The 288,358-nt window shown below is 30.1% G+C and overlaps 2 protein-coding genes across 13 annotated transcripts; one reads left to right on the forward strand and one right to left on the reverse strand.

Annotated features, from left to right (window-relative positions):
- Positions 1-1,168: 1,168 nt before the first annotated feature.
- Positions 1,169-46,442, reverse strand: LOC129963351 (venom phosphodiesterase-like). 5 transcript variants are annotated; one of them, XM_056077681.1, is made up of 19 exons: positions 45,877-46,366; positions 43,047-43,122; positions 41,933-42,038; positions 40,366-40,423; positions 36,017-36,191; positions 33,242-33,361; positions 29,784-29,893; positions 27,578-27,716; positions 23,632-23,740; positions 18,980-19,099; positions 13,781-13,934; positions 12,920-12,995; positions 11,599-11,686; positions 11,308-11,489; positions 9,205-9,387; positions 7,723-7,861; positions 6,173-6,377; positions 5,287-5,449; positions 1,169-1,536 (listed from the first exon to the last, which is right to left on the reverse strand). In XM_056077681.1, exons 5-19 carry the CDS (start codon positions 36,131-36,133, stop codon positions 1,396-1,398), a joined length of 2,046 nt encoding a protein of 681 aa, XP_055933656.1. In that variant the 5' UTR covers positions 36,134-36,191; positions 40,366-40,423; positions 41,933-42,038; positions 43,047-43,122; positions 45,877-46,366; the 3' UTR covers positions 1,169-1,395. The 5 variants fall into 5 exon arrangements, with proteins under 5 accessions (XP_055933656.1, XP_055933653.1, XP_055933652.1 ...); XM_056077678.1 differs by lacking the exons at positions 43,047-43,122; positions 45,877-46,366 and adding an exon at positions 46,400-46,442; XM_056077677.1 differs by lacking the exon at positions 43,047-43,122 and having other exon boundaries at positions 45,877-46,369.
- Positions 46,443-56,047: 9,605 nt separating this feature from the next.
- LOC129962572 (phosphatase and actin regulator 4-like) lies at positions 56,048-186,281 on the forward strand. 8 transcript variants are annotated; one of them, XM_056076346.1, is made up of 15 exons: positions 56,048-56,306; positions 64,523-64,605; positions 153,488-153,661; positions 157,728-157,832; positions 169,000-169,191; positions 172,200-172,391; positions 175,697-175,931; positions 177,513-177,655; positions 179,689-179,845; positions 180,417-180,472; positions 180,569-180,630; positions 181,155-181,292; positions 181,816-181,892; positions 183,195-183,256; positions 184,023-186,280. In XM_056076346.1, exons 2-14 carry the CDS (start codon positions 64,590-64,592, stop codon positions 183,217-183,219), a joined length of 1,572 nt encoding a protein of 523 aa, XP_055932321.1. In that variant the 5' UTR covers positions 56,048-56,306; positions 64,523-64,589; the 3' UTR covers positions 183,220-183,256; positions 184,023-186,280. The 8 variants fall into 8 exon arrangements, with proteins under 8 accessions (XP_055932321.1, XP_055932317.1, XP_055932314.1 ...); XM_056076342.1 differs by lacking the exons at positions 56,048-56,306; positions 64,523-64,605 and adding an exon at positions 68,714-68,878 and having other exon boundaries at positions 184,023-186,281; XM_056076339.1 differs by lacking the exons at positions 56,048-56,306; positions 64,523-64,605 and adding an exon at positions 93,100-93,609 and having other exon boundaries at positions 184,023-186,281.
- Positions 186,282-288,358: the final 102,077 nt, after the last annotated feature.

Raw genomic sequence — 288,358 nt, forward strand, 5'->3', positions numbered from 1 at the left:
GTATGATGAAAGAGGCAAAGAGGTTGCTGATTCTACTGATGAACGTTATGGTAGAAAACTCAACCTTTCCCGCCTTTGTTTGTGGAATTGTACGGGAAGAAATCAAAATAAAAAATTTTCAGTTACAGAATCCCAAACACTATCAGAAATACTCCAAGATGAATTTGAAAGGGCCTTGGCATCTTCATTAGCAAAATCAACAAAATTCCAACTTTGATTATTGTACATTGATTTATTAGCAAGAAAAGCAAAAAATCAAGTTTATAAACCATGAATGTTATAAAGGAAAACTGATGTACCAATCAGTAACATTCAATAACAGACGGATTTGTTTTCACTGTGAATATCCTGGACAAGTCATACGATATAGCAAAGAGAGAAATGTTATTTTTAACCTATTGGGAAAAAGTGGGTGCTAAACACTGTGAAACATTTCCGAAGAAATATATTTAAACAGTTTCATGTCGTCACTTTTATAAAATGATTTTTAAAGCTTTAGAATCAAAAAAATTGCCCACATATCATATATGCAACCCAAACACAAAATGGAGCAGCAAAATGATATAGAAGACAATCGCATTCAAGATGACAAACTCCCTTAGAAGAAAGTTATTTACAAAGAGGCCATGACACATTTTCGGAAAAAAGTTATTAATTCAATTTGACTGCAATGTTATGTAGTTCTATGATGAGGGGAATGTCACACAAATAACCTTATTAGTAATTTTCCACAGCTCAGATGGCAGAGCACTGAAATGCTCTCTGCTTGTTTATATCTTGAATCCCATCACAATAGTTTAATCCAAGAACTGGTAGTTTACTTTAAAATACTAATGTTTTTTTATATCCTAAGCAAAACTATATCTTTTTTTTAAATTATGGATAATTATTTTAGAATATTCTTAAGTATACAAATTTTGAGTTCCACATCAATTGTTGGTGATGTCTATTTTTAAAGTTATGATTTCATCAAGCTAGTAAATTTCCTATATTGTTAAATTTTATTTTAACGTTCCTTGCTGCTTTGAGATAATATGGTTGTGTGTATTTTTAACAATACAAAGATTTTTATAATTTTCAGTTACAACACAACAACATTAAATTATCATGAGAAAATGAATGTCAATAATGGACATTAAAAGATAAATTAAACCAGATTTCAACAGAGCATTTCTTGAAAAAAATTTATTCCATAACAAAGTTTTAAAAGGGTTAAAATTGTTAACAAAAAATGTCATTATTTAAATATTTATATAGACATAACAACCATAATAATCAGTTAAAATCCTTTAGAATTGAAAAATACAAATAAAAAAGAATACTGTGTTAAAAAATTATCTACAACCTTTAAATTAAAATCTATTTGTGCACCATGTATGAAATATTTTGTACATTTCACGAAACAGATCTAGAGGGCATAGCTGTTCTCAACCTGATGGCATCATAAATTGGCAAACTTCTATAGAATGACAGTCCTGTTAAGTTTTCAATGTCCACAATACGAGCAACATTTTTTTGAATAATGTCAATGCCAAGCTAAAAGAAAAATCATTATATAATTCAAATTTAATAAAATACTAATTAAATTATTCATGGCCCTTTATATTAAAGTAATGTAAATATGAATTTCGTTTTAAATTTTTTTTTTTTTTAAGTTTGAAAGATTTATCGAAATAATATAGAAAGATAATATTATATAATTAGTTATAGTTTAAGCTCATTCAGATTATTATCATATATATGTAGGTAAATAAACTGAAATAATATTATTATTATATCACATTAATATAACTATCTAATAATAAAAAGCACAATAAAGAAAAACATTAAAAAAATAAGTGAAATATACTTGCATCGTTACTTTAACAATACAAGATAGACAACATTGTTAAAAATGAAGGAACGAAATGATTTAATATTTAAAAAAATTTACCTCCTTACACAAAATTTTTAAAAGTATTTTTTGATAAAAAATCCACAAATATTAAAAAATATAAAAAAAATTATTTAAAATACTGTGAATGTAACAAAAAAAAGATGAAGAAAACAAATAGTGATTTTGCTAGAGAAATATAGGAAATCTATTTTTATATAAATGAATATTAAATCAAATAGTACAAATTGTACAACTTTTTACACAAATGAATATTAAATTAAGCAATATTTATTGCACATTGCATACTAATCTATACTTATAATAAAGCTCAATGTGTGTGTGTGTGTGTGTTGGCGCTCTACAGGCCAGACCATTCAACCTACAGCTACCAAATTTGGCACGTGTATACCTTGGAGGCTGGGAATGTGCACCTAGGGGTTATTTTTTTAAATTTTTAATTAGAATTTTATTTATTTAAAAATTAAGCGAAATTTTGGCGTGTTTCTGCTATAACTTCCGAAAATATTACCGCACAAAAAAGATTTTTACATCACGTTAAAGATCAAAAATTTATCTTTTAAATGATACTAATGTTTTAACCTTAAAATTAAGTTTCTATTTTTAATGAATTTTTAAATAAATATTTTAACTATATTTTTCAACAATTTTTTTCCTACAAAATAAAAATAAAATTTAAACTGCACGAGCACGTTTCGCATTCATGGGGAAAAATTAGCTTTTTTCAAAAGTGTTGCCATCACATTGATTAAAGCTCCAATTAAAAATAAATTAAATCTTTTTGGAAATAAAATCTGAAAAAATATAATTTTCAGCACATGTCTGTAGGAAATATGAAATATTATTTTACTAAAATAAGAAATATTATTTTTCTTATTATTTAGAACAAATATGAAATATTATTTTTTCTAAAAAATAAATTCAAGAAAAATTATTCTATGATCTTTTACACTCTCTATATTATTAATCCAATAAATCAGTTTTATTTTGAGGCAAGTTTTGTTTAATATGAACAGGATATCCATTCAAATCAGGGCCACACAGCTAATTTGTAAACCTTTAGTAATAGACACAGGTCTGCTAAAATGGTTTAAATGGAAAATGATTATATTTTATGTAATTTGATTCAATAAATGCTCTAATAAATAACGAATTTTTGATTTCACATAAAGCTTCTGCTGTGGAAATCATGTTTAACAAAATGTTCTTGAAACACTAATATTTTAAATAAAAAGAGTTAATTTCCAATCAACTAAATCAATCACTTAAACTAACTGATTTATGAAAATATGAATATCACTATTCAATAAAAAAAGAATAATTTTAGATTTTCCATCGATCGTTTCAAAGAAAATACGCCAATTAGCACGCAGGTTTCTCAAGATTAATTGGCCTAAGATTATGAAAAATTTAGAAAAATTCAACATTTTAACATTCAAAACTTCATAAATCAGTCTCAGTTGATCGTGGAAAATAGAAACATTCACTCATTTATTTAAAATTTGGTGTGTCCTGAATATTTCTCAGAATATGATACCTTACAGCATTAAATTTAGACTTCATAATTTTTGAAATATATTTATAGACCGGAACAAAATAATATTATTGATTTCGTTTCAATCCTTTTGAAAGCATAACTAAAAACTAAATTTTACACTGAATCTGAGAAATTTTTGTTGAATTATTCTTTGAGATATTACATAAATTACGAAAAATATTTTGTAGTTCACATAAGACTTAAGTACCGAGTGATTCTGTTTGCAATATTCAGATTCAATAATAATAATCTATATTTATATAAAGCTCAATGTGTGTGTGTGTGTGTGTCTGTGTGTGTTGGCGCTCTACAGGCCAGGCCATTTCACCAACAGCTACCAAATTTGGTACATGTATACCTTAGAGGTCGGGAATGTGCACCTGGGGTCCCTTTTTTGAATTTTTAATTAGAATTTTAATTATTAATTAAAAATTAACTTTCACGCTTAAAAATCTTCTATTTTCCCCACCACCAAATGAGTAAGGCTTCAGTTTTCTTTTTTTCTCAACAGTAATCAGGCTAGGGTTAACATTTTTCGGCCGATTATTTCAACGATTTTATTTATTTTCTTAATGTTTGATGCATTTAAAATTAAACATTGTTAATTAATCGATCTTTCAGATTCATTCTGAAGTACTTTTGAATTAAAATAACACAGAATAAAGGAAATTAAAAATGTCTAATCTGTGGAGCGTTACCCCAACTGGCGTAGAAAAATTCATGCATTTGCGTTACCGTAACTGGTGTTGAAAATTCACGCATGCGCATTGTGTTCTGATTGTTGACAATATTATCAACAGATATTCTTGATTTAAATTATTTTTAGGTTAGTTGCATGCTTTTGTAATTAAATTGTATTTATGTTAGTCATATATTTTTTGTATATGCTTATAGTTTTAAGTACATCGTTTTTTAAGTAGTTTTTTAAACCTGTTTAAACGATTCATTTTATTTTCTTAGTGTTTGATGCATTTAAAATTAAACATTGTTAATTAATCGATCTGTTCATGATGAATCTGAGAAAATTTTGTTGACAAATTCTTGATATATTACATTAATGAAGAAAGATATTCTTCAGTGCCCATAAAGTTTAAACGCTCAATGACTCTATTATCAGTAATCACATTATAAAAAAATACTTTGTTTCAGTAAAAGATATTATTATATTAATTGCAGATTAATTCTTTCCACTTTAATTTAAGGCATAAATTCTACCTGGAGCCAACAGAAAATTAGAGAGATACATATTACGTTATGACTGGAGGTATTTATAATATTATGAGTGAATTATATGACTATCAAAATTTGAAGTTTTAAAATATTTTGATGTAGAATCTATTAAAGTAGGAATTGCATAAAATATTTAATTATTAAAATTTAAACAAACATTAAGATTGACAAACCAGCTGGTTGCCAAAGGCAGCTAGTATCCAATAAAAAGATTGCCATATGATATGATATAATGATAGCAATGAAAGCTTCATATGTCATTTTATTTTTATCAGTATCCAATGCATCTATATGAATTTTGCATGCAATTTCACTTCAATTATGATTAATCTTATTCAACTAACATATTTTTCAAAAGGGAGGGATTTATTCTCAGTAAATTCAATATTTCATAGTTCACATCAAGCCATAATAGGTTCTTTAAAATGAGTTTAAGATGAAAATCAATGCTCATGAACTGTGCACACTCAAAGAGAGTCAAAGAATATTTCCAACTAAATAAGTGGGCTTATATAACTATTAGAGGTAACTTTGAGATCGGAGCAGTAAGCAAATAACACTTTTTCCAATTATTCAGTATATTTTAAAAATAGCAAATAAAATAGCAGAAATATTCACGACTTACTTCACAATTCTGTGTGAAAGGTTTATTAGGTAGCAAAAAGCCTTGGGCTACCAATTTGGACGGATTACAGTCTTTAATTTGGTTGACTTTATCTGAACACCATGTAGTTACCACAAATATATGAGTAGGTACAACTAAAGGTCCATAATTTTCATGAGTCCGCCTTATATAAAAAATTAAATATATATATTAAAAGATACAAAAAATGAATACTATAAAGGGAAAAAAACATAGAAATATTTAAAAAGTTAAAAGAAGCATGAATAGTGAAGAAATACTATAAAGAAAACAGAAAACCTTTCTTTAAATTATGCTTACGGTAATTATTCAAAACTATATCAAATACTTGGAATTGTACAAAATAATAAACACTTAAAAATATCAATATATTTAAACTTTCATTTCTCCAATATAGCTTTTCTTGAACTGTTAGTTTAAACCATAGGTTTCAGATTCAGTATAAAATGTTCCTCTTTTTATAGATTCTGAAAAAAATTTAAGTGAAAACAGTTTTATCTTTAAAGATGATACAATGTAAACAAATTTTTCTAAGAATATTGTTAAGGAAATATAATAAAAGATTTTTTTCTTAATAAATAATAACATTATTTAGAAAAACTGAAAAAGCAATTTATAAGCATTAGTGCAGGTATCCCGTCATTTTCAATGCATTGGGAAATATCAATAATGCATCTTACAGGTACATTAAATCAGGCAGTTAAGTGAAAAAATTCTGAGGGGAGGGAGATCATTCAGACCTTACTCTTTTGATTTCTAATGCTAATTCATATGCAGAAAAAAAAAAAATGCAGCAACAACATTTAATTTATGCATATTAATAGAATGCATCACATAAAAAATACAAAAAAGAAAAAAATGCACTCACATAATTTTCCCAATGTCTGGTCTGATCCCAGTTGCCGAAAGATCAAAGGCTGGCCCCATCATCACATTGAGCTGGCCTTCTTTCACAGCCCATCTATTGAGGATTTCAATCATCTTGCTCTCCAAAATATTTGTGTGGTTGTGAGATTTGGGAATAGAATTTGTTATAAAGAAAGCTTGATCCCTTAGAGATTGGTCAGAAAACCCTAAAGATAAAAATCCATGAGTATCTGAATCAGATATAAGCTAAGGAAAGATCAATTGTTTAATAGCATCATAAAAGTATGATTAATATATTAAATTTCATGGAGAGGAGAGACTGAATGCAGCTTATTATATGTTTATTGGAGTCTGGCAATTTAAAGTTTAATTTATTAGTAGATTATAAATGCCATGGCAAATATAACATATCCCAAAATGAGATAAAATTTAGTTACAATTCTGCTTAAGAGTATCTCATTAATTTTATTTTTACAGCAAGGGTTAAAAACACTAGCTATTGAAAAAATCAACTTCAGTGTTTGGTTAGAAAATTACTCATTATATATCAGTAAAACATCATCACATATTACTGCAAAAATTATTATATATAATATATTACCTGTAAATATTTAATTATCTCTACTACTAATAAAGATGAATGAATATGTGTGCATGTGCGTATGTGTGTTGACCCTCTACAGGCAATATTGTTTCACTTACAATTAGAAAATTTAGCCAATATATCCTTTGGTAGTCAGGAATGTGTGCCTCAGAGTGATTCATTTCTTGGAATTTTGGTTGGAATTTTAATTTAAAACCAAAGAAAATTTTGATGTTTTCCTAAAATATAATACAAAAATAAATTTAAAAAATATTTTTTTAATGATCTAATTTTTTGCCATACAAATAATTTTTCTATATTTAATAATTAAAATAAATTCTTAATATATTTTTCTACAACAATTGTAAAAATTCTGCATGAATATTAAACACTCACGAATGATAAAATAAAAATAAAAACAAGAATTTTGGATGAATACCAAAATTGTTAAAAGTCATAATTAAAGTAGCAGATATTTTTTGTTTATAATCCAAATCACTCCTGTATTTAACACAAATCAAGCAAAATAGATATCAGGAAAGCAAGAAACATTCACTTAGTTCTAGGGGGGAGGGACTATAAAGGATTTTCCTATCTAACATAGAAAAAATGCCAACATTTGCATTTTTTTTAGGGTAACAATTAATTTGCATTGTTAAAATACTGGAAATAGCAAAGTATATGCATTTTTTACAAATTTAAAGGAACTGTAGAAAATAAGGGAAATGCATAATAAAATGAAAAGAATAGTGTAAGACTTCTAAAATAGTATGAATTACACAATTATCAATAATTAGAAGCTTAAAAGTATTTTGCTGAAGAAACATTAAGACCAAGTTACAAGCATAAAATATTTAATTAACAATTTTAGTGAGCCTTAATCCTAGTGAATGCGTAAATAAATATATATTATTGCATTTTTCTGGCAAAAAGAAGTCAGCAAGTAATTATCAGTTAGAACTACTTGCCAGGCGGATAAAGTGGCCTTTGTAGGATATTCTGTTTCTTGACAACAGGTTTATCATAGTCTTTACAATGTGCTGAATCACTAATAGGTATCCTAGCATCTGCTGTCCAACAAATGTTCGCCACTTTTGAAACTTGTCTCTAAAACAAAATATCATTAGTATTTTGAAGAACATTTAAAAAAAATTAACAAGAATCTTCTGATAAGAATCATACTGCAATTAAGCCTCAGTAACTAGCGGACTTACTAAATTTTTTCTTTGTTTTTCACAAAGCAAAACTATCTAAAGTTCAAAGCAAAACTATTAAAACTATGCTACATTTTTTTTGTCACTTCTAAATAATGTAAATTGTAAGCAAAATAGAAAAGTCAGTGACTAAAACAGAAAAAAAAAAAAAAAAAGACTGAAAAACAGTTTTTAGTCACTTTCTTTTCTTGTTACGATGAGTCAAGAAAATACACTGTTTCTCTTTTTTTTTTTTTTTTTTTTTTCTTCTTCTTCTTTGCAACTATTTTATAGCATTAATCAAATATGATCCGAATTTCATGAAATCTCATAATTTTTTTAACATGATCATAACTTCCATATTTCTTTATTCAAATATATTTTCTAACACTGAAGGTATAACTTAATTCTTCACAGAAAATTGTTAAAAACTTCATTTTGTATAAATTAAGAGAAAGTGCAAGGAAAACATTAGATTAAAAAATAATTTCATCTGAAAGCGAATTTTCTTATTAATGGCTAATCATCTGTAAAATGACAAAAATTTTACAATGAAAAGATATAGACAATTTTTCATTTTAATAATTATTAAGTTTGCTTTATTTGCAAGCTAGGTTAATTACCATCAGGCCAAATTTTAAATACACAGATAGAGATAAAAAAGAAAATTATTAATAAGAAGCATAAGAAAGTTACTTCAAACAGCAATCTGACTGTACAAGAGGTATTAAACTTTCCTTATCAAAAGACAATAAGATAATTCATTGAATCAAAATGATTTTGATTTAATATGGGTATAAACTGCCATATTTTTCGATGACATAATACTGAGTATATATAATTTTTAAAAGGGAGTAAATAACATTAATTAATATTAAGTTAAACAATGTTGTTTTGATTCTACAAACTGAAATTTCAACTAACATTATATGATATCTTACATTAATTATAATTGCAATATTATTTGATTACTTTTAAATGCAGATATGGAAAAAAAATCTGAAACTACTATATTTAAAACTTATATTTAATGAGGCATTAATAATGCGTATATGCAAAGATTTTGAGTTGTCATGAGCAAGTAAACAAAACAGAATATTAAAAATTGCTTCAAAAACGGATAAATTGGAATCAAAGGTTCTTTTTATAAATAAATTTGCAAGTAGCATGGGAACATTTATTTACAACACAAAGTATAAAAACATGCAACATTATATGCTTATGGGATTTTATATTGATGCTTAATGGTTATCATACCTTGCCATCAAGAGTAAAAGCTGTCCACATAGGTATACGATATTTCAAATCAAATGCAAGTAAATAATCTTCATTATATAAAAGCCGAAGAGTATTGTTGTCTTCTTTGCTAAAGGGCACACCAAATGGGAGGTGTACATAATTTTTGCTTGCTTTATCTGCAATGTTCGTCTGTTTCTTGGACTGAAAAATTAACAATTAATATTTTTTTTAAATCATATTGCCAAAGAAATTTTTTTTTTATTTAAAATTTTAATAGTCACAGAGAAAATATTTTAAACTACAAACAAATATTCTAATTACACATAAATTAATGATTAAATAATTAATTAACTTCTATTCAATGTAAAGATAAAAAAGCACACAAAACTTATAGATGGACATTATTTAAAATCCTTTTCAATTAGAAAAATTTTTAAAGTGATTTAAAGAAACTCACAAAATAAATACCATTATGATAAAAAAGTAGAAGAAATGGAAAATTCAGTAAAAAGATCTCACAATAGTATTTCATCTAATTACCTATATTAACACGGTATATCTTTCAGTATGCAAAATAAACAGTGGTTAAATAAAGAGTGGTATCCAAAAAAATTTGTTGAAAGTCCAGATAAATTTCATTAAATGGATAGAAGATCTCAATGTCTTTGTACAGGAAAAATCCTTAGTAAATTGGAGAAAAGGCATATAATATAATATAATAATTTAGTATCATCTATAGTTTAGCAAACCATGCCATGGACAACACAAAATGATATTTCCCAGCTATTGTGAAGGATTCTTATAACTATCCTTTCACAACAGCTATACAACAATGAAAAAATCTGCATGTAATTGTCCCAGGAAATAAACAAAAGAAGACTTATGTTACTTTAAAGACAAAAATAGACTGTTACCAGTCCATAAAGAACATTTTTATGAAGCTTTTTGAAGCAATTAAACATTAAATGGCCTAGCTAACTGTGACCAGGATCTTCACAGAAATAACTTTTATCCCAAAAGTGATACCATTACTATCTACGAATTAATCATTCATTTACATTAGTGTAGAGAGGGCTGAATATGGATGAATCAATTATTCAGCTGGGTCCTCTTCACACACAAAAAAAGTTATTACAAAATGATGAATGTTTTAGGATGCCAACAGATCAAAGAATAAGCTATCTTGCTGAGTGGGGAATGGCATCCTATAAAATAGAGCTGAGGTAACCAGTGAATGATATTGACAATGAGTAATGAGAATCTATTCCAGGTTGATAATAGATTAATAAATTATCTTTTTAATGTGTGTTGTAATAATAGATTGTATTGAATTTTAGCTATGGAAAATTTTCTGAGATGTGAAACAAGTTTTCCAGAAGTCCTTATGTAAAAGTATTAATTCATCAGGGGAAAAACACTTATGTTCAGGATTTTCCAAGAAGGAAAATGAATTATTTTCTGTGATCAATTGCAGAAAACAACAAAACAGCTATAACAAAATATATTTACATTAACATATCTGGAGTTTAAGATCAATCAAAATAAGCATATTTAACAGGTAATGTTAAATAATCAACAGCAAAAAGCTGTTATTTATATTACAACAGACAAAATAAACTGAAACACTGAAAAAAAGGCACAGCATACTACAGAATTGGATGCAGATATATTATCAAAAACTAATCAACATTTAACAACTTTTGAGCTTAATATTAAAAACCATACAAGTGCATTTGTAATTTGGCAGGCAAAATTGAATTAACTACAACTTATTAAATTACAAATTATTTATCATGCAATTGTTAATTATAGAAAAATTTAAAAAAAGCAAAATTACTTTCAAACACCATTATAAAAATTAACACCATTATATAGTTGATATAATTTTGCAAACACCATTATAAAAGTTATATCAACTAATATAATTATTTGTTATCATAACTATATCAGTAAAACTTAAAAATTATACCAATTTCAAAATAACGCTTTTTTGTATTTTGGAGTTGGTTCACAATTGCCCAGCTGCATACAGACAAATAAAAAAAATAAAAAAAAAAATAAAAGCAGTTCATTAAATGTTAAATATTTACACTAGTTTCAAACATAAAAGTAATAGTGCACCTGAGGGCAAGAACATTCAGAAGCATAAAGACGAAAGTTATACTCTTGAGTGTCAGATGGAATTTCACCAACCGCTGGAGGAGCAGGTTCATATTGTTCTTCCACTGCATGAGGCCTTTTCATTATATGATGTAAGCTTCCTCTGGTTCCATTGTTTGGATTGGGTCTAATATCAATCAATTCTGAAGTTTAAAATGTTAAAAAGAGCAGTTTTAACAGTACAGCTGTTCATTTATTTATCAGTCACTTATTTATCTGAATTTTAACTTCTGAATAAAAATATTAACATACCTGTTAAAAATTCATAAATTTCAGTATTAATAAAAGGTTTTATAGATACATTTCGTTTTATAGAAGGTCCATGAGCTAGAAAAATACCCTGAAAACAAATATAAATTATTATCACATTATGAACAAAAAACTAATATATTTTTTTAAAAAATATTCTCCCTTTGAAACAAATACTTGCACATATATTTCTGAAATTTACTATGTCTTTTATATTCTTATGTGGTTTTTTTTAGCACACAAAACCAATTCTTCTGAGATTAAAAACATTTTCTGAAACACTTTTATCAAAACTAAAATTCAAACTTAGCTCAATTGTACACAATCCAAATTTTACTTTCATAAACCACATAATGGAAAATATGGAAGGAAATAACTTATTTTTCTTCCTTTTAAGCTCTTAATCTTGACTATTTTAAACTGATACATCATTAAAACAAAACAACAATATTTTTTATTTTTTAAAAAGTAATAATTCAGTAAGATATGTTTTTTTCTAAAATTTACATCCATTTTTTTAATTTTGTTTTTTTAGGTTTATCTTACATAAAGTCATTATGAAAACATGTAATTTTAAAACAATTTATTTTTATTGATTATTGAATAAGGATGCAATCAATAATAAATTGCAATAAATAAAATATATGCAATCAATAAAATATTGATAGTAAATAAAATTCAAATATTTGTTAATTTTTAAGACTGCTTAGATATATTATTACTGCTTTGATATATTTATACTGCTTAGATATATTATTTTGGATAAAATTTTTATACTATGGAGGAATATTTATATAAAAAGATAATTTCAAAAACTGCATTCTTTTATTGACAATCTTAGCATAATCTAATTTAAATTATGAAACAAAACATTTTTGCAAAGGGAAAATTGATTTTAATAATTAAAAGTTACACAAAAAATGCATACAATGCTGAGAGAAAAATTTAATTTTAATGTACAGAATACACTTATTGCAACATGTTAATTATGGATTTCCAAACTGTTATCAATTCAAAAAAAAAAAAAAAAACAGAAGCAAATAACACTTTAATAAAAATATGCTCTCAGATCGCCATTTTAAATTATAAGTCAGAGCTTTTCCACAAATTAAAAAATTATAACAAAGTTGGAAGTTGTCATAAAAGTTTTAAAGAAACATAAAATCTTAATTTAAAAAAAAAAATAGGCCTTGCAAGTTAACGTCAGAAACCTCGGCTAATATGAAAAATATAGACAAAACTATATATAGAATATAAAAAATTCTTGTTTAATTGATGAAAAGGTCTTTAATCAGATTCAAATATTTATGATAATCAAATATACCTTCATATCAGGAAAAAGATTATCATATCCATGAGCACCACCAGTACAGATCTCATCACCAGGCTTAACGCCTTTGCTAAAATAAAACAATTATTAGTTATTTGAAGTAAATTACACAAATACATTTAACTATTTTAAAGTTATTAATCCAAGACTCCTAAAATTTTCTGTGTTTGATAATTAGAAACACAACAACAAATGAATAAATGATTCAATAGCATACAAAGGAAAAAATAAAATTATTGAATCAAAGTTTACAAGCATAATAACATAAATATAAAAATTAATTTTTTTTAGCATAGAAAGTATTAGCAGTTAAAACATGACTCAATAAAATAATTAAATCATAGCAATCTTCATAACTCTTATTTATTAAAATAAGTGTGCACTGAAAAGTTAAAAGCCATATTAGTTGAGCAAAATCAACATAAGTATAAAATATTAAAATATAATAATAATAATTGTAAATTTTCAAATTGAAATCCTTCAATTTATAAACAGGACATAATAATGAGAAGCAAGAGGTTGTATACGTATAAAAGTCCTGCCTCGAATTTGGAAGGCGAGAAAGTAAAGGGAAAATATTGCCATATTTATATCTTAATTCAGAAGTCAAATATGATAAGGGAAGTTTGAAAGGAAACCCCATGCCCGTTACCTCATTAACGCTTGATATCACTATCAATAATCAATTTAATGCAATATGACAGAATGCAATTTCACGATAAATGGGAATTAAAATATACCCTGTTTATTCTGGCTCTCAAAATGTATTTTTTTAAAGAATCACACAAAAGAAAAGAACTGTTAAGAAAAAATACTGGTTTCAAATATTCTTTTTTTTTTAAATCAATGTTTTACCTGACAACAGTCCAGCTACTGTCCATATCTAGGAATATAGGTTCAATTCGAGCATTATCAGCATAATGCATTCGAACAGGCAGTTGTTCTTTTGGATAAACTCTCATGTGCTCACTTTGGCATTTTAACTTCGTAATTATGTCTACTATAGCAGCTATAAAGTAAAATAAATAATGTATTAGAAAATATAACATTAGTTGTCTTCATTATAAATTTATTATTACATGCAAATTTTATATTATTTTATAGAAATCAGAAGGTTTCAGTACCAATGAACCAATTAAAAAAAACTGTTAATATAAATTAAAATACAACAGATCATGATTAGTGCATGTTCTTCATATCCTCATAATATCCAAAGAAAATTGTACAACTTTCACATCATGACATACATGCAATAATTCATAAGACTATAAATCAATGGCCTTTTGACAGCTGGTTTTTTAGAGTGATAAATACCAGTTCTGGAGCAATTAAGAGAAACTTTTTATTAAGATTCAAATCAATTGGAAAACATCCATATTCTGTTTTATAAAAATAAACCGTTGGTTGATCAACTTATTTAAAAATGTATTAAGAAGATTTTCTAGAATTATCTCTTCTCTTATAAATAATATATATTTATTAAAAAAATAAAGATTTTCATTAGCTTTGGGGATGTTTCTTTTTAACTCATTTATTTAATACAATAAATCTAAATACCAAAGAACATATTTTATTACAGTTTCTTAAAAAAGAATGCTGTTCCTTGAACATGAAAAACCGAGTGACGAGTGATGTTAAAATAACTTATTTAGACTGGGATGGGGATAAACTAATGAAAGTCTTATATGCAATGAATAATAATAGAGAGCTCTATTAAAGGATGTTTCCATAAAATGGTCTGATACATCAGCTTCTAAGTATTAATCTACCAACTAACAGTTTGCTATTACAATATTAAACCTTACTGCCCCTCTTTAAGGTACTATTTGTAATGCTGTTGCATTTTTATTTATTTATTTATTGTAATAAGACATACCTAAATTCTTATTTTGTTATAAATGTAAATTCTTAATAAAAATAAATTAATTAATCAAAAAATAAGTAATAAATTCTTAATTTGTTACATAATGTGCCCTCAACTATGAGAAGATATATACCCAACTTTTCATCTTGGATATATATGATATATTGAATATACAAATGGGAATCTACTAGTATAGAAATAGAAATATTGCAACTAAATGTCATTTGTTGAATAAATCCCTCTTATAGCAACCGTACTGCTGTTTTGTTTACTACTTTTTGCAATGGTTGGGTTGTACATAAACTACAATTACATTATAAAAAATGTTAAATTAAAAATATATTTAAAAAATATCGATTAAAGATTTTAATTTTGTTCTTTATTATAATTAAAATTTATTAAATAAAGGAAGTTAAGCTTATAATTAAAAGTTATTTTCTTCTTTCTTTTTTTAATGTGAATACGAACAGAAAATATTTATTCTTTTGCAATTTTTAACTGTCAGTATGCACTTTAAAAAAATCATCTGCATTATCACTTTAAAAGAAAGCTGCAATGAAATTCTTCGCAGTTCTCGTAATTCTTCTGGTGTTATAGCGATTGGTTCCCTTCATAATTTGTTAAGTTGGGAGTATTTCGAACCTGTAGAATGGATGAAGGTTGAGTTAAATATGCATATATATATATATTACGAGGTGATGAAGTTAGGAAAGGATGCTTGTTTGAAATTTTGTATTGAGAATGGTTTGATATCGAACCGGCAGAATGGATGAAGGGTGAGTGGAATATATTTTTTTACGAGTTGATGAAGTTGGGAAAAGTATGTTTGTTTGAAATTTTGTATGAAGAATGTTCCGATTGCTTATTTCTCCATTTTTTTTCTTTTCTTTTGTTTACGTACTGTTTCTGTTCTCCACACGGTCTTTATGTTCAATGTACTAGCGAAGCTACTAGGTTCCCGCTCCCCCTGCTAGCAAAGCCGTAGGATGTTTTTTTTTAAAGTTAAAAAATTCTGCCCTTCGCTGTAGAAGGCACCAGGCAGTATGAAAAAGAAAAACCATACTTATCAGTAAAAAGTCCTAATTAGATGGTGGGAAATAGTAACCGTAACTGTTCCACGGAAGTATTTGTTTATTTTGTCCACCATCTTTATTGGGGACTTGGCATTGTTGGCGCAGCTGGGTGCACATTAAAATTTACTTTTACAAAAATTCAGTACAACATATTAACCAAATTCAAATTTAGTTTCCTTTCACATGCATTTTTTATAATGAATAAACCTATAACTAAAAAAAAAAAAGGCAGTCAAAAATTTTTATTAGAGAATAAAACATGCAATATATATTTTATCATCTGAGAACAAGATGTTGTTTTGGCTTGAGGTTTTTGAAGCCTCAAAATGCATAGGCAACAAATTGTTGGAGCCTGAAATGCAAAGACAGCAAATTGTTGAAGACTCAAAATGCAAAGGTAACAAATTGGCGATTTATTTAATGGAGAAAATATTACATGTTATTGATTTTTACATCATATTAAAGTTCAAAAAATAATCATTTCAATTATATTAATATTTTGATCTATAAATTAAATTTCTATTTTTAATGAATTTTTAAAAATAAAAATAAAATTTATTAACTTGTTGCCATCACATTTACAAAAGCTCTGATTGAAAAATAAGTTAATTACTACAGTAAATTAAATCTTGAAAAATGTAATTTTCAGCACATGATTGTATGAAATGAAATAAATAGAAAATGTGATATTTGATAGAAATGTGACAATAAATTGGCAATATATCGAATTTGAGGCATCATTTTTTTGCTTTTAGGGTTATTAGAAAATAATGAAGAAGGTTGTCACATTTGGCGATTTATCGCCAACTAAAGTTACAACTTGATTTCCAAATTATTAATTATCTGAATTCTTACGAATTATCTTAATTAATTTAAGTCCTTAACCAATTGAAGCTGGTTTGAAACAATAAACTATCATATTACGCATGCGTTGATATTTAGAAAAATGATGGGGTCTCTTTTTTTTTTCCATCTCAAAATTGGTCGAACTCCAAAACTTTGTTAGCCAGCTAGAAAAATTGAAAATTAAAGTTTTAAAAAATTATTATTTTATATATATATATATATAGAGAGAGAGAGAGAGAGAGGGTTAGAGACCAATAAGGAAGTCTCGTGATTGTTTCAAACCGGTTTAAACTAGTTAATGACTTAAATTAACTAAGACAAATAATGACTTAAAACATAATAATGTTCTCACATGATAAGTTGAAATTTGCGATCATAGATTTCATTTATTTCACAATTTTTTTAAAAATTCTTTAATGATCAAGTGTGAAATAATTTATTAAAGATCATTATTATTAATTATATGAGAGAATAATTGTTTTTATATATGTATTTCATTACTAATTAAAAATCCCAAAATTTCATTTAAATCTTTTTTATTTCAACAGAATTTTGTAATAAAGATTTTTGATTGTGTTTAAAATGAACCATTTTCCATCAGTACAAAATATACAACATTGGTGAATAAAAACAAAAAATTTTATACTGCTTTTATAATGGTTTTTACCCTTCTCAAATTTTTTTCAATTATGCTAATTTTTTTAATAACTAAAATTGAAGGAATATTTAACAGAACGTTAATATTATATTAACATTAAAAAAAATAATGAAATTTCCTTTTACAACATGTTTAGGTTTTAAAATGACTATCAAATGATGTCACACAAAAAACATTAAAAATGTTTGATTTATAAAATATAGATTCCTCCAATTCTCCATTGATACATTATAAAATCTTCATATTTATATGGGAAAATAATACCTACAGAAGGAAGTGACTGTCTTCTCCTTTCAAAGGAGGCGATAAAATAATATCAATAATAATTCAAAATGAAGTAAAAATATGAAAAATAAATTGGGGACAGAATTTATCATGCCTACATGACTATACATTGTCATTACTAGAGAATAAATATGAAGATAATTTAGCATCTTATATATGTTTTTTAGCACATAATAAACAACATGAAACATATGCCATTCCAAAAATGTTTAATTTGCATGACACATAGAAATTATTTTAATTTGTATACAGATATGTATTATTTTAATTTAAATATAAATTTAGGACTTAAAGTTTGATGATCCAATCAAATACTAATGACAGGCATATTAGAAATAAACATCCTTGAAAAAAAGCTGAAACAATTCTGCTTCAATAGTTTTCCATAGAAACTTAGAGCATTTAATAATTTTATAAGCCTTCAAAAATGCTGAAGATATAAAAATATTGCACAGCATATAGAAAATTCAAGAGCAGTTGTTATAACAAATCTACATTAAAAAATTATTTGATTTAATTTCTTTGCAATGGAAGAGTTTCTACATAAAGTGCATTTGTTAGCAATAAAATATATTTATTATAAATTTAACTTTATAGTTATTCCTTTTCATTGCATTTTTTTTATCATTTTTCTCGTAATTAAAAAAATATATTATTAAATCTGTTCATATCTCTCCATTGTCAAAAAAAATCATTATATCTCATATATTTTCTTCAATCATAATCATACTTTCATTTTTTTTTTTTTTATGTATGAAAAATTAGTATTTCCATAACTAGAGAAAAGTAGACTTACAGGTATGGGATTTGATGCTTTTAATTCTTTTTGGGCACAGGGATACATATTATATGTATATAAATTATTTATACAATTATTAAAATTCTAAAACTAAGGATATATTTAATATTGATCACAGTTAAAATAGTTAATATCACAGTTTAAAAAAAGTTGTAATTTTTTACTTTTTTTATTTTAAAAGTAAACTATTTTAAATATTAAATTATTTATCCAATTATATTAACTAACTGAAATATACACTTTCCAATCAGTTAAATAAGCAATTGCTGTAATACCCATAAGGTTCGTCTATGGCTGCCATATCAAAATTCAGGTTTTTTTTTTTTTTTTTTTTTTTTTTTTTTTTTATTTTATTATTTTAAGAAAAAACTTCTCCGTCATGTTTCAGATAATATTCCTAAAATTTTGGCTTTCATAGAACAATGATAAAAATAATGAGGCTATTATTTTTCTTACACTCTTATGCACTAAAAAAATAAATTTAAGAAAAATCCCAATATAAAAAAATTTTTAAACTTTAAATGCTCACTTGAATTTTTTCTTCCTTTAGGACGTATACGACCAAAAGGTCCCATCGTTGAGAATATTTCAGAAACATTCATATAATTCTTAATGTCCACAACAAGCTTACAATCAATATCAGACATGCCTGAAAAAATAAAGCTAATTATTATACATTTAGTAATATATATTTTTAAAAGAATATCACAACATGAATATATAGTGATCTTACGTTCCCCAAAATATTAAGCAAATAATCATTAAATTATTTATATTCTTTAACTAATGTAATCAGTAAAATAACACATTTTCGGCAGTTGTATCATTTAATATTTAAAAGTTTTAAATAACAGATGTATATATGTATCGTTGATTTTTAATAAGATAGATACTAATTATATAGGGAGATGAATCATATTATGAAGTTAATTCTTAAGAGACATAAATTCTTCTGTCCCACAGATGCAAAGAAAAAAAATAATAAAACATAATAATATAAACAGTTATAATAATATAAACATAATATAAACTTCTTTCTCTCACAGCTGAATTATACAATATTTTGTAATAAAACTATTTTAAAAGAATATCCATGATGAAGAAACCAAACCAATCTTTAATGGATATTTGGGATATGCAAGATATAGAAACCCAAACATCCAAAGTGAATAGGTGAGTAATTTACAAGCAATCAGATGAAAACCCACAGAACAAATCAGACAAATACAGCAAAGGTTTTCACATATGCGATATCTTATAATTTTTTGCTATAGAGATAAAATACAATGAATAAAAATTTAGAAATCACAAAATGTACAATTATTAGAGTTTTCAAAAAGTAAATTAATTGAAACTTAAAAGTAATAGCAAGTTTTAAAGAGTAAAAAAATCAAAATAATAAAGTAAAATGCAAATTAGCAAATATAATGTAAGATATAAAATAATAATAATAAAAGTATAAGATAAATAAAAAAACAAAAGTAAATATAAAATGGATCATATAAAAATATAAAGAACAAGATAACAGTATAAATAAAAGATAATCGAAAAGACTTTAATAATAATCTTAAAGACTTTAATTAATTATTAATAATAATTTAACAATAACAATTAATGTATAGCATATTTAGCAAAATATAATACTGTTTATAATCTCAATATGTTAACTCTAAATTAACTCTAATAGTTTCCAATATATTTTGTACAATGCTCTTGATGTCAATTTTTCCAGTCTTATGGTGAACCAGTTTCAAAATTTCCATAGCTTTATAACTGTTTAGAAAGAATTTTTCTCATATCAGTTCAATACTTTGACATTCATAAATAAAATGTAAAATGTTTCTTCCATCAGCACTGTAGTTCACAATGTAGTAATTTCCATAAAAAACAACTTTGATATGCTGGGAAACAACTACGAGTAGTTAAAAATTTGATTTATATAAAAATCTCCAAGGCATTTTTTTTTCAAATTCACTAAAAGCATCAAACCAAAAAGAAACTTTACATTATTAGATAGCTCCCATTTAGGTTGCCATTGCCACTTAATAGGTTTTTTTTTTAATTTTAAATTTAATCCATGACTTTGGAATTTTTAGATCTATTGTTTTACTTTTAGTTGCCTTTTTAGCTGGAAAACCAGCATACACATTAACTATTACACTACATGGTCCTTTATCCGATAAAGTTTTATATTTAGTTTACATTTTAGCATTCCTTTGATCTCAGCTATAATTGAATAATCATTTTTTTTATATACAAGTGCCATGAGTGCGGAGTGTGTTGGTATAAAGATGAATATATACAAAATAATCTACATTTTCTCAATTGCTTTCAAAGTGCCTCTGCTACTGCCTCTACCAAAACAAACAGGAGGACTTATTATTATAAGACTCATTAAGTCATATAATTACTTCACAAAGTATTTCCTTCTTTTCATTAAAGCACGCAACAGCACATTTAACCTTATTAAATAATTTTGAACCATCAATGAATATGGTTTTAGTTTATCTTTAATAAAATCATTAGTTGTCCAAGAAATGGTGATATTACCATGATCAGAAATCAGTACTTTCAGAAGCTTACAAGTCATTGTAACCTGTTTCTCTGTCATCAATCATAACTTTTCAAATGAAAAGATCACATTTTATTATTTTTTCATTTACAAGATTATTAATTGTGGACAAACAGCTAATACTTGGGTTGCTTCAGTTGAAACTATTCTATAAACCTTTGTAAAGTTTTAAAAAAACCTAGCTTCAGTTTTGAATTTTTTTTTTTTTAATTCTAATAATATCCTTAAAGCCAATTGCAGTGCAAAACAGCATTTTTTCTGAAATATTTTAATAAACTTCTTTCAATATTTGGGGCTTAATATCCCATAACATCTTGTGGAAGTTAACAGTTTGCAAGATGAGAACTTTGAAGATTTAAATGAACAATTTTGTGGATAGCTTTATTTTTTGTTATAAACCATAATCAATCTAGCTTCTTCGAAGTCTAATCTCTTTTTTTTTTCTTATTTTACAATTTTTATCTCTTGGTGAATGACTTGCATCATATTTAAAATCTATTGTTACTTCTTCTCAATTAATGCACCTTGGATTGTTCTTGCATTCTATTATTTTGTGACTTCAATTAGTACATTCCAGGCATTTTTTTTTTTTCCCCTTCTTTGCAATATGTCCAAACTTTTCACATTTTTAGCATTCTACAACTTTAATATATTTCTTCAAATTATAGCGACACTAAAATATATCAATCCTATGCTATTTGAGATTTTTTTAAGCTATTTGCATTGAAATTATCCAGCATTCATTGACTGGCTTATGAAAGTGTCTAATTACTAAAGAACTCTCTTCCAATTCTGCATTTTGTAATTTTAAACTTCCCAAGAATTACTTTTGAGTCAGACTCTTATTTATGTTATATATAATTAAACAAGATTTTTTTAGCATTGGTTATCCAATATCATAGTTTATTTCTAATTCATTTTTTTAACTTGGCTATCAGTATATCAATATGATCTGTAGATAGTAAATTAATTAAAATTCTACATTTTTTTTTTTTTTTTTTTTTTTTTTTTACATCACTAATAATAACATTTGTCTTGGCAGGACAAATTTTGCAAAGTTTTCCTAATTTCCAAAGATTGTGGAACTTTGTGATACATTAAAACGCAATATACTTTCCTGAAGTTTGATTCTGATCTAATCTCTAACCTTTTCTTGGACTTCAAATGTAAATTAAAAGTTTATTTTCATTCACTCTCTCTATTATTTACCCATAAAATGAGAAACAGCAACTTGTTGTTTTCTTTATTAGAGTAGAAATGTGTGACCTTATTTCTTCCTGCTTTCAGTTTGAAATTCTGGATGAGACAATTGTGATTTGTACAATTTTTTCAGCATTCAAAGCTTCATCTTAAAAAAATCATCTACTTCCAAAACAACAACAATGGGTTCAACAGAGCTAACATCTCTATATATGGTAGATGCATCAGGCATGATATTTACTATGTTAAATCTTCCATTTCAAAATACCCATTAAATAATTATGGAAAACAGAATTAGTCAATTTTATGAAAAAATAAATAAATATAGTCCAAGACAATGTAAACAAACTAATTTATCTTTTAAATTGATAAATAAGAAAAATTCTATAAAAATCAAATTTTAAATTTCGAGACTTCGTTCAAGTCTCTCATTAAATAAAACTATCTTAAAATAATGAATGACTTATAAACATATCCTTAAAAAAATGAATGGCAAACTTTCAAACCAAAATGCATCTTTGATAAGTTCATAATTCAAATACTGACTATTTCAAAGACTGTATTTCCTAGTTAAAAAAAAAAGAGAGAAAAAGAAAAAAAGTAAACAATATGATTTCCATTCATTTTACTATAATGAAAAATTTTCAAATGTCCAAAAATCATGATTTTCAACTCAGAAAGTTAAAATTTTTAAATAATTTAAGAGGGAAAATTTTTCTTTGTCAATAGATATATATATTTAGAAATGCCTTGAAAAAAAAACAATTTTTAAAAGATTTTGAGTCAAAGCAATTTAAAATTAATGTGAACAATGCTAAACAGTAGCTAGATGCCTTAAAAGTAAGGCATATAAAATAAATTTGTTTTTACAATTAACGCATTTTCTTTTCCCTTTCTCAATTTTGTGTTTAATACTAACTGTACAAATGGATTGTAGTTCTACAATTATTGAAATACTGGCTGTCCTAAAATAAAGAACAAATTTGTATTATTAATACTCTTTAGAGATAGCACATATTAGTGAGAGACAGATAGTGATTTAGTAATAGCACAATCTATAAATATTATTTTTTCCCCTCCTCTAGAAATATGTTAAAGATCAGGACAATATCTATTTTAAATTCCCTTAATCAGTTTACTTCATGCAATTTCCCAGATGTCAGAACAAAATTCTTGTATTCCTCTATGATTCAAAGATGCCATATTGAGTTTCTTAAATGAAAAATGACTATTTTCAAAGTGTTATTGCAGATTATGATGATTGTAAATATCTTGGTAATAAAACTATAAGCAACAAATTAAATCTTACAATAATTCTTAAACATAGTGTAATATAATATGCTCAAATTTAAAACTTTGATTCCTTAGGTTACAAAATGGCATTAACCTACAAAAAAAAAATGTCTTACCATGGTCAGACACTATCACAACATTTACACAATCAGTAATATTTCGAAGCTGTAATCCGGCAAATAGCCTTGCTATCATATTATCCACGCTTGATATAGCTTGATTAACCTATTAAAAATAGTAATGAATGTAAATGTAATAAATCCTCATATGTAATTCCTTTTTTTTTTTTTTTTTTTTTTTTTGTAATGCTTCATGCATTTGATATAATTTTAAAATAACTTCACACTCATTTTGTTTTCTCATACCATTTGATAATATGATTGAACTGTTGTAACTCAATTATACACTGAGCTGTTATACATAGAAAAAAATAATGCGAGCATAAAATTAGTAACTGATTAAAGAATGTATTTGTATTTATATATGTGCATCAATAAATAAGAAACATCAATTTATATGCATGCTAGGCAGAGTGTCCATTATTTTTCAACTTTCTAAAAATTGATTTCCATCACCCCCTATCTTGCTTCAATCAACAATAAAAACACTATGTTCAAAATGATACATTTCTGAAGATATTCTCACCGATCGTGAAATTTTGGAAATTTCTCTTGAATGGTCATTTTTTGTTCAAAACTTTTTTTAGTTATTTTCTAAAAGATTTTCATTGTTGACGACCTTTATTCCTGTTATCAATTTTATGCTGTTGAAATTTTTTTTATATACCCTACAATATTGGTTTACTTGCTAACCACTTTGGGAAAAAAGTTTCTCTGCCAAGAGATTGTTTGGGGTCGAAGCTGGTTTCTTACTACTGTTGCTATTTATACAACAATATTTAGGAGGTTCTTTTGTTAGTTTTTTGTCACTCCCTTCACCTTAGCATTAAATATCAGTAATGGAATAAATAAAACAACTAATGAGATAACTTTCCAACAAATATATATTAGAAATTACTGAAATCATTTCAATTAGTTTGTCCAAGTGAGTTGTTGATAGTGTTAGTCTTGCAGGAAGTTCTCCACTATGATTTTTGTAGTTAGGATTTATAGTTCTCGCTAGTACTAGATGTATGTCAACTGTCTATGTTGTGATCAGCAGGTGTCGAGATGGTTATTCCATTCATTAGGTGAATTTGTTAGGGTAATTGAAATATTAAGACATGTGGTAGTTTTTACTTTAAAAACAATAAAATTGTATGAAATAAAATAGTTGACGTGAGGATTCTTTTGTCTCTCATAAGAGATTAACAGACACTACTAGAGCAGCAGCAACAGTTTCAGCATTTGCAACATATTATAATTTTTTACTCCTAATTCTTTGAATTTTTGGCAGTACATAATGACTGATAGAAATAAGATTTATATATTAATGGTTGCTGCAGAAACTTTTAAACATAAAACTAAGAATCTAATAACTTTTTTTCAGTGCTTTCATAAGAAATTTTTAAAAAATGAAACACTCAGGAATTCACCACAAATTTAATCTAAATGACTCCTAAGAATTAGTGGAAAAGTTTCTCATGGCACTTGCAGGTACTAAGAACTCTATTGGTACCAAGTGGTACAATCTTGGTCAGCATTTAGAATATTAAACATCTTGAAAATGTCGTATATTATCTTGTATACATAGAGAAGACTGATGGAGTAGAAAAATTAGTAACTTTTCACGGCAAGATGTGACTGTTGGGAATCCCTAAAATCCCTACATCTTCAGAAATAGAGGCCATGGTTGTTATCAAGCACTGAAGGAGGTAGAGTTTAGCTGATAAAAATCAAGTACCTTGCTGTGATACAACAACAAGCAACCTAAGTCACTTTTCAATTATCCGACACAGAAAAAAAATTCTTGAAAAAAGATTATGCCTTTTTCTACCTTGAGTGTACATTTGAACCTTGTTTTAGTCTTCAAAGGTAATTAAAGCACCTTCTCACAATTTCCTATTCATACATCAATTCATAAATTATTAGAGTATTAGAGTATATAGAAATCAGAAAATTTTGTTTATTTTCAAATTATCATTTGCATTCAGCTCCTTTAACTTCTTTTGCTCCTCTATCTTTATTTAATGACAATGTTTCAATCACAGTTAAGACAAATATAGCTCAAATTATACTAAAAGGGACAAAGAACAGAAAGAATTTTTAAAAAATTAACTAAGAATTGCAATCTGTATTAAAAGGATTTTTCTTTCTTTACAAACAATGAATTTTCGTCTTTTGCAATTCTCATTACAAAAAATTTCTACATGAGACTTTGTTACCAGAACTGATTTCCTCGATAAAGAAACTTAAACATGAAAAGATTTCGAAAGTGGAATTGAAAAAGTTGATAAGACAGTTGTGAATGAAGCTGCAGAAAGTAGTATCAAACTAATACAGGAATACAATAACATTTCCACAAAAGATGAAAATTAGAAACAATGGTGTTTTACAGATTGCTGCTGAAGACCTTAAAAAAATATCCAACTACAATTAAATCTTCTTTTTAAATGTTCTCAATTCTCGATCTTTGTACATTCACATTATGCATTGGTTCTATAGAAATTATTACTCTAAATAAAAATATATTTTCTTTACCAAAATTGCTGCATTAATAAAAAAAATAAATAAAATAAACTTAGGTTTATGTTATTTCAAGAAGATTCCAACTTCAAGGCATTTCAGAGTCCACAAATAGAAGTCCAATTCAAGCAAAAAAAATTTGTTGATTAGAAGGAACAGGATGGAAAAAGTAAAATTTTAACTTGTGGGAAATAACCTATATCATAAATACATTTACATGTGTAGTAATGTATATGCAAGAACATACTTAAAAAAATTATATATATTGTATTACAAGCATTTCACATGTCAATAAGCAATACAATATTAGATGCTAAAGCTTCTAAGGTTACATTATTATTATATTAATTAAAAAGCTTTCATTTAGTTTTGTACCATGAAGCATATATGTCTTATTTTATGTACTCTAAATTTATACATTACATAAACTGATTCAATTAAATGAAGTTAATTTGTATAAAAAAATATTAACAACATTTTTATCCATTGAAATTATCCAATTTAACCCTTAATTAAAATTTTACCACATAATTTAAAATAGATATTTTTTTTAAATCAAAAATAATAATTCAATTTGTAAATAACTATAACATATAATAACAAGAATTACACTTAAAATAAATTTATTTATTTAAAAAAATGATAAAGACACTGCAGCAATAAATTCAAAAAAAAAAAATTCATGAGACAGCAAAACTTAACAAATAAATTTTTTTTTAATGTAGATATTAAACGAGAAAAAAAATAAACTTCAAAAAATTTTTAAAGTTAAATTTTGGAACTTTGAAAAATTTATTATGAAATGAAAAAGATAGCTTTTGAAAGTCTAGTGTTTACAGTTCTGTTTCATTTAGTATGACCAGAAGTATTTAATATCCACCTCTGCCACCACCACCCAAAAAAACTCTATGTAAGAACTTTTGTACCAGATATATAAAAGAATATTTTTTTTAATTACGATTTTATGTAAACTTTCCAGCAAATAAATGATGCTATTAATTGTAATAAATTTTCAAACAGAACAAACTTTAAATTTCACATCAAATTACTATTGTCCATTCATTGTATTTAGCTTGATTATTTACCAATTTATATCATTTTTGGTTTTTGCTTAAATTAACTTCAAACATATTCTCAGTAGGTTATTTGTGTAATTATAGATTTATAGTTATTTATTTGCAATAGCATAATATCATAATGATATTACTTAAATCATTTAAAAAAATAGTTAATTTTAAGAATAGCACAGAAAAAATCTTTTTCAACAACTGTTTTAAAATATCCCTTCTACTTTTCAAAATTTATATTGCTATAAAGCAATGGTAATAATCACAGAACTTCTTTAATAAAAAAATGGGATAAAAACTCAGCCAATACAAAATTTTAACTAAAAAATCATATTTTTTAAAAAAGTAATAAAAATAAGAAAAATCTTTACCTGTTGAGATTTTGTTCCATACCAATGGGCAGCATTATCTGGCTGATTAACATAAAGTGTGATAAAACTTGGCCTTGATAATGGTGGCAAATCCAGCCATTCAAGTATTTGATCAACTCTAATGTCAAAACTAAGTTTCCTTTTCAAAAAAAATAAATTAAAAAATTAATAAATAAACATGCTTTAAGCTTATATTATTACATTTACTAATATATTTAAAATTTATTATTCGATTTTATATATTTACAGTAATTCTAGAAATAAGTCCAATATTAAATGGTAATTTCTAAAAAATAAAGTAATGAATTAGTCAATTCTAGTACAGTTTCTTGTTTAGAAGACAATTACATTTCACTTCCATGGCTAAAACAGTCGCATTCAACTGTTGCATTTTTGTACTGCCTAAAAAGTCAATTTACATTTCTACTTAGAAATTGGCTTCAATTGACAAATATCTTTAATTTGCTGGTTTTTGACCCAAAATATCATAATTTTGAATTTTTTTTTTCTTTTGATTTATTTTCTAGGTAACACAACAAATTTGAATGTAAGTAAACCTTATTTATCTTTAGATTTTATTTTATATTAAAATCGTTAATTAATATTCATAATTTTTAAATATATGATTGTCTAATATAAATGAAATAAAGCAAATAAAAGATTCGACAGAAATGAAATTCTACTTTATATTTAACCTAATTATTATGCTTATAACATAGCTTAAAAGAATTTCATCTAAACCTATACTTTCAATTAAGATCTATAAATATATTAATCTGAAATCATAACAAAATTTCAAATATTAAAAAAAAATAACATTTATATAATTACTAGCCACCTTTGGCGACCAGCCGGTTCGCCAATCTTAATGTTCGTTTAAATTTTAATAATTAAATAGGTTGAACCGGAGTTTCAAAGCGCCAAAGCTGGCAATCTTTATTATGCACTATAACTGAACATCTGCTACTTTGCTTTTGAACATTTTGCAAGGCCATTGTTGGTGATTTTTAAAAATTGCGCCTAGCAGGGGGTTAAACTCCGGTCGTACCATTAAATATTTTACGCAATTCCAACTTTAATAGATTCTTCGGCAAAATATTTTTAAACTTTAAATTTTGATAGTCATATAATTCACTCATAATATTATAAAGGCCTTCAGTCATAACGTGATATGTATCTCTCTAATTTTCTGTTACCCTTCGTAGAATTTATGCTTTAAATTAAAGTGTAAATGCAATTAATATAATAATATTTTTTACTGAAACAAAGCATTTTTTTAAATAATATTATTACTGATAATAGAGTCACTGAGCATTTAAACTTTATGGGCACTAAAGAATAGCTTTCTTAATTTATGTAATATCTCAAAAATTTGTCAACAAAATTTTCTCAGATTCATCATGAAAAGATCGATTAATTAACAATGTTTAATTTTAAATGCATCAAACCCTAAGAAAATAAAATGAATCGTTTAAAATAATCGGTCGAAAACAGGTTTAAAAAACTACTTAAAAAATGATGTACTTAAAACTATAAGCATATACAAAAAAAATATATAACTAACATAAATACAATTTACTTACAAAAGCATGCAACTAACCTAACAATAGTTTAAATCATTCATTGATAATGGTTGTCATGTCAACAATCAGAACACAATGCGCATGCGCGAATTTCCTTCATCAGTTACGGTAACGCAAATGCGTGAATTTTTCTACGCCAGTTGGGGTAACGCTATGCAGATTCTACATTTTTAATTTCCTTTATTCTGTGTTATTTTAATTCAAAAGTACTTCAGAATGAATCTGAAACATGGATTAATTAACAATGTTTAATTTTAAATGCATAAAACATTAAGAAAATAAACAGAATCGTTTGAAATAATCCGCCGAAAAAATGTTAACCCTAGCCTCATTATTGTTGGGAGAAAAAAAAACTGAAGCCTTACTCATTTGGCGGTGGGGAAAATGGAAGATTTTTTTGGTGGGAAAGTTAGTTTTTAATTAATAATTAAAATTCTAATTAAAATTTCAAAAAAAGGGTCCCCAGGTGCCCATTCCCGACCTCTAAGGTAAACATGTACCAAATTTGGTAGCTGTTGGTGAAATGGCCTGGCCTGTAGAGCGCCAACACACACACACACACATTGAGCTTTATTATAAGTATATAGATTTAATCTGAATATAAAATTGCAATTAACACTTACGATTTGTACTTTTTGTTGTAGGTTGGAGTAATACCACTTATGTGAACATCAGTGCCAGGCCAGAAAAAACTTGCAGTTCTTTTGCCTTGCTGTTCAGCAGTTACCCAAATCTAATCATAAACATACGATGAAAAATATAGTTAAATTATAATTATTTAATCAATAATAATAAAGAAAAAATATAAATAATACATATAAAAATCTATTTTTATTAATGGAAATAAATTTTTTTTTTAAATTATCAACAATCTGGAGGTAAAAAAAAAAAAACTGCAAAAGCATAAGGCACTGACAGAAAAGCTTCAATAAATTGAAGACATAATCCTACTTAGAATTTATTTTTATCTTAATATTACGAATGTTTGGCATGTTTTTCTTATGATATTCATTGGGACTTTATAGCCCTCTACATTTATTAAAAAAATATTTATCACTTTTTATGAAAAAATGCACAAATGATGCAAAAATAAAAGCATGCAAAAAAAATTATATTCCTTATTTTATAATGCTCAGCCTTTATATCTTATAACATTCATTGCATTTTTAAAAGAGGCATTAAACACCTACAAACCCAATCTTGGAATTGCACCAAATCAGTCAGCTTTCATGAAGTTTACATTAATGTAATTTACATTTATGTAAAATTCATATACATAGTTATAAAATTTTATCTTGAACATAATTACTTTCTATTAATATTTTAGATTTCTACTAATAAATTCTATAAATATATAATCAATATATTTAATACTTCACTATAGTAACAAATATATTCTACTCTGCATTAATAAAACTAAACAAAAAAAGTATTGACTTTTTATAATATTATCAATTCTTTGCTTTAATAACTTTTTATCATAAATATAGATGTTGAAATGAAACTCTTAATATGTGAGATTTTGGTATAAGTACTATAACTGGAATATTTATCATATTTAATACTTTTCAACTTTAAAAGAAAATACAAATTAAGATACAGTATAATCATAAGAAATACATATTTCTTTTTTGATTTTCCATAAAAAAATATATATATTTCTACGTTTTACTACTCTAATAAAATAGTATTTAAAACATTTCAAATTTCTTTAGACATTTTAATCTTTATTATATTTCATAAATCATGCCTAAAAATAATATGAATTTAAAAATTAATATATCTCTAACTTTTGCATAGTGACAATTCTGTTAAATAAACTCTTAGATAAACTAAGAATAATAAATATTGCACCTCAGCATATATTTCCATTAAAAAGTTTCATTAAATAAGATGGGCAATTGTAGAGTTCATTACAGTAAATTTAACAATTGTTTCACTTCCTGTAGATGTTGATGATAAATTAAAAAAATTAAATTTTTATACATCTCCAAAGGAAAATCAATTAATGAAATGTTTCTCTTACTTTCATCTATGCATACACAAAATAAAACTTCGCATTTCTAGCTACAGAATTTGAAGACAAGTTTTTATCATTAGAAAAACATGCTTATCTTTAAATTTGCTACTCATGTATAATATTGTTCATTATGATTATTCAATAGCTGCATTTTCAACTTCATAGAAAAGGGAACTGAATTTCAGAAATTGGACTTTTAAGAAATCTCAGAGAAGTAATAGAATAATGAACAAGGATATAAAATTCTTTGCTCATAACATTATACATAATATTATTTCCCAAAAGCTTTCCATGTTTTTAGTAGCAAGAAACAATTTGAAATGCTGTATGTAATCATAATTGAGTTTAATCAGAGAAAAACAAATGTCATTTCATAAATTCCTGATATTTTTCTAGGACGTGAGCTTATAGAATGGTTTAGTGATAACGAATGACAGAATCCTCACTTCTGACAGAAGAAATGGGAAAGATGAGCTGTTACAGACATTGACACTGACTCTAAGTTTATTTTTTAAATTACTCTCATATTGAAATACAAACACAGTCAATTAGAACACAACATTCAAAATTGACAATGTAAAAAATATTTCAGCTTGTTAATTGGCATCAATACAACATTCATAAAGTCCATGGACATGATCGACATCAAAGATTTTACAATTGGACCCTACTTCAGGTAAATTCACATCCCTATATTTTTTAGACAGATGAATGTCGCTTTACAAAAGAAACATTTAAAAAAAAAAAAAACCTAAATCTTAAGAAAATAATTTTTTGAATGATAAAATTTCATTCTTCATATAGAAAGTTCATTATCAATGGCCATTTTCTATAAATATGTGGGTTGTGGACTTTTTAGAAACTTGGTTAATCCCTTTTTGTGCAATAAGTTTTTAATACAATGCAATGCAATAAGTTTTAAGAACATTTACTGATATATTCACTAAATTTGGATTGGCATTATAGCTAAATTAATGAATGAATTGCCTTTAGCAGTACATGCATTGTAGAGCTTTGCTGAATAATTCAAAAAATCTATGTTTATGTCACAAGTGATGAACTCAATCACATAAGTAAAAGTATAGTAAAAAGAATGTAATTTTGCGTAGATGTTGAAGAATGTATTGTTATTATCATTGGATTCTGCTTTAATAATCTGTTGTGATATACATATTATCCCTATGTAAAAGTATAGTTAAAAAAACTGAGCATAAGAATTAAATATGTATTGAATTCTGATCTAGTTTCAGTAAAAGGAGAAAAAAATCTTAGCACTGGCTCCAAACAATACTGTAATATAAGCACCAAAATCATTTCAGTATATTCATGTCTAAAAAGAAGTTAATTTTGTCTAATTATAATATCAAGATACAAAAATTTGCAGATCTTCTCCATTGGCTATAACACTGCAACCAAAATCAAAGCAATTAATTTTATATAATAAATTTTAATTTAAAAGGAACACTTATAGATCTGGTTGACAGCAACTAAAATGTGAATCAATATAAAAATAATATGGCAAAGTCAGCAAAAAATCACATACTAAGTTCAGAAATTCCTGTACTAGGAAGAACTTGCATATAGTTTGTAAATGCTCACAAATATGAATGAATGAAGAATTATGAATTAATATGTAATGAATTACTCATTGTGTTTGTTGAGAACTGCTGTGCAAGCTATCAAAGAAGCACTGAATTATATTCAAGAAATTAAAGGTTACTTACCATATAAATTTGCAGTAAATATGAAAGGATAAAATCAGAACTCTGTTAGAATTAGCAGCTCTGATCACATAGCCTTTGGATTATAACATTTATATTCATATCTTTAAAAGCAATAAACTTTTATGCAATGTTAATACTATATTACTACAGAAAGCATTCTTGAAACAAAATTCTAGCTTTTCAAAAACTTTATCAGTGGAAAGATTTTTTTTTTCGTCGTTGTTGTTAATTTTAGAGAAATTTTCAATTACTATATATATTTTAGAGAAATAATTAAGAGAAGAGACAACACAGGTCAACAAATATTTATGTTTTCATGAACAAGCATGAAACTTACTGGGTCTTTCTGATACCAGTGGGGTTCATTCATTTCAGGAGATCCAACTTTAAACATCTTCCTCTTAAAGGGATCATACATGTTATTATCTATAATACCATGAGATGAAGGATTAAGACCCTGTAATAAAAATAATATCATAAGAAACAATAACATTAGAACTTAGAAATTAACAGAAATTAATTCTTTCAAATAAACTCTACAATAAAAAAACTTTTGAAATCTAATCTAATTTATAAGAAAGTTACACACAGTTTTACAAAATAATACCTCAATTAATTATTTCAACACTGAAAATATATATGTATATCACTTTGACAAGAATAATTTCTTCACATCCAGTTATCATACAGAATAATAAACAAAATGTGAAGAAAATAAATAATTAAAAAAGTATTTGCAGCATCTTCCAAGTAAAATATAAAACACATTAATAAAATAAATAAAATCTTTTATTGTCAGTGGTGACTCATCAACTCAAAAATTAGAACAGTTGCAAGAAAATATTTAAGATATTGCATTTTTAGAGAAAAAGTAACTTTATCTATAAGTAATCTAAAATGTTTTAATTTCAATATGAAATATAAAGTATGTTGAATTTTTAATAAATTAAACAACACGACATAAATTTCTTGCAGTTTTATCAACAGAAAATTATGAAATGTTTAAATGATCATTCAGCCAATAAAAAGGCTGAAACCTCCTCCTTCAAACACTTCCATCTTCACCCAGTCAGTTTATCTAAAAATAAATGCCAAATAAAATATACAAAAAATTATCTGCAATGTTCATCATTTTTTGTATGCAATTTTATAAGCAGAGATCAATTAATAATAATTGATCTCTGCTTATAAAAAATTTCCATTTGAATAACATATTGAAAAATTACCTATATATTTTTTCTTTTGAAGTCTGCCCTTTAACAAAATGGAAATAAATATTCAATAAATCATATGTTTCCGTCAAAGCAACAAGAATCAAAACCAAAACTCATAAATATCTGACAAGAGAGACAAGAAAAAAAAATTAGTCGCAATCCAAGCTAGATCTGCTCTGACTGCAGCTCTAATGCCTCTAAACTGAAAGAAGAAAAAGATGTTTTTGGTCATCAAATCAATAATCAATTTTGTGAGCAGTCAAGTTTTTTATGGCCTGCTTAAAAATCAACACTTGCTTGTATTTCCCTTGCTTGCTGACTCATTTTCTTTTTTCTTCCTATTACCATTGATCATCAAACTCGTAAAGCAAAAAAGTATGCATCAAGAAATGAATTCTCAGCGTGGAAAAGTAAGAAAATTAGCTAAAAAAATAAAATGCAACTTTAAAAAATAATTTTAAGCAGTGCTGAAGTTCTAGTAGATAAACTGCTACTGCTCATTATAATCATTTAAATGCTCTCCTTTACTAGAGAACCACAAAATTTCAGTTATTTTAAAAATAATTAAAAACATTAGTACTTAGATTTATCTAAAATATCAAGGCTCAGACCACAAAAAGCAATCCAATAAAAAAAAGAAAGAAGTTAAAGAATTTTTATTATATTTGTAGATACTAAAGTAATAAAAAACGTTTTACAGGGTATAACTTATTTTTAAGAACTTCCAATCACATTTAGTGTGATCTCTTATGGCTGGAGATCAATCAGGTTGTCAAAGCTGATAGAATGGTTAATTTATAGACCAAAAGCAAATATTCTACTTTTCCAGCTCACATCAAACATGTTAAAATTCTACTCTTGATTTTTATTAATGGTCATAGTCATCCTATATTAAGCATTGCAATTGCCTGAGCTGAAAGCATAATTTTGGGGATACAGATAGTGTTGTGGTGGTAATATTATAAGCCAAATAACAACTTCCGGAGAAGAGAGTACTCTTTTGTCTAGTGGTTATGTTACTCGGCTATGAACCCTAACGTTGCGAGTTCGAACCTCAACCCGCACATTGGTGACCCTGGTTCTGAACAACCGCATCCTTCATTCTGCTGTCATGGCTCCATCTACTTGCAGCAACCACTCACACACACTCGCCGTCGCCCGCCATAACACTTGGCGCGATATCAACGTTCGTCGCTCGCCATAACTGGCGCGATAAACTCAACCGACTCACTGGTGGGGGACTGTTGTGGTGGTAATATTATAAGCCAGATAACAACTTCCGGAGAAGAGAGTACTCTTTTGTCTAGTGGTTATGTTACTCGGCTATGAACCCTAATGTTGCGAGTTCGAACCTCAACCCGCACAGTGTAATCCCATCAAAATTACATAGGGAGGAATCTGCACCAGCAGGTGGGAGTGTTGCAAAAAGAATTAGTCTATAATTTTAATATAAATAAATAAGAATTACCTAATTCTCAACACCATAATAAAATCAACTTTTGATAGATTAATAATGACGACAAAATATTAATTGAAACAATCATATATAGACTTTTCAATATTTAATTTTTTTAAAGAATTCAATTTTTAATGAACAGAAAAAATTTGATTTGATATTCCTACAACTTTGCTATTTTCACCATTTAACTACCTGAAATGAATTATAAAGACAGCAATTATTTATAAAGATAAGTCATCACAGCTTGTAAATTTCTAATTTTAGGAATTAAGAACTATTTTCTCTCAGACTGTATATTTCTCATCAATAAATTTTGAAGGGAAATCAAAGTGAAACTAATACATTGAAGAAGGGTATACTTTAAATTGTTGAAAGTTAAATGTAGTTGTATAAAAATAAAAAAATTTTAAACAAACACCAGAGATAGAAAATATATTACCGTGACTATACTATAATGATTTGGAAATGTTTTGGATGGAAATACAGGATATAAGAAATCTGCTTTAGCTCCACATTGAGCAATTCTGTTGATTGTTGGAGTAAGACCTCTTTTCATGTAATCTGGGTGAAACCCATCAAGAGACACCAAGATCAAAGGAGGAGTGCCCTGAAAACTGAAAAGAATATTAAAAATTAGAATGAATTATTTGGATTTTAACAGTTATAACGATTCAAAACAATTCATATTGAATTTGCTTATTCTAGCAACTAATCTGGGCATTATTCAATATAGTTTATATCATTATTATTATGAAATGTGCAAAAATTTTCACTTAACATTTCATGCAAATGATGAAAACATTAATATTTCCTTTTTTACAGACAAACAAAAAGTATTCTAAAACAAAAGATACATAAATACATTCCGATATGTTTAATTATTTTTAATACACTGACAGGCCAAATATGCCATTAAAATTTGTGTTTAAAATAATATTCTCAAAAATTAAAATGCATAAAATAATTTTACCAGTTACCTATTATTAAATGAGGCAAACTGGAAATTAATTTTTAAATTTGTCAATTCTTCATTTAGCAAATTTCACTTTTCACATTTTTTTTCCCCACCATAAATATAACTTTATAATAAGAAAACAAATTTAAATTCATAAATTAAAGCATAAATGATAGTTTAAAAGATTTTAACAATAGAAAGATAAATAATAATTCCACTTTTATTCATTGGATAAATATTTGTATTATAGCATACTGAAATTACAAATTTATTTTTTTAAGGATCTCATTAGCATAGATTTTATTTGCGATACCAAATGGATTATACTTAATCAAATAAAATTGTTAGTTACATATTGAAAAATTAGCAATAGGAAAAAAAAAAGATTTCATTTGAAATATAAATCATTGTACATGACTAGAATAGGATAACTGACTGTTGCGTTATATTCTTATTAATCATAATATAATGTAATAGTCAAACTTTTTAAATTAAAGTTTAAGGGATAGATATCTTTTTAAATACTCAAGTAATATGTGAGAATTCCCAAATATTATTCATGCATGTCCTGAAAACGAAGCCATGCAAATTTAACTATACATGCTGAATTACATTAATCTTCTGTAAAGAGAGGAATATATAAACAAAGCTTACATGTTAAATGTGTAGTTGTAGTGATTTTTTACAGAGTTCAAAACAACATCATTATTCATTAGTTTTAAATTTTATCAAAAATAATACAATAATCACTGCAAATGCATGGAATAACAACAACAACTTCAATCATCACAGAATAAAATTCTACAGCACTTTAATAGGTAAAAGCTAAGCAGTGTCTCACAAAATTTTAGCAAATAAACACTATTAAAATGCAATTCTTAATATATATGTTACAGTGAAAACCCGAGATCAGTCAAAACACAAATTAACTAGGGAAAACGCGTTTTAACTGACAGCGCTAGGGAGAACGCGAATTCACTAGTGAAAACGCGTTTTAACTGGCAGCGCCAGGGATAACCCGAATTACAGCGCTAAGGAGAATGGGTTTTCTCTACTTATTTCCTATTTTGTCCGGTTAAAACCGTACGAGTCTAGATTTCTTGTTCGTGAAATATCCAAAAGAAAGTGCAGTTGTTCAATTGTATTCTTGTTGGAACATGTTTGAGCTGGTTGATTCATTTACGATGAACAAAAAAAAATATTAATGTTTTTTTACGCTAAAAAGTGGAAAAATAGATTTCTTGAACAAATACAATTGTTACAGAAAAAACAGAACAATTTAAATGCGATGACACGTGATGAATACAACACTCTTTCATCCGAAGTTGAAAAAGCAAAATCTGCCGTTAGCAAGACTTCTGTTCAGTACCGCAGATTAAAAAGGTTTGACATTCTAGAAATCAGTGGAATAAAAAAGTTGGTTTCTTCAAATGAGCCCATCAAATATTATTTACCAGTTGAAGAAATTTTTGATGCCATCGAAAGTGCACATGTGGCCATAGGACATAGTGGTAGAGACAGACTTAAAATCGAAACTTCAAGAAAATATGCTAACATAACCACTGAGATGATACACATTTTTTTATGAATGTGTGAAATATGTCAACAGAAAAAAAATATGAAAAAAAAGGTTTGATTTCTAAATTTATCATTCACTCAGTAATGAATAGTCGCTGCCAACTGAATTTGATTGACATGCAATCTCAGGCAGAAAATGAATTTAAGTTTATTATTAAGGACCATTTAACAAAATTTGTATTACTACGACTATTTCAGAGCAAAAGAACGGAAGAGGGTGCATTGCAAGTACTTCATGTATCATTTTGATATTTGGGGCTCATTGTATACTGCAATCTGAGAATGGAAGAGCGTTTGTAAATTCAGTTATAGAGCAGTTACGTACGTATTGGCCAGAATTGAAGATTGTTCATGGGAAGCCTCGTCATAGCCAGTCACAGGATTCGGTTGAGAGGGCCAATCAAGACGTAGAAAATATTTTGGCTTCATGGATGAAGGATAATGAAACTATAAAGTGGTTATATGGTCTTCGTTTTGTACAATTCATGAAAAACAGAGCTCTACATTCAGAATTAAACAATCACCATACAAAGCTATGTTTGGGATTGAACCAAGAGTTGGAATGGCAATCTCAACTTTGCCATGATATATTATAAAAACTATCGAAGACGAGAATGAACTTCAGAAAATTTTCAAGGATATGAAAGCAGAAGAACAAGAAACTGAACAAGCACAATCAGGAGAGCATATGCTCGCTAATAAGTCGACCAACATTTTCCTAATTAGAGAGGAAGCCAAAGAAAATTTAATAAAGCAAGCCAAATGAATGAAAAAGATATCCGATGCAACACATCCTGAGGTTGATATTGGAGGTAGAGTTTTTGTTCCCATTCCAGATGTTGATCCAGCAAAAGCTTATTTGCGAAATCTCATCGGTGCAGTGCTTGAAAAAAATAAAGATGGCCTGTACAAAATTGGTACGAAAGATGGAGTTCTGAGCAAACAGTATTCGAGGTAAGAAATGATATTTAAACTTTATTAGTTTAGTATTTATTCAATAAATATAATTTATTCAATTTATATTAACTTTAAATTTTGTAAGTATTTATACAGTAGATTATATTTATTCAGGGTACAAGAATGATACAAAAGTTTAACATATTCCCTGATTTTTAGATCTGAATTCGATGCATCGCAGCAAATGTTCTTGACTAAAGAACAAGTACCGAATCAGGAAATTTCTCTGAGAACAGCAGCAAGAAAAGGAGCTATAGGAACTGGGCAAGGGTTCATCCACTGTTCTTATAAATAACACTGTTCTTCAAAGAGATATTTCTGTATGAAAAATGGTTCTCTTTGCAATTCTAAGTGTTACAGTAGTTTGTCTTGTCGAAATAAATAATCTGCAATAACAGTACTGCTTTAAACAATATCCAAATAAAAAAAAAATTTGTTTTCTTCAATGATAGGATTTTTCCTCAAATACTATTTTACTAAGTATAATTTAATATAATGATTTTGCATAGAAGCAAATAATTTTGTCTAACAAATAAAAACACGAATAAAATGGTTATCTCTAGCGCTGTTAATGAGAAATTTTTCCTTGTTAATTCGGGTTTTCCCTGACGTTGCCAGTTAGAACGCGTTTTCACTAGTGAATTCGCGTTCTCCCTAGCGCTGTCAGTTAAAACACGTTTCCCCTAGTTAATTCGCGTTTTGACTGATTTCGGGTTTTCACTGTAACATATATATATTTTAAAATAGCCCCGAACTTTTAATTGTATATTAAAAATTGCTATATTTTTTAATGAGTTTTAAAAAAAAATCACACTAAAGTGGACAAGTTTTTACAAAAGAAAGGCAAAAGCAAAATAGAACAATAAATAAGAAAAAAAATAAAGAGAAACAAATCAAAAGAGTAAAGATAAACCTAGCGCATAAGAAAGGCAAAACATATACACAAATAATTGGCTCTGCATTAACTCTGGTCTACATTCAAAGCAGCCAATTATGCTAAACTTAATGAGAGGAATCTCCTATTTTCATCTTCAGCTATTGAGAAAATTTTCATGCCTTTTGGTTCTGGTCAATACGTAGTCTTGTACATTTCCAATTATTCATTAAATTTTTTACTATTTTATTTTATTCATTCAGTTTTGCAGTTTATCAAAATTTTATTAAAGAAATAAAATAAATACATTCTAAGAAAAACACTTTTAAAATAATTTAACTTCTAATGGGTGAATCACTATTAAGAAATATAATATAAAGTTAAGCTGTTTAAAAAATATATACTGCAGATACAATCAACATACCTTTTTGGACATTTTGCAGGTCTAGGACAAATGCCACTCCATGTAACAGGAGGAAGAACTAAAATAGAAAATTTAATATGTAAATAAAGTGCAAAGAAAAAAAATGAATGAAATTAATGGGTAAATTTTCAATATGTCATTAAATATGGTATTTCTCTACTAAGAAGTGAAAACAAATGTCAAAATTTTAATCATAAATATTCAAACTGCATGTGAGTATTATATTTCAAAAAAAATGTATATTATTTCTATACATGTCCTAAAAACTGAGAGATAGAAGCATACAGCAACATATTTTTAGCTTTGCATTACATAGAGCACAAGTTTTAAGATATACATATCAAAATATTTGTTACTAGAACTTTAAATAGTTACAAGGACTTATACTGGCTTAAATTATTTTGTTAAATTTATTTCTTATATATCTTTAGTTTATACTTTTTTTATGTTAAGTTCACAGTAAAAAATTTCTCAGATAAATAGAGAAAAATTTGTAATCCCTCCCCCTCCCTGCTTTTCTATAAAAAATAGTTGTATGTGAAAATAGTTTTAAGAAGTCCTTTATTCTATGCCAGCCACCTTTGACAACCAGCTGTGAAGAATAATGGTTAAGCTTAATTTCAATTAAAACTTTAATGCATAACTGGATGTTGATGATTTCCTTCAACAAAGTATTTTTAAGCATTAAATTATGAAAGACATTAAAGCTGCCATATTTTAATTGATTTACACCTGTTCTATTTATTATATACCTCAAGTTCCTAATGAAATTGAGTCCTACGACATTTTTCTATTCAAAATGTAACTATCTGATTAATCCAGTTTCTTCTTACATATTTCCACATATGCAACATTGCAATTTCTAATTTTGATTCTTCAAGTATGCTGTGCATATAATAAGCAAAATTTTTTTACCATCTTTACAAGAATGGAAAAGAAATATCATGCAATAAAATATTTGAGAAATAAAATCACAAAAATGAAGTATATTGCAGAAAATTATATAAAAAGAAAAAAAATTAAATTGCCAAAATTTAAGAAAAAAAATTACACAATAGCTAAATTTATATCATATGATAATTTTTTTAATTTTAAAGTGATGTAAAAATTAGTTAATGCAATAATATTTTCAGAAGCTGTTGCAAAACATATCCCAAAATCTTGTTTAATTTTTAATTAATTAAATTTCAAATAAAATTGTTCTGAAGTGCATATCCTTCCCTCCAAAATATATTTTTAGTGCATTTTTGAAAGCTCTAAGTCAAAAGATCTGTTTTCTAGTGTCAACATACATATTGTTCTCTATTATTAGTAGAAAGAATAAAATGTTAAAATGATACATATGGCACACACAATCTATAAAAAAAATGTAAAAATATTTCATAAAAAAATTATAATTTATTTACAAAAGATTTTTTTACAACTTACAAAAAGTCAATAATAATAAAAAAACTAATTAAAAATTTGAAATTCTGAATATTTTGGGAATATCAAAAAAACAGAATATAAAGCATAAATGAAATTCATAATATTTTCAGATAAAGATAATTTAAAGATGAATTTTTACTTGTTCTAGGTGCAGGTTGAATAACACTTTCCAATTCATCATTTGTATGTCTATAAGCATCACTGCCAAAAAATCCACCAATTAAGATGACAGCAGCAAGCACTAGCTACAGAAAAAGAAAGATATTTTCGCAAATAAAATATGATTATAAGAGCAAAATATTAAATACTATTTACTCATATTTTTTAGTTATTATTAACAAGAAATTAGATTAATAATAGTTATAAAAACTTAGTCTTAAAGAAATATGAATATCGAAATTATTATAGTTTAGTTTCATCTACCATAACATAAAGTAAATAATATTTAGTGCATAAAGGTTTTTTTTAAACAATTTGTATAGCTTTAATATATATATACTTAATACAGTTCGTAAAATCTTTTTGTTTCATTGGTAAATAATACTGCATTTAAAAAAAATAAAAACTATGTACCTGAAACTATTTCACTTTTAAAAAGAATTATTACATTTGGATATTATAACTGCATGAATGTAATCATACTCTCATTCCATAGAAGTAAATTTGATGTACAAAAAAGATTCTAGGAGTAATCCGTCTTTAAGTTCAAAAGCACCAACAAGAAGGAAAATGGTGGTTTTTTTGTTATTTTAAGCTTTAAATGAGTGGTATCATAAAGAAAGAAAAAAAAAACAATTTATCTTAATTTCAATTAATATCCACTAAAAATTTCATCTTAAGCATATTTAAAAAAAATTTAAAAAGTGAAATATTTTATGTGGTGAGTAAATAATCTATAATTTAAAATAATTTTTATTGTATTTGTTTAACGAAGCATAAATTTTAAAATTACCAAATATATGCATGATTCCTCTTTTTTTTTTTTTTTTTTTTTTTTGCTTAAGATATAATTATTTCTTATTGTTAACACTATTGGTAAATGATTTGAGAATGAATTAAAAAGGAACAACTTCAATAAAATTAGTCATCCACATAAATAAAATAAAACATTCTAAATGCTGAATAATACAAAGGTTTTCAATAAGTTGTTCAAATAAAATAAAAACTGCTAATAAATGTTTATTTGGATAAAATTTTTAAAGTGAAATTTACATAATTGCTAGATTAAAATAAATCATGTTGTTACAAAGTACTTTGTAGTAACTAAAATCATTAGCATGTAAGGCTGGCACTGTAAGTCAGCAGTAACTACTAGATTTAATCTTTTACCTGAAAAGTAAGAGAAAAACAGAAAATTATATAAACAATAAGTAACAATTGAATTTCTTAGTATAAAAATAAACTTAGGAATTTTATAAACACAATTTTAAGCACTTAAATAAAAATTATAAAAATATCAAAATTGTTTAAAATTAAAAATACATGATCTCTTCACAATTAATATTATTAAAATGCCTACCTGGTGATTCATTTTCTATATTAAGACAGTTCTTTCTTTTAAAGATGATTTAGAATAACATTTATTTTGCATAAATTTCATAGGACAAAATCTCAACAGAATTTACAATAAATTTATGCTAATTACCAAACCCAAAAATGTCTTTGTGCTGCTAAACATAATGATCTTCACTAAAGTGAAGTTCCTTTCTGGTGTAAGGAATTAAGCAGAAAAGTTAGTTATATAAGGGGATACTATTTATTATCTTTAAAACAGATAAGGTTCTTTGTGTAAAAAGCCGCTACATGGAAAAATAAAGCCTACTTTTTTACACTGATAACCTTTGCCAAGATATACTTTGATTGAAAATAGCTACAGCTAGTAAATTTCCCAAGGGAAATTGCTACCTTGCTTACAAAACAGATAAAAATTATCCAAGATATTACATTTTTGAAATAATTCTCGAAAAAAATCAATTACATAACTTTCTTTTATAAATTACCAACAGAAATGAAATTTTGTGCTTACATAAGATAAAATTTGCTTATTTTTCTAAAACAAAATAAATATTTGTACATATATTTGCTTGGATAAGAATGCACTAAATCCTCTCAATTCTTCTTTTTCTTCCTTTTTTTTTTTTTTTTTTTTCTTTTCATAGTAACCTACTGCTAATCTTAGACTTTGTATTTTATAAGATAAAATTGAATGACTGATAAAGTTATTACATAATAGAATATCACATAAAAGAATGCACATGTTATTTATATCTGTTTTTTGACTTGAAGTAATTAACATTATTTCCCTAAAACCATTCCTTTTCATCATAAAATGAAAAAAAAAAATATTTAAGATAAAGGCAAAAAATTTCCAGAGCACTTTTTAAAAAGTCAGGGGAGGGAATTAAAACAATTTATAAGTTTATATGATATATATATATAATTTTTTTAATAATCTTTATAACAATGGTTAATTAGTTAAAATATATAACAATATTTTATATAGTGAATCAAATTAATTTTTAAGTATGAATCAAAAATATATGGTGTAAAAACATTATTAAAATATTATCTTTATTTTATTTTTATATTAAACACCTATTTCAATTAAAATTATTAAAAAAATAATTGAAGCAAAGCTATCAGAAAAAAAAAATTCTTTGTTAAAAAGTGTATTATTTTTACTAATGATAAAATTTGGCCCAGATATACTTTGGAAGGCAAGAATTTCCAAAGCTAAGTGATTTTTATAAGTGTTTTTTAAGTAGAATTTGATTAAGAATTATGTAAAAATTCAACTTTTTTCCCCCCACAATTTTTACAAATATTATAGTAAAAAATGATTTTTAAACCACCTAAAAATAGAAAAAAAAAATATATATCTTTTCAATTATACCAATTTAGCTACTAAAAATTTATTTTCAGTAATTGTTATTATTTTTCAAATTCTTAGCTCAGGCACATTTTGCAACAATATTTTCAGAGTAATGAAACTTATATCTTTTTCATTGTTACTATAAATATTTCATACTAGGTACATTTCTCTTCCATTGTTGAGGATCATAATATAAATATTAACTCATTTTATCATAATTATAAGGTTTCTGTTTAAAGCATGCTTTTAATAAAATTTTTGAATTTTTAAAATTATTCTGTGGCAATCACAGTTATAGCTTCAATTCAGAAAAAATCAATGGTGAAAATGTTTTAAAGATTTTTAAAAAAAATTTCAGTTTTACTAATTTATATTTCTTTTAATATAATCACACATATAAATAAAATTTCATTCTTTTGAATTAAAATTTTACTTTTTCATTGTAGAATACTGAATTATTTTATTGAATCAGAGAAACTTTTAGTCCTCTGAGATGTTACCTATATCATGATACAAAATCTATAATATTGCTTAATATTAAATGTCCAGTTTTTTATGATAACGTTTTATGGAACATGCATTAATTCAGGAATTGCAATAATTAAATAGAACCTAAAATTCAAATTTAGATAAGATGATTGTAAATTAGGGATACACACAGTACAATGAAAAAACTATATAGGGCTTCTAAAATAATACAAATTGTATGCCAATAATTTTGAAGTTTAAAAATACTTTGCTGAGTAAACTATTAAGATGATGTAATTATTAAGTAATAATACAAAGAATTTTTATATGCAAGTGAGACTAAATACAGGTTGAGAAAAGAAAAAAAAAATTAAATATTACAAATGATAAAAATGAATGAATTCAAAGAATGTTCTAAAATGCAATGGAGAACAAATTTCAGAACATTAGAAAAATCCCCCCCCCCCAAAATAACATTAATGTACTTATAACTCATACAAATAAATTTCAAGCAACTATAATTTTTTTCTGTTGGTATAAAAATAAACTAGTTTTAACTTAATAACTATGAAGACTTATACAAAATAATTTAGATAAGAGATCAGAATATCTTTAGAATTAATAAAGATAATGTCGCCTAAATGATATTATACCTGAGCAATTTTTATAACGTTGAATATTATAAAAATAAAATTTAAATATCATTATTAAAAGGTATTCATGCATTAGATACGTCTTCTTACCCCTGAAATGATCAGCAAAGCAGTTTTATGTTGAGTGATCCATGAAAGATTAATAGCATTAAATATAGAACCACTACTGATGTCCCTTGGCAAGTGATATCCTCGATTAAGTTCCATGATATTTATCAATAATGATCAAAGCATATTGTTTCACACAAAGTGATTGACCTAAATCTACAAATAATTCAAACAGATAGAAGGGGCTGTATGAAGCTTTTTTGCGAATGAGTGAGAAATGCCATAATGAGTTTCTACAAATAACAAAATAATTTACAGCGAATAACAATTATTTTTATAAATTAAGAAATTTGAATTATATAGAAAAGTCACATTTTGCCATATGTAAGAATTTTCGACCGCTAACATTTCCCGATAGTTTTAGAAAAAAATAATATAGATTCGAAACTTGCGGTTCTCAAGAATATTAAGCATATTCAAAAACTAAAAGAAAAACGCGGGTCACAAGAACAAAGTAATTTACCGAACTCAAAAATTAATTATCAAATTATTCGATAGATTATACTTTAATAAAAGAGAGTCCACGTGTCATCGGTAGTATTTGTTTACAAATTGTGTCAAAAATTTTTAAATATGGAGGAAATTTCGTTTTTTGAATCATTGCCAGAAATAGTCTTTGCCATAAAAATTGAACAAATTAAAAAAATACGAATTAGATTCATAAATGTTTCTGTTGAATACACTTATTCAATAATAATAGATGCTCCAGATAAATTAATCTCTTGCGAAAATTGTATGAGCGGTTTCAGAAGATTAATTTCCTAACCATGTCTATCAAGCAGATATTTTTTCTTCCTGTGTCAATTTGACCTGAAGAAAACGCATTAGTAATTGACACATGACAATTTGTCATTAGTAACAATATATGCGACTCCGAGCATGATTACGCTTTTCATGCATGCATGTTTGAGGGAATTTGACCATTTTTTAGTGGCATTTTCCTTTGTGCCTCATTGGGCGTTGGATTTCGAATGAAGTTTGCTCATATTTTTCTTTTAAGATTTCATTATAATTTTGAAGTGAGGTCAGCTGGTTGCAACTGCTATAAAATGATGGTATTTTTTATCAAGATTAAGTAAGAGTGACTCACAATATATTGCTTTTGAATTTGGAGAAGAAATTTCGAGGGTCGGCTAAATCGCTGATTTGAAAAACTTGATTTTAAAAAGTAGCAACTACGATGAGGAATTAGTACTAAGAATTTTACCTTATTTAAATGATAAAAGTTGACGAAATATTTGCAGCTAAAGAAGCTATGACCTAACAATGAAAAAACTAGAATTTGAACCCCAAATTTCAATAAGCAGTAACTCATCACCCAAACCAAACAGCTGAGAAATTGGGATTATATTAAGTTAGTTTTAGCATCAAAAGAATAATAGAAAGAGTTAACAGAAAATTTCGGTTGTATATAACTTTTTCGAGAAACTCTTTCTAACGAAAGAGTCGAGCTCTTCATGTGAAAAACAGAAGAATTATCTGAAAGCTATAAATATGTCAAAGAATTGATATTTAAAAGCTTTAAATCAAATGTCAAGAAAGTTGGATAACTGTTTTATAAAAAATTTAAAATAGAAAAACTTGGCTGGTATATTATCATGAATTTAAAACTTATTTCAATGGTTGGATAAACTGATCAAAAATAGAGAGCATGGAAGGTTTAAAAGATTTGTAATCGAATCAAAAGTATATTATTTGAGCGAGTGATCATTATTGAAACTATCAACAGTATTAGTTTTTAAAAATTATGAATATCTTGAATTAAGAAATCAGTTCAAAAGCAAAATTGAATTATTTTCTTATAGAGAACAAGCTGACTCTAAAAAGTCATATTCCGCTTAAGCTTATTATAGAGCATTCGAATCACTTTGTTACAACTGTTAATAAAAAGGACATTTTTCGAGTGATTGATCAGTAAACCACCTTCCTTCGTTAGTCTTGAATTTCCCCTAGTGACAAATTGTACTGAAGTTACTTATTTAAATAGTCAAAAGAATATAAAGCCACAAGAAGCAAGGTTGATTACATAGAAAAATGCAGATCCGATTTGTAGAGAAGTAATGTCAATGCGCTTTGTCATATGCTCTTGTCCGAAATGAATACACTGAAAATTATATGAAATTGTTGCAAGCAGTCTTAACAACATGATAGAGGAACTTTATGTTAGTTACATGTGTTCAGTAAAAGATAAAGAACCTTTAATACATGCACAAGATGAAGAACAAAAAATCATTAATACGAAAAAAATACATTAAATTAAAATGAGAAAAGAAAATTTTAGAAATTAAATTCGTGCTCATAAATGATATATATAATACCGAAAGCAAAATATCAAAGGTGTTCACAGAAAATTATTCTTTATCCCAAAATCAATGAGAAAGTACCTTATTGTACGTTCCCATGACTTTCCCGGTCATTTTGGATTAAAAAAAGTGAATATATTGATAAAAACAAAAATTCTGGTTTCTCCGAATTATAATATATACAATAATGCGTTTACACGCACCTTTAAGAAAATACTTGGAAGGAAGTTCAATAAAAATTAAATCTTTTATTATCAGGTAAATGACCTTTTTAATTTTTCATGTAGATTTATCGGGTTATTATTTCAACCGTAACATAAAACTTTTAATGTTATGAGCAATTTAACAAAATTTGTATGTTTACTTCTTTATACCAGTTGTTCTATGCAATGTATTTTACGATACTTTTCAAAGTTCGTTAGTAATTTTGTAACAGATCGCAATACTTTCTTTATATTGGAGGTATTTAAAAAAATTTGTTGAAGTAGGACAGTCAAACTTATGTTCATTTACAATCAAAGATTATCCATTAACGGTCAGCCTGAGCTAATAAATCACATTCTTATACCTATAATTTCGAAGATAGACTAAATATAGAAGACTCGTCGTTGTCATGAAAATATTTCCATCTTATGTATACCGATATACAGATTTCAGAAAAACAGAAAAAGAGTGTTTTAGTCATTCTTACACAACAAACCGTTCATTCATCACAAATGAATCTGTTTCACATAGTTAATGATGACTAAGTTAACATTTATGCTGATGACGCCCTTTATGAAGAAATTAATATAGGTGATATCGACAACAATGGCATGCTGGATTTGAAAATAGTGGTTGCCAGGTGGAAACGGGGGGGGGAGATAGATTATGCATTCACTCGTACATACACATATATAAGGGTGGTTATATTTAAATAACTCTATTCAAACTCCACTAAAATCAGTTCTGCCTAACGGAATTTGATGAAACATGTTATATACGCTATAAGAACCACGGAAAAAAGATTTCTGCAGTAAAAAAATAGTTCAAATTTTGACCAACAAGGTAATTTAGGCGCCTAAAAATCTGTCAGAATCGTTAAAATTTATTCAATTACAGAATGTACTCAGTGTGTACTCCATTGATATCAATTACGTGTTTAAAGTGCATAATAGTGTTTTCAATGACAGCGCGAAAAATCCCCTGAAGTATGCTATCAACATGGCGTGTAATGCTGGCTTTCACTTCATGTAAAGTTTTCTTCATAAACACGGTCTTTTAGTAATATCCACAAGCAGAAATTACATGATTAAGGATTTAAGCCGAATGAAAGAGAAAACCGGTTATCCAGAAAAGATTTGGATATTACACGATTTTCACCAAAGTTAGCACGAAGAAGCTCTTTGACTTGGCGCCCAAAATGGGAAGTTGCTCCATCTTGTATACAAGCATACTGCAAACATTGCTATTCCTATAAATCAGGAACGGCTTGCTGCCGAAGGAGTTCACTGTACCGTGCACTCATGACAGAGCATGTTTTAGGATCTTGAGGAGTGAAAATTGCAAAGAAAAACGGTTCGAGAATAAAATCAGCAGTAAATATACACCATGCAGCTACGCAATCAGAATGTAGTAGTTGTTGGTGCAAGACATTAGAAGGCGAAACACCTCATATACGACAATTATGATTATTCACAGTTGGATCTAAAGAAAAGTACACCTCATCTAACTGTATAATTTGTCAAGGCCACGCGTCATCAACTTCCATTCTTGTCAAAAATCGGCAAGCAAATTCATAGCGTGTTTGGTGGCAGCATTTGTACCACGTGGATCTTATACGAATACCATTTTGAAATGGATCATAGAATTTTTCGTATTGTCGACCACTTATTCGTCAACTACGAGACGCCAATCGAGCACTTGCTGAAGAATAGCTGAAACTGGAGGCTCTTTTAATTAAAGCAGTGCTACTTCTTCGACAATTTCATTCGTAACTGGTTTGCACCCTCTTCTTGGCAGTACACCCAATTCTCCAGTCTCTTCAAATTTCATAATCATTTTCATCAAACTGTTTTTCGACATGGGCCCTTTTCGCAATGACTTTAAACGATGATATTCACAAAATGCATTTAACCTATGGTTGCCGTTTTGGTAACTAAGTTTTACCAGTAAAGTTCTATCTTTCTTCTGCAAGGGCATGATTAACAATGACAAAATTACGTAGAATGATTTTCGGGCTCTGAATGCAAGTTTCAACATATTTCGTTTAGTTGTATAAGGAATTTTTAAAACCTTCCATCTGATGGTCAAAATGTAAACTAATTTTAATGCAAAAATCTTTTCCCCATGGTCCATATAACGTGTATATCAAGTTTAATCAAAATCCGTTGGGTAGAAAGACATTCCAGAGAGGTCTGAATAGGGTCACTATAACCCTTAACTGGGGAGGTGAAATTTTAGGACTTAACTGGGGAGGTGCGGTCTACGAGACCGCATTTCATTTACACTCAAATTAAATTTTCTAATGAATGTATTAGTATGAAAAACTTCCAATATATTTTGCAGATATTTTTCTTGATATATAGATAGGTTTTAGAAATTTTTCAAAATATATTATCATTGAAAAAAGTAAATGAGTTGGAACATACATTTTCTTCTCAAATTACATGTTACAATAAATAATATTCTTGAAAAAGCATATTACATTTTACTTTATAAATCATATTTATTTTTACATTATATGAAGGTATATAGAAGACAATATAATGTAAAATTCAACAATTAGTTGAAAAAAAAAATGACAATTTTTTATTGGTTTGTAAGACTTTCATAGCGCGGTTTTCTACTGCATTTTAAACATACAGGTTAAGAACTAGTATAAAAATCAACCTATAAATTCTGTATATATATATATCTTTGTATATTAATATATTTTATAAATTTTTCAAAACACATTATCACTAGAAAAATTAATTATGTTTGAACATATAAATCAGAATCAGTTGAATGCGAACTTTCATCGAAAAACTCTTCTGTACAATTATCCTTATTACTAAAATCACTTTCTGCTTCATTTAAAAGTGTCTGGAACACTGATTCAATAAACTAGATGATATTTCGGGGCCCAGGTTTTAGCTCCATATGCTAAGCCTTGTTTATCACTGGGACATTAACAGGGAGATGCGGTCTTAGAGACCGCGCTATATATATTTAATACTATATATATTTACTATATATAAATACTATATATATTTAAAAAAAGTAAGGAATATCAAAAGCAAAATAAAATAGAATTTTTAATTAGATTTTATAAATGTATTACATGCTGATATTTCGGAACTATATATTGCTATTTCGAGATTTTGTTTATCCAAATTTAAAATAAAATGCGAACTATTTATCAATTTGAACATTCTTCTTCAAATCCAATTCAATACTTCTTATTGTCGTAGATGAACAGCTGAAAAATACAGAAACATATTACGCGCTGTTCATTGTTCTAAGAACAAGTCAACAAACATTTTAATTCTTTAGACGATTGTTAAGATCTATCAATTATCTTTTAGTCATCTAATAATTCTCTTTCACTTGAAAGCAGTATTTCCAGAGAGGGAATTCCTTTATCTGCTTATTCTTAATAACCTTCAGCTTTGAAAATGTCCATTTGAAAATATTTGAATGACTGATGGGGTGCAGACGATTTGCACCTATCAATCATATGTTTTATCAAGGAGCCTCCTTGATGTTTTAATATGCACGCTGTGCAAGAGCTAAAATCATTAAAATAGGTTCCATTAAATTCTCCCCAGTATTTCAAGTAGTACCAGTTTAGTTGTCATGCTGTTTCCTTCCTAATTTTTGGCATTTTTTTAAAAAAATGTTTTGCGCATAATTTTAAGAATGTTTTGCACTATCGTAATAAAAATCAAATGAAATCAATTTTTATTATTGCATCACATTAGTATTCCTAATGTTGCTCTTCCGTTAAAAGCATAAGTTATTCCGTTCCGAGTATAAAATCCATTTTGAAACTTAGGATATAAATCTTTGTTTTGTTGTAATAAGATGCAATTCATTTTCATTGTTTTACTAGTTTTTTTTTCTGTCCAATTTTTTTCTTTCTTTGCTTCTTCAAATAAATTTACTTTTTAAATAATTTAATTATGTTATTTTCTTAAATATAATTTCTTAGTCGTGTTTTTAATTTGCATTTTCCCGCACATCAAGATAATCTTCCTTGATTGTGCTATTCATTTATTTGTTACTTGCTGCCTTTGATAATAACTTTGTTCGTTGAGATTGATGACTGCTAAAATTTCAATCACATATTTTATGTTGCTTCCTCTAATGATCTTCTAATTATTTTTAAACTTTAAATTTTGAGGTACATATATCATGTACTATTTTAGAAGCCATATATCATTCCATTCATTGTGCTACGTATCTTTCTAATTTTCTATCATCTTATCTAACATTTGAACATTAATCTGAAACGTAAATATTAAACCTTGATCAATACAAAAATTTTCTTGCATAAGTTATTTAAAAATGATCACACTGTATTTTTTTTTTTTTTTTTTTTTTTTTTTGTAAATTTATCACTGTTTACTTTTACTAAATTTTATTCACTAAACTTTACTTTTTACTTAAAATTTGAAGAAAATATCAAAATTTTTTAAAGCAAACTTAAAACAGAAATATATTTGCAAATTTTATCTATACTTATATAAAGCTCAATGTGTGTGTGTGTGTGGGTTGACGCTCTACAGGCCAGACCATTTGACCTACAGCTACCAAATTTTGTACATGTATACCTTGGAGGTCGGGAATGTGCATCTGGGGTCCCTTTTTTTGAAATTTTAATTAGAATTTTAATTATTAATTAAGAACTAACTTTTCTGCGAAAAAAAAATCTTAATTTTCCCCACCGCCAAATGAGTAAGGCTTCAGTTTTTTTTCCCAACAGTAATGAGTCTAGGCTTAACATTTTTCGTCGGATTATTTCAAACGATTCTGTTTATTTTCTTGATGTTTGGTGCATTTAAAATTGAATGTTGTTAATTAATCAATCTTTCAGATTCATTCTGAAGTACTTTTGAATTAAAATAACACAGAATAAAGGAAATTAAAAATTTCTAATCTGCATAGCGTTACCCCAACTGGTGTAGAAAAATTTACGCATTTGCATCACCGTAACTGGCGTTGAAAATTCACGCATGCGCGTTGTGTTCGGATTGATTACATCTATTTTCAACGGAAGAGGAATTATTTTTAGGTTAGTTGTATGCTTCTGTAATTAAATTGTATTTATGTTAGTTTAAGTTCATCGTTTTTTAAGTTTTTTAAAACCTGTTTTCAACCGATTATTTTAAACGACTCTGTTTATTTACTTAGTGTTTGATGCATTTAAAATTAAACATTGTTAATTAATCGATCTTTTCATGATGAATCTGAGAAAATTTTGTTGACAAATTTTTGAGATATTACATAAATTAAGAAAGCTATTCTTTAGAGTCCATAAGGTTTAAATGTTCAGTGACTCTCTTTTAAGTAATCATATTACAAAAAAAATGCTTTGTTTCAGTAAAAAATATTATTATATAAATTGCAGACTAATCCTTTCCACTTTAATTTAAAGCATAAATTCTACGGGAGCTAACAGAAAATTAGAGAGATACATATTACGTTATGACTGTAAGCCTTTCTAATATTATGAGTGAATTGAAATTTGAAGTTTTGAAATATTTTAATGAAGAGTCTATTAAAGTAGGAATTACATAAAATATTTAATTATTAAAACTTTAACGAGCATTAAGATTGGCGAACCGGCTGGTCGCCAAAGGCGGCTAGTTAATAATAAAGATGAATGTGTGTGTACTGGCGCCTTGCAAGTCAGACTGTTTGATCTATAACTACTAAATTTGGCGCATATACCTTTGAGGATTGGAATATGTACATAGGAGTAATATTTAAAAAAATTAATAAATTAAACTGAATTGTAGTTTTTTTTTTGTAATAACTTCCGAAAATATTATTACGCAAAAATAAATTTTACACCATTTTAAATTTTTTTAGAATTTTCTTTTTAATGATACTAATTTAATAGTTTTGTAAATTTTCCCTGAAATTTGACAATTTTTTAAAATAATTTTTAACTAATTTTCAGAATTAGATTTTATTGCTGCTTTAAAATTCCAACAGTATTCATGGTTCCATGAAATATTTAATCACGTGATTTTCTTGATTATTGAAAGCTAAAGAAGGAATCTGTATAACATCTGGTAATTCGCAAGACGAATAGCAAAATTAAAGATAAAATGATGTACAAAAAGAGACATTACTAATACCGCTATGGTGTCGTGGAATTAGCCTCCATTAGAAAAGTATATGGACACAATGGACAGATTATATGCAAGACCGTTGAAATAAGATAGTTTTAATGATTGAAATTTGATGGAATCATGATCGTGAAGTTATTAATCAATATCCCTGACGAATCAGCTAGTCGCCAAAAGCGACTAATGGAAAAATAAATTCTATCTTTATACCTTCATAATCAATAATAAAAGACAAATCCTGAATAAAATATTTTAATAACAAAGATAACAATTCGAGTTTTCTTACAACAATGTAGTATATTGTAAATTAAATATTTCAAAAATTAATTAAAGATAAACAAATAAATTACATTAATAAAATTAGCATAATTGAAAAAATAATTCTTTGAAATTCCAGATGGTGTAATTTTTTTTATTTAATAAGGCTTTTAACAGTTTTGGGAAAAGAAATATCGAAATTTCATTTAATTTTTAACTAATTAAAATTCTAATTTTTTTCCTGATTAAAATTTCAAAAAATATTCTGAAGTGCACCTTTTTTTCTTCCCACTATATATCTCTACCAAATTTTGTAACTCTAAATCTAACGCAGAGTATCCCATCCTTTTCTGGATCACCATTTCCTTAATAAAAAAAGTTCATACCATAAGGATTATACCTTTGTGTATAATGGTAAATAAGGTACTACCATCTCTAAACCGGGTACTGCTCCATGGAAGATTCCTCATTCCTAAGGTTCCTGTGGTGGTAACTTCATAAGCCAGATAACAACTTCCGGACATGAGTATACACTTTTGTCTAGTGTCTTTGTTACTCGGCTATGAACCCTAACGTCTTGCACAGTTCCTTTCCTTCATGGAAAAAGATTGAGGTCTTTTTTGCCTTCCAGTCAACATTGTAAAGATGCTCACATAAAATGCCTCCAAACATATAAATCTAAGAAAAGGCGTGTTTGGCTCTTTTTCACACATTTGATTTTGGTTATCAAATAAACCATTCTTCTGCCCCTTGTTCGAAGAAGAGACATCTTCAAATTGTTAATTTCCATACAAGGGAAATTCCTTTCGTGCTAAAATGTGAAGGAAGAATATATATATATATATATATATATATATATACTCTTATTTCACATTTTCATTCAAGATTGTTTTCGTCCATTTGCTACAATGGCCAAATGTAACGTGACATAATTTCTGTAATATAAGCATGATGCTTCTCATGTTTATCATGCACAAGCATCCTGCGTTTGAGCGAATTTAACCATTTTACTGAATTACAATACTGAATTCTTTTCTAAAATTATTCGTTAAATGTTATTATTTCTGGGATTTTGTACAAAAAATTTATTTAACACATTTTAATAATTTACAATGCCCAGAGTTCTTTTTGTAATGAAATTATTCAACGATTTACACAAATTCGTATTTACAATTTGTCTTTGAACTTTAGATTTCCGAAATTATTTTCTTTGCTTTTTATAGCTGTTTTATTATTTTTATTGTCATTGTGTTTGCTATTTATCATCTGGCAACTATTTACTTTGTTATGGCTGCCAACAATTGAAAATAAAATTTGTGCCCGATGATCAACGGTTTCTTCCATAAATAAATTTGATTGAGTTTATAACACCCGAATTGTGAATTGTCGAAATTTTATTTGAACTTCTAAAAGATCCTAATATCAAATTGTATTGAAATTACCGTGCGTAAATTATTGTCGATTTGATTTATGAAGTGATAAAGCGGTCAAAACTCGAAATTAATATTGTGGTAACTTAATGGTACTTTTTGTAAGTATTGAATCTTCCAATTTTTCTCTTCATAAATTTTATGTTTAAAAAAATGGTAAACATACTATATAGTTTTTGTTTCATATTTATAATTTTACTGTTTATTTTTTTTAATAATCCAAGCCCTAAATTTATTTTTAACTAGTATATTGTTTCTTAAAATGATCTATTAAATTTTTAAATGCACTGAAAACTGTCTGTAAAAAGATATAGCTATATTTCAGATATTTGGAACTATCTGAATTATAGATATATAATTCAGATATAAAATATTTGCTGAATATATATTTTATTAATAATAATTTATTATTTCTTACAAATTAGTTATTTATTTGGCCATTTGAATATTAAACACTTGACTATTTGTTTAATCTGACGTGTTTCCTGAAAATATTTTTATTTTTCAATGAAATTAGTTTCAGCAATTAGAACTTAGTTAAATGACATTTTAAACTGGTGATTCAATGGAATTTTCTTGGTTTTATTATTTTAATTTTGAATGACTATCTTTTAACCACAAATTATTGTTAGGAAATAATAATCATAGACCTAGAATAAATGCGTAAGATGTGTGAAAGCATGTATTGTATTTGGAATCTGACATAGTAAATTCGTATTTTTAAGAGTATCTTATTGAAGCAGATTTTATCTAAAGGTGTTATAATAATTATTTTCCAAAACAGTTTTAAACATTTATTTTTAGGAATTATTTTATGCTATTGTACAAAGCAGTATTCTTTAATTATTTTACAAAAACATACAGTATTGAAATGTTCTCATGTCCTTTTAGAATATTATAATTTTTTTTTCTAAACTAAATAGTTGGCAACAATATAGTTAATCATATATTTAATATTATTTTATTACAAATATAGCCTATCTGGTATGTAAATGTAAGCATATTAAATGACTATGGCTTGTTTAGTATGGGTTCAGGAAATACATGTTATATATTTTTGCTAAGGAAATATATGTTATATATTTTTTAAATCATAGAAGCTTTAATTCGCTAAACATTATTATTAGTTTGCTTTACAATGCCAATCTTTTTAAAGTTTTGAAAAGAAAAATTTAAAAAAAATGTTGATGATGAATAAGAATGGCTTCCATCCTCATCAATTATCTCTTGGATTTTTTTCCCTATTCATAACATGTGAAAGAATTTGCTTTCCATATTGTTTATAACTATTGAATTTAATTTTCTTATCTTGAAATAAATGAATATATCATTTAACAATTTGATTTTATCATTTATTTCATTACATTTGCATGTATCAGAAGGTAAGCTGTGTATTTCGTTTTCCTCAACCCAACACAAGTTGTAAGAATGGATTAAAATTATCATAAAATTATCTACTTTTAATTTCAGTAAATTACTTACCTTAGATAAAATAAAATAAAATATTTATATTTCTCTTAAACATATTATATTATTTAAGAGTTGCTGTAATTTTTTATTTGTTTTTTTAAGCAATAAAACTGAGTAATTATTGCTATTTTAAAAGTTTGTTATTAGGATCCCATGCTGTGTGGTAAAATAATCATAGATCCATTCAAAGTCTTATCATTAAAATCTATTGAAAAATAGGCAATTAACCTGTTATTAGACATATTCACATAGAAATTTTAACATTTCAATCCAAATATCAGTAATTAAAAGTATAAGTCCTCTAGTAACAACATTGATTCATCTAGTAATTCGAGGATCTATTCATTTTAAATTTCATCTGAATCTTGATTCTGTAGAAAAGAATATTTCTTAGAAGATATTTAACAAGATATTTGTCTGTCAATAAGCTATTTTCTAATAATGAAATTTGACTAACAAAAGGCTTCATTGACTTTTTGCTCTATTACTTTACTTCAGATATTTTGTCGAATGTGTTATGGTGTTTCTATTTTTCATCCTTTCTTTGATTTTCTTCTGAATTGCAGTACTAGAATAGCAGTACTAGAATTGTTCATTTAAGTTCTGAATGCTCTTTGTAAAGATGGACTACAATTATGTTTGTTAATCGAAATCTACCTAGTGTTGTCTGCACCCTTTTTCATGCATGCTTGTGTTGTGAACAGAGATGGGTAATTGGAGAATGAATCTTTGTTAGGGAATCAGAAGTAAACTGAATGAAATGATCAGCTAAAATTTCCTTATCCTTGTGTGGAATTTCAGTGAATGATACTGTTGTATCATGGGATATGAAAGAATGCTTAAAAACAACATTTACAGAGTTATCAAGGAAATTTATAAAAATATCTAAAAATTGGGGAAAAATTGCAAATGAAAGCATTTCTTGCTAATCATGCGAGCAGTCAACGATTTTACACTATCATTTCTTTATCCAAAGCCTAATGTCGCCAAAATGCTCATAATAACAGCAACCAAGGACAACTTTCTTTCAGGGTGTAACTGCTTTTTGAAATTTCGTAATGATAAGAAGTAAATTGTTGAAAGTTGCTAACACCAACCATAATGGAACTTTCAGAAAGGCGAGATAAATTTAGTTTCTAGCTATTCTCGAGTCAAAAAACTTGAAATGGTGCCATATCTCATTGTTAAAGATGATAATGATCCTTTCTCAGGGCAATAGTGATGTTGAAAATTTTAACTCGATTAAAGATTGTCTGAAGGAATAAATATTCACTGCAAGAAGAATTATTTATGACAGCATTCAAGTAAACAGTTGAATAAGTAATTTTTTAGTATCAAAATAATTGATTTTAAGTGTGAGAAATTCATGAACTAAATATGAAGAGTATAAAGAGAAGAAATGAAAGGAATAAAAGGAATTAGGCGAAAATTTGGAAAGAAAATAGGCAAATAGTGTATGAGCTCAAAGAATTAAACACAATAGTAATAAATAAATAAAGTTTTGATTCATCTCAAAAAGATAGTTTAAAAGTTGAGGGGAAAAAAAAAAAATAGAACTTCAAAATTTTGCAAAAAAAGAAAAAAAATTTAAAATTTTTGAAATTTACTCAAAGCAGGATTGGTTGCTTTAAACGAAGTATTTATTTTATTATTATTCTAATAATTGATCTTTCAATTGTGAAATTAATAATCGATTATTATTTATATTTTTTTCATTTTAATTGTATTAGTTAAGCAATTATTATTTATTATTTGAGTTGTTATAATGGAATTAGTCTTGATAATTAATAATCTTATGTTTAATATTATTTGTAATAATAAATAGAATTGAAACTCCTATTATTTTTTTTTAATAAAAGCACAAGTTTTTGATGAAAGAAAGTAATTTCTTAAGAATTATTAAAGAAAAAAAATTTTAAAATAACATTTTGGCAGTTTCTTTTGTTTAAATCTTTGCTAAAATATATATTGGTTGGTGCATATTATCATAGTATTTTTATATTTGTGCTAAAACATATAATTCTGGTACTGTACAAATATTAATTAATTATGGAATTGTTTTAAAATTTTGAGCAAAAATCACAAACTTTATTGTTAACATAATTTAATTTATGTTGTAAGGAGTACTTATAAAATTTCCTTAGATGCAAAGTATTTCGTTAAAATATTTATTTAAAATATAGTATTAAAAATAATGTTAAAATATAGTATTTTTTGCATGTAAGAAATGCAATATTCAGTTTTAATAGTTTTTTTAGGATGTCCATTCCATTTTTAAAAAACCTTTATTTTCATGAATATATATGATTTTTTTGTATTAAATAATTCAAAAACACTTTTAATAAAGAACATTGTACATATACAATGATTCTGAATAGGGTGAAAACCAGGAAACTAATATAGTTAGTAGCTATAAGTCGGGGAGACGGCTTTTGTAACCACCCTGATTTATTAAGATGAATATTTTTTTAATATATATTTACCCAAACAGCAGCTCCTCCTCCTTAGATATAAAAATGATATTTTCTTTAATAATATTATATATATATATATATATGTGTGTGTGTGTGTGTAAGCATATAATTTTTTAATAAGAAGGCAGTTTCGAAGTCAGTGAAGAGACTTTTTTTTTTGACGTCATTTTATTTCATCCCAGAGCGGCACACATTATTTGCAAGCAGGAGCGACAAGCACACACAACACAGAACGACTCAGAGCGAAAGGAAAAAATGAGGGCAAGCTGAACATTTTATCCCTGGTCTTATATAACTTGAGATTTTCTGATTGGAATTTCTCACACATGTCGACCTTGACAAGGGAAAGACAGTGATCCTTTAGAAGAATCTGTTTACATCAGTGATTCTCTATCCCTTCACTTGGCACGTGGGAACCGTTGATGCAATTATTTTTACAAAGCTTCAGTTGAATTAATTAAATAGAAAAAGTGGAATGGGATCAGGAAATAAGAGAATATTTTAGAATGACTTTGACCTGGGCTGAACTAGGCTAAAAATTTAGGAAATTAATTAGGATTAAATTAAGTTTTAAAATATAATTACACACTCACACATATATAAACTGCTAAAATTTAGTAGATCTACATAGCAGCAGTTATTGTTTGGGCAAAATCATATGATTAAAATTAAATAATTGTAAATAGAGATTTTGGGTGAAGTGCCTAGTTCTAAGCATTGATGCAAAACTTTGAGAAAATATAATCTTATAGTAAAAAGTACAAGTGACTGAGTTTAGAAATGATTATAAAATTATTTCATAATATCAGTTCAAAAGTTCCTGGCAGTTTATCTGCACATTTTGATAAACATAGATTAAATAAAGACGAAAATTAACGAGAGAAAATACACGTGCTATGAGAAAAATAACTGTGTAATTCTTGGAAAATTTGGAAAAAGTAATATGCGTTTGAACTAAACTGTTGCTTATTAAAAGTTTTAATGATGTATATATATTATATTATCTTATTAATGAAATTAATTTTTCTCATCAATTAACTTAAAAAAAAAACTTTAACTTTTGAGTTGCAGTAGCTTTCTATTTTCTCTCAAGATATAATAATTATAATTTTAACTGTTTTAAATTAGTTCCCCAGCAGTTTTTTAGTTTCACGTCTGGAGTCATTTTCAAAATTTGGTAGTCATCTTTTGGTATTGTTAAAATGCGTCAAACTTACTTTTTTCTCCTCTATCTACTAGTTATTCTTAGTATCAAAACTGTATTGCATTTTTCTCCAATAGTCATAGCTCAGATTCGTTGACAAAAATATGGAAACTCGTGTTTAATTTTCCTATTTGATTACTCAAGTAAACAATCAATGGAGTTATGGCTTATGGATGCGTGCCATCTTTTTTCAAGTCTGTATAGCACCAAACAAACAAACAAACATTTACTTAATTTTATATATATGTTTAAACAACATAAATTATATCAAACTATTAATATTGCTTTAATTTTTTGCTATTTTTGGATGAATATAATAGTAAGATAAGTAAAATTATTCAATATCAAAAGTTTAATGTTAGTCATTATCTAGATATACTCTAAGAGTTCAACTTAATACTATTTTCATTTTGTTGAACTTTTCTTAAACTCATTTTTGAATCACAGTTATGTAAAATTTCATAAATTTGTCAAAAAAAAAAAAAAAAAGGTGAACAGAATTTTTTTAAATTGCTCAAGCAGCTCTCTCAGTTGAGTTTTAGAGCTATCAAGTATGGTATTTTTCATGCTTTTTCTTGTGGTATACAAGATAGCATAATATTAAAACAATGTTCATCAAAATGTAAATAAAAATGTAATTCTTTAAAAAAAAAATGCATATTTTAGAATTTTTAACTTTATTCCATGAATAGAATTTATTCCAGAATGATTTGCTGGTTGGGAAAGTGCTAGTCTCCAGATAAACTATAATTAAAAGACTTATTAGGCTATATCGCAACTATTTATGAAGGAAACTGATAATTTTATAGAAAAATGGAAAACTTAATGAAGTAAAAACTATTTTTATTCACCACCTGTACATCATTCTCATATCCTAGAAACGACATTTTGTGGGTGTGAATAATGAGTGTTTTGATTAAAGTAAATCTTGGGACTCCCATTTAAGGAAGTTACATTACGTTTGAAAGTGTTGTATACAAAATAAATTTACCAAAAATACAACAAAAGATGCTAAACATATCTTCCTATTAAATAAAAATCTTTAGACTCACTACTGTAATCTTTCTTCATGTTTATGTTCATATTTATTTTCATACAAGTGTAAAAAAATTAGCATTTTTTTATTATTATTCAGTTAAATTCAAGTATTAATAAAAAAAAAAAAATCATGCTTTAGTTAGTTTTTTTTTTTTTTTTTTTAAATAAGTAACTCATCATCATACAAAATTTATAATTTGTCAGGTATTTACATTGCTTACTTTTCATGGGATAAATTTAAAATCTTAAAATGTGTATTGACTTACATGATGTTAAATACCTCTAGAAAGAGCATGACAAATGCTGTAAAACGATACTTCTCTCATTTTCAGTGTTCAATTAAAAAAAATTAAATGAAATGCAGTTAAAAATGCATTTTCTATTTTTGGCCAAATTTTTTAAATTTTATATAGCTTCAATTACTTAAATTTTTTCTATTGTTTTTTTTATTTTTCTAATTTAATGATTTTTAAATGCTACTAAAATCTTAGTGATAGAAATGCATTTTTTGGTCCTTGTGACCAATATTTTTTTAAAGCTTTGATGGAAAATTTGATTTTTAATCGCAAGTTTTTATTTTTGATGAATTTATGAAATGTAGATGTTATAAAATAGAAGGGATGGATTAATTTTTACAGTTTTCAGTATAGAAAGATTATTGACTGCTATAATTGTGTCTCACGATGCTTATGTTAAGAAAGAAGATTAATGTAAGAAACTAACTAGATTTAATCTATTCGCATTGAAGAAAATAATTCATCTAACTGAAGATAGTTTTAAAGTATTCATTTCATGGCTCAGGCAAGGAATCTTGATGGCTGCTGGACAGGAATCGGACGACTTGATGAACCTTGAACGATATTGCAGATTTTCAACTAAATTTATTTCAGTTATTTTTATTTTTATTTCTCCCATTGGAACTGGTCTTTGCACCTGATATTCTATTAAAAAATTATTTCTCTGACAAGGACAAATTCTAAATTGAGTATGTAGCTGAAAATCGAAACATTTTCAAAATGGATACTTACTGAATTTAAGAGTTCTGACTAATGGGAAGGAAATTAAATATATGAATTTAAAAAATATTTTGCGCTGAATTGTGTTCAAATGGCATACGCCAATTGGGCTAGACCAATTAAATTTTGGAATCCACTATTCTAGCTACATGAGGATAAAGAATGTAAGATGGGACTGTATAATATGACGGTTTATTGATTCTTCCTGAAATTTATCACCATTTGAACTGATTCGAAGCATATTCTTTAAACGGTTTATTTCATGCCCCCTTAGGACTTATGCCGATTTTTTTTTGTTCTCTTTTTCTACATCGATGTGTTAATTTTTTTTAAAAAAAATTATTAAAGAAAATAGTGTACTTAAAAAAATAAATAAAAGACCATAGTTCTTCATTATGTGCAAAAGGGGAGAATCCTTAAGTTCACAACTCAAAATGCCCAGATGCGTATGGATCACTGGGTTATTAACAATACTTTTGGCACGCGAATTAGATGCGTACTCAGAAATAGATGATTAGAAACCGGTCTTGTTTTTTACGAACTCATTTGTAATGAATATTTTTGTAAATAAATAGCGAATGGTATTTCAGAGAAGATGAGTTTTTATGTTTTAATCTGACAAGACAATAAATTTTTTAATGAAATCTATTCCAAATGCAGAAATAACATTTTTTTTATTGCACAGGATTTCAAAGAGTGCAGAAAATATCAAATTTCATGAAATGTATGACGAAGTCAACTTATAAAAACAATAAAATTGACCATACATCCTTTTTTCTAAACTGTTGTTAATGCCTACGAAATTAAACATATCTCATTGATGAATATTATAATGATTGAGAAACAAATCAGATAATTCTTAAAGTGAGTTTCTTTTTTTTTTTGCCAGTATTATTTTTTAAAAATTCACTTCTCTGCATTCAATATTACTAAGAACTATGCACCCAAATGTCGATAATTTATTTTGATTTTCTGGATTTTCTAGTTAAATTTTATTTAGAGATAGCAAAGCAAAAACATTCGCAAACATTTATTAAAAATCCTTTTTTTGTAATATTTATACTGAAATGTTAAAATGCTTATAGATTAAAATCCATAATGTTTTCTTTATTTAGAACAATGGATTTACCTCTTTGTAATATATCTTTGGATACATAGTCTTTCTTCAACGGAGACGATTCCATGAAGAAATCTGAATGTAAGTGAATTTTGTTATATATTTTAGTTTCTCTTTTATCTTAGATCTTTATCTCTCATTTATCTTTATCTCAGCGTCTTAAGAAGTTTTCCACCCGTGCTTTTAAGTTGCAGATCGATCGATCTTATATTTCTCACGAAGTTTGCAACATTTGAAACGAAATTGTGTATTGAGTCTTCTATTATCAGTAATGTAAACATAGTTATGCATAGCATTATGATATATTAGAAGCACTTAGGAGAGATGAAAAAAGAATTGTTTTTTTCATGTCACTCTTGAGTTGTGAAGAAAAAAGATCCCTTTGTATGGACTGAGATATAAACTTTGGATTATAAGAGTCAGTGCCTGATTAGCTTTCCAAAATCCTTGGAAATATTTCTGTTAACAGGATCACTCAAAAACGCTAATGAAATTGGGTATGTGATAATGACATCAAATTTATAAAGACCTCTATTCTCAGGAAGAATGCAAGGTGAACACGATAACTGCTGAAAGCAAATAGTCAGTTATAATATAATAAAATAGCCCGTTCATCGAAAGTGTGGATTCGCATCAGAATTTTGATCTAAATCTGTCAAGGAATTGATCGTCTGTCTTTCTGTATTTCAATCGGTGACTGAAAAATGCAGCTATTTAAAGGATGTGATCTTCTTAGGAAAATAATGATTCTGTGTCATTTGGATTTTAAACGGTTGGAAAAAGAACGTGCAAAATACATATGGGAAGCACACAATTCTCATTTGCGGGATGCTGAAAATAAAATTCTGAGTTTTCATGGACTTCATGCTCTGGAATGTTGGGATGATTGAAATATTTATACATATAAAACACTAACGTGCGTGACATTCTTATTACATTTTATCGAATGGCAACAGTCATTTGTAAATAATTCACTTTAATTGTTAAGTTAAATAATTGTCTCAAACTCTCGCAAGCAAACATCATCTAATCATCTGTATTCAAGTCCTCAAGTATTTTGATATCCATTAACTATCATTTTTTCGCTCCTATGGGATAACATCCTTTGTCGCAAAATCCCCCCCCCCTGTATATATTCAAGTTCAACTGTTTCAACGAAAGTTTTTACTGCTGCGTTATCTTAAAATTCAAAAAATGACCTCTTTAATAATATTTTCATTTCTGTATAATGTTTCTTTTATTTTTAACAATTTTTTTAAATTCCACAATTTGTAGTATTTCATTTTTGATGTTATGATAAAATTCAGATTCATCCATCAAAGTATTCAATCACATTCTTTTGCTAATGTTAAAATTATAACAATAATAATAATAAAAAAAAACTTTTTTTAGACATTAATTCCAAAGTTTGATTTTCACTTCCCCCCTTTTCTTTTCGTATGTACATTTTAAAATTTTTTTTACTTATGTTATTAAATTCATGTTTTTTGGTCTTATCAAATAACCAGATGAAGTTAAAAAATATGCTTTCTTCTTTAATATTTAACTTAATTTGGACGAATATGCTGGTCGCCAAAGGCGGTTAGCCATTTCCAATGACATAAATAATAGTTATCTCTTTGTGTGGCTTAAAATTATTCCAATGAATCTTTTTTTCTTTGACTGAAGTGCTGGTCTTATTTTGATTTCCCTGATACTTCCGGGGAAATGTGCCGTTAGTTGCTTTTCCGTCACCTCATCTTGGCGAGAAATTGCTTCATCGACATTTTGTCGTTAATAACTTTTCCGGCACAAATTAGATGTGTGAACAGGCCTTGAAGATATAAATATTAGGCAGATGTTCTTGAAGAAATAGATGTCAATGGTTTGATACTCCTATCCTTTTTAATTTGAAGTCTTTCGTATTCCTAGTTTCTTAGCCTTTAGTAGGTCTTTGCTGTATAATTGATATTTAAAGTAACTAAATGGTGTGCTTGCAATGGGCTGTTTTTGTTTCAGTTGCCCTAGCTGCCAAGTTCTTTTGCTCTTGTGAAAATCGAGCCTTTTCTTTTTATTTTACAGGAAACCCTTTCTTCGGCACATCCGATTTCCCGTCATTACTGCTTATGCCTTTCAGAAGCCTGCGCGATCTGATAGATGAATGGGGTGATTCACGCTTCTCGGAAATCATCAGCTCTGCCTTGATATTTCTCAGATTTCTACCGCTCACTACTTGTTATCTCAGATGGCGTCTGAAATGCACACATCCTTGATTGACGGAATATTAATAGACAAGCAATGCTTTTTATTTTCCGAAATTCTTACCAATATCTTAGTTTTGTTTTGTAATTGTATTTTTGGTTATTAATAGTGACATAAATGGAATTTTAAAGATCGTGTACGTATGTAATATCTCTACCATGTCTACATGAATATATAAGAGTATTTTAGAGTTCTTTTAATATGTTGATTGTGTGTGTTAACGCTCTATAGGCTAGACCGTTTGGCCTATGGCTGCCAAATTTGGCATATGTATACTTTAGAGGGTGGATATGTGTACTTAGGAGCTATTTTTTTTGAAATTTTAAATAGAATTTTAATGAATTAAAAATTAAACTGAATTTTGGTGTTTTTATTCAGTAACTTCCGAATATAATTATTGCACAAAAATAAATTTTGCATCGTTTCAGAATTAAAAAAAATTCTTTTTAATGATACCAATTTAATAATCATGCAAATTTTTGCTGAATTTTACGAAATTAAAAAGAAAAAAAAATTCTCTAATTTCCAACAATACATCACATTGTTTTGAAATTCAAATCGTTTTCATTGTTTTATCAAATATTTAAATGTTTGAATTTCTTTCCTTGTTGAAAACAAAAGAAGGAGGATTCTGTTTAATATCTATACAGTTTAAAGACAAATAAAAAATTGAAGCTTCTATATCGCGAAATTTAGAGGATAGATATTTTTTGATTTTGATAACGCTATGTTGTACGATGTTATGAGACTGCCTCCATTTGAAAAGTTCATGTACACATTAACCCTTTAAAGGGCTATTTTTTTCTAGTCATGATATATTAAAATATTTTTAGGATTGTCATTGGCTTAAGAAAAGTGACTCATTTTGCTTATTAGATAAATTTCTTTTGATTAATTAATTAGGTTAATTAATAATTAAGTAACAAATCAATGCCCACCATTTTATGTGTGATAAAGAAATGAAGCATCTAAGTTTCCGTCTGATTGAAATATTTGCCAGAACTTAACGCAAAACTACATAATTCCATACAAAGATTGATGAATTTGGTGGGAAGCATACTTCCCATTGCCCTAGAAAGGGTTAAACATAACTTACATAAGACAATTTAAATTACTGGGCTTCAACCTCATAAAATTTGGTGGAATCATGAATAATAAAAAGAATTTCCTGAAATCAAATATAACCACTACTCCCAGCGAACCAGTGGGTTGCCTGAGGCAACTAGTAACAAATAAATGCGATAAAAAAAAAGAAGCATTTTTGACTGCTGATTTAAACAAGGCAATATTTGTATGTTGTCAACTTAATCTCAAACAATAGTGTCAACAAAATCGTTAGAGATAGTGTATATATTTAAAATAAAAAGTATTCCATATTATCAACGTGTTGTATGGTATTAGTACAGAATCTAACTTTCAAAAGAAGTTACTCTACTTTTTTAATAACTGTGGAAGGCATTAATTTTCTTTGGAAATGCTTATAAGACATCATGATGATAAAAAAAAAGTCCAGTAAAATGTAAATTTTTCTTAGCTTGTCGAACCTTGCTAGTTATGATTTCCTACCGATGCTCCGCTACGCATGCAGGTTGTTTGAATGTGCTGGTGTGACATATGTGTGCGGACGATAATTCTTCAACATCTGACCGTGATTCAAAATTGGAAGATTTCTCTTCGAACAGATCCCTCGCATAATTTCGAAGTAGAACATTTATGTAATGAATAAATCATTCTTTTCAGTCGAGAATTCTAATGAATATCTAGTTCATTAATTTTTAACATCTCTGACTTTATACGGACACGCATCACTAAATCGTTTCGAATTTCTAACTCAAATTTCGCATCTTCACCATTCACGAATCGTTTGGCGAGAATTCTCCATGCGGCAACCCGGGGATTCCTCCCAGTCGCGCGGGAGTGCCGTAATCGTGAGGTGATTATACTGGGCTATTCGTAAAGCCCCTCGTAATCTCTTGTTGCTCGCTTATCGCTTGTCGGACTTACTCAAGCATTGGATTATTTCTACTTGCATAGTTAAACAAGGGAGCGATGAGGCGGCGGCCGTGGATACTGGGCAGGAAAAAGAGGAAAGCGGAAGACCGGGAACTCAAAGGTAAACAAGACAGATTAAAACTTTGCATGAGTTTACGCTTGTCCTTTTGATATTAGTGCAAACGCATATGATAATCGTTGATGCATTTTTTTTTGAAAGATTGATGTATACAATTGAGAAATATTGATTTTATGCAGTTCTTTTTAGAAGCGCCAAAAGCGATGATGGAAATGAAAATCGATAAAATTTAAAATTTTAATGAACTTGAAAATCTGTTTTAGTTTAGAACGGACAGCACGTACGAAAAAAAATCAGCAAATGCAGCCGGTTTGATACAGCCCGATTTGTATCAAATAAGTCATTACCGCAACTGCCAGGCAATCAGCAAAATATAACAACAGGGATTTGAAATACATTCGTATAAAAAGAGTAGTATGCGCCTGTTTTGTTCTTATTTCGTCCCGACTTCCGGGAAAATGATGTTGTTTATGACTTGTCCAATACTTCTGCCCTGCTGCTGCTTCCGATTGCTGCCTTTATATTTCAAGCCTCTCATCTTTCCTCCGCTGCGTTCACCGGCACTTTTCATTCCAGTTCGCCACCACTCTCTGCCAGAAGTTTTCATCGCTCTATTTTCTTTCGAAACATATTTTCTGCGTTTTTGTGTGCAAGGGCATTAATTTATAGTAAATAAAGTTTAATTCTGCTGCTTGATTAATTATTATTATTTTTGAAATATCGCATCGCGACTACATTTGCTTATGTAGATAAAAAAAATAGCATTCAATGATAGTAAAGAATTACTTTAACCATGTCATTTTATTAATGTGATTTGTTAGATTTGCTTATTAGCATTGAAGAATATAATAAAAAGCTCGCTATTGAAATTTATACAGAACTGATAAAAAATGATGTTAAAATGTTATTTAATTTAAAATGAATCTCATAATATACTCCTTTAAATCATTGGAAAGTAAAATGAATCGTGGTTTTTAAATGGATTATTCGTTGGATGAGCATTTTCTTTCCTTCTGCTCATATGTGACTCTTAAGTTTGCATCATTGAAATTTGAATACGAGGGGAAATTCTAAAGATCAGTGCAAATATTTTTGCTACTGATATTGTTCGCTGTAATTCGATTTGCACCGTCATTGCATTTGCTACTCCATTAGACATAATTTCATTATTCCCTTCACGACTCTTTGTTAATTAGTGAATAATGTTCGAAATATGAAATTAAAAACTGAATTTGCTTTTGCCAACCGGTTTTCATTAGAGTTTGAAGCTTTCGGATTTTTTTAAAATTTTTTTTTTTTTAAATCTATGGAATATAAGCTTTTTCTTAGATCGTGAAAAAAGGAAACTTAGTTGAATTACATTGTTTAGATCAGTTGTTCGTTGTCTTATATGCGCGACCTCTTTTCTTCTTCAACAACAACAGCCACAATAATAATATAATAATAAAAACTCCTCGTAATTGCAGAATGGGGGAACTATATTTATTAATTAATGATTGAACTAATCGTACCAAATTCAAAAAATTGGGACGATTTTTATTTTTTATTTTCTCGGTTTTCCTTCAAGTACAGTCATCTTGATTTTCCGCTGTTGTTAAAAACATTTCAGTTACGAATAAAAAAAGATGTCTTAGCATAATGCAGAACAACAACAAAGGTTCACTTTTGTGTAAAAAGTTAACTAATTAGCTTTAAATTCGGGAATCTACTTTTTATTGAGTCATAATAGGCTTCCTTCTATAAATAAAATTTATTTCAAATGCCTGTTCATGTTGATTTCTATCCCTTTTCGGTGACAGCAGATTATCTGTAGTTTCCGGTTCTCTCATTTCACGGATAATCGGGAGTTTATTATGTAGAAAAACTTAAGAAATAGAAACATTGTGGTAGATTTTACTGTTTACTTCGACCCTTGGGCTTACAATCAGTTATTTGAGCATTGATGATAATTATATAATATTTCAATATTCATGACAGTTATCAGAAGTGTGCTCAAAAGTTGCTTTGTTTTCTGGATGATATCCAATATTCTTTTGATCCCTACTGTGATCATTTATATCTAATTTGTTTCTAAAACCATTTCAAGACTTTTCTATTAGAACCCTTTATGGCCGAGAAATTGCTCCTTTTACTGCCTACTCGATCCTTATCTCGTCGCTTCTTCAGTTGTGTGAAGAATGCGTTTCAGACCTCCTTATCTTCTGTGATGTTTGCTCTGGCCCCATCTTCTACTTACACACGCGCACTGGGTAGAGGAAGCTCCGGATTCTAGAAAGGATTCGAAGCGTTTTTATCACTTTTTTGCCTTGTTTATGGCCCTAGCTATCTTTCTTCGGCTCCTGGTGGACTTTCTTGAATATTATCAGTTTTAATTTATTTTCAAGTTTGTCAAAAGTTAAAGGCTTTGATTTCTAGCCCCTGTGAACCTTGAAATTGATATGTTAATTTTCTTGTCGTAGAAGAGAGGATTGTAAAATTTCATAATCTGATTGTGAAGCAGCAAATAAACGTAGTCATCATTTCTAAAAGACAACGAACGTTGATGTATATATTTTAATGTGCTTGTGTGATTATTCTTTCGTTTGTTTCAGTCATTCTAATTTTCCAGTTATGTGTGCAACTCAAAACGCTACTTTTTGTTGACTATATATCATTAAGTAGAAATTTCTGGAGCATTACCGTTGAGGATGTACGAATTACATCTTTATACTGAAATTTCTTAAATTATATCATGATAAGAAGGCTTTATATGCCCTTTTTAAATTTATGAATGCACTCTTGGACTTCCGAAATACTGAAATTCATTCAAAGTGCTCATTCAATCCGTTTACTCTTGTAAATATTGCTGTACTTTTTAGAAATATAAAAGTATCTTTCCGAATAATATTTCCTATGTACTTCTTTTATATTATATTTTTAACGAATATTCTATCATTTAGTCAAATTGTTTGTCTGCAGCGTTAAAAAAATCTTTTATGCCCAATGAAACGACTCTGTCGTACAAATTTTACATTTCTTATGAAAAGCAAAACATCTTCATTTCCATACCCATATTTCGCGTAAAATGATTGTGTAACTACTTCTGTTTAACTAATTATTGTATATGTTTTTTATATTTAAAATATGGAAGGACGGTTTGCTGCCATCAGCTATATTTTTTATACCCTAACTATAATGTCAGGCCTGAAGTGATCTATTCTTCGCGATTTTTCAAGGTCATCCGATTCATAACGAGAACGCTTGGCCATTTAGTGAAAACGTTTTTCATCACCTCTCCTACTACACCCGTTTTTATGTCATTCTGCATGAATATGCTCCGTGAAATGCGGTGTCAGTTGTTGAATCACGCCTGCCTCATCCTCATTAAAATGGCGTTTTGTAAATGACAAATATAGCTACTTGCGTAAGGCATCCTGTGAAATGAAAACAGAATTCATAGAAATTATAAGTAATAAAGTCAAAGAGAGACGTTTTACTGTTTTTCTTAGGCTTGAATCCCAATATGTAAATTTATTGTGGAGGAAGTTTTGTGTTATTCTTTTTAATTATAATACGTGTATATGTATATAGGACAAATTGCTGCTGTAAATTGAAAATTTCCCTTCTATTTCTTCTAAAGTAATCTGTTCTTCACATAAGGCAATATTATATGAGATTTTTTCTTTAGTAATCCAGAGGAAAGTTTTTTTTTTCAAGATTCGCAGCCTGCATTTTATAACTATACATTGTACAAGCAGAAAATACTTTAATTCTGTGATGAATAATCTCTAATGGGATTTTCCTTTTTGTTTTCTTGTATATGAAGTATATAATAAGTATTGTAAAAAAATGCGAACTCGGAAATTTTGATAGATCTCCATATTTCAGTCCTTCCTGAGTTCGAAGTGTGTGACAAAGATAACTCAAAAATGCTTTGAACTAGACGCATAGAATTGGGTATATGGTCATTACACTGAACGTTTGTAGATCAAAATTTCTTCAGAAGAAATCTGTCTCTCCGGCTATTTAAATAGGAATGAACACGATGGCTGCGAAGTGAAGAGAACTAGATGGATAAAATTCGATACATAGCTTTAACATCTATCAAATTCTGAGCCAAATACTACAAGCGGTTGAACGTCTGTCGGTCTGTACTTTTAGAAATATGCAAACGCGATCATTCAAAGACGCAATGAGTAAATATATCAAATTCGTTATGTGATTTTGTGACTGCCATTGTAATTCTGTGTCAAATGTTGTTCTCAGTCGCTTGGAAAAAAACATCTAAAATGCAGATTCATCTTTATTAGAGAGTAGGTTAAAAGGATTTGGGGATATCTCTGTTGCTGCTTTATTCATTCTTCTTTGATGTCTTTTATTGGCACTTTTGATATATTTCAGAATATTAATGATTTTTTTTTTTATGTGTGTCGTTGTCGCGATATTTCCAAACAGAAACTAGTTTAAGTTTGTAAAATAAATTTTATTTTCTGCCTATCTTTTCCTTTTTTTTTTTTTTTTTGTAATGTAGGAGATCGCTTCATTGCTATTTGAACTTTAAAAATATGCTGTCATTAGTTGTGAGTTCCTGGAATAATAATAAACCTTCAGAATAATTAAATATCTGCTGTTTTAATCAAATGGCTCTTTTAATCTTCTTTCCATTTATTTTTTTAAATCTATTCCAAATGTGTAGTTCTTATGACGCTTATGAATGTCATTTTTAAACATGATACATTGAGGTTCGAATATTGACACGGTTCTTTCAGTTTGTACGAATTTCCTTGCTATTTCTGGATATGAAAGAAACAGATTGGATGGCAGTATTAGAAATTTATGTTTATTCTAGATGAATCATTTCGTTTGCTGATATCAGTTGGCTGAATTTGATAGAAATCTTGTTATGAAAATTCTCCCGTGTATAATTTGTTCTTGTGCATAAAGATAATCTACTGAAAGCGGAATTTTTCTTTCTTGCACATTCCATAGACTACTTAGTTGAACTCAGCCGATCATACTTACTGCTATTGTAACTTATACCCAGTGATGAGAACCGTCAATTTAGCAGTGCATTGACGATCATAGATGAAATTGTTAAGAAGGCGAAGCATTATTGCGTGTACATTTCCTTTCAAGATCAACCATGATAAGTTGGAAAATAAATAAATAATAATGTCATGCCTGATGTATACTGTATATTATTATTATTAAGTCGCTGATGAAGGTTCAGGAAAAAAAAATCATATTATGTCCTGAACGTCACTTACATTCGCAGCACTTCTGAATTTTTAATTACTTTCAAACAAATGGCAAGTTCACAAAGAAAATATTCTGGTGTAATATCACCCCACCTTCTCCTTTCTTTATCCTTTCCAGTCCAGTGAAGCATCACCAGAATTATCTCTTCTTAACGATTCGATAGATTTCACTTCTTCTTCTTCTTCTTTCACTTCTTAGATGTTTCTATATAGTAACATGATTTGGATAAAAATAGGAGGGAATGAATGATTTAAATAATTTATCTGGTTGAAATCAGTTAATTGGGAGAAAAATGAATAATTTTAAATATCAAGAACAAAATATAAAATTTTTTTCTCTAGCAGATAATAATTTGGGCTCGAGGCGAGTCTACGAAACTTGAATAATTAAGTTTTGCTCACAAATTCTTGCTGTACAGTAATTTTTCTTTATAGCTAAACTTATTAAATTTTTCATTTCGTATCTGGATGTTGTTACTTTTTGTCTCCCATTTTGACATTTAAGTCAGTTTTCATAAATTCTTTATGCTTTTGATAAAAACGAGCAAATTAAGTTTGAAATGTATGGAAATTCCGAAATGTATTGAGACATGGTATTTTTTTTTTTAAATCAAGAAAGATAAGACCTTCAGTTACCAAAGAACCATTAAAAGATGTAGTATACGATTCAGTGCCATTCAGTAGTACTTGGATGGGTTCATTATTTCGCAGAATTGTTGATATAGAATATTAAAAATTGTCCAATTGCATCATTGTTGTTATATTCATAAGTAATTAAATGGGCGAAATGACTGACCTAACTTTCCTAGCCGCCCGTTTGAGTTTGACTTGATATAAAATTAGTTTAGAAAATTTAACTTTTCCTTGCGTAACTTAGTTTAATGCTGTCTACTGGTGTATATTTTGTACTGCCGGCCTTTGTTGAATTGCAAAAATCGATCAGGCTTCAGGATGTATTCCGGACCTGATAACAATTTAGAACTGGCATAGGCCAGTGAGCGATAGTCATCTGTTATTGATCAGATATCTCTCGATATTTGCGTGGGCTTTTTAATCTATAGCCACAAAATCTAACCAGAGCTACTTAAATATGCATTGGTGTCGCTCGCCGGACCTTTTATTAATTTCCAATTGTCCCACGAGAAGATCTGTGCGATGCAATAGCGAATAGAAAGAGAAAAGAAAATGGTGCCTCTTTCTTCTCGCGTGCGTATTTTTAAGATTTCAGGATGGATCCGGCAGACTGAGCCACGTAATTAAGGTCAGGCCACAAATAGGCTAGAGGGTCATGGGCATCTATACCAGATCGGGATGAGTGAAACCAGTGCCCTCGCCGGTCTTCCCCCTGAGGATGCATCTTCCTTTCTTTCGTCTGCATGTTTCATTCGAAATATTAAATGTCCTTGCTGAGGTAGTTTTTTTTCTTCTTTTCTTCTTTTTTGTGACATACAAAAACAAAAAATCTTTGCAGTTAGGCGTATAGTTTTTTTTTTTTTTTTTTTTTTCATTTTGCCCAAGTTAGGTTTTATTTCGGCATTCTCTTGAAAGCATTTCTGTTAATTAACTATTGTGTTTTTAAAAATGCAACTTTGCAAGTTGTACAATTACCTAAGTAAACATAAAGTTGCCTCTGATTAAAAAATTTTTTTCTCTTGGTTTCAGATGTTCTGTTCTTGATTTTGTGGGTTGGCTTTTGGGGATATCTTTCTAAATGCAATAGTACATGGCACAAAAATCGCACTTGTTACTCATTGTCGAATGACAACAGTCAAATCTAAACAAATTGCTATACTCACCTGAATTGGATGGCTTCGCTATGGGAATGGATGGCCATATTCTCCAAAGCAAAAACTCCTTTTGTAAGAAAATAGCATAATCTTAAAACTTAAAAAAATGTTACTTACTTTACTTTACTTACTTTAATTTTATCAATTTCATTTCTGTACAACTTTTCTTCCTTTTTCATAAAATTTTTAAATGTAATTTAATGCACCATCTAATATTATGAAATTCAGACTTATCCTTCAGAAAATCCAATTACGTACATTTAAAACTAAGATTAAATAATTGTTTTATTTGGATATGAACTCGGAATAGGATTTTCTCTTCCTCTTTATATTTCGCAGTATTTGTTCTTTTTAATTTACTCTTGCAATAATTGATTTCGTAGATTCAATTCAAACAACAACAACAACAACCATATTAGCAGTTTAACAATCTTAAATAGTAGTCTAGTGAATATCATCAGAGGCGGCTGTAATATAATATAATATAATAGTTCCCCCCCCCCACTCCGTATGTCTACGCAATATGGTTTGTGTTTCCGTTATAATTAATGAAAACTGTTTGGAAAATATTGCTGAAATGCTTACATACCAAAATTAATTTGTCTCGTTGCATTTTCGAATGAATGCATTCATATATTCGCAAATAAACAGATAACGAACTTTTTCGTTAAACAAATTCTAAATTTAATACAAATCGCGAATTCTCAAAATCATTATATATTTTCAGATTTTTGAGATCGACTTTTCTTTTTAATGACTACGAAACTTTTTCTTTGTATGCTTCCTATACGAAAAAGTCAGCAGCGCAAAAATGGGAATAGTAAAATCAAAATGAAAAAAGATATTCTGTTTTTAAAAGTAAATTTGTATTTTGTTTAAGTAAGAAAAAAAAATGATTTAAGTAACAAAAATTATCTCGATATAATATATAAAATTCCAAAATTCATTGATGGAGCGATGTGGTTTAAATTGATGTCGAAACTTAAGTTCTAAATATTAAAATTCTGAGAAATGTAGATCTAATTTATTCTTATGTCTGTTCTTCTATGGCTTTGTAGCATTTTCTAGTAATTTTAATTGCATTTAAATTTTATAATGTTTATTATAAATGTTACTTCACATAGATTATTGAATGAAAATCTTAGTCTAGGTTGTCTTTCAAAATGCAATTACAATCCCTGAAACTTCATACATTTTGGCTGCGTAACATCTAGCTTTACTAGATGATTTGCATTACTGTCTAGTTGCTTGATCGAGATGCGAACTGCAATCACTAATTAGTTTTCATCTATATTTGCCTAGATCACTGAAACAAACAGTGATTATCTTCGTTCTTCGCAAACTTGATACAAAAGCAGCGTCCGTTACTGTAGACAATGGCTGCCATTTTCACTATCTCTCAATGTTAGCTAATTTTAATCATTTCCATCCATCCATACTCTTAAAACGTGGAAATAGTGTATAGATCTACGCAGTGTAATCTGCTTTACTGCTATACATGAATAAGCCAAAATGAATGTTATTTATAGGTATTTTATTACAGTGAGTGGTTATTTCTTATTACAAAACGTATTTGTAATTAAGAACTATAGTATTAATAGGGTCTTTGTTATTTTTAAATATATATATCCAGCGGTTCTATTTTTAAGCGGTTTTGGTTTAAAGTAACAATCCAGAAATTCAATAAAACTAAAAACACTTTCTCTTTGAACATTTCAATTTGTTTTCGCAATTAAGGATGCCACATTATAAGCTGGTCTCTCAAATAACTAATGACTCTGTTAGAATTGCCATTCAGTATTATATGGTTAACCATGCATAATTATATAGAACTTGAGCGTTAAATTGCAATGTCAGTTGTTTGCCATCGAAATAAAAAGTTCATTAATTAAAAGTTCAAATTCTTCCTCCCTCCCTTTCTTTCTTTTAAGTGTTAATGAGATTTGACAATATTCTTGTCTTAATTTAATAAACGAGGAAAAAATAAAGTTGTATTTAAACATATTTTTAACATCACTACTAAGTATTCTATGACAACATTTCTTATTTGTTTATTCATAGTCATCTATCAAAAAGAAATGATATTTCCAACTTTCACAGTAGCGCAAACAAGTCGTCATTCAAATTAACAGAATATCGACATTGTTTTGACAGCAGATAAGACACATTTCCAAATAAACAGCTTAATCTACCGCTTGTGTCTTTGTTCATTTTATGTCTATTTGGAAGTCATTTATCATTTTATGTCTATTTGGAAGTCATTTATATCTATTATATGATTAACTAGCAGCACCCGCACAGCGTTGCCCGTGGCATAACATCCAAGAGGAAAAATTAGCTTTGAATTTAAGTCTAGCCTCCACCCGATATGACATGAGAATGTTATACAACATCAAACAGACATAAAAAGATATTTAGAAATCTTCAAAAATAACTACAAAACCATTTTTTATAGCACTTATTCAGAAATATTGCATTTTTTTTTTTTTTTTTTTTCTGACTGATCACGTTTTGTTTCTCACCGTCAAATGCCTTCCACATGTCTAATCTTAATTTTGAATGCTTTTCTTTAAAAAATTTGTTAGGTTGCGATTTCCTTTTTTAAAAAATTTAAACCTCTTGTTTTCTAATTCTCCAGCTTTAAATTTTAGTTGCATACTGTTACGTTTTAATATCGCTTTTCATTTTCAGTCATTTAATATTTTGCACACTTTTATCTTTTCTGATTTTTTAAAAAAATATTTTGTTCAACTTACATAGCTATATTTCTTTATAGCTGTTTTTTTTTTTTTTTTTTAAACAAGGAGCTTAAAGGGCAAAAGTGGGGTTTATTCCAAAAAGCTCAGCCCAAATAAAATGTTAAATTAAAAAAAAAAATACTATCATCCTGTAGAAAGCGTGAATATGTTCGCGTACATTTTTCATATATTAAATCGTCTTATGTTATTCCGTTGTGCTATTTACCGCGTCAGTAGACGCACTTGTTGTGATTCTGTTTGAGATTTACGCCTCTGCTTGGACTTGGAAGGTCTTCAATCCACTACAGATCTTGCGGGCACTTTTTTCTTTCTTTCATGATTGACTTTGGAAGTCATAAAAGAGGAATGAAAATAATACTTTTAGCGTTTTATTTATAGAACAATCCGCAAGTTTATCAGTTTCTTTTTTTTCTGGAAAATTTGTCGCGCCAAATTATTGGATTGGTGGTTATTCTAATATTGATACCTTTCTGCTTGCATATAAAAAAAATTGTTCTTGCCTTTGTAAAAAGTGAAGTTGTTTTTTAAACTCTTAACTTTATTTTTTCTTTGGAATTCTCAATTCTTCCGGAAAATGTCATTTTTGCACTTAAACAATCCATTAGTTACCAAATTTCTTGTAAATGAGGAATATCGCCTTTTATTTTAAAAACGATGGAAGCGATTCGTGTTGCAACTTTATATAACGCACAAGCTGAGCTTATTTATCTGCTAAAATTCTGCATAAAATCTTCACTTTTAGAGAATAGAATGATCTAATGATGTTTTTTAGTCATTTGTCTCACAAATAAAAATGATGAACTATTCATTTTTACTATTTAAATAATTAACTATTGATAAAGAGTTGTCAGAAACTCTTCTAATATTATTCCGGCAAAGACAATATCTAAATCGCGTCAACTTTCAGGGATCTAAACTCCAGGACACAGTTTATATCCAATCCTCATTTTAATCAGCCTAACTTCTTGAGTGAGTGCTTGCTTTGTTTTCCTTGGATTGAGTGTTAATCATTTTAAAGAATCTGACGGTCATGAGTGACTTGCAGAGAAAATTTGATTAAGAGATAAGGAAGGGGAAAAGTTAAAATGTATCGACTGGGCGCAGAGAGGAATTCGAAGCGCACTTGCTTACTTTGAAGATTCCATCATCTCGTTTTGCTGGAAGTCACATTTTCTCTCCTCCTGCATTATAAATCCGCAAGAGGGGAACGTTAAGAGGATTATTTGCAACCAGAAAATTGCCGCTTCCAGCAACACTGAGAGATTAATGAAATTTACGTACGTCAGAAAATTTTGCAGCTCAAACGCTTTCGAGATGGGAGGGGGGGGGGGGACGACCATCGCTTTTCTAAAAGTTGACGATTGCGCAATACAATTATCATATGATTATTCCAAACCAGCTTAAACCGAATTTTTTTTTCGCAAAAAAAAAAAAAAAAAAAAAAAAAAAAGTTTTTGAGATAAAGTTTTAAAGTTTGAACAATTTTGATATATATATATAATATAACAACCTTCGATCTCTAAATATCGGCGCATGCGTAATCTGATAGTAAGTATCAAGAATTTTTTGAAGAATTCTTAGGATCAAACGACTCTATAAAATTTAGACTTCATAATTTTTTGAAGTATATTTATAAATCGAAGCAAAATAAAATATTATTATTCATGTCATTTAAATCATTTTGAAAGTAGAACTAAAAACTAAATTTTGTGATGAATCTGAGAAATTTTTGTAGAATAATTCTTGAGATATTGCTTAAAATATGTAAATTTTTCTTTAGTGCTGAAAAAACTTGATGCTGAATAACTTAATGATTACTTAAATGCTGAAAGACTTTTCGAGTAAAGCATATTAAAAAAAATGCTTGGTTTCAGTATAAAATGTTTTTTTATATTAATTGCAGTTTAATCATTTACACTTTAATTTAAAGTTGAAATTTTACAGGAGCTGACCGAAAATTGGAGAGAACATAGTACATTATGGCTTAAGGCCTTTATAATAATATGCGTGAATTATATGATTATCGAATTTCGAGGCGTAAAAATATTTTGATGAATAAGCTATTAAAAGCTAAGTTACATAAAATATTTAATTGAAAATTTTAACAAGCATTAGAATTTGTGAACCGGCTGGCTGCCAAAGGCGGCTAGTTGACAAAACAAATATAGTTTAGATCCTCCCCCCCCCTTCGTTGGCTCTAGTCTATATCTATACTTATAATAAAGCTCAATGTATGTGTGTGTGTTTGTGTTGGGGCTCTACAGGCCAGACCGTTTGACCTACAGCTACCAAATTGGTACATGCATACCTTGGAGGTCGTGAATGTGCACCTGTTGTCCCTTTTTTTGAATTTTTAATTAGAATTTTAATTATTAATTAAAAACGAACTTTCCCGCCCAAAAAATCTTCATTTCCCCACCGCAAAATGAGTAAGGCTTCAGTTCCCACCCATGTTAATGAGGGTAGGCTTAACATTTTTGGACTGATTATTTCAAACGACTTAATGTTGGATGCATTTAAAATTAAACATTGCTAATTAATCGATCTGCTCATGATGAATCTGAGAAAAATTTTGTCGACAAATTCTTGAGATATTACATAAGAAAAATATTCTTTAGTACCCTGTAAGCTTTAAATGCTCAGTGACTCTGTTTTCAGTAATCATATAAAAAAATGCTTTGTTTCAGTAAAAAAATATTATTATATAATTTGCAGATTAATCATTTCCACTTCAATTTAAAGCATAAATTCTACGGGAGTTAACAGAAAATTAGAGAGATACATATTACTTTATGACTGAAGGCCTTTATAATATTATGAGTGAATTATGTGACTATCAAAATTTGAAGTTTTAAAATATTTTGATGAAGAAGCTATTTAAATAGGAATTACATAAAATGTTTAATTATTAAAATTTTAAAGAGCATTAAGATTGGCGAACCGGCTTGTCGTCAAAGGCGGCTAGTTACAAAATATTGGAGTGATGTCAAATTAACGAGCAGTGACGTAAGTTCGGATTCGTTTCTTTCTTTTTTTTTTTTTTTCCTGCAAATCTCTTTCGCAAGATTTTTTTCAATTTCTCTTTTTATGACTGTTCAGTGACGAAGTATTCAGAAATAACTTGAAACCTGATTAGAAAAGTATGTATTGATAGAGAGATATTTATAGGGGGGGGGGGAAGAAAAAAAAAAGAAATATAAACGATTGCATTGCTTCATTTCGATACATTTCGGCAGAAAACCTATTCCAGCCATTAGAATTCTTTTCATTTGTTAATTATCATTTATATTTTTTATTTTATCTTCATAATCTTAAGATAAACATCTAACACGTTTAAAAACTTTAGTCATCATTTCACTATCACTTTAATCTTCTGAATTATTGTTACGCTTATTCATACTTGACACAAGACAAATTATTTTGTAATTATATGGAAAGGTAACGTATGAAATCAATCGCTGCTCACATGGCGCCAATAACACTTTCTAACTTGCACGCAAAGTATCGCGACTCTTACACGAGTCTGACTCGTTAGTATATATTGTAGCTTCACTAAAGCATCACAACATTATTCTGCGCGAATGAGTTAGAAGCAGATAAAGACTAAGCGTAGTGCACACATGCGATTTGTGTCGCTCGTGCACGGAATGCACACCATACCGAGGAAGTGATCAGCGGCTTGAGGTACATTGATAGTAGTTGGGGAGCACGCTGATACCTCGATCAAGTTCTGAAGGAAATACTAAACTAAAGTGTCGGTAAAACTTATTCATCATCTCAGTTTGGTAGGATCTTGTGTGTACTGCTATTTTACTTCAAGCCACTAACTAATCGCTTCTCTTACATTTTGTCGCTAATGATTTTTCTGACACAAATCGCGTTCCTACATGGAGCCCTTTGATACTCTCCATAAAATTGGGTGCAACGGTTTTATGGAAGTTTGATTCAATCTGCAGAGTGAGTTGCTTATCATCTCAAATGTCATCGTTATAACCTACCCTTTAAACTGCAATGTCATCCATGATTTTCTTTTCCCCACTCTTTTCTACCACTGATTTCAAATGTTGTATGTTTTCCCAAAAGTTTCGGTCAAAAGTAACAGGTTTTGAAATGCGGTTTTCAGAACTAAGAGTATGTGCATATCGGTACTGACAATTTAAGTCAAAAATGTGCTGATGTTTTACTTATCAGTAAGCATCTTGTCTCACAGGGTTTTATTGTTTATCAGAAAAATATGGTTTTGCATAATGCAGTGCACTTTAAAGGATAGGAGTATCCATCGAGCTCATAATATTTATAAGCATTGTTATCAGATAAATACGATTCGGCTTTTTTCAGGAGAAAAAAAAAAAGACTACTTATACTATATATATATACAGGGTGTTTCAGTGAACCGTTTCAGAACTTCTAAGAGGGGTAGGGTACATCCTGACGAACCAAAATCATATACCCATGGGCAGTCAGAAATGCTTTCCTGAAGCGGTAGATGGCGTTGTGCGAAACGTCCGAGCTTTCGTGCAGGGAATCTTCATTTCGCACAAGAACGCCTAGTAGGATGGATGATTACACGATCGCAGAGCTGGCCGATATGCATTTGACCTACGGGGCTGCAAATTATAGTGGTCCAGCCGCACAGCGTTTGTACGCGGAACGATATCCAACGAGGAGTATTCTCAGTCATAATTTCTTTGCAAGACTGCACCAGAGGTTAGCTGAGACAGGTTCATTAGAAAGAGCTCACAGGGACAGGGTAAAAACAACACGGACTGTAGACACCGAACAGAATGTGCTGCAGCATGTACAGGGGAATCCAAGAACGAGTACACGAAGTGTAGCAAACGCAGTCGGGGTTTCCCATTGCAGCTTCTGTAGGATTCTCCGAGCAGAAGACGTGCATCCGTTTCACGCGCAGCGTGTCCAGACACAGAAACCGGAGGATTATGTACCTTGTACTGCTTTCTCACCGTGGTACCTGGGAAAATGTGCTACAAATCCCCTTTTCCCTGCTGAAGTTTTGTTTTCCGATGAGGCATTCTTCACAAGGGAAGGAATTTTCAACACTCATAACGACCATATCTGGGCGGTCGAGAACCCGTTTGCAATACGACGTCGTGCAGCACAGAATCGATTTTCGGTCAAAGTATGGGTCGGTATTATGGGAGATCACCTCATCGGACCTTACCTGTTACCGGGTCATCTAACCGGACCTACGTACTTGCTCTTTCTGCAGCAAGTATTACCACAACTTTTGAGAGATGAACAGATTCCTGCATCGACGCAACAGACAATGTTGTTCCAACACGATGGAGCCCCTGCCCATTATAGCGGAGATGTTCGTAACTACCTGGATGTCACATTTGGTTTACGGTGGATCGGAAGTGCGGGTCCCGTGCGTTGACCTGCTCGGTCACCCGACTTATCATGTCTTGATTTTTATTTCTGGGGTCATATGAAATCGCTAGTTTATGACACCCCTGTTGACACTGCTGAGGAGCTCGTTACAAGAATCGCAGTAGCTGCCGGAGAGATTCGAGATATGCCTGGAGTATTCCAGAATGTTCGGATGCCTATGCGTCGGAGATGTGAGGCGTGCATTGTAGCCCGTGGATGAAACTTCGAACACTTACTTTAATCCATGTACCTTTTGCTTCTTTTCGTGTATTATTAAAACGATTTCTCATTTACGGTCTCTTTTCTTTATGGTGCTTCTGTGTACAACGTCGCTTCAGGAAAGCATTTCCGACCCCACATTGCTCTATGATTTCGAGTTGTCATTCTGTACCCTACCCCTCTTAGAAGTTCTGAAACGGTTCACTGAAACACCCTGTATATATATATATATATATATATATAATATAGAACACTAACTTATGTGGTATTGAAATCTCTCTTTTTACATATTGCGAATGGCAATAATAAATGTAGACAAATTACTTTTCCAAATTACTTCATTGAAGTTTCACAGCTGCACGCTTTGCTAATTAATGAAGTTGAAAAGCTGTTAGAAGTGCTCTGGATAAGTACTTCCAAAAACTCAATTTACTCAGAGGAAAGTAGATGTAAAAGAAATCAAGAAACAGGTATCAAACTAAGTTTAATCGGGTGTGAAAATACGCTTAATCATTGCCAGATGGATAATCACGATGATTTGCCAATGAAAATTGACCATTAGAGTGGAACGGAAAAATAATTTTTGATTTTTAATTTGTAATAGCGCGGAAAAGTTGCCTTTTGGTGTCGATAAAATAAATTATAAATATGAAAAATATTGAAATAGGTGTTGCAAGTACGTTAAAGTTTCATAAAATTGTAATTTTTGCTACATTTTAAAGTTTTTTTTACGAAATAATCAACTTTTGATTTTTAATTTGTAATAGCGCTGAAAAGTTGCCTTTTGATACAGATAAGATAAATAAAAATTATAAAAACATATTAGAGTATATCTTGAGGTGCGCAAGGACGTTAAAGTTTCATAAAAACACGATTTTTGCAACTTTTTAAGGATTTTTGCGTGCCTCGATTATGAAATAAAAAGCTTTCATTAGGCATTGTCACATGAATAAAAGTATAAAAATAGTTTTACTATTGCACTGGCATGGCACTGAATCGTCTCTGGAGCGTTTGTTATTGAGGTAAGGCGGAGATTTGCCTGCGTCCGGTGACAAAGACAAGAGCTGGTTTCAAATCAGAACTTTGCCGAGTTCAGTTGAGTTGGCGTCTCCCCTCCGTCTATTGTGTATCTGATTTGTTAGTTTGTACTTGTGTGCTTTGCTGTGAGTAAAAATGGCTCTGTCAAAATTAGCGAAGACAAGAAAAATAGAGGAGTGTTCTATTTTTAGGAAATTTAGTGATTTGCTTGAAGTTGAGCACACTACTGACGAATCTAGTGCTACTATTATACTAGACATAACCTCAAAATTGCTTTAGAGAAGGATTCTTCTGTAAGCGAAATATGTGACACTTTAACAAATATGGTCAAGAGCTTCTGTTTCTGTTGCTTCTAGCAAAAGAATTTCACAAATTATAAACGCTCATCATGCTAAATACAGGAATTTATTAAAGCCTAAAAGCAGAAAATATTCAGACAAGTTTAATTCTAACCTCACAGAATTTAAAAAAGAAGCTAGATGGTTTATATATATATGCAGGGGTGTTTGTGCTCCGGGGAAACCCCGGAATTCCGGGGATTTTGAACTTCGATACCCGGAAATTCCGGGGATCGTCGTTCAAAAGGAAGTAGGAATAATAATGAATTATTTATTTTGATCTGGGTAATTTTGTTTGCTTTGAAAGCAGAAAACGCAAGGTCAGTGTGTGTGGTGAAAACTTTTCCTTTCTTTCTCCAAAGGCAGTGATAATGCGTGAAAAGGGGGAAAAAACTTCTTTTTTGTTCTTTCCTTATTGCGAGTTATGACTCATTCCCCCGGTTCTCGGACATTCTCTTCTGGATTCTTTTCGGCAAGTAGGCGCGGCAGAAAAAAAAGGGAGAGACTTCGTTCGACCAGATGTGCGATCACGTGACCTGGGTTCAAAGGTCTTAATTTTGCAAAAAAAGTAATTCATTGAACTTTTATAATTAGGTCATTCAATACTTCATAATTGTAATTTTTCATTTCTCCCCCCCCCTTCTCGAAACTCCAAAATGTCGGTAGTAAGTCCGTAAAAGTTTCCGGGGATTTTTTGGGGTCCCACAAACACCCCTGTTATATATATATATATATATATATATATATATATATATATATATATATATATATATATATATATATATATATATATATATATATATATATATACATACAATTTTCGGAATCCTGTCGGCTTTTTAATATGTAAGAATTATTTTATGTGAAGCAGAATGCAGTTTGAAGACATTGAAGAGACTTTTTAAATTCTTTTTAATCCATCGGGAAAGCATAATTATTTACAAGCAGAAACGCGGACATTTCGCGTCCGCCACAGGGCGGCCAAAAGCGGAAGTGGGGAAGAAAAGGGCCGAAATAAATTATCCCTCGCTTATATAACCTCAGATTTTGATAGGGAAAATATTTCTCCACAGTGCTAATATATTATTAAGATTCTGATAGGGATTTCTGACGCATGTCAATCACATGTAAGGGAAACACAGGGATCTTTTAAGAAAGAATGTGCTTACTGGACATTTTTACCCCTTCACGCCGAGCGTGTGAAAGTATCGGCGTTTGACTAATCAATTTTATAAAGTTTCTCTTGAATTAATTAAGTAAAGAAAGTGGAATTGGATCACAAAATAAGAGAATATTTTTAGAATGAAGTTACTATGGGCTAAATTAAAATAAAATCTTGGAAATTAATTAAATTGAAATTAAAAGTTTAAAATATCATTATATATATATATCTAATATTATTTGTGTTAAAGCATGATGCAGTTGAAGGCAATGAAGATACTTTTAATTTCGTGACGTCGTTTTATTTCATTTTGAAGAAGCAAGCATATGTACAAGCGACGAGCACACAGAACGACACAGAAAGGACTGAGGGAAGAGCTCTCGGACATTTTATCTCTGGTCTTATATAACCTATGATTTTGATAGGGAAAACATTTCTTCACAGTGCTAATGTATTATGAGATTTCGATAGGGATTTTCATTACAGGCGCCGAGAAGGTAGGGGAAACAAAGAGAGATTTTAAAAAAGAATTTGCTTGATCAGCGGTATGTTATCTCTTCACGCGTAGTGTGGGAAAGTTAGATTTTAGCTGATTCAACAATTTAACAAAGCTTCTCTTGAATTAATTAAGTAGAGACAGTGGAATTGGATCACGAAATAAGAGAATCTTTTAGAATGAAGTTACTATGGGCTAAATTAAGATGAAGTTATTATGAAAATTAATTAAATTGAAATTAGAGTTAAAATATCATTACATATATATATATATATATATATATATATATATATATATATATATATATATATATATATATATATATATATATATATATATATATATATATATATATATATATATATATATATATATATATATATATATATATAATATTATTTGTTGTGAAGCATGATGCAGTTTGAAGACAATGAAGATACTTTTAATTTCGTGACGTTTTATTCATTTTGAAGAAGCAAGCATATGTACAAGCGACGAGCACACAGAGCGACACAGAAAAGAATGAGGGAAGAGCTCTTGGACATTTTATCCCTGGTCTTATATAACCTATGATTTTGATAGGGAAAATACTTCTTTACAGTGCTAATGTATTATGAGATTTCGATAGGGATTTTCGTTATACGGGTGGACAAGGTAGGGGAAACACAGGGAGATTTTAAAAAATAATTTGCTTGATCAGCGGTATGTTATCTCTTCACGCGTAGTGTGGGAAAGTTAGATTTTAGCTGATTCAACAATTTAACAAAGCTTCTCTTGAATTAATTAAGTAGAGACAGTGGAATTGGATCACGAAATAAGAGAATATTTTGGAATGAATTTACTATGGGCTAAATTAAGATGAAGTTACTATGAAAATTAATTAAATTGAAATTAGAGTTAAAATATCATTACATTTTTTTCCCCCACTGCAAGACGTGAAAGTATGTCGGGCCCTTTTAGAAATTTAGCAATGTTTTTAATTTTCCACAAATCATTCTTGTTATTCTCTTGACAAATTTTGTTAAAATATCCCAACCATAAATCCATCTTCATCCCATTTTCGGGATCAAAAGGGATTATGAAGGGTTCTTGGGCTATTTGTTCATTTTCTTTTTTATCAATTTCAGTTTCGGAACCTTGAGAATTAGACACATTTGTTTTATCTTGGTCAGTCATTTTTCCAGATCTTAATAACATTAAAGCATACTTCAAATAAAAAACATTATAAATTTATGCATAACATTTTAAAAAATAGGCTTCATAAAAGACTAAAAATTCAATATTTTAAATAATACTATAAAAATATAACTTGCAATAATTCTAAAATTCAAAAATGATAATCAAAAGAAAAGAAAAACACACAATATAAATCTTGATTTTTCACTGTTGAGTCGGGAAACACTAAACACTTTTTTGACGAATTTTCACTTTTTAATTAATCACAAAAATGCAATTTTGAGCACTGGAACTGGTGACTGAAGACTACGGCAGGTGACTATTATTTTGGTGATGACGTAAAGCACAAGTTATATTTTGAAAATCTGGTTGATTCAATTTAGCACTGGAGACCACTGGCGAGTAAAGCAGGCGATTATTATTGTGATGATAATGTAATAAGGAAATGATGTTGATATCGGAATTATTCAGCACAGGTAAGGAGCCAGAAAATTTTTACGATGACAAGGAGCCCCAACTCCTTGAGGATATAAGGAGCACTCACATGACGATATGGAGCGCAAACACAAGCAGTGTCGGATGAAGTCACAGGTTGTGGAAGGCATAGCATTCAACGGGAACTTGACCGGATCCCGGACTACGGTTTGCGTGAAACGATGTGGCCGGCAGCAGCCGAAGGAGATGGCGGTGAAAATATCGCAGCTGGGCGAACCTGGACCGAAGTCATCTTTGGAGCACGGCGAGCGCATTGCAAAGTTGAAGTCTGGCCAGCGGATTTAATTTTAATTCCTTTAGTTCATTTCATCATCTTTCACAGGAAACTATCCTTGTCGACTTTTTAATATATAATAAATTCGAATCCTGTCGACTTTTTAATATGTAATATTATTTGTTGTGAAGCATGATGCAGTTTGAAGACAATGAAGATACTTTTAATTTCGTGACGTCGTTTTATTCACTTTTAATAAGCTTTTAAATTTTAATTTTTCTTACTTGACTACCACTGTAAGGTAAGGCTGTGTGTCAAGAGCCGACAGGATTCGAATTTATTATATATATATATATATATATATATATATATATATATATATATATATATATTGCTGACTTGTATAAAAAAGTGCCAGTTATGGAATAAAAGGTTCTAAACGATCAATGCTCAGGAAAATGGTTATAGGGAATATTGATATTGCTACCAGAAGTGCTTTGAGGAAGAAAGAAGTAAGACGGGATATAGACGGGAGTAAATGCTTTACGATAATTAAAAAAAAAAAAAAGCCTCTTTTTATTGAAAATTTTTTATATACCAAATAAATTACTTAACTTTATTTCAGATGGGAGATAAAAAACAAGAATTAGTAGTGTGTGTGTAGGGGGAGGAGGTGCATTGAAGATCTTCATTCGAAACCCGCAAGTGTGCTGCGCTCCCTTGTTACATACCGATTCTGTTACAAGTTAACTCTCACCTGGCCTTGACGCCGGAACTCGTTAATCCAGTCCTCTCGATCTTTTCTCTTTTGGCGATTTATTTCCCTTTGTTTTTATAGCAGCGCGATAATTAAGTGGCCTTCTTCCGACTGGTACGTGTCCATTTGATGGCACCGCACACAAAGAACCATTTATCGATTTCCAGATGGAATTTAGACTCTTGCTAATCATTTGTGCGCGCACGCTGTTGATTAATGTATATTGCATTTCCGTTTATAACAAAAACATCACTGTCGGGAGGTCTATCACGAAATGAAACACTTTCTCAGGTGGTTACCTTCAACATGGTCATTCACGGTCACTTCGCACCACGCCAATGGGATGGTATTCTACTCCTTCAATTTTTTCGCCCATCCATTTAGATTGGTCATTCACATTCATTCGACGAAGCTTCTTTGGAGGAACACCCTACTAGGATATATATCACAAGCCACTCTGTTCCAAGAAACTGAGGTTTTACTCCCTCTCTATCCGTTTTTCATGACCATCCAATTCAAAAGGCGCAGTGGCACTAAATTCGGCGTAATTATCACCCAATGTGTTTGGAAATAGAAGAAATCAATGCGAATTAGATGTCCGACCTTCCCGTCAACGCCTTGCCAATTCCGTCCGATTTTTCACATTGACGTTAGATTTTGGAGTGATCAACTTTAGAGATGACAGTCGGTCTTGCATTGGCTTGGATCTGAAGGTGGCTTTTGGATCTTGTTAAAGCCTTAGAACTGACATAAATAGTTTTCCCAAGAGAAATTATTCCAAATAGTTTTCGGTACTTTGTAGAATCCGGAAATTCTTTATTATGACGAACTTGACTCGTGTGAATCGAAAACTGGAAAATTCCGTTTTCTCTGTTTTTGATTTTATGCATACATTTCCCCTTTAGTTTCATGGAAAATTTGGAAATAAAAGCAAAAGTATGTAATTTCTGGTCCCCATTGTTTCAAATCGAATGTTCAGTTTATCATGCAATTCCATATATCACAAAACCACTCTTACATTAATGGTAGAGACAGCTTTTTTCAATTATTATTGGCAGAGCAGGAAATGAATAGGGTTGGATATTTGTTTCTGTACTTCAACGATTAAAATATCGGTTAGTTAATATAATTGCATATTCAGCCTGAAAGCTACAAAATTTTTAAATGATGCAACGCTTTTATGAACATCAACGTTAATAACATTCTCATTCATACTGTCAAGTTTGAATTATTACAGTTTTGACTTGAACACTGTAATTATGTAGATAAATTCTGCAGTTAATATATGTAGCTAGTTTTCATCTTTTATGGAATATGGTGTCACAGAAGCTGTCTTCCAGGACATCAGATCAAGATTCGTTTGATTTCTTTCTTGATACTCTATGTGATAGAAAAACAGCAAGCCGACGGAAACTAAAACAAGGGTTTCATGTTATCTCCCTTTATTTACTTAGTTATTTATTTATTATTATTTTTTTGATGTTTCAACCTCTCGTGCTGAGACTATCCTTATCTTAGACCTTCATGTACGAATAATATTATAAAGTGTTTATGTGCTAATAATACTATATTTATAGAGGAGGGGAAAGGAAAGTTTCTGATGTGCAAAATTTTCGCACATCAAACACCTTCCTTTCCCATCCATTGAACTTTCTTTTTAGTAATTTAAGAGCAGTTGAAATGAAGTTGTTTAAGCTGGCTGAAGTAGGATTGAGTTATATGATTTATATAGCTCAGCTTTGCAAAATGGGTGGGAGAGTGTGGGAGAATTACGCTTCCATGATGTCACAAAGTTCCATGGTGTGTTAATTTTTCTTTGGGCGTAACTTTTAAATCAAACCTAGGATGTGTTGAAAATTGGAATACTGATTTGATGAAGAATTTGATGAAAGTTCATATACACTGATATTTTATTCATGGTAAGTAAGAAAATAATAAATTGGATAAATTTGCCCTGATGGGTTACGTAACAACCCATTTCATTTTGATCTGCTTTTAAATGATCAAAGTCTAGGAGTCGATTCGTGTCTTAATTGATTCCCTTAATGATTAATGATTAATGCCCTTAAATTATTTGAAATAAAACGATAGTTACCAAATGTTGCCACACGCCGAGAACTAAAGAAAAATGAAGGTCCCACTTTCTAATGATCTGTGTGTCCGAGAATGTTGAGATTTGTTTTATATGCGTAAGTTCATCTCCTTTTTAATTCCCCAAAACTATTTTAATATAACTTTGTAATGAAACTTTATTTTTTATTTTATTTTGAGTGTATTTTTTAAATATTTTTTTTAACTATTAAATTCCATATACATGATGCTGTCTTGCTGTGCCAAATTTCGGACCGCGTAAGACGCGTTTCATATGTTAAATGCGTATAACGTAAATTTCTTCAAAATTTCTATTATTTAAGACAATGATCACTGTTTTACACCTAATTTTTAAGAATTTATGCAGAAAATGAATATGCCATTTTGTTAACTGTTATTTCAAAGGTTTGGAAAAAAAATTGTGAAATGCAATTGTTTGTGATTTCGGAAGTAATGTTCACTAACGTTGATTTGTTCAGCGTCGAAAAGAATGTTAGAGGGGTTGGGGATAAGTTACTGTCAGCTTTGTAATAAAATATTTTCGGAGTCTATTTTTTAATAAATTGGTTCGGTTATACGAGTAACGGTTCGTTTATACGAATTAGAAGCTTAGAAGTTTCTGCCTTTTTTGTTTTGTTTCATGATAAAATCATTTACTCTCATTTACCCATGCAGTTTAGTTAAACATTTTATTAATCACCAAGCTGTAGAAATAGATTTTTATTTATTGCTCAGATACCCATTTCATGCTTTTAATCTGCATAATTCATTTCATGGAACCGACAATTTAATTTTATAAAATCCATTTTTTAACGAATCCTTGATAAACTGTACATTTCAGTTCGTGACTTCTTCGATTTCTTTTAATTGAATACGCGAGTTTTGTTTTAACAGCAAGCCAATTCCAGAGAACAGCATTGCTATGAAGATCTTGATTAATAGACCTCATTTTAAAACTTGGCGCGTTTGGCGCCATCAATGCCAGTCGGTCCCGAAAGAAAAAAAAAAAAAGAAACTTCTCTGTTGCGTGTTTGGAACAACCCTGCCGCACAAACCGCTTCGTTGCATTGGACATCCGATTTTTTGATTAGTTTGCTGCTGCAGTCAGAATAGGAGGAAACGAGACTCTGTACCTTTGCACGCATTTAACAAAAGCTTTGCCGCGATGTTTCGACACAGCCCATTGTTTAACCCAGACGTGGGAAAGGATCGTGTGACAGACCCTATACCCGGTCGGATTTCTGGAATTTGATTATGTGTGTTTTTTTCAAAAATTCGCTTTACCTTCTCTTGTGATCTGCCAGCCTTCTTTGAGCAACTTTGGTATTTGTGTATGTAAACACCACGAAAGGATCAACTTTTACTTGGATGTTTTGTGCTGTGAATTATTAAAACATATTTGGATTTCTTCCATTAGAGTGTAAAGGTGACAATGGGATATCGCTTTTAATTGGATTTTGGTGCTTTTGTGATATTAAAATTGTTATTGTGTGCAATCATGCTATTGGAAGAAAGTGGCGCTTGTCTGACACCTTCTCTGCCTGAAGAGAAGTTGGCTGTTGTACCTGCAGGACCCGTGAGAAGTTATTTCTACACCAGCCTCTTCTCTTCTCGTGAGTATATCTTTTACATCCTGTCCTTAGATAAGAAGATCCTTAAATGCTGGTCGCGAGATAATTCATGATTGGCAGATTTTGTCGTAGTAGGTTCTATTTAAATAAATAATCACTCATTAGAATAAAACGGTGAATAATTGACTTTATCAAAGTGACCCCCCCCCCCCCCCTCCTTTAAGATTGCAATTTTAGCTCTTTATTTTAAGCCTATCTTTTGAAATTACTGTGACCATTTATAACAATAAAATAAGGGTTTAAAAAATTAAGCCTGTATTTTACATGAATTAATTCGGTATTATACATTTTTTTTTTCTGAAAATGTGTATAATATTTTTAACCCTGGCTTCCTTTTCCAGTAATAAATTTTTAAAACTCATAATATAAAACTTTAAATAACAGGCATTTATGGTCTATACTAGAATAGTTCAGATGGATAGATTTGGTATGCGAAGTGGGCATTACAGAAATCCTGCCAATTTGTCTTTTTGTTTCACCACATTTGTCCGGGTGAAAGTTTACTCCCCCCCTCCCCCCACAAAAAAAAACATGCAAAAAAAACAGGCACACTAGGTTGTAAATCTTATCTACACCAGGTTCTTTTTGGCGAGTTCAAATTCGGGTGACCATTGTCTACTCTAATAACTAAATAGTGCCAAAAATCCAAACACTCTCTACTGCTATGTGTATTTTTATAAATAATTATCGTGCATCTTTATATATTTGTTTTTATATTTGAAACATTACAAAAAATGTATCAAATGCAGTTTTAATTATTTGACCAATATTATCATGCTATTCCATTTTCACCACCTAAAATTATGGACTTTGAGCAGGAACATGAACACTATGAATGCTCAGGTTTTTATTTTCAGTTCTGCAGATGAGAGTTGTGTCCTTCGTAATAAAGTAAAGAAAACTGGCTCTTATGCATTAACTGTATGCCACTGGAAAAAAGCCTATTAACTAGCGATCCTTGGTTTTTCTTTTCCTTTTTTTCAAAGTTATTAATTACAGGCATGCAGTTTTCTACACAGTGCCAGAAAATCGAATAGACTTTTAAGACGCATTTTTTTTTCGATCGATTGAAACAAAAATTTGTAAAGAATTACTAGAGCAGTCATAACAAATATGTTCACATATCAAATTTCATTACTGCATTTTTGATTTATCACATGTCGAAGTTAAATCTCATAGACGGTCAACCCTTTGGTCCCGAACTTAACGCGGATCTATTTTTTGAATCTGTGTGCTTAAAGTTTTATCTATAGATCTCTTTGCGATTTACAGATATTGTATTCGCTTGTACTCGGTCAGGCTGACTTGCGCTGAATGGATTTCATTGAAATTTTGATGGAAGTCTTCAAATATGGTTTAAAGGCCACATACCAAATTTCATTCGCTTAACTAAAATTTTTTTGAGTAATCGTGTTCGCAGACAGACGCAATTCCAAAAATGCGTTTTTTCGGACTCGTGAAATGTTAATTCGAACTCGAGATTTTATTATTTATTCTATTGTAATATGTTCTCTTCGTGTGCGAGAAAGTGAGAAAGGCAAATGGCTTGCAGAAAAAATAACTGTTACTAGGATCTATGGCGCAGAAAATTTTCCTATAGCGAAAAATACTTGAATATATATAAACTGATTTTATATTGTGTGAAGAGCTAGGGATTGTCTGTTTTTCAGTTTTATCTCTTCTGAAAAGATTTCTAAGGTTTTATCATTATTTTTACGTTAATAAAGGAATTGAAAAAAAGTCCGTTTGATCAAGACTATATATTTTAACTAACATCATATTTCCGTCTTACCGTATTTCAACCATCATTCCTTTGATATTTGACTATGAAAACTGGAATATGGAATGCTAATTTTTTTTTCTCAGTATTCAGTGTTTCTATAAGAAATCAGTTTCTTCCATAATTTTAAGTCCTATATTGAACGAAGTAGAATTTTCTATATTTCGCAGTCAACTTTATTTAAATTGTTTAAAAATCCTTTTAATTTATTTCTTCAAGCTGTTTATTAAGTGCATTTTAACTTTTCATTCCTGATTTCCCTTCTTCAGCGAAAGAAGCAAGAATGTGATTTTTTGTTGTTTCAAAATCATTTGCTTTTCTTTTTTTGCTGTGTGGAATGTAGTGTGTAGTGGTCATTGTTTAGGTAATGGTATATGAAAATGTGTCTGGCAAAGGAAAAAGTTAATTCTGAGCTTTGCTTTTCAAATTTTAAGTAGAATTATATCTATGGCAACGAATAATTGCTTTGTTTCCCACATTTAAGTAATTAACAATTACTATAACAACATTTTTATAGTATAAAATTATCTATGAGACAATGTTTTTGTTAAAGTAGAAAGAAATGGAAGCGTTTTTTTAGAGGATTTAGGTTGTACTAAAGAACTCTTTTATTATTGATTGGAATGTTTCTAGAAATAAGAAATGTTGTATTTAATTGTTGTTTAGTGAGACTCAGTATTATATCAAATGTAATATTTTTATTGTTTAGAGAGGTCATTTATTTATCTTATAAAATCGTGTTTGTGGTGTTTATGCAAATACAACGAACTTTCAACTATGAAATTTGGCACGCAAATAGTCTTAAAGATGATACAATGCACTTAAATTAAAAATTTAATGTAGAATTTAATTTAATGTTTTGTTTTGGATGATTTTTTTCACCCATAATTGCCCAATAAGAGGAGGAGGTGAGAGGAATTCAATGGATGTTTGAAGAGAACAAACAATTTTTGTTTATGAAATTTATTTTGTAACTCTGACCTAATATACTAAATTTTGAGAAATTTAAAAAAAATATTAACTTGCCCCTGAATTAAAAAAAAAAAAAAATGCGTTTCAATCTCTAATAACTTTTTCAAAATATTTTTAGGTCATTATTCAAACATTTCTCTCTAATTTAATCTACAGCTATCAGAGTACCTTTTTCATCGTTTCGTGATCGTTTTAGTTAATTAATCATTTTCTTGATAATTGTCTTTCTTACTAATTTGCAGCAAAAAAGTGCGATCCGGTGGTGGAAGGGGAAGGAAGAAGCCTTTTTTTTTTCTCTAGTTTGGTAAGGATACAATTAAGAAGTATGAAAATTATCTTTATATAATTTAAATTCTAATGACACCGTCTGCAGGAAGCTGTTTTATTTCATTGCCTCTTTTTTTAAAAAAATCTAATTTTCCTTTTCGTTTCGTTTTTATCAGTTTACCAATTGTTTTCGAAACCAACTGCTTGGCCACTTTAATTATGTTAATTGTTTCCATGTAATTGGAACAAAAGTTCTTATTACTAAAATATATTAGGAAAATAACATCTCATCTATTTTGTCATCTTATACATCATCAGATGTACGCTGTGTATCAAAGTTACTTATTGAAATGAATTTCTGCTCAGTTAATCTCATTATTTCTAAACGATCGGTTTATCAAATGACCTAATCCTTTCCTCACACCTGTTTTAATGTGTTATATTTTACCATTAATTTTCTACCTGAATTCCCTAGTCGGTATTCCTGCCCTTAGTGGCGTGCGACCGCCCGCAGCTGTGGGTCAACTGCTGCAGATAAATGGCCACATTCGCCCACGCTTTCACCCATGATCACGAGACCGTTCAAATTTATTGTCGTTATTCCAGGAAGAAATCTGTTTTTGACACTATCACGGGGATGGATACGGCATCTAAATGAAGGATGTGAGCTTTTCACGAAAAAAATGTTGTGCTCTTAGCTAATTCAAAAAATATATGTTATGTTAAATTCATTGGGCAGTTTTCACAGTTGCTGTTAGGAATGACTTAGCAATTACAGTTTATGTTAAACTTTTTGATTTAATTGAATTAAAAGAATTTAAACCCTATTCTAAACCAAAGTTCACAACATTTTTGTGTTGTTCACGAGAATTCTTTTGAATGCAAACATTCTTCTTGTTGCCAAAAATACGAGGAAATTCCTTTAACTTACATCTAACCCAAGGGAATAAAATAGATAAAAAGTGGGTAAATTTTTGAATTGGAGATTTTTTTTTTAATCTGTTTGTTCGCCCGTATTCTCGATTTTATAGGCTGTTAAATATTAATATGGAGTGCATGTTTTTAAAAATTATTCCTTGCGTTTTAATAAGATCGTAAAACAAACTGAATAAATAAAACAAATTGTAATGCGTGCAAATTAAAAAGAAATTATATATTACGAAATAAAAGCAGTAATAAAAATCGTAAAGAAAGTATTTAAAAAATGTTTTTAACATTTTTAAAAGGATGCGATTGAATGGTTTAATGGATGACTTTGAATTTCATCATAATACTATAAATTGTGGCAAATTTGTATTACATTAAAAAATTATCAAAAAAAAAACATTGTACAGAAATAAAATGAATATCATTAAAAATGTAATTTTTTGAGTTTTATGAGTTCATTTTTGTGTGATAATAGTTTTGAAAGATGTGGTCATCCATTTACATAGAAATTACCCATGTGTCAATGAATAAGGTTATTTTCACGCTCGATTCAACTTTGACTTTCTTACTTTTTTTAAAACTTTTTCTTTCCTTCGAGTGAATAAAGTTTTTGGTGAGCTCTGAACAGAGCATTTCTAATAATATTTTGAAATTTTATGAATGGGTGAAGCATTTCATTAAATGCAGCTAATTAAATGGAGCAGTTTGGAACATTCGGATAGTGATTTGTTTACATTTGATTGCTGCCATTCGACATTATGTAATAATTGCGATTTTTGTGCCACGTCATTGAGTGTTTTATATACATAGAAGTTTAACTCAAATGAAGGATAAAGTTCTTTTTGCTTGCTTGTGTTAAATCTGCTTTAGATCTTTTCAAATCTCTTAATTAGTTTATAAAATTAGACTTTGATCAAAAATCAGTTTAAGTTAAAGGTATTCGTATTTCTTTCTAAGATCATCACATTTGGACAGTACTCTTTTTCCTATTTAGGTACAGAAACATAAATATATTTCTCTTTGTGTTTACTAAATCGAGAATAAATCTACTTTTTTAAATGGATGGATAAACTATGCAAACAGTTTTATTTTTTGTTATTCCTGTCATCTGAAAATCATTAATGGTTGTTTTGTGAAACTAACAAACATTCGATAATAATGAGTGGATAGCAATAGCACGCAAAATCGTTTCTTACGGTTTTTATAAAATTTGGTGTGCGAAATGAACTCATTAAATTCTATTATGGCATCTGATGCAAAGAGTCGTTTGAGCTCTACATTCATTGAAACCAGTTCATCACAGCCGGGATTAGTATCTCATTTATATGTTTGGGCATTCGAATACTATTCTTTTGATACAGTCAACTTCTCGGCGATGCTGTTGAATGAATGGATGTGCGTGATTATCAAATCCTTTGCTTCTGTGTATTGACATTCAATCGTTAAAAACATATGGCAAACAATCCGTGGCTCTCTTCAATGCGCTGCTGGTTGATCCAACGGCTATTTCGTTTGATGCACGACGAATGAATAAGAAAATCCTTCTTTCATGCCTGGGGGCAGGCTTAATGGCCGGAAATACTTATGGCGGGTGGAAGATGGGGGAAATGGATTGAATAATCAAATAGATTGATATAATTGTGCTTGCATTTACTTTGTGTTTCTGAATGACGACATATGATACTTAATGAGGTAAAGTATGCATAAATCATTTTTTCTGTAATGGTTGTGTCTACTTTTAATTTTCGGAATGGACACATGTCGCCGTTGTTATAGTCATTTATTTCATATATATACTTTTGCTTGTGCTTTACTTTAGTAGGAACAGCATTTGATTTTTTATTTCGAGTTATATGTTTTATGATTTCAGAGAGCCAACCATTTTAATGTTTTGGGGCTGATGACTCTGAGAATTATGATTAAATACTTTAATTTAGATGTTGCATAAGGTTTAAAAAATTATTTATTGCACATAAAAACATTCCATTCTTTTTACAATTTTTCTCATTTAAATTTAAATTGAAAACCATACGTCAATAGTGGCGAGTTAGATATTGCTCTTATTTTACCAGAAATGTATGAACGTGACATTTTGAGTTCCACGATTAATAACGCAATTTTGCTTATAGTTAAAGAATTTATATTTTCTTGGTGCTAAAGATTTTTAAAAATATTTTTAACTGCTACCAAAAATTTGCTTATGTGTTATATATATGTTTCTGATATTGTTCAGCGCTTTAATATTGTGTAGAAATAGAAAGTGGTCCACATATTATTACGTTAAGATTATTCTAGTATTTGATTGTAAATCTTACATCAGTCAGTTTATTGTTATCGATAATGCTGTTGCATATTATCATCTTGTGACAAATGACTAATCACTAAATCTGAAAGAATATTGTGTTATGATCTTATCAATTTGCTTAGCTGTGTAACACCGTTGTTTTTATTTTCTTAAATAAAGTAACTTATCTGTTATTTTTAATTATCAATTTGTTTATTATTTAGCGATAGTTAACAAGCAAAAAAGATCTATCTATTCTTTGTTATTAATGTACCAATTTAACTGAAATATTTATTTTAGCTAGCACACATTTAATAATTGCTGTTATAATATTGGAAGCGCTGGTGTTGAAACCTTAATCTTTTAAAATCTGTTTCTTAAACTTTTTACAATTTTTAAATTTTACCGATTGGATTGTTTTCATGCATAATCTGTTAGGAATCGAACATCTGTTATAATCGAACAACTTATGTATCGACAGCCACTTCACCTTGCTGAAAGGTCAGTATTCATACTGGGAGCAGCCGTATCTGCATAATCTTCATAAACACACACCTGCCGGGTGATGAGTTGAGTGACTTATTTCTTCACCTGATCACTCACAGCTTGCGTTGGCCGGGAACAAAGCCAAGGGAAGAGACTTCAAACCAGCGATAAAAACGCCGTTTTTTTCTTTCCACGATAGAAGGAATTGAGATGTTTATCTAATGTTAAAGATCATTGATCCCTTGCGCCCAACTGTCCTGCTTCTGCGCTATTTTAAGGATCCCGCCTTTCTTATGCCCGTTACTACGAGATAAGGCTCAAATGCAATGAAGAATCTGTATTGGGTTTCCGTTTATTAACCCGGCTGTTATGTTTATGTTTATGTGATATGCGCCTTCAATACCTATGTATTTAGTTTAATATTATTTAAAGTAAAGTCCCTCGACGATTACTTTATTTGATATTGAAATTCTTTTCAATTTTGAAAAATCTCATTTTGTAATTGTATCAGTTATATGACAATATATGTGAAAAATATCATTGTGTGTGCTATTCTTTTATATTTTCTCGTGTACGAAATATGCAAAGAAAAGGTGTTGTAATTATCAAAAGAGTTGATATCGATATTTTCATGAATCTTGAAAGTTAAATATACCGAAATCAGTAAAAAGTTTTTTCTTTTAATAATAATAATTGTTTATGCAAACGCAGGTTCTCAAAAAAAAAAAAAAAAAAAAAAAAAAAACGAGCGAGATGAATGAAACGTGGCATGCCGTCCTTAAATTATAATACATAATCTGATACATTATTCTAGAGCTGTATCAGATTTGGATAAAATTCGTCAGTAGGAACTCACTACTTCCATTAATAATTACTATTAACAACCGTGACTTCAGTGCGGAAACTGGTGAAACCATTTGCTGTGGTGAAGATACTTACGAGGATGGAGGGAAAAAAATACTCTCCATTTTTTGAGATGTTATCTCACAACGTGTGCTTATTTTAGTTGCAATTATGTTTAGAAAAGAGAAACCCAAACACCGAAATCGTTCTTGCATCCACAGGACATATCGGTTGAGAGGAAACTAAGTTTTTGGATTTTCTCCTGAGAGACAGGTTAGTGTTCTCAGTTACTTCTGATGATTTTCATCGTGAGGTAGTTAGAAACAGGCTTATAATGTAATAAAATCCAGTAGGAATTAATATTAAATTTAGGATCAGTAACATTCTATGTCGTTAATATCTTTTATAGTAAATTCCTAACTAACCTTTAAAAAATCACTGACTTTTTCATCACGTAAATTTACATGCCTATTACTTTCATGTGTGAACGTTTAATGGTTAGAAGCCATTTGATGTCAAGTATGAAAGGAAAATGATTGAGGAATTCGAAGGTGAGAATTTCGATACTTCAAAATAAGAAACTTGGGTCGCAGAAATGGAAGGAGGAATAATCCTTAGTAGATTTTTTTAAAAAATTTTTTGAATCCTTAGTTGATTTTTCCCCCCTCCAAATATATATATTTTGATCCAAAGTGTTAAAAGCACCGGAATAAAGATCCAATATTCGCATGTCTGCTAGTTGTTAAAGCTTCGGTTGTTAAATGAATGTGACCATCAAATTTTGTTTTTGTAATAAATAACAATGTAAATTTACAATTTCCGAGTATCGGATAAAAGCTCCCAGATCCTATGGTTGAAGTAGATGGTAAAGACAGATGTGGGAAAGTTCAACTTTATGCTGTTAAATTGAGCTGATAGTGTTTTCTTATTTTAATGTGTGTTTCTAAATCTTAAATATCCCCTTCTCGTGTGTCCTAATGTACAGACAGACATATCAGTTTTTATAAAGATTCCTTTTCCAGTTTTTCCTGATAAAATTGGAGACAGAATAATTATACATGATAGGCATATTAAATAGGAGATAATTTTTCTAAAAAAACACTTAACAAAACTATATTTCGGATGGTGGGAAATAGACCGTGAATTGTATTCCGAGGCAATATACAGAAATTTCTCATCGTTTCATTTATTATTCCCTGATCCGTTATTGAGATTAGAAGTCGAAAACATGTTTTCAATTAACCCATAATCTGATATATTTGGGAGATCACCGGGTATTTAGTAATGAACGTTCCCATGAATGTGGATTGCTTATTAATAAATTATTTTGAACAAAAAGAAATTGTTTTTACTACTTCTTTGGTGCTCTCACGAAAAAATATAACCTCTTCTCCATGTCGCGCAGTGATTTGGGGAGGAAGAAAGGCAACTTACGCAAAATTTATCCATAATTATTTCAAGTGACCCCGCATGCATAGTGTTTTCATTGATGCTGAATACTTACCTATAAAATAGACACAGTCACTTTTGAGCGCAACTTTTAAATCATGTTATGGGCAATATGAGGAGGACGAGAAGAGAATGTGACGAGAGCATGGCAACACAGTGATAAAAGCCAGTTTTTCTCATGTCCGCGTTAACAAGCTCTTAAATGAAAGATAAACCAGTTGATTTGATGCGTCGATAAAGTGATGAGTCGGATAATACTTCATTTAATAATCGTTGTCGTGAGTTCGCTATGAGAACACTGTCAGATTTTAAATACAGTTCTTTTTGAGCAATTCACGTTACAAATATTTCTTCTTGATTTCCTAGTTGCGAATATCTTCTATGTATTTTAAATTTGGAATTTTCTGATGAAATTCTAAATTTTTCTTATTCCGGTTACGACTTCAAGATGATGGATTATTTGAGAACAACATTTTCCACCCTTGCACTTACATTGATTTATTAAAATACGCCAAGGTAGAATCTCTAATTATTTATTCTTCGTAAAATGTTAGTAGGAGGCCAGGGACTTCCTGGCTCCTACGTATTGTTTACCTCCTACTCTTCGACATTTATTATCTATTCTTCAACTTTATTTGTGTTTCAGTACTGTTTGTGGAATCTAACCTATTCTTCTTTTGAATTTGTTTTTTATTTGTTGCAAAATAAATAAAGGCGAAATGATATCTCCTATTTGTGCTCCCGTAGTGCTCTTTAACAAAATTTAATAAACAGCTTTAATAAAAGTAGCTTTGAAAAAAATCTCACCATTAAAGTAATTTATTTTAATTATTATCATTATTTTACTTTATTTTTTATTGTATGGAATCTCAATCTCAGTTATTTTTTGAATTCACAACCAAATAGAACCTCTCCTGTAGAATTTATTTATTAAATTAATTGATTAAATTTTGAAATTATTAAACTAGTGTATTGTTATCGAGAACAAACACAATTTCAAAATTCTAGCACGTCTGGAAGTGTATATATATATATATATATATGTTCCTGTTTTTAAAAAAACATTTAAAGTCAAGTTAGATCAAAAGTAGATAAAAAAACTTTCATTCAGATGACAACATTTTGATACTATTTTGATTTTAAGTTGTGTTTAGACAAATTTAAAGTTTGTTATTGTATTGAGTTTTATTTCGCCTTAGACGTAAAAATTATACCCACACACCTCTCTTTAACTTAATAATGGCAAAGGAAGTTAATTATTAGAGAGGTTATGGGTTTCATGATTATTAATCAAATATTTCCCGTTGGAAAGAGGAATTTTGAATACTAATTTGACCTTTTGATGTTGACCATTTGCTGCTAGCATTCATCACTGCCGCGAAAAAAAAAAAAAAACTACAAAAGTGAAGTAGCAGGGCAGTACCAATTACATTGTTTTCGTGTTCGCTATATCTCGTTGAACTGATTTAAAAAATAAAACTGCGAGGGTAAAAAAAAAAAGCTCTTTTTTTTTTTTTAAATATAAAGTTTAGGGCGACATTAAGAATTAAAAATAAACAAATAATATGTAGTAGAAAATACCTTTTAAACAAATCTTTATACCTACAAAACAAAAAATACCTTTTTCCATCGTACTGATTTGGATGAAAAAGGTCGATCTGTATTATTTTAAATGATTTATTTTCTTCTAAACAAATTCCATTATTTTGTTTCTGGGTCTAAAGTAACGTGGAAAAATTTTGTAAAAAGAAGGGGGGAAAATTACATTTGTTTTATTATTATTTTTCACCTGAATAATTTCTGTTAGAAGGCAATCTTTTTCAGTAAGTTCTCGGGGGGTGGGTGTCTTGATTCAATTATTGTTGTAATATTCTTCTATGAAGAAAAAATTTATTGTATCACTCATCACTATTTTGTATCACTATTTACTTCAAGCGAAAGTCTGATATATAACTGATTCTCTCTGTATCAAACTTGCGAATTTTTTTGATCGAATATTTGCTATATTTTAAGGGAGGAAAATATTAAATTCAATCAGCTAACACATATAAGAAACATCTTCCTTTGAAAAAGGATAGAATGGATGTCATTAATTATTTTTACATAAGATCATTATCACAAAGTCAGTCCGTATCCCAAAATTAGTCAAGATGCATGAATTTTATAGATAGATTACCATTGCTTTATTTTTTTTTTCTTTCTTTCTCTCTCTCTTTCTCTTAACAAAAATTGATTTTTGTTTATAAGTTATTAACTGGCTTTGGACAAATGACTTAATACAAATTTCACTATGCGAGTCATAATTAAAGAGTATTCTATTCATTTATCATACCATTATTCATTTTCTTATGATGCATTACTAATATCTTTTCGCTTCGTTTTCCTCCCAAAGCTAATTGAGTTTCAGTAAATTGACAGTGTGAATGCGAGTGCCACCATTCAAATTCATCAAATTTAGTCAAATGACCATTTTCACAACGCGGTCACGAATTCCTTTTTCAACTGATACTATATTTTCTCTCCTTCGTGGTATTCTTCATTTACTGTGAAGTGTAACCAATTCAGTATTCATCGGTTTGGAGTAAATTCTAAATTTGCGGGTGGTTTTGCTTCATTAGGGCTGGGGGGAAGGAAAGACAAATAAGTACTGTTCATTCTATTCGTCTGCAGTATAAAAGATATATAAATTTCCTATTGTAGTGTTTGTGAAATCCTTTGTTGTTTGCAATGTGATAAAAAAGCCGTCTTAAAATTCATTGTTATTTCAAAAAATTCTGTTTCCCAAATAATCTTTTTTTTTTTTTTTTTTCCAGATCCGTTGATTGCTTAAAAATAGTTTGGTGTCTTATTTTTAAAGTAAAATGATTTTTTTTCTTCTCTCTCTCCCCCCTTCATTTTTCCTTTCCCCGAAATCTAAAATGAGCGACTAATATATATATATATATATATTCACTAAATGCTATTTACAGCTTTTGACTGCTGATTAGTTTAAAGATCTGTATCCGTACCTGTTCTGATTAATTTCTGAAACGTCGTGCAGAAAGCCTGTTGTTTTAGAGTACAGGGTTTTCTTCCGTTCCAAAGCTGTGACGAGCGATTAACTATGGCTAGTATTCGACACATTTAATGCTTTTAAATGTTTGCGTGTTGTAGCTCCCTTTCTTTCTTCGTTTCTTCTGATCCACTGACAAAAATGTTTTGAAAACTGATTTGTTTATGTTAATTGCATTGGTTATTTATTTAAATCAAGCATTAACTCATAAGCTTAAAATTATGCAAATTTCTTTTTAATTAAGCATAAGATTAAAGCAAGGGAATTTTTTTTTTTTTACTTGACCGATAAATAATTATAAATATTTTTTTAAAAATTAAGAATTTTTAAAACAAATCTGAACAATAAATGGAGTGGAAATCTAATTTCTGTTATTGAGATCATTTATTCCTAACGTTAGAAATCTGAAATAATTTGACTATGCTTTAACTATGTTTTTAACTATGCTATGAGGTGTGACTATGCTTTTGTTCGGGAAATGTCAAATTTGACGCTGGGAAAAAAAGAAAGAAAGGAAAGGGGATAAAAACAAAGACCTAGTTCAATTTAAAAAATTAAAATAAAATAAAAAACAGATTTTTTTTTAGCTATAGATTGTTTTATACTCCTCTTCTGTTAATATAACAAAATTTAAAATCACTACGAACTTCGTTTATTTTATCTTTAATCGCCCCAAGAAAAACAAGTGTGAATATGTTGATCTGTAATCAGCAAGATGACCTGTGCCACACAATGAGGATGTTTTTATACCAATTCTCATTATGTGGCAATTCTTTGTCAGACGACGATACACAGAACTTTGAATTTAAAAGTGAAAGTAAACTGGAAGTAAGTTTGTCAGCACCACAATAGGTTTCTGAAGAACTCGACCATTTGATAGGATAATTTGCAGTAGCAATGATAAAGCAGTGTCCAGAATTTTCAGTAATTAGAACAAAAAGGTTTGTGTGCATATGTGTGAGGGTTATTGAAGCTTAATGTTAAAATAATGGCTTATAGAACTAGGGAGGTGAAGATTCTATAAAATTTTAGTCAAGATAGAAAGTTTGCATATTGCAATGTATTTCTTGGCCTCTTTTTCACATGGAACAGAATATGAACGAGAATATCGGAGACTTTTCTTGAAGTAATCAACTCGAAGTTTGTAAATGTGTATTATTGCATAACCGCAATCACTGTTCGTTTCTATGAATTGCTGTAAAACTTCAGAAGAATTTCAAGATGTTAAAATGGTCTGTTTGTGTTGATGTGTAGACAACCAACTTCCTTTTGGGACTACAAAGCGGATATACGAAGTACCCCTGTTTTACTTCCATGTGGGGGAAAGTAGAGCATTCTGAGATGTTTTTCAAGAGAAGCGCTGACTATGGGCGCGGTGAATATTTTCGGAAAGCTATGGCGAAAAGAAATATGATTATTCTCCCACCACTTATTATCAAACTTGGCTTAATGAAACGATTCGTTTAAAGCGTCGAGTAAAGATGGTGATTGCTCGTTAAATGTTGCTGCAAAGTCTGTATTGTATTTCACGTCAGTTGTTCTCAAATATTGTTTTTCATTCATTCATTATAAATTGTCTTTTATTGTTGCTGTTATGAAATTTGTTAATGAAAAAAAAAATGACTTGTTTTAAAACATTGACTTTAAAATGATTTCACTTTGTATGTTATCGATATGAGATATAAACATTTCGCGGTTAGTGAGGAATAGTTTGATAACTGTTCATTCTGTGTGCTTTCAGCTTCAAAAAGGGACATTAATATTAAAGCGAAGCATATGAAGTTCCTGTACATGGATTTTGACCACTTTGATTCGTATTGACTGTACACGAACACTTTTTATATCGCTGGCGTATTCGTATCCATTACTTAGGTAGAGTGGGATCGAAAATCCTTTTAAGTACAAAATGGGTGCATTGACGTGCCGAGAGCGTAATATGAGGTTCAAGAACGATCGGCACTCCTATATTCTGGATGTCACGCAGCCCACTTTGTCGTTTGTCACGAACGGTCCAGCCCTTATATCGAACTGCACGAAAATCGATTACAGAATGAGAGCAATTAGCAAACGCAATCGCTGTTTTGTGCGTGACTTGAATGCTTCATGTTTCCAGGTGCTTTTTTAAATTATTTTTTTTAAAATCGGAGTTTGTTTTCTTTCCTTAATTATGTTGATGATATGTTGGTAATGTTTTAAAGATATTTTAGAACATTTTTAATTATGATTCCTAAGTAAATCCTGCTATGATGTTGCGTGGGAATTTTGTATGTTAAAAAAAGACAGTGCTTATCTCTACCATGTGTATTAGTATGCTCCGATTATTTTTGTAAATTAGAATACACCTCTCTATATGTAACGCTAACATGGTCCATAAATCTTTCTTAATACTTATCATCGAATGGCAACGATAAAATGTAAACAACTCGTCGTACAAATTTTGCCGACTGCGTCATTGAACGTTTTTACAGCAGCTGTACTTATTTTATCTCCATTTTGATTAGCTAAATAATGGTACTGTAAACTATCATTAGAAATGTTCGAAAGAGGACTTGCCGTATCACCGAATCTTTATTCTGACCGAAAAAAAAAATGTAAAAAAGAAAGAAGAAGAAGATAGAAAAAAATGGATGTCAAACCGAAAATTTATTCGAGCGCAAAAATAAGCTTAACCGTTAGCAGATAAGTAATTGTAATAACTTGTCTATGGTAATTGATGTTCATACCTTCCTAAACTATTACCTTGTAAATTTCGTTTCCTTAAAATAACTTTTCTTTTACTTTTTAATAAATATTTTTAAAAAATTTCATTTGATACGTAATCTGTAACAATTTTTTTTTTTTTTTGGTGTGATTAAATGCAAACTTATCCGTCAAAACATTCAACCGTCTTATTTTGCCATTATTAAAATTTTAAAAATTGCTTTATTTGGGCATTCACTTTCTCTTTTATTTCGTAGAATATACTCTCTTTAATTTCCAAGCGCAAAGTTTTTCAGTCTTATCAAATATAACAAGGTGAAATTAAAAAAACACATTCCATATTAAAAGTTTTAACAGCAAAAGCAGTCAATAATGTAGGCGTACCAGTTGGTCCCCAAAGGTAGTTAGTTTGTGATAGTATCATTGTTTTAGACCAGCGTTTTCCTACTTGTGGATCGGAGGGTCATGTGCTTTTGATCTTGAAAGCTCAAGTTCACCTGGAAAACAGCAAAATGTCCACTATGGAGGTTGGTGGATCTGTCAGAAATGACGATAAAAATGACAAATTCACATATCTAGGCCATTATATAGTTCAAAGTATAAGCTTACGAAATAATTCGGATACGCTGCATTCTCTAAAAAGAGAATTTTACATCTGTTACTGTTTTGCTCATAAAATATCATAGAGCCGAACTTGACTCGACTTCAAAATGGATTTATGATATGCGAATGCCAGTTTCACTTTTTTATATTAATTTGCACTATTGTTGCCATTTGTTTGGTGTAACGACTATATTTTTGTGATCATTATTATTAAATTTGAAGCATGTTTTATAGTTATTAATCTTATATAGAAGCCCGGATCTGCCGGATATGCAAAGCTTGTTTGCTTGAAGGCAGTCGAACATAGACTAAGCAGCCACCAAAACATAAGTTCGGCGAAGGACTTGCTTTTTTCCATCGAATGTTGATAACGTGCTTTAAGAATTAAAAAGTAAATCATAACACGTTAATTGTGACAGCTTTAGTAACGCAGAACATTATCCAGCAATTCTTGTAGTGTTCAGCTTTGTTTCTATGGTCTATTTTTAAGAGATCAGGGAAAAAAAAGCATATCTCTGTCCCTTCTTTTATTTGAAGAATTGATTAAAATTTGTTTTGTTCGTTACTTTTTTTGAAACTCTTATGATATTAAGAAAATTAGTTAAGATTTTATAGGAGGATTCTTAAACTACTGATAGGTGTCACTAATGATAAATTGAATTATTTTTGATAACTGTATTTACTCAAAAGAATGATCATTTAATTCCCCTCTTAACATTTTGTCTTAATCTTTGTTATTTATAAATAACAAAGATTAAGACACAAATGCATTCAAACAAGAAAGTAAATTATAATTATCCTCAATTTAGGTATTATTTTGTTTTATTTTATTTTATAAAAAGACATGAGGGAATGATATATGTAAAAAAAATTACCTGTTTTGATGTATTCGAGTGGATTCCAGAGCCAAAGCTTCAGTAAGTTGAAGATGAAAACATGCTGCAATGTTGCTGGGTGTTGTCAATAATAAATCACTAAACTTTTTCTCAAAAATTTTTTACTCCATGATGACTGATAAATAAATGTACTGTTGTGAGGGAATGATGCAACACACTGGAGACAAACTTTAAAATAGTGCTGTGTCAATATTTATTGCTGAAATTAAATTTAAAATGGATTTTCTCCATTCTACATTTCATTATCCTGAAATAAAATATGCAACTCCATGAACTTCTTTCTTGTTTATCTAGAAACATTTTTTGTTTATTTTTGATCAGTAGTGGGGACAAGTGAGGGAATGATATTTTGGTACATTTAAGTTATATAAATTATATAAAAAATAAAAATTTAAAAGTTTAATTTTGTTTTCATGTTAAACTGCATTCTTTAAGATATTCTATCCCCCCAAAATTTGTATAAATAAAATAAAAAATGATAAATTATAGTGGGGACATGAAAATGACTGTTTTCGTGAGAGTGACCCTTATCTATACTTATAATAAAGCTCAATGTGTGTGTGTGTGTGTGTGTGTGTGTGTTGGCGCTCTACAGGCCAGGTCATTTGACATACAGCTACCAAATTTGGTACATGTATACCTTAGAGGTCGGGAATGTGCACCTGGGGTCCCTTTTTTTGAAATTTTAATTAGAATTTTAATTATTAATTAAAAACTAACTTTCCCGCCAAAAAAATCTTCCATTTTCCCCACCGCCAACTTTTCCGCCAAAATAATCTTCCATTTTCCCCAACGCCAAATGATTTAGGTTTTAGTTCTTTTTTTCTCCCAACAGTAATGAGGCTAGGGTTAAGATTTTTCGGCGGATTATTTCAAACAATTCTGTTTATTTTCTTAATGTTTTATGCATTTAAAATTAAACATTGTTAATTAATCCATGTTTCAGATTCATTCTGAAGTACTTTTGAATTAAAATAACACAGAATAAAGGAAATTAAAAATGTATAATCTGCATAGCGTTACCCCAACTGGCGTAGAAAAAATCACGTATTTGCGTTACGTTACCGGCGAAGAAAATTCACGCATGCGCACTGTGTTCTGATTGTTGGCATGGCAACCATTATCAACGGACGATTTAAATTACTTTTAGATTCGTTGTATGCTTTTGTAAGTAAATTGTATTTATGTTAGTTATATATTTTTTGTATATGCTTATAGTTTTAAGTACATCGCTTTTTAAGTAGTTTTTTTTAACCTGTTTTCAATGATTTAAATTATTTTTAGGTTAGTTGCATGCTTTTGTAATTAAATTGTATTTATGTTAGTTATATATTTTTTTGATATATGCTTATAGTTTTAAGTACATCGTTTTTTAAGTAGTTTTTTTAAACCTGTTTTCGACCGATTATTTTAAACGATTCATTTTATTTTCTTAGTGTTTGATGCATTTAAAATGAAACATTGTTAATGAATCGATCCATTCATGATGAATCTGAGAAAATTTTGTTGACAAATTCTTGAGATATTATATAAATTAAGAAAGATATTCTTTAGTGCGCATAAAGTTTAAACGCTCAGTGACTCTATTATCAGTAATCATATTATTAAAAAAATGCTTTGTTTCAGTAAAAAATATTATTATATTAATTGCAGATTAATCCTTTACACTTTAATTTAAAGCATAAATTCTACGAGGAGTAACAGAAAATTAGAGAGATACATATCACGTTATGACTGAAGGCCTTTATAATATTATGAGTGAATTATATGACTATCAAAATTTGAAGTTTTAAAATATTTTGCTAAAGAATCTATTAAAATTGGAATTGCATAAAATATTTAATTATTAAAATTTTAACGAACATTAAGATTGGCGAACCGGCTGGTCGTCAAAGGCGGCTAGTATATAATATAATACAATACAGTGCAATGCAATACAGTATGTTAATTATATCTTTGGGCAACTATTTCCTGAAAATTTATAAAGTGGAAGCCGGGATCTGTTTTCTATTTATTTCATTATGCTAGATAATATTTTATCTCTAGAAAGAAATAAACGTTAAGTATTTCATATTCTAGAAATTTCATGAATGAGTTAAAAAAAAGACAACTTTATCAAATTTTATCCAAAAAAATAGAGGTAAATGCTAGAATATGCCCAAGAAAGCGATTAAATTTTTTGAAGTTTTCAATATATCATATCTTTACAAAACTGTTATTTGAGCCATACATCAGCCAGAGATTTACATCATTTTACAATTTATGATACTAATTTTTATCTTTTATTTTTTTCTATGTTTGATCTATTTTTAAGAAATATATTTTAAGTATATTTTTCAACAAGAATACAAAAATATGTCAATTTTTTTTTATAAGTTTAAATTACATCACAAACCATGATGAGAAAACTCAGAACATCAAAGTTATTGATTAAAGTATTTATGAAAGGAGTATATATATTTTTTGTTTCTATTTTGCAATCCGTTTTATTATCGATATTAATACAAAAATTAACGAAATCTATAGAGTAATAAAATTAAAATTCTATTTTTAACACAAAGCATTAGTGGCAAAGCAAATTTCTGGGAGGAAGCGATATCTTTTGAGAAGAATCTGTAAAAAATTTAAATTACATTTAAAATACTATTAACGTGCAGAAAAATGCCAAAATTTGCTTTGTTTCAGGCTAGAAATTAGTTACACTGTTAAAAGGTTGGGAATAGCAGAATGCATCCCATTTTCAAAAAGAAAAAAAAAAAAAAAAAAAAAAAAAAAAAAAAAAAGATTTTTAGGTGAATTGACTGAAAATAAGGGATTATCACTCAAAATTTCAAGCATAAAAATATTTTATTGTAGATGATATTAAAATTAAATGATACGAAATATTTCTTTGAAAATTTTAGCGACCATTAATCCCGGTGAACCAGCTTCTTCTTACAGTGTACAGCCGACCACTCCGCCAACACTTAACATTGCAGTATCGACAGGATTTGTTGTAGTCGACTGCTGTCTTTAGCATAGTCCGTCCATAACATTGACCGATTCACCAATCTTACATCCTCTTCGAGGCAATTGGCCCCCTAACCACAAAGTGGTCATTCATTGACCTTCTTCTTCATCTTCCCGTTCACCTATCTTCCCATTAAACAAGGAACAGGTCATCACTTAAAGAAAATCTCCTCGAAATTCTCAGTGTTTCTCCAAATTCTCGTTTCACAACAAAAGAAAACCAAACACTTTCAAACAGTTGGTAAAAAACACTAACAATTTTTAACGTCATGTCATTCATTTATCTGTTCAGTTTTAAGATTATTTGGTACCATCAGTACAGTTAAGTCATCATTTTCAACTTTCAGATTCTTTCTTCATACGGAGATTTCTATGCATTCCTTTAAATAATGGAAAACAGTACCGATTTCTCCACAGATACATTTATTTTCCTACATTCTTCCAAATCTTTGGAAATATGGGGGAAATTTCCCATGTCCTGATATAATTTGGATTACCAGTGGATGGTATCTTCTTATTTTTATTTCTGGTTAGGAGTAAAATCGTAAGTTACTCTTCCTTTTTTGGACATATACCATCTGTCAAACCATTGCGGCTTTATTTTTTCTCTTAATTCCAATTTTAAGGCACTATTTGATTTGGAGACAATTATATCAACACTCTCTTTCGGTGGCGTCAACTTTACATATTGATCCGTCTTTTCATTACCATATATTCCAATATGGGCCTTAACCCAATTCAACTCTATCCACTTGTTAATTTTTACATTTTTTATCTTTTCTTTTTTCGTCCATATTTTCCGATTACAATTGTGAGATGATTGTATGGCTTGTAGGACTGATTGAGAATCTGAAAAAAATTATCATTTCTATCCGTCCTCCACCTTTTCACAATATTCAATGGCCATTTTTAGAACTTGCACTCCTGCCTGGGAACTTGTGGCATGGTTCGATAATTTCACAAGAGTTTTATCGATCTCTTTTCCATAGAGATAGATAATATCATTGCCGCTCCTACTTCTTTCGAACCATCTGTAAAAATTTCTATTCCATCCATATCTGGAATTTTAATTTGAAAACTCTGCAGGGTGTTATTCGAAACTCTCAGGGAATCATTCTGCAGGGTGTTATTCGAACTTGTCAAAATACGTCTCATAATCTTTACTGCTTAAGCATTTGTTTCCTATTCTAACTTTATGACTAGTAGTTCTTATTTGAAATTTAGTGAGCATTTACTTTGCTCTGAGAATGGTTCTATATGCCCCAAACATAATGCTGAGTGGGCACCGTTGGATTGCATTTAACTCTTCTCGGATTATCCTCAGATTTATCCTATGTCCCCATGCGCCGTGACCGAAAAGAAGGAATGGCTCAATAGCCCCAGTGTAGATTCTTCTTAGATGGTATTTCCCTTTTCTATAAAATTTATCGTTTATATGTTTTAATACATCCACTTTTCTCTTGACCTTACTAAAATGCGACGTACATGTTAATTTACTGTCCCATGTAACTTCGGCGAATCATCAAAGAGAGCTAGTTAAATATAAATACACAGTTGTGACTTGAACGTAACTTTAACTTTAAATAATTAACATATCAAAAAACTCGTTACAACGAAAGACTCATTCACCCTCGTCCATAATAAATATCATAATTTGTTATAATGTATTATTACCCACTATTTGCTCCTACTTTTATGATTTATTTATTTTTTAATGTAGTCTGAAACTTTCATTTACGACTGTAATTGAATAATGTAATCTTGAAATGCTTTATTCTTTGATTATACATTGCTTTTAGGATATATTGATTTGAAATCTGAAAATGCTTTCACGAAGACATATTTATGATTTTTATTTGTGTGTTATAAAATTTGAGAGCCTCTGCATTGTAGAATGAGATTGCATGTGGAATTAAATGATACACTTCGCCTCTAAAACTAGGTCTGCTTATTTAATTATTATTCATCAAATATTTACAGAAATGTGGCATATGACATACATGATGGTTTTGTGGAATCTATAAGTTCCTGATGAAATTAATATGTGACGTAGAAATTTTTGACGTAACCAGATATTTTTTTACTCTGTATTGTGACATCTCCTTTCTTTTAAAATGAAATAACATTTTAAAAGTTAATAACGAAGTAGCATTTGACGTAAATCAGATGAGCATACAGTTGATTGCATGACCCAGCATGTAATCGATTGTTTGATAGACGTATCATGTAACTGATTGACTATGGCATAGTATCAATAAACCTTTAACGCTGCTTTGCCATCCAAAAATTTATTAGATGCTCAATACTCTTTACTAATTGCATTCGCAGTTTAAATTCCGTCAAAAATAACCCAATTATTTTGATAAGAATCTAGAATTAGTAATTGCTATTGCAGTAAAGGCATCTGTCTGTATTGTTTGAATATTTCCTATTGCCTTCTTGGCGCCGCGGATGGAGCGATAAAAGTTAAGAAATTTCTAATCAAAATGAGCCCAAATTAGAAAATTTTAAACTATAACTTGCTGGAAATTTTCGTCAGTGACCAAAACTGATAGTTTTATTTATACTTTCCCCCCTTCAGCATGCATTTGAGCAGAACATCTACGATTTTCTTTTCTTTTACTTATTTGTCTGATTTGTAGCCCACTCCTTGTTAACGGTTGACAATCGAATGCCGTAAAGTTTATAACCAAATATTATGTGTAGTATTCTGGAAGTTATGTCAATGTAGACCACTTATATTTTTGTAGACCCATATTTTCTTATCAGATGAACGCTGCTGACATTTTTAATTCAGTCTAGACAGCGTTGGGAAATAAGCGCAGAGAACAGAGATAGTTTTGAAAGTTTTTTTTCCAACATTTCAGTTTAAATTTCATTGTATAATATGTCGAAAAAATTTAAAAAATATGTCTTTGTTCTTTTTGACAAGCTTTGTGACAAAATCCTGCAGGCCACTTCTGTTTGAGATCTATTTACTGCCTTCTGGTAAAATCATAGAATTTTTGTTTCTCGGTCACCTAACCTATAATTCGAAACGTGCTATTATTGAAGTTTTTAAATGGAGAGGTTGTCGAATTCGGAACCACTTCAACATTTTAAAAAATAAACAATGATAGGGAGGGAAAAAAAAGCTTAGTAGAATTTTTTTGTAGTTTATTTATGTTTAAAGCAATGTGACTCACTACTTATGAAGTAAATACTAACATTTTAATGGCTGTACATCTATACAGTCAAACTTTGCCAGGGGACGGCAGTGTTTTTGAAGATATTAATTTAAAAAACTTTATGTAAGTTCACGAAATAATTTAGCATGTGCAAACATACTCATCAAAAAAAAAAAAAAAAAAACCTTAACAGATTTAATACAACAAATTTAAAAAATAATTTAACAACACATTTTATATTTTTCTTTTGTATGATAATTTTAAAAACAGGCAATAAAACCATAATTATCTAAAATCGTAGATATAACAATGAAATACGAAGGCAGTATCAATATCCACATTGCTTAGGTGCAGTAATTATCACATAGAAATTGTAGTGCTGGGCGAGCCACCTTAGGTGGTTGCATCACTTTGTGAGTGGACACTAACAATTGTTCTGGCTATGACACACTTGTTGTGTGAGTGGCCATTAAAGTGATCAAATAAGGGAAAAAACAGATTCATAAGAATTGTGTACCAATTTAGTTATGGAAACCGATTGTCTAGTTCAGTGTTTCCCAAACTTTTGACATATGTGTACTCCTTCTATAATTTTTGTAACGCCGAGTACCCCTCCTCAAAAAAAAAAAAAAAAAAAAAAAAAGATGCATTTTAATAACAATCAAAACTATATTTCCTTTTTCTTTTTTTGTGACATACACAAAATAATAAGAAACGGGAAATAAAATTATTCATAATAAAATATAAATAAAAGTTATATTGTAAGTAACGTTTATTTGGATCAATGAGAAGGATGAAATTGTTTGTGCTGAGATGACAGATCATCATAATTTGGTTCCTTGTTTGTTAATTTTAATCTAATCTCAGATGCGGTTCCACATCCAATAATCTGTTCCTTTTTTTCGACTGAATCTTTACAAATGCTGAAAGCGGAGCTTCACATAAATATGAAGTTGGAAAAGGCAAGATGTACTTCAAAATTTTTTCCTTTAAGACCGGATACACATGTTGCATTTGTAACCAGAATGATGTTAAGACACTGTCCCTATGTTTAATTTTCAAAAATCCATCTGAAGCCAATTCCAACAATAGCTCTTCTTCATGCGTCAAATCTTCTGGCATGGATGTTGTGTCAATGTTAAACGGGTCTCTTATCCATTCAATATATTTATTTAAATCAGGGAAATAGTTTTTCCAGCCCACTTGCAAACTCTCCAAATGCTGTGTTATGCATTTCAGAGTATCAGCATCCCTTTTAGCTGTCGAACTTGTTATAAACTCATGAAGAGAGGGAAACGAGTCTACCTCTCCATTACCAACTCTCTTTTGCCGTAAATTTAGTTTTGCGATGGCAGCGTTCACTTTATCTTGAACGTGAAACAGTGAAATTTCTTTGTCTTCTTTCGATAAATTGAGGCAATTTAAAACAGAGAATATATTTGTTAAATATGCTAGTTTACAAAGCCATTTCCAGTCATGTAAACAAGTCAAAGCGACGGGGGTACTTAACCCCGTCCGCGGTAAAAATCAAAGATTTCTCCGATTTCGGTCATGTGGAGAGGGACATTGAACCACAGATGATTGGGCCTTCTGTCATTTTGGACAGAGTCACGTGATATTTCGGGGGTTGACTTTTATCTCAGTTGTACCCCCACAAACTCTTATTGTATCCTTAGGAGTACACGTACCACACTTTGGGAAACACTGGTCTAGTTTGCAAAACTGGTTTCTCGAATCACTAATTTTTTCAAGGAATGCTAAGGGGGGGGGGATCACAAATTCGGAACAAGCCACAATTCCTGATCACAAGTATGACATTTTACGCGCTGCGCCATTTCTTCTTTCATTATTTCTTCACACATGGTGCAGATCTACGTACCTTAGTTTCTGTTATTTTTGAAGCTACATTTGGTGTCTTAAATTTATCTTTTTATGAATCGGAGATCTCATTGGTCTGTGTCCGCTTCCGGACTATGGAATGAAGATATTGCTTCATGAAATCCACTATTCTCATCATTCGAACGCATGTATAGATTTTAAAGTAATTGCCATACTCATGGATTGCTGTTTACTGTGCGAGCAAAGCAAAACAGTATTATACGAAAATAAGCGAACAGAGCCCAAATAGTATTTTGCAGAAGAAAGAAAAATGTCCAAAACGTTGCAAAAGAAAGTTGCTTTTCAGATTTCACACATAAAATTGGGATTTATGTAGAATTTTGTGCAAGTGATGAATAAAGAAGGCTGTGGATTCCAGTAACTCCGAGAACTGTTCTGTTTTCATCGCTTAATATGCAAAAATTAGGGTTCACAAAAATTTCCGTTGGCCCACAGATTAGGTACTTTACAAAAGACAAAAATTTTGAGGATACGTTAAATGATTTAGAAAAAGTTACTTTGATTCATTTTTAAAATGTAGCCAGATCTACTGAGAAAACTTATGGAGTGTGAAATCAAAAAGCTGCTGAGATTTGGGCAAGAAAAGAGAAAATAACAGCTTCAGCAGGTGGGAGGGGAGGGGGCAGGGAAATCTAGTATAGGGGAAATAATGAAAGCATGGAAAATTATTGTATCTTGTGTTCAGAAATGCAGCCCTAACCAAGCATTTACTATATGTACTACAAATTCATTTAACGACAATGCTGTGTCTTATTTTCGCCAGATTTTGAAGCGTAGTGAAAGACAGATGTCTTTAGACAACTTTCTTGTTTAAACAAAAGCATGTATTATAAATTGCATTATTGTTTATTTGTCTAAGTATTTTTTCCCGGAACGTAATGCATTCATTGTTCTCTTTTACATTGATTCCTATGGAAAAAAATTGTTTCGTTTAATGAGTATTTCGCTTTGCGAGTAAGATTCGGGAAGAATTATATTCATTAAGCCAGCTTCCACTTTTCATTGTTTTAATGTTTACCGATCTTAATTAGTTTGTCAAAATTGATATTTAGATTTCATTTAATAAAAAAAAATCTTATAAATCTTGGAAGTTCTGAATGTAGTGATAAATTCGAGAATTCATTTTGAGATTCTTTAATACTTATTATAATGAATTAAAAATTATCATAATGATTTAAAAATTAAAGAGTATGTTGTAAAATATAATGATTAAAAAGAAAAATAAATCCGCCTTTTAGTATATGTAAATATGTGTAAAAGTATATATTTTTTGTTTAATTTATTTTATGTTATCCATCACTAAATCAATAAAAATCGCAAGTGGTCTTTTAAATAATTAGAAATAAACGACGCATTTTTATTTATCTGACGTGCTCTTTTCTCTCTTGCTAAATTTGCTTTTGCACGCCTCTTCATTCCGTGTTATTTTTCAATTTTTAAGAATCGGAACATAAACTTTTTGAGCAGATCTTCACTCTGATAACCAAGTTGAATGACAAGTCTTGCCTGTCACTGAATGAAGCTGTTTTTAATTTCTGAGATGTGTTCGTTTCGAATCTATTTTGTTTAACTTCTCCCCCTTCTTTCCACCTCGAAGTCGTTTCACGAGCGAGATGTGTAATTACGTAAAGGGGGGGGGGGAAAAAGAAAAAAAAGTAAATATCATTTGGCCATCTGCCGTGGAACAGGTTGCAATATTCCTCCTACTTCCGCTTTCGCGAGAGAGAAAAGTATGCCGAAAAACATGGCACTCAGAGCGCACTGTTGCTATTCGCGGCGGTGAGTAAAACTCTCACGTGGTTTTTCTCTCTTTTTCGTGCCGGTTTATTTAACCCATTCACAGACCTGACGTGAACGAATTGCTTAGATGAGAGGCTGTAACTGCAAGAGAATTTCTTTTTGATTTATGTTGTAATTCTCTTATTTAAATATTATATCCGTTTAGCTCATTATTTCGTTAACGTTTTCAACGAAAAAAGATTTTATTTGTGTAGTCTTTTCACTCGTAACTAGTTTTGTTATTTAAATGCATGATTTACGAAAATCAAGAGCCACTATTTGCAGAAATGTCACTTCATTGGTGTAGCGAAATAACTATAAAATAAACTTGTCCTCTGATAATATCTTTTGTCATATCATTTACTGGATTATTTGACTCTGTGGTATGTCGTTGAATTGATCATCATGGCAAATATACTTCAGTCAATGAGATGAAAAATGCTGTTGCTTATTTAAAATGGAATGGTAAGCGCCTTTGTTTTTTCGAAGTGTTCAGAAAATTTCAGTAATCGTGGTTCTTAGCTACATATTAAATTATCTTAACTAGTCTATTTCTTTAATTAAAAACTTAAAGATTTTTTCTATCCTTAGAGTTTAATTAAAACAGCACGTCAATGATTAAAATTTTGTTTAAATAAATGTAATAAGCAGTAATTTATTGCAAAGATGGTGTCTTCACCGTTTAATAAAGTCATTTTCAGTTCATATGATAAATTAACCCTTTCAAGGGCCTTGGGAAGTATGCTTCCCACCAAATTTTTCCATTTTTGTATGAAGTTATGGTAAGTTTTTCAATAAGATGATAAATTTTTCCATAAGATAGAAAGTTAGATGCTATAGTTCCTTATCTCACACAAAATGGTGAGCCTTGATTTGTTACTTAATTATTAATTAACTAAATTAATGAATTAATCAAATAAATTTATCTGAAAAGTGAAATAATCACTTCTCTTAAACTAATCTCAATCCTAAAAACATTTCAAAATACCATGATTAGAAAAAAAAAAAAAAAAAAAAAAAGGCCTTCTAAAGGGTTAATGTCTGTTCACAAGCATCTTGTGGAGCAAGATATGAGGTTGTTGACGTTGTTAATTATTGTAACCGTTTTTAAAAATATTGTGTCCGTTAAGAACTGTCCTTAGTTGAAAGTCATTCATTTTACATGGTTTAGAAAAGCAGCGATTTTTAAATGACCCGTTTCGAAAGGTTTGTTATTCTCAAAGCCTCTGAGCACATTCCCACAAAGTGTCGGTTAAAAAACAATTGAGCATAGGGTTTTTGAATCTTAGGAGCAGATCAGGGGTGTTTGTGCTCCGGGGAAACCCCGGAATTCCGGGGATTTTGAACTTCGATACCCGGAAATTCCGGGGATCGTCGTTCAAAAGGAAGTAGGAATAATAATGAATTATTTATTTTGATCTGGGTAATTTTGTTTGCTTTGAAAGCAGAAAACGCAAGGTCAGTGTGTGTGGTGAAAACTTTTCCTTTCTTTCTCCAAAGGCAGTGATAATGCGTGAAAAGGGGGAAAAAACTTCTTTTTTGTTCTTTCCTTATTGCGAGTTATGACTCATTCCCCCGGTTCTCGGACATTCTCTTCTGGATTCTTTTCGGCAAGTAGGCGCGGCAGAAAAAAAGGGAGAGACTTCGTTCGACCAGATGTGCGATCACGTGACCTGGGTTCAAAGGTCTTAATTTTGCAAAAAAAGTAATTCATTGAACTTTTATAATTAGGTCATTCAATACTTCATAATCGTAATTTTTCATTTCTCCCCCCCCCTTCTCGAAACTCCAAAATGTCGGTAGTAAGTCCGTAAAAGTTTCCGGGGATTTTTTGGGGTCCCACAAACACCCCTGGCAGATGCAACTGAAGGATTTTATGTGCAATTCAAAATTTGTATCTCCTTCGTTTCTACTCTCCATGAATTCGGTCGTCTCTCTCACACCGTATCAAATCCAAACATTTCCGAAGACGTGTCATGAGGGTCATTGTAATGAATGGTATTTGGTATTCTTTAAACGAATTCGTAGCTAAAATCTCTTCTTCGAGAAGGTTTTTCTGTTTCACGGTATTTTTAGATTTCTCATTTCGTATATTTTGATGCATTTTTTTTCTTAGAATTATATTTTAGTTGTTGTGTGTCACTAATGTGTAAAGCTTTATTTCACGTGTATTCCCTTGTATTTGTAAACACTGGATCTACCCTTGTAAAAGTTTTCATTCTCACGATTAGAGACGATTAAACACCAGGTCTTATCAGATTTCTTCTGTCATCGGTTTTGCAGCAGGTGAAAAGAAATAAGACGTACTTCGTGAATCAGTTTTAAAATTCGTCTTTTTGATTTGTGTAACGCTGAAGAGCATCGCCAGTGAAAAGGAATGTCCATTGTCTTCCAGCCTTCTTAAATTACGTGACCTTGCGCCTCAGAGTTTTTTTCTTCTTTGTTGCTATTCTTCATTCCTGTTGGAAGAAAAGATTCTTTGAATGGCAATGAAATGTTCTTATTCCTGTCTCCTCGTTTGATGCTTGGATGCTTTCTGCTGGACTGTCTTGATAATGATTTTGAGGATAGTGGGGTGTTACTGTACTGTATGGGGATTTATTGGTTCAAAAATACTATTATTATTTTGGTCCCCCTTATCTTTAGTATTTATTAATCCGTATTGCCTTGTATCAAGAATTTGTTTCTGTATATTGATTAATGACGTTTTAACAGTGATTTCACAGACAGGCAAATTTTATTTGTTGTAATTCGTGCACTTTTAATTTTCACTTTCCTTATTTTCTATCTTTTTCGTATTTCATTTGTTGGAAATTGCTTTTTTACTCTTTAAGGGAGCTGCGATTCAGGAGCCTATAAACTTTATTTCTGTGCCTTGCTATCATGAAATATAGACACTACCCTCATTCTAATTGAGTTTAATTCTCTGAATCTGATTTTAATTAAAAGTAGAAAATCTGTTGTTGTTGATTCTTCATTTCACCGACGATTCGCTGTTCAACTTGTATGTAAAATAGGTTATCTAAAACCGAAAGTATAAATGATTGACATCGACGAACAAATGACATTGGATCATACAAGTGTCAATGAGTGATTTATTTATACTATCATAATGTAATGATAATATAAATAATTGATTCAATCATAATCTGGAATAATCGCAATTTTCTCGTTTCGCTTAAGATTTTACGGCAGTTATCTTTTAATCCGAATAAGCATCCTTAGGGGGTCTCAGGACTCTTAATAATTACCCATGGAAGCAAAAAACCACCCTTTTTCTCAATCATCTAATTTACAAATGAAACAATCGTGAAATTTGAAAAGTTAACCTTTAAATATTCATATACAATTACATTATTTCTCATATTTTCATATAATTTTAAGAAAAATTATAAAGAAAAATACAATGAATATTTTTTCAAAATCTTAAAAATCAGTATTATACTGCGTGCTGGATTCTGAATTTAAAAATGGGTCAAAATTTACAAAATTAATATTAACTTGGAGAAAAATGGTCAGTTTTGAAGTTATACTTACTTTTTATAAAAAACATTAAAAAAAAATTAGTAATGTTAAGAAAAAAAAATCTAATTAAAATAAATGTAAAATTTGTTTCTGTTTATAATTTATCTAAAAATTGACATAATAGAACAACTAATTTTGAGCATGTACATGAAATTTCAGATTAATAGGAAAAGTAGTTTTTTAAATATCCTGCGCGCAAGCTTTTTTTTTTTTGAGAAAAATGATATTGAAGTTGAAAAATAGTGAAAATAGAATTTGAAAAGAATTATGTAAATTAAAAAGTTCTAGATACATAAGTACTGCCTTTAGTCTGCATAAATTGTTACTTTTGTTTTATAGAACTTTTTGAAAAAAACATTTTAATTCATTTATTTTTTTTTAAAAATGAAATTTTCTGAAAAATCTAATTAAAATTCAAGTAAGATTTTTCTATGAATAATTTATCTAAAAATTGATGTATAAATTTCTGAGGAACTTATTTCAGACATGTACATGAAATTTTTGGTTAATAGGATATGTAGTTTTTGAGAAATCTTGCGCACAAGCTTCTTTTTTCTTTTGTTTTGAGAAAAAAAAAGTTAAACTAAAAAAAAAAAAAAATTAGCAAAGTAAAAAATATATATTATAATTATATTAAAAATATAATACATATATTTAAAAAATCGAAAAAATTAAGTTTAAGAGACCTGAGACTCTTTAAATCTTTCTAAGGATTTTCCTTATATAACAAATATGCTCGTGGAAAAGAGGCCTACCATTTTATTAAATTGGAAGTATTAAAATTGATCTTCATTAATTTTGATGAGAAATTTAATATTTTTAAGTTTGGAGCAACTACCTTTATGAATTAACTTCAAAAGTGTGGAGTAATAAGATGAAATTTTATTTCATTTCATTTGTGACTAAACTTTGGCATTCATTTCCTTTTATGTAATTTGATTTTTACTAATTTTGCTTACGGTGAGCTCTATAAGCTTCACATATTATTTACCGTTTGCAATTCTTTGATTTCTTTTGCTATCTTTCTTGACAATTAAAGCATGAAATTTATCCTGTGCACACTCTGTTGTAGTGCTTTCCTGAAGAACGCAGTTGAATTTTAACTTTTAAAAAAATCTTTTGCATTAAAGCTCAAATTTTTGAAGCAATGAATGAACTGTAATAAGTAGATACATGATCACAAGAAAGTTATGTATTATTTTAAGAGACTTGTGTCCGTCACGCTAGTCTCTTAAATTTATATGGTGTGAATGCTAATCCCAAAATCTGAAATTCCTGTTTTTTCTGATGGAATTTCTTTACAGCATAAGCATAGGTAGTGGCACACAGCACGTTCCTACCAGGTCATCGAAGTGTGAATTTTGATCATGTGACTGTTAGAATGTACATATCTATCATAACAATGAAATGTTATTACTTCCGCCTGTTGTAGCCAGTGGAAAAAATGAAATTCAACTCGCTGCTTCATTTGATCTCGAAATGATTCTGCTATGAGATCTAAGAACTTGAGACTGGCAATCTTGGACATCTTGGCCTTGAATAGACGTTTTCAATTCATATTAAGATGTTTATTTCGACAATACGCTTAGAAAAAGGTAATTCATTTTCTCAAAAAATTCAGTGTCCATTCCGTTCATATTTTTCAATCTTTTCTAACTGGAATGCTTTGAAATAAAAGCATTCCATATTAATATTCACCTGCCATAAAAACCAATAATCAAAGGCTTCATATATTTCATACATTGTCATTTATAAAATAAGATATGAGTAGATACTTTGCTACTTTTTTTCTCTATTATTATTTTTACTTTCTAATCGCTTAGCGTTACGCTTTTTCTTAATTAGTTTGTGCATTCTTTATTTGGATTAGAAGATAACCCCTCCCCCCCTCCCAGGGCGTGACGAATAAGGTGTTTCAGCATTGTCGACGAACTTCGACTGCAAATGTCAGTCAGGTTTCCCAAGAGTGAACTTCTATGCCAAATTCAAGTGCTTGTTAAAAAGTTTTCGTCACTTGAGTTCAGCCCTTTCTGGCGTCATTCTGTCTCTATTGCACATGCACGATAGAAGCGAGAAAGCGTTCAGCTCATTACCATACAATTGAGAACGATAAAATATTGGAAGGAGTGATATTTAAAACAGGCTGGAGATGACGCGCGTTAGGCCAAAAGGTGAGAGTTGAATTAACACCTGTGTCAAGTTCCTCGTTTATTTTCCTTCCTTCCTTCATGGACGTAAATTATAATTATAGTTGAATCTATATATAGTTTATATAATATAATATATAATCTATATAGTTTAATGTAATGATACCCGAATAAAATCGATCCTTGAAAATGAGCTTTGTAACTTCCGTAAACTAACTGTCAAAGGCTTAGGCTCCCTAACATCTTATCCAATTAAAAACAACGACGCACATTAGCGAAAGATATAAAATGACTGACCAGTAATGGTAAATGTGATATTTTACTTTGTGATTATTGCACATTTACAAATTGTGGATTAAAGGGATGCGATTTTTAACCCTTGAGTACCAGTATCCCATATGCGTGACACGTCCTTTCCCCACTTGTTGTCTTTGTCGCATAGCATCGCGTCCTGGCTATGCGCTCAATTTAATTCTATAGAACCAGCGTAACGTATCCGCGACTTCGAAAAGGAACATTTTATTTGAATTTTTAAATACTACTAGATGGCGCGAAAAGCTACCGGTTTGCGCAGCAGTGGAATCATATGGCATGTGGCCTTCATATAGGGGCATTTGTTTCTGCTTTGCGCTTTTGGATGCGATGGATTTATTGGTATACCAATGGCACGCGTGCCATTGATGGCACTGGACACAATATTTTGGGCACGCCACCGATCAAAATAGTTTGCTTTTACGGTTTGTAAAACAGTTTGCATGTGATTTCATTTGATAAATTGAACTTGTCCCAATTCGATTGGTTGGAAATGGAAGAATTTGAAATGCAGCTGATTGATTTCCAGTCTAGTTCAGTATGGATTCAAAAATTTATTAAAACAAGGAAAAAGTTAGAATGGATTGAAACAGAAAGATTAACAAGCAATATAAGTAAAAATGGCAGTAGCGAAATTGTGGAAACATGGAATTTGATACCAAACACATTTATCTGTTTGAAGAAGCTGGCTCATTCTATTTTAACCATATTTTCATCTACCAAGCCTGAGAGTCATTATTTTCGCTTAGAAACCGTTGGCAGATGACATGCATTCTGCTAAAAGTAACATCTTACAATTCTAATATAAGTCATTTATCATCTAATCTGTAACAGCAGAAGTCATACTAATGTAGTAATAGTAAACTAAAACATTTACTACTATACAGTGCAAAATGTATTTTTTCGTATTAACTAAAGTGTTTTGAGTTGTTAGTATTTGGTTTTATTATCTTCCCAATAATCACAAGTCAAAATTATTTGATGGCACGTCTATACTTCATTAAACATTTCTTTAGAAAAAATGGCTTGTTGATCTATAAAGGTTCGCCACCCCTGGTATAAAAAAAACCGCTCTTTAAAAAGACACGTGTGATTTAAAGGGACACCTGCGTTCTTATTGATTGCTTTGGTTTTTTCGCTTGGAAATTGCACTCAGTTTTCTGTTGTAGGGGTGAGAGTGAAATATTTTTGTGTATGTTTTGTGGATGTCTTGATATAGGTGCTGGGATTATTTTGAGCTCTTTTAGCAAAACTGTGTTACCATCTGAGATTAGTGAAATGATTGGAATTTTAGTAATAACTGCAAATAATATAGATCATTGTTTTCAGGCACAGTGGAATATAATTATCAAATGCCATTAAGTACTTGCTATGAACCTGCAGCGAGTTGGCCTTCAGAATTAAAACAGAACCGAAGATAAGTTTTTCTGAGAGAACTCGTGAGACTGGGATTTTTTAAACCGTAATTTCATTTGCTGCAAATTATTATGGCTCAGTCGTTTTTTTTTAAAAAATTTCGTATGGATAGCATTTGTTACTTAATTTCTATGCGTGTAGTATTTGTTTTTGTAGATATAGTTAAAATTTGAATATTTTGCTTGTTTCATTTATTTTCATTAAGGTTATATACTTTATATTAATACATATTAAGTATATTACTTGTAAAATTGAATTCATTATATCAAAATGCTAATTTTATACGATTTTGTAAAAGTAGGCATAACTGCGAAATATGTTTGAGCCCTTGGACGGCTCTCCATTTCCGAACGCTCGGTCCAGTGACAGCGCTTCGTTTCTGGTCCTGAAGGGGTTAAGGAATTCTGAATAATAAAGATGTTTACGAGTCATTGAACATTGTGAGGAGTAGTAAAATGAGTAGAATAGTTACACTTACCATGTAACAATTTTGAAATAATTATTAATAATACCTGGTAATATATAATTTATTGAATAAACGCTGAACGAAGCAATAAAGTATGTATAAGTAAATATCTTATTTACACATGATTAATTTAATACGTTTCAAAGTAGTTTACTGTATTTATTGTTTACTGTATTTATTTAAGGACACTTTAAAATTATTGCATATTACAAGCATGAACAATTGCAGGGTATTTTATATTCTATTAGCAGGCTCCTAATAAGAAGGTCAGAAAATGGCAAAAGACTGCGGAATAAATGCCCAATCTATTTTATCACTACATCTTTCTTCTATAATTTCTCCGATTTTTAATAATTGTCCAAGTATAATAGTCTTTACTTATAACATGTTCAGGTAAAATAATTTGAGCACTGTAGATTATCAAAAAGATTAATTACCCAAAGCAGTTTACTGCACATAATTTTTTTTAAATTGAAGATCTATACGAACATAAAATTTATGAAAAATTATTCATAGTTCCAGATGTCTTTTGAATCGCCCCCCCCCCTCCTAAAATAACTTAAAAAATCTTTTAAGATTGATAAGACAGGTATTAAAAAATGACTTAATAATACAGGATACAAAAGTTGATTAAATCTTCCTGAATAGTTTCCATTAACCTACTCGATGAAATAGAACGAAAATTGTACAAAGAAAACTCGTACGAGTATCGTAATTTTCGTGGTTTAAAAAAAAAATCACCGACGTTATCTTAGCGGTTTTATCACCCTTGCGAACATGAAAAGTAACAATAACTGTTTGCCTATCACTATAGTATTTTATTAATTCATTTCGTAGTTCTTTGACCAACCATTTTCGTATATTTCAGCATTGGACAAAGTCTTGAATTTTAACGTCATCCCCTCCCCCTACTTTTTATCTGCTGAATCCATTCATGCAACGTCACACAATGCCGAATGACTCACCTGCCCTTTCTGTCTAATTAGAAATTATTTTACGTCACATCCTTGTTCTTCTTATACGATATGTAATGGATTTCAAAATTAGATTGGCTCTTTGTGATCTTGAATTGACTCCGTTACGAATCATAAAAGTTCACATTATAATCGTGTCTTCACCGATGGCGATTTCTAGCAATCATGACTTATCTTAAAAATACCAGGATTTCTGCGAATTAAACTCGTTTCTTAATCGATTACGATTCATTGATGAGAAATTTTTCCTGCACCTAACAATTTTCTTTGTGTTGTTCTGTGCTAGTTTAAGTTATTTTATTTCTCTGTTAAGAGTATTTGTTCGTAGAGTATATTGATCATGACTGAGAAAACTGTTATCTTGATTTTAAAACTTTTAGTTTTCGCCAAGCAACTATGTTTTTGGTTCAAACTGTTTCATTAGCGATTTATTAGTGGTCGCACCTGCACACTGTCAGCACTTTGCTTTTGCTTATCTTATACACTACTTATTTAACCACAATTTATTTTGTGCAAAACCTGTTTGCCTTTATTAGAAAAAAAAAAAAAAAAATCAGGTAAACGAAATAGACCTTGACACATATTTCTTAACAAAGTACTGAATTTTCTGTAAATATTTTTTAGACTTCGTCGTTGTTATTTATTTAAGACGACGTCTTGCTTACTTTGTTTTGTTTACTATTTCGTGTATGCCGCTCCACTGGTGTTCTTTCTTAAAAGTTTGTCTTCTCGCTAACCGAGACTAGCACTGCCCAAATCTACATTTTAGTATCAACCAACTAGAGCTCAATAAAGATAACGTGTAAAACTCTGTAGTAATTTGCAAAGGAATCTGCGCCATTTCAAACTTGGAATTAATTCCATATCGTGTGCAGTCAGTCACTGCTAATTATGTTAAGAATAATTGTTTTGCTGTTCCCTAATAGCTGTTTAGTGTTTACTGTATATTTACTTTCATATATAATTTCTTGTTATTGCATTAAAAGTAAATTATACCGAATTCATTTATTATCGCTTTCTAATTGCATTGCGATTGATCATATTATTCATATTATTAGTACAACTGTTTTTTTTGAATTTGTTTCTGAATTTTTATTACTGTTTTTTGAATGTATATTTAGTGAGGCTTTATTTTGATAGTTTATAATATGCACATCTTAACATTTATGACTGAAATCATATGAATTAATGCAAGAATATATCAGCCAATCGAACAACAATATTATTTAAAATAAAAACCCTTAACAAGTTTGCTCAGAATGTAAAAATAGGTATATTATAGAAATATATGAAGAACATATACATAATGTCTCTGAATTCATAGGAGAAACTCTTTAAGTGTAGGTAAAATACATATAAAAGCTTTTTTTTTTTTTTTTTTTTTGTGAAGCAATGTGGGTTCGGAAAGGTTAAGGAAATGAAAAGAAAGCTCTTTTCTTGCATAATATTACTCTAAATGCTTAGATGTGCCACTGCCAACATCTATACAGTCGTAATGGCGTCTAGCAAGTAATTGGCGTACTCTTTCGTAGATGCCAGATGTTTACGAACAGTTGCAGCAGCGACTGAGAGTTTTTCAATGAGACCCTCATCAGAGTCAATTATCTTGAGATCACTACATTTTTCCCGATTTGCTTGTACTTACAGGTACTTGTTCCGCCTACATTTTTCATTTCCGCCCCCATATTACTATGCAAAAAATGTTTCTTTACATGTGTTTTACCTACTATTAAAATTTGGCCCATGAATTTTGAGACACCCTGTATGCACCATGTTTTATTTACACGTTTTGATGACATGTGTTTATTGTCATATTTATTCAGTTTATTGAAATTGCTGTTTACATTTTTCTGTTTTATCCGAAACAAAAACTTTTAGTGTTTTAATTTTGTTATTATAACTTAGGAAATTTATTTGTTTAGTCTGAATATTCCACGAGTTATTTCAGTTTCCATGATAGCTGCACTTTATTGTTGAATCTGAAATTAATTTAAAAAAAGTACCTCGTTATATTTTGAATGAGTTTCAGTTGATTTTGAAAATATCTTCAAATGAAAAAAATAAATAAATAAATAAATAAATAACCAGATACATGAAAAATAAAGTAAAATAAAAATAAAGACTTAAGTTAGCACAATGATTAAATATTTGAACTTTGAACTGCCGTTTTTCTCCTCTTTCACTGATCACTTATAGTAAGACAAAAAAACAGTGGAATTTAATATTTTATTAGAATGATAAATTTTTTGGCTAAATTCTTAAAAAAAAAAAAAAATGAATAAGCCACCAAATAAGCAATGGGTTTATTTATTTAATGCTGTAATTTCACCTGCGTTTTAGTGTGCTTTAAGTGTGAAAGAAAGAGCAAAAAATTAATAATAAAAAATTATTTTCACGTCAGATAACATTTAATTCCTTAAGTCTTTGTATCTCAACCCTTATTTATAATTTTAATTTAGCGATTTCGGATAAACGACGTTTTTAGTTTCGCTGTTTGGTGCATGTAATGCAGGTTAGCTGGAGTTGCTACTGTGAAAAATGCGACATATAACTGGTGGGGAGAGCATGAAATAAATTTGCAAAAATTGTAGAGTTCTATTCTGAATTGGAAGCAATGATCCAATCCGTTGACAGATTTGATCCCTCTACTTTAAAAGTCGGTGTGAATCTTTCTTGAATGAACAACCATGGCGCCCTGTGGAAACATGCGTTACATCTACACACGTTTTGAGAGAAATGCTCAGATTCACGATTTATTCCAGTGGTGTAGGTGATTGATCCAGAGAGAGTAGTTTTATTTTTCTCTTAGAATACTAATACATTCACCACGGGCACACAACCCTCAGTTCTCCAATGACTGCTTTAAGCTGAAACCAGTGCCCTTTAATTAGATCACACTTCAATGTCTCAAAAGAATGATAGTGCTTCATAATTTTATTTGCCTTCTATCAAGCTTTGTGAGCGATCCATTCGCTAGTGCTCTTCTTGATATTCATTCAATCATGGAAATCAAGTGTTCTTACGTTTGTACGTCTAATGCGTTATTGCTGCCAAATGTGGACAAGTGTTTTTTTTAAGCGCCGATAAATTGGCTCCTGTATCGCGTTATTGCTGTAGACGCTTTTGAGTCTGTTTGTATGTAAGTTTGCTTTTGTAATGCGTTTGAGCCAAAGATGCTGTGAATCTGCTCAGAGCTTTCAGTTAAACATAAGAATCTAGATTTCTTTTTTGATGGAGTCATGGAGTAAATGGTCTGAGAGAAGGTTCATTTTTAAAGGAAAATTTTATAGAAAGTAGGAACCCTGAAAAAAATAATAATAAAATTCTCGGAAAACTTATATTATTCTCAATGAGATTATAACTGTATGATCTTGTTTTTTGATCTTGGAAATTATGTCACTTACCTAAAGGACTATTTAATGTTAGATTGCTTAGTAGTTCGTCTGCAATATTTGATGTCAAGTTACATTTTGATGACGAATTCCAATCATTATGAAATTTAGGTAACTTTCAAGTAAATAATATTCATGGAGCAAGATGCAGCTTTCGGACGCACTCGATGGAGTGTATTATAATTAAGCATATATTTAAAAAAAATATTTTTGGTTGTATATTAATATTTTTTTTGTATCTTTGCGGTATTTGATCAGCAGAAAGCAATAAAAATTTAAAACTGCTAAAATATGAAATTCAAATTAACTGCCAATAAAAGATATTACGATAATTTTTAATGGCAGTATTTTAAGATTCATTATTGTACTACAATTAATTAAGATACTACGAAATAAAAGTAAATATGAAAATGTATGGGGAAAAAAAAAAAAAAAACCCAACTAATTTTAACACTGGAAAAAGCACGCGAATGAAAGATGCAATTAAACAGTAAAATAAGCTTAATATTTCATTTAGAAAAAAGGCAGTTATAAAATGTGTCTAAATTAATTTTGTAAAATTGATTAAAAAGGAAGATAATTGCACAGAAGTGAAGTTTATGTTACTGAAAAGCTACCTTTTTAAATTTTAAGACGGTTAAAAAAAATGTTTGTATGCGATGGTTTGTTCGGAAGTTATGGCGGAAAACGTAAAGCCCCCGTTTGTAGAAACTTTTTAATTGAACAGTGTACCAAATTTCTTTCGAATCTGTCATGAGTGCGAAAGGTTCAAAGAAGCAAACAAATAGATTTTCAATTTCATATATAGATATGTAAACATATTTTTTAGCAGTTGCGTTGCCGAACAGAGAAGACACTTTTGAATTTCTTACTATGATTTATTCCATCCAGGGAGGCATAATTTATGTACAAGAATAAGTTGTAAGAAATACGCCAGTCTACATCGCGACACAAAAGCAAAAGAAACCGAAATTTTTCCCTCAGTGATTTTGTACTATGAGATTCCGATAGGGATTTCTTTGACACGTGTGGATTTAGGAAATGTAATTTAAATATCTTTAAAAGAATGTGGTAAACATTAAGGATTTTTATTTCTTTACTCGGAGCAAAAGAACTTGCAAAAGTAAGCTTTTTTTTATAGAGCACGTTTATCATTAATTAAATAAAAAAGCTGAAGTGGATCCGGAAAATAAGTGACCATTTTAGCATGAAGTTAATATGGGTTAAGTTAAAATAAAAATTAAGGAATTAATTAGTATTTGAATTAGATTTAAAAATGAATAATAATTCTCTCAAGTAAATAATTTCGAAAGAATAGGAAAATTATATTTGCTGTTATCTTCATCTATCTATCTAACTTATAGACAGACTCTTCCCTCATTATTGGAAATTGATTTTCAGATACTTTTCACTAATATGATCTTGATGCAGAGAAAAATACCAAAAAATTGATATTACTTCTTGCTTTAAAAAAAAAAAAAAAAAAAAAAAAAAAAAATGCACTATTGAAAGCCATTTTTATTCAGCGATCATTAACTTAGTTGTCAGTTAACAGGCATACTTCCGTCTTCTTTTATTATTTTAGATTAATTTTCGTTTTGCTCTTATGTCCTTGAAGGAGAAAAAGAAATTTTATATACAAGAAAATAATAACCATTTTGTCTACGAAAGACTTAAAAAGTGCGTTTTCAAAGCTAGAATTTTGATATAAAACGCTGTAATTCCGAGAGAGAATAAACGAAAAATATTCATCTTTAATCGTCTCATTTATTGCTCGGGCAAGAAATCGGCAGACTTCTCTTTCCACATTCGTGTTGGCATTCTCATTGTTTTCCCTACCTGCTAGGTACGATGTCCATGATCGACGAAAAAACTCGTCTCTTGCATTCATTTGCACGGTGGCGGAACTCCCACTAAGGTGGCAGTGTGCCAGGAATATTGGCCACGGTTGCGGTTCTGTTCTAGGAAAACATTTGGAAAATGCCAGGCATGCTGAAATCATGGTATTTTTTTTTCTACTTCCTCCACCCTTTTTCAGCTGTCGCCTGTTCTATGAAAAATTGGAACGTGTGTCTCTAAGTGCATGTGTTTGGAGATGAGCGCAATCATTGTCGCCATGTTTTGCATGGAAGCTCCCTTGCTTTCTGCTTTGACGTTATGTAACTATTTTTGTGAGCCGTTTGAAATCAATCTGTCTGTTTTAAAAAAGCATAATTTTATGGCTTTAACAAAATGTTTACTATAAAAACCTTCTTTGCACGCAGTTTGCCCATGGTTTAATTATGTCTTTCACTTTAGCATCACTCTTATGAAATGAAACATAAGTTACCCGCAATATATCAAGGTTTTCTGTATCTAATATACTTAGAATTGAGTTATCTAACTCTCTTTCTATTCTTTTGTGCTACTATTTGCATAGAGTATAGCCTTTGTCCTTCGATCGTTAAATAAAAGAGTTTTTAAAGATAGAACTGCTGTACGAACTTCATTTTATTTGTTCTTAAATGCATGTTGTAAAAAGTGGGTTAAGTTGGTTCATATCGAATAGGCAATCAAGTATAGTCATGCTTCGATACACTTTACATCGGCGTAGCAATTAGTATTGACCTTATAAGCGATTTAGTGATAAAGACCAAAATTTCAAGTCTTTTTCATCACAAAACTAGATTTAGTGTCAACTAATACTTGTTTAGTATTGCCGTATCATTTTATTTAGGTTGGGGGAAAAAATGAAATTTTTTTTCTTACTATCAAATTCTGTTGCGATATCAAAACTACATTAAATAAACCTATTCATTGAGAATTAAATTTTGAAATTTTTAAAGTGTGAATGAGTACACTTAAATATTTGAATTTTCAAAGCTCATCAAGAATAGAGTGTAAAATAAATGACAAAATCTCATTATTACTAGTCAAGTTAAAGTACATAAAAATAAACCTCTTCTCATTTCGGAAACATATCGATGTTACCTTACTCTATCAAACAAATAGTGTAAGCATTTTCTCCCTTAATATAGTTATGTTTGGAAAATGGTATCATAGTGAATGAACTTCCTTCGCATATGAAGTTTAGAGAAAGTATTGTAATAGTCAACAAATTCGAACTCGAGTTGCTGATGAATCTGCATGTTTTCGACCTCTCGAAATTTGACAAACACATTTTTGGCATTATGTTTGTTTGTCTGTCTGTCTGTGACAAAGATAATTAAAAAATACTTTGAGTTCGACGGATAAAATTTAGCATATAGTCTGTGAAGCAAAACCTGTTCAGAGGAAGTCTCTTTTCTGTTGTTCTATTATAAATTAACACGAAAATTATAAAACGAAGAGAGCTAGATGGATTAAATCCGGTACACAGATTTAACATATATAGTTTGTATTAGCATCTGTAGTTTTGATATCGCATCAAATTTTGAGCAAAATCCACCAAGGGATTGACTGTCTATCAGTCTGTGCTTTCAGAAGCAGTAAACGTGATAACTCAAAAACTCAGTGACTCAAATATATCAAATTTGTATGTGATTTTTTGACTACAATTGTTGTTCAGTCTTAGATTTTCGTTTCGGTCAGTTGGGGAAAATGCATCTGAAACACAACTTTGATTTTTGGATGCTATTAACCGCATCCTAGGGATGAATTGTCAAAAAATTGGGCAAGGATTAGTAAAAATGCTAAAATCATGTCAAAGCTTAATATTTCGTAACTTTTTGTACGCTAGCGCCATGCAATGTGTTCTTTTGGAGAACATCTTTATTAGTATGCTAATGTAGGGCGATCACTCCCACTACTTATTATTATTATTAAGTTTATACAACTGACATGTTTTTGAAACCACTGTCAAAGGTTGTTGAAATACTGGTCTTATTCGCCACAACATTTGTCTCTCGAACATCTCACTGGCTATTTCCTTTCTCGAATCCCCGCAACACGAACTCCATTCCAAGTTCACTTTTGACAGGCTTGAAATTAAAATACACCTTCTCTCTTGCACGAAAAAGGTAATCTAATCCGAGGGTCTCTGGTTCTGAGCTCTCTATTTTTAGCCGCTGGGTTGAGAGATATTTGCTGTAGGGCGGCATGTGAGAGAAGCCCTTCTAGTACCTCGTGAGAAAGGAGGGGTTATTAATAATCTCTAGCCCCAGGCAGCAGAGACGAGTTTTTTAAGGCCTATCTGTGTTAGTGGTTAAGTATGCTTTTTGCGCGAAGGTCTGCCTCCACTTTATTTTTTTATTTCTTACTTTCCTCCGGCGAAACGAAGGAAAATATCGATATCGATTTGGTTGGTAGAGTTTTTTTTATTCGAAAACTTTTGCAGACCGAATCGAACGTTCTGCTAATGCTAGTTTTGTTTTTCGTGAAAAAGTTCTATTGTATTAGTGGACCTTGCCGCTTTACATACATTTTTTGTGTCGTTCTGTTTCTGTTATCTGTAGACGTCTTTAATAATGATCGTTTGAAGTTTACTGTATTACTTGTGACTGTTTTAAAAAAGCACGAATGCAGGTTGTAGAACTAATCTTAAAAAATTGAATGAATAAGTAATTGTGTTCAGTAGTCTTTTGGTGTTAGTTAAAATAATCGATCTGCTATGTTTGCCTTTATTCGTATTAAATGTGCTTATGGATATTTATTTCCCTTTCCGGTATCATTTTTTTTTCAAGGTTACAGTGGGCAAAAAAGTTGTATTTCAAATTCCAATTGTTGGAAGAAAAAAAAAAAAGTTTATATTTTACTATCTATTTATATCTATTCTATTTTCTATTTTACTATGTGTAGATTATTTTTGAAACTATTCCTCTTATTAATATCGCATAGGCAACGTATTGTACTATTCGAATATTTGAAGCGAAGTCAAATCTTTTAATTTCATAATTTTTTTTATAGAAATGTTTTTATTATTTTTATTATTGATTTGGGCGATAGTCAGAAGTATGTTCATCTATTTATATAATTCTACTTAAGAAGGGTTGTCGCAAATTGAATAATGTTCTGGGCATCATCTCATTTCTTGTTTCTTGAATTGATTATTAGATGGAGCATTTTAGCTGCATTAGTCATATTGCCTAAATATCCTGTCCCAATTCTTTTTTACTTTTTGCGTATACAAAATATTGTAATCGTAAAAAATAAATTAAAAAAAAGAACCCCACGGATTTTAACGAATCTTCACATTTTAGACTTCCCCGAGTTGAAAAACACGTTATGGTATTATGTCTGTGACAAAGATAAGTAAAAAAAAAAAAAAAAAAAAAAAAAACACTTTGAATTAGACAAATGAAATTTGGTATACCGTCTTCACACTAAATTTATAGATTTCTTCAGATTCAGAGGAAGTCCATCTGTCCAAATATAAATTGGCAGTATAAGTACAAAACGAAGAGAATTAGATGGATAAACATCTATATCGTAGACAACTATGAAACACCCAACCAAGAGTTGAACGTCTGCCTATCTAAATAGTACAGTCAACTCATTGTTGTAACTTTCAGAGAAGTTCAGAAACATGTAAATGCGATAGCCCAAAAACGCAGTGACTTAAGTGAGTCAAATTTGGACTTGATTCCCCCCCCCCCCCCCGAATTGTAGTTCTGTTCAAATTTTGGTTTGAGTCGTTCAGGGGAGGGAAAAAAACGTGTTTAAAACAGAAATTCACATTTATTAGAGAGTATGCGAGAAAGTGTTGAGGAATCCATTCCCGCTGGCTTATTTTGATTGAAACGCTGAACCTAATTCCGAATAATTAGGTTTATCACCTGTCATACGATGTGAACAAAAGCATTTAATTTAAAATTTGCCACTTTGCATGCAACTGATTTGCAATTCAGTAACTGGAATTGCGATATGGAAATGAACTCGAAATTTTCATATATATATATATAAAAAATGAAAGGTAAATAAAAATGAATTTAACCATCGAGGGGGGGGAAGAAAAGAAGGAACTAACTGGCCAAGTGGCTGCACACATGAGTGGCTCCAGTCGCTTTTAAAAACGAACTCTTTCGAAAGGTCAATTAACTGTGGAAAGAGTTGTTAGTCATTGCGGAACACATGACTCATGCTGGGGAGTTACCTTCCAGGCGAGACGCCAGCGCTGTCGAAGCTAAGTTGCTCTTGGGGGCTCACGGGACAGACATGGAGATGTTCTGTTTGACGGATGTTGGGTCGCTCCTCATGTGTAAGTACTTCTCATGACGCCCCCCCCCCCCTTTTTTTTTATTTATATCGGCAGGAGAGATAGATTTAGAATGTGTAGAGATATTTTCTGTGGTGCGAGTGTGGAAATGGTTCAATTGTTGTTGTTTTGCGGTTTATTTAATCTCTTGTAATGTTGAAGATCAGATGGCGTGTGATGTGTGGTTTGTAGATCCATTGTCGATGTCTTTGTAGCGAGTCTTAGGTGATTGAATTATTACCTCATATGTTGACAGAAGCATATAATTATATAGTTTTTTTATATTATAATCTTAGTGTACATTTCAGATTGTAGTAATAGATTTTAGTACATTTCATATGAATGCTAAAATTATAATTGTATTGTACTTTTAGTGTTTATCTTAAATGAGATTTCTTACAAATTTTCAAATCTTCCATTTCACTTTTTTCCAATAATTCACTTGTGATGTTTGCAAAAAAAAAAAGCTTTGCTTTGTAATATAGATATATTTATGATTTGTAATGTCATAGCTTTCAAATAAATTGAATTGATCTCTTATGCATAATTAATGTAAATTTTGCTAAGCTTTAGTATTGTATTTTATGGAATTTTTCACAGATTTTTATATTAATGAGAAAGATCGTCCCCCCCCCCGGAAGTGGAGTTACGATTTCCCTTTTTGACCAGTTGAGCTGGATTTTAAGATCTCTTTTTGAAATTAGGCCCAGCCAGCGAAGGGAAAAAGCATTTTTTTTATAAGCTTCCTTTTTATGTCGTTTTTGAAAGTACATGAAAAATTTAATTTTGATCTAAGTAAGTTGAACATTTGAAATTGTTCAACAAGTAAGAAAGCTCTAAAATACTGTATTTTAATATTGATGAAACATCTTTGATAAATGATTTTGATTTTATTAAAATTACTATAGTTCAGTTGGAAAAACTAGCATTAATTTTTCTTTTAAAATAAAAACCAGAATTTGCCTTTTTTTTATTAAAAAAAATAATGCTGAAATTTCAACTTGTTGAAGGATTGACAATACATTGCGTGTATTCATTCAATATTTTCCCCCAACTCTTGCACCACCAACAAAAAATTGTTTTTCTTGGTACCTATAATTTTTTTAATTGATTTGCACTATATTTAGCATGCTGGCTTCAACTCTAAAACCCATTTATATACATTGGCTACTTCTTGAGATTCAGGATAATTCAATTTTAAAATCCTTGAAATTTTAAAAATTAAATTATTTTCGAATTACTGAATTACATCAAAATATTAAAACGTAGCAGATATATAAATATAATCGTGCGACGATTGAAAGAATATGATATGGTGACGGAGAAATTTTTTTACAAGCGCCAATGAGTAATTTGCAGATTTCAAAATAGTGAAAACTTTCTCTTTGATCAGCAAGAAGCAAAAATAGTCTTTGTGTTCTTGTACCTATGACGAAAACAAAAGCACTTGATTAAAAAGAAATGGGGGGGGGGAAGAAAGAAAGAAAAAGGAATGACCTATGAGAGAATACATTGTTGCTAAAGAAAAAAAAAAAAATCATTATTAACCCTTAGTCGGATAAGACAAAGTCATCTTACCTATACTAGTACATATAAAGCTAAAGTAGTTAAAACAATTCGTGAAGGACAAGGCTAAGCTATGTTTTACATGCAAAAGGCAATAATGACTAGCATAAGTAGGGGGCAGAAAAAAACCCACCCTTAAAACTGGTATTTTAGATGGTTCTGAAATCCTAAACGATTCTCATTTCTTGAATTTTCTTCAATGAAGGAGACAAGGCGAAAAGCGGGGTCTTATTTGTGTTTGCTGTTAAGCTTTCTTTATAACGACAGTTTTGCAACTTTAATGCTAACGCTCTAACTTACAAATGAGATCTCATATTAAAACTAATGCCAATTTTATTTTTTAGCTTATTTCCAATATAATTCATGAATCGTATATAAAATTATTAAAAACATGCTAGCACCAAAATATGTGTTCACCTGTTTTCCCGATGTATTAGTTGTGATATACTTATGATAACTATTCATTGTGATACATTTGTTCCAAAGTGTTAGAGAAATTCTTTTGAGAATCATTTATTTATTACCCTTTCCCTTTTGTACTTTTGACATTGTTACAAATTTTCTTAATTGTAAACTTTAAAAACATTTCCAAAGGTCTATTTTGCTTTTGTAATATAGCACGCTGTGAGAGGGGAGGGAAGGACGGGGTTACTTTGGAAACAATTGGCATGCAAAATGTATCCTTCTATTTTATTCTCTTTTTTTTTTAATTATTTTTCTGCAGTTATTTATTTGCAAGAATGGAATTTCATGGTTCCCGGCTATTGGTTGTTTTTCAAGGAATGCTTAGAAGACAATAATTCTATTCATTCTTGCCGATGAAAGCGACTGAATCTTTCTTTCTTCTTAGTGAAGTCGAGTGTAATATAGATGAATGAATTGTCACAATAAATAAATGAACGATGAGGACAGGGACTGAGATTCTTAATTCAAGGTCTGAAATCTGCTGGAAACATCTTTTGTAAGCAACTCAGAAGGGGGAAATTCTTAAGTATTTTTGATCTTATGCCAATTAGAAGCGGAAGGCTATTTGAAGGCAATCCTTTTGAACTGCTTGATGTTCAGGGGATATAAAAGGTATGAAAACTTCCTCTCAATCTGCCGTTTTATATTCTTTGATTTACTTTCGGCCATTTATGGACTAGGAGTCCGAAACGAACTGTATAAAATGAATCTTGATTTTTCAGTTATATGAAGACCTTATGAATGTTTCATTGAAAGGAAGCTTTCGTTGAGACAGGATTCATTTCAAGTTGCTGAAGAATTTCGACTGTTCATCAACATTGGCCAAGAATAGGTTTCACTGCATTACTCTAACAAATTGAATAGTATTATATATGAACTACAAACAAATGAATTACCTAATAAAATGCATGATTATACACTTTTTGAGTTTAAGGATTTATTTCAATGATTTGAAAATCGAAAAAGCTTGTTATTGATTTGCTTTCATTCCTAAAATTATTCGGAGAATGTTTGCTATTAATATCACTTTTGTAATAACATAGGCTTGTGATAAAAAGACTTTTTAAAATAAGATTAACTGTTTCAGATGTAGAACCCGAAAGAACCCGTACCCAAAATTGTATATTACTTACTAATTTTTCACGATTTTTCTTCATTTGATAGAAGCCTATATCAGTATATTGTTTGGTTGCTGTTTTTATCTCTAAGTAATAATAAATAATAAATTTTTTAGTATTATTTATTTAAAGTCGTTATAACGGTGACCAGCCGACCGGAAAACTTTGAATCTTCAGAAAATTCCGGTAAGTCGGGAAAAATCTGTAAAAAAAAATATAAAATGGTAATTTTTATCGAACTTGATAATTCGCTGATGTTTTTTCATGTAACATCGTTGGCAACTAATAAAAATCAAATTTTTACTTACAGTCTAAAACAGACTATGGAAGAGAAAGATTAACTATCATATCTAATTTATATCATATATGTATGTTATATATATAATATATAGTAAATATATAATATTTTCGCCGAAATAAATTTTGTTTGCTTTTTTCAGAACGACAAGTTATCGGCATAATTAGCGAAAATGGTTTTGCGTATTATGGGAAAAGGCAGCCTAACTAAAGTCCAACTCCTGCTAACTGTTATGATTTTTAAGCTTTAATGGGTCTCTTATTTGAAAAGATACACATGGAACTATTCCCCACGCCCTCCCTTTTCTTCTTTCGAATGTCAAATCGGCCACTTGCTATGAGTGAGAAAGCCTTAATTTTGGGTATAAATATTCTAAACTGGTTTTAAAATATTGATCCATCATTATAATTCCAAAACAGTTTATTTTAATTAAATACGTATTTTGCAATAATTATTTTTCCCCTCTTCTCGGAGAGCTTTTAGTTGAATTATGAAGTATTGGACATTATTGCTATTATTTCGGTAAAACATTTTTTTGTTGTTTCTTTTTAAACATTATAAACACAGATTACAAAATTCTTCATATGAATGGATGCTATGGACGACATGAAATGGACGTTATTGCTAATAAGTTCTTTTAACATTTTTATTTTGTGTTCGTTTAAAATTCCCTATACATTCAATAAAATGCTCTATAATTAAAAAATAATATTAAACACGAAAAATGAATTAACGTACACATGCCTTTTGTAATTTTTTTTTCTTTTTTAAGAAAGAAGGGCAGCATTTTTCTTATATGGTTTGATGTATATGAAACTGTTTGTCACAAAAATTTATAAAATTCATTCATACTATCTTTTTTGATATTTATATCTTTAAAACATTTTTTCCTTTTATGCAATAAGGAAAAAAAAATGAGGACAAATTTCCCAATTTTTTCTCTCTCTCTATTTTATAGGTTAAACATTGAACGAGCGTGCAAGCGATTTTTTTTTTTAAAAAATTATTATTACTGGTGAGCTTAAGGTCAATGCAATTTTGTTTTAGTCGATGAAATTTTCTTATTTTGATGCAGAGATTTCATTTCGTATTTATAAATGAGTTTTTTTTTCTTTCTGTTTATGAAATTATTGCTCAGTTCTGATTGGCGTGTTGGTAAACTGTATGGATTAAGGAGAGACGCCACTGGAAGGAAACAAATCATCTCATTCTTGAGCATTCCGCCAATGGGCATATATTTTTGTACTGCATTTTTCGTGAGTAAATTTGACAAGCAGTCCTGAGATGTGACTGGATGGCTAAAAATGAGTCTAGACAGGCATATATCTTGTAGTGTTAGTTAATATATTTGTAAAAAAAGGAAGGGTCTTACATAATTAAAGCTTATCTGAAATTCAATAAGAGAAAAAATAATCTTTTTTCCCCCCTGAGAATTAAATTTTATTTTGCATTGATTGTAGTTAAAAGAGTTAAAAAAAGTTTCAATTAAAGAACATTTTGTGCAATAATGAAAGAAAGTAAAATAAAGACCGTTACGATTTGAATTTGGCAGCACTAGGTTATTTGTTGCTGCTTTGATTGCTAAAATTTCATAACCGTGCATTCTTATTCTAAATTTATGTTGTTTAATTTTTAACCTTTTAATTGTGCTGAACTGTGAGAGGATTATGTCTACGCGTGCTTATGTTAATTCTCCGGATAATTTCTATGAGATTTGCGATCAAAAACAACAGCGGAAAATGACTAATTTCGTGAAAAAGCCATACTTCATGTGTTTCGGAGTGGCCAGAATATGTCGTGAGTTCCCGAAACAGTTTGTTATATTTGTGTAGAGGATTTAAGAAGGAGGGGGGGGGGGAAACCCCATTTTGATTTGATATTCCAAATTATATACAGAAAATCATCTAAAAACCATATGATTATGTTTCTAGGTATAGTTTTAAAAATAAGAACATTTCGTATCCAAATCTTCAATTGGTTTTGCGACCCGTTTCACCTTTGAAATTCCTGTTCCTATTCTATCAAAGAATATAAAAAATATATCACCAGGTAGATGACACTTTTCAGTATGATATAAATTGCGATGCTGCTCAATCATTCACTCAAATAAAAATTAATTATTGAATGCGAGATTTACATTGTAGCGATATTACTGTTGGTTGTTGATGAATGGAGATTGTTTATTTCATCTAAAAGGAGCCTTAAGGCTGTTCTTTTACATAATGGTGAAAATATGTTTCTGTAATTGTAGGCCACTCTCTCCATCTCAGAGAAAGTTACAAAAATGTGAAATTTGTATTTATACATAAATACTTTAAATAAATAACTTTAAAAATACAAGAATCGTAATTGGAACTTTTGCGGAAATCTTAAAATATTCTGTATGCTTCTTAGTCAACAAGGAGGCTATACTTAAATCCTGTGTTTTATTTGTTAGTGGAACAGTAAGTGAACACAAGTAAGAAGGGTGGTATTTACTGAGAAAATACCTTAAATTTGGCAGCAAAAACATTTTGTACTAAAATTTGTCTTGCGCAAAAAAAAAAAAAAAAAAGAAAACCCATGCTATTATTATTATTATTATAATATAAAATTGAGTCCCATGAAACAGTTCTTGAAAGCATTCCCAAAAATAAATAAATAAAAACAAAAACAAATGGCGATTGTTTTAAATAAAAAGTTTCCTTGCTTATCGGAAGCTAAATGAAAAGAGCGTACACTCGTTGGGCTAGACATTAGAAGCCTAATACTCAATAAAAAATTTTCATCTACAATGAATGACGCTAAAAATAATGCATGGAACGCTTTAAAAGATATTTTTCTGTAACTATGCGCCAGTTGTATATGTATTGCAAAAATATAAAGCATTAGGATACTCTTTGAGTATGAAAGTTCATTTCTTGCATTCATTCAGATCTGGAGTTTTTCCATGGTGCAGTCAGCGAATAGCAGAGAAAACGCTTTCGCCAAGACATTAAAGACATTTGGGGGTTGATAAAAATACCAGGAAATGTTAAAATGAATGCAAATTATTGCTGGATGCTTTTCGGGGATAATCTAGAGTAGAAAAAGGAAAAAACGTAGTTTTAGTAGCTAATGAAAAACGCATTTCTCTGGGTTAATAAAATTACGTAATTATGTGTAAAATTTATTAAATGGTGAGTAAATATAATTGCACCATAATTAAAATAGGATGTTTTATACATCGGGACAATATCGGCTAAACTTATTTTTTTCTTAAATACAATCATTTATTCCATATGACATGTTGCGTGTTAAAATTGTTCATTTGAAAACATTAATTTCAGTTAAACTAGTTTTCCTCGCACACATTATATCAGTACAAAATGTGGTAAAACTGTACGAGATGGAGCAAAAATGAGCTCAATTTTATATTATTTTTAATTAATTAGAATTTTGATTAAACCGTTGAAAATTTTCTCGCTCTTTCCCATCTTCCGAAGTATATGTATTGTGCAAAATAGTTATCTCTTGGTCAAACTGTCTGGTCTGTAGAACGCCAACTCAGAGAGAGACACTCTCACGCGCAATCATCTTTATTATCACCCAAGAAAGTAAGGATATTTAATAGTCGTGTGCGTGCTATTAGATCCATCGCCAAATAATGCACGGTATTTGGTGGTGTTGAGCCAGAGATTGTGCTTTATCTAAAAGAAAGAAAAAGTTTTTGCTGGCAGATGAGCGGTCAAAAGAATTTTTTGTCTTGGTTTACGAACTCACTGCGACTAAGTTTATGTCTATAAAATGAATACATTATTTTAAATCAATGATTTCCTGCTATATCATAATTATTAATATGTTGTTAAATTCTCACTGTGATTTGGTAATACATAATCGGATGTATTACCAAATCAATCATCTTAATACCTGGAACCCTTACTGTCAGAAAAAAAAAGAAAAGATATTAAAAGTTAAAATTCTCATTTTTATTATTTTACTGAATTTTAGCATTTACGAATATTTACATATATCGAACGTTAATATATTCAGTAGCAAAACAAAAACGCAATATTAACATATTCAGTAGAAATGCATACTAACATATTTAATAGCAAAACAAAAATGAAAGCTAAAAAGAGAAGTTTCTTTGCCCCCCCCCCCTCCTTCCAATTTTGTGCATTAATTCCCATGCAGCTACACTGATCATTAAATTTGGAAGAAAATATTCGTGCAAAATAAGGGAATGCAATTTATATATCGTGCTTAGAAGTTGAGTATTTACCAAGATAGTTGTGTCGATACATTGCTGTGAAATTTCGCGTAGCTTTTTTCATAATATTCGTAATTTGGTGCTAATGATTAGATAGAAAGCGAGTCTTATAAGCGAATGAACTTCACTTACTGTATAGAAAATAGTGCTTCTGTTTCATGGTGGAAACTGAAACAATTTACCTCGAAAAAGGAGGCAGTAAGCGAATCTGGGCGGGGAGGGGGGGGCGATTGAAATATAATAAAGTAGCAATTGCTGGTACATGTAGGTTCAAATCTTTTCATGATCCACAAATGCAGGGCAAAACAATTGAAAGAAAGAAATGAAAAAAGTATGAAGAGAAGAAAACTTGAAAGGGAGCATAAATTATAGGTTTAAAAGAGAATTTTTGCTTGTCTTTGCCGTAATTATCACCTGCACAGTTCTAGAGAACTGGGTCACGTACTCTGTCGTGACTCCTTGCGATTTTTCTTTTTCTCTTTCTTTGCTCATTAGCCCGTCGAAATTGAAAAGAGCTTTTAAATATTTGAAGAATGTGGAAGAACCTGAATGCCACTTCCTCCGAAGTTGTACGGGATCTTTTCTCTCTCTTTTTTAAAGGTTGTGAATGGTTAATCTCGGGAAGACAGCGGTCATGTGTTTGTTTTCGAAATTTGATTTCCTGGCTCCCCGCCCCCTTCTTCTGATTCGCCCATAGTTTAAGTGATTTTTAGATTGTTTTCGTATGTTGATGCTTCTTACCATTTCTGATTTTTTGAAAGCATATGCTTATATATTTTTTTGAGAAAATATTAAAATTTATATTTTGTTTGGATCGTTTTTTTTGTAACATGATATTCTGCAAATTGATATTGAAAGAAATATCGGGGAACTAGGCAAAGTCTTTCTTCACCGTTTTTCAATTCACAATCTCATTGTTTTCTCGCGTTTATGGCTTCCATTGCTTTTCACATTGCTTATGAACTAATTATTTTTTTATAGCTCGTATTATTATTACAAAATAGATGTTTCATTATCACATTTACCTTATTATTTTAAAGAAATTTTTTGCTGAAAAGCACAAGTAAATTTCTTGTTTCACAATCTACAGACTTTTGCTTTCTAAAATCATTGGAAAGGATCCTCCCGAAACCTTCTCGAACATTTCAATAAATATCTTATTCGCTCTCTTTTTCTCGCCTCCCCCCATCCCGAGGAAAGCCGCGAAAGCTTTGTATGGTAATTGGGGGGGGGACTACGAAATATTGGTACTTGGTGTGAATCTAGCATTTTTACTGAATCTATCGTGCGCATACGGAGCCTTTTTTTACGACCAGAAATTGATACGCAAATGTCTTATAGTGATAAGAACACATACGATTCATTGGTTAACTCTTTTGCATTTACATGTATGTGAAAGTGTAGAGTGACCATTCCTTTAACAGATTTGGTTCAAAATTTTATAAAAATCTACATTTTAGATGCTAAATTTGTGAACCAAATTTTATATATCTAGCATTTTACATTTTGTTGTTATCAAGTTCATTTATACTTTGAGAAAACTTCCCTGCAACGGATTTCGTTCAAAATTTGATTGAAATCCACAAATTTGTCCGTATAATAAATTTGATTGAAATCACAAAGTTAAGTCCGTATAATTAATTTTCATCCGTCCAGCTCAAAGTATTTTTGGGTTATTGTATTCACAGACAGAAATGTGTGTGAAATGCCAACAGTGTGTTTTCCGAACTCCAGGAAATCTGAAACGTGATTCGGTATTTTCGACAGTTGCCATGCTTTCTTTTTAATTCAGATTTGAGAAAGTAACAACAAAGAAGAATTATTTTACTCTCTTCTAACCCATCTAATTTCATGTACCTGGTTATGTCCGATTACTTTTTGAAAATGTATCCTGACTTCATTCACAGATTTATTTTCTCTTGCAACCTAGTCTGTTGAGTTGTAAGTCAGAGACATATAGACTTCTTGTAGTTTTCCATTCATTATTCGCTTCAATCTTATTGTATATTAAAAGGCATGGCATTGTAAAGTAGGTTTTTAGGGTAAAAGTACTTCAGAAGGTACTCCACTCGTAATCTGATGCGACGACCATCCATCCTCTTCTTTGCGCATCCTTCCCTTCATTCTTTTTGGGATCAAAATTAATATTAAGAACGAATCTTACATTCCTGACAGTTTCTCAAATGAGTGGTCCATTAACCCCTCTTTTCCATGAATGCTATTCCAGCATTAGAGTAGTAGAATTGAATTTTCGTTGTTTGATGGTAGATTCGAATGAAGAATCAATCGCACATCATTTTTTTGCACCATATGGTTCTTGCAACCTTTTTTGATAAAAATAAAGTTTGTTAAAATATTAATTTTGCCTATTGATGTGAATAATTTTTTTTCGGAAAAGTAATATTTTAAGACTTGATCGAAGGGTGAAACATTTTTGCTAATAAAATATATTACAAAAATATTCAATCTTTTTACTGACTTGAATTTATTTTTTCACTATTCTCTCTCCAAAATTGGGTATTTAAGCGCAAATCTTGTTCTTGTTGATCAATAATTCGAAGATACTGGTTTCCTCATGTCTACTCATTACTCATTCAAATAACCTGATTTCATTCATTACTCATTCATAACCTAATAACCATTTCGATTGCTAATTTTATTAACATACTTGTTTCGCCTACAATTTAGCTCAGTTTCACGCCCAAATCTTATTAAGAATCAAATATCTTCAAACATTGATTACAAGCATGATTGTAAGAGAAACGAATCCGACGAATTGACAGCCAGATTTATTCAAATACAGGAATGGAATTAGACGGAATTGCACAGCACATTGTCGGAAGTGATTGAAGGAAATTTCTCCGATGAATCTCTTTTATGATCTGATTTCACAATCGTCTTTTCCGGCAGGCAGTCTTTTTTTTTTTTAAAAATATTATAGAAGTTACGGATCATAGATCCAAAATAAACACATTCATTATCAAATTGGGAATTGCCTCTGTAAATTTGCCACCTTACCTAGTGATTAGCACATGCATGCAGAGAGTCATTTTATTTTATTTTGCGGTTATCGAATTGTTTGTGTCATTGTTCGAATCTTGATTCTAATACCGCTTATGGGAACTTTCATATGTCAAAACTGGAATAAAATGCCCTGTTTTGTTCATACTAGTGTACATTTTATTTTTGCTTAAAATTCCATTATATAATTTCAAATGAAAGCTAATCTAGTTGATATCTTATGTCTTTCTGGGTTGATTTCGTTTTTCGAGAAGGTGATTTTATAATATTTTTTTTTACACACGAAGCAGAATTATGAATGAAACAGTGGCAACATCACGGTATACTTTAGAATGACATCGCTATTCAAGTAACATATATGCATTCGTTGTCTGTTTCGCAACTTCTTTTTTTCGTGTTTCTAAATAACTTTCTCTAAATTATTTATTTAACTTATAATCTATTTAACATGAAGACGAAAATATTAATTATTTCTATACTAAGAAAAATATCATGCTTTGGTAAGTTCTTTCTTAGTGCCAATTTCTTGTATTGCATATTAAAGCAGTCTGCTTCTTACGTTATTGTTCTTATATATATCTTGTTTTTTAAAATTATTGCATTCTAGATTTTTTTTTAAAGTTGTTTTTTATTATTATTTTTATTAAACTGAGAATGCTTCGTATATCCATTTACTTAGCATTATTTTAGCAGTGATGAGGTCCGACATTTTGGTCAAAGGGTAATCGCTTTCTTTGTGCAATAATTATTAAGGATTATCAGAGTGCACTTGGTGTTCATTTAGACTATTGAATTTTTCTAATAGTTCCGGTGAACGTGGGAAGATGACTCAATCACATGAATTTTATCAAATGATGTATTTTTTCGCAGATAGTTTTTGCATTATACAAAATTTTGTTTTTTCTCTCGCCTGAATCTAATTGGACGAAATATTATATTTCTAAGCACTTTTAACGCAGTCGCATGTAGGGATTGCAATACCGGTATTTTGAGCCATTTTACAATTTTGTAATACCGGTATTCAGAAGTTTAAATACCGGTTTTTCGGTATTTACTAGAAATTTTTTAAATTTTCTACACTATATGTTCAGGGATTGCCAACATAGCAAAATAGTATACGTTTTTGTTTTTAATGTCTCCCTAACGAGCGAAATTAATTAGCTAATTAATGGCTTAATTAATTGCTTAAATCTAAATTAGCGAAACTTGGAAACCCTGAAAGAAGATATTGTATCCATAACGACTAATTGAGCAAGAGTTATGAAAAAAGTTGCAACTTGATTGCTCCAAGTCAGCAATTGTGCTATGCTCATGAAATTCAATTAGGAGTAATAGATGTATTATACCAAAAAAATAAATAAAGAATGAACAGAAGAATCCAAATGCTGTGGATATAGAAACTTCGGATTCCGACATTGAAGAGAGTGAGAGTGATATTGACAATGAAGATAATGACAATATAATTGTTGAAGAAGATATTGCTAATGAGGATGAAATATTAACCCATGAAGAATTGCTTCCTATAATTTATAAAGTTCGAGAAATTGTTAAGATATTTAAACTTCCCCCTACAAAAAATGCCATATTACAAAAATATATACTAACTGAAAATAAGACAGAATATATGTTAATAATAGATTCTAAGAAACGTTGGAACAGTTTACTCCTAATGATAGAACGATTTTTGAAGTTTAGAAATCCAATCCAAAAAGCTATAATCGACTTAAACCTGTAAATTAATTTTTCAGATAGTTAATTCGACTTAATATCCAGAACTACATCAGCTTTACTTCCAATAAAACTGACTATAGAGGCATTATGTCGGAAAGATTTTAATTTATTAACAGCTAATGCAACAATAAATTTCATGTTGCAGTCATGAAAGAACAGCACACATCACTATCTGAAGAATTATATATTACATTGAAAAATCACACAGAAGAAAGGCATACCGAAATAAGGTCTTACGGTATTTACATAATTATAATGATTTTAAAAATGAAAATGAAAAAGAAGAAAAGAATATAATCAATTCAAATCTGATTAAGTTTATAGTAAATTTTCTTAAAGTTTTTTACCCACAAACCTATCCACATTCAGAAGAATTCGGTTCAGTTATCGAAGATTATGATGACACTAATGTCGAAAGTGAAAAGGAATTGTCTCTTGAGCGAAAGTTAAAATTAGCTATAAATAAAAAAAAAAAAAAAAAAAAAAAAAAAAATTCAACGAACCAAAATACAATACATAAATCAAAGCCATCTCACGAGAAATTGATTTATTTGAAGATGAGGGATTTAGAAGTAAATACTTGGAAAAAGTATATCGCGCATTGCTAACAGTGTCGCCAACTAGCGTAGATGCCGAAAGATCGTTTTCGACAGCTGGTAATTTTCACACAAAATTACTTTTCAGGCTTAAAGATAGTACAATTGATGCATTATGTGTTTTAAGATCTCATTTCAAAAATTTGTAATAATACCACAAACTAAATAGTGATATTTACACTTTTTTTTGTGATTTAAATAAATAAGTTGTTCCTTTACTTTTATGTGATTCTTTATATACTGTTATAATTTATAAGTTACATATTATTTTTTGTGATATTTACACTCTCTTACAAAACTGGCAAATAAAACAAAGAAACACCTCTGTTTTTTAAAAATTTCTAATACCGGTATGAAAACCGGTATCCCGGTATTAAGATCTAAAAAATACCGAATACCGGTATTGAAATTTTGGTCCGGTATTGCAATCCCTAGTCGCATGTTATTAATCAAGTTTGTTTACCTCGTGTGCGTTGTCTATGTAGATAATCTGATTGATTTCTGCTTGGTTTTAATTAAAAATAAAAGGAGTGTTGACGTAGATTTCAGTTTATCTCTCATATAAACATATTTTAATACCAGCACACGCTATATATAAAAAAAGTTCTGAAATTCAGAATATTTTTCCCTAGCTTGTTTTTCAAGTGGAAATTAAATAAACGAATGCTTATGTTGATAAATTTTGTTATAAAACTTTCTAGAGACGCATATTTTCTGCAGAATATGCCACAAATTTACAGTAGTAATGGTGACTGATTTTTACTTTTTATCTTGAATATAAAAGAAAATTCAGAATGTTCATTTTTAAATTACCTTAGCCCAGAATGCATTTCAAAAAAAAGTATTTAATAATTTTAATATAACCTGAGCTATGTGAAATGTTCAATTTTGCGACTCAGTTGTATGATTCACGATTCCCACGAATATTAAAGGGACTTGAATCGTACGTTTGTTGCAAATGAAGCAATATTTCTGTTGGATAGTTTTGCCAATCTCATTTTTATCGCTCTTTTAGATGTGTGCTGCATCAGATTTTTCTTTGAAATTTCGGCGCTAAACCATAATTATTCTTCATAGTTTCTGACTTTTCATTGTAAATCCTGTTGGGTAATATGGGTAATGTTTTCACGTATAATATTTTCGAGGTTCTATTGATCGATTGCTTACTGTTCAGTTGGGGCAGGGGATGGGGGGGGTTACCATTGACTAATACATAAATTTAGAGAAACACAACATTAGTTTAAAGATCGAAGAATAAGAATGCAAAAAAAAAAAAAGTCTTAATTTTGAAAGCAGATTTAAAAAAAAAAAAATGCTTTTTATATGGGTTAGTTACTTTTCCATATTCAGATTTTAAAATATGAATGAAATTCAAATAACGAGGAATCCTTAATAATAGACATGGCAGCGGCAATAATACATCAAAAATTTAAGTATTGCATAGAAGAGGACGCATTTTCCGAAACCTGTAAAATTTTGTCAGTCCCATAAAATAGCTTCCTTTGGCTTCACAAATGACTTGGGAATTACCATCATTATTCTCGCATTTTAGAAGTTGCTTTATCAGATTGGTTGACACGAGTGGATTTCAATGAGATAAGTCGCGTTCTTTCACAGTAAATTATCAGTGTCTTATTATGTTCTTGGATTATCAGTGTCGCGGATATTGCTATAAATTCGCTTGTTAATAATTTTTATATTTAAAGGTACATTTTTCTCACCTTAAAAAGCTTCGTGGATTTTATTTAAAAAAAAAATGTAGATAGTTTGACTTCCTTAAAGTAAGTCGCTGTGTTAACTGATGAAGCAAATGACTTTCCTTAACTGTTTATGAAGCAAATTGCATTTTTTATTCGTCGTTATTTAGAATTATCGCTGAAAGGTTTCGGAAAACTCACGCTGTTGCATCATTTGAGAAATTGAATAGAAGCGGCTAATGCATAATTATTTCAGCTGATTATTCTATAATCAGCTGAAAAATTACATGCGATCCCCCCCCCCCCCAATCTATTTTTATCCGAGGCTTCTGATAAATATGTTTCGCTCGGTTATGGTTTACTACCTCGATGTTAGCAATTATTTAAAATGACGAGTTTTTCATAAATTACTATAAATTAGCATGTGTGTCAGATGTTTTAATGAAATTAAACAAATTATCTTTTCTGTTAATTTCATGATCTTTTGCGATAATGAAATTTTACAATTATATATCTACCTTTGCCGTTTTACTGTAAAGGTGAATTTTTTTTCGACTAATATAATCTAAATGTTAGTTTGGGGAAACTTTTAAGGATGTTCTTTTTTTTCCCTTATTCAGGTAAGAAAACCAATGGTGCCATGAAAACGAGCTCCGTGGGCTCCAATTCCCGGTCGCCCACGCCCTCCCCCATGGAGGGCAAGCACAGTCGATTCGCTATGTTGGGGCGGCTCTTCAAGCCCTGGAAGTGGAAGCGGAAGAAAAAGAGCGACCGCTTCGAGCAGACATCCAGAAGTAAGTGGCCTTTTTTCTACCTCTCTCCACTTCAATCAAGCAAGTAAAAAATTTATTTCAGCTGATCTCTTTCCATTTATTGGCATAGTTAACTCTTCCTTTGAGTAACATGTGTTAAAAAATGTGCATTCATCACTAGGTATACGAGTTATTAACATTTCTGTTGAAGTATAACGAACATGCTGAATATTGAAGAATATGACATCCGTGACATCCGTTAATTAATATATTCAGAATGTGCAAATTTTACGTATTAACGGTAGCTTAACCATTGTCATCTGTCTTTTTTTTGTTTTTTGTGAGGCTATTTAAATTTGTGGTTTGAAAATTTTTGACTTATTTAGTGTACTAGACAAAAAGCCGTATACTTCTTTTTCATTTGCACATGTTTATCTGAAAAACTTTCTCAAAATATCGTAAAATAAGTTAAATATTATTTTTTAAACATCAAAATAACAGTTAACAAATGTCCAATTAACTGTTAAAATCGACTGAAACGGAATATTGCATTCTTTCATCTGCTTGATATATAATTTTTTTTGCTTTTTGGACGGTCGCAATGCAAATTAATAGCATAGTATATCCAAACTGAAAAGATTAACGAAAAGTTTGTAGAGTTTTGAAAACGTTTGAATGCCTTTTGTATATTACGTTGATAAAAATTGGATCGCAAGTTTGCCTTAATAGCAACATGAAAAAATTTCTTTATAAAATACGCATTGAATGGCTCTTAATTTGCTATTCCTAAGGATTTTTATTGTGAAGATCAACTATAGTAAATCATTCCTGCACTTCATTGCTACAAATATTCTCTTCTCGCTTCTGTCTAATAAATTGTAAAATACGTTTTAAAAACAAAATAAAATTAAGGTAAAAAAAATTTCAAAATTTTATAATAATATTAAAGAATTTTTAATTTATATTTAGGACTGCAGAGGAATACTCTGACTCATGCAGTTTCTGTAAGAAGCGGTTTAATTTTTCGTTCAACAGCCATGTAATTTTTGGAAATGTGTACACGCCTTTTCACATCAAACACTTGGCAATTACTGTTTTATTATGCGATTGTGATACATTATTCAGATTTGACAGATCGGTTCCAGCTGGTTTTCCGTGTGCACAGGTATATGGTACGCTTTAGCACAGCTGTTATGGAATACTTTTTCAGGATCGGTTCTTTAATCGGTAATAACTGGATTCTTCTGAGACAGCTCCAGTGTCAAAGATATTTGATATGACTTTTTGTGAGACAATCCAGTCTTGATTATTCTACATTTATAAATTTTGACCTTTCAGTTTTTATCATTTTTTTTACATCTGTTGAGATGCTGACTGCACAGATACTAATAGATTTCAAAACGTGATTTTAAGGAGTTTTTAACATCTTAATGCCCAGCCTCCTATTTATAGGGCAATTACATTTAACTTCCGTGCTTAAACATAAGGAATGCATTCCTTTTTTAAAGCAAAACAAAATGCATCCTGTTTCTTTTTGCTTTGTCTAGAAAGTCAGTATGCACTCCCGAACTGCTAAATTTTCAATAGCACATATCATTCATTAGCCAGGTTATGGAATTTAAAGATTGACCGATTCCCCCCTCCCCCCGTTTATTTAGTTACTCGAAAAATAGTACTCGGATTTATGGAATTTACTGTATTTTTTCAATTTTCTGCCGATTTTTTTCAATACTTTTTGTTAGAAACTTCACAGAATTTTAATTTTACTTCAAATGCTGTAAAGTAGGATAATTTTGCCAAAATGTTCTTCTTACTGCTATGTAAACCAGCAATGTTATTATAACATTATTAGCTTCGATTTCTAATTTTGCATTGTATGGTAACATGGCAGTTTAGGTAAAAATTTGTTAAAAAAAATCATGCTGCCAAAGCTACCCTGAGAAAGGAGCAACTTTACCAGTTAGTCGAAAAACCAATCGAAATCCCCACCCCCGAAATAAATAATAAAAATTAAAATTATGAAAACACTCTATATCTTAGTATTAATTCTTTATTGTAAAGAAAGATATGCAGAAAAAAAGTCAAAACATACCTAAACATTGAAATATTTAAAAATCATAAATCTCAAAACTTTTGTGATTTCACCGAGAATGGTAAATTCCCCGGGTTTTTGTTGTAAAAAGTGTCAATTATGTGTAGGATATTTTGAACGTTCAGAAAAGCTTCACTGTGCACATTTGAAAAGTAAAAGGTTTTTCTATTCGCATGAAGATTAGTCCTTGTCTCCATACATTTATGCGAGTTCATCAACAAAATACTTGACACTCTTTTCTCCCCAAGAATTCGACCACAATAGAATCCCAAGTTTTCGTTTTGAAGAACGTACTATCGATCTCTTGAATCAGGTCGACCTTCATTTCATCACGCGCGTCAGATGTATAATGTCAAAAAAAAAAAAAAAAAAAAAAAAAAAGCAATTCGATTTTTTTTTATTATGGTTTTTTCTACACTTGATTTTAAATATATAATATAAGAATTTGGGGAAAAGACAAAATTTTTGATACTAAAGCCATCCCATTTCCACTCAGATTTCTAGTACAATTTTGCCATTATAAAATATTAGATTCAAATTGTTACATTTCGGATACTTCAAAATTCGGAATCATTTTAAAATTATTCTGAAACGGAGTTATATGTTGAGTTATGCAAAACTGGTAGTTTTACTTGCATTTGAAGGAATGGACAGTTGGAATCGCTTGACTACCAAAAATGCTTGTTCAAATTGAAGGTAAAAACGTTAAAAGTTAAATCATTTATTAAGATTAAAACGTGCAAAAAGACATTATTGTCTTCTTTGTGCGATGAAATCATTGGCACCTTTATTGTTGTGTTCAGGAATTAATAATGAACTAAAATATTTTTTTAAAAACTCAGTTGTCCCAGTTTATGGTATCTTAACCCATTTGCGTTGACAAAAGATTTGGAGATACACCTAAACAGTCCGCTCTAATCCACAGCGAGGCTACATAAAGTATCCTTATAGAAATTCGGGATTTATATTTTCTAAATGAATTATGACCCTAGGATTGGGCTCCTGTAAACTGTGCTCCGGGAAATGAACCGATCATCATTTTTAATTTTGTGAGAATTGCCTGAGAATTGTGTACGCAGCTGACAAAAGCATTTTGTCTTTCCAGCGGTTAATCTTGATAGTCTTAATGTAAAAAAAAAAAAAAAAAAAAAGCCTGTTGAAATTTGTACTTTGAATTAGGTTATACGTTAAGGGATTTGAAATTTTAAAGTTTCTTTTCGCGTTTTGGCATTTTTGCTTTTTTTACAGTTTTATACTGTTACAATTCCCATTGTTTACAACATTGATGTGATGTGCAATAGGAATCTGTTTTCAGGTCCTAATTTTTTGTTAATCAGAATGGCGTGATTCGTTCCGAAATTGCCGACGTTAAGATTTTTAATCGATGAAGTAATTTTTTATATTTTTCGAAAGTATATTTAATTGCTGTCTCTTAGAAATTATTAAGTTATTCGAGTGAATCCAAAAATCTTAATATTCCTGTTATTATAATTACTATAAGGGAAATGAAACTGGGCAGAAATATTCCAAGATCCTATCGACGAAAATTGAAGAGGGAAAATAATAAATTTGAGTTTATTTTATTCCATCAGATGAGGCTTTTATTTCTTTTCTTGGATTTGCTTTTGGTTTCTAATTTCTATTTTTGGCTTTGAATGAAATTTCATATAAGTGATAAAATTATTCAATTGCAATTTTAAATACCCAAAAGATTCTTGTACGTGACCCACAGTTACTTTTTGAAAACTACCTTTTTGTCCTCAAGCTGTGTGATACAAAAAAGTCAACAAATTAGTGAAAATATGGATAACTGCGTAGTTGATTCGTCAACCCTAGGGTAAATGTTTTGACAGTGGTAATTAAATTATAGGTTTTCAATCGATGGGTTGCAGACGCAGTCGCAGAGTCGCCGTTCCCCTGACTGTCATAACTTTTCTATCAAGCGAAGTTTTATTAAATATACCCCTTTTGCATGCTCTCTGTTCGTGCTCACGACATGTTTTGCTTCGTTTGCAGCTCTGGAAAGAAAAATATCGATGCGTTCAACCAAAGAAGAGCTTATTAAAAAAGGTGTGCTTTTGCCCGATGGAATTGATAAAGACCAAGATGGCAAAATAAATGGTGAGTTATTCCTTCATATTTTGTATATTCTTGTCTCGTGTATAATTGTATAATACAGCTAACTATTGGGTAATCTTCTCGAAACTGTACCTTACCGTTTCAACAGACGTACCCTGTCTTAAGGTAGAGCTCCAGCAGTTTCTATTGGCATAAAAAAAAACACCCTTTTATATGTAGATTTTCTTTTCCGTTTCTTTCACAGTCTCTTTACATTCGGGGGGAGGGGGGAGTTGAGTCCGAATTGAATGCATAATTAACGTGAATATGAGTACTCAATCTAGTGCTATGTGACGTGAAAAAAAATTCCATACGTTGATTCTTTTTCAAAAAAATCAGAAGCTTATAACACTGATTTTAACAAAGATTAAGATCAAGTAATGTCAAAATGATGCACCGTCTAGAATACTGCTTGAGAGGCGCTTTGAGTGCAAATATTTAAAACTTAACACAAAATTAGTTAAGTATATCATTTTTTGTAAATCGTAATTCAAAGTTACTTAACCCTGCATAGCTGCTTATCCCACGATTTCCACGAGTTGGCAATCAGTCCATTTTCTATTGCATCTCACGTTTTTCACAGTTTAGCGTGTTTATTTTTAGAATTAGAAATTTTTATTATATCATTATTGTCTTGCAGCATATAGTATCAGTTCGCATTGTTAAAAAAAAAAAAAAATGAATTTATTTGCTAACGTCGCATTCAAATACTGATTTTTAAAAAAATTGCGCAATCAGATGTTTAACTAGTTCCGATTAAATTTTTTTTGGTTTTGATTCATTTTTTAGAAATTAAGTTCAAATTTTAATTAAAAGTATTTTCAAACCCTAGAAAGGGTCGTCAAAATTTAAAATATGAAATTCTTATGGAGGAGTTTCTCTTTCCTTTCGTAGTTCTAAGTATGCTTTGGCAAAGCATGAAGCGCATAAATGGAATTATGTGAAATAAATGTTTACAATGCTTAATCAGGATTGTTTTGCTACTGGAAGTGAGGAATCGGATAAAGATACGAGGTGTCAAAATATTTTGCCCGTAAAATTGTACTATCTATCTTAATTATCTTCTATTCTAAATAGAAAATTAGAATAGAACCTTCCGTTTTGTTTTGAAACTTCAACATTATGGTGGGCTTAAATTTTATAGGATGCATTTTTATTGTATGCAAAATGGCAGGAATGCTATATCAGTCAAATTTTTAAGCCGCATTCAGATCTGTATAACAACCGTCATTTGTTTGAAATCATGCACTTAAAAATACGAAAAGAGAACGAAAGGAAAGAGGGGAAAAAAAAAAAAAAAAATGTTTTAAACACTTTCTGGTATACGACGTATAGAGAAAGGATTGTGGTCATCAAAAATAATAACTTGAGTTTTTGACGAATCCCTACGTTTTAGACCTCGAGTTCGAAAAACCCATTTTTAGATTATGTGTTTCTGTGACAAAGATAACTAAAAAACGCTTTGAGATAGACGGATGAAATATGGTATGATTTTTAGAACCCATTTGTAGATCGCTATCAAATTTTGAGCAACTTCTATTCAGAGGAAGTGTATCTGTTTTAATATAATTTAACTTCGATAACTACAAAGCGAAGAGATCTCGGCGGATAATATTCGGCACACAATCCAATAAGGGGTTGAATGTCATAGATGTACTTTCAGAAACATGTAATAACTCAAAGATGCGACCACTTAAATATATCAAATTTAATATGCGATGTTGTGGCTGCAATTGTAATTCTCCCTCAAGTTTTGGTTTCTATTTTGGGAGACCCCTCCCGCTGATTGTTTTTGCACTCGACACATTTTTTTACTGAAGTATCAGAGATTTGAACATTACTTTAACTAATTTTATCATGGATCGAATCTTCCGGCTAGACGTCGTTTAGTGTACTTTTGTAGTCGTTTGAGCCAATTCAAGTAAGCTTGAAGCGCCGCTAACTTGCAACTTTCTTTAGCTGAGATGGTGCAGCTACTTTTATATTTATTAAATGTTTCGCTATAGTTGGAGACGCAGTGATCTCATGAAAGAGGTCAGATGGAAATCTCAAAATTTTGAGTGTTTGTGTATCTGCTGATTCATAGAATTCGCACGGATTTATTCCCATCAGCTCACATTCTCGTTCAGTTGAAAATCAGCTTTCACATTTTACAGCCATACTTACAAGAAAGCTGTGTGGCACTCTACAGGCCGGACCGTTTGACCAAATGTGGCATATCTATACCTTGTCTTTTCTATTTTAATTAGAATTTTCATTCATTGATCATTGAGCTGAATTTCGGTGTTTTTTCACGATAATATTATCCCACAAAAATGATTTTTACAACAAGCTAAAGTTCAAAAAATTCTTTTTAATGATATCTACGTTTTAATCTATAAATTAAGTTTCTATTTTTAAAGAATTAAAAAAAATATTTTAACCATGTTTTTCAACCATTTATTTCACACACACACACACACACACACACACACACACACACACACACACACAAAAAAAAAAAAAAAAAAAATCTGCTCGAGCATGAGTGATTTAATCTCCATGGGGGAAAATTAGCTTTTATCAACGTGTTGCCATCCTATTGGCAAAAGCTCAAATTAAAAAAAATTATATCTTTCTAGTTTTAATTTTCTGTAATATTATTTTCAGCATGTGTCTGTATAAAATGGAATAAGTATAAAATGTGATATTTTCAAAAAAAAAAAAAAAAAAGTTTTTTGCAACGTTTTAAAATAGCTGTATTATAAATTAAATATTTCAGTTTTATTTAAGGCATACATAGTTTAATATACAGGATATGTATTCTTATCTGGGCCCGACAGCTAATTTGTAAACATTTAGTAATAAACAAACATTTGCTAACAAAATGCTTTAAATAAATTATATTTTATGCAGTTTGTATCAATAAATGCTCTAATGAATGACAAGAAAAATGTCTATTTTAATTTTTATATAGATCCCCTATTTTGGGATTAATGTTTAATAAAATATTCTTGAGACATATTTAAAATAATAAAAGTTCACTCTTTTGCAATTAAAAAACTGGCTGAGTTATGAAAATGTGAATGCCTCCATTCTATAGGGTGGTTATAATTAGGGATTGCAATACCGGTATACCGAATACCGATATTTTGAGCCATTTGTGCAATTTTGTAATACCGGTATTCACAAGTTTAAATACCGGTTTTTCGGTATTTACTAGAAATTTTTTTAATTCTCTCCACTATATATTCAGGGATCCCCAACATAGCAAAATAGTATACGTTTTTGTTTTTGTCTCCCTAACGGGCGAAATTAATTAGCTAATTAATGGCTTACTTAATGGCTTAAATTTAAATTAGCGAAACATGGATTTTCACTGAAAGAAGATATTGTATCCATAACGACTGATGGAGCAACAGTTATGAAAAAAGTTGGAAAGTTGATTGGTGCAAATCAGCAATTGTGCTATGGTCATGGATTTTAATTAGGAGTAATAGATGTATTATACCAAAAATTGAAAAAGAGAAGAATCCAAATACTGTGGATATAGAAACTTCGGATTTCAACTTTGAAGAGAGTGAGAGTGATATTGACAATGAAGATAATGACAATGTAATTGTTGAAGGAGATATCGCTAATGAGCAGGAAATATTAACTCATCAAGAATTGCTTCCTATAATTTATAAAGTTCGAAAAATTTTTAAGATATTTAAACGTTCCCCTATAAAAAATGTCATATTACTAAAATATATACTAACTGAAAACGAAACAGAATATATGTTAATATTAGATTCTAAAACACGTTGGAACAGTTTACTCCTAATGATGGAACGATCTTTGAAACTGAGAAATCCAGTCCAAAAAGCAATAATCGACTTAAACCTGTAAATTAATTTTTCAGATAGTGAATTCGATTTAATATCCAGAACTGTATCAACTCTACTTCCAATAAAACTGACTATTGAGGTATTATATCGGAGAAATGATAATTTATTAACTGCTAATGCAATAATACATTTCGTGTTGGAGTGACTGAAAACACAGCACACGCCACTATCTGAAGAATTTTATATTACATTGAAAAATCACACAGAAGAAAGGCATACCGAAATAGAAAATGTCTTATGGTATTTCATAATTATAATGATTTTAAAAATGGAAATGTAAAAGAAGAAAAGAAAATAACCAATTGAAATCTGATTTAGTTTAGAGTAAATTTTCTTAAAACTTTTACCCACAAACCTATCCACATTCAGAAGAATTCGGTTCAGTTAACGAAGATTATGATGACACTAATTAGTCGATAGTGAAAGGAATCATCTCTTGAACAAAAGTTAGAATTAGCGATTTAAAAAAAAAATTCAACGAATTAAAATACAATACAGAAATCAACTATTTCCAAAACCATCCGACGAGAGATCGATTTATTTGAACATGAGAGATTTAGCGGTAAGTACTTGAAAAAAGTATATCGCGCCTTGCTAACAGTACTACTAACTAGCGTAGATGCCGAAAGAGCGTTTTCGACAACTGGTAATTTTTGCACAAAATAACTTTTCTGGCCTAATGACAATACAATTGATGCATTATGTTTTTTAAGATTACATTTCAAAAATTTTTAATAGTACCACAGACTGAATAGTGTTATTTACACTTTTTGGTGATTTAAATAAATAACATGTTCCTTTACTTTTTTGTGATTCTTTATATACTGTCATAATTTATTGGTTACAAATTATTTTTTGTGATATTTATACCCTCTAATAAAACTGGCAAATAAAACAAAGAAACACCTGTGTTTTCTTTCTTTTTCTAAAATTTCTAATACCGGTATTAAAACCGGGATCCCGGTATTAAGATCTAAAAAATACCGAATACCGGTATTGCAATCTCTAGTTATAATGAAAGTTCCACTTTGAAATGGTCATAAAAGGAAAACTACCGAACCAAATATTATCAAACTTGGTAATAGTTTAAAGAACGTCATGGGGGATTTTTTTTCCCACAAAAAAAAAAAAAAAAAAAAAAACCCACCTCATTACCAGGAAAAAAAATGGCGCTGTATGCAATATTGTTAAACAAAATAGGACGTCGATTTAAAATGTGTTTAATCGTTTCTGACATCCATCATTTTCTGATATCAAGGTAAATCGCATTACTGCATTCTCAAAAACAGCTCTTAGCATATCGCTAGGCGTATACCTTTGCAAAGCACGCATTTCAGTGCTATCGCATTCATAATAACATTGAACGAGAAAAGAATGGTTTTGCATGGTTCGAGACATTGCCGATTCGTAACAGTGAGGACAGGCGCCCTTTTATCTGGAAAACCAAATGACGTGTAAAGCGCATCTGCATGAATGATTTGCTTCTTCCTGCCGTAAGCCAATTAATTACAAGACATTGCGGTTTTACATAACCCTACAAACAGTTTCATTTCAGAAACGATGAATCACATTTTAAATCGATGTCTTCATTTCGTCTTTTGTTTAACAATATTGCATACAGCGCCATTTCGTCCCTCGTGGTGAGGTTTGAACTTTTTTTTTTTGGTGGAAAAAATAATCCCCATGACGTTTTTTAAACTATTACCAAGTTTGATAATATTTGGTTCGGCAGTTTTCCTTTTATGACCATTTCAAAGTGGAATTTTCATTATAACCACCCTGTATGTCTATAAAAATGCGCAATTCTAGGCCTCTCCATCGACTGTCATTAAGAAAATAATTAATCAGCGGTTGAACTTTCCCTGAGGCTGATTGTCTAAAATAATGAATTGCTTATTGTCCTAAAACAATCATATTTAAAGCTTTACAACTCGGTAAGGTTTGCTTGCCAAAGTTAGAAATGATAGAGTGTGAAGATAATTTTACTGATTATGATGTACAGGATCGAAGGGCTGTATAAAATTTAAACTTCATACTTGTTTTCAAAAGAATATTTATTGATTGAAATAAAATATTATTTACCGCATTTAAATCTTTTTGAAATTAAAACTGAATTGAATGATGAATCATAACATTTTTTATAGAATAATTCTTTGATATTTTGCATAAATTATTAAAAAAAAAAAAAGATTCTGTAGTACGCATAAGATTGCAGTGCTAAAAAATTCGATTTTCTGTAATATTAAAAAAAAAAAAAAAATTGGGGCTTCAAGAAAATTGCTTTCTTATTTAAGTTTTATCGCTTTCCATTTCAAATTCAAACTGGCAGCTAACAGCAAATTAGAGAGATATATAGTACAATGAACATAATATCATGAAGCTTCTATAATAATATGAATTATGTGACTATCGAAATTTGAAGGTTAAAAATATTTTGCTGAAGAAGCTATTACGAGACCAACGTGCATAAATATTTAATTAAAAATCTTAGAATGCATTACTCCTGGTGAACCAGCTGGTCGCCATTGGTGGCTAGTACTTATAATAAAGATAAATGCATGTGGGTTGGCGCTCTACAGGCCAGACCGTTTGGCATACAGCCACCAGATTTCGCACATGCATACCTTGAGGGTCGGAAATGTGCACCTCGGAGCTATTTTTTTTTTCAATTTTTTATTAGGATCTTAATTTAAAAAAAAAAAAAAAACTAAGCGAAATTTTGGAGTTTTTCCGCTGTAACTTTCGAAAATATTACAGCACAAAAATAATTTTTGCATCATAATGAAGTACAAAAAATAATCTTTCCAAATGATACTAATGTTTCAAATTTCCATTTTTAATGAATTTTTAAGATGATTTAATTATATTTTTCAACAATTTTATTTGGCGTAAAATAAAAATAAAATTTAACCTGCACGAGCACGTTACGCGTGCATGGGGGGGAAAAAAATTAAATTTTATGAACGTGTTGTCATCACATTGACAGAAGTTCAAATAAAAAAAAAAAAAAAAAAGTTAAATATCATTGCAAACCTACCTAGAAACGTGTATTTTTGAGACTCTTTTATCACCATTCCTTGTTGCGGGATGTCTTATTGTGCCTCTTCTTTCCACTGGAATTCCCGAATATGTACGTAATCGCATCAGCGGAACTGCTTTGTAACTGTTAACTGACTGAAACTTCAATTTGTGTGTGCGCGCTCTCTTGTGTTTATTGATAAACCTTTTTTGCTCTCTACATATGGAAACAGGGGATAACAGCCATTAATACTATAAATCCCAATATCTTCCTTCTTTCAAGTTTCAATTATTTTTTACAATATCTGCGTTATTAATTCAATAAATCAGCTTTATTTAAGGCAAACACGGTTTAATATATATCTTTTCGATTCAGGACCCAAAGGCTGATGTGTAAACCTTTAATAATGGAAATACATGTGTTAAAATGGTTTAAATGAAGTAAATAATTATATTTTTTTCTAACTTGAGTCAATAAATGCTCAAATTATGATTATTTAGTTTTTATCTAGATCCTCTGCTCTGAGGATCATACCTCTCAATATCTGTCATAATTTATGTAATATTCATAAATCAGTAACTAAAATCGACTGATTTATGAATATTTGAATATCACTGTTCTATAAAAACGGGCGATTTTAGACCATTTTATCGACCGTCTCTAAGATAAAACCCCAATCAGGTTTCTCAAGATTGATTGGCCTAATATTATGAAAATGTTGATTGTTTTAAACTATTTTATTCATAAATCGATAAGATTTGATGGCAGAAGATAGTGATTTTCATTTATTAAAAAAAATTGAAGTATCAAGAATATTTCGCTGAATATGATTCCTTTGGAGCAAAGGACAGTAAAAAAAATGTTGACTTCATAATTTTTTGAAGTATATTTATAAACCGAAGCAAAATAAAATACCGTTATTCACGTTATTTTTAATCCTTTTGAAAATAAAACTAAATTTTATGATTCTGAGAAATTTTTGTTGGAAAATTCCAGAAATATTACATAAATTATGAAAGATATTCTGTGTTGCACATAAGATTTCAAATGCTAAACGATTCTGTTTTCAGTACTCATATTTAAAAAAAAATGCTTGGCTTAAAAAAAAATGTTTTTATATTAATTGCAGTTTTATCATTTTTTTTTAAATTTGATGTAGACATTTTATGAGAGATGGCTGAAAATGAGAGAGATGCATACCTTAAAACCTTTATAATAGTATGAGTGACTATCAAAATTTGAAGCTTAAAAATATTTTGATGAAAAAAAACTATTGAAAGACAAATGACATAAAATATTTAATTGAAAATTTTAACAAACATTAAAATTGGCTAACCGGCAGGTTCGCAAAGGGGGGCTAATTAAATAATAAATCCATAATGGTCCTTTGTGATTAAAATCATCTGTTTAATCTTTTTTATTTAGTAACGTAACAAAATATAATTAAATACGAAATAAATAACTAGAATTTATTACACTAGGACACATTTCCAAAATACTTTAAGACTGCGGTATTTTGGTAGTAAATCCTCCGTTTCGTGCCTCCATTTCCAAAGAACCGCTGTTTATGTGGTCCTTGTGTGCCTTCAATATGATATCGAGAACAAAAGGTTCTCCCTCTGCTGGAATTTTGAGAAAAGAATGCCATCTTGTTGCAGACCATGATAATTTCGAATTCCACCTCAGAATGGTTTTCGTATGGCTTCAAAACAACTGAAATAATGCTATGCTGTGAAACATTTTTTTTATATATGCTAGGGTTGCCATGCCACCGGGGAAACACAGGAAATTTAAAAATTGGCTAAAAAATCCCGGAAAATGCAGATAAATTTGAAATTTTTTATAAAACCGGGAAAAATACTGGGATTTTAAGTTTCCTAGTTATCTTTGTCCCATCTGAAAATTCCGATCTCTAAAGAGGGCAAGAATAAAAGATCATAATCATTGCTTCAAAAAAGAAACAATGGAAGCAACAATTTCGGAAATATTTGTGTTACGAACCGAGCCATTTCTAAGTATTTGAAATCTGAGTATAATTATAAAAGGCGAGGTTATTATTATAAGAAACCAACGGGAGTGATCTCCCAAAAATTTTTTTGCGTACTTTTAACCCTTTCGCTGTCCTCGCTTGTCCACGAAAATTTGTTTTTCCTCTGCTTTTCGCCGCATTAGAACAAACAAAAATAAAAACTCAAGTAAATATTTACAAATCGATTTACGCGTTTAAAAGTTGTGAAATGTAGAAGAACGCTTAAAGTGCGTTACTTCCGCCCTGCAGAAGTTTCACTTGAACGCGCTGGACGCGTTACGGACGACGAAGTGGTGTCCCGCAAAAACCTATCGACCTTGGTTAAGGCAGAAAACTTGGTTTTGGCGTACATTAATTGTGAAATATTAACCCTTGACTTTGTTTAATATTTCCGGCATCTATCGTGTGTTTTTTGGTGATCAATCCTTGGCATGCGTTTACTCGTATCCTAAAACCGAATACGTGTTTTAGATGCGTTTTTCCCAACCGATCGAAACCAAAATTTAGCACAAAACTACAATGTAATTACATAATCACAAACCAAATGTGATACATTTAAGTGATTGTTTTTGAGGTATCGCATTGACACGTTTCATGAAATACAGATCCACCCAAATACGGCCAACCCTTTGTTGGATTGGTACATCATTTCATAAGCGTCTACACCATAGATATGATTTTGTTCCTCCAGCTATCTTCGTTATTGTATTAACAGTCCGATAGATTCGTTTCCTCCGCATGGATTTTGCTCAACATTTGATAGAGATCTACAAACATCTGGTGTAAAGACCATATACCAAATTTCATCCGTCTCAACTCAAAGCATTTTTGAGTTATCTTTGTCACGGACATAAGGGCATATTTTTCAAAAATGTGTTTTTTTGAACTCGGCTTGGAATGAACTAATAAAAGTGCAAGTTCGTCGAAATCTCGGTTTCTAATCTTTTGACGATTACAATTTTTTTTATATTTTGGATATGGGAAAATAAAAACATCTTTTATCTGAAATTTAGGTTAAAAATCAAACGAGAGGCGAGTTATTGACAGAAATGATAGCGTAGGTTGCGTCCGTTAGATATAAATTCGAATAATCTGAATTTTATGAACTGGGCTGTTTGAGTCTACTATTATCGGTTTGTAACATACTAATGAACTGTTTTTTTAAGTTAAATAGTGATGTTTAGCCCTCAAGAAATGAATTACTAAAAACAAGCGAATCGTTTTTTGGTGAGAAATTTGTGACAAATAATTTTTTCTAACGTTTGATTAATGTATAACCATTTCTAATAAGAATTTTATATGTACTATAGTTTTAAATTGCCTTTATCATAAATGTTTAAACTATGTAAAGCCCTTTTATCGAACTGTTCTTTTGAGATATCTAAATTGACTCATTGTAGTTTATATTGGAAGTGCTTAGTCACCAAATAAAAATAACAACTTAGTCACCAAAAAAATAACAATAAAAATAACAACCAAATAAAAAATAACAACCCCTCTCTCTCTCTCTCTCTCTCTCTCTCTCTCTCTCTCTCTCTCTCTCTCTCTCTCTCTCTCTCTCTCTCTCTCTCTCTCTCTCTCTCTCTCTCTCTCTCTCTCTCTCTCTCTGTCTCTCTGTCTCTCTGTCTCTCTGTCTCTCTGTCTCTCTGTCTCTCTGTCTCTGTCTCTGTCTCTCTCTGTCTCTCTCTGTCTCTGTCAGAGCGAGAGAGAGAGTCTCTGCGCGCGCAGACAAACAAAAAAGCCGCATCGTTTCGATGATGTCTAGATTTTCCATGCATCTCTATCAGACTCTTCCTCATATTAATATTCATGTAACATAACTTTTTTTGTTGAAAAAAAATCCCATCTCTGTATATGTGCTAGTTGTCAAGAAAATTGCGTTTTTCAACGTTTCCCTCTCCTCGGTGCCGTACATTGAAGAACCATTCAAATTGTTTGTAAAACAAAGCTGCATGCACGTCAGGAGGCGAATTTTGAGGTGACTAACTGTATTTTTTAGCGTTCACACTGCTATTTTGGGAATTGAACGCACCTTTTTCCTCCCTTTCTGTGGTTGCTGGTGCACTTACTTCTCTGTTCCGTAGAAACTCTGTTCTTGGATTTCGAAACGACTCAATCGAGTTTCATCAATCATCTCTACTTGGCTGAAATCTCTGAGCTTTTGAATGGAAGACGACGTTTGACTCATTTCGAGTCTCACGTTCGTTATTTCACTATTTTTCAGTGTGAATGAATCACTTTTTTCCTTTTCAGATTCCGTTCATCAGAACCACATTCCGCAACTCAACGGGTTCGGGCCCGAGAGTGGTATGTCAGAAGCTGATAAGCAGCAGCCTAGTTCTCCGTCGGTGACGTATACGTCCTCTTCTGCACTAGAGACCTACAACACCGTGGTTGTTACGAATTCCGGTGTACCTACCTTACTGTCGTCGTCTCAGAATAATGGTTTGTATGAGTGCTAATCCAGAAATAGTTTTCCTGCTGTCCTGATCATGCACAGAATAGCAAAAATTAGATTATCATACCTATTAGCCGATTACTAGTTTTTGCATTCCGAATTGTATAATATTTTAAATTCCTCTGGAAGTATGCATGAAAGTACGCCTTCTATTTAGTTCTTTCGTATATGCATATCTAATTCGTGCATGCATGGAACTTTTGTTATTATTTGAAATAATAATTGAGGAGACCAAGGAAAAAAAAAATATGCGCGGGCATTCTGTAGATTTTGTGTATTCATAGTCATCTTAAATGGATTTTGAATAATAAGTATTCTATTATGACTTCTATCTGTTTGGAGAATATGCTGTTTTACTAATTCAGTTTAGAATTCATTGAGTACTTGAGGTGTTAATGGGTTATGTGCACCTTTTGTATCCAGTTATAGTGCTTTGATTGAACAACTCGATGCTTGCGGAATGAACGGGCACTACCATAAACCCCTTTCGCATATAATGACGAGTCTAATTTGCGTATTGAATTACCGAATTCTAAATTTTGAATCTGCATTTAATTGAAAGTATTCATTTAAAGTATTTTCAGGCTTACCGCACTTAAAAATCCTCCTTTATTATTACAGGAATTACAATAATAAATGTCCCAAATGGAAGTTATCCAATTAGAAAGTTAAAAAAAATTCGTTGGTCAAGAGGTTAAGAAATAAAAACAGTTAAGTTTTAGAATTTAGAATGCAGCTTGAATTTGTCATACTAATAACCGTATATTTAATTAATATTCGAAATTCTTATTTTCATTTTGACCTTTTAATTATACATTTTTCTGTCTATGGATGACACATTCTGTGAAGGGAATAAAAATCTACGGAATACCTCAGAAATTCATTGATCCCACATAATTTCTGTAGATTCATTCATTTTCAAATGTCGTAGTGACTTCAACACTCAGCTGTCAATGAGTGATTAGATACGCCGTTGATGCATGCAGATAATTGGCCTGTGAATTATTTCACAAAATTAAACTCTTCTTATTCTAAAGTCGTTTCATACTGCATTCTTTTCATCTTATTCGATCGGGATTAGAAAGCAGTTGAGAACTCGCAGTGGGTCAAAAAATGCTCCGTTTATGTAATCAAGGAAGAGAGGATGTTTTGCTGCTGCATTGAGGGGACGTTGTTGATCAGTAGAGAAGGATAATGTGGCTTGTTTCATCTGGATGGCTGTTGGCTTATGAATTCCAATGGAGTTACGTCTTCAATGAGATAGAAGTTCATTGAATGATATACGTAATATATTTATTTGAAAGATTGCCGAATTCTTTAACTTTCGGGCAGTTGTTGACGAATCAAAACAGTGCGTCGAATGATCGTATGTCAAACTCGTTAAAAAAAATGGATATATTCGTTCAACTTTACGGGAGCAAAAATGACAAGGAATCCATTAATATCAAATTTTCATAGCTTTTAAAATGAATTAAAATATCATATTTTCAAACATAAAAGTATCATCTCATTAGATATTTAAAACAATCCAAACACTTAATGAATTTGTAAAAGAATAATATTGATAATAAGTTATCTATCCGTTTTGGAGTAATAGTAGATTTAAATCGTTTGTTCGTCATGCAATAAAGCATAATTCTTTATATAATCTTTGGAAATTTGCATTCAAATTTGAATAAAGCTGACTTTTTTATGCTTAGTTATTCAATTCAAATGTCTATGTGAAAAAATGGCTTTTCCATGTCTGTGATAACACATAAAAAGATGGAATTTTAATCCTTCTGCGATAAATACCCTAATGACTGGTATTTACTTTGATCGATTATTTTTAATTTCCATCGTGTAGCTAATTGAATTTTAAAAAATGGCTTTCATTAAACAAAATGTCGTTGATTATGAATACTTGCATCACTGATTTCAATTAAGGTGTATTTCTACTTAATTGTGTATTATTATTTAATGCACTTTGAAAAGTTATGCTTTTTTGTGAACAACTGAAGTCATTGATGTGTGTCATTTAACTTAGCATCAAAATGTAACAAACTCAAAGTTTATGATAAAATGGACTTGAATGTGAAAAAATGGTTGAATGTGAATTTTTTTGCTTGCCTATTTTATTCATTCATTTTGTTTGTAATTTGGAACAATTGCAGATGTATTGTTGTATAAATTTATAAATCAAAAGTCTATAGGCTATATGAAAAATAGAAACACATAAGTGTTTTATCTATTGCGATAGTACCATCTTTTGAGAATAGTTCTAGATATTTTCTTTTTATTGTTTTTTTTAACTATTTAAGAACAATATCTTTTGCAAACTAATAAACTGATAGCAATGTCCAAAAATAAGGTAAAATGAGTAAGTTTTTAAAAGTTAATATTTTATGATTAAAATAATATAATATAAAATTAATTAACATATTTATTGATATAATTAATATAATTATTTATAATATAAAATTTTGTTAAATCTCGTACTTAAAGTTCTTTGAAGACTTTTCAATCCATTAATATTCAAGACTTTTGTTGACTTTTCTTTTTTGCGAAATTCTAATGAAAACCGAAGCCATTTTAATCTCGCCTGTATTTTTTAAAAAAATTTTTTACCATAGAAAATAGTTCATTCTGCAAAAAGTTGAGAACAATGAAATAAACTTGGCAATATCTCTAAATTTTTTGGCTCTTTGCAAAATATATAGAATCGAGAAACATCCGGAATATTATCAAAATTACACAGAACTTAATTTTGAAACCGAGATTAATTGTGTAAGAAAAAATATTTGAATTTGACTTCTGAATATACTGATTATGCTTTTTCTTTTGTTCATGATTGTAATTTTTTCTATCTTTTATCAATTCAGAATATGTTGCTTTGAAATTATCTATTGAAAACTTACTAAACATATAACTGTATTTGTTAAAAAACTCTTTAAAACTCTTAATATAATTTTGCATTTTTCTGTATTTTGTCATAACATGTCCATGTCTTCCCTAGTGCCTGTGATACACAATGTTTCCCTGTTGAACCTTCCGGATGTTGAAGAGGTGCCTTCACACGATGGGGAAATAATTCTTTCTGTTCTTCCAGAACCCCCAATATCTCTAAATGATATTGGGCCCATCCCACCTCCACCCATGTTTTCGAATCCTTCACCTCTTTTAGTACCTAAATATAACTTGCAAACAGGTATTTATTTTAGACTTTCTGTGGAATATTAGAAATTAGATTCCTGGGTACATTTCTTAGTCCATCAGTCATATAAATATTCACATAAAATATCATTTTTTATATGCCCATTATTAAAATCTATGCCAGGAATGGGAACATTCCACATCACTGATGCATGTTTTGAGATAAAATATTACTGTATTGCTCAGAAATAGCATAAATGAGATGTAATTTTGCTGCTATCAGACTAAGAGAATATTACTTTCAGTTATGTGCATAAAGCTCTACATTTGATCTATTTTATCAAACAAAATAATATTTAATTATTCATGCTTGGAGAGCATATTTTGTTTATTTCAAAATTTTGTCTTGGAAATTTTTTAAAATTAAATTATGTTTTTGCTTTCACTTTTAAACCACTTATTTAAAGTTTTGAAAAGGTTTTAAATATAAATTTACAACCCTTATATATTATAGAATTTTAAATTATTGTATTTGTGAACTAAAATTTTTTCAAAACATTTGAAAAAGAAAAGTTTTAATTTGCAATACAATCCCTGTACTGTACTATTTTATTTAAAAGAAAGAAAAAAAAGCATAGAAAAGGGGGATGCTTGTTGCTGTCTAAATTATTGTGTGAAATCTACGTTTTTAAGGTTATGAAAATATTATTTTAAGAATATACATATTTCATTTGCAGGCAGCTACCTTTTTGAAATTGGCAGGTCTTTTAGACGTACTGCATTTAAGTTCATTGGGTGTAAGCTAGTTTTTCTTTCCTCAACAAGAATTCTAATTTCTAAAATGCATTTTGCTTAGAAATTGTTATCAGTAGAATGAATCTTTTTGATTCAAGAAATTATGATTTTGATACAAGTTTCTGATGATATAACTATATTTTCCTATTATAGGCAACAGATAAAATTCAATAAAAAGCTAGAATTTTTGGAACAAAACTTTTTCTATATATTTTGAGTACTGCTTTTCGAGAAAGTATACACATTCCTGGATAAGACAACTCAGGAATGCTAATTTCTAATGTTTAGGTTATGATCTTTTTGTTTCTATTGCTTGCTTTTAAACTTCATAAAATTACATTTGGTATCATTTCCCAGGGTGCGTAGCATCGTTAAGTCATTCAAAACTGCTTATTTTTTTAAATCCTTATATAAGGGAGATATTATTATATTTTTTATTTTTATATATATTTTTTATTTTTATATATATTTTTTATTTTCTTATATATATTTTTTTTCTAAATATAAAAGAATTTTTGGGAAGTTAGATTAATTCTTTGCTTTGTCTCATCCTCCCTGAAAAATGTTGACCATAAAGAAGAAAGTGATGCTGGTTGCTGATTTTTTTGCATTAATGAGTTCAAAAGTTGAAAAAAGTTCCTGTGATAGTATATTGTAGTATGCATGGAGGCAAAAATATCTTTCGTTTAACTTTTTTTAAATCTTCTATTGCTTGCATTGGTAAGGGGAGGGAATATTTTCTGGGTTAAAGTTTTAGCTGGAAAGTTGGTTTAGCTGTGACTTAACCTCATTGTTGCACTTTTTGTTATGTGGTTACTTCTTTACAGAATATTTCTTGTATATTAACATTTTTATCAATAAATTCTTTAAATATTTTAAATAATATATATTCCAATCTTATTTAAGGAAACTTAGCAACTGAAAGTGCTAAGGAATAAGTGCAGTATTTAAGGAAATAAATGATAAAGTAGGATGCACTACTTTTTAGGACACCCTACATGAATATTAAGATTTTGGAGAGCACGAGAGCTAAAGTTACTAAACCATACTATTTATTTTATCACGAGAGGCATAAATTTTACGCTAGGACAAAGGCAGGATATGTTCTTTCTCATAAGAATACAAGAGTGAAAATAATAAATTTCCTCCTTTAGTGGTTTTTTTTATTATGAGATTCTGATAGGTTTTTTGACATGTGTCGATTCAGAAAAGGGAATCTTGTGTATTTTCGAAGAAACTGTATAGTTGCAAGGGATATTTATAACTTCACTTGTGTCATGGGAAACAAAGAATAGACAAATTTTAGAATGTGTGTCAGCAACAATTAAATTTTTAAAAAGTAGGATTTGGATCAGGAAGTAAGAGAACATTTTAGAATGAAGTAATATAAACTAATTTAGGATAAAAGAAAAGAAAATTAATTAAAATTAAATGATATCATTACACACACATATAATATAACATAATATAATGTTAGTTGTTTATTCTATTCTTCTCCCAACAGATTTAAAGATAAATTAAGTTATTTGAAAAGGAATAAAAGCAAGATTGTTCTGCTGATTTATGAATGTATTTTTATGAAAGAAATTTTTGAGGAATTTTATTGATATAGAATTGTGATAAAGAATAGAGTATATCAGCATCAGAAGCCCATTTAAATTATCACCTATTTTTGGAGGAACAAAGAGCTAAAGAAACTGCTTCCAATGGCATAAAGAAAAAAAGATAATTTTTCGTCTATCTCTTTACTTCAAAGGTTCGTTTACTCTTTTTTTCAAAAATAAATCTAACTTTGAAAAGGAAATTGCTGAAATTGAACGTAATGATATTAAACTTGCTCAACAAGCTGAATAAACCTAAGACTTTTTACTGTTAAAAAATTCTATTGAGTGCGAAAAATATTTAACGAGAAAATTGTGATATTTCTAAAAAGGAATGGAACATTTAGATAGTTAAGAAAAAAAAAACATGTAAAATTTTATTAAATGCCAGATTTGTTTACTTATGTTCTTAACCTTTTTTTCTACTAAGAAGGTAAGATGTTAATGAAGTGGCAATGTAATATTTTTCTTCATAGTATTGACTGTAATGTAAATAAGTATTTTGTGTGTATATTGAAAGTGCTTGAATTAGATTTTCATGAGAAACTTGCAGAAGAATATTTTAAGTAACTCAGCTTTAATGTTCATGAAAAATATGCAGTAGTTATTAATGGTATTCTCTATTTCTATTTTTTGAAACTCAATTGTATATTTGGTCATCTTAGTGAATTTCATCGTAAATTAGTTCTATAACTAAAACCACTATGTTAATGTTGGTCTTTAATTTTTTCTTCAATGGCCCTTATAAAGTGCTTACTTTTCAAGATAATAGTTGACTACTCGCTCTGATTTCCATAAACATGAAACATGTATTAAGACAATTTTCATTGAATAAATTTAGAAATTTAGATTAATTTGATCTTTTTTGTGGCCATTAAATAGAAATTTTATTTCTACCCTCTAATGCCATTATGCAACACTATATATCCTCTCAAGCGTTTGTTTGATTAAATTTAAATTTCAGATCCATCTGAAGATCTGAATGATCCTGAAGAGTCTCCCTGTGCTGACATGGACATGGGCAGTCCCTGTGTTGTATATGTCACCCAACAGGATGGGCCCTTCAACACCTCCACTGTGGAGGAGATACCTGCCAAAGAACCTCATCCTATGACAGCAATGCCCAAAAAGAGTGCCCTCAAAAAGAAGGGTGCTTTCACCTGCACAGACTTCCAAAGGCTTTCTCTTGTCAGAGATAGGTAAGGTGTAACTGGAGGATTTTGAAATCCTGACTGATATCAGAACTTTTTTACATTTTTTTCTCTCAACTTTGTTTTTTACTTGAAAGTATATTATTACTCAAAATAAAGATTGTATATTTAAAATCCATTTAGTGCAACAATAAATAAATAAATAACTTTAAAAAAAGATCTGTTTGAATCTAAAGATTTAAACTATTTAAACAATAAAATGCAAAACAGTTGTTCTCATATAAGACTACCTGAAAACAGTTTAGTATATTTTGTAAATTCAAACCATAAATTCTGCAATTAAAATATTTCATTGGTATGCTTTGCCCCTTTTAAAACAAAATGTGACTTTACTGATTTACAGCAACAACAAAAATTGTAGAAACTTTTGGGGAAAAATGCATTTTGAAAAGTTGAAGACTCATAAGAAAAATGGTACTTGCAGTAATACATGAAGTTATATATCATTTTAAAGAAAATTCAGTGAAAAATGTAATGCATTAAATTATGCTCTTTGATTATTTTTAAAAGTTAATTGCTGAATAACATGAAAGAAGTACTTTTTAAAAAATGAATTATTTGATACTCAACTTTTCTCCATTTCAATGCAGTTGATGAGCATGAGTGTTTAGACTGTTGATTAGGTATCTTTTTATCAAGAGAATTAGCTATTAACACCATATTTTGTAGTTTATGGAGTTGTATTTCTATAATTTTTGCAATTAATATCTAGTAGGAAATGTTTTTTTTTATTTATATATATTTTTCCCCCTTTTGCAAGCTGTCAAAACACACCCTTACACACTTTTCATACAAATTTTGAAAGGATTAAATTGGGTTAAAAGTTCATGTACAGCAGAACAATAAGGCAGTGTCATTTAAAATGAAAAGACTAAATTCTTGCTATTTAGTAATAATATTGTGAAATATGAAAGAGAATCATAAAATAATTTCACTCTGATTGCATTACCTCTTCTGTTAAATACCTAGTTGCTGTTATACAACCTCAGATCATAACACTAATGTATGTTTTGCATGATTAATAGAATATAAATGCCCAAAAAATACATTAGCGATATACTAATTCCTAAATTGCTGTCTTCTGAATCTGATCTTTTTCCTAATGATGAGTTTATATTTCAGAAAGATTCAACTCCATATTGTGTTGGCATTGTATATAAAAATAGATTACAAAACAATCGTATTTCATTATTGCAATAACCATGGAATAGCCTAGACTTTAGGCTCCGACTGAAAATCTATGGAACTGGCTAAACATTGTTACACATAAACAACTCAATAGTAAAATCCAATTAATTAAAGCAATAATACAGTCATGATATATGTCATTATTCCTATTATTCCTATATGTCATTATTCTTTTTCTTTATAAGTGCTATACTAATTTATATCTATCATATCAATTCTGTTAAATTCTTGTTTAAATCACCTTAAAAATGATATATAACTTTATAGTTTTTATCTTAATAAAATTTTTATGGTTAATCAATTATTAAAATGTTTCTTCCAAAAGATTTCCACAATTTTGGGCATTATTGCATGTGCTTAATGTAGAGTTATTTTAAATAGGACAAAGAGAGCTGAATCATCAGGTGATAAAGAAGACCGTCCAGTGCCTATGATATCTGTCAGTGCAACAGACAATTCAGATTCGGATTCAGATTCAGGCAGTCCTATATTATGGAAAGATTACTGTGGAGATGATGAAGAATGTAAGTATTTTGCAACTTTCTGTTATTAAATCAATTTTATAAATTATAGTTAATTAATTATTCTTAATACATTTAGCTATGTTAAAAATAATTTTATCATTTTGTATTTGATATGTGCTAATAATAGGAGAATGGACATAGTTTTAATGTTTTTTAAAGTAACCTCTCCTTGACCTTTTAGAGATTTCAGATATTGTCATTTAATGGTTGCATATTATTAAATGGCGTTTATTTCTACTATTTGATGTTTCTTGTGGTGATGAACATTATACTTCACATTCAAGTGCAGTGAAACATTATAGTTGCAATAGTTTATTATAAATAATGGGATTTTATTCATGTAAATTGAATATCTCACAATTTCTTAAGTTGGTGTAAAATACTATGTTAGAATTTAAACATAATTGAATAACTTTTCATATTGAGTCAGAAGGGATATAGACTGCAACAGCAATGCTTAGCGTTTATATGTTGTCCAGATACTAAACCTATTATTATTTCTTTCATTTCTTTTTCTTTTTTCTTTTATTTCTTCTGTTTAAATATCTGAAACAAAATGCAAGTGAATGTTAATAAAGGAAAACTGCTAATAATGTGGAGAAATATTTATTTTACATCCTATAAAGATATATGCAAAGGTAAATGAAAAAATTAACCAATTTATTTATCATTTCTTTCTAATTAAACACATTTAAAAATGAGAAGCTAATCAGGGTAGTAAGATCAACTTTGTGAAATGTATGCTTGCTTGAAATGTATTAATTGGACAAATTATGCATGTAACTGTGTGCCCATTCCTTAATTCTGTACATCTGAATAATTTGCAACAAAATTTTTTTTTTACTATAAAATAGGAATTCAGAACATCCTTTTTAACTCAATAGAAGCTAAATTAAATTAACATTACTATTAAAATATTTCCATTATAATACTACTCATAAATAAAGAGTTTAATTCTCAAAATTTTACTTTAAAAAGTAAAAATACTTGTACTCTTATAAGTAAATTTCTAATGGTGCAAATTCTTCTAAAATCTAAAAACTTATAGAAAATAAGATAATTTATTCACTTTTAAATAAATTGGAACTAATGTTGCCCTTCTTTAAAATAAAATACATTATATATCTTGTGTAATATTTTGCCCCTATTTTTTATGTTTCAAATTAAATTTTAATAGTTGGGTGTCCAATATACTAGCTAGTCATAAAATTCTTGTGGTTATTGTTAGTTTTATGAGTTGTATTGTTTTAGGAATTTTAAAATCATTTTGATCTCACGAAATGAAATCACTAAGTACATGTTTCTGGTTCATTGCAGTATTTCATTCCCCCCCCCCCCCTTCCCCCATTATTGTTAGGAAAATTATTCTGATTTTAAACAGAGATTGTACACAATATTTTGTATTCAATTAAAAAAAATGTTTTGTCTCACTCTTGTGTAATGCACACATTTTCTTTATTTATATGACAATAGTTATCAGTTGTCACAGTTCTTTTAACCTTTCTGTATGAAATTCTAAGTTATTGCACATTTCGGCTATTTTTCTTGGATTTCCTTTTCCTTTCAACCATTCCATGCCATTTGTTATTTATATGTTTTTTTGGAGTTGGTAAGTTAACTTAATAAGAAAAGTTATTCAAGTTCTCCTTGTTATTGGTTAAAAAAATATCCTTTAATTTTTCTTTTAGCTGTGTTATTGTGAAAAATATTGTATTGTATTGATATAGCATTAAGCTTTAACATGTACTTTATACTCCCAATATTGATCCTTTGATTAATAAGCTACCATTGATTTCATTAATTTTGTTTTACTTGATTAGCTTTACTTAAATTTTTAAGATTAAAAAACACTTCTCCTTAGGAGTTTTTCAGTAATTTTCAGTTTTAATTTTCTTAATATTCTGTTTACTTAATGATTTAACTTTCCAAACTAATATGATAAATTTACTTCGAACTTTTTAAAATTTGTATAAAATAAAGCTTTTTACACCCAATTGCTTCTAATGAAATGTCTTTTTTAAATGTCTTTGCAGGTAAAAGAATAGCTAAAGTAGCCCGTAAAGATTCTCTGGCTCTTAAACTTGCTCAGCGTCCAGATCTCCAAGAACTAATAGATAAAAATATATACATTGCTCATTCTGAACAAGAAAGTCAAGAAACAAAAGATGAAGTCAAGAAAAAACTCACAAGGTAAAAATTTGAAATAATTATCCCTCGGGAATCTGCCATAATTATTTTGCGTTTTGAATATTTGTAAGGTTTTTACAGCGTTTATTAACACATTCATGTGAAGCTTTTTTAAAATAATGAATTATTTTGTTTAAACATTTGTAAAACATTTCTCAATTGTTCCCCTCGTCTTCAGATTTTTGTACTATCTAGTAAACTTTGGGATTTTTTTTTTGAATATTTATATAAACTTTTTTTTAAATATTTATCTTTGAAACATAAAAGCAATTTCTAATCTTCAGAAAATATTGCATTTTTTTTCAATTAGTGTTGGAAAAATATTTTTCTAGAATATTAAGTTTTAACTGCTTAGTGAGTATTTTATTTTTCTGGGGACATTTTGCCAGTAGTTTATGAATGTTTGTTGCAATTATATTGAAAGAATTGATGGTATTTTCCATTTTATAAATTTGTCATCATAATTTTTTTTACTTGTAAAAAGAATGTATTTAAATCTCCCTCCCTCCTACTTTTAGAAGAGGATTATAATTATTGCCGGGATTTCAAACTATATTCAATCCATTTTTTTCAGGCGCCTGAGTCTACGTCCAACACCAGAGGAGCTTGAACAGAGAAACATTTTGAAATGTAAGTTTTCCATTTTGTAATTCACTGATTCCATTCATCACTGATTTTTTGTTAACCTATTTCTTTCTTTCTATCTAATGATGTCTTTCTATATAGATCAGTCAGCAGAGGAAATGCGTAAAGAAAAGGAACAAAAAAAGAAGACTTTGATTCGAAAGGTAGGATAAATTTTAATCCACAAAATTTGATATTTTAATGATCTATATATTTAATTATGAGATCTATATAATTAATTTTCCATTAACAACTTAAGCAACATTTCCCAATTCTCATTGTAAAGTAAATTATTGTATGGTATTTTTTATTCTGTATAAAATATTAAGAATTCATTGTTTTTGACATACAAAAAAATTATCATTTACATAATACTTCCAAAGCTCACTTTTGAAAGCTGGAAATTGTTTGATCATATTTTTATTCTCTTTCACATTTTTATAGAATTATTAAAAATTGTAGAAATATAAATTTTGTATATGTAGAAAGTTGTAACATGTTCTAATTGTAATATTTTTCATTAAGAATAAAAGTAATATTATTTAATTTCTGTTGTTTTAAATATCTATAAGGACAGAAAATATGAAATGTTTAATAAAAACATGTTGTAAATGTTTAGTTTATTATTTGCCAATTAGAAAATTATATTTTATGGACAGATATGTATTTAAAATATACCCCTTTACAGTTGAGTTTCCGGCCAACAATTGAAGAGTTAAAGGAAAGGAAAATTATCCGCTTTAATGATTATGTTGAAGTAACTCAAGCTCAAGATTACGATAGGAGAGCTGACAAACCATGGACTCGGCTCACACCCAGAGATAAAGTTAGTGTGATTTAGAAATCTTTTTAATCAAACTTGGCTAATTTACATACCACCAACTTTTTTCTTTCCAGACTTTATTGAATTTTAAAACATTTGGTTTCAGTTTGAAGCAGTGAAAACACTGAAAAGGCTTATTCTTGAACATTGATATGCAAAAATAATTCAACATTTGCATGTAATATTTCCTTAAACTATACAACCAAAATTCAGTAAAATATGATTAAATTCCTTTTTTTATCAATAAAATCATAAATAACATCTCTTCCTTGCATACAGTTATAGTAGAAACTGAGTGTAAAGAACATATAGATTGGAACACATGTTGACAAACATTTTAGAACAACATGTTGACAAACATTTAACATGGCTTGATAATTAGATTATTGTGAATGATTTAACTTGGAAAATATTTTTACTTATCAATACTGATTTATCTTAAATAAATTTTTAGTGGATTGTTTTTGAGAAATTTGTCTTGATATGAATTTATCATTTAATTTTTAATTAAAATAACATTTTGCAGGCTGCAATTAGGAAAGAATTAAATGAATTTAAAAGTATGGAAATGGAAGTTCACGAAGAAAGCAGGCAATATACACGGTAAGATTTTATAATTTCTGTCAAAAGTGCATTTGTTTTATAAAACAAGCTAATTTGGAGTTTAATTCTTTATAGTGCCAATGTTTTTAATGACTTGTGTCAATTTCATTATTTTTTTCAATTGAAAGTGGCTTCTTAACTGACTATTTTTATCTAATATTTTTACTTAGCTTAAATTGCCATTGCATACATTTTGTTGTAAATGATGCATGGACCAATCATGCATTTCCAAATAAAATCTACAGTTATCTTATTTGAAACACATAAAATTTGCCTTTTAATTTTTTACTAGACTTTTAGAATAATTAAAAGTATTTGTCTAGATTCATGCTATATATGTAAAATTTAGTGTTTCGTGGTATGTTCATTATAATGGATCTTATTGTAGTGTTAATAAGTTGAATCTGAATTGTAAACATGTGTGCAGTGACATTAAATTTGAATTATATAAAATTTGAATTATATATGAGTATATGGATCATTTTGGAGTTAGCAAATTTTTATGGTAGTAAGTTAAGGTTTCGAGAACTGCTAAACAGTTAAAATTGATCCACTAAGTTTTAAAAATTGTACTACTTATGGATTTGTATGGACTACATATTGTACTGCTTATGGATTTATTAAATCATTTTTAACAATGTCTAAATAAATAAGAGTGTTTAAATAATACTAGATGTTATTTTTATTTTTTGGAAATTTAAAATTAAAAATAAGTTTTTTTAAAATTTTAATTAACATTTTGGTTTACTATCTTTTTATGACATCTTTTATTTTTCAATCTGCTTATTGCTTAGCTCTATCTTAAGTAATCAAACATGCTAAATTAATATCTTTTGGCGCATCACTTTCATCCACTTTGTCGATGCTGTTAAAGCTTTTACTTTTTTTATTGCCACTTTAATGTACATTCTGCTACAGTGTGAAAATAAAGAATTTGGAATAACTTAACCCATATAAATTTATAAACACAGATTATTTAAACAAAATCAGCTTTCTTACTGTAGAAAGATTTTATTTTAAAGCTTATTAAGCTCTACCACTTTATAATACTAGGTACGTTTTAATTGATTTTTTAAAATATTGAAAGTGAATATTTGAAGTACGGATTCTTGGCTAATTCTTTTCTACTTTTTCAAAAGGGGTTGGGTCCTGATTTTCAATATTAAAATTTGATGCTGTGTGAAATTTAGCCAGTTTTGTTTATTAGCTTCCATCCCTTGCATGTGCTTTTAGGAAATGTACCTGTGCCTGTTCTAATCTATGAATTTATATTATTCTAACAGAAGGCATGTTGGTTTTTAGATATTACAAGATTCCTGATTTTTGATCACATTCCTGAAATCTTTTGGGTCCTCTTCGTCTTCGTATGAAATTTTTAATATAATTTTCTGCAGCTGAAATTTAATACTTAAGTGAAATTTATTCTATAGATTTAAATTAATTGTTAACTTTCTAAGCTTAATTTATATAATATATATATATATATAATGTATCATAAAATAATCTTTCATTCATTACTTTTGATTTATTCATTTTAAGTATTTATTCCGTCAATATTACACAATGAGACTGTTTTGTTATATTAAGTTTCATGTAGTTTTTGGTCACTGTTTTGTATACTTTTGTACAAATTCTTATATTAAAATAAATCTTCTCCACCCCCCTTTCTATTTCTTTGTCTGAAAATTTAAAGCGTAATTTTATATTCTTTTTTTGAAGACATGTGTATTTACAAAATTCATTTAGTCGTTTTCAATATTTGGATTAAATATTAAATTTGTATAGATTTAGGTTTTCAAAAATGATTTTAATTTAAAAATTAAAACACTAACATCTTAGCAGCAGAGTTATTCTATTTAAAGTGCAATTTTCTTTCTGAAAAAAAAAAATCTTTTTAGTACAAATAGAAATAGAAATTTTAAACTTTTCATTTGTTATATGATGTCTACTTAAAAAAATTTTCTATTATGTGTCATTTTAAATTTTACCTTAAATTTTTTTAAAAAAATATTTTACTACCTGTGTTAAAAGTTGGGTTGTTAGCTGTAAGCCTTGTTACCTGTTTTATTTTTTACTAGAAATTGCTTTATTTATTCTTTATTTTTATTTATTTATTTATCTGTTTTTTAGATTTCACCGGCCCTAACAGCAACAGCTGCTTTTTAGATGACTCCTCTATGTATTTATATGTCTTAAAATCCAAGTGTTTTGTTGCTGTATGCTCTTTCATTGCTGGCTGGGCCTGCAAAGCACTAGAAAAATTTAAAGATTGATGTTAGTGCATTTGAAATTGAAAACTGTTCAGTGTTCAAAAGCATAAATATTATTTGTCCCTTAAAGTATACAATATACCCCTCTCCAAGCTGTAGCTTGAGGGGGGAAAAAACCTTTTTGACCATTTGTCCCAATTTGGGATAAATTTTATAAACTCGGACAACTGTTTATAACAGACTGTGTGAAATATTTTTTAAATATTTTTATGAAAAATAAAATTTGTAGGGAATATTTTTTAAATGTGTGCTAGTTTCTCCATCAAAGATGTAAAGTTCAAAATAGGAAAAATCGTTTTAAACTTTGTATTGCGTTGTTGATAATGTTTATTTTGAATATTGTATAGTGTCTGTGTTGCAGAATGCAAGATCTGGGATCTTACATTTTGTGTAAATGAATGTTTTCTGTAAATACCAGCATTCCTGAGTCATCATCAAAGAGAAACAATGTGAAATTGGATGCTTTATATTCATCTATATATTTTAAAGCACCAACTTATGTAGATCATATTGTAGATATTCATAAATGAATGTTTAAATGTTTTCAAATAGTGATTTTTATTGCACTGTGCCTGTTAGTTCTTCTGTCAGATGTTACAAAGTAAAAAAAAAGCTCTAATATTTTTTAAACTATTTAAAAATACTTTATTCAATTTTTCTAATATCAATTTCTTTATGTATAATTAATACAATCTTTCAAGATGTGCACTATTTAAATATTTACTAAGCAAACAAAAATTTTTTTAATGGATCATGTTTTTCTAAAATTTATGTATGATATTCAGTATTAAATTGGCTGTGGCGATTCTTTAAAGACTGTGATAATTTTTCAATATTTTTATCTACAGCTAAAGTACCTTCATCATATATATTAATTGTGTACATATCACACTATATATTTCATGTGTTTTAGTTCCTGTTGACCTTGTTGTGCAGTGAACATTACAAAATAAAGCCTATAAATTTGGTATTGCTTCTTTGTATGTAAGCTACTTTACACTATCCGTGAAAAAATATGTATAATTTTTGCTGTCACAAAGTGATTAGAAACGATTGTTTTTGTGAACTGCATCAGATGTTAATAAAAAAAAATATATATTCTCCTTACAATAAAATTATTTGCTTCTTTAACCACTGCTAATTATTTTATTTAGGCTAATAATATTGGCTCATTTTAGAATATACATTAATTTTGTTTTCTCAGTTCTTTAAGGTAGAAGTGGCCTTTCCATCCTAAGCATTTTGTTAGCCAAGGATTGAATGCAAAGAATTGTTATTCATTTTTAGAAAATTTTGATCTTTTCAAGTCTGAATTTTTATTTTTAAAAATCTTCAATGGTTTTTGATTAGAAAATAAGTCCTTTTAACATATTATTTAATATTACATTAATTTTGGTGGTAAGTAAAATATGGAAATAAGACTTGTCATTAGGCAGGCATGTATATGACATCAGCTATGATATTTACATATTATATATGATGTGACATTTTATGATATTAAGCATATTATTAAATATATATTCAAATATCCACATTAGCTGTGTTTTGTTATTAATATAAAACAAATTTATGATACACAGATTGCAACATAATTAGAAATGCAAAAAATAATAAATTGCTTTTGAGCTATCACCATAACTGCTATTTATTTGGTGTCGTGTTTTACAAACTCTGTGTCAAATGTGCAGTTATTATAATTTTGAGAGAAGAGAACATATTTTATATATTAAATCCTGCCAGAGATATGAATGTACTTCCTGTCAAGTAGTGCAACTTATTGTTATACCCATATTATTCAAATATTAAAGTTAACCAGAATGGGTATGTACTCATAATACATATATAATTTTTCTTTCATTCATATGGGACAAAGACTAAATTTTGAAAATTCAAAAGTACAGTAAGCCGCTACGATACAGTATGTCATTCCATATAACTAGTACTGCTTAAGCAGTATGGATTAGATCATTAAATATGTTTATATTGTTATCAGGATTCAATCTTCATGAAAGCTTGAAACATTTGTCAACTACATATATATGAATTAGGTCAGTGATTTCATGATTGTGTTGTCTTGTATTTTTTCCTTATTGACATTTTAAAAAAGCTTTCTATCCAATGCAAATGGCTGAGCATGAATAAAAGAGTAATTTAATTCTTTGGAAGTATTTTTTGTCTGGTCAAATTAAAATTGACAATTTCTCCACAAATATCGCCTTAAATCCAATTTTTATTTTACTGAAATCATTCAAAAATTCATCGTGGAATTTAATTCAAAGTTTACATACCCAAGCAGTTTTAACTATTAAACCAAAAGCTCAACATTTGTCTGTCATCATGGGCCAAGTTTAAGACTAAATTTAAATTCTCTTATAAACAATTTTACGATACCGCATAAGACATATCTCAGTACAATAATGCAATCACCTATAACTCAGAATATGATGAATGGAGTAAATTATTATGACTTGGAATATAAAAGACTTCATTAAAAGATATTTTCAACTATTTTAATATATTCTCTGTGAAGTTGCTTTGAAATTTTATAACTTTTGATATAGATAAAATTAAATATTTTTCAAATTTAAAAATTCAAAATTACCATTTTTCTCATTAGTTTTAAGGAAAATAGATTGTAATGAAATTTATTAAATTGTTATTGTTCAATTAAAGCTTTTCCAAATTTGATGCTTAATTCCCTTAAAGAATTTGCATTAAATAATTTCATTATGATAAAAATTTTTTAGGACGATATGTTAAAGAAATTAAATATTTTAAAATTTCCAAAACCATTGCTCATGAATTTTTTGAGATCCTTTTGGCATAATGCTCACACAAAAAATGAGCGTTTTTTAAATTCATAAGAATTGTAAACTTTTGTCTAAAAAGTTCCGTTGGAACAGAAGCATCGCTCATTTGTGAAACATTTTTAATGTATTCAAATAATTTTGTAAGTAACTGAAAATAAAGAAAAGCGAAGAAATATGAACTTTTCCATTTTCATGATATTTTCTATATCGTTGATCAATTCAATACGATTTGCCTTCTGTCAATATAAGAAGCCATTGAACTTTTTAAACTCTACATTCTGTTTAGATATGAAATAAAATAATTCAATATATTGATAAGAAGAAATATTTCGTATCTTACTCTAGCTGAGTATTAACTGCGCTTTCATTCATCCAAATAATTTCGAAGTTACGATAAAATAATCTAATAATGAAGCAGCACTAAATGACGATAATTTAATATTTTCTATCGTTCTTTTTCTGTATTTCTTTTCTTTTCTGCGTTCAATAAGGGAGGGAAACGCTAATTTCCATACAATTAAGAAATTCGGAACTTCGAATTCGCTTTGTTACACATTTGCTTTATTTATAATTAGCATTTTTTATCTTTAACTCTTTGATAAGGACTTCGGCTAATGCTAAATAATTATGTAACTAATTTTTGCTTTTTAAAAATTATATTTACATTGATTTAACAACTCGTTATGTGCCATTTTATTAATTTTTTTCAAGCAGCATTCCAAGGAAGTAAAGGCGAAGGAAATGTTTATCTTTTGGGGTCGCAAAGCTATCGGCATAGCTGAAAATAGTAGTGTTGCCCTGCAATGAAATGAGCATTTTGTGGCCTCATGGAAGCACACAGAAAAGGATATTTTCTCAAATAATAATAAAAAAAAGGAACTACAAAAAACATGAAAATGTTTTATGAATGACTAAGAAATTCGGTGCTTATTTTAAACATTAAATGAATGGTATAAACATTAGTACGAAATGAGAGTGGTATTGTACTATGTTGCAAAGTTCCAGGTTAAAAATGTTCGTTTTACACATTTATTTTAGAATAAACAAAATCCAGATGTCTTTTCACTCACAACTATATTGAGATCTCTTGAAGTCGCCATTTTTCTCCTTTTCATCTCTTATCTCTCACTGCATGCCTGACGACCCTTTTTGATTTCAATAGAATTGTTAAAGGAGATTATCATTTTATACCATCATATTCTTTTAAATCCTTAAATATGAAATCTGTTAGGTGCACGTTAAACAAAAGCATCGTTTTAAAAGAGGAAAGGCCTTAAAGAAAAGAATGCCTCGTCACCAAATGACAGATGACTGAGGCGTGTCGGATTAGAGGAGATGGTAAAAAATTAACATAGAATAAGCTGCTTGCATAAGTTTAACATTCGTAAAATTCTTGTTTAGGTAGTGAAAAAAAATGAAATGAAATGAAAAATTCGAGGGTAAATTGTCTTCATGTGAATCGGGAAGGGATTTACATCATTATTAATTTTCTTGCTTGTGTTTAAAGTTTACAATTTCTTATCTGGGCCTCATAATGTTCATCTAAGTCTTCTGAGTATTTTAAATAAAACTTTCTTTTTTGCAAAAAGCAAAACAAAAAGCAGATTTTTTTTTTATTACAAAACGAAATAAAAATCAGAATTTTCCATTTATTATATCCGGATTCGAAACTGTTTAAAGTTAAATTTTATATATACAATAGAAGTATTCAAATTGGTGGCGGCAATACATCAAAAGACAAATGGATGTGCGTACGGGTGAGTGAAAGGGATTTCTCCTCGATTTAAAACGTACGCAGTGAATGGGAACAAGTAATGATCGAAATGGCTGATATTAACAGGAGAAGGGAGTCTTTGTGAACTGGGCTCGGTGGAATTGGTAGCATTATTCCTCAGGAAATCGGCCTCCTTCAAATCTGCAGTACTGTTACTTTCAAATATACTTCCAACACCCAATGCATTTCCAACATGGCTGGCTGTGGAATTGGTAAAGTTGATTAAATTATTTAAAGACGCGATTGCTTTATGAGCTACTGGTATTTTAAGTTTTTCTTCAGAAATCTGGCTTTTATTTGTGGTTTCGTTGCGGGGATTCGCAGTGCTATTTCTCTGAACCAGAATCACTGGTGGCATATCGAAAAAAATCGATTGATGCCCAGCTTGTGAGATTGTACTGTAGCCCACTGATGGAAGATAAGAGTAAGGGTAACTTAAACTGTACACCTCATCCAAGTTATTTGTCTTGTTTAGAGCATCCATATCAACCCGGTTTAAATGGAACGGGTATTCATCGTAGATTTCATCAAGATTGTTTTGGCCATAAACTGCAGCTAAGAAGCACAGGAAACTGAGAAGGAACAGCATCTGAAAAGAGAAACGGGGAATAAGTTATCCAAAATTATTTAAAAGCGGAACGATATCATAATTGTTCTTACTATTTATTTAACTTTTTCCTATGCAGATTGTAATTAAATGGCATAAAAGCGCGGCAGCAGCGAACTGTAAACAGAGATTAGTAGGTAAGAAATATGTTTATCTTGGACTCATTCGACCATGAATAAAGCAGAGAGATTATGCGTCTGTAGTAATCTGAATGCTTGAGGAGTGTCTTATCTAATACGATGGACATCTGCAGAAGGTCAGCTGATGGTTTTCTTTTGAAATGAATAAATTGAAATCCTCTTAAAATGTCTGAAATTCTTCTGAAATAAGCATAACATGTGTTTAAAAGCATCCTCATTTGTGTTTCAAATGCAATAAAAGTCCCCCCCCCCCACTCTTCAAAGTGCTGATAATGAAGAGCTGCTCGTACTCATTTTCCTATGAACACAAAAATAAGTGAAGAAGACTCATTTTTCTTAAGGACAGTTGCAGAGAAAATTATTTTAACTAAGAACATTTTGAAATAGTTTAAGAAATGTTTTTGATGCGTTTTTTTATGAGACTCAATGATTTTTAAGTTTTGTGAATTTGAGCATTTGAAAAAAAAAAAAAGTGCCACAAATCTTGATTCAGAGTATTTTTTCATATTTATTTTCCATTCCTTTTCTAGTCTTTTTTTTGTGGTGATTTCTTAAACTGTGATTAGATATCCCTGCCCATCAGCGAATATTGATACGCTGTTAAAATTTTAGATTGTTTATGGAGTACAAATAGGCCAAAGAAAACTGAACTTTTAAATGTTTGTTTTTTTTTTGGATTTGTCTTAAATTTTGATAAATATCTAGACTATGGAAATTAAATCTGTGCACCGAATTTTATCGGTATACAGATTTGTTAAATGAATATTATCTATCTTTTGTCTATACGAATTTTATCTATTTAGCTTTCTATGCTTTTTAGGTATTATATTCGAACAGCCGAACAAACAGACTTCCTCTGAATAGATTTTGCTCTCAAATTACATCGAATTTGGTGTAAAGACCATGTACCAAATTTCATTTATCCACCTCAAAGCACCTTTGAGTTACCTTTGTCAGCGACAGACAGACAGATGCCAAAAATGTGTTTTCTCTACTCGGGAAGATGTACATTGAAGAGATTCATCAAAAACTTGAATTCGAATTTTCTGACAGTCACAATATTTTCTCTATGCGTTGTGTACGAGAAAGTAAAAATGACATGTTGATGTACACTGACAAAAAAGTAAATACATGAGAATTTTTAGTACAACGGAAGAGTTAAAAATGATTTTAAGGGTTTTTATTTTTTAAATAAATAATGAAGAAAATCTAAAAGATATGCTCTGCGCAGCTTCATTCGGAGAAAGAGGTTAAGGAATTCTCACGAATCACAGTTACTAATTTTAAAACGAAGGCGCAAGCGCTCATCGACAGCTGTTTTCTCTCTTATATTTCATTTCGTACAAATTCAGTTATAATTTAATTCATATTTTGAAACAAGGCTGTATTCTTGTGAAAATAGAAATAATTAATTTAAAATAATATTGAAGGAATTTTTTTAAAGTTTCAAAGCTTGCATCAGATGTTTCATAGAAAAATATTATTAAATCAAGAATCATTTGAAAGGCCCATAGTTGAAAAAAATGATATAATATATATAAATGGTATATATTTTATGCAATATACATTTATATATACTATACTATAGTATATATTTTGTATATTGTATAAAAATATTTGAAAAAAGGTGTTTTCATAATTTCTTATGTACAAAGAAAAAAATATTGTGTTCGTTAAAATTTTGACCTCGATATTTTTACAAACCCCTCTGTGTCCGAAATACTCAGTTCGAGAATTCTGTTTGTCTGTGAGCATAATGACTGGAATGTATTAAGATGAATTGTGACATTAAATCTTAATGTCCTGTTTATAGATTTTTATCAAAATTCGGACTGTTCTTTCAACTGTTGAAAGAAAATCTGTCTGCCCATATGCACGTGAATAGGATAGCTCAAAAACACATAGGGTCATATGGTTAAAATTGTATTTCGGTAACACAGCAACGCTCCACCGTAGTTCTGCATTACATTTTGCTTTAAATTTGTCAAAGGGCCCGTATATCCGTGAAAAATGTGAAACTTGAAAGAGCCAAGACTTAAATAAATATAACTGGATATGCGGTCATGCTGCCAAAATAGCAGATGTGGAAATTATGGATCTAATCGGCGGGAAGAAAGATGCCCACTTGTTTGTATTCATTATGTTGCGAAACGCATTGTACGGAGACACCGCATGTGGTTATCGGCGGAAGGGAAGCAGTTACGCTCGCGGAATGTGGTATCTTCGCATCTGCTCTGCATTTCTATGGAGTGACCAATTTATAATTTGGTTTCTTACTTTTAATTTGTTAAAACCTAAAGGTAGCGCTACTAATTTATCGCTTAGTTTCTTGCTTTTAATTAATTAATCTCGCGCTACGAAGAATTGAGAGAATATCGTTTGGTGTTTTCGAACTTCTTTTATGCTCTTATTATTGCATCTTGTAATACGTCACTCATATTTATTTTTAAACTGCTCTTTGAATACTTTATAACCTCACTCTTACGATTTGTAAGCGTTCAAGTTTTGATAGTTTATTCAAAGAATCTGTAAATATGTTATTAATATCAGAAGATAAGATTTAAATCAAGTTGCGTCATATTCATTGGATTTTACCAAACATGCAACGGCTTTCAGAATTTTCTAGCAAAGCTCATTTGTGACCGAATTGCTTGATACTGCTTATTTATATCAAGCAATTCGATCATTTCAACTACTGCATGCAACATAATCGACAGCATCCTTCTTTTGCTAACTGTTCTAGTTCTACCATACACTTAGAGGTTGAAGAGGAGACCAGTAGGAAAACAGAAAAGAAAATCCAAATGTTCGATTAATTCGAGGAAAAGAAATCCTGCCGATTTCTCGTGAGCTGAACAATGGAATAAATAGGAGGGTTCTATTTTTCCTTTCTAAATTGCATTTAAATTTCAAATTCAAATTATTCAAATTTTTTCTAAGTTTCGTATTCATATACTTTGACCAGTTTACTTCAGTCCACGTATCTTGTTTAAAGATTACGGATAACAAATAAATAAACTCATAAAATTGCTATAAATTCGAGGCTTATATTGTTCCAGCAAAATGTTCTCAAATTTCATATAAACATGCATTTTACTCGAAGCTTTATTTTGTTACCTTACATTTTAAATTGTTTACCCATTTTCTATAAGAAATCATGTCTATTTTTGTACAAGCTTGTTTAGCTGGCATACTTTCGAAAAAATTTTGAAGTGCAGCATTTATATAAAAAAAATAATTTTAAACTGTTAATTCATTTTCTATAAGAAATCCTGTTTATTTCACTATAAGCGTATTTTGTTAAGTTTTTTTTTAGTTAGTATATATATATTCAAAAATTTTCAAAATGAGATGAATATTAAAATAAAGATAAAAAATATTTGGCATGATAACTTCATTCATATAACAAAAATATTTCGAACGCCATAACAGCCATTTTAAAAACCAATCATTTATGTTGGTAGGTTTTATATTATTATAATTTGATTATTTAGTTTGCTCGTAAATAATATGATATTGCACCACTCGAGAGCTGAGTTTCTCAAATTTTCTTTTTATTGGACCCCTATTTTTTCCTTGGAAATAGCTAGAAAAATATCGTCACAATCACAAAATTGGGAATAAATACAGAAATTAATACAAACATAATACAGAAATACATAATTAATCATAAATGAATTTGATTAAATATACTAGCAGGCGAACTTTAGCAAAAAGTTTCAAGCGAAAGTGATTAAAAAAAATTGTTTTAGATTACAAATATGAAAGAGGTTTCCTACGACCCTCCTATTATTCTACATCATTCCATTTCATTCATTCTTTTAAGATACCCGTTCGAGAGTTATGTTATAAGCATAAAAATATTATAATCGAAATGAAAAAGTGATTATGTAGATTTGTCACCAACAAAATAAGGCTAAAAAATATTGTCAGTCAATAACTTACATTGTGCGTGATGAAGGGAAGAGTTGCTGGAAGCGAGATCAAATGACACGCGGGTAATTACACGGCCCTTGTTTCTTATATCAATTTGCACACATCAGTTGCGGCCTTCCCGCCATTCGCCAACACAGACAAATCGTCTCTGAATTATTTTAATTTTTATGAAACCAATGCAGCATGGAAAAGCACATTCTAAGCAGGGATGAAGATGGTGAGATTTCATTCCTCATGTCTATTTTAATGTTCCATATAACAATTAAATAACGCCCTACAGAAAAAAATATATAGTTTCGAATCTTAAAGAAGTACCTGAGGTAGAAGAAGAAATTTACAAAGAAAATTATGATTGGCAGCTTTCTTATTCAAATATAATTCGATTAACTTTCCACTTTAAATTTTAAGAGAGCCATTTCGCGATAGATCTTTTTATTTACCTGGCAGCGCAAAAAACAAGCCTTTGTCATCCTCTTGTGCCCGAAGAGCTGACATTCCTTCTGAACCTAGCCAGAGGACGACCATGATAGATTTGACATGCATCAGTAATGCTAAATGTTTAATAGAATCGAGTTTCTCGGGTTCTTTCAAACACTAATAAACCTAATCATCATCGATTAATGTTATTTTTTATATATAATAAATAAATATTTTATGATTTTATAAGATCACAAAATTTTGATTTTTATAAAAAAAATGACAGTATTTACAGTTTTGATATTTGATCTAATTCATTTTGAACTTTTTCCAATCTTTATATTCTTGAACACGGTCGCCTAATTTATTTGATTTCTGCGTTATTGCATTTGACAGAATTTTAATGGAAAACACCTTCATTTAAAAAAAAAATCTCCATTTTATAATTTAACTAAGAAACATAAATTCAAACGTCTACAAATCTTCCGTCCTGATTAAAAGTATATAAAAAGAACTGTGCTTTTCAGTGAAACCAGTTTGATTGCCAAGCTATTTTTTAATTTCCTTGATTTCATAAGCGCAATGACTTGTATTTAATAATAATTACTTTGAAAGTAATGGACCTTTCTGAATTAAATCGGTAATCAAAAATAATAAAAAAAGATATTCGTTATCGGTGTGATAGAAGCATAGTCTAAACCAGTCTTTGTAAATGCGGATTTTTCAAAAAATTTTGTTTCATAGCAAAATGAAGAAAATAGATTATATATTTTGGTAAATCTCTTATTTAATTCCACAAATTAGGTGGAATATTACACAAGAATCGCAATTTATCCATTCAATTGGCTGTAATAAAATGTTTACATAGACAAGAAATTGTTCTGATGAAAAAAAAAAAAAGTGAGTTCAAAAGATGTGAAAAATAAAGATTAGTTCTCATTTAACAGACTTATCATATTTCAACGTCAATTTATTTAAAATTTTCGGCTTCACAACATAATTTTGGCAGGAACGAGAACATTTATTTGTACATTACATCCTCTTCAAAATAAATAACTGCAGCCGCATAAAGTTTCCACAACTTACTGCTCTTCTCCAATTATAATAAAGATGAAAATCTCTCTCTGTGTGTGTTGGTGCTACACATCTCAAGCCGTTCCATTTCAAACAAACAAACATGGCGCATCTCTGGATGTATCATCAAGAACAGTATTCGACAATACATCAAGATTTTAGATTTTTTGTTTCATTTTTTGCGAAGCTAATCGGGAAAAGTTTACTTTGTCTACAGGCTTAATTGTATGGCAATAAAGAGTTTTAAAAGATGTGCTGGTATAGTAAAAGCAACGAATCATCAATTAAATTTCTACAAATGTTAAAAACTAGTTACTTTCGGCGATTAGTTAGTTAGCCAGAATGAAGGCTAGGTAAAAGTTTCAATTAAATATTTTGTGAAATTTGATCGTAATGGCTCCCTGAGGAAAGTACTTTTAGACTTTAAATTTCGATAGATATAGAACATGCTATTTCGGAGGCCTTACAGCGTTCTGTCCTTTGCAGTGTGCATTTTTCTAATTCTTTCTTATTCATTCAATTATGTCACAGGAAAAAGTAGCGGTGTTTCAAAATGAATGTTCTTAAAAGATATTTCAATATTTAATTATAATTGTTGCAATTATTATAATTATATATTGCTACAATCGTAAATACAACAAAATTTCAAAGCTTTTATTAAAAACATGCCTCATACTGAAACATGTTCAACACGGAAAAATCAGCCGAGTTTTTGTAATTTATCCATCAACAATAAAAAAAAAAATGCCGGCATGAAATATTAGACCCATCCATTTTTAGATAATTTTATCAAAAAAGTTTTTGTATTTGTTACCAATTCAATCACTTTTCAAATTAAAGTTGTGATTTTAGGTGAGATGACAGAAACTTCGGACCTTTCTTTCATGAAGAGGATGGTGTAAAGCTTCTAAAATTTCGATAGGCTATATAGTATGTTTTATAACTTGAATTTCAAAATTACTTTGTTGAGAAAACTAAGTTACAAAAAATATTTAATCAGAAATTTCAGAAATCTTCAATTCTGCGAACCAGCTGGTAACCAAAGGCAGATAGTTCTCAAGCAATAATTTTCAGCAATTAAATACTACCAGGCTTATATGGCACACTAATAAAGATCTCCAATCTTCTCTGAGATTGATTTATTTTAAGGAAATTTAAAAATACTTTTTTTATTGCGAATGTTTCTAAAAAAAGATTTTTTAAAATTCTGTTTAATCAAAATATTTTTTAATTAAAAATAGAAGTAATCATATTTTTTTACTCAATAGAAAAACTGGATTTTGAAATGAAAATGCTACTAGACATAATATTGCATACGATGACCTTCGTCAACTTGTTTATTATGATTCTGAAAACGACAAATAGAGATACGATTGGAATTTAAATGTAAATGTTAACACTTCATTAGATATGTGACATTGTTTCACTCTTTATCAGGGTTCTACTTGCTCTTAAATTAATTCGAAGGTTTCCTCGCAAGTATCTAGAAAATCAGTACATTGCACTGATATGCAAATTATGGGCGAGACTTTAACGGAGGAGCCTGCGAGGTCATTGCGAAAAAATGACCTTCCACATTTCTATATCAAGACATTTATTTGCTGAATTCTTTTATGCCTTTTCTTTAAAAGCATGGCTTATCGCCAGCAGTGGATGGAATTCTGTCATGCACAAATTTTCTGCCATTTTTAATATTTAAGAAATTGCTGATCATCTGGCCAATTTCTTTGTTGTTACTATGCGCTGAAGTATTCACATACTATGACCATTTAAAATCTAATTTATGTAATGAATTAGGATTGATAAGTGCGAATTGTGGGGACATTATGCATCCTCTTCCATCTCAGACTTACTTTTCTGTTCGGATCGGCCTATGTACAAGTGATTCACTCACACTTGTACACAGGTTTAAATTAATAATTAGTTATAAATGTCCGTCGTTTGTGTAAGTTATTTATCTTTCAACAAAAAGTTATCAGAAGAAGATGGTAAAAAATATATTATGTAACACACACAGAGGAAATGCATTCAATATAGCAAAATTTTACTGCGTTCATTACTTTACTATAGTGCATAACAATATATTTGTGTTTATTAATTATTTCAGCTTTATTTTTAATCTGTTTATCAATTTGTTTTGGTTTTTACTTTCTTTTATACAAAATATTGAGAAAGTGCTGTCATTGTCAAAAAATTCAAACTCGAGATTTTGACGAATCTCCATGTTTTAAATCTCACTGAGTCCCCAAAATCCATTTTTAGCTTTATGTCCGTGACAAAGATAACTAAAAAACACTTTGAGCTGAACGAATGAAATTTGGCATATGGTCTTCACGCCATATTTATAGATTTCTATCGAATTTTGAGCAAAATTTATCAGGATTTTTAGGAGGAAGTATGTCTTTCCGACTATTTGAATAAAAGTCCGAATAACCGGAACAATATATATATCTATCATAATTAAAAAACAAAGATAGATAGAATTTCGCACACAGATTCATTTAACATCATCTCTATTGTAGACACCTGTCGAATGTTGAGCCAAATCCAACAGCGTCTGTCTCGCAGCACTTTCAGAAGCATGTAAACGTGGCAGTTCAAAAACGCAATGAGTTCAATATATCAAATGTGATTTGGTGACTGCAACTGTAGTTCTGCGTCAGATTTTGATTCCAGTCGGATGCGAAACGAGTCTAAAATCGAAATTCGATTTTCAGATACTATTCACTACAAGCTAAATGTTGATCGCCAAGTATCACACAACAGATTCAGTGAAAATGCAAAATTCACGCCCAAGATTAATATTTCGTAACTATTGCACGTCAGTGCTACACAAGGCATTCTCTTCCTTACCCAAGGTCCACCATTTTTCGCGGGGGGGGGGATAATACTTTTTATTAGAGAGTTTGGAGAAAAGTATTTGGGAGATCCGTCCCCCCGGTTTGGAAGGTACATTATGATTTGCCCCATTCGCAATGATCAGAAATAAATATTCCGATCCACTGCTAATATTACTTTGCTGAAACTCTGACGGACCACCTTATTGAAGAACCGCCGTGCTTTCTTGATTCATTCAGAACTAAGACACGGATGAGCCACGCAGAATGAAAAATAATTCCGTAGGGTGATAAGTCAGGCCTTTATTAGAATAATTTTAAATAAAAGATTGAAATGTTTTCAAATGGCGGAAAAAATATCACAAACTGAAAAAAGATTAATAATTTTCACTAAACGAAAAATTTGAGAAAAGTTCAATAAAATAAAAAAATAATAAGAAAAAAACGTGAAGGGAAAAAGAATTCGATGAGCGAGGATAGACCCTGTGGCTGCTGGTGAGCAGCTAGACACCCGCGCCACAATGCAACATACGAGTCGTCCAACGATGCAATTTAAAGCCACTTATGTAGTATTTTGTGTATATTCTATAATAGTACGGATCCGTGCATAAAAGTCATGTGTATATCAGACCGAATAAATCTGCTCATGTTCAGAATCTCTGAGAGAATTTAGACTTTCATTTCATTCATTTCTTTGTTTTGGAAGTAAATGAATATAAAAGATTGAAATCTTTTCAAACTCTTGAAAAAGTATTACAACTTGAAAAGAAAAATAATAATTTTCGCTAAAAGAAAAAAAAAATAATTGAAAATAATTTCAAGAGCAGGGATAGTACCTGCGACAACTTTTTGGCATGTAAGCAATCGCACTACAAGAAAACATACGGGTCGTCGAAAGCTGCAATTTAAAACCACATGTGTAGTCTTTTGTGTATATTCTATAATAGTGCGAATCACTGCATGAAAGCCATGTGTATATCAGAAGGAGTAAGTGTGCGCATGTCCAGAATCTATGACAGAATTTAAACTTATATTTCATTAATTTCTTTATTTTAGAAGAATTTTGAAAAAAAAAAAAGATTGATATCCTTTTAAATTTTTGGAAAAATATTACTTTTTGAAAAGAAGCAAAATAATTTTTACTAAACGAAAAATGTTAAAAAATTTAAATTAAGTTAAAAAAAAAAGTGAAAGAAAAATGAGTCTCAAAAGCGTCGATCGAACTCGCGTCACTTGCTTGGCAGTTTGACACTCGCACCACAAGACAACATACAAGGCGCCAGCAGTTGCAATTTAAAGCCACTTATGTAGTATTTTGTGTATATTCTATAATAGTACGAATCCCTGCAGCCATGTATCTATCAGAATATAATAATTCTGTGCATGTCCAGAATCTCTGACTGAATTTAGATTTTTATTTCATTCATTTCTTTATTTTGGGAGGATTTTAAAATAAAAGATTGAAATCTTTTTAAATTCTTCAAAAAATATTACAAATTGAAAAGAAAAATAATAATTTTCAATGAACGCAAAATTAAAAAAAAAAAAAAAAAAAAAAAAACTAAAATGAAAAAAAATGTGAATGTAAAACGATTTCTAAGAGCGATGTTCGAACCTGCGGCAGCTGGCTGGCAGATTGACAATCGCACCACAAGACAACATACGAGGCGTCTACAGTGCAATTGAAAGCCACATGCGTATTCTTTTGTGCATATTCTATAATAGTGCGAATCTTTGCTTGAAAGCCATGTGCATATCAAAACGAAAAAGTCTGCGCATGTCCAGAATCTCTGCCAGAATTTTGACTTTTATTTTATTAATTTCTTTATTTTGGAAGTAATTTTTAAATAAAAGATTTACATGTTTTCAAATCCCCGAAGAAATATTACGATTTGAAAGGAAGAAGAATAATTTTCACTAAACGTAAAATTAAAATATATATATATATATATATATATATATATATAAAATGAAAAAAAGTGAAAGAAAAACTGATTCCAAGAGCTGGCATAGATCCTGAGGTTTGGCAGATTGACACTCGCACCACAGAACAACATTCAAGTCGTCTAAAGATTATACGTGTCCAAAGATACTTATGTAGTCTTTTAGGTATATTCTATAACAGTGCGACTCCCTGCATGAAAGGCTTATGCATATCAAAAGGAATAAGTGTGTGCATGTCTAGAATCTCTGACAGAATTAGACTTTTATTTCACTATTTTCTTTATTTTAGGAGGATTTTTATAACAAGAATGAAAAAATATATTCTCCTCTATTGTGAAATTCAAACCTGGGATACCAAAATTAAAAAAAAAAAAAATGATGCGCTGTGATCTTGCCCACTCCACCATGAACACGCCTGTGCAGATGTGGTGCTCATTTTCTTTATTCACCCTTTCCTATCCGACTTCTTGGAATGAAGTCTGGAAATATGAACTATGTCTTCTTATGGTAGATTGTTAGAGTTCATTCGAATGTTTATCGAAATCATTCCCTTTTTTTAACAGAAACTTTTGTTCATATTAATTACATTTTTTTTTTTTTACAAAAAGGATTTGATTTCTTTCTTAATGTTTTAAAACTAGAATGAGAAAAATATATATTCTCACCCAGTGTGACATTCCAATCTGGGATACTAAAACTAAAACTGACGCGCATTGATTTTGCCCACTCCCCCACGAACTTGCCTATACTTTCTTGATGCTTTTTCTATTCTTTCGCTCATTCCTATCCGACTTCGCCAGGTTGAAGTCTGAAAATACGCACAATGTATTTCTATGGAAGATTGTCAAACTTCATTCGAAGTTGAAATGATCGTTATTAAATTCTTAATTAAATTTTAATAAATTTATAATATCTTTTTCTATCCTCTTATATTATATGTATAAATATAGAATTAGTTTGCATATGAATCCATTTTTTTCGACACAATGTCCAGCATTCGAATTTCGATGTGCTCATCATTCTTTTTTAGTCATACATAGTTCCTATTTTCCTAACTTCCACCCCTGAAATTCGGATATATATATATATATATATATATATATATATATATATATATATATATATATATATATATATATTGAATTTATTAAATTTATAATTTCGTTTCTTTTTATTTCTTTTTATCGCTTGCATAAATGCTGTGTTTATGAAGAAAATTTTTTCAACAAAACAATTAGAATCCTATTTTGAATATGCTCTACATTTTTCAGTGGGGACACATTGTAATTTTTGATATCGGAAGTCCGATACGGATCAGTTAATGCAGGCTTGAAAATAGCTTCCCAACTTTGCAGACGAACTTGAGGGATAGGGTTGAAGCTCATTGTCTGTTGAAATTGAGACTCGAATCCAGCATTTGGAGATAACATATATTTTTTAATTACAATAAATTTAGGAACCTTTAAGTTATGTTTTATCACTTCCTTGAATACGATAATACTGTGCATAGGATCCTTTCAAGTCGGAGGCGAATCAGCGAATGAAGACTAAAATGAGTGTCGAACTTTCAAAAGGATGCTGTGGGAGTAGACGTGACTTGCACCGGAGAACTGCCCGAGTTTTTTAGTTTTTCTTACTGGGAGAAAAAATTGTTTGAATTTTTTGAAACGCCAATTCGTTTATATAAAATTTTATTTTGTTTTATCGCTTGCAAGAATATAAAAGAACTGTGCATATAAAGCCATTTTTACCGATTCAATAACTAGGATCGAATTTGTACATGTTCGAAACCTTCGCTGCGAATGCGTTGTGCGTTTTCTTTCAACTTCGAATTCGGAAGTGCGACGCGAATTAAGATCAGAATTAGCTATTACGAACCACTTTTGAAGGGTCAAGTGTTCTAGTTATTGGTCAGAGTTTTTGAATTTCAATTTCGAATCTCGCATTGGGAGAGAATATATTTATTCATATTTTTTTTCATTCCAATAATTTGTAAAACTTTTTCATATTTTTTTTTATCACTTACTTGAAAACAGAAATACTGCGCATAAGAAGAATTTTTTTCAATAAACAACTGGAATTCGAATTTGAATGTGCTACCATCATAGGGATGCACGTGTCTTGTTTCAAAGCTATTTTGAAAGACGGATAGAATTTTGCGAAAGAAGAGAAGCAGTGGCTCGTCGGATGCTAAGACGAACTCTTGAGGTGAGGGAGAAGCACAGAGCGTGTTGGTCATCGTGTTTGAAAGTCGTTTTGGGAGAGAATGTATTTTTTCTGCTTTCTTTTAATTCCATTAAATTTCTAAGCTATTTAGTTTTTAATCCTTTGTGGGATGAAAAGATAAATAAGAAACTATGCATATGAAATACTATTTTTGAACAATGCGACTACAATCTGACGGTACTCTGATGTCTTTCCATAGTAATAGAATAAAATTAGTTTCACGTATCTCGAGACAAATTTTTTGTATAGTGTTAGAACGCACTGTATCTGGGTTGAAGGTTTTGAATTTGAGGTAGGAGTCACTCGTTAGAAGATAATCTATTTTTCTCATAATTTTTTTTCACTTCCATTAAATTTCTAAAATTCTAGGTTGCATTTTTTAATAAAACAGACTACGCTTATAAAGCAATATTTTTGATAAAACGAGTAGAATTTGAATTCAAATGCGCTCTGACATCTTTCCATAAAAATACAACATGCCGTTTTTCAAATTTCGATCTCGGAATTCGTATAGGAATAAGTGAATAAAGAATAAAATTAAATTTTCCATTTTTGTAACGAATTGAGGTTTTAGGGTTAAATCTCTCTGAATGTTAGTCCTAATTTTAGAATTTCAAGTTCGAATCTTAGATTTTTCATTTCTGTTGTAAAATTCGGCGAAATTTCTAAAATCCTTTAATTATTTTTCTTTATCATTTGCTATAGCAGAAATATGACAGCTTATATTTTTGGATAAAACCACTATATTTTTAATTAGAAGAAACACTGATATCCTACCATAGGAATACATTATGCCTTTTTTCAAACTTTGATGTTATATCTCGGACAGCGATGAGTGAACTGAAAATGAAAATAGCTTTGCAGGTGTCATGATAACTCCGAGTACAGGGACGAAGCGGCAAGTACAAGGGCCCTCTTATCAACTCTTTATTTTCGGAGATTCTGGTTCAAATCTCGCAAAGCATTAGAATTTTTTCATATTTTCGCTTTTTTAAAGTTCCATGAAATTATATATATATATATATATATATATATATATATATATATATATATATATATATATATATATATATATATATATATATATATATATATATATATATATATATATATATATATATATATATATATATATATATATATATATATAGAGTGATTAAAAAAAACGTGGACAAAATGACATGGTAGATCCATCATACAACAAGGATCAAAAATCGCATAGGAACAGAGAGTCGCAGATTCCTGCAGAGGGCGCTAGAGCTACGAAAAGGCGTTGTGATACAAACACGAGCTGAGAAAACGGAGATTATCTTCATTCGAGCCGTGGATGCGTTGGGCGTAACATGGCTAATTACACGCACAGCGAAATGGCTGACATGCATTTAATTTACTGCATGGCCAACTGCAATGGACGAGAAGCCTTGCGAATGTATCGAAAGAAATATCCTGGTAGAAAGGTGCCTAGCACTCATTCTTTGGCGCTCTGCATCGACGATTGTGTGAAACAGGCTCGTTTGATGGGCACAAATTGGATGCTGGTCGCCAGCAAATAACAGTTGATACTGAAGAAAGAGTTCTCCAAGAACTGGAGCGTAATTCTTCAAGAAGTATACGAGTTGTATCACGAGACACCCGTATCCCACAAGCTACCGTTTGGCGCATCGGGAGACTACAACAATCGCATGGATTTTGCGCAGTGGTTTTCGCAAGAATCTACTGCAGACCGAAACTTCGCATCAAGAGTTCTCTTCACGGATGAGGCTGCGTTCTTATTAGAGGGTATCATGAACTTTCACAACCTGCATACGTGGGCGGATGAAAACCCGCATGCTACACGCACGCATGCCGCACAACGAAAATGTTCGGTTAACGTGTAGACTGGCATTCTAGGAGACTGTTTACTTGGTCCGTACATTCTCCCAGCAAGATTTAACGGTTCCATTTATCTAACATTCTTGCAAGAGGTTCTCCCAGAAATGCTGAATGATGTTTCGATGCCTATTCGTCGACGCATTCGATTTCAACACGACGGAGCTCCTGCACATTTCAGCACAGACGTCAGAGCACATCTGCAGGCTAATTTTCCTGACGGCTGGATTGGCCGCGGCGGACCAATCGCATGTCCACCACGATCACCAAACCTGTCTCCCTTGGATTTTTTCTAATGGGGTTTTTAAAAGGACTTGTGTATGAAACACCTGTTGCAACGCCGAAAGACTTGGTAGGTCGAATGGTTGTGGTAGCAGGATGTGTTCGAAATACACCTGTTATCTTTGAGAAGGTGCGCCGTTCCATGCATTGTAAATGCTAGGATTGTCTCAATGCATCTGGGAAAAACTGTGAGCATCTCCTGTAGGCTCAACACTTGGCGTGCATTAGTCGCATGTGAGTGAGTAATTATCAATAAAATGATCTGTAATGGTTTCGTTTCTTCTCTTTGTATTATGTATTATTTCAGACGCCCTGTAGCGGCTCCGGATCGCAATTGTGATCCTCTATACCTAGGCAATTTTCCTAGGTGACCAAATCACACACACACACACACACACACACACACACACACACACACACACACACACACACACACACACACACACACACACACACACACACACACACACACACACACACACACACACACACACACACACACACACACACACACACATATATACAGTGGTGGCCAAAATTGTGGACACTTTTGAAAATTTTAATGTTTTCTAACTTTGTATGTTTATAGAAATTGTAACGTTTCACAAAATGGAAAAACTTGCATATCATTTTAAATGGAATTTAATGCTGATTTCAATACCGAAAGCAAAATTCAAATATTTGCAATACAAAAAAAAAAGTTGAGAGGCAATAATTATCGAGATACATTAGATGCTGATGACTGCAGAGAGTTATTAGTGTTTAGTAAGGTAGCCTTTATTTTTTATTACAGCTTAACACTGATATTTCATTGAGCTGACGACAGTTTTAAGCTCTTCCTTCTTATTGCTTGATACCAGGAAACAATTATAAACTCAAATAATCCTCTTTTATTTGATTAACGCTTCATATATATAAGAATTTTCAAACGGTCCCATAAGTTCTCAATAATTTTGAGTTTAGGACTGTTTCCTGGCCATGATAACAATTCAAGGCTCTTTGTACTAAATCACACTTTCGATATTTTTGCTGTATGGCAAGGAGCTGAATCCTGCTGAAAAATAAATGGTGTATTGTTGGGAAAGAGATCACTGATGGAAGGTGTTAGTTTTGGCTCTAGAATAGTGTCAATGTATTTTCTTGCATTTAATGTCCCGTCGATAACATGAAAGAGACCAATACCGTCTGCTGACACGCATGACCAAATCATTACACTGAGTTCTTCATAGTTGCCTGAATGCACTCAGGATGTAGCTTTTCTCCTATTCTACGTCTTACCTATTTTCGCCATCGCTACCAAATAACAATATCTTTGTTTCATCACTCTGTATAACTTGTAACCACTGATCATCTGACCAATTAATGTGTTCTTTTGTCAACTGTAATCTTTTTATACACTGCTGTAAATTTTTCCCTTGAATTCTACCTCTTAGTCTAACATTTAATAATCTTCTCTTGATTGCTCTTGAACTAACATGAATGCCAGCATCATTGAATTCACTTCTGGTGGCCGCTGATGACATTCTTCGATCATGGAGACATAGTCTTCTGTCATGAACAGATGCGGTGTACCTTTTTTAGCCATTTCCTGCTTTGTTTTTTATTGAATTTGTCTCCTGGTATCGTAAACAAAACTTTCGGACGCCATATGTAGTTACTGAACTACCCACCTTTTTTGCAATTTCAGCATTGGAAAGACCACATTCATGTAACACAACAATTTTAGTTCTCTTTCTAAGTGTCCAATCTATTCTTTTATTTGATGACATTGCTTCATGACTAAATAATAAAAATATTTACAACAGTTCCTACTAAATGTTAAAAATCTAAACAAAATTTTACTTGTGATTTGATTACATAAAAAATAGTCTTCCTTCCATAGAAAAAAAGCACAAAAATGACCTGTTCCAACTTTATAACATGATGTCTTCTTCTTCTGGCAGTTATTAACATTTTATTGGTTCCCAGAAGAAGTGATTGGTCAGGAAAGTTAGAAGTTACAATCCACTTCATCACTGGGTTTGTTATTCAGATTAAAGTAAGAACAACTTTTTTGCATTGAAAATATTTGAGTTTTCCTTTTTGTATTGAAATCACCATTAAATTATCTTTAAAATGATAGGTAAGAGTTTACATTTTGTGAAATGTAACATTTTCTATAAGCATACAAAGTTAGAAAACATAACGATTTTCAAAAGTGTCCACAATTTTGGCCACCACTGTATATATATATATATATATATATATATATATATATATATATATATATATATATATATATATATATATATATATATATATATATATATATATATATATATATATATATATATATATATATATATATATATATATAAATCTCATTTCATGGTGTTTGTGTTGATACTCTTACGAAACGGCTCGACCGATTTTTATGAAATTTCTTACATGCATTTGGTAGGTATGAGAATAGGTCGTAAAGTATATTTCATAACTCTACGTAATTAGGGTGTTTCTATCCACGTTCACCGTATGCTAATGAGATCAACTCTTGCTTGAAATATTGCCACTGTGGCGTAATGTTGAAAACATCCAGCTAATTTATCTAATATATAAAAATTTCATGTCACGGTGTTTGTGTTCATACTCCTCCGAAAAGGCTCGATTGATTTTTATGAAATTTCTTACGTGCATGAGAATAGGTCGTAAAGTATATTTCATAACGCTATTTAATTAGGGTGTCCCTATCCACGTTCAACGTACGCTGATGAGATCAACGCTTGCTTGAAATCATCGCCACTATGGCGTAATGTTGAAAACGTCCTGCTAATCTGTCTAATATATAAAAATTTCATGTCATGGTGTCGGCGATCATCGTCTACAGCGCTCCATTCCCCTTTCTGTCATAGATCCCATCCCCACACACTTACAATACATTCGTTATTTTTTAATTAACAACCAAAGTATTCACTAGAAATAATTTATATGGCAGAACAACGTTTGCCGGGTCAGCTAGTATATATATATATATATATATATATATATATATATATATATATATATATATATATATATATATATATATATATATATATATATATATATATATATATATATATATATATATATATATATATATATATATATATATATATGCTCATCAGATCATCGAAAAGTAATCTAAATTTAAGAATTAATAATATTGGAATAGACAAAGTTTCGTTTAATTTTCAGTTAATAATTTTAGTTACAACTATGGAAAATTTATAAAAAAAATCACTTCGAAATGTATATTTTCCCCTTCTAGTGTATATGTGAAGAGTCTGTTTGATCTGGATTCAAACGGTCTGGTCTGTAGAACATCGCCTCACACTTTGATCTTTATTTTAAGTAGAGATATTCTGAGGTAGAGAAATTCTCATTTATTTAAATTTGTTCTGTGATGATATATTCAAGGTGTTTTCTGTCAAAAACAGCATCAGCTGCCCTGTTTTTTAACTTTCTGTGCTTAGAGAAATTTTTGTAATGGTTCAAAGATACGAACTTGAGATTTTGACGTATATCCACGTTTCAGATCCCCCTGTGTTTGAAGCAAATATTTTTGGCATTGTGTGCGTCAGGCCATTTGTGACAAAGAAAAGTCAAATGCAAAGAAAAGTCAAATCACTTTGAACTAGAAGGATAAAATTTCCTATATGGTCTTTATCCGGAATTTGTAGATTTGTTCCAAATTTTGAGCAAAATCCATTCTGAGGAAGTTATTATTGAACTCTACAGCTACAAAACTTAGAAATCTAAATAAATAAAAAAAAAAAAACATTTACATAGATTTATCTGGAAATGTTACTTTTGGGAACATGCAAATGCAATAACTCATAAACAAAATGACTGAAATATATCAATTTTGGCATGTGGTTTTGTAACTACAATTGTAATTTTGCTTCAAATTTAGGTTTCTGTCGGCGTCTAAAACACAAAGGCTATTTTCGCGCACCATCAGTCATGCCAAAAATAATCGGTAAAAAATTCGCAAAGGATTATACGATAGATTGAGTAAAAATGCTTTCATGCTGAAGAACAATATTTCACATCTATTGTTCGCCAATCCCGTGCAAGGTATTCGCATGCTCCCTCAAGATGCGAAATTTTGGGCGGGCTCAAGGAAAAAATAATTTTATTAGAGTGGATGCGAGAAAGTTTTTGGCCCCTGGCTCCTAAGAGCGCAGCGAGTAAGAAGGCGCATCGTATGACTGGGAGAAAGGAAGATAAATAAGATAAATGAGTCCATGTTGGCACCATTAAAGATTTTGATGCCACTAAGAAAGGCCTCCGCGGTCATCTGATTTTAAAATTTTGACTCTGAACCGGCGGATTCTAGGTTCCGACTAGGTTTCATCTTAAATTTGCCGTTTACGCCGTTACGGCGAACATTGGAAAATATACACCAATGGACATGGATCGGAAGCTTGGAGAGTTCAGATATCATCGCCATTATAAATTACTTTTTGTTCTTCACAAAATATTTCGAAACGAAATATTCGAATTTAACGTTAGAACAACGAGACGTAAATGCAATTAAACTAAAAAGAATGCCGTAAGCTTTGGAAAAATAGCATTGCGCAAAAAGCGAAATAACAATTAATAAAACCAATTTTTCAATTGGATGGAAGCACTGGGGAAAATAATCCAAAAAATATATAATACAATTTTAATTTCAGTGATTTTTTAACCTTCCATTGGGCGCAACTAATCTGTGAGATGAAGTCACATTAATTGAGTACTCATATATACTCAAATACTCATACTAAATATACTCAAATGTAAATGAAAAGCTCTGTTTAATATGTTTTTTTTAAATACATTCAAAAATTGCATTAATTGAGTACATTAATTTCTTAGATGAATTGCGCCCGATCGTGTTAGGATTTGCATTGCGCCCGACGGAAGGTTAAGGACAAGAGACAAAATATTACATTACGAAGAATTTTATCCCAGAAAGCATGCATTACGTCATTCTGAACTTCGCATATAATACGTCAGTTAAGCATAAAATGATTATAAATCATGAAGTTGTATAGTGAATTACAGGAAAGGAAACAAAATGATGCTTCGAGTCGGTGAAATATTTAATGGTAATATCAAATGCTTAAGAAGGATTTGAGTTTATTATTTTTTTTATATATATTTCAATGGTGTTTTTACATCATTGCTAGTGCAGATCTATATACTAAAAAAAATAAACAAAATCTGAAATCTGCTAAAATACCGTGAAAGGAAATGACGAATCGTAAAAATATATATTCAGTACAGAAATATCTTGTGTTCGGTGCAATATCTTGAAATTCCCGGCATGGAATTTCCGAATGCTGCAACTTAATTAATGACAGGCTGAAGAGAAAAACTGCAAAATTCAGTTCATTTATATTTTTTGAGTCTTGAATTTCTTTTCAAACTTCGAAAATTCTCATTTTAACATGAAATTAAATTCTCCTTTAATTTGATTAATGAATAAAATTAATTTTTATCTTCCGTCAGCATTGCTTTGAATTTCAAAAATCAATTAATCCTAATTACGGACGAATAATTTTCCTGAAATGAAATGAATGTTTCCTTTTCTTCCAGAATTAAATATTTTAGTTTCCCCAGAAAATGAAACGTTCTTTTCGAAGAAAATTATCAATTATCCCACCCGTTTAATACTTTGATTCATGTGGTTGATTGAAACATACTGAAAATAGAATAAATAGTTTTGGGGAAATTCCTTTTATAATTAAAGATTTTGGAATGAAGAAATTCATCGATTTTAAAATGAGTAGAAGATTTATTTAGGGATGATGCCTTTCTTTCAGTGCGACAAAGAACAGGCTACTACTTTTGTGCTCTTGTCTCCATATAACAATATTTCCACTTCTTTTGAGAGCAGAGCATTGTCAATGAAAAATTAATTTTTTTCAAGATAATAAAATGGGTATAAAATTCATTTTAATATAATTAATGAGTTTTTTTTACTTATTTATATTAAAAAGTGACCATTACACGTTATGTGAATGTTTTTTGTTCATTATTCCGTATTGTAAAAATATTTATTTATATTAATATTATAATTCTTTTGACATAAGGGAATCAGTTTGGATGTTTACATCTCATGTTTATAAAAAAAGAAAATATTATAACATTTCAATTATCATTTGCATTTTGACAGAAATTTTATTCCGTTAAGAATTCTTTTTTGTAAAGCGTTGTTTGAGGAATGAGAATGCAGTTTTTTCATAATAAGAATGAAAAAGCTACGATTTTTATTAATTATGCTTTTTATTTGCAGATTTGCTTGATCAGTTGAAAATATTTAAACATTTAAATGTGTTGTGAATTTTATCATGTCTGCCACTATTTTTTACCTTGTTCTGGTGTTCATCGACAAGAGGTTCATTCTGAATTCAGACATGTTTTCAAAAAGCAAAGTTATTTTGAGATGAGGACCTATTGTTTATTGCCGAAGTAACTGGTGGAACGTATCATTGATTCCTTTTAACTTACACTTTTGAGTGAACTGCCGTTATTTACACGTGCGCCTTTGTGTTTCGTTTCAGGAAGAACTAAGCTGAGACTCCTGATCTCTACTGTTATCTCTGCAAGAGCTTTCTGTTCAAAAGAAAGGCCCGTGACAGTCGCACACTGATGAAAAGGAGCGATCATCTCGGAAACTGAACTTCAAGATGACTCAGGTGATAACGAATCGAATTATTTCATATGAACTATTTCGGAAACGAGCGGTAGAATGATCAAAGAATTTTCGGACTTACATTGATAAGACATTTTTTTTTAAAGTACATTTTCGAAAACAACTAGTAGGAACATGTTAAGAAAATTTTTTTCAAGTATTTGCTTGTATATTTTGTCGAAATCATTTTAATTATTCTTAAGAAAATGGATCTAAAGTACAGTTTTGGACTGGTTTCATGTCTTTCCAAATGCGATTACGCTTTTCACAATTTTTACTCTCTTGTGTAAGAAGTACGGAAAAAGTCATCAAAAAATTCGAACACGAGATTTTGACGAATCTCCCCGAGTTGGAAAAAATACATTTTTGGCGCTCTGTAGCAAAGAACTCAAAAACGCCGTGAGCTATACGGATGGAATTTCGTTTACGGTCTTTGCACCAAATTTATAGATTTCTATTTCTATTTATATCTTTGAGTGAAATCTATTAGAGAAGCTGTTAAATATAAGTTAACACAATAATTACAAAACGAAGAAAGCTAGATGAATAAAATTCTGTTCAAAAATTTAACATCCAAATTGTAAATACATATCAAATTTTTTAGGTGTCTCCAAAAAGGGGGAGAACATTTGTTGATTTGTACTTTCAAATGCATGTAAGTGCAGTAACTGGAAAAGGCAATTTATCAAATTCGGTATTTTATTTTGTGACTGCAATTCAATCGGTTGGGAAATAAAGGCGTCTGAAACACAAATTCATCGTTATTGCAAGACAATGACGGCGAGTCACCTCTCCCTGATCTCACATTTTAGGACCCATTATTAACTTCAATAAAGTTTTTAATTACCGCAAAGTAGGTATTAAATGTTCTAATATATACATTTGTTCTTGAGTTTCTTTTTAGTACATGCCATTCGATGGATGTTCGCTGTTTTATTTTTATTCAATGCTTACTCTTTGTTTACTTTAATCAATAATATTCGAAATTTCTTATAGTGAACTTTAAAGCCCGTAAAAAGTAATAACAGACCTCTTTAGTGCACCTGTCTTTTTATTCATAGGCAATTTTGAATAGTTTCTTCTTATTATTGAGGTTTTTCATTTTTTTCACAAAGGTTACAAATACAATTATTAATTTTTAATTTGAAAATTAAAAATTTTTAGAATGTTTCAAAGACAGTAAATTTTTTTTATGAACATTGTTTTTAATCCCTCCAAAATACTGTATTGTCAGAAAATACACATTAATATTGCCAGAGAAATATGCCTTATCTGGGTGTACAGATGCAACATCGATGAAAGGCAAGGTGAAGTGGTTGTTACAACAGCCCCATCCATAATATTATAGAAAAACTACCGTGCTAGGGGTTAAAGACATTTAATAAAAATATTTAGGCATTCTTATTTAACTTTGATTCAAAGTTATGAAATCTTGTATGCTTATGTGTTCTTAATGGCAATGCACTAATTCAATATTAAAAAAGAGATATCACTTAATAGACCCATTAAATCACGACTTCTTCGAGTGCCTTTATTTGATAGTTAATTGCAGAACAAATAGATGCTAAAATTCTGAAATATATCTAATAATCAGTTATGAATCGAAGACAAAAGATTAGAGAAAACTGAAAGAAAAAAAAATCTGCTTTTTAGCACACTGATAAAAATGCGCTTTCAAAAAGTGTTTTTATTGATTAAAATGGTTAAATATGACACATACGATATTGAAACTAAAAGCAACCAGTGCACATTAAAACTGTAAAAAATATTCATTTAGGATAATCTGCCATGCATGTTAATATTTTCTTGCAGCTATCCATAAACCCAGTTTCTTTGCGAATCTCTCCCCACCTGAAATAATTTCGAAAAGTGTTCGACTAGAAAAGAAGGAAGAGCACGCAGCTCAGTGTTTAAAGTTAAACTAATTTCATATTGTAGGAGAGCAGTTTTGAAATTAAATATTAGTAAAATTAATCCCGTATGGAAAAAGGGAAGCTAATTGCAATCTTCTGTGACTTGCATAATTTAATAGTCTCCGTTGAATTTAAAGGATCTCTTAACGTGCACTTTTTATTTCATAAACTTTATTTAATTAAATACATTCTTAAAATTTCTCTTCAATGTGAAAATTTTTCATTTTTATAATTGGAAATATCTTGCACTTTTATTGAGTCCTAAGGGATTTACGTTAACGCTTAAATTTTATTACATTCATGCTGAGACATCCCGTTACATTTTTTCGGAAAATGAATCACTCTTTTTTAAACACTTATTGATATTTGCTTCAACATTAGTCATTATCTAACATTTAAACGCTTTCAACAAAAAATCTTTATTGAACGTTTTAAAAAAGGCATTTTTGGATCAGCGTATGTATATTACGGTGCATCGTAAAAGTGTAAATGCATCATTCATTACGTTTTCTGTTTGAAACCTCGAAAAACTTTTTGAATGACATGGCACTTCTAGATGAATGCAATGTCATTAAAGGCATCGTGTATTTTGATTCTTCATTGTTTTAAAAGTTTTGATGGTTATATTTTTGTATTAAAATTTCTTTCCTAATGAAATAAAAATTCCATCTATTCAGATTTCTGATTTAAATTCCCATCAGAGTAGCAACCACACATCCCAGATTTCAACCGTTTGCCGCTCGAATTTTAAGAAAACTCTGTGCAGATTTTTGAATAAAATTACTCTGTGGTCTTAAATAGACGATGAGTGGAGCTTCATTTTAGTTCCTGGAGAACTTCTATTCATCCACACTTTATTGCATTCACTTTGAGAGGCATAGAATATATCAGTTTGGAATCTAAATAATAAGACATTAATAAAATATACTGTTCATTCTTTTATTAACATCTCTTTTCTAATTATCAATAGTATCATTTTTTCTAATTAAAAAAATCCGTGTTTTTTGAGTTGCTTAATTGTGTAACATAGGTCCTTTTCAATTAGCCAGTGCTTCCAACTCAAATGCAGAAAATCTCGTCGCGCTATCTGCCCCCCCCCCCGAGTACAGTGAACGATAGAAAGTGAAGAAAATGGGGGAAAATAAATAACTCGTGACTGTTTTTGTATGCGTGTCTGTTTGCTTTGACTTCAGTAGGGAAGTTTGTAATTGCAATAAACGGAAAATATATCAGCCTGAGAAATGAACGTTGTCTAAAATTCTATTTTAGATTGAAGTTAGAAAAATACCTTGTTAAAAGATACGCAATCATCAAGTTATGTAGAAGATATTGAAATGGAATGAAATTATTAATATTTCGGGTGAGCAAGCTGAACAGCTGCCCTGAAACAAAACTGAAAGATGAATTCCTTTATCTATCTCAAAAATCTTTTCTTCGCTTCTTCCTGAAACATAAGTGTCTTGCAGGTAATATTTAAGCTCCACATTATCAGTTATGCTGTTCAAGTCACTTTGACTACTGATTTGGGATAATTTTTTGGAATGCAGTCTGAAAAAAATCACAACAATACAGCATCAACCATTTCTTTACTGAGCTTTAATGAGAAGGATATTTTCAGACATATTTGGAATATTGCATCAAGATCTAGAAAATAAATTTTAATGCTACTATTCGATGCTATTATGAGGCTCCTTCTAAAATAGATCAAAACAATTCCTAAACAATAACAATAATTAAACAATTTCTAAACAATACAAATCAAAACATTTCCGAAAAATTTGGTTGTCCCTTTTTTTAAAGAAAAATAATTTGTAAGCATGGTAAAAGAAATCTTGACTAAATCATCTTTATTTTTCAATATGCGATTCCTTTCTGTAAAAAAATATTTATGAAAAATAAATGTGCTTAAAAATAGAGACCTTTACACCATTGATTTATAAAATGTAGGCTTGGCCTCATTTTATCATCAATAATTCTTTATAAACGGTGACATTTAGCAAACACTTATGATATATTTCAAATCAAGCTTATTTCACTCAAAAAGGTTTCCAGTTGAAGATGTTCGTGAGATTTAGGTATTCCAAATTATGTTAAGAAAACCACTGAAATTTTAGAAATACGTTCCAACGTTAAAAAAAAACATTAAATCCAATAATAAATGAAGAAATTTTCTTGAAATTTCCGCTCTGTCAGTAAGAAAATGATGTCACAATTTCTGGCGCCTCTCGCACACGTCAGGCCATTATTTAATCATCCGAGGGGCTCAAGTTTCCATCATGAATAATGAGCAATTGAATAACGAATTAAGGTTTTAATTGAGGGGGTCAATAAACTGCTCTCTGATTGCTTAACAAGAATTAAATTTAATAAGATATTTAGAGTGAATTTCAATTTTAGAAACTGAATTTTAAATATAAGATTATTTTTGGAAGAAAGCGAAAAGTACTCAGAAGATGATGCTGAAAATTGTTTTTTAGGTTGTTCGATTCATTCCTCCTATAGGATTACAAATACAAAGATTCATAAAAAAAAAAAAAAAGTCGAACTGAGTTTCACACTAGTACTGTGCTGTGCTGGACGAAATTCAGTAAAAGCTTCTAAGCGAAGCGATGGGTTAGCAAAATGCATGATAAAAAATAGATGACAATCAGATGAGAAATCTGGTGCAGATATCTAGAAGAATAGTAGGTATATGGCAAATCTAGTAGAAACGGCAAATCTAAAACTAAGACAATAGCGTTTTTTTTTAAAATTAAGAATATTGGATAGTGATTGCCTCTTTTAACGAAGGACGAAACAGTGAGCAAATGAAGAACGGTCCACATCAAGACAGTTAACTCTGTGCGGAATATCAGTAGTCGACATTTCCATTTCAATTACATTTATTCAAGGCGTCTCCACGTTTCGGGCCTTTCTGAGTTTGAAAAACAAATTCTAGAAAATGTCCGTGTGTTTGTGTGCGACAAAAATAATTGAAAAGCAGTTAGAACTTGAAGGATGAATTTTGATATATGGTCTTTACACCGAATTTGTAGATTTCCATCGAATTCGAGCGACATTCATTCTTAGGAAGTCTGTCTGCCCAGATGCTGGAGTCTGAGATAATACGATAACTATAGAACAAAATGAATTAGACGGATTCGGTCCACAGAAATTCTATACACAAATTTAACATTTATAATGTAGACGTCTATGAAATGTTGAGCCAAATCCAACTAGGAGTTAAAAGTCTGTCGGTCTGTACTTTCAGAAGCTTGTAAACGCGATAACACAAAGCGCTATGAATTGCTAATGTTGGTGCATGATTTTTGTGACAGCAATTGTAATTATGTATCAAATATTGGTCCCAATCAGTTGTTGAAAAACGCATTCGAAAACAGAAAATCACCTTCATTAAAGAATATCCGAGAAACATTTGGGGAGACCATAGCAATCTGATGAAATGCATTTTCATTCACTTTATTCCCCACTGAAGCAGCTGAATCCCATGCCCAATCTCGCCCTGGTCCCATCGCTTCACATCTTCAGTACTAAATTCAATCAAGGAGTTCTGCATAGAGAAGATGGAATCTTTCAACATATTCTTCACATTCACTTGAATGCGAAGTGGCAGGCGGCTTTTTGGAAAATGCCCTTACGAGGGATTCCTTACCTGGGAATTTTTCCTTCCCTTTTTTTCCTATGTTTGAGAGATTCCATGTCAAATATATCTTGTCGTTTCATTTAATGTTAGTTTTATGCTTCCGTCTCTAGCGATGGAATTCTCTAATTTATTTTCGAACCCGCTTTCAGCGACACTCTGCAGACTTTACGTTCAGTCCACTAGAACATATTTTTCGGCAAGGCGCATTTCTGATAAAAAAAAAATTATGATAATCCTATTAAAGTTTTTTAGTTTACAGCTCTATTACATAAAACCATTTTTTATTTTATTCTTTCTTTATACGAAATTCTTTCATTCGGGTAAAATAGTGTGGAAATTAAAAATGGTAATGTGCAAATTGGAAATGTATTCTATAATTTTGATTGTTGTATTATGAAGAAAGCTATTTTCATGACGAATCTGTTGTTTACAGAAAATGAACTTATAGCTCTGTTTAATCATATCTGTGTTTCATTTCGGAGCAAAGCTAGGTCCATATTAAGGTAACCCTGGAAATTTTTGATCTTGCTTACGTGACTAGAATGATACCTGAGCTGGTGACCTCATCTTAACATTTCGGCATCACACTGCAGGAAAATCTGCTAACATCGAACTATTCAACGGACAATAGATAAAATGCACTACGACTCTTAAAAGGAAGCCAGCTCAAATCTTAGATTCGAGTCTAGAGAGTTCCAGTTTCGAGATCGAATTTCCCCGAAGAATGGCATTGGAAGTGGGCCTCGTGCATCATGGGATGCCAGATCATTAATAGTTCTCGTCATCTGACCATGGTTCTAGGGTCGTCCCAAAATAGTCCCAGTGTTGCTTTAAATGGGATATTAATGTAGCTAAACTAAATCAAATGAACTTGAACGAATCGCAGAGTACCTGGAACCTTTCTATCCCAATATAAAGACTTTACCACCAGGGTATCACATTTTGTGGATGTATAGAGGAGGCATTATAGTAAACATGAAATGTTACCTTTAAAAGTCCTGAATGCGAAAAAACTCTTATTCTTACTCTAACTGCCAATGCATATGAGAATACGTAAATTGAAAATTATGTTGGATGGATATAATAATATTTTATATTTAAACATTCTTTGCAGCAAATCAAACATAAAAAAAAGTTTCAAACGTTTCTTACTATAGGACAGTGGTAGAGGACCCATTATTTGCAAAATAATGAGTCCTCTATGTTTCTGGTCTTTATCTTGGTACAATTTAAAATGTTTTGAGATTCCCAGCTTGTTTGCACTTTGCTTTAAATTTCTCTTCAGAAAGTAAAGATAGACATAAAATGGAAGTTTTCGACACCAGTGCTTGCCATACAACTCCAAACTATTTGATTGCCACTTCCGTATTTGACAGTAGGAGGTAAGTTCTTGACATGCATAGCTGTATAGGGTTTCAGTCAAACGGTTTGCTTGTCATCCGATCCGAAAATGTTATATTTGCTTTCATCTACGAAAATTACATTTTCCCAAAATTCTTTTGGCTGCTTTACAAACATTTTAACCTAGCTTGTCGATTTCTTTGCTGATGTAGGACTTTCTTTGAGGTATTCTGCCATGATATTTATGTTTTCTTAAAACATTTCTGACAGTTTCAGGATTTACAGATCTTCCGAACTTACTTTTACATTGCAGAGTCAATTTTACTTGCTCTAGTTTTGGGATTTCTTATTTCACAATCTATCTCTTTTCACGTTCATTGAATGTCCTTGGATGCTTTGACTTTTGCTTGTTTTGAACACTATTTGTTTTCTTGAACCTGCGAATAATGTTAAAAAAAAGTAAACTTATTCAGTTTCAAGATATGTCATGTACAGCGAACTGATTTTCCATTTTTCCAATGACTTGTTATAAGATTTCGTACATAAACCGATATATCTTTGTTTCTCGCCATTTATTCTGTAACTAATCTTATCTATTGAAACTTTTATTTCTAAAATTATAGTCTAAAAATGTGGTAGTAAATTCAATTCTATTGATGTGCTATATATTTGCTGGATTTCTCATTTAAGAAGTGTCCCCCGATACTTTTTTTGACTCCTATTTGCCTTTGAATTATATTTTAAATGCTAGATTAAATTATAATTCTGAAATGCCAATCAAATTTTCCTTACAAACTGTACAACAAGTGCTAAAATATCGCTTGATTCATTTTGTTTTTGTTATAACGTGATAAATAGTTTTATAAATAGCTTTGTAGTTATTCAAGCCAAGAGTCCCAATACTTTTTTGAGTGGCTGTATATATATTTGCATTTTAAAATGGTGTAAAATTCCCTTTTTTGTAATATTTTTGAAAGCTATCAACAAGAAACGCCGAAATTCCGCATAACGTTTAATTAAATAAATAATTTCTGATTAATTTCCAATACAATTCACAAAACACTCCGAAATGCACATTTCTATCCTTTAATGTAAATACATGCCATACATGCCAAATAAGGTTGCTCTAAGTTAAAGTTCTAGGTTTTGAAATGGCCACACACACACACACACACACACACACACACACACACACACACACACACACACACACACACACACACACACACACACACACACACACATCTTTACTATAAATAAACGACTGTAATAATATAACATTATGATCAGTTTAAATGCAAATCTTGCAATTTGTTTTCGCTTAAGAATGCCCACATGTATCAGAAACAGATGTATTAATTATTTTATTCAGGTACAAGATGACTCCTGTCCAATCAAATCAATGATCCATTGATATATTTAATTCCAAAGCATCTTGCATAATCAATAAATATGCAGTTGAATACATTTAAAATGTAAAGAAATTTAATGAATCTCTTTCATTTCCCGAGTTCAATTTTTTAAAACTTAAATACTATAACTTTATGAAACAAATTACAAAGCGTCTTGTGTTTTCATTTTCCTTTGGTATAAGGGAAACGGGATCCTCCGAAAAGCTTAGCAATGCTCATAGCTGTAATTGTGTTTAAAAATAGCATAATATTCCATATTATAAGGATCTTTCCCAAGAAATAATTAAATGTGTGAAAACGCAATCATAGTTTATTTTATCTGTCTGAAGACTCGAGAAATGAGAGCTTTTAATCCAAAAGAGAAGAGTCCCTACTTCTTCCCTGCTTCCTTCTTTCGAGTATTTGTCGAGCTAATGTTTACACACAGATTTTGTTCCCATCCAAGGCTCAAGGTAAACACGGGCCAAATATTTGAAAACCTCGCAAAAAAGTCCTTTTTATAACTTTTTCTTTCTTTTCCTTTCTCTCACCATCGCATGGTGCAGTTAGATGTTATGAAAGTTAAATAAAAAATTGTTCTTTTGGTTTCCAAAATTTAAAATTTCAGAGGTTTTCATTTAACACTTAAGGAAGTGCGAAAAAGTTTTCATCTGGAATGTTTCTGTTTCAAAGACTGCTCCTCATAGAGTTCATAAGAAAAAAATTTTCGCTACTTTTGAAATTCGTTTTTTATTTTTTAAAAGTATAAGGCTCTAAATTTCATTCTTTTCACCACTGCATGCATTCTTCTATTTCGCGTAACCGACCTTCACAGAATATTTCTCTCTTCCTGGAAAAAGCGAGATGAGATAAGCATTTACGCTATGTGATAAATTTAGAAAAATTGCTAAAAGCAAAAAATTTAGAATGAGAACATTTTTGCTTTTACCATAAATAAACAATTAATTTACAGATGCACATATTTTCATATTTGAATACAGTTTTTAGACTTAACGATTTTTATTTATTTAATTACCTTCAAGCTATTTTCCAAGAAGTTTGATTTCTTTTCAAACCGCTAATATTCACTTATTGCAAGATCTACAATTTCTATAAATACTAATTATTGTGAACACAGAAAAGAATACTTCAAAAAGAATAATAGAGAAATTTGTACGATTTTCCAAATCTCGTTTCTTAAAACGAACATATTTAACAATCGATTTCAGTGTACATAAAGTATGATTATAAATAGTTAGATTATAGAATTAGGAAAGAGACTTCAAATTTTTTTTCATATTTTTTGGCGCTTATTTTGAAGATTTTTGTGTGAAAGTAGACTAAAATACTAGAATGAAAATAACATTGACAATGGTAAATTAATATCTGTAAAATTTAATTCTGTAATTTAACTATTACATAGCTATCAAACGTTTGTAACAAAAGTAATTGATATAAATTTACTAAATATCTACACTTTTAATTATGATAAATTTATTCCTTAAAAATTAATAATGATATTAAAAAAATCCGGCCAAAGATTCAATTGTGTATTGAAAAAATGAAGTATTTTTGATGAATTTTTTAATTAATGAAAATTAGAAGCTCACTAGAATAAAAGAAAGAGATCTAAGTGCAAAGATTAATGACGGCAAAAAAATAAAAAAGAAAAGAAACCCTTGTAAAAATAAGTTTCTATTTTAATAAGATATTTTCATTAGAATTGATGAAAACATCGGACCATTTCATTGAAAAACATCTTTTATACAAAAGATTATTATTAAGATTATTTTTATCTGCTATGCAGGGTGTATGAGGGCAGGAAAAGCCGATTTTTATTTGGATCAAAAAACTCAAAATGAAACAAAAAAAGTTTGAAAGCGACAATACTTTGGACATAATCCATTATAAAAAAATTACTAAATTGAATTAAAAATATCTTTTGAATAAAAAAAAAATCTTGCCTTTTCTGAATTTAAGGATGCTGACACGAAGAATCATTGAGGAAGAGTAGGCAACTGACTAGGATCTTATAATTTTGAGGTTTGAATTCTACATTCATTATTTTCGTAGTAGTTTAGCTCTATGATTTCATTTTATTTACAAGAGCCATTGAATTTATTAATTTTAACTTATTAAAATTAAAAATAATTATCTTTTAAAGTTCGGTGCATTATTCTTTGAACCTCTATCGCGATTTCAAATTTCCACGTCACTCAGAACGGTTAGATTTGTTTCAAAGTTTGCCGGATTAATTAAAAAGTTAACAACCTTGTCAAACTTTGCATTGAAATACTTAGATTATATAAAAAAATTTGCATTTTTTAATCATTTTGTTTAAAATTATTTTTGAAATGTCCTTATACGCAAGAACACTCCAACCAGCAAGCATGTTTTATTTTCTTAAAGTAACTTCACTTATCACTTGAACTTCCCTAACTAAAACTTAACTTAACTTACTATTGTTAACTCACTTAATTTAAAGTAACTTCACTAACTATTGCTACTTTTATTTCCTTCCTTATTTAAAAGTTATTTTTATTTCCTTTCCCCCTGCATTTAAAAGTTCTATATTTAAAAGTTACTTTTATTTCCTTTTCCCATTATATTTGTTTCTTAAGAGACTGAGATTGAATTAAAATCAGTAAATAACTCGGTTTGGAAGATGGGAAGCGAACTTGCATCATTCATAAGCCGTTTATAGAACTTAATCCACAATAAAATACAAACACAAGTTGCAAAATACAACAAATGCAAAATTGGAATATAATTGTTTTCAACGGAACGAACAAAACAGTTTTGCAATGATCACAAAACAGCTAAGTATTATGTATTATATATAATTAGTGTTTTTAAAATGAATCCTTTTTTAATTTCAATTTAAATTCAACCTTCAGAAACAATTTGTTCGTTCGGCTCACCTCTCGGCATATGACAACTGTAACTTTGACTTTTGAAACTCCTGAAGTAATAAAGTTATTTTAGTCGGCTGAATACCATTTTCATATGGAACATATTATTTAGCTTATCTTTTTGTTCTTTGATTATAATAAGGGAACTGCTGTCGCTGGTTAGAGACAATGCTTTCATCATCCAATCCTGTTGGACTGTAATTGAAATTGCTGAAGCTATCTAAAACAAATAAGAAAGTTTAAAAATATAAAGCATTATCCTGATACTGCGTTTCGAGCTGGAGGCTGAAATCAACATGATAACATGAAGAGTCTGATCATCCTATTGATCTGTTAGTCACATCCTCTTTCATCCTTATAGATCTAATTTATAAAATTAGATGAGAAAATGGTGGAGGGCAAATTTCATTTTATCTGGGAAAAAATCGAATCTGATTTCCCCTCAAAGCTTTCTCACAGGAATTGTGTTTTATGTATTTTTTAAGGGCCAATTTTAACCAAGGATTTCCACCTGTCGATATGTTATTCTCTATTGCAAGGTAAAATCTTGATTATTTTTTCCTTGAATAAATAAAATGGACTCAAAAGTAATTATTAATATCCATTTTTAGTTCTAACGAACCGAAGTTCTTCCTGTAAAGGACCCTTTCACATGTAGGATCGTCGTGATTTATAATATTTTCTTTAGTGCTATTAAAGTTCTGATAAATTGGAATTTTGAAATGAAGGTGCTAACAAATTATATAAAAAAATAATTACAGCAATAATTTGTAATAAATAATTTATTTACAAATTTGGATACAGATATTGAACAATATTATAACATTTAAAATTCTAACAAAATTAATATTAAAGATAACACTTTTATGTATCTGAAAAGAAAAAAAATTAAATAGATGGTAAAATATTGATAGAAAATATTCGTAAGCAAAACATTTAAGTAATATTCAAACAGCTATTCAGGTAAACAAATAAAACAGTAAAATCAAATAAGATAACAACATTTTAATCCATGACATTGACAACACATTTATATAGATTATTAAAGAGATATTGCGTTATTGTAAGTTTCAAATCATTTCAACAATTTCTTATTAGCATTTGAAAGCATGATTACTTTTCAAAATTTTACCTGTAAAATTTCTATTTTAATTGCAAAATTTTCTATGAATTAGATACTATAGATTAGACATATTTCAAAAAACCACAGCTTTTATACGCTTGACAAATTTTTATGAATGGATTTTACTTCCATTACATTCCTTACTTACCGATGGGCTGGTGTTTTGAAAGTCTATGCATGTGCGTATTGTTCACGTTACTGCACAATTTTAATTATATTCAGGTCCAAATTGTCATTTAAATCAAATTTGGCTTCCATATTAATGATAAAATCTAGTAATCTAGTCTAAAAATGTTTATTTAAATTATTTTTTTATACTTAAAATTATAATTATTTTAACAATTAAAAATTAAATTATAATTCAACAACCCTATGAATGAACATAATTACTTTTATTTAAAAAATAAGTTATAACTTATGTATTAAGAGAAAATACATCTATTTTTCCATACAAAAATGAATATCATATTAATTGAAACCATCTTTAAATTATTAATTCAAGTAATTTTGAATATTTAAACTAACGTATTCCCATTTTTAATTATTTTCCTTCCAAAAATTATACTAGAAATAAATAAGTAAGAATTAATATTTAATTTATTTAAGAATAAATATTTATTTTATAATATGAGAATAAATATTTATTTTATAATATGAGAATAAATATTTAATTTTTCATAAAAAATGAAAACATATTAATCAAAACTGCTTTTAAATTATTAAATTGATTTGAAATAATTTAGAAAGAAAACAAATTAAAAAGACACTTTCAGAATCGAACTCGGGTCTTGTGAATGCTATGACAGTGCCTTATCCACTCTATTATTCGTGCAGTTGAAAACAGCAACACGTTATTAGTATATAAGCTGTGCTCGAAGTTTGTGTTGAGTTGAAAGTTTCTCAATATTGCACCTTAATATTTTCACCAATGCACATTCTAAATATATACTTCCCTTATACAAAATCTCATCTCGAACTCCATTTTCCAACTCATGCCAATTATATCGTGTGCCTTCAGGCAGGTCGGTCAGGTATGATGATTGTCCAGGATTGTTCCACATTCAGGATTGTCCTAGCATCCAGGGATTTCGGAAGAGACTCAAACATGCCTTAACTCTTTTTGGAGATTAATAGACGCGATAAACTGCAAGAGATCAACAGTAAAAAAAAATCAATTATATTAAATGATCACCCGTCAAAAAGTGATCGTTTAAATTTTATGACGATTCCTCAAAATCAAATGGATCGATACCAAGTTTTCCCCCTGTTACTACAAAGAGACACGGTGAACCATCACAAATCCCCATGATGATGAGATCTTAATGTATGGATTTGCCTACTTGCACTAGAGCATGCGAGATGTGTCACACCGCTATGTTAATATGATACAGCTTTTAAGCTGGCATACCATCTCTTTCCAGTAAAAGACAGATTCTATGCAAAAGACCGATATTTTTTGAAGGGGGGGGGGGAATACACTCTAGAAGTTTTCAATATTGAGATGCAAGTGATTGTCATTTAATATCGGAAAAATATCAACTTTTTACTCTTTCGATATTTTTTCGTATCTGCAAAATTTACAACAAAAATTATAAAAATATAAATTTAAACTAGAGTAAATTTATCACAATTAAAGTCTTCAAAATATGACTGAAATAAAAGTTTTCAAAAAAGCATACATTTCTCAAAAAGTTGGGGAAATTATAATTTTTTTCGAGTTTATTGAATATTTCTTACGAAAGAATTTAAAAATTAGTAGATTTCCTGTAATTTAAACACAATCGACTGATAAAGCAATTAATATTTTATGATAATCGATTGTTCAAGGAAAGGGTTTAAAAAGTATCTACATAGAGTCTCTGGACATTTATTTTTCATTTGGTGCTCCTCAGTTTCATTATAACTTTAAATTTTCACATCGTAAAGCAATCAAAAAACATAATATATTTTTTTAAGATTGCTTTGAGGTTTTTGATATTAATTTTAATATTTCATTAGTAGTTCTTAAAAACAAATTCAACGTGCAGTTCCTCGAAATGATCGTTATCTTCCTCATTATCTTTCCTCTTGGCGATCGAAGCTCTTTACAAAAGATACCACATTTTACAGTTGGGAATACATATAACAAAATATCCAAACAAAGTCCACGTTGGTCAGAGGCAGAATCGATGTCAATTATCACTATAGTGAAGTCCATAATTTCAAATCGTAAAACAAGAATGCACCACAAAACTCCAATCGATCGGCTGGAGATGAGAATGTTTTAATTCGATGGATCCTTGGGATGTACCTTCCTATGTGAAGTTGATAAATAGAGTAATATTTCATTAGTAACTAAAGAGTAGCATAGAATACTCTTCTAGCTTTACTGGGGCCAGTAGAGTGACACCACAGTGGTTTCCGGCACACGCGCTATTCATCATCAAAGATGTCAATGGGTAGTAATGGCGGATGTCGATTGTTACTTATTCATGAAAAATCCGACTTTTCATGGCAACTTTGGAAACATTCACTTCAAAAGTAAATATGAAGGGATCATAATATTTCTGTTGGCGAAAGTGCTAACACAAATATAACAGAAAATGGGAGAGGAAAAAACATTATGGATATCAATTAACTATCAGTCACAGAATTTATCTAGCCAACCAATGAAATGAAGGCTGAAACTATTTGGCACATTCGAACCGTCACCCACCCTGCAGTGAAGAGGAAATACGAAACTGGGCTTAATCTTCCTTGTTTTCAACGCTCACATCAACTAAAGTGGACGCTTTCTAATTTAAAAATTACTTTTATAGAGGTTGATGGAGGCAATGTTAAGAGATATCTGATATACCGAAAATCACATTATGATCTGAATATGTCTGTAGCATTTTATTACGGTTCTGATGTGATAAGAAAGAACACAACATGCAGAAACACAATAAACTAATAAACATGTATCAGAAGAGATAATCTTCATTGAATCTACATGTTCAGATAGACACAAGAACTATTTTAACGGATGAAAACAAAATGCAATTCGTTGACTTCTCAAAGATTCTACAGTATAATCATTTAAATAAGTTTTTTTTTTAATATACAACTTTCTTAAAACAGATTAAAAACTAGAAAAATAATTTTTTCTAATTCTGACAGATTTTTAACCCCGTAGTGTTTTTCTTTAATCTCCGAATGACAGCATTTTCGAGGTTGATGAGGACGTTGACGTTTTAATCTTTCTAATGGGATTAACTGCAATAAAAGAGAACTTGTATTTTGGAAAATAAAGAAAAGAGAAGACTTCTTATTATTCATGATGAGAATAAAATACCTTATACGGCGTTATTTAAATACAGTCACAATAGATTGATTTTGATCTTTCACACTTTTTTACTTTACCTTATGTGTCTTCACTTTTTACAATGAATATGAACATAAAGTACATTATTCAGCCACGAGAAAAAAAGTGCCTTTTTTAGAGGAGGAAAAAATCTCCTAAGAAAGAAAAAATTGTAATAATTCATTATAAGTCTGAGCTGATATGGCCAAGTACCTAGATCGGATAAAAATGTTTCGACTCATTTATATGTATATAAACCCGGCGCCGGCGTTCTGTTATAGGGTAGAGCGTCTTCCCCGTGACCTGGGCGTCCTGGGTTCGAGTCCTGGTTCGGGCATCATGTGTGAATGTGGCCCCCTGTAAAAAGGGGCTGTGCAAGCGAATGTGATGCTTGAGTAGCTAAGACGTACTCCTGGCCCTAGTTGGCGCTACTAAAACCAGAGACGCTACCTTAGCTTAAAATCGCAGACTTTGTTAGCGAGCTTGTCCATGGCAAGTGCCATTATAAACAACAATAGCAATAAACCCATAACTTCTGCATTTGAGTATATGCTTCTAATTTTTTTTATCCAATCGGTATTGAAAATAAGGTTTAGTTCTTCATGTTTGCCTTCAACTACAGATATAGCATTATTTTAAACTTTAAGATGTCTCGTTCAGATACAGAAATAGTGAACATGAGAAAAGAACCCTCTTCAAGTGGATCTGGGTACCTACCCGATTTGATGGCCTTCCCTGAAAAATGGAACACGATACAGGTTCTCATTTACATAGTCACACCGCAAGCACTTGCTGAAATCTTTCGAGGTCATGTTCGACAGAATATCAAGATGACATGCAAAGAATTTAGAATTTTGCGTTCATTTAAGATTTATTTGGAGACCGAAATGCACATTGAGAGCCATGGTGAACATGGTTTGTAGGAGAATTGATAATAAAATAACTTACATTTGTCACAATGTTCTTGTGAAATTGAATTTGTCCTCATTCTGGAGTGTTGTATACCTGCGCAAGGCGGAGTGCTGTAGTTGATGCGAAACGCATGCTCCATGACGCTGTAAAAGGGTGTGATGGATGAGTGCTTGTTGATGTTTTTGCTTAAGGAGACAGGAAAGCGCAGTGGCAGAGTGCATATGTCTACGTCTATATTATCGTGATAAACACTGAAACCGAATGTCTAGATTGATGATTTTAGGATTTTGAACCGGTATGTCGTATTTCATCCTGAAATAACGAATGCACTTACATTTTAGCTTTAAAGTTTGATAAAATTTTCGAAAGAAAACCGAACGTTTAAGCTTATAAATGTGAAAAGCCCGAAAAATATCCTGTAATTTGAATAAAATGTGGCTGTCTCTTAGCATTTTAAACTAGATACGATTTCGGGGAAAAATCATTGACAGAATCAATTAATTCTATATTGATGATTAAGACGGAATTGAGGGGTCTGATACTTATCATTTAAAGATGAAAGAAGTCGTTTCGGTGCTAAAGATTTAAAGTAGCAAACACAAAAATATTAATAAAACCTGCTGGTATCTAGTTAATCTTTTCCCATTGAGAGTTTTAAATATACAAACCGAAAGGTAGGAATTTATTTAAGAATTAGTTAAGAGTAGATAATAGCGATAATCTCCTTTAATAATAATTTTTAATAAATTTAGGAATTGCATTTTTAAAAGATATTTGCAATTAAAATATTTACGAAATTATTTCTATTTGTATTCAGCGTGTGCTTAGTGCATATGATCAGAGTACACAGCGAATCTGGCGTGTGATAATAACACTCAGAAATAAATTTGAAACATTTTAACAAAATAGACGTGAATCAAATCCAGATGCAGACAAGTTATTCTCAAACGGATTTTTTTTTACTGTTTTCCAAGCAGAATTCTTAAAATGACGATGCGAATAAAAATAGATTTAGTAATATTAAAAATTTCTCAGCAAATTACTAAAATGAATATCCTAATATGCATAAATTATTATCCACAGTATCATAATTTTGGAGTTTTAATTTATCTTTGTTTCACTGAGAAATATGAATCACATATCGGGAATAATTTAATTTCGAACATTTGATTTATATACTTTACGCTTTTTGAAATGATAAAAAATTCACCTTTCTGTTCATTCTGATATTTTCAACTTCATCAAAATTGGTACGAGAGATTGAAACATTTTTTTTTTATCAAAAAGGATCTGATGTGGATAGAAAGATATGAATTCAGAAAACACAAAAATTATAAACCAACAATATGATATTAAGAAGAGTTCTTCCTTATTTCACGCCAAAAGATGAAGCCGCTCAGTGAGAAACGGAAGGAGAAGGGGCTCCGAATAAAGTGAACGCACTTCGCCAAATATGAACAGATGGTCAGATAATTCAGTGAAAAAAATGTCTAGATAATTTTGGATTCAAAATTGAAAAATCTAAAACTAAATAAATTGAAGAGTATATTTACAAGACTTCCATTTGTACTCAATGAAGCCTAGATACAAATCTTTGTATTTCAAATATATATTAAGATACATCTTTAAAATTTTTCCGAAGAATTATAGAAGCAATTCCCGGCTTTGTAAATAAAAGAAAATTATTGAAATTTTACATAGTTAAAGAATTTTCTTTTTTCAAAATCAAGATGTATTAAATTGCATCTTTTAAAAAATGAAGCACAAATGATCTTGCTTTTCTAGATTCGATTATCTTTTCTTAAAAAAATTATGAAATATCTGTAATCTTCGTTGTAAACATATTTCTAATCTTATTTCTTAAATATATACTTCTTTCTGAAGTTTGCAATACTTTTTTTGGATAAATTGAATAAGATTTTAAAACTAAAAAAAATTACAGATCGATCCTAGGAAAATGTTCTGCCATTTTCATTATCTAAAGAAATAAATATAATTTACTTATCTTTTTCTTTTAAAAATATTTTTCATAAACAATCGGAAAAAATGTCTCATAGGCAAACTTCATAAATAAACAATTTAATACTTTAATTCAAATGTTTTCGAAATTTTCATGTCTTTTATTCTGAATTTAAACGCTGGACGCGATACTTTTTTTTTAAAATTCAGGATTATACTATGATGTTTTACCTTCTTATTTCGGGAAAAACATTCCCTGAAAGTTCATATTGGAGTGTTCATTATGTCAGAGTGTTTGCTTAAAGAAAGTATACTTTCACAAAGTAACATTCATTCAAAAGTGTGAAAGAAGCATTTGAAAACGCTAAAAAGCAATCACCATTTGGTTATTTCTTTTGCTCAAAGACATGGGGAGATGAGACTTAAAAGATGAAAAAGAATAATTGCTGTTTTTATATTAACTTCTTTCAAGTATTTGTCAAGTCAATGTTTGCGCAATAACTTTGTTCCCTTCCAAAGCTCAAGATAAACAAGGACCAAATGTTTGAATCTCTCGCGAAGATGCATTTTTTTTGTTGTCATTTTGTTCATATTTTTTCCTCTTCTCTCGCATAGCGCTGTAAGAATTTATTAAGAGTCGATTTATAAGGCTTCCAAATTTTTATCTATTCTTGTAAGGGAGAGAATGCGTTAAGTAATTCTATTTTGAAGAATCTGCTTGTTCTTGCTATTCTGAAGGGGTTATTTGCTTACAAATTGCAAAACTTGTAAGTGTATAATTTTTCATGTTAAGTTTTAGACGGGGGGGGGGGAGGGAATAAAATTTTCATAACTTTAATAGCTCTTGTAAAGTTTCAAAAACATACTCATAATAGGAATTCAGAAGTATGAAAAAGTGCAAAACTATAAAAAAAAGAAATAATTTATATAATTTATTATTCTATGTGAGGGTTTGGTTATTTATATGCATTCTTTTCCAATGATATTTTTTGTTCTGTCTTTTAGCCGTGTTTTCTTCCTAAACTCAATTGAATTTCCAAGAAAGGCGGTAGAATCCACTTTAAGATGTGCCACGGTCCACCCGACAGAGGAGCAAGATTTTTTTTTAGGCGGGTTTTCTTTCCAAACTCAACTGACTTTAGAGAGTGGCGTCTGAACCTGAGGGGGGCGGGGCACGGACTGTCCTTCGAAGCAGCAAGATTTGTTGTTATGGAAAAAGACGTGTAATGAAGGCTTTCAGAAATTTTCGCCAAATCTTTATTTATCTTCTAGTTGAATATTCCGCTGCATGAGGCGAATATAAAATTTTATGGATACTTTTTTAATCAAGTGTTTCTACCGCCTGATGCGAATCTAATTATCTTGACTCTCTTCTATGCACTCCAAGATGACAATGCTTTGAAGTTTTTTTCTGGATCATGATAGAACGCATATCGTTTTCAATACCTCGCAATGTGCAGAGATTTTTTTCGCGCGCATATTCTGATAATGATGAAGTACTCGTCATTTTTATAGATCTGTTTTTTCTTTTTCTTTCATGAAACGCATTTGCATAGCCCGAAATGCACTGTAGCAAATGTTTTGGTTCAAGTCGCTTATCAAAAGCACACTATATATTCTCCAGATTAATCTATCAGTCCAATGATGTGCTGCAGTAGAACTGATTGAAAACAAAGATAACTTTTTCAAAAATGGTAGGATTTGTCTTTTAAGTGTAATTGTGTCCAGGATCGGCTATCTATGCGTCCACTGTAAATCTCATAATGTGAAATGAAAAGAAGTTGCCTATAGGGAGGAAATCACAAAAATTTCTCGTCGGAAGAAATTTCTCCCACAAGCTATTTCTGTTTCGTCGTGATTGGTGGGTACAGTCCTAATGGGCCAGACCTCACTCGAAACTCTTCTGATGCCACCTTAGATGTAATTAAAAGCCTTATCATGATTTTCATTTTTTATTTATCATGATTTTCCTTCTTATTATTTTAATTTAATACAAAATATGCATTATTTGTCAGTTTTTGGCTGTTATCATGCAATAGAGAATGATGCATAGAGTACAAAAATGTTCTTCAAGTATTCACTTAAAAATTCTAATTACTAATTACTACATCAAGTACTAAAAAAATTTGAAAGGAATTTTTCAAAATTATATTATGTTATTTTCTCTTAGGCATAAATGTTTCCTGAATACGCTGTGTTCAGATTTATTAATAAATTTATTAAAATGGAAAGTAATCAAATAAATAATGTAAAATCAACTCACTTTATATATATATATATATATATATATATATATATATATATATATATATATATATATATATATATATATATATATATATATATATATATATATATATATATACAGGGTGTTCATTAATTATTGTCGGGGTTTCCGTACCTCATAACTTTCGAATAAAAAAATATTACTCAAAAACCGATTACGTATTCGTAAATTACAACTCAAAGAATTTTATTAATGATATTAAAGTGTAATGCTTGCACAATTTGCACTTTGTAGGCATTCAGCTGAAGGCGATTATGTATTCGTAAATTCGCTGAACAAATTTTGACTCGAATTGAGGATGATGAAAATTACCTTCGGAAACGGTTCTTCAGTGACGAATCCACTTTTCATGCGTCAGAAAAAGTGAATAAACATAACTGTAGAATATGAGGCTCGGAGAACCCGCACGATTATCAAAAGTCAAAATTTGTTCAGCGAATTTACGAATACATAATCGCCTTCAGCTGAATGCCTACAAAGTGCAAATTGTGCAAGCATTACACTTTAATATCATTAATAAAATTCTTTGAGTTGTAATTTACGAATGCGTAGTCGGTTTTTGCGTAATATTTTTTATTCGAAAGTTATGAGGTACGGAAACCCCGATAATAATTAATGAACACCCTATATATTAATAATAATAATAAGGGATGTGTGTATGTTTTGGTAACTATAGACCGGGCCGATTTACCTATAGCTACCAAATCTGACACCTTTAAACATTGGAGGGTGCGTATCTCGTAACTTATTTAGTAGAATATTGATGAATTTAAAATGGAACTGTATTTGGAACTATTTCCGCGATTCATTTTGTAACTGTTACAGCATAGAAATAAATTTTACATCGTTAAACATTTTAAAATTTACTTTTTAAAATTAATTTTTTTTTTGAATTTTAACTGAGTTGTGGCAATTTTTTAAAAAGATATTTTTATGCTTAATTTTCAACTACTGATAACATTCTTGCTCTTAAGCTAAAAGCGTTTTCCTTGTTGTATTAACTACCTGATCGTTTGATTTTCTCGCATCGTTGGAAGGTAAAATGAAGAATATTGTTTAGTATCAATGTGAATTGATAATTGCCATAGATATTAAACAGTTGATGATACAATAACCTAAAATTTAGGTGTTATATGAAACGGGCATTTGCGTTCTTAAAGCGTTCTGATGTTATGGGATTGATCTCCATCATTAAGATCCATGTATACAACAGACAAAGTGCATGTGAGATAATAAAGATAACACGGATTTAATGTCTGATAATTTCGCGCAATTATGAATATGACGTAAATGTATGTAAATTGTAAAATGTTAATTGTAAAAGATCTATAATTTTGTTTGATGACCAGTTGAATACGATAGAAATGGATTTAACAGAAACATGCATTTTTTAATCTACGCTCTTTTAAGCAACTAACAACAAAAGTTAATTATAAAATTCATGCATATTTTGGGTGTTCCTAATATAAAGTAGAATTTAAATTTTCTACTGCATGAAATTTCTACAACATTCATTTCGTAAATTATAACTAAGACCCTCGGGAATGTGTTGGGATGTTGAGGATATGCTTAGCTTTCAGTGCTCTAGTTGGAGAAATAACTGCAATGGAAACTACTCATTCTAAAAATTGAGTCCTAAAATAATTTTAAAACATTCGGGAAATAGAGTTTTTTTTTGAAAAATGCATGTCTCCGAAACTTGTATTGATGTGTAATGCATTTTAGAATAAAACTTTTTCAAATCCTGTATTAGCAATAAAGACGAATACGCTCGTACAGTCAAAAGCATTTAATTTGTAGTTAAAATTTTGGCCCATATATACCTAGGAAGTTGAAAATATGAACCGCGGAGTGATTTTTTTTGAAATTTTATTTAATTAAATATTAAGCTGAATTTTAATGTTTTTTCGTAAGAATTTCAGAAAATATTATTGTACAAAATTTTTTAAACCTTTTCAAAATTAAAAAAAAAAAAGAAATATTTTTTTTTGTGATATTAATTTAGTAGTCGCACACATTTTTCTGAATTATAGATTTTTTTTACTTCATTTTTAATAATAGAATTGCATTGTTGTCCTGAAATTCAAATCGCTTTCATTGTTTCATGAAATGTATAATCGAGGGAATTTTTTCTATAGTTAAAGCTGAAGAAGGATTCTGTTCATTAATTGCATTAAAAAAAAAAGGTAAAATATCGCGAAAATCAGATGAATCTGTTATTTATGTTTTTAATAGAACTATAATGTTGTGGAATTGCCTCTATTAGAAAGGCTCATACGCACAATAAATAGATGTAAGACAAGGTAACACGGCTCTGATGTTAGACAATCTGTCAATCAATGGACATGTAAGCGATTGATCTGAAATCAAAAATAACCAATATCCTCAACTAACCGGTTGGCCGTTTGATGTGACGAATCATTAATAATTCAAAAGAACTTGTTATATTATTATTAATTTTATAATTATTAAATAGTTAATAATTATAAAGTTAATAATGAATAATATATTAGATAGAACGCGAATAAATATTTCAAAATCGAATTCTTTAAGAATCCGGCAAAAAAAAAGCATCTTTTTTCTGACCACCTATTCATTATTACATTGTGGCAATTTTTCCAAGCTGTATGCTAGAATTTTTCTAGAGATTGACAAAACTGAAGAATTAATTATTTCATGGGCAATTTATTTCCTTCTGTCAGTGACCTCTTTTTATTGAATCAACTTTATAAAAGCATTAAAAACTTCAACGGCCTGCAGTCATTTAAAAATTTGCTAAACTGCTTTTAAAAAGATATGTTTTATTTCTTGGAAATCTCGCTTTTCTTTGGCACTAGTAGATGCATTTTCAAGCCTCACCAATGAGTCACTAGGAAAAACAAATGGCGCAGCCGTGGTTCTCTGGGAACAGTGGTCTATTACCACAGATTGATTTTTTTTTAGGGAAAAAGAACACGTGCCTCACAGAGTTGGACACAACATTCTCCATTATTCATCTCAATGCTATAATTAATTTTACCAGGAACGAGAATTCTGCTGTAACAACTCTATAAACATATTAATTATCAAGTCAAGCACTGCATATAAAAACTGTGCCTATTTCCCCATGACCGTCTGTTATTAAATACTTTAAAATTTCAGGATAAATGACAAACTGAATATTGCTTATATTGATTGATACATTTCAAAGTTGCTTTTAATATTGAAAGTTTCATTTTTAGAATATCTTGCAAAGTTAATTTCAAAGTGTTTTTTTTTTCGGCTTTTTAAAATTATCAAGTTTTTAAATGGTTGATGTGTATTTCTTTGGTGTTTTAAAATATCGCTGTGATTCAGCTTAGAATTTTGTAACAATCTATTCCTTGAGAATAGTTACAGGAAATGTTTCGTGTTCCACAGAATCTGCAAACCTAAGGAGATGTGGATCCTGTTTTCATTGATAAAAGCAGGTTTCACCAATAAAAGGCCAAAATAAAAATTGATTTTTCAAAATAAGAAAAATGATGCTTTGATGTTTCAACAAAGAATTTTTTTTCGATTGCAAAAAAAAAAAAAAAAAAAAAAAAAAAAAAAAAATAATAATAAAAAAAAAATGCTGATTCCCACTTTTTTTTTTTTTTTTTAACTTTCCTGTGTTTGAAGTATACAAAAAGAAAGTATAATAATCTCAAAAATTTCGAATTCAATATTTTGACGAATCCCCGCATTCTGGAACTTTCAAAGTCCGAAAAACACGTTGCCTGTCTGTAAACATAATGTTTTCAGCTAAATGGGGGAAATTTAGCATATGAACTGAACTCCAAATCATTATACTTCTATCCATTTCGAATGAATTCGATTCAGAGGAAATCCGTTCAGGTGACTGAATACAAGTGAACTTGTTAACTAGAAAGCGTTAAGAATTAAGTAGATAAAAATTCATAACAGATCTACATCTTAATTTTAAATATTTTGAACAAAATCCGACAAGGAATGAATCATCTGGCGTTATGCCCTTTCATATGCACATAAACACAATAACTCAAAAACACAATAAATTAAATGAATGAAACTTTTGATATGATCTTGTGACTGTAGTTTTATATCAAATTTTGTTTCAATCGGTTCAAAAAGTAGGTGTCCAAAATACACATTCGATTTTTCGGCTTGTTGCGCATTAACTATGCGCCAGCGATAGATCAAAGGCTGAATACTAGATTCGCACCAAAAGTCAACATTTCGTAACTATTGTTCGCCAATGCCATGCAAGTCATTCATGGTTTTGCCCTAAAGCCATAATTTCATATGGAGGAGTGGGTTATAGCATCTTTATTAGAGGGCATGCTAGAAAATTTCATGGTGGCCACTAGCATTGATTTTAAAATAAAGACTTCTACAGAATACTTAATTTTACCAATTTTAAAATGAATGTATAAAGTAAAATAATCAAAATAAAGACAAAATAGGCATGCATCCATTTTTATTTTTTGCGAATTTGCAATCTATGACAACATGCAATCTACACCTTATCGACTGTGCTTACTAGTATCAGTGGTATAATAAATTTATGATTAAAAATTTACATTATTAATAACTTTGATATGAAAATGTGATGGTGGTGGTCATGGTCTAAATTGAGACTAATAACTTTGAACTTGTTTTTTTCTTTGGCTTTGTTGCTTTTGTTTAAATCTCTTATAAATTCATGCTGAAATAAAAGGGAAAAAAATCAAAAAACAATATGAGGTCAGAGAACAGGAGAGGCAAATCTTTTGAAGATCAAGAATTTTTTAATTACTATTTTTAATGGTTTCATATGAATTGGAATATACCAGAAAGCAGTGAAATCAATCAAGAAAGAGTTTCAACTTATTATTTAAGACCCATAAAATTGATTTTGTACGACTCATACCCTATTTCTAACTCTGAATAAAAGGGAAAACCGCCAGAAATCGCAAGTATTTCTTAATAGAACTTCGACTGAAAATAAAAAGTGCATCCATAATGTTTTAGTCTCTTTTTACTTTCTCGTATACGAGCATAGAGAAAAATTATAATCGTCAAAAAAATTCGAACTCGAGATTTTGACGAATCTCCGCGTTTCTGCCTTTCGAAAAACACATTTTTAGTATGTTGTTTCTCTGTCTGTCTGTGACAAAGATCACTCAAAAACGGATGAAATCTATGTGATCTGATCTGTGCACTCCATTAAATCTCTATGCAATTTTTAACAAATTCTATTCAGGGAAAGACTGTCTATCCGACTGTTCGAATATAAATGAACACGATCGCTACGAAACGAAGAGAGCTAGATGGATGAAATTTAATTTCAACTTCTATAGTATTGACACCTATCGAATTTTGGAATAAAATCTAACGAGGTATTGAACGTCTGTCTGCCTGTACTTTCAGAAACATGTAAAAGTGACACCTCGAAAATGCAATGACTAAAATTTATCAAACATAATATGTGATTTTGTGACTGCAATTGTAGCTGTGTGTCAGATTTTAATTTCAACTGGAAAAAAAGAACACAAATTCACTTTTATTAGAAAATATGCAAGCCATCTCGGCAAGAGCACTCGCGCTGCTTAACATTGCAAGTGTCAGAAAGATATTTTTTCTCCTCCTTCTCATTTCAGAAAGTATTCCAAACTAAGACGAATAAGCAGTTGAAATGAAAATTTAAATTAATGCACTCTTGATTCAGTTTTTGAAAATTAATTTTTAGACCTCACCTTTCCCCTTCGCAGTTTTTCCATTGCATCGAATGTAGTCACCTTTTCCTTAGTGATTAAACAATGGTAATTTAACATCGTCTTTCCTTGACTATTTATTATTTGTTTCCATTACCTTCGGCCTTTCGCTGCCAGTATGGTTCCTGACCAGACGCTCAAAGCGATCTTTTGCTTCCGTCCGGTTGCTCTGCTTCTGTGCCAGATACAGGAAATTCGCAAAATTTGATCGCATTTATTAATTTAATGAAAAAAAGATGTAATATCGCTTTCCTTCTTTTCTTGACACACAAAAGAATGGTTTTTGAGAAGCAAGCTGAAACGAAATCGGTCTTAAATAACCCATTCATTATATTTTTGTCTATTAGATTTTTTGATTCAGTAAAAATATTATAACTTCTGTTGCTTTCTGTTCAGCAGAAAAAGCGATTTCTTTCCGCTTATTGAATGAAAAAATAAGTTTCTTTGAACTATTTTAAGAAGATATTAAAAGGAACAATGATAAAATGGCTTCACTCCGTTTTCTTTTTATAACATCATTATAGTGTATGTTCGAAGGATTTTGCTTTTATACATTTCTAAGAAACTCCTTCACCTTTTATTTTTCGTCGAATTCCAGAACGTCTGAGAACTTTTCCGGTAGTGATTACTTCCAGAAATGATAGGGCATTCAATCGATACTCTTTATCTTTTTTTCCGAATTCATCCACATACACTTGGTTAATGACGGCAATTCGCCATTTGATCAAAACAAACTAAATGACAAAGAAAGAAATCAAATTTTTTAAAGTTTATTCGTGTTATTCTATATAATTTAATATCTAGAATACTGAATTTTTCGAAGTCGTTTTGGAGGTAATTAGATATGTTATTCCTCTGCGTGATTTCTACATTAAGTTAAGTTGTCTTAAAGATTAAGGAAATAATAGTGAAAACCAGAAATGAAAATTAAATTTATTTCAGTAGAAAAAATGCCATCCATAGAAAATTATTATTAAAATATGGAAAATTTTTGGTAAAGGTCATTTAAAATTTCAAAATTCTAACAAAAATGAATAAGTCTCAAGAAAAACATGACTTGGCAAAATCGATCCGAATAAAATAAAATGGCTCAATTCTTTTAAAAAAAATTATAAATTCTCATTAAAATTTGAAAAATTTGAATTTAAAAAGAACCTTTTAATTAAGTCACTTGTCCAGTTTTTACTCTACATAAATATAATACAATTTTAGAGGGGGATGACAATCCGATATTCGGTTTGTCGGAATATCATTTAGCTTCATTATTTGTTTATTCCTATAATTATCAGTGCCGACCTCTGTTATTCCAGATCTCTGGTCTTGATGCTTTGTCCCAGCTTCGCTGGATACTTCTGAATATAGGCAGAGCTCTTGGCAATCCAAAGAGAAAAAAAACAACCCAATCCAGTTTATATTCTAAGAATATTAGAAGGACGTGAGTGAGAAGGGGGATGATGCATACCCTCTCCGTTGCGCTGTTTGACTCGCATTAATCTGCAGACGCTCATTAGCCATGGAAGAGTTGCAAAAATAAAAGATGGGCAGCTATAATTGTTCACACTTGGATTATGACGGCGGGAAAAGCCTCATCTTGATGAATCACGGCCAGGCGCATTCCAATCGAGTCATTAAGGGAATGTTCCATCTTCAAGTCATTCTGTTTTTCAGCCTTAATGACTTTATTCAGAGATCCTTGCGAAATGAACGAGATTTCGCACCATTCGTTGAGCTTCATCAAGTGAATTATTCGATCTAGGGTGGACAAATACGGAACTGAGAGGGAAATCTTACATGCTAAAAATGTTTACTTTGGGCGATGACCTAAAAATTTATGAAATTGAAAGACTGGAATAGAATGAGAAGAAATAATTCGAATTTCAGATAAAAAAAAACTGCAGTTTATATAGATGAAATGACGGATTGACGAAAAAATTAAAACGAAAGGAAAAAAATTCCGTGATAGATAATAGTAAACTGTTTAAATAAGCATAGGTACAGATTGCACTGGTATTTGCATTTTTTATCGCACATCTTTGGTTTCATTCATCGATTTAAAATAATATATTAGACTTATACATAGAAATGCAAAATTTTGGCATTTAAATCTGCATTTAAGCAACAATTCATTTCAAATCGAAAAATTGCTTGTAAACAATTGAAAAAACTTTTCCTCTCATATGCGTTGAAATAGCAATGAGTATCCAAAATGAATCGATTATAAACTTAAATAAATTCACGTTTCAATAAATTCATTAGATTTAGTTCATGTTTGAAAAGATGAATTATGGTAATTGATTTTTCGTTCACTTCCTGAAAAACAACAATTATGAAATTTTCTATACTATCAATAATTACAAGATTGCAATGCTTTCTGAATTAGTTATTAATTAATTAAATTTAATAATGGCACCATATGAACAGTACCACTTAAATATGAATTTCCGAAAAAATTACAGTATTCCTTAATGCCCGGTTAATTAGAGCGTAATTAAATTCGAACTAAAGAACGGGAAAAGAACCATTTCGGACACTGTTTTATTGGTTACATTTGTTATTCCTTTGAATTTAATAATTATAGTGTGTAATTCTGAAATGTTTTGAACGTAACATAATCTAAAACTCTGCCCGAAGACATTTTCCAAATTCTTTATTTAAAATCATATTTGGAAGATTACAGAAAGTACATCCGTTTACAACTTCACAATATCACTGCAATATTCACGCTTTTTCAAGTGTGAAATAAAGTATGTGGTTTGGAGATATTCGATTTCAGAGGCATAATAATTCAGATCAATCCATTTATAATGACTAAGAATAAAGGACTAAAACTTTACCAGTCATTGAAATAAAATTTTTCTTCTTAGTGCAATTACAAAACTGTACTTTTAAAAACCATTTATTTTATTTTTGAAACAGTTGAAAGGCCACAACAGGGCTAAAGTAAGTTCAAGCCTTGGTGAATGAGAAGTTTGGACTATTTCAAAATTCCAGTGAAGGAGGATCTTTATTTACCTGAGTAGTGTCCTTTGTAGCCTGAGATTCTCGATGTTGACGAGGCAGTGTTTTTCTGGCATTTGCAAAATAGGGATATTCTGCCAAGTGAATTGATATTATCTCTTTAAATGAATCTGCTGTAAAATTTTTACAGATAATAAAATCTCAGCGAAAGTGGAGCTACCATGACAAGTTAATAATAAAAAAATGCTAAATTTTTTTGACAGTTAAATAGCAGAATAACGATATCCATTTATTGAGTTTGAAAAATAGACAAATTGTAACCGTGAATCAAAAAATGTTCATTTTAAAAGCCTTGCGAATGACGGATTAAATAAGATCATTCTCGCTGCACTCGAGTAGATAAATTTCCTTCTTTTCATATAGGGAAATTAGTTTTGGAAAAGAAAAGAGAATGTAAATGTTTCCTTTAAAATCTCTATCAAGCGCCAAATAAATTTTTGTCTCAAAAACAAAAACCAATTTGTATGAGAAGTTTTGGATTAGGAACATTAAATTTGAATTGCAAACTTTGGAAAAACAAGCCAGCGGTTAGCAGAAAAAAATGACTTCATATTGAACATTTTAAATGATTAGATTATTAAAAATATAAGATGGCTTTCAATTTATAGCATTTATAATTTGGATGAGAAAGGTTTTCAACTCAAACGGAAATTTGCTGTTTCCAATCTGTTGATAAAATTGTACACAAAATTGTTTTGTTTATTCTCATTTGTTTTATGGTTGGAAAAATGGAATGACGGAATTGATTTTTTCAACAGTCTTTATCCCTTGTATACTACTGTCATATGTTATTGAATTTCAGCTTTTATATACCATTTAATTGATTCACCTATTCAAATTTTGAATCCCTACAAGCACTGTCATCTGATAGTGAAATGAATTGAGTGTGGTATTTGTCATTTCTAATGATCGTTATATATATTATCTAATGTTGGCACGTAAAGATCAATATATATATATATATTGATGTAATTTATAACGCATGCTCCTTTTGTATAAGAAAATTGGCTAATGACGTTTGTCTTTGGTTATGCTTTGTCTCAAATGCGACACAGCATTTGTAGCATGTATAGCTACTACCTGATCAGTGTGATACCTTTCAGTACACGATACAATAATTTCTCATGCTTTGAATATATCTCTTATTTCACAGGAAGGCTGCTGCATGGAATATTTCTTCTCCTGACCAAATCTCCTCCGCAGCTTTATTCTATCGAACAGAATGTAGCCATACTTCTGGCTACGTCATTAACGTCATTACACCAGCTCATCAATGTCGTTCTCATCTACTTTAGCCCTAGGCAAGTAGGCCAAAGGTAGACGATCTAGGTCATAGACAAATTTTCATCGATTAACACTTGTTGAATCCTTCGGGGTCGCATTCGATAACGCTATCTATTCGAACGCCTTCCATGAAGATATAAAGATTCTATTCAAACAGGCGTTCAACACAGACGGTTACATGTCAGTTCAGCACGTCACATCACAGTGCCGTTGGTACTCACCCTGCTCCCCTTAAGCGAGTCACTTTTTTATTTTGCTCTTTAAGCGAAATATGACCTGTATTAAAAAACGATATTGACTGTATTAACTATAAAAGATATTGACTATAAAAATATTAAAAGTTTTTTTTCTCTCAATGGCACTTTTTCTATCTGTAAGGTTCACACTCACTCAAATCAATACTTGTCACTAAAATAGAATTGAAATGAATAGTGATCCACTAGAAAGTAAAATGTAATGTCAAATGCGAAATTTATTAAAAAAAAAACTGAAAAAAGTTAGTACGCATTTAGCATGAATATATATAAAAAAATTGTAAACTTCAGCTCATTGCTCTTTACTATTTATTCATGTATAGTTTATTCGCACAACGATAAATCAACCGATTTAAGCATAAAATAAAACATATACAAGTTGCCTGACGTCTACAATAAATAAATAAATAAAAAAAAATCGCGATTTTGCATCCAATAACGACGCTATCCAAAAGGAATATTTTAAAAATTCCTTTAGTTTTACAAACGGCGATGGATGATTATATCAGGGATCCCCCCTCCCCACCCTAAATAATAGGGATAATCTCCATTTTAAATCTACTTTCCAAAATTAATTTAAACTCAATTCGTAATAGTTTCCTCTTCTTTGTTGAAATATTAAACTTATTTCATTGATTTATCTCGTCTATCGCTCACGCGCTTTTGCCAGAATAAAAAATTACTTTTCCTTTTACTTTCTTTTATTATATTATAAAAGCATATTTTAGTATGTGTTCAGGAATTAATTTTCATGCATTATCTCTCAAAGTTATTGCGATTTCTTTTACTGTTTGGCTTAATTTTGTTTTCATATGCAAGTACATTCAGACTTTTAAAGCCCCGTTTGTCGTGTATTTGTTTTTAAGACTATTGCTTTCCGTCGGCTGAGTGAATCTAGTTTGCTTCACTTGATAAGGTTGTCAAATTTACAAACATCGCACCAACTTTAAAGATATGCTTTTTAAGACGCATCGACAGACATTTTCTTTTAGTGTTGTATTTTTTAATTATTGATTTTTGGTCTCTTCTTTAATTTAATTAAATATATCATTCAGGTAGTTTTTTTCTGTTAACTATTGCGCTCATACTGTTAGGGCTAAATATCCAAATTTTGGTTAATGTACCCTCCCTGATGAGGCCGGAAGGGGGGGGGGAGATGCCATTTCGGGTATTGTTCTCGTCTTCTAACCACAGTTGAAAATTACGAAGTCCATCCGAAAATAGCTCTTGTGTTTCATTACAATGGGATGCTAATATTACTAACCAAAACTAAAACAAATAACGGATTTTGAAACTAAACATATATTAAAAATAAATTGAATAATGCAACTGTTAAAATGAGATGCGTTTTAATGCAAATTGCAAATCTTATACGAAGCGAAAAGTATTTCCAAAAGAAAATAAATATAACCATATTTAAAAAATATTTTTGATTATTTCGATACCCAGTTAATATTAAAATGTTTACCTATGTCATTATATAAAGTACTAAATCAAGGAAGAAACAAGTGTTTCATCAGAACCTTTGAGACCGTCTTAAAACTGTAAATCCCTTAAGTTAGAATGTAATCCAATTGATAGTATCAATCTAGAAATTCATATTTCTTCCATGCTGTATAATGCGGAAATACATTTTGCCAAGCTCTAAAATATCCTCCTTTCATATATGCGCCAAACAGTCGGTATAAATGCAGTTTATCCAAAAGATGGGAGCAGTATTTCATTAATCATTAATAATGAAGGTACAGGATCCAAAAATTTAGGGAGTAGAATACAAAAATTCAAAAACTTTTCGATGTAAAAATATATGTATTTTGTTTGTCCTCGCAAGCATATAGAACAAATAAATGCAAACGGAACCACGGTTGTAGGTATTCGTGCTTTGTAAGTTAATGATAAAAAAAATCGAAAATAATGAAAATGAAAAATAATTCTTTCTAAAAACTGTGCTTTTCCTTCTTATCTTATGGACAAAATGGAACCTGATATCTTTTGTATTCTGGAGCATCTCGAATTATTCGTTCACAGGAATGAACCAAAGCAAAGATCTGTTTTTTGAGAGTTTCAAAAGAGATTTGGCGAGAGTAGTCAGTCTTAGCGAGCGCGCTTTCTAGAGGAGCGCCAAAAATAAACAAATTGAGGATCATTAGAAGCAATTTTTCTTGTTGATGATCCGTGGAAAATCGTCCAAAACTTTAAATTGCCGTAAATTGCCCTGGGCATTCATGAGGAATGAAGTGGGATATGTTTATCGAACACGTGCCTCTCTTATGTGTTATTTACGTTTTTGCTCTGAAAGGACACTTAATGGCTTCTTTTTCTCCCCATCTAATTGAAGTATTATTTTTTTTACTTTCTCGTATACGAAGCATTGCAACCGTCAAGCTCGAGATACTCACAATTCTCAAAGTCCAAAAATGCGTTTTTTTTTTTTTTTTTCATTATGTCTGTCAGCTTGAGCGCTTGAGAACAAGATAACTCTAAAACACTTTGAGCTAGATAACTGGCATTTAATATGTGGAATTACGACCAAATTTATAGATTTCTATCAAATTTTGAACGAAACACATTCATTGAAAGTCTGTTATTTTCCAGCTATCTGAGTAGAAATAAACTCGATAACTGCCACACCTAAAAATCTAGATATTATCTATCTATTTGGCACACAGAATTAGCATCTGAAATGAAAATTCTTTTCGTGTTTTGAATCAAATCTGTCTGTCAAAGGGTTGACCATTTGTTGATGTATACTTTTGCGTGTATGTTAACACCATAACATAAATGGAATGACTTACATCAATGAAATTCTCTATGTTATTTTAGGATTATAAATGTAATCCCGTATCAAATTTTGGTTTCATTCGTGGTTTAAAAACGATTTGAAAATGCATACTCTCGCCATACATTCAGTAAAAAATGCTAAATTCACACCAAAGATTTATATTTCGTATCTATCGTTCACTAATGCCATCCAAGGTATTCGCGGCTTACCTACCTAATTTTTTGCGGAGGAAGGGGGATAGGGTTTTTTTTAGAGAGCATGTGAGAAACCACTTCCTCTGGGTCCCCCCCCTCGTAATGGCCTATTCCGAATCAGAGTAGCGATTTCTTTTAATTTTTTTCTTTTGTGCCCTAGATTTTATTATATTCCCTTCTGGTCATTGTTTTTGCAGAGTGCGTACTCATTTTATATCACTGTTTTAATTCTTTTTATTTCAATCTGTCATATGATACTCTCTTTTCTCTTGTGAAAAAAAGAAAAGAAAAAAGGTTTTTGGCAGTTTACCAATGAAAATAGTAGTTGACGTATTCGGGTAATAATTTCCAGCTGCAAAAATGATTAGCAGTAAAAGGTAATCGAGACAAAAATATAAATCAGTGAAATTTTCCAATAAGTGAACTTTATTTAATCAGTGTTATGAATTTGGAGTAAACAGTTAGATGCCAACTGTAATGGTTGAAAAGGGCAGACATATTGTAAAATTATTTTATCCAGAAATGATTTTCACAAACTATTTCACTACACAGACGATGGCAAATTATAGAACATAATTCTACCGCATTTAACATGAATTTCAGACTGATAATTTTTCAAATTTTTTTTTTGTAGCATTGCTATATTTAATGCTTAAATTTTAATCTATAAATATTGAAATTTGAAAATAAAATATCTTATCTTTAATGAGAACACAAAATTCTTCCCTTTCTTCTATTTTTATTTTACTGAAATGAACTAACTTGGAAAATGATTTTCGTAATTTTATATTTGAATCGGATCAACTGTATCTTTTCTTTCTTAAAATTCAAAAATTCAAAAGAAATTAAATAAATTATTAATTAGAAAATAAACAAAGAATTGGGAAATTTTACTCGCATTTAAAGAAGTACAAACAACATTCAATAAAAATGCAAACTTATTTCTGAGAATGGAATATTTTTCTGAAATAAGTGACTGGAGATTCATTTGGCTTTTTACTCTCACACCACAAATAAAAAAATTATTCGAAATGGTTCATTTTATCGAAGATATGATCCTTAAAGGCTTTTAGAAAATATGTTAATAATGATCCCTGGAAATAATCCATGAATTATTTCGAAAGTTTGTTCTTGGTAATTTTTCGTCTTTAATAGTTCATTTTAATAGTTAATGGATGCCTTTAATAATGGGCACTTCATAATTAACGACGCTATCGAACGGAGTTTCTTTGCGTCATTCGAATATACATCTCTGTTCATGAATTTCTAAACAGACTTGGCATAAGACTTTCATTGACATTTTCTGCCAGCTTTTTCATGTAATTAACCTAATTTTGGGCATGTGAAGTATCTGAAGGTAGTAAAAGCTGTGAATATGACCTTCAAAGTTATTTCTATTTTAAACACATAAAAAAAAAAAAGGAAGCGAAGTATGGCAATAATGGAAATGAGTCATAGTGTAAATTGAATCGTTTTTGTTGTGAGTAATTCATATGAAATTTTATAAAAGCGATGGAAACAAGATTAATTGCACATTATTTAATGACATTCATTGTTTTGACGACATTGAAAAAGTTTCTGGAACTCGAAATGGGAGGGATCTCAAAAGAGAGTGGCGTATTCAAAATACTGGATTGTCTAAGATGTATCTATTCTTCGAATGGTTCCTTCCTAAATGATCAATGACAAATGGCAAAGTTTTATAATTCAAATGAATTGAAGAAAATCTTTTGCTTTTTTCCAGCCTTTCTGCTCGATAGAATTGTGAAACGAGACGCATTCTCGTTCAATGGATGGTCTCAACTCGGCTTCATTCATGAGAAACAAACATTATCTTTCATACATTGTCATGAAAAGAAACTCTTGGACATAAAATCCATAGAAAAGTTTCAAATTTTCTATCTTTTAAAAATTTAATTATGAATATTTATTACATAAGCAATTTAACATAGTGCCTATGCTCTTTAAGGCACCCTATGCACAATAACGTATCAAATATCATTATACTTGCATCCAGCAGGTACTGATAGTGCCTGCAATTCTTAATTATACGTAATAATTCTTAATTATACGTAAATAAGGAATTATTTTTTAAATTATCTGCAAAAATTATTTATTAAAAACTTCCACAATGACTGAAACAATAAAAAATTGAAGCGAATTGAATTCTTTATGAATTGTTGGTTTATTTATGCAACATTTTAAAAATCCGTTTCTCTGGAAGTTGTGGAAAATGGCATGAGTGGCAACAAGTAATACATTAAAAGAGCACTCATTTGAATTTCTTGATTCAGTTGATTGATTTGCAGGCTTATCACGTTAAAAAATATCTATCATCGAGATAGAAAATTTCAAAATGCAACACACTTAATGTAAAGATAAACAAAAATATTCGCCAAATATATTTTAAATATTTGCAGAATTGTCTCGAACTATGAAATTCTCATTTTATTATTTGGATTATGAGTAATAAAAATCAGTCATTTTTAACTCATTGAGGATAGTGAGAAATTATGTAATCATTCATAAAAAAAGTAAGTTTTATATACTTAGCATGAAATACCAATTGGCCTTTTGCAGTTATGTAGATAATTTATTCACATATTTTAAATCCATATTTTAAAATCACATTTATATAAACCTTAATACTGTTCCAATGTTATTTCAGTATTTTTATAGTACCGATAAGAGCAATCATTTTAGAAAACAACGTGAAAGATAAAGTTACAGTTAATGAAATAGATTTCTGTAATTCTATAAAAAAGAGCTGAGGGATTTAAAATATTTTATCCTATATTTTAAACGAAGTATTGAAGGAAGAATTATTCTTTAACAATACAACATCATCTACATTGTTAAATGAAAAACTGAATTTAATTGGGTAAGAATGAATCAAGAATAAATATATTTTCAATTAGCGCTTTATATATTAAACATAAAATCTGCTTTAAAATATTTTGATAAGCACAATAAACTCATTCTTTGATTATCTTAGAATCAATTTTTATGCTTTTATATTTACTAAAACACCCCCCCCCCTACCGAATTCTGCATAATATTTCTTTCTCATATCTCTAAAATGTCCCCGTTTTCTATGAATACTATTGTATAAGGAATCTAAATAATTATTATTTGAGTTCAATCATTAAATTAATATTCATGTAAGTAAACAGCAAAAAACTTTTACTTAGTGTGAAGCACGTAAATATCATTTCTTTAAAAGTTCGATTTCATACTAAAAATTCCTTGAAATCCTTCAAGATTCTTCGTTACTTCTTATACTGGGTGTGGCTACCTTGTCCTTAATGACCAACTAGATCGCGCCATATGTATGTTGGTGTTGGCTAATAACTTGTCGATAACTGAGCTCTTTAGAGACGATCATGTACGTGGGGACTGACTTTGTAAAACAAATTGTAGGACAACAGAAGATATGCAGCAGGGATTGAATAGGGGATAATTGCTCCGTTTTGGAAAAGTTTAAATAGATATTGTGTACGTGAATATCGTAAGACTTTTCTGCATTAAAAAATATCTAAAGAACCATCGCTTTATTTTTGATTGGGGAAATGAACGGTTCTCCCTACCAAAATTTGTCGACGACATCGCAAAACAGCATTCTTGAGCGACACTCACCGATTCTGCTCATTTCGAAAGGGCCCGGTATAATCCAGCAGTGAGTCGATTCTGAGATTTATAATTTGCATTCATGAAATGAAATTATTTTGTTGGATTCTTTGTTTCACACTTTTAGGTTGTTTTGCTGATAGTAAAAGTAGAGTTATTTGCTGCAGCGAATAAGCAAACTCCTAGCGCCTTTTATTAATGAACCGCATATTTAAGATGAAATGACCCAAGAAGTTTTTGTACTTGATGTAGTACATTGGAAATGGGTTTCTATAAATGCATTTTTAAGTATACTGTAAAGATAACATATTCACTTAAATTATTTTCCACTTTTCAGTCATTTATTTCAAATTCAATATCTAAAATTGGCAGCCATCTGATGCTATTAGTTTGGAATTAAAATTTAATTAAATTGATCGATAAATTGCTAATTAAATTCTGAAAATTATGTTTCTTGAATGAACGTAATCTTGATGTACTGTCATCAAGAACACACAAGTTATAAAATTTCAAAGTTTGAGGAAATGAGTGAGAAAACAAATGCAAAATTCGGTCTTTCCATGCTCGGAAAAAAATCAAGTTAAATAAAAATATTTAACTAGCAATGCGCCATCATATTTACAGAATATATCGTTAGTAACTTTAAAGTATGCCGTGGCTTATTAAAACTTTAACTGCTTGACTATTCAAAAATTTTAATTTTTAATTAAAGAATTTTTTCATCATAGGAAATTCATTTCTATGACCAGAATTGCTTGTTGTCAAATGAATTTCATGTTCACACTGTCAAACCATTTATGAAATATATTTCATTGAATTGTCTGATGGCCCATACGAAATCCTATGGTTAAAATGGCAGCTCCTTTTTTATTTTTCAATTACTTCCCGCAATGAAATTATTTTTTAGAATTTCGTTAACTTTTAAGGCGAAGATATCTATAAAATTTTTGCGAGCAGTTTTTTTACCTTCTCTTTGTTCCAATTTTTTTTTCGTTCCTTTGTTAAAAATCTGCATTTTCTATTACAGTGTACCAATATAATGTTGATTTCCAGAGTTGTTCGCAGGCGAAGACAACAAATGAAGAACCGTAACTGCAAAGCTTCGGCCTATTTGATTTGCAAAATTTGGTGGTGTTACAAAATATATTAAATAAAAAACGAAAATATAAAACGCACTTTATTATGTTGCAAAGCAAAAAGCAAAGTTGATAAAAATATTAATTTAAAAATTGAGCACTAAAATAATGACTATTTTATTACTAGTCGCTTTTGGCGATCAGCTGACTTGTCGGAATGGATGATTCCTAAAATATTTTATGTAGCCTGCTCTTAATGGCTTCCTCATTAAAGTATTCTTAAGCTTAAAATGTTGATAAATTGCACCATAGTAAAAAGCCTTACACCGTTCTGCTTATTGAGCTCTGCATCTGCCTAACGTTCTGTCATTGCGTCTAAAATTTAAGGTTTAATTCGAAAAGGAAGAATTCAAACTTCAACTAAATTACAAAACTTTCTTGCTGAAACTATTTATATAAGTTAAACTTTAAATGTAATAAAATTTCAAACAATTAATTACAAATTATTCTTTAAACAGGAAAGCTCCTCGTCATGGGAAATCTAACCATATCCGGCGTAATTTTAACATCAGCAATGGAAAGGTGAAATAATTATAGCAACAATGAAAGCGATTTGAATTTCTTCACAATAATAAAATATATTGTTTTAAAGTAAACTTAAAAATAAACAAACAAAAAAACGGTTCGGAAATTAAATTGTTATTATTGTGAAGATATGTTTTTTAATTTTATACAATGTATAATTTTAATTTTATAATTTGTATAAAGATCATTTTTGTGATGCGATATTTTAAACAGTTAAGGAATGTGCCTCCTTGAGTGACCAACTGTATCACATGGATGAAATGTTTTTTGTCGTAATGGCTTCCTTTCGAAACTTTGATAAACATTCAAATGGATTTCTACAATTTGTGAAGCTTTGCACGATTTTGTTCACTACGTTACGCATTTCCCTTATTTTCTCTCTGCACCTTTACACATACCATTATATCACAGAAAAAAACCCAGCAGTATTTAAAAATGGACATACTTAAAAAAAATTTCAGCTTTTTCTGATTTTGAAATAGAACCTTAACAAAATCTATTAAAAGTAATCATTATACTAAATCTATTCAACATGAGAAAATTGGCCCGATTCTCACATCTTGATAATCAAAAATGAGAAAATATTAGGATGAAATATTAATAGCTACAATGAAAACGATTTAAACTTTCACTTCAACACTGAAATAGGGTGCTGCAAAATATGCTTAAAGATTTTTTAAACTTAATTAAATAATTTATATGGTAAAAAATTGGCATCATTGAAATGATAATTTTTCGAACTTTAAAATGATGTACTAAAAATACTTTTTTAGCAGTTTTATTTTGTAAAGCGATGATGAAAAGCACAGAAATTTCAACTCATTTTTAAATAAGAATTTTTAAAGACCCGCTTCGACGTGCTTATTCCCAACCTCCAACGTATATGTAGAGTGACCTGTAGAGCGCCATGCTGTACATATCACATTCACAACTTTATTAATTCTAACTAGCTAATAGCCCTTGTTACCATCTGGTTAGCCGGGGATTTGGCTGTATTTATTTTCAATAAAATTGATTGGAAATAAAATTGAACAATAAAATTTCTTGTCCATGACTCCATCAAAGTGCCGGACATCAAAGCTGTATTGTTTTAATAGCCTTCCTTTCACGGTGCTCTCGGATTGTCTTGAAAGCATCCAGTTCCAGTACGCGACGTTCATGTTATTTCGTGACCTCACTTCTTGATTCCTCCTAAAAACGACGCAGAATTCGTTTCTCTTGGATTTCAACAATGGATGAAGATCGCGTGGTTAAATATTTGAAGAAACGATAAAAATATTTTTGACGTTTGATGAAATCTAAACTTAAAACTTACGCTGTAATGACTTGGCATCAATGAAAAATAATTTTTTAAACTTTAAAATGTTGTAAAATTCGTTTTGGCTCGAAAATATTTTCGGAATTTATTGCGATTTAACATGGAAATCTTTCTTCATTTTTAAAACATTTAAAAAAATGGCTCCGAGGTGTCCCACCTTTCAAACTATATTTGTAAAGAATTTGGCATTCCTGCTCAAACGGTGAGTCTAGTAGAGCGCCAACACACACACCAACTCACTTTCTCATTTTCTACAAATCTTTCAGCAGAAAAGATGAGTAGAAATTTCCAATACTACAGAATTTTATAATTATTTCTGCAATTGCATATAGAATAGGGCATGCAGATTTGAAATTATTCTATTTACTGACAATTAACAAAGTAGTTTTATCAACAATACAAGTTGTACAAATATGAAAACTGTATTGTATTAGGAAGTGATTTAAAAAATGCTTTACAAAACCATGTACAAATGTGAATGATATCTAATTAAAGATGTGTGCAGTAATAGCTGATGATTACTGTTTCATTTGAAAACAATTTCGCCGGTAAAATGATCCATTAAGTGATGTTATTTTCATATGGCAAATTCAAATGGATCTAATAGGTTCGAAATAATTTAATGAGCATCAGTAGAATTTTTCTGTATTTAAATTTTTCGCAATCATCTTGAGCAGAAAAAATTTACTTTCTTTAAGCGTTTCCAAACGTTTTCCAAGTTTCATACTGGCAATACTGAGTTATTTTATAGATTTTAAAAATAACAAGTACATTTTTCAGTCTGGCGTCAAATTATGTATTGCATTTTTGAATTAACTCGAGTCATCCAATCCTGTGCTTGGATATACACATTTATTTTCTTATAAAATGACTCATTTATATTTAGTTTGAAATTTTAATTTAAGAAATCATTTTTTTTGCTTAAAAAAAGTGAAGTAAGAAAATCATTTTGATAATATATTTGTTGCTATTTCGAGCATTTATTACGTGATGCGCAATAGACTCAAAATTTGAAATGGCACAGTTCATGATAGTTTTATGACATTAGCGTTAAAACTCCGCTAATTAATATAATTCTCGTTAAAATATACAGACATATATTTAGAGATCGACTGTTTTTTTTTTATTCTTAATTAATTTGAGTTTCTACTGGCTTTCCTCAAAAGAAGCCGGAAAATCTGGCATTTACTCGAAATTCATCATGAGTCTCAGTGTAAGTGCATCGTAAGGAAGCGAACTCTGAACGGAGGACTAATTGCCTGCTCCTTAGACCGACCTTTAAAACATCTCAATGGAATTAGCCGTAGTATATATTTACGATCTTGATATTGCTTCTTGTTAAATTGGGCTGAGCGACACATTTAAAACTTTTAAAAGAACGAAAATTTCTTCGATTCTCAATTCAGACACTAAATGAAAAAGCGTGACTCGAAGCTCCTGTCTATGCTCAAATGATAATTTGGAAAAATATTTTCTTTTCTAACTAATGCTTTTGCTTCATTGAGAAAGATGATTTCTCAGGTTTATCCTGAATATTTAAAATTTTCTTTTTCCTTCCTGTTTTATTAGAAATAAAATATTAAGTGTAAAATTTTTCTTTCACTGATTTTTTCCAAAAATTGAGGCATTCTCTTAAAAACTGATTGCTTATTCAAGATTCAAAGTACTGTTCGTTGTTAGCTATTGCTTTTTGCTTCTCCGCAATTTTTTTTTTTTGGGGGGGGGGATAGTTCGATACCTTCTTGAAAAGACGGCGCGTCTTTTCAACAAACGATTCGCGAATCGATCTTTTTTCGGACCTCTTCATAAGAGTCGAAATGCCTAATAGTCTGGTCGAGTGCCATCGAACGAAACAAATGGCGGTCGTAAGTAACAATGTCTGGATGGGGTAAGACTCCCCATTTTAGAGTTGCACATTAGTTTTTTGCCGGAAATGACTAATTTAAACAAAAATTGGAGATATGAAGAAAAATTGCTCAGTGCTTGTGGATGTGAAAGATAATTGTTGACATCAAAAATAAAGACCTAAATAGTTAACCAGTTGTGCGTCAGAGTTAATTGCATTTTATGTACGTAATAATCAAGTTTCCTAAAATAATTTAGTCTCTTTTTTTATTTCCAGATTTAACTCTACATAATTAAATTTTCATCATTATAGTAGATTTTTATCCTCTCCCTTGTAATTAAGGATTGCTATCAAATGTTTCGGCTTAATTGGCTATAAATAATATCTAGTACGGTGTTTATGATCAAAATACATCAGAATCAATGCTTTAGCCTCCATGTTTAAATGGTATACAGATACTATTCATAATACACTTGCCTTCCTCTTTATCACATGACATTTCTATAACTATCAAAATACATCAGCTAGATGTTGTCTCAAGCCAGCAGCATCAACTGCTAGAGATGAATCCGAAAATGAAATTGAAAACAAGACGAACTCTTGAATGCTAAGACTTATTCCTTCCTCGCTCTTCTAAGTGCAGCAATAGTAATATAATGTATTAATCTGTGATTTGACTTCAATATGAACTTTAAATTCAGAACAATTTCAGCACTCTTTTGGCGTAGTCCATTCATTAACCGCTTTTACTACAGCTAAGTAATAGTGAAACAAAAGTCCTGCTATTCTGAACGGCAGAAAAGGTAGGTTGATCTTGTTATTATAATTTTTGAATAATACGCCTACTAATTCTGATAAGAGTCTAAAGTCTTAATATGGCATCGTTGCCGGCATCAGAGTTTGTGCTTTAAAAATGTGCATGATATACATTGAGCATGGTGAATACCTTATTGAATCTTGATATTATCGATTATTGACAGCTGTATTAAAAATGGCTCATGAGGACGTTGAACACATCCATTTATTGAAAAGAATTTAGTGACTTCAGTGACTAAAGTTTTTACTGAGATTGATTCTGAAATCAAGAAGATGAAAGTAATCGAAGAGAGTGAATTGTTTATAAAACAATTAAACGAAAAATTCGAATATCTTAAGTTGGTAGATTCTGATTCAGAAAAGATATTAAACCCCAAAACTATAGATGAAGAATTAGAATCGCGAAAAAATCGGCCCTCTAAAGCAAAGAAATACTGAAGAAATTTGGATCCAAATCAGAATCAAACTTCCAACTCTGAATGTCAGATTATCGAAGAGCACAATTCCAAAAATTTTTGGAATTATACATGAATGGCTGACATTCTGGAGATATCAATACATAAAAATAAATCTTTAGATAAAAGTTAGTTAATTTAATTATCTGGAACAGCTTTGAAAATTTTTCTATTTCTGCTGAAAATTATGACGAAGCTGTTAGAATAAGGATACGACAGAATAGATATTTTGATAAATACACACATGGATCAGTTATTAGAAATTCCCCCACTTAAACGTTCTAGCGACGTAAAACGTTTTCGGCAATTCTTTGACAAAATTCATATTTAGATCTTTAGAAGTTTATTCATTAGGAATTAAATCTGATATTTATGGCGCACTCATAAAGTGCACTCACCAGCGATTTAGTATTTGGATTTAATAAAGAATTAGGTGAGGATTATTTTTCTAGTGGTTCAACTGATTTTCTGCAAAAAAAATGATTGCTAAAGAAAAATCGGAACTTCGTCTCGTTTGCGAGAGTAACGAGAAAGCATTTCTACTACTCAGTACTTGCGGATGGCGCAGAGCTAAAAGTAAACCAGAACTCGACGAGTAAGAAATCCAACTGCAAGTACCACGATTCCACTTCGAAGTTCAAGTTGCGTCTTTCCTGAGATGATGCATCTCATTATATTATTGATAGCAATGATATAAATGGCTCAAATAGGAGTCGCTTGGCGCTTGAAAATGAATTAAAAATGGTTATGGTTTTCGCTGTGTTAAACCTGGGGTAGTAAGCTCTTTTTGTAAATCAAAAGTGAAATGGTTCAAAGGAAGTCTCTATTTTAAGTCTATCTTCTCTACATTAAAAAGAACTTGAAACACTAAATTGGAATAATTAGAGACAGTCAACTATCCTGTATCAATAAATCTGCAATAAGAAATAAGTTTAATGGGATTGGGAAAGGAATCCGTGCATCACAATTACTCGAGTGAATCGAACATGCAGAAACGTATCAACTCGCCAAATGTAGGCGGGAGCCATAATTATGAGATTATTATGAAAGATTTTTTTTGAATAGCTAGTCCTTTGAAAGCAATGTAAATTCTATTTTTTTTAATTTCAATTATGAGCGTTTTAGCTGCGTAACGCCACTTTTGGCACACACCTAATCATCAGAATAATTATGAACTAGAAATTTTATATGAAAAGAAAATTCGTGTTTCTTTAACTAAACTGAATGATGCCCGTTATTTAAACCAATTAAAGAACTTTTGATCAATAATGCGGCAATAATTGAGAGAACTTGCCTGAATAAAATGAAATCCTTTTTCTTCGTTGGAGCTGATTATGCAGGTAAATTGTTAAAGAAAACATCTTCAAGAGGTTTAGTTGCTTCTTAGGTTAAGTTTTCATTTGGTTTTCTTCTCTTCCATATTGTCCTTAATCAAGAGCACACATTTCAGTAGCTATAATTATGATTCATTCATTTCAAAAATGTATTGGATTAGTCTTTTTTTTCATGTTTTTATCTACGTCTGTAGTTGTTTCTACTTACTTCGGTAAGCCTTGTGTGCAGAAGGATTGCCTTATTTCTAATAAAAAAAAAAGACGACTTAAAAATATGCGATTGATTGCTTTGAGGGATGAATTTAATAATTAAAAGTATTTTATTGACTGCGCAACAAATTGAATTATTATTTTTATATAAAAAATGAAAAAACTGAGGAGATGGAATTGATATTATCTGAAAGGTAATTTTCTGAGTCTTAAGATAATACCATTTTTATATAATTGATCTGCTGCTCAGAAATGAGAAGACTGGCATCGTGTTGCTAGAACTAGAAAGAAAGATGCGTCGATGCAAAAAGCTGTTCGTCATTTAAAAGTTGCGGCTAGACATGCAGCAGAAAGTGAAGGTCATTTCTACCAGTCAGGCGAAGTCGAAATCTGCTCTACCAAGCATGTGCCGGAAGTGTGCTGCGGGGTGCACTATAGACTTCCTTCCTATCAAAAATGTTGGAACTCGCATCCGTTTGATGCCATTTATAGTCCCTTGCAAGTATTTTCGACTTAGCACAACGATGCGATTTCGCTGCAAGGTTGAATAGGATGTAGAAAAATCAGCCATTTTTGTGTTCTTGTATACGAAGTAGAGGGAATCGTCAAAAAATTCCAACTGAAGATTTCGATGAATCTCCACATTTTAGACCTACTTGAGTTCAGTTTTTGGCATATGTCTGTGACAAAGATATTCAAAAACGCTTCGAGTTGAACGTATGAAATTTGGTATCCATTCAGAAGGAGTCTGTCTGTTTGGATGTTTGAACATAAGCTAACACGATAACGGCAAAATGTTCAGTGTTAGATGGAAAATATCAGTATACAGATTTAATATCTACAATGTAGACAACATACAATTTTGTAGCAAATCGAACAAGCGTTGAACGTCCTTCGATTTCTACTTTCAGAAGCCTGTAAAAGTAATAATTCAAACACAGAATGATTTAAATGTATCCTATTTGGCATGTCATGTTATGACAGTCATTGTATTTCTTTGTCAAATTTTGGTTTCAATCGTTTCGGAAAACACCCGACTAAAACACAATCATCTTTATAGGGGAGCATGAGAGAAAGTTTTTTGGGGAATCCCTCTAGCTGGCTTGTTTCATTTTTTAAAGGTGACATTGGATGTTAATAATTTATGTTAACATCTGAGATAAAAGTTTTGAATAGAAAAGCTCACAAATGAAGATTTTCTGAAGCTAAAATTCCCTCATACTTAGCATACTATGCGAATGAATATAAGGAAATCAACAGACATGCACTAATAATATCCATGCATGTTATTTTGTTATAGATACAAATTGCTTAGAGGTTGTAGAAGTATACTGTATATTATTGATTATATTTCTTAAATAAAATGTTCCCCTACATTAAATAATTGCTTCATTTATAGAATAAATTAGGCAATTGAACAGAGCGCTCATTTTATCAAATGATCTCTATTTCTAACAAAGCACAAAAAGAGATTCCGAGGCAAATGAACAATGCCATTACAAAAGTTGTGAGCGCATGGGAATGAGTTCTAGAGAAAAATGCGCCTTTCGTACGACCACAGAATCAACAGAGGCACAACTTGCTCTATGCCATTTCAAATATTTGTTTTTGTATTTAATGCAGTTGCAACATGAAACATTAAATCCGGCTTTTATCCGTAGAAAGGAAATGGAAGAGATTTTTTTTTTCTGGATGAGTGACAAAAACAAAAACATCCCTCTTTTCGTGAACATTAATTTATTGCATAAGTGATAATTGTGGTAGAAAATAAAAGTGGTAAAAAATGATAGAAAGATCTGGGAAATAAAACGAGAAGGAAAGATGCTTAAATATTTATTTATTATGAGAATATTTATTATTATAGGAGTATTTCAGAATGGGTACACAACCTCTCATGATCCGCTTTTAAAATGGCTATTATTACAAATCTCAGGATTCTCATCAAAATACTATTTCTCATTTAAACTATTCATTGTTGCTCTAATGGAGTTCAAATCGTATGATGTTTCCTACGTTACAAACACAATCTAATGGCATGCAATCTAATGCCGTGTTGTGACATCAAGTTCCTGCAAATTTGACTGGGCACATTTGATAAGTATTAATTGAGCTTGAACAGATACCACTCATTTAAGTATTATCATCTGTCCTTCATAAAAAAATTGAATTCTAAATTCATTTTAATATATTAGTATTTATAAATGCAAGTAAAACTATTTTTAAAATTAAAATTTGCGGGGTGAGGGAAAATGTTTTTTAAAATTTTGATTGCATTAAATTTGAAAAGAATTGTATTTACTGTTCAGTTGATTTTAAGATGGACGCAAGTCGAAAAAATACCCAACTGTATATAATCTCCAATATTACTAGCTCAGTGGTTGGCGAGCCTTTGCAACACACCAATATCGTTTAGTAAAAGCCAGCGTAAGGGTACCCTAATGAAGTGAATAATAATATTCTTACCAACATAATTTAAGTTTAAAAATACCTCTGAAAAGAGATTTCAGACATTGAACTGTTGATAATTGGCGTGCTTCTTGAAGGTACCGAATGATTGATGTTCACTCCTTTGTTGGATGTGGCTCAAAATTGGATAAATATCTAAAACATCTCAATCTTTACGCCGAATTTTATTGATCTAGATCTCTTCATTTTGTTGTTAAATTATATGCAAACAGCCGGGCTGTTAGATTTCTTCTGAATTAACTTTGTTCAAAATTGGATAGAAATCTAAAAATATAAAATATAATACTGGTGTTAAATGAATAATGTTTTATTAAGAATATCTGTAAGCTGTCGATTTTGCTTGCAGCATTTCATTTCATATGAATGAATTGAAAAATAAGCAGCGCTGAAGCGTGTCAGTTTGTTTGAGCGCCTGATACGCAGCCAGACGTTGCTGCCTAATTTCAGGAATGAACTAATTTGTTATGCCGAATGATTGAACGCTATTATGACGGAATTGTCTGACTATTACGCTCGAACATTTTAATAGAGGAACATCTTAAAAGCACTCTTCTCATAGATCTTGTCTCCCAAACCGCGTCTCATTCATTGCCCAGTTTCTCAGCCCTTTGCTCTTTAGATAGGTTAATATGAAAGCGATTAGAATATCAAGTGCACTACTTATAAATGGAACTTAATAAACAAAAGATTTCAAATTTGATCAGGTAATACAAATAATAGTTAAATTGATAATAAGTAGAATACTACGAATAGCCGCGCCATATTTGAGTAACTTGATAGTGGTATCTTTGCGCATTTCGGATATAGAAAAATTAATTTTTTGGCAATTTATATTTGGTGATATACTGAACAGATATTACTGATAATTTTTGTTTAAAGCCCATTTTACTTTGAATATATTTTATTACTTAAATATGCAATTGAAAGGGAGCTTTTCTTTGCATTGTTGATAGAATGAATCATATACTTTTACAATAACATTTGAATAATCGGTTTCATCTTATCTAATGATGTATACTAACACTAAAGATGAATGTGTGTGTTTTGGCCCTGTACCGTTTGATCTAGAAATACCAAACTTTTTATACTTTCGAAGGTGCAAATGCACATTTTGGGATTGATATTTTTTGAAATTTTATTTAATTAAAAAGTTAAAATTGAAATTTAATAATTACTAATATAAATTTAATAATTGAAATTTCCGAAAATATAACAGCACAAATTTAATTTTTACATCTTCTTAGAATTAAATATACATCATGTTAATGATGCAACTTTTATTGCTGTATATTATTTTGAATTTTTAATTCCACTTTAGAAATAGTGTAATCATATCTTTACAGTACTATATTTAATTACTGAAGTGAAATATTTTAAGCACTCATATATGCCTTTCATTGTTGAAGTGGTACTGAAATTGTAGCAATCGCTGCTACTAATATTTCGACTTAGCTTTTTGTCATTGTTGATGATCAAGGTTCAATTTATTTTTCCGCGCTGAGAAGGTTTTCTTTTAATAAAATTTTGAAATCTTTTTGTATTACAGTTAAGGTTTAACTTCGCATGCGTTAAATTAAATGCAACCAATGCATTAAATTTTAAATGTTGCTACTTCTTTCTGTGGAAAGATTGGGTGCGTAAGAATATAGATAGAAAATGAGGGAAATGTAAATCAATAGGAATAGAACGTTGTAAAGTTTCTAAAATATTGTGGGTTATATATCTATCCGAAGTTGAAATTTAAAATTAGTTTCCTGAAAAAAACATGAATACCAAGTTATATTTCATTGACGTTTTTTACATACAATTTGACATATCGATGGGTCGTTAAATACTGCTAGTGATTATGCATGAACCGTTACAAGATATTTTTAGTTTGTGTTTGTTTCTCTGTATTCTCACATGTGGATGTATTCTTTTAAAAGGGACGCGTAGTTTTATGTTAAAAAGGTCAAGCCTTATCTCTAGATGTTCTAAATACAAATTCTTCCTCGCATTGTAAAGGGCATTTTGTCCCATTCCAAGAAGAATGGGAGATAGTATCTATGGATCAACCAGAATGCATAAAATTTACTGTTAAAACTTAATAAAGAAACATTTGAATATAAGGACATAATCGATTTCAAGTCTGGAGTTTCAATCTGCCCAAGAAGTCGGCGAAGTAGAAGGAATGAAATGATTCTTTCTATATCGTTAAAATCGTCGATATCCCCGATATATCCATACAGTGAAAGGTGCAAATTACATTCATGGTACTCAAGGACTTCCCAATAAGAAATGCCGCTGATATATATTCCAAAATAAAGTGCATTTATCAATAAAATTCCCAATAACCAAACAAAAAAGGCGATTTGAATAAAGCAAAAAAATAATCTTAACAGAATATGATGATTTTCGATACCCAATTTTTAGTGCCTTCAATTAGAAGGCGCCAGTCAACGGAGTTTTGATGAGTGTCCTAACAAGCCCCAATAAAATGTGTTTGCTGAGATTTCTCGAGAGGGAATGGGTCATTAAAAATGGAGGCATGTTTGAGTTCACTCGTGGCACTTTTTAAGCAAGTAAAATTTTAAATGCTGTTGAAAAAGAAATAAGAAATACATTCTATTTCAAGTCATTATCAGATTTGATGTTGCCTACGACGCTTCTCATACCGTTATCTCCCCTTTTCTTGCCTTTTTTGGCATTATATGCTCCTTTACTCTTTTAAATATTACATGCGACGCTTTTCACGTATATTTTACCTTTAATAATGCATTTTAAAAATATTTATCCACCTTAGAGCAATTAATTAAATTATTTTTCCGAAAAAGTTCTAAAGCTAAAAAAGTAAAGTTCCAAAAATAAAGAATACGTTTTGAATGAATTTTAAAAAATCGACTCTACTTCGATCAACTCTAAATTTCGTAAAATTTTCTAAATGTAAAAATTCTTCTACCTGTTACATAATTTTTCTAGGTGTAAATTAAATTCTTTAAGAAAAAAAAAACATTAAATAAATTTGATTTATTTCATATTTCGATAACAAGGGTTTTCATTTTTTTTTTCAATCCTAATATGCTTTGGCAATTCAATTTTCTCTCATAGATAGCGCTTTACGGTCGTTTTTCGAAAATAAAGGCGTGTATATTGGGTCGAAAAGTGAAGTTAAATATTTACTTACTTAAAGATGAATGCCTTTAATTATAATGAAGATCTATACTCGTGAATGTGTGTTGCTGCTATGCTGGCTGGACTGTTTGAACTAGAACATGGCAAATGTACACTCAGTAGGTTGGGAATCTGCACCTTAGAGCGATTTTTGTTTTGAAAGTTTAATGAATGTAAATTAAGAATGAAGCAAAATTTTGGTGTTTTTCTGTGATAACTTCCGAAAATATTACTAAACAAAAATGGTTTTTGCATGCACTTTAAATTCAAACTATTATCTTTGCATTGATGCCAATTTATTGTTGCTTAAATGTTTTTTTATATATTTAATTAATTAAAAATGTATTGTGTATTTTTCAACAACCCTCGTCAAAATTCTATACGATAATTAGAAGCATCATGAAAAATAATACAAAAACATAAGAATTCTGGAAATAGGCCAAAAGTATTTAGAAGTTATTATTTCGTTTTTGTATTACAACAGAATTGCTATTCTGCTCTTAAGCACAAATCATTATTTGCATTGAAAATTTTAGGGAAGGAAGCGATATGTTTACTTATTTCTGGTGAGTAAATCTGGTAAACAACTAAACAGGATAAGTAACAATTAATTTAAATTTATATTTAAAATATTATTAACTCGAAGAAAATACACATCTGTTTTCAGAAAGTTATAGCACTTTCATCCAAATATTAAATTGGAATATATAATATTTAGATAAAATTGATTATTCCAAATTCTGATAGAAAAGAAGTTGGGTCTTTAATTTTTTTTTATTTAAATGGATATAAAAGTTTATAAAATATCTAGAAATTTATAATTGATTGATTCATATTCTTAAAATATAATGGAATATTTTCTTATGATAGTTATATATTGAAATAACTTTTCAGTATTGATAATTCTAAGAGATATTGAAATAATAGTTTGTGCTATTATATGATATTTTACGATATCTATTGTATAGAGGAATCATTAATTATATTAAAGCTTATTAAATACATTAATTAAGCATTTTAAACGCTTCGACATTTTAATCATCATCTCATTTCCTTCGATACGTTTTTTGCCATTTCTAAATGTATTTATAAAAGGATGTATTTTGTCAATCATCATTTACAAATCATTTCTCATTAGCCACTTTGGAACAAATTCAGTTTTCCAGAATGGCAGAATTCCAATTACTCCAAAAGTTGAAAAAGAAAACAGCAACTAAAATTTAATTTATAATTTTATTTTCTGTACTTTAAATAATTCACTATTATATTACAATTTGGAATTTTACTTTACGAAAAGTGCGAATCCGAAATAAAATTCCTGCATCACGTTTTAAATGCCTGAATTCACCAGGATTTTATTTAGAATAAAGCGTTCTTGCCATGAAATTTAAGAAAAAAGAACGCGTTCACGGTTTCCGCGTTCATTGTCTTCAGTAGTTCCTTAATGAGGCGCAACAGCGATATCCATTGGATACTTTTAATTGGGTCTTTGTACCTTCTTGGGGGAATTCCTAGTTTGGATTTACTAGCCGCACCATAATGCTCGAAAAGTACACGAATTGTGTGAAGTGAATTATCTTTTAATGCTCCATGAAGTGCCTTCGGTGAATAAAATAAAAGCCGCAGCTTCTGCCCGATTAAGTGCAGTGAAGACAATGAATTAAAAAGAAAATGCTTTCATTCGCAGTTTCGTTAAGAATCGAAACAGCGTTAGAAAACAATTAATTTAGAAATATTATTTCAGATGAGAGTGGTTATTAGTTATAATTACATCCGAAACTGTACTTACAGTTTTATGATTTAATGTTACCTCATTGCAAAATACTATTTCGAATTATATTCTAATGGTTGTAATTAAAAACCGAATTCAGGGCTGAATAGTATATCAAAATCAAAACTACAAATATTGCTATCATCAAAAGACTTATAAATTAAATGTGAAATGAGGGCAAACCTAAACTTTCAGCATAAATTTATGACTAACTGTCAATATAACTTTTGCTTTGCTGTTAAAATAATTTTAATATTTCTTTGGGGGTGCTCTTCACTGCAATATATTTTTTTCTAGGTGCACAGACTCACAGCGGATCAGTTGTACGACTAATCATTACAGTTTGATTTTCCTGGGACCGCTCATCTACTTATAGGAAAACATCTCTTACCCAATTTATAATTTTGACAAATTTATTGTTGATAAAATGGAAAGCAATTAGACAATGCCCAAAGCTGCCCCGAAGGAGGATAGTCTTCAAGTAGATTGAAAATGAAGACACGATGTTCTAGCTCCTTTTCCAAAATGCCCGCTTATAGCTTACTGAAGAATTTTCCTCGAGAAGGTAAGAGAGAGCAAAAACTTTTGCTCTTCGAAATTGACCTATGACCACCGAAATGGAAGATGAAAACTTTCTGTACGTTTAAAAGAACGTTCGCTGAGGTTCGCACTCCGTAAGGCAAAGTCGATTGTTTTCGACATGGAAAATCGACAATAATTTTGTTTCTGAATTCAGAGTCCCCAATTGATACCAAACGATAGTATAGTCTTTTGCATAAATTGATTTAATTCAAGAAATAATCAAATGCAATGTCTAGAATCTTAAAAAAACTTACATAATAACTCTTCATAAATATGTATTTCTTGCTAAATCGTAAAAATTTTGTCACTCCAAATCCATATATGCAGAGTGATTCAAATTAAAGTATCCCTGCTTGGGACGTAATGCCGAGAGAACCAGTCGAAATAACGCCTTCATATTTGAAGAATATACATTTAGGCCATAAAATTAATTAGTTCCAAAAAAGAAAAAAAAAAAAAATGCCGCTAGTTACAATATGGCACTTTTATAGACTTAAAGTAATAAATATGAAACATGACACTAACAATAAAAGACAGAATACGAAGGATTTGTAATAAACTCCGTTATTGCATTATTAACACACAAATTTCATTGCTAGATGAATATTCGGCATTGTGAGATGCACTGAAGAACAAAATTTGTATAGTAGGCGAACAAAAGGTTCGTACAAACTTGACATACAGGTTCCGAACATTCTTAGGCCACGACGATGGTTCTTTCTTTGCCGTTGTTACTAAAGTTATTTTACTAAAACAGCAATAACGCTGCTATAGCACTTCGATAATCCCGAAGGCAGAAATCTTTGCGTATGGGTCGAATAAAACTTTGCCCTCTGCTACGAATGGTCAAACGTTTCGAGGAATCAGGCAGCTATGCTGTTAAAGCAGGCATGGACGTAAAATACGGATACTGCAAGTGATTGATGACATTGCAAACTCTATCGAGGAGCAAGCCAATTCGAACACAGCGGAAACATCCAGTGCTCTAGCTGTTTCAGGACATCTGGAGTTACCAAACCCTTCAGTTTGGAGGCGCATGCAATTAGAACTCGAAGCTTATCCGTATAAGGTTCATCGTTTGCAAGAGTTAAAACCAGCCGATAATGATCTTCGTGAAACGTTCACTTTCACGGATGGAGATGCAACAGAATTGGCCATCGAACATCCTATGGATCGATGAGGCTCACTTTCACATGTGCGGAACAGTGAACACCCAAAACTGCCGTATCTGGTCTAGTGCGAATCACGTTACTATTTGGATATATTGCAAACTTTTGCCATTCCAGAACTCCAGCAGCGTGGATGCTTCGTGATAACAATATTCCAGCAAGATGGTACCAATTGCGGCGACGTCACTTTACTGAGGATCCATTGTCAGTCGTGAATTTTCTACAAGTTGGCCTCCACGTTCACCTGACCTAATTCGCTGTGATTTTTGGCTTTGGGGTTACCTCAAAGATAAAGTTTTTCGAGGAAACATAGAAAATCTGACGGATTTGAAGAACCAGATTCTCTCTTTCACGTACGCAACATCAAACCCGATCGGTTACATGCTGCTTATTTTAACACGGTGTAACGTGTTATCCCTGAAACAGGGCGCGCACATTGAAAACCATGTATGAAACTTTTGCTGTTTTTGCTGTCTTTGGTTTGTTACTATGATTCAAATTTCTGTTGTAACGAAAGTTTGAGTTGTGTAGTAAAGTTTATGACATTTTTTACCTAATATTCTTTTATTGTTGATGTCATGTTTCCTATTCATTGCTTTAATCCGATCTCAGTGCCATATTTCACCTAACGGCTTTTTTTAAACTAATTTTTTATCGCACCAATCAATTTTCCATGGTTTAAAATGTATAACCTTCAAATATGAAGGTATTACATTGACTAATTCGCTCGCCAGGACCTTCCAAACAGGGATACCTTGATTTGAATAACTCATGACTTTAACTCATGTATATATCTTTAAAAGTGTCATCAATTACAGATTTATTTGTTATATTAAACACATTTTAAAAATTATAGTTTATCTGAATTACATATTTGATTTGTGATTGAATAATACATTCTCCTTGTAAATCACATAAACATACAGTTAAACAGATTATAAGAATTTTACGATTTATCTGCAGAGTGTGTTTGTTTTTCTTATTTTTACAGTATATAGTGATTAATGTCATAGATATAGCAAAGACTGAAAAATACAGATGCTCTAAAAAAAACTTCAACAGCTCCACTACTACACAGATAACAATAGCCTGAAACGCAATTAAAACTACTATAATTATTTATTTTAAATTTGTGATATAATAACATTTTTATTTGTCATGAAAGTATTCCTATATTTCATGAAAAGTAATAGCATACGAAGAGTTTCTCTCTTTTTCTCTCTCCAGAAAAATTTGTCTGTATGCTAATCCATTTAGGAAGAAACTTTAAACAAATTTACGCAATCGAAGCTAAATAAATAAATTTTCTTCTCAGGTCTCCAGTATGTAGTACATTACTAACTGTGTAGCATATTTGGTTTTGATTTCCTTTAATCATGTCCAATAGACAATTTATAGGACATAAGAATAAATTTACAAACGAAGAATGTTCTAAGGGCAATGGCATACTGTTATGGGTTACTAAATATATTGCTGAAAAAATCAGAAAGTTTAAATTTTTAAACTGTCTGCAACCCTATTAAATATATTATTTAATAAGCAAAAGGACTCTAATGCATTTGAAACCTTCATTTCTTTCTGAGCAAAGTTACCGTATTAATGACTGAAACGAAAAGAAATAAAAGAAAGTACTTCTAAACTGACCTATTTGCTATATTTGCGTGCATTGAAAATGCTCTAAAAACGTTATTTTTTTATTAACGTTTATTAAACATTATTATTTAAGCTTTCCGATTATTTTGAGCCTATTTGCTTACAATTTTATACCCGGAGATTTTTTTATTATGCAAAAACAGTTAATGCAAAAAAAAAAAAAAGTGTGTGTGTGGGGGGGGGGGAATTGAAGATTATGTAGATGATCCATTATGCGAAAGCAGTGTTCATAATTTTAAAGGAGATAATCTTCCAAATTGAATGCCATTTTTACTTTGAATTTAATTTTTATGGATCATGAGCAACAGCAAGGATCCGGAATGCCTTTTATGAATTGTGGAAGGAAATATGTTCAAAAATAAAAGATTATCAATTTTATGCCTTTACAGAACAATAGGAATGCAACTAAATTGCAACGCACAAAGATAAATGCATCATATCAATAGTCGAAAGAACTCATGACAAGTCATCATTTTAAATGCAACTAAAAATAATGCCCAATATCATATATATATATTACAAAAATGCAATATAGTCACACAATAAAATAAGAGGTTTTTAATCATAAAATTCTGCTTTAAAATCGAAAAGAAATAATCCTAAGAGAAAGAAAATATTTCCCAATAAGTAAGCAAAATATTATTTACAACTCTAAATACGCTCACTAGGAATGCCAAATTTCAACTCGTTAAATTGCAGGCAGTTACGACTACATTTTTTTCAGGTTAAGGTTCCACACTTCAAGAAAGTAGCAATGCAAAGACAGAAAATACCTAACATCAAATATTAAAAAGAAATAAATAAAGCATTTAAATTGAATTATTTTTAGTCGGTTCGTTGCAGATTGCCTGGCCAATCGCCCAGCACATTTTTCATTTTTCGCGTACGTAGAAGAATTTGAATTCCGCTTTTTATTTACATCATTTAATGAATTTCGACAGCTTTATCTGAATAAAAAATTGGCAGAGCATACAATCTCCGTCTCCCACATATTTAGGCCAGTACTTTGAGTTAATTCTTTGAAAATACGAAGAAAAGGGTCATGATGAAAATGAGGGGGGATCAAGTCCACGTAAGAAATTCACTTGTTAATACAATACACAATCGTGGATTTAGACCAACATTTTTCCAATAAAAGATGATATTCTTTTTTATATATATAAGTGAAAAAAGAAAAAGAGGGGCTGGAATTTTAAGGTAAGCACCATTAGCCATGTTTTTCAGTATTCTGATCAGTTAGCATATTACCTGAATTGCCTGAGCGAATTTCCCCCCAGGCAAGATCCGCAATATTTTTAGATTTGAAACTACTAAATATCTTTAATAAAATTGGGTTTTTCTCTACAGAAAGTTCGGTCTGGAAAATGAAGTTAAATGATTCTTTTTTGCAAACCATGAACTGTAAGTCAAGAATTATTTTTTCAGATGCGACGATTATCTCCAACCCTGGATGTATTAAAAGATTTCTCTTTCTGACTTAAAACTAGGTGATTTGTCTCCCCATAGTATCTCTCGTCATCTTTAATAAAGGCGTGACCCCAGAGAGCGCCTTGCATGGCATTGGAGTACAATAGTTACGAAATGTGAACATTTGACCTCAGTTTAGCATTTTTTACCAAGTCTATCGTGTGATCCTCGACGAATGCTTTGGTGATTGATCGCCGGACACCATTAACAAAACACAAAAATCGAATTTATGTTTTAGACACTTTTTTCCCAACTGTGTTGCCACGAAATCGCATATCAAATTTGATACATTTAATTTATTTTCGATTTTCAGTCATCGCTTACACAGTTTTCTGAAAGTACAGATCGAAAGATAAGGAACCCATTGTTCATTTTTGGCTCAAAAGTTATTCATTGTCAACCCTATAAATGTTAAATCCGAATTTTGTCCATCTAGCTCTCTTAGTTTTGTAACTATCGTTTTAACATATATACGAATAGCTGGATAGACAAACTTCCTCTGAACGTATTTTGCTCAAAATTTGATAGAAATGGACAATTTTGGTATAAAGATTGTACACAAAGTTTCAACCTTCTAGCGGAAAGCATTTTTCATTCATTTTTGTCACAGACAGACAGAATGCCAAAAAAGTGTTTTTCGAACTCATGAAGGTCTAGGAGAGGCGTCAAAATCTCGAGTTCGAGTTTTTTGCAATACTTTCTTTATACTTCTGATATGAGAAAGTACAGATTCAAATAAGAAGAAGTAGCATTCAATTTGCAATTATAATCAATATTATTAATATTGATATTTCAACAGAAAATCTTTTGCACTGAATTTTCCATATAAAACGTGCAAGAATATGCCTTTGAAACCATTACTGGGGTGTGCAGTGAGCAACTACCCATTGGCTCATTATCGACCCCTATTTCGATTCCACAGTTGAAAGATATTTCAATGGGTGAAGAGGATTGATAGACACTTTCCAACTAGATCCGGTCATTCGATTCAAACTTTGATTTAAAAAATGTCACATTTTTAAAGTAATTTGATTGAATGCTCAGCTGAGGTAAATTTGGAATCATTTTAAATAAAGGATAAATAATTATTAAGTTGTGATAAGTAGAAGAGAAACTACTATTCATAGAACGATTATTAAAACTAAAAATGGATGATTTATTGGAAACGCCGGTGTGTGTGAATACTTACCCTGGGAGCCAAGGGACACAAATTCTAATGCCCAACACAGTGGAGGAGGACATTAGATGATTTAATTTGAATCAAGAGAAAAATTTATATTAGATTAAAAAAAATTTCACCAGACTTTTCTTATTATAAGCTGCAGATCGTCAGGAAAAGCATGCAAAAGTTATCTTAATTGCTTAGTTATAAAATAAAATTAAAATAAAATATAAAATAAAATGTTCTGGAGATTTATATAAAATAAAATTAAAATAAATGTTCTGGAGATTTATCTCAAGGACTGATTCCTAGAAATGGGAGTTCTTCGCTGGAAATCTGCTTCTTCGAAAATGATGCCTGTAATTAAATATACTGATTTAATGTAATCAGTATATTTAATTGCAGGCTTAATGATGCCTGTAATATAATATGATTCTGAAAATAAAAAGTTTATTTCGCTAATTATTTTTTTTAAATTCTTGCTATCAAATGCTGCCTTGATTCTTGATCAAGTGTTGTCGGTGAAGATCAGTATATTTCTTATTTAAAAAAGACATTTACTATATATTTTTTTCAAATGTCAAATTCATTAATTGCATTCTCTCTGACTCCGTCTGAAGTATAATATTATTATTTTTTAAAATCCAAATAAAAAGTTTATTTAGAGGAAAAAACACCTTTCCAGGGTTTCTAATGTTCGAAAATCAGCGAATACGATTCTATGAGGATGGAGATAAGACTTCTGCCAGCCTTGGGGAGGAAGAAAATTTTAAACATAAATCGACATTTTTATAAGACCCTTTTATTTTCATTGAAAATTACACTCATCAGACCAAGGATTTATCGCCTATTTAATTACGAAATAATAAATCTAAGAGTCGGTGGTTCCATTATTGATTTCAGTATGGCCGGAAGTTAAATTTTGACTAATATTTGAGTAGGTATTTTGGAAAGGAGAAATAATTCGGGAAATGTTTAGCTTTATTGAATTGCGTTTGAGTTTATATTGACTTTTACATCAATATTTATTTTTTTGCATTTTTTGGAACGCATTTGAATATATGATTTTGACCTGAAAATTGAATGTCTATTTTAGATGACTCTTGACAGCTTCTTTAGCCACCCTATGGGAAATTCATAAACTAATGAATATTGTTTCTTTAAAATGCTACTTGTTGGTTTAAAATTATAAAATTCTAATTTGCATACCTCTGTCAACTTTGGTTGTAGGGAAATTTAAGTCTTTTTTTCTAAACGTTTTGATTTTTTTCGGTTGTTTATTGTGTAACAAATACGATACGATTCCTTGAATCATTTAAATCGAAACTATTCGGCAGCAAATAAAATAGAAAATATATTTAAATACTGTAGCATTTTTTCCTAGTTTCATCGACTCAGTTCTTTTTAAAAAAAGGTTCTTTGCTTAAAACTAAATACTGTAACGAAATAAAGCTATTGAATCACTTGCCTAGAATTTATCTCGATATTTGGTATGGAAAAGTATTGTTGCGCATTTGTCCTGTAAATCACCGTGTATATTTCCTTCAAATATGTCGTCTATTTGCCATTTTGTTGGAATACAAAATGACTTACATTTCTAGAAATTCCAATATTCTGTTAAATTCTTTTCACCTAGTTATATCGTTTTTGTTTTCCATGTCGAATTGTGCATTAAATTAATTTTAAAATCGTGCATATGTCGTTTTCGAAATTTAGCTAGAGTTAGAGTTAACTGAACATAAAACAGAATACTCAAATCCACAATTCTCGCTAAAATGGGCTAGGAATTATAATTTATACTTTTGAAATGATCATGAAAAGCTACTATTAAATATAATGACTGCCATCTATCGGACTCTTTTCATCTGTTTCTATTTCTATTTTAGAAGAAAACATGATGTTCATTTTAATTGGATGTCAAGTTCAGTTGAACGAAAATTGGGAATCGATTTCCTTTATTCTCCGGCTCATGCAATCCGAACGCGTTTGAACATTTGGGCATGGATACATTTCGAAATGCCTTCAGCTTTTATACGTTAAAAATTCAAATCAGGTTGTTTCTTTATAAAAAATCGAAATTTCCTCAAAATTCATTTTTTATCCCAAATAATGACTTCTTCGAGAGACATTATTTTGACTTTGAGTAATATTCTGAACTTGGACTGTGTGATGTGGAAACTGAACAAAAAAAAAAATGATAGACAGCGTAAATTATTTTCATTGAATGAAATAGAAAGCGCACTATCATGTAGGAGAGAGCTCTGTAGCATAGAAAGATCGGTTGGGAACAAAATACCAGAGCCAGAGGGAGTGGTCTCTCACAAAGGTGTGAACTCAGAGAACACCTCATGCAATAGGTACGAAATATTAATATTTGGTGCAAACTCAACATTTTCCCTGAATCTGTAGTTTCGGCAAGTATTTTAGTGGTTTTTCCCCAGCATGCGGTTAATAGTATGCGAAAATCGACCCAAAATTGTATTCAGACTATTGTCATTCAGAAGAATTCGGTACAGTTAAGGTTCGGTTCGGTCGAAGATTATGACACTAATGTCGATAGTGAAAAGGAATTGTCTCTTGAACAAAAATTAGAATTAGCGATAAATAAATAAAAAAAACAACTAATTAAAATACAGTACAGAAATCAGCTATATCCTAAACCATCTCACGAGAAGTCGATTTATTTGAAGATGAGAGATTTAGTGGTAAATAACTTGGGAAAAAGTATATCGCGCATTGATAACAGTACCACCAACTAGAGGAGATGCCGAAAGAGCGTTTTCGATAGCGGGTAATTTTTGCACAAAATTACGTTCCAGGCTTAATGACAGTACAATCGATGCATTATGTTTTTTAAGATCACATTACGAAAATTTGTAATAGTACTAGACTGAATAGTGATATATACGCTTTTTTGTGATTTAAATAAGTCAACCATCTAACTCTCCGACCCGCCACGAAGGCACACGGATTTAAACCATAAAACTGAATGACCGGACCATCGTAATAGCAACATTTGCGGGAACTGTAATTGAGTCCTAAGGTCCGTCACCGGCCATGGTACAACCCTCCCCGAAGGAAGTACGTCCCGTCATTGATGGGAGGAGTCAGATCCCCCACCTATTAGTGTACCCTCCAGGGTGGCGAGATCCAATCACCATGCCGGAAGCATCTCATCCTCATTTCCCCAGGGGTTTTGTCCCCCCCCGGGGGGTTTGTGATTTAAATAACTAAGATGTTGCTTTACTTTTTTTTGTGATTCTTTATATACTGTTATAATTTATAAGTTAAAAATTATTTTTTATGATATTTACACTCCATAATATAACTGGCAAATAAAACAAAGAAGCATCTGTGTTTTCTTTCTTTTTCTAAAATTTCTACTACAGATATTAAAACCGGTATCCCGGAATTAAGATCTAAAAAATACCGAATACCGGTATTGAACTTTTGGTCCGATATTGCAATCCCTACTCACAATGTACTTGATGTTATTTACATTTGAAAGAAAGAGTAAAATGCAGAGGTTCGGGGACTTGAAAAATCTGAATTTCACGCTGTGAGGATTGTTCTGAGATTCGTGACCTGGTTATTTTGTTTAAAACATTGCTGGCAGATAATGTTGTTCATGCGGAGAGTTAAAAAATATAGGATATTTTTGTAGTTAAAATATTATTCATTTTATAATGATTCTAGGATACAGTATTTTCTATTTCTTTACATGTTTTCAACTCATAAACTTTCATATTTTTCATGTATAAGGACATAAAATTCCCTTCGTTTTTTTTGTTCATAATTCGAAATTTAAAGGCTAATATAAAAAAAATCTTATCTTTTTTCAAAATTCATTAAAATGTCTTTTAATTTAATAAATAAGAACAATTTTTTACCATGTTCAATTCAATATTTCAATGTCCGTAGAATTATGCTCATAACAATAAATATTGGGTCAGTAAATTTATTTCCTTTATAAATTTTAGGTCCATTACTTTTGCCGAAAATATTCAAACATTAAGAATCATTTTTTTTTCTTAAAAGGAATATATTTCATTAATCGACTTTCATCACAATACGTTCTGGCTTTAGGTAAAACAATTTCTTGCATTACGAAATATTTAGTTCCCACGAAGCGTTCCTCTTTCACAACTGATTAAGAAATTCATTCCTTTTAAGTTGAGACTCGAAACACAAATAATACAGAGCCAAATTTAATACTCAAAATTATGTTTTTATGCATTAGAACAGAAATCTATTCCGAATAAAATACCTTATCAAAGGTCTTAAAAAAAAAGTGTCTTCAGAATCTCAAAAAAAAAAAAAAAAAAAAAAAAAAAAGCATCTCTCACGAATAGCGAACATGCCAGGCCCATTGCCTTTAGTTAGTAATTAGCTTTGTAATGAAGCGGAACAGAGGTATCTGTTTGCTTAATTGGATTCTTTTTCTGAGAACTCCAGTTTTCGATATAATCAGCTCCTTTATAAAAGGCTCAGAAGACAGGGTGGAAAGAATCAGCTTTTAACGCTCTGAACGATGATATATTTGGATTGAAAGTTGAAAGCTTTTCGTCACCAGCCGTCTTTGGCGATCAGCTGATTCGCCCTGTGTGCTGATTATGCTATTGTACACGGAATACTGATTAAATGAGAAAATCAATTATTCACTTATTAAATGAAAGTAATTAATATTTATTTTCACATATTACAAGGAACGCTTATTAACACACTGCAAGGATATGTCTTCCGAGAATCATTTTCATTAAATACCTGTGTATGCCAGTGTCTTTACAATATTCATGTCTTCATGGTAAAACTGGTGAACTAAAAATTGAAACCGTTTTTTCTGATTCTTTTGAATTCGTAAATAGATTTAGAAAAATCAATTAGCTTCGTAAATTCAGCAGAATTCGCAGACAAATGCTTAAAAACAATATCTTTGAAAGAACCTTCTTCTTATGTACATTTATTAAATTAAAAATGCTTCGGAGAGTTTTTTCAACAAGCAAGCAACCGTCGCCTCCACGATATTATTTTTCTTTGCCTGTGGTTGTGCCGGGAAGCGAGGAAAATATTTCATAAGTTTGAAAAACGCTTAAATGTAGTTCCACTGTTTTTTGCTTATAAAATTTAATTTTGTAATAACTCACTTTCTGATATGTTTGAGTTTTGAAGTTGTTTTACTCACTTGTGTGTTCTTGATGACAGTGCATTTGTTCAGATCTTCTATATCTTTAAATCATCAATTGGAAAAAAAAAAACTTTGATTTGAAGGCACATAATAATGAGTATAGGAAACAATTCATTTCGAGATTAAAAAACCAGAAAATAATTAAAATAAAAATGTTACGAAGTAGTTTAGTAAAATAAGAAAGGTGTTTTAATGTTTTTTATTGCATTCATTTCGCAATTGCTCGTTTTGGGCAAAGCAACAAATTGGTAGAAAAATTTGCTAATTAGGTTTGGCTGGATTTGAGCTATTAAATTAGTTCTCTGATTAGAAATCAATTTAGGACTACTGAAATTAGATTTCAGTACTTTGAATCGTTGCCGGATGATATATATATATTAGCCAAAGTAATTTGAAAATTATTTCTTTCAATAAACCAGTTAATATAGCCTTAATAATACTTTCAATATCTGCTACATTTCATTCATGAACACATTCTAAAGAATATTTCAGTTAACTGATCGTTTAGATATAGTTCAGCAATCCATGATAAGGCTTTCATGATGCAAAGCTTGAAATAAATATTGAATTAAAATTTCTGCTCCACACATTCCAAATTCCTCCTATCACCAGGGATTCTTTATGAGTGAAACGTTCCTTGAATGAACCAAAACGGAAAAGAACCCGCTCACTATGCCTTAATGATATGCCTGTACTAATTTTAGAGTTCAGGGCGCTTCCATTGTCTTTGTTTGTTAATTAGCTCCACATTGAACAGGAAGCAGTAGCGACATCTATCGAGAGTGTTTAATTGGAAATTCCGTGTTCAGAATTATTAGCCTGATCGTGGATCACTCGAAATGCACCTCTCTTTACCGAGGCGACATTTAACGAGTGAAATCTGAATCATTTTATCAACTGCTTACTTGGTTGAGTAAGTGCGGTGCTGTGAATTCGAAAGACTTTCGCATTTTTGGTAAGAATCGAAGCTTATTTGATGAAGAAAATATATCATATGTATAGTTTGCATACTATAAGAGATCGAGTTAAAAATAAGGAGTTTATTTTCTGCCAAGACTCAAGCCTGTCATTCGCATGTTTTATATTATTAGATGACTCTTTCTTTGTTAAAGACATAATAGAGAAGATGTCACATTGTTAGTGCGAGACGAATGATGTCAACAAATGTGTTGACTTGGGTCATAATGATCCGTAAAAAGGAAAAATCTAGCGTGCATCTTCCCTATCCGATACACTCAGTCGCGATGGCCGATTAAGCTGGGAATCGGTAAATAGCATTCTTATCTATTTACCGATCTCCAATTTATAAATACATTTGGAAATAAATAAGATTCAATCATTAGTAAATTAATCTTAAAAATTATAGTTAATGTAGTCAGGTAATATAGTTGATGCAATAATTGTCTTTGCGATTCCAATGTAATTAGTCATTAAGTTAATGCAAAAATTATAAGTTTTGTTTAATTATACAGACAATTGAAGCTACATATATTAGACAGACATATGAAATTTTAAGATATATTAAAAAAATTATGGAAAATATTCTTATTCTATGTTTATAAGTCTGGACTGAAACGAGGTTTCCAATTTTTTCCATAAAAAAGTACACGCAGGTAGTTATGACAAATCTAGTATTCAAAACTTAGTGATTGATTCCCGTTGAATAGTTGGAAACAATTCTGATTCCTAATTTGACAATTAATTTGTAATTAATTATTTTTGCTATACGTTATTCATTCGTTTTTGTCATACGTTATTCGCTTTTTTACAAGTATTGATATAAAGGCGAAATAATAAAGTATTAAAACGGTAAAGAAAAATGTAACTGGATATCAATGCATGCTTAAAATAAATTTCATAGAGGTAAAACGTTTAATGCTGTATCAGCGAATATATAAATAAAATAGATATTTTTTTAATGAAATATTTGAAAAATCTTCAATGCATATTTCTTTTCAAAACCCAAGAGATAGAAGGAGCAAATTACCTTAGAAATGCATCAATTTTCGAATTAATTCGAACAGTTACAAATAAATGAAGTTGTTGGATCGAATTCAATTGAATTTTCAATCCGCTCGATTCTTTGAGCAGAGATAGAATCTGCGTGAAAAAAAAAGCAGCCGAAATAAAGAAGTTTTATCTCAATGAAAAAAGAATTGATAAGGCTTTTTAAAGAACCGATGGATGGTAAAAAAACCATCCAAAGTTTTAATGTGGCTCTGCTGTATCGGGTTCAGTTAAGCCATATGGCGTTTAATTGAATTACAGGGCTTTTAAAGAAAGACGTCGAATTTTTTAAGAAAATTGTATTTATTTTAGAAAAAAAAATTTCTGTTGTGAAGTGAAAACATAGGGACCTTTTTTGAATTGATAAAGGATTGTAATATAATACGACTGTATTGGAAATTATCAGCTATAACTTCGAACTGTTAAAAAAAATTGAAACAGAACATATTTTAGTGAGATAAATCAGAATGCCATGATTCAAATCTCTAATGAAATAACAGCTTGTATGTTCCTCAAAGTTAGTTGGTTTAGTTAAAATTTCTTATAGTGAAATATATATACACTCATGTCCAAAATTAAAGTCACAAAATGTTTTTCAACGTAATTCTAAATGGCTACCAGTAAAATTTAAACAAATTATATTTTATATATTGTGAAGGACAGCTAACACGATATTAACCTTTTTTGTGAGAAAAAAATGTTGTTTAGCATTAGTTTTTGGGGAAATACTGAAATTAGACCGTTTAGGCATCTGGGAGTTTTGCCTGCCATTTTGTGAATATTGCATTAAAACAAAAAATTTAACCTGTTTCCAGTGAGAACGAGTTCTCATAATCGTTTAGACGATGCCTTGAGATGGAGAACCGTTGGTAGGCTTGAAGCTGGACAGTCTCAAGTGGGGGTGGCTCGATGGTTACAAGTGGCCGAAAGTGGTATCCAGGCTGTGGAATCAATTCCAAACAAGTGGTACTGTAACTAGGAAGGCCGGCCAAGGCCGTCACAGAGCCAAGACGCCTGCACAGGATCACTATTTGGCATTAAGCGCACGAGGTCATAGGCTGACAACGGCTCCTCAACTTGCTCGTGACCTTGCTGCTGCGTCTGTAATAAGAATTTCCAGACAAAAAGTATACAGACGTCTAGCAGAGAGGGCTCTTTATGCCCAACGACCAGTTGAGTGCGTCCCTTTGACTGCATCCAACAGAAAAGCCCAGCTGTTGTGGTGCCTAGCATATCAGTCTTGGGCACAGCAAGAATGGGGGCGTGTTCTTTTCAGTGATGAGTCGAGATTTACCACAAATAGTGACACTCGTCGAATCTTCATATGGAGAGAGCAAGGAGCTCACTATCATCCCTCCTACATAAAAGAAATCGACAGATTTGGTGGCAGAGGAATCCTTATCTGGGGTGGCATAATGTTGAGCAGTCGTACACCACTGCACGTCTTCGATGCGGGTACTGTCAATGCACATCGCTATAGGGATGGGATCCTTGAAACCTATGTGAGGTTGTTCCGGGGTGCTTTTGGTCCAGACTTCATATTTATGGACGATAATGCGTGTCCACACAGAGCCCAGATCGTTGATGATTTTCTTGAGTAAGAGGATATACGACGTATGGACTGGCCCTCGAGGACTCCGGATCATTGGGATGGTCTCGGAAGAGCCATTGCACAGCGTAACCTCCCTACTAATACCTTCCAAGAGTTAAAAGCCGCCCTTTTGGAAGAATGGGCTTTGTTGCTCCAAGCATTTATCGACACCCTCATAAACAGTATGAAATCTCGTTGTGATGCCAGTATAGTAGTGCACGGTGGTCACACTTCATATTAGACAGGATTTTCCCGAGATAAATGCTTTATCTCTGATTCATAATGTAACACTTTTTGATATATCTTGTTTCTTAATTCTCAATTAAAATCTTTTCAATATTGTTATGTGTCTATGTTCTTTCTTCCATTGTAGTATACATCTGTGCCAAATTTCGTGGCAACACAGTGAATAGTTTTTCATTTTTCGCAGATTTTATGTTTGTGACCTTAATTTTGGACATGAGTGTGTATATATATATATATATATATATATATATATTAGAGTGAAAGAATGTAGGAGTGAAAAAAATTAATATTCTAGCCTCCTGCTAACGCGTCCTCCAATTAACGAATGTGAATGAGTCCCGAAGCACAGTGGAACCTCACTTAACGGGTATAATTCGTTTCTGAATTTTTACTGGTAATGCGAAACATCCATTAAGCCTAGAGTTTCTTCCACGGGAATTCATGTAAAAGAAGACAATGCGTTCCCTTTCGAAACAAATATGCATACACATTACTAATAATAATGTATGCCCTTTTTTACAAGAAAATTGTATAAAAGCATTTTTCTATAGCTACGGTTTAAAATTTGGCGAAAACGAGACACAACACCATCGTTGATTGAATTTGCAACGCATAGCCACAAAATAATGCTTTTCAATATGAGATGCAATTATTTCCCAAGCTTTCAGCCTCTCCCTTATTTCACTAGAAGAACGTGGTTCTCTTACATGTATTATTCCTTTTCTCCTGACCAAATCATCTCCGCAGGTTTTTTTGCTGCACAGAATGCAGCTCCATAAGCTCTTCGGTAGTTATGACTGTGTTTTTCTACCAGCTCTTCGAGGTTGTTGCAGTCCATCTCTAACCCCTTCATCTTGGCTGAGACGCAATCTCAATGGTTAAGGTTTCATAGTCACTTGTTTAAACCTGTCTGAGTTTTGTTCGAGAGCGCTATCCGACCAAAATTTCCATGTAGATATAAGATTTCTCTTCAAACAAGGACTCAGCATATGTTAATGCAGGCCATTTCAGCTCATGACGTCACGGCATCTCTTCGTCACTCGTTCTCTATACATGTATTACGAAGCCTGCCGTCGAAAATAAGAATAAAATCTAAATCTTCGCAACTACTGTTGTAGCTAAAAACACTAATGTTTCAACACTTCCTTTTACATTTTTTTAAAATGATTTTTCACTGGTCGAAATACTAATCGCCTAGCTACAAACTTGTTCATGACACACAGATGCCAGGAAAAAATACTGCGTACAAATATATAAATATGAAAAAGCATGTTATAATGATGATACTAATTTCATTTTTATTTATTGTATTCCATATATAATTTATTAATTTTTAACAACAATTTCGGAATTATAACACATGTTTTTTTTTAAATTTTTAAAAAAAATTACATTTAATAGTAAAATAAAAGACAGCTTGAAAAAAAGTTTGATACAGACAAAGCCTAAAAAATTAATATTAAAAATTAATTAAACTTCAGTAACTGATCGGTAAAATTTTAGTTCTAAGGGTTCCTGTCGATTGATTGGGCATTGAATTTCAGTAGCTAAATGATTCCTCGGTAGAAATGTTATTCCATTCTACTACAATCACTCTTTTCGACTTATGTCAAGTTACTGTATATCTGCCCCGAAATGATAGATTGATGTTCAAGATCTGGGACTGTTGAGAAGGAGCCAGATCTTTACATTATAGGAAATATGGCTTGGTTCACGCAGAAGAATGAGACTAAATTCATTTTGTGCTCCCTGTTTCAGTTTTCACAAAATACTTAGATACCTCATACGATTTTGTACTGAGTTTCCAAACATTAAATGATTTGCACAATTGGCTACCATATATTCCCAAATAAAATGCATTAAAAATACATTTCCAAACTACTTAACCATCTCACATGTTTAAGTGTAAGCAAAATATTTTTCTTCAAAATATTTTGCTTCCTCCCAACCTTACTTTTTTTTTTTATGCCGAAGGTACAAAATTTGCTCCCGTCAAAGAAAAAAAACAACTTTCTGCAACACTTTGGAGACATTCTCATCTGCAAAATCTGAAAACTTTTGCTTACTGACGAGTGCAGCCACAGATTTGATAAGGTTATGATGATTGGTCCGCATATCTTCATGAAGAGTTTTCGCATCTCTCCGGAATGTCATTTGTAATTTAATGTGTAGGACTTCTATCTTTTCTCGGCAATTCAGCTTAGACGGGCATCGAGCCCGTGTCTGTGAGATAAGAGGTGAATTGTAATTGCGGATCATTTTTTTTTTTTTTTGAGATAAAGGAATGAATTTGGATAAAGGAATATTTGGGCTCCATTCCTTAATTTTAAAATAATCTTCCTTTCTAAAGAAATAATTTCTTTTTCTTCCAAATCCTTTTTTTTTAGGATTATTTGCCAAAAATTCTGAAAATGCAATATTTTAAATTTACTACATAAATGGAAGAAGTGTTTGCAAGTGAAGTTTAATTTACAAATATGCCTTTATTATGTCTGTACGCAAACTTTTTCAGGTAATAAATTATTTCATTTTTAAATTTAATGAACCTTTTTCCAAGAACAATTTGTGTTACATTTTTACGTAATGTTCCATATAATGAATTAATAATAATCCATCTGAGGAATTATTATTGAAAGAAATATAATAAATAAAAAGAACATTATTATATTATCATTAAAATATGTATTTCTTTAAAATCTTGAATATTTGCTACGAATTTGTATGCAGTCGTTTTCAAGCAAGTGTATAAATAAAAAAAAAATTGAAAATACAATTAGAATTAAAAAAAAAAGACACTGAGTATTTTCTTTTACAAAGATCTCATCTTTACATACTATGTATTAATATTGGATACACGGTTATTGTTGGTTATTTTGCATTCTCGATGTCATTAGCAGTGTTATGGACATGTAATTGTAATAACACCTCTTGTGCTGGAACGTGTTTTATTACTTTGCTGCTTTAATCTCAATTACGAGATCGTATTTTTGTTATTATGACTCAACGAATTTTAAAATATAGAAATAATCTGAAATTATGCGAGAAACAAACCCCCTATAGATCATATTCATGTGAGTCGAGGCTTAATTTTGCTTATTATTACATTTGAATTTTATTTAAATAAAAGCGAAGATAAGAAAAACTTCTGTTTGAAGGAAATTGTAAAATAAAAATGCAGTCTTCGGATGTTTCATACAAATGCTACACTTGAAAAAAAAATGCAATTCCTAAGCATAATAATTTCGATGCAAATGAACTCTTAATATCTTACAAATGTCCATCGACTCGATTACTTTCTTCCCTCAGGTGAAATTTCTTTACTGATAACCGATATATATTTTATTTTCTCGTATAAGAAAAGCAGTAAAAAAAAATCGAACTTTGATTTCGAGATTTGACGAATATCCACTTTTTAGAATTCTCTGAATTCGAAAAACGCATTTTCAGAAAATTTCTGTCTATCTCTCTGAAACAAAGATAACTCAAAAACGCTTTGAGTTAAAAGGATGAAATTTGGTATTTGGTCTGTACACCAAATTTTTACATTTCTATCGAATTTTGAGCAGACACCATTTACAGGAAGTCTGTCTATCCGACTGTTCCAATATAAGCTAACATGATAACTACAAAAAAAAAAGTCTGGGATGAAACATCTGTAGTGTGGATATCTATCAGATTTGAAGTGAAATCCAACGAAGGGTTGATCGTCGTTGATCTGCACTTTCACTAGCCTGAAAACGCGATAATTCGAAAATGCAATGACTGAAATATATCAAATTCGGTATATGATTTTGAGACAACATTCTGGTTCTGTGACAAATTTCGATTTCAATCGATCGGTAGAAAACGCTTCTGCAATACAAATTCACCTGTATTAGACAGTATGCGAGAAAGTTTTGATGAGACCATTCGCACTGCTTTTTACTTGTATTGTAGCTAGAAGAGATTCTATCCATCTCCAAAAGTTTTCAGCCCTTTTTAATTAAACTGAGACCTTCTATCAAGATTGCATCTGTCTATCATTGATATGGGTCTGAGAGATCGATAAGTTCATGATTAGTAACTCCCAGATCTATTATAAATTCATCAGCACTCAGTTTGCGAGTTTATGAGCGTCGTTGAAAGCAAACTCCAAGAGTTGCTGCCCGGCGAGATTCACAAGTCCAGCATCGTGGTAAGTTCCCCGGCTCACTTTTAAAACGGAAAAAATTTACCTTTCTTCTCTGTTATTTCGTAAGTGTGAATTAGTATTTTGTATATTGTAAAATGGAAAATATTCTTAAAGGAAATTCTGGAATAGCGCAATGACAAGTTTGGATAAGTATTAATTTATTATATTTTGAGTTTTACATTACATGCTGGCGGAGCTTTTTGAATAGAGAATATTCCATGCACGGTTAACCTGTACTTCTATGGAATGGCAGTTTTTTATATTTTTAGAAACACGACCTAGTTTTCTCAAATGGGGACTCACAGATACAAAAAAACATTAAGATGTTTTTTTTGGGGGGAAGATTTTGTAGCAAGTAATTAAATAATGACTTATATTTTTCTAGCACTCTGAACACTTGGCACCCTGAGTTGATTTGTTTTAGATATATGCAAGTAAAAGTTCAAAAGATAAAATTTTCGTCTTACGCTTTTTAAATTTTCTAATAATTCAAAAACCATACGAAGTAAAATTTTATGTATTTAACTTTTAATCCTTTAAGATATTTTAGAATCCACAACCCTAATTTGAATAGCAATTAATTATTTTATATTAAAGATTTTCCAATAAACAAAGTTGTAAATCTTAATGTTTGTCAGCTTTTTTACAGTTCTCATTTTAAAATCTGACAACATGTTATGAGTCGTGGGAGAAATAATAAGTTTCTGCGTTCTTACTGGCAGTTTCAAGAGATTAAATTAAAGAGAATACCAATTTCAAGAGAAGACAACCTAAAAAAATTCTTTGATCTTGACAAATGCTTTTTTGATTTAATACTTGATGTAATAATAAATGTTGATCTCTTTATATTAACTATATTTAAAACAGAATTCCAAGAATTACGCCATTCAGAAAGTACAAGTGAATAATTTTCATGGAACACAACCAGCACAGAAACAATGTTCGTTGTTTTTATTTATTTATTATGTCAATATTTTCAATTTTGGGAGATTTTATACCTGTATTCAACTCATATTGCTTTAGGAGCTTTGGTATTTAAATCCTTTTTAATGTTTAATTATATATTAAAAGTCAAGAATCTGAATTTTGAATCATAATTATATGACAGTAGTTTTTAAAAAGAAAAAAAAATTCCCGAATTCTATTTACTATTCTATTCTATTCTATTTTAAACAAATATTAAGTTGGTTTTAATTAGAAGAATGTGTCCATTAACACTTGTATAAACAAATAAGAGTTTGAAGACAGTGCTATAAAATAATTCATTGAGTGAAATAAAGTCCCATTCTTTGTGCTCAAGCTTGAAAAGCGTCTATGAAAAAGGTGTATTATATGTCAAATGAGACGTTAAGAATTTAAAAATGTTAATATGTAAAGCAAAAAAACAGTTTTAAGCGAAGGTTTTTAAGTAAATTGCTGCGTTTGTATTTTTAAAAGATACTAATAGAAATGAAAGAGAATATGTCCGAAAGAAGAAATTCTTTACATAGTAAAAACATCGGAAGTGATTAAAGCAATTAAATATGAGTAAAAGGGTTTAATATTTTGACGAAAATAACAGCATTATTTTATATTTTGTTTAAATTCATTTTGTAAAAGTAATTAAAGTTAGAGGAACAGATTGTACAGAAATAAAATTTATGTCAGAGTAAAGCAATTTTTTAAAATTTTAATATTGTGCAAAAATAATTTTTGTGTAATCGCACAATCCGACGTTATTGAGGAAAAAATAATTTTGCCCACTTTCACTCCTTCTAACTGACCCTAGAAATCTTTTAATAGCGCGATTCATCTACCTTTTTGCTAAACAATATATCTGCCAAATTTTGTTCTATTCTATGAAAGAATATGGAATTGTGTACACAAACAACAGACATTTAATTATGTAGTTATGATATCTCCTAACGGTAATTTAAATCCTCATTTATTTTTTTATTTTTTTAACTGAAATTAGTCCATATTATTTTATTCTAAACTTTTCTCATATTTCATGATACAAATCTCACATTTTATTGGCTTATTTCTTACATCATGCTCTCTAATAAACTGTTGGGTTTAAAATTCTCACACTACGAATACGGAAGGAATAAAAGCCCCTACTACCCACGGTGCTCACACACCAACGGTGCTTAAAATTCCTTTTCTTTTAGTGTAAAAAGACGCGTTTTATTTGTCCCCTTTTCTAGATTATACTCTTCTAGACAAAAGTAAATTGAATTCCTGATTTATCTTCTTTTTAGCCATACTTCTGCAAAATTATATTTTACACACACACACACACACACACACACACACACACACACACACACACACACACACACACACACACACACACACACACACACACACACACACACACACACACACACACACACACACACACACACACACACACACACACACACACACACACACACACACATTGTTTGCATTGTGCTTGTTCAATTAAATCGTTTCTGCTTATGTATGAAAGAGCCTAAATAATTAAGACATAAATAATATGTACACTCAGAAATCCAAATGAATGAATAGATTTTCTTATAATATTCCTCACAAACTCTACCGTGCATCAAGAGTGGAAGCCAAAAACTGTTTGTACATCATAGAAGTGCAAACACGATGGAGAATTTGTGATATTGAACGAATTGTTTTGTATTGAACAAATATGCATTTAAATTCTTACAACTCAAAAAGTTACCTTGAAATTTTTATCACTAATATTCTAGTGTACAATAAAGAACCCAGAGAAAATTTCGGGCATTCATTAAATAGTTAATTTTGTAAAACAATTCGAAGTAAGAGGATCTGTCAATGCAACTGTGCGTGGATTTTGCTATTTTCCCAGGCTGCTATTTTCTGCTTCCAAGCTGTGAGTTTCTTTTCATTTTTTATAGAATTTTTATTCTTTTAGAATATTTTTCTGATTATAATGGTTAAAACGCAACATATGCTTGAAAATTCTGACAATTTTTTTTAAATATGTTCGTAATAGTTCACTTATTCTGAAGAAGGCGCGAATAAAAGCACATATTTTTTAAAAGAAATTCTTGATAGAACAATTATTACACCAAAGATTTCTATGATATTAACAGGTTGAAAGACTTCGATTCTGTATAAAGCTGTCTAAAAATTTTTTCCATTGAAATTGGAAATGTTTTTGAAAGATGTTAAACCATATTGTTGAAAGAACATCAACATATTCAGTATGAATTCTGCAAATATTTGATATGAAGAATTTCTTCATATTTAATGGTTAGCATTAGTGCTATATTTATATATTTTAAATGCAATATAAATAAAAAAAAGAATCGGGATCCTTATTATAATTCTGTTACTTCATTACTAATAGATTTTTATTTTATAAAGGAGAAAATCGCTGTGTATGATTTCAGCTGCATCATTAACTGCCACGTCTACTCTTATTAGAAGCTATAAAACAGTTTCACGTAAACAGTTCAATATCGAAACCCTGATATTTTCCTCCTACACAAAAGTGTGTTTATGCCAGGAGCATAATTAAAACTAACGACATAAAAATGGCATATTCAAGAAAGAAAAACCATCATTTGTTCTACATTATATGGCGCGTGGGAGACAGCAGGAAGAAAACAACACATGGACTGAAACAACACCCCTTTAATACATTAAAGTGACCCATTTAATACATTAAAGGTTTCAGTTAGTGATGTCACAAATAATTGGTGCTGTTTCTCTCTCTGAGAATGCGTCAGAAATTAACGAAAGGAAAATATTTGCCATGTTTTCATATCTGAACCGATAAACAGGTAATGCAACTAACAAAAACAACTCATTTTGATTGCTTGGTTCTTTTTTTTAACATGCGAATTGAAAATGATGAAATTTTCAGATGATATTGTTTTCATTTTGATTAAACACTTCCAGTCCGATTAAAAAAAGGTATAGAGAACATTCTATTTTCTAGTAAAGTAGGCTAAACGGAATGAATAATCTATTGTTTGATTGTAATGGAAAGTAAAATTACTATTTTTGAAGTTTTATTCCATCATTCTTAATTCAAGTAGCTAATATTAATTTAAATTCGAATGTATGAAAAATAAATGTAATTATGAAATACTGAAATTATTCAAATAAATAAACGTTGAAGATTTTACCCCTGAAAGATTTGTTCAGACTTGAACAGAATATTTCATTTGAAAAAAAAATAGTTAATTCAATGAACATACCAACGTTGTAATTATATCACGCAAGTTTTTTATTAATCATGAAATTCAAATTCATGCAATGGCTGACAAAATGGTAAAAAGCACTTAATATGACTTATAATGAAAACTGAAATTCTTGAAAAATATAATTCCACATCAGCATTACAGAATCCAAATCATTAATGTTTCTCAAATAAAAATAAATGTAATTAGTGTAAATATACATACAATAGTAACTCGTCCAAAAAGTTTTCGGTAACTATAAGACATACTATTTGCTAAAATAAGAGTCATTTCAGTCTTCAAATGATTCCCTGTATGCATACAAAAATACTTCTTATTCTTTCCTTTTTTGCAATATTTTCAGTTTCCGCTTAGTGGCATCTTGAAATATCGTGGAAAGGTTTCTATTCAGAAAGAAATCCATGCTCATCAATTATATTATGAAATACGTTCGCCCTCATTTGAAAAGTTTTAAATTTTATGTTTGGAGGACTGCAGCCAAATAAGTAACTGTATTTCCAGATCCACACATGTTAGACTTTACTTGAACCACTGTTCCTGAAATTTGAAATAATTCCTCATTAAAAACCACTTATTTTGTGTAATTCTGATGTGATTTCTTGTGTATTGTAATATAACCCTTAGCATGTTTTTTGTATAACTCGGACATTCAAATACCGATTTAGCTGACGGGGAATTCTCGGAGGAATGCTATGAAAGATTCCACGGAAGGATAATATGGGAAAATCAAAAGCTTGCTGCAAAAGAAATATGATTTTTATCTACCAGATTTTTAAAATAGCGCGAGAAGTTTAATGTCATTTGATAGAACAAATTTATTGTTTTACGTAGAAGATAACTCAAGGATAGCAATGGTATGCAGGATTCTGCATTGTATTTTATAATGCCGTGTATAGTAGTTGTCTTTTAAAAGATAATTTTGAATAATTTAACCATTATGCAATTGAAATTTTTTTTAATTTTTGATGTGGTTAAGTTTATACTACAGAAATTTTAACTGAGCGATTAATAATTTGAAATGAATTAAAAACGAAATTTTGTAATAGTGGCTACTCTCATCTATACAAATGAACGAAACTTCTTCTGAGAATAAAATAGCCTTGTGGAACAACAGGAACATCTTTTTTCCTTTTTAATTTATACATTAAAGAAAATTTTATAATACGTTTTATTTGATTTATTTATTTATCATTCTTCATTTTATTTTCAAATTTTGGACTCAGGAAATCTTTTCCTTAGGAGAAAATTGTACGAAATGTTTTTAACATCTTTCTTAGAAGGTTCAAAACCTTTTCGAATTCTGTACATGGGGAAAAAAAACACCACTCCATAATTTTTCTGCAATCGCGAAATGGAAAACACGGACTGGGGAAAATTCAGTGCTCCCTCAAGCCGTTCTTTTCCCCAACAAAAGT

The sequence above is a fragment of the Argiope bruennichi genome, chromosome 3, assembly GCF_947563725.1.
Source record: "Argiope bruennichi chromosome 3, qqArgBrue1.1, whole genome shotgun sequence".
In the NCBI taxonomy this organism is placed as follows: Eukaryota; Metazoa; Arthropoda; class Arachnida; order Araneae; family Araneidae; genus Argiope; species Argiope bruennichi.

Excerpts from the sequence above, each read along its gene's own strand:
- LOC129962572 (XM_056076339.1), top strand. The coding sequence starts at position 93,495 with ATGCTATTGGAAGAAAGTGGCGCTTGTCTGACACCTTCTCTGCCTGAA. Across the intron at positions 169,192-172,199 it reads GTCGTCGTCTCAGAATAATG|TGCCTGTGATACACAATGTT; the intron begins GTTTGTATGAGT and ends TGTCTTCCCTAG. Across the intron at positions 181,893-183,194 it reads GAAAGCAGGCAATATACACG|ATATTACAAGATTCCTGATT; the intron begins GTAAGATTTTAT and ends GTTGGTTTTTAG.
- LOC129963351 (XM_056077677.1), bottom strand. The coding sequence starts at position 45,993 with ATGGAACTTAATCGAGGATATCACTTGCCAAGGGACATCAGTAGTGGT. Across the intron at positions 12,996-13,780 it reads AGTAGCTGGACTGTTGTCAG|CAAAGGCGTTAAGCCTGGTG; the intron begins GTAAAACATTGA and ends GTTTTATTTTAG. Across the intron at positions 9,388-11,307 it reads CTGAATGTTCTTGCCCTCAG|TCCAAGAAACAGACGAACAT; the intron begins GTGCACTATTAC and ends TTAATTTTTCAG.